This window comes from Megalops cyprinoides, chromosome 10 (assembly GCF_013368585.1).
Source record: "Megalops cyprinoides isolate fMegCyp1 chromosome 10, fMegCyp1.pri, whole genome shotgun sequence".
NCBI lineage: Eukaryota > Metazoa > Chordata > Actinopteri > Elopiformes > Megalopidae > Megalops > Megalops cyprinoides.
In genome coordinates this window covers 16,814,188-17,074,446 of record NC_050592.1, presented here as the reverse complement: position 1 = coordinate 17,074,446, position 260,259 = coordinate 16,814,188, and the positions used below count along the sequence as shown (strand labels likewise).

General features: G+C 41.8%; 10 protein-coding genes across 19 annotated transcripts; 5 read left to right on the top strand and 5 right to left on the bottom strand.

The window, feature by feature from the left end:
- Positions 1–7,612: 7,612 nt before the first annotated feature.
- Positions 7,613–12,386, bottom strand: fkbp14 (FKBP prolyl isomerase 14). Its single transcript, XM_036539741.1, has 4 exons — positions 12,041–12,386; positions 11,113–11,264; positions 9,293–9,420; positions 7,613–8,111 (listed from the first exon to the last, which is right to left on the bottom strand). The coding sequence occupies exons 1-4, from the start codon at positions 12,235–12,237 to the stop codon at positions 7,953–7,955; spliced, it is 636 nt and encodes a 211-aa protein (XP_036395634.1). The 5' UTR covers positions 12,238–12,386; the 3' UTR covers positions 7,613–7,952.
- Positions 12,387–12,652: 266 nt separating this feature from the next.
- On the top strand, positions 12,653–26,094 carry plekha8 (pleckstrin homology domain containing, family A (phosphoinositide binding specific) member 8). The gene is made up of 13 exons (XM_036538734.1): positions 12,653–12,846; positions 13,549–13,665; positions 14,226–14,381; positions 14,905–15,035; positions 15,195–15,353; positions 15,716–15,756; positions 16,746–16,867; positions 17,223–17,523; positions 18,762–18,847; positions 20,485–20,543; positions 22,298–22,499; positions 22,751–22,812; positions 22,908–26,094. Exons 1-13 carry the CDS (start codon positions 12,807–12,809, stop codon positions 23,103–23,105), a joined length of 1,674 nt encoding a protein of 557 aa, XP_036394627.1. The 5' UTR covers positions 12,653–12,806; the 3' UTR covers positions 23,106–26,094.
- A 3,067-nt stretch (positions 26,095–29,161) lies between these two features.
- colq (collagen-like tail subunit (single strand of homotrimer) of asymmetric acetylcholinesterase) lies at positions 29,162–43,429 on the bottom strand. Of its 4 annotated transcripts, none has more exons than XM_036539873.1 (18): positions 43,291–43,429; positions 42,546–42,916; positions 40,356–40,465; positions 39,376–39,486; positions 38,446–38,490; positions 38,232–38,258; positions 37,187–37,258; positions 36,330–36,392; positions 35,297–35,323; positions 35,144–35,188; positions 34,828–34,863; positions 34,641–34,721; positions 33,815–33,911; positions 32,600–32,739; positions 32,234–32,353; positions 31,919–32,060; positions 31,703–31,805; positions 29,162–31,609 (listed from the first exon to the last, which is right to left on the bottom strand). In XM_036539873.1, exons 2-18 carry the CDS (start codon positions 42,640–42,642, stop codon positions 31,540–31,542), a joined length of 1,386 nt encoding a protein of 461 aa, XP_036395766.1. In that variant the 5' UTR covers positions 42,643–42,916; positions 43,291–43,429; the 3' UTR covers positions 29,162–31,539. The 4 variants fall into 4 exon arrangements, with proteins under 4 accessions (XP_036395766.1, XP_036395768.1, XP_036395767.1 ...); XM_036539875.1 differs by having other exon boundaries at positions 31,919–32,045; XM_036539874.1 differs by lacking the exon at positions 43,291–43,429 and adding an exon at positions 43,119–43,193.
- Positions 43,430–45,367: 1,938 nt separating this feature from the next.
- On the bottom strand, positions 45,368–55,055 carry hacl1 (2-hydroxyacyl-CoA lyase 1). Its single transcript, XM_036538917.1, has 17 exons — positions 54,893–55,055; positions 53,766–53,870; positions 53,614–53,654; positions 53,104–53,184; positions 52,942–53,014; positions 52,764–52,841; positions 52,146–52,240; positions 51,495–51,607; positions 51,068–51,203; positions 50,761–50,866; positions 50,522–50,605; positions 50,172–50,273; positions 49,766–49,920; positions 49,205–49,363; positions 49,001–49,108; positions 48,661–48,847; positions 45,368–47,200 (listed from the first exon to the last, which is right to left on the bottom strand). Exons 1-17 carry the CDS (start codon positions 54,941–54,943, stop codon positions 47,168–47,170), a joined length of 1,707 nt encoding a protein of 568 aa, XP_036394810.1. The 5' UTR covers positions 54,944–55,055; the 3' UTR covers positions 45,368–47,167.
- A 3,313-nt stretch (positions 55,056–58,368) lies between these two features.
- On the top strand, positions 58,369–91,880 carry ankrd28b (ankyrin repeat domain 28b). Of its 3 annotated transcripts, none has more exons than XM_036538799.1 (28): positions 58,369–58,567; positions 73,368–73,451; positions 74,191–74,269; positions 75,497–75,567; positions 76,634–76,834; positions 76,955–77,042; positions 77,251–77,393; positions 77,544–77,756; positions 80,035–80,113; positions 80,765–80,879; positions 81,410–81,492; positions 82,405–82,468; positions 83,141–83,209; positions 84,235–84,375; positions 84,517–84,628; positions 84,968–84,994; positions 85,388–85,462; positions 85,659–85,860; positions 86,403–86,490; positions 87,798–87,915; positions 88,031–88,250; positions 88,742–88,829; positions 88,930–89,013; positions 89,266–89,411; positions 89,709–89,791; positions 90,252–90,334; positions 90,871–90,962; positions 91,592–91,880. In XM_036538799.1, the coding sequence occupies exons 1-28, from the start codon at positions 58,541–58,543 to the stop codon at positions 91,873–91,875; spliced, it is 3,159 nt and encodes a 1,052-aa protein (XP_036394692.1). In that variant the 5' UTR covers positions 58,369–58,540; the 3' UTR covers positions 91,876–91,880. The 3 variants fall into 3 exon arrangements, with proteins under 3 accessions (XP_036394692.1, XP_036394691.1, XP_036394693.1); XM_036538798.1 differs by lacking the exon at positions 58,369–58,567 and adding an exon at positions 69,665–70,008; XM_036538800.1 differs by lacking the exons at positions 58,369–58,567; positions 81,410–81,492; positions 82,405–82,468; ... (14 more) ...; positions 90,871–90,962; positions 91,592–91,880 and adding an exon at positions 69,665–70,008 and having other exon boundaries at positions 80,765–80,883.
- Positions 91,881–104,649: 12,769 nt separating this feature from the next.
- creb5b (cAMP responsive element binding protein 5b) lies at positions 104,650–162,815 on the bottom strand. Of its 2 annotated transcripts, none has more exons than XM_036538968.1 (11): positions 162,748–162,815; positions 156,553–156,614; positions 155,149–155,242; positions 152,566–152,687; positions 150,589–150,743; positions 132,500–132,626; positions 130,255–130,365; positions 111,328–111,660; positions 109,907–110,134; positions 107,464–107,572; positions 104,650–105,389 (listed from the first exon to the last, which is right to left on the bottom strand). In XM_036538968.1, exons 2-11 carry the CDS (start codon positions 156,604–156,606, stop codon positions 105,235–105,237), a joined length of 1,488 nt encoding a protein of 495 aa, XP_036394861.1. In that variant the 5' UTR covers positions 156,607–156,614; positions 162,748–162,815; the 3' UTR covers positions 104,650–105,234. The 2 variants fall into 2 exon arrangements, with proteins under 2 accessions (XP_036394861.1, XP_036394862.1); XM_036538969.1 differs by having other exon boundaries at positions 156,553–156,618; positions 162,748–162,787.
- A 9,631-nt stretch (positions 162,816–172,446) lies between these two features.
- Positions 172,447–193,834, top strand: jazf1b (JAZF zinc finger 1b). Its single transcript, XM_036537855.1, has 5 exons — positions 172,447–172,683; positions 186,159–186,231; positions 189,774–189,970; positions 192,390–192,559; positions 193,587–193,834. The coding sequence occupies exons 1-5, from the start codon at positions 172,569–172,571 to the stop codon at positions 193,761–193,763; spliced, it is 732 nt and encodes a 243-aa protein (XP_036393748.1). The 5' UTR covers positions 172,447–172,568; the 3' UTR covers positions 193,764–193,834.
- Positions 193,835–196,097: 2,263 nt separating this feature from the next.
- tax1bp1b (Tax1 (human T-cell leukemia virus type I) binding protein 1b) lies at positions 196,098–219,468 on the bottom strand. 4 transcript variants are annotated; one of them, XM_036538779.1, is made up of 18 exons: positions 219,372–219,468; positions 214,699–214,897; positions 209,494–209,596; positions 208,990–209,177; positions 207,683–207,841; positions 205,588–205,736; positions 205,360–205,450; positions 204,309–204,494; positions 203,634–203,885; positions 203,318–203,479; positions 202,828–202,918; positions 202,606–202,721; positions 202,178–202,303; positions 200,759–200,845; positions 198,967–199,153; positions 198,613–198,761; positions 198,001–198,095; positions 196,098–197,147 (listed from the first exon to the last, which is right to left on the bottom strand). In XM_036538779.1, exons 2-18 carry the CDS (start codon positions 214,873–214,875, stop codon positions 196,946–196,948), a joined length of 2,520 nt encoding a protein of 839 aa, XP_036394672.1. In that variant the 5' UTR covers positions 214,876–214,897; positions 219,372–219,468; the 3' UTR covers positions 196,098–196,945. The 4 variants fall into 4 exon arrangements, with proteins under 4 accessions (XP_036394672.1, XP_036394673.1, XP_036394674.1 ...); XM_036538780.1 differs by having other exon boundaries at positions 198,001–198,092; XM_036538781.1 differs by having other exon boundaries at positions 203,318–203,476.
- Positions 219,469–221,113: 1,645 nt separating this feature from the next.
- On the top strand, positions 221,114–243,973 carry hibadhb (3-hydroxyisobutyrate dehydrogenase b). The gene is made up of 8 exons (XM_036539053.1): positions 221,114–221,201; positions 226,582–226,742; positions 227,232–227,341; positions 227,424–227,545; positions 238,571–238,704; positions 238,878–238,954; positions 241,467–241,623; positions 242,603–243,973. The coding sequence occupies exons 1-8, from the start codon at positions 221,132–221,134 to the stop codon at positions 242,759–242,761; spliced, it is 990 nt and encodes a 329-aa protein (XP_036394946.1). The 5' UTR covers positions 221,114–221,131; the 3' UTR covers positions 242,762–243,973.
- Positions 243,974–258,556: 14,583 nt separating this feature from the next.
- hoxa13b (homeobox A13b) lies at positions 258,557–259,836 on the top strand. Its single transcript, XM_036539496.1, has 2 exons — positions 258,557–259,199; positions 259,592–259,836. The coding sequence occupies exons 1-2, from the start codon at positions 258,557–258,559 to the stop codon at positions 259,834–259,836; spliced, it is 888 nt and encodes a 295-aa protein (XP_036395389.1).
- Positions 259,837–260,259: the final 423 nt, after the last annotated feature.

The following is a 260,259-nucleotide window of genomic DNA, read 5'->3' as shown; positions in this document are numbered from 1 at the left end:
GTTGCTCATGTGGAAAGGAAAATAACAAAAAAGGAATTATTTAACTGATGTTGTGGTTACTAGTAATGTAATGTAGCAAGAGAGAATACATTCTTCGAGGTTAGAAGAACTCTATTTGATCACATAAAATGTGATTACTTGAAATATACAAGCTATCTGTAAAGTGAAATTAGGAACCGTTTTCAATCAAATTTCATACATTTCTGTGTTAATCATAGAGAGCAGCTGCATGTGGGTGCCTTTTCCATCAGTTGTGCTCTGAAACAGAAATATTGCGCGCACGCACACAAACACACACACACACACACATACACACACACACACACAATAGAAAGTACCATTCATTTCAAGGCTTGTCTTTCCTCAATGTTTTCAAATGTTTGTTATACTAATGCAATTCCTTTCTACAAAAATCAATGTATGAAAAGTATTTTTTGTGAAGAATGCAAATTGGATTGTGGTTTATCAAATGTTGACTGAATTTATTAAAGGTGAAAAAGTTATAATTTGTAAAGTGTCTGTGTGTTCAAATGAAAATAATCTGAATCCAGACTTTGCAAAAAATGTCTGTCTTCAATAAGGAACACTGTAATTTATCTTTTTTGTTTTCTGGCTCTGGGGAGAGGTTTGAGGCTAGAGTACTGGATGCAAATAGTAACTCAAATCAGTTGTTGCTGGGCAAAACTAAAAGCTGTATCTCTACTCTATAGTAAAGCCAGAGGTTGTTGGTAGTAAAAAAAAAAAAAAAAAGACTGAAAGTCTGTTTCAAGGTAATGCTGTAATTCTGTAATTAATGATAGAGTATTATATACTGTGGGAAATGTCAAAGTAGAGATGAAGAAACTAAATCTAATTTTGATGATGTGGAAATAGTATCTGTGAAAAATAACCGAAGTGTTACAAATCAGCGTGTTTTGTGATGGTCTGATGTGATTAATAATACTTGTACAGTTCTGGTAACCTTTGAGCAGAGCACGAAGCTTTTTTTATAGGGACTTCGTCCGTCACTATTTCCTCCTTCATGAGCGTCAGCTGCATAAAATAGGCATAACATTTTGACGTGACGGGTGCTATTTAAGTAAACGTAATTGCAATATAAGCATGAACATTCTGTACGGTGGCGTACGCCTGAATCCTATTTTAAGTGTTAAGGTGTGCGCCCTCTCAATACATTGTTTCAATGTCGCAAGAGCCTTGTAGCACGTTTCCAGGTAACCGCCCGCCCTCTCCCACAGCAGTCTTACCTGACTGCAGCTCACCTGAATGACCTGTGCAAGCGCTGAGTGTGAACCAATAAGAAAACGAACAGGTGCGCGATCTGCCAATTGGAGTGTAGAGTCAAGAATGCTGCCGGTCGACTAAATAGGATCCACTCCTTTCATCGGGAGTACTTCTCACCGAGAATTATGCGCTCCGGGGAATAACACGTTTGAGCCGAACGGAGCATACAAGCAGCTCCTCACCTTTAAGGCCAGGTTGGCTTTGGATTTAGAAACAAGTGCTTATTTCATCTCCCTCTCTACGGCTCCACGAGGAAGAACTGTTGGCAGTTTCAGGTGAAGGGATCATTGAGGAGGACTTCGCAAAACATGGCTTAACAAATTATACACTAAAAGTGGACTTGTTTTTAAGAAGTTGCATGATCTGGAGAACGAGTGACATAAGACCTAAGTCATACCAGGTGAGTGTCTCCTGACAGATGCCGGGCGCATTCCTGAAGCTTGAATCAAAATTCACGGGTTGTATTCCTCGCGCTTTTGTTGCACGTTGAAGATAAATACTTCACTGATTTCATTTGATTGAATGATAGTGATTATTATAGAGCACCTTAAGTAAAACGGCTTTATATTCAGGAGAGTTTTCAGTTGTCCTCAGAACATTAAGTACTTGAATTTGAAGTGTAAGCGTTATTATTATTATTATTATTATTATTATTATTATTATTATTATTATTATTATTACTTACTTACTTACTTACTTACATAGCCTACTTACTTACGTACTTGTTTTTGTTGTTGTTGGTGGTGATTTGTATTTATTGTTTTGTATCTTTGTTAAAGGGAGGAATCGTCTACCCTAGAGCTTCAGCGAAATGGCAGAGAGAAGCCCTTGGTGGAGAGCCTTTACAACTCGAAAGAAAGGCAGTTCAAGTTCCAGAGATCCGGCAACGGTCCAGCTAGAGTCTGGTCCGGAGACTCAACCTTCTGCAAACAATACCACGTCTACTGTCACTAAACCCCCCACAGACTCGCAGGACAACTCCCGTCTAATCAGTGATGAAACCTATGACGACTCACAGCTTGAACCGATGTTTAATGAGAAAACTTGTCGACGGAACCTGAGAATATCGCGTTCTGGCCGTTTTAAGGAAAAACGCAAAATCCGGGCGACACTTCCCGAGAATAACAACTTTTATGGAGGAAACGATTCGACTACGGGACAAGAGAGCTTCCGCTGACCAGTCAAACCCCTCCGACCACTTTTCGGGTGGAATGCGAACTGAGAAGAAGATATTGTATACAAGACAGTAAAGAATGAAAACCTGAAATCTGATAGCGTCCTGTCGGTTGTGCTTTACATGGATCATTATTTGGAGCTGGAACAATTTTGACACAGATTGTTCTACAGCTAGTCTCGCATGAGAATCGAAGGAAAACAATCGGATCTTGGACACTATGCTACCGTGAGATTTTAAATGGTTCACATGGAAGTAATATTTTGTCTATTAATTTATTTAATATTAAACTGAATGTATTCAGTATACATATGAGGTTTTTAGCAATATAGATGCTGATACGTGGTCTATGAAGACATATATGAAAATGGTGTTTGGTAGAATTTCTGTTTTACATGGAGACATTAAAAAATAACTCCTCCATTAGATGGGTAACTGTGTGACAATTGTAGGAGGCGGGTGGTGGTGATACTCCATTTGAAGGAGCTGGTTTGCAAAACCAGGGAAAGATGTACTGGTGGGCTGACCTGTACTGAAGTACGATAACACCATCAGAAAATAAACTCCTCCAGATTATCAACATGTCAGCACTACTGTTACAGACAGGACTGAAGTCTTTAACTACAACCATGGGGGCTTTTGTATATTGGCAGGGGATAACTTGGAAACTCTGTATTGTGCTTTATAGGAAGGAAGATAGACAAAGGGAACAGCAACGCGCACAGAATGGAGGTGTGTGAGAAGTGAATATTATACCACTTGTGCTTTGCATATGTAAAAGAGAATTGGTACAACATTGACTAGTTTATGTGTTCAAATGATGCACAGAAAGCAACACTGTTTCCTATCATATTACCAATAACCTGAATAACCAGCAACCGTGCATCTTAAACCATTCCATTTCAGAAAAGGAGACTACATCCATTCAGTGCTGAATGGCAGTCCCACAGTGCTTTACGTAATGTACTATATTTGCTTAGCAGACCCCTTCATCCATGATACTTTACATTTTTAAATCAATTTAAACAGGTTGACACTAACTTTAGCATTTCTTGCTGAAGGGCACCACAACAGTGGCTCACCTGGAATTAAAAACTTCAACCTTCCAGTTGCATGTTCAGTTCCTAGCCACTGATTTGCACTCCCTAAACACAATGTTTCTGTTTCTGGAAATAGAACAAATGGAGTGTGTATGCAATGGGCAGCTGTCGTTGTATACACACACATACACACACATACACAGAGACAAAAGAATGCATCCCACATAACCCTGAGCAATTAAAGCCTCTTACAAATACATTTTTCAGAATGAGTAATCAGTTCTGGGGGATAAACCCTGTAGGGCCTCTGTGTAGTGTTGTTTCGCTCTGCCCTGGTCAGAATCACCTTAGTTCTCCTGTAAGTGTCATCTATACTGTGGAGGATACATACATATTTATGGGGAAATATTTTTACAACCCACTAGATGTCCTTTCCATTGAATATATAACTATTCTGTTAAAAGCAGGTCATTTTCAACATGTTTTCTCGTTGGTGTTTTTTTTTCAAACCTTGTTTTCACTTGTATATTGTATAGATATTTTGTCATCATAGCATAATGAGAAATGTTGAATCATTAGCTAATTATAGGCACTGTGTGGAAACCACATGTTTGAAGAATAAACCAAGGGCATTTTAGCTCTGCAGTGAACATGTGCAAACATCAGTCCTTCAGTCATCGTCCTCATGCCCACCCAGCCTTGCACAGCACACCCTTTCCATCACAGAAATGCTAAGGACTCATATTTATGGATTTCTGTATCTATAGCACAATCATTCATTCATTCATTCATTCATTCACTATTTATAATTTTTGCAATCTTGAAATAACGAAAAACAAGAAAGAAAGAAAATACACTTGTAATCCTCATCAGTGGTCTGTAGAATTTTCTTTCCTGGTTGTGGTCTCACAGGGAGAATGCCCATTCTGGCTTTGTGGACGCTTAGGAAGGCCCAAATGCCACTTGTGGTGACACCCCGCTTTGTGTAGACTAGCAGACATGTGTCTAGCAACCTGTTTTTCAGCTTTATACAATAAATAGATTCATGTACAAAAGTTATGTTGTTCAACATATGTGTGCATCTAAGAGCAATGGCCAGCGTTTATAACATCTTTTAATGAACGTTGAACACAAGGCACACAACTTTTGGAAAAGGTTCTGTAAAAGTGAACATCTGGACTCTAAACTCTTTATGTGATACCTTCGTGCATGTGAATGTTGCAAATTTATGACCGGTCAGATAAAAGAAGATCTTCAAAGATAACTTTGTAAAGATACACTCCGCTCACAATGCAAATCATAACTTCCTTGTCATGTTGCCATGGGTGTGGTGAAGGCAAGTAATACATACGGCAGAGCAGTCAGTCTGAATGGAGAATCACTTTAATTTCCCATTTTTTCTGAAAGTATTTTCAGGGAAAGATCCATCATAAGATCAATTTTTTAAGTCTCAAAATTGTTATCTCTCCGTGTGTGACATCCTTCTCACATTATCTCAGGTATTTCTCAAATATGCTCATTTCTCAGCCCTGCCATGATTTAGGCCAATCAAAGGTCAAGGTGTGAGGTGCAATTAAAATCATGATTAGATATTGTACTGTTGGCTGTAAAGAAGAGTCAAACAACATCTGCTCAGGTGGTTTTATTATCGCGTGCTATTATAAAAGGTCATGCCTGCCACTTCCTGTACCAGAATCTGAATCAGATATTTAATATAATTGGGCACACAAACTGCCAACCTTGTTTAGCAGTGAAATGAAAGGGAGCCATAGCCCATTTCAAACATTAAAGACAGCCCATATCAAGCTAGACGATTTTCCAGTTGCATTAGTTGTATTTGCTAAACAGACATTCTTATCGAGGGCAACATACACAGCTTATTTTTACGTAATGCTCATTTTTACAACAGGTTGCTTCCATTACCTAAGGATAGAGAAGCAGTGTCTCACCCAGGATTTGACCCTGCAATTCTCTGCTTGTAAGTGTAGCTCCACGACTATGCCACATAGTCCCATCACCCCCATCAGTTCTCCCTGTGACACTCCAGAGCCCTGAAGCAGCCAGGTGTGGCAACACCATGCAGCAAAACCACACAGCTATGACTAGAGTATGCCCGACACTGTGTACCTCTGACTGAAATAAGATTAACGGCAATGTCAGCCTGTAAAAGCCCGTGATGAGGGGGTTGCTTGACAATACCTCAGACAACTCTGGAATGTTGAAATGCTGTCCAGCAGCCTTTGCAATAATTTCCAGCTTCTCAGTTTTACTAGCTATCGGCGGCATAGAATTCACAACATAAGCGAATGAGTCATTGCCATGAATTTATTCACCGAGAGGGTGGATTATGTATTATGGACTAAATCCTTGTGATAGAACTTCAAAGGAGACCCAGAAATGGCAACCATTATCCACCACTCAGTGTTGGAAACAACACGCTTTGCTGAAAAACTTTCCCAGGGGTGCTGCACTGCACAACTTATTTTGCCGTTCATGAAAGACATACATGGACATTTGCACATACACACACACACACACACACACATTCAAGGGACAATCAGATTTAATTACCCCAAATCCAATGTTCAGTGCCAAATTCAGCACTGAGGTTAAGAGAGGAACTCCACAATCACCATAAACCTTCCTGCTTGTTAACACCACCATCCTCCACCCGTTGTCATTACTGACGTTCTTGCTAGCACAAATGAGCTCATGGTGAAAACACTGGAGGTTTGAATCCCAGGTGGTTCACTGAAATTGTAACTTTGGGCAAAGTCCTGAGAAGCTACAGCAAATAGCCAGTTGCATAAATGTATTATATGTAGAAATGCATGTACTATGTAAGTCATCTTGGACAAAGGTTTCTGCTAAGGAAATAAAACATTCCTTGTCACAGCAGAGCCAGTACTGCTTTGAACACCATGCTCAATCAGCAATAAGATACACATTGTCATGTCACATTGTACTGTACATCATCCACATTCAAAGGCAAAACAGTGCTGTCGGTACAATTTAGACTAATGATGTGAATTTGACATTCTGCATCATGTCAGTTTATCTTGATGTTTGATCTTACATACTACAACATGTCTTCCAAGAGTCAGTGCAGCAGAGTGCAGTAGATTTTTACTGCACACACTTTTTTACAGCATTAAATTTCTGCAGTGTGCTTTGATGTGTATGATATTGCCTACAGACAGAGGTTGCTCAAATTCTTTACACTGAGCAGGCGAAAAAGTAAGACAGAATGACAGTGTACAACCAATCCACAGCAACTAAATTTGTCCCTCAGCCACTCAGACACTTAACGACTTCATAAGTCCAAAACAAGATTTTCTTCATATGAAAAAGACCGTTTTAAATTATAGCAAAGTCAAATGTGTGTACCACCTTGTACCTACTCTTCATGCAAGTCACTGATGTGACTTTTAAGTATCTGCAAAGCATGTATTACCAAAAATGAACATTGTCAATCTGTTCCTTTCAGATCCAGGTGGGAATGATGAATCTCAAAGTATCTGGACCACTTGGAGGGAAGGTCTCAACTGAAATGGACCTTTGGCTACTCAGATTGTAGGGATAAGAGTGATTTGTAAAGGTCTGATTCCTAAGAGGCTTTCCTGTCTCTGTCAAGCAGTCATTTCTGAACAGACACATGCACGGTTTTCACCATCTTACCATTTTAGAGCCAGATGAACCACTTTAAGAAGCTGTTCTAACTATGTGTGTTTAAATCACTCTTTGGATAGTTTGGCTGGACAGGTGATTAATCAGAACAAATATTAAACATAGGTACTGATAAGTATTGATAAAATACTGGCAATACTCTTCTCTTGGTGGCAGTTCAACTTCACTCAACTATATGAGCTTTGAGGTTTTTTAACATTAGACTTCATCAAACATTTTTAGCAAGACTTCAGTGCCACCTCTTGGCTGAAGAATGGACTACACATCAACCACAGAAAAAAAATCAAATGAATAACCACATTGCAAACATTCATAATAAGAACACTATCAAATGTAAGTAGAATAGCCATAGTTTATTCATTCTGCCATTTGATTAACCAACTCTGGAGATATTAAAAATGTACAAAAAGTATGTTCCACGATCCCCATTCAGACAAAAATATACCAAAACATTACAAACAAAATAGATACAGAAATGGAACAGTTCTTAACCCGTTTTAATTTTCCATTCACAAAATGTGTGTTTAAATGAAAACCAACTAACCTTTGCCAGAGCTTGTCTGAACCAGTTTCTTTGTCAATTTGCAAAGGCAGTTTAAACATGTGACCAGTTCAATTACTAAATTGCAGAACAAAAAAACTGTACTAAAAACCAAAAAAGAGGATTAGAAATACTGTGCTATTTGTTATAAGAGTATTAGATTTAAACTGATGATCCACTTCTCTAATTCAACACATTGCAGACTGAGGTAGTGAAAATCCTGTGGTTTCTACAGTTCATCATGTTCGTAAGTAAATTCTCTGGCAGATATAAATCCGTCTTCATCTTCATCCTCTTTCTTGAAAATGTCTTCCACCATGACTTCGTGGTGCGTGTCATTGGCAGAATAACCATGTTTCTGAAACTCTTTCTTCAGATACTCTTTCACCTGTCACAAGAGAGATAGCACAGACACACTGAACAACAGGTAAAGGACTCTTTCAATGATATCTGTATCATCATGCCTTAAGCACTGTTTCAGCTCTCTAAGGCCTCTAGGAAATCCCTGGTGGCTATCATGCATATCCATTTTAAAATCCATTTGGATTCTGTGATCTAGTGACTGATGTATGTTAGTATACTTGGCTTCCCTTGTCTAGTCAGATTGCATAAATTACCCTGTGGTGGGGCTTGAACAGTGTTATGGGAGTGTTGTTAGCCTGGTCTGACACTGTTGCTCATTTAACATGAATGAATACTGTTCTGTTCTTTTGTGCTGGAAGTCGCTCTGGACAGGAGCGTCTGCCAGATGAATGTAATGTAATGCAGTGAGTGTACCCTCTCCTCCTGGGGCAGCGTGTGTCCTGTCCATGAAAGGCAGGAGAGGACTGGAACAATGCTACTGTCCCAGGTTCCACTCTGACTGCCCACTGTTCCACATCATTTTGAGGTCTTATGCAGCATCCTAACCAAAGTTTGTCCAGTTATCTTATTCTTGTCCACCAAAATGTTGTAGCTCAAGCCACTCGATAGCAAGTCTGTCGAACGCTCATTCTAGAAAATGCAGCGAAGGTAAAAATAAAAGGGTTCTCTGTCAGGGTTTAGATCTCAATCACCACTGTGAACAACATTACTTTCTATAATGGGTGAGTCGGGCCAGCGGATCCTTTTTGCACAACATCCAGAGGATCCGTCCCTACCTCACTACATTTTCAACACAGCTCCTAGTTGAGGCCCTGGTCCTTTCATGCCTGGTCTACTGTAACTCCCTCTTTGCTTGCCTTTCTGTCTGTGCAATCAAACCTCTACAACTACTCCAGAATGTAGACATTTTCATGCAGCTGCAATCTCCCTAAACGTAGTCAAGTCACTCCCCTCCTCACCTCACTTTATTGGCTTCCTATTATCGCTCACATCAAGTTCAAAACCTTGATGCTGGCATACAGGACAGTGAACGGGACAGCCCCCTCATTTCTATGGTCAGTCTTCAAACCCTATGCTCCGTCAAGATCGCTGCGCTCTGCATCTACGGGGCAACTGACTGTCCCGTCCCAACAGAGTCACTTCTCCTAGATATGGTCCCTGTCTGTACTGGTCCCTCATTAGTGGAATGAACTCGTTACTACACACCTCTAGCTTGGAGAGCTTCCAGTCATCGTTCAGATCCATTTCCTTAAAGGACTCATGAGACCTGGGGCCGTTTCGGATGTCCATGATCTCTATGTTGAAGATCAGAGTGCTTTCAGGGGGAATTTTTCCTAAATAAGCAGAGGGAGAATTCAAGGAGAACCATTTTTCATACTTTACCAGAAACATTTTATATGACAGCATGCCTCATGGGTAGGGCTACTACCAATACAGGAGTCAGTGGTTCATCTCCTGGGAAGGACATATGCAATTTGCAGCTGAAATATGGATTTCATGAATATGCAGTCACTGGAGGCAGGATTGTAAGAGGATATGCAAGCTTCTGTGTACAATCTAATACAGTCTGCAGTGCACTTTCTGTTCAGGTTATACAAATGAAGCATACTATACCTGTTTACTTTTCCTGCTCACCCAATATGCTTGCATTTTGAATTCTCATGATAAATAAGGCACTTCTTATTTCACTGGATCAGAGACCTCTACGACAAAATTGTAGCCTTAAATATGAGCAAATATACTGCACAACTGCACTTGTTGAAACATGTATGGCACTACATATTAAGGATGGTGCTAGTAATTACAACTTTGCATGATGGACGCACATGTTGAGATCGTCTGTCTGTCATTTTTAGGTATGTACCACTTATTTTGTAGCTTTGCTTTAGCAGTCATTCTGGATGAGAACATCTGCCAAGTGACAGCATGTAACATCAAAAGACCTAGATGGATGGCTCCTCGGGCACACTCTCCTTGAGTATTTTCTCAAGAGAATCATAATTGCTGCATAGTGGTAAGGAGCAGGACTCATAGCTGTAAAGTTGCCGGTTCGATTGCCCATTGGGGTCGCTGCTGTTGTACCTTTGGGCAAGGTACTTAACCCAGAATTGCCATAGTAAATATCCAGCTGTATAAATGGGTAACATGTAAAAAACTGTAATCTATGTAAGATGCTCTGGACAAGAGAATCTGCTAAGTGCAATATGTAATAATGCATTTCTGGTGATTAATCTCATCACACAAACATCTCATTCAAACCAGATGTGACTGTCAAGATCCTTTTGATCTTTACACAGACAGTCATAAATGTGTGTGATATCTTGATAAATGTTTTAGTCAATTAAGAAATCCTGGGAACATTCAAGATCCCACTCAACTCAATAAAGTGTTCACTCTAAATCAGTGCTCTCAAACCCTGGTCCTAGGGGTCTGTTATTCAGTTTGTTTTTCTATATCACCCTATATCACCCTTAATGGGGTCACATGTTATTCACAACATGATCAAATGTGTTTGGGGATCACTTTTCTTCTACGTTACATGCAAATGACCAGCTAGATAGTCTGAAAGACATGTTCTTGTTATTACAAAGTTATTAATTAAACATTCATAAGGAAATTGCAAATAGCTCTATTTTACTCTTAGCTAACTTAATGCTGAAATGCACAAATAATTTATATGCTGTTAATTTAATTAGGCTTCATGTAGAGTAATATAAACATCCAAACAATGAGTATATAAATACTATGCTACTCTAGGATAAACAAATCCCTCATATATAGGATATACACTGTATACATGTAATCAACCACTCTGCCACAAAAGAATGATTTATTCAGGGCTATAAATATTTCTTAAAGTCAACTGCATATCAGCTGTAAGTGGTGCGTTTCAAGATGCACAGAGAGAAAGTAGAATCCAAGCTTTAAAAGCACACAGAGCACTGAAACAGGCTGTATGCCATTTACAATCAGAGAAGACTATAAACCACTGATGCATATGTGTGTCTGATCCTCTGATACTCTACCTTTTCCCTCCTTCCCGTAAGCTAGCGCAGGTGGAACAGTCAGCTTCCTCTTCTCCCCCGTGCACATGTTCTGCAGGCCCTTGTCCCAGCCTTTGATCACCTCACGGATCCCCAGGGTGAACCACACCGGGTTCCTATCGCCATGTGTACGGCTGCCAAGAGATCCACAGGCACACAGATTCCATCACAATGAAGAGAGCCTTTTCGGCATCTTCCACTCAGAAGAGCGGAATCCTGTTATGTCTTTGTATTCAAACATACGTGTATATATCCTGCAGAAACTCTTAACGTTATCAAGACTAAACAATGCTAATCAAATGTCCTTTCCAAGTAATTCAACCAGTAATGCACTAGGGTGTGTGTAGTGTCCATGGTTAATCTACTGTTATATTCAAACGTAAAAGTCTAGAAAAGACATGTAAAGGCAACGTACCACAGGAACACAACAAGCTTCAATACAGTTAATAACATACTCTCTGGGTCATATTTTATCATAAGCATGCATAGCTGTTCATGTGGATGGCACTGCTTCTTAATGAGCCGTTCAGGAAAAAAAATAGTGCTTTTTACAACCTGACATATGCATGAAGTGCGACTTCTCATCTTAAACTAAACACGTACAAAACCCTATGCAAGCAGTCGAAGTTCTGTAATAATTGTTGCAGTAGTGAGGGTGTGTTTAGAACATGGGGCTTTAGGGCAGTTACCACATGTAATGGTTGAGCCATGTGTTCTGTTCCAAGTTCGGCCATTGCGATCTTCCAAGTCTGGGTCAAACCGCAGAAGTGGATTTTTTTTCCATTTGCTAGGATGATTTTGTACTTAAATAACAAGCAAACTCGCGGACTGAAGAAAGCATCTCATCTGGCTGCCTTAGGAACAAAACAAACCCACTAGTATTATACACCAATCTGCATCGACAGGTCACCTGGAATGAAACAGTGTGCCATTGCTCTCCAGATATCCCTCGTAGTGCACCAGAAGCATATCCCCATATTTGGACTTGCGGTGACAAAGAAAAGGTTTGTGCAAAACTTCGATTTTCACCTCCGGCTCTGGCAGTTTAGCTCCCCTCACATACAAGAAGAGTGATGCCCAGAACCAGCACAAAAACCCGAGTAACATTTCAGTATTAAAACAACTATATTAACATAAACTAACAATCGACTAAGTGTGTCAGTATAAAAAAAATAAAAGACTCCGTTATCCGACAACATACAACGGCAAGAATTGCTACGTGGCAGACACGAAGTAACTTTTTTGCTCGCTCTGATGGCAACAAATGTTCCCTTGTTTCTCTTACGGGACCCCCTCCCTTTCAATGATTGGCTAGGTTTTGTCCAAGATACGCCTCACAAATTGTTTCTCTCAATTTATTGGCCCTGATGAATGCCCCTTTTCTCGATCACGCCCACACAGGGGCGATAACCGAATCGGCTAAAGCGGCTCAGAAGATTTCGCATTCCAGAGATCCACGTGATGTCACACAGCTAGGGTTGGTCTTCCGGTCCGGTGATCATATGGATTGCGATTCATGAAGGGTCTGCGTCTGTAAACAACGTAAAGTCAAGCAAATAGACAGCGGTGGCTCTCAGAGTTACGATAATGGCTTTGGCGAATTAAATGGAGGCCGTGGGATGAGTGGATGTTCACATCTTATAATGATGCACTGCAACGTACAGCGAAAATAAGTCATGGAAGGAATACTCTATAAGTGGACTAATTATATAAGCGGTATGTATTAGCTGAGTAGGTAATTACCTATATACGATTTACCAGCTACTTAATGTCATGATCGGTGTTGAACGGCTCTATCCTTACCGGAATATACTTTTCCGTTTGTGTGCTGTGCTGTCACTTGTAGCTAGCTACACTGCAGAACAAGAGTCGATTCAAATGGACCCAAGGCCTTGGTGTCTGGCTACTCTATTGTTTTGGTTGAGGATGGTGTTTGAAAGGTGGCTAGCTAACGCTAACCATCGACAAGTCATGCTGTGTTAAAGAATCCTTGCCAAAACGGTTATGGCTTAAGTACTGATACGAAGCGGAGTGCCGTTTTGGCAGCCACCTTCTCCAGGTTTAGCTCGACTAGAGACAACAGTGATCCGATCCCTGCAAAAGCTTCGAATAATCCTGAGCTGGAAAGTTCTGCCGCTCTTAAACCTTGCGCGACCGGTTTAAAACAAGCTACTGGTATTCATGAAATTATGTTTGAGTCCTTGTCTGTTAGGGAAGGTGTAACCATACTTGCTGTCGTGTTCAGATAAATTTCTTGAAACTATGTCAAGTGAGTTAAAAGAAACCGGCCTAACCGTAGAGTAGGCTATGCCAACCGTCCGGAAAATATTTTAATTTCTTGCTAGCATGTTGTGCTGTATACTCTGCACTGTAACATCCATCACATTAATTCATTTTCTTTGTTCATTCTTTGTACAGGCTGGCAGCCTCGCTGGTTTGTACTGGACGGAGGAACTCTGTCATATTACGATTCGCAAGAAGATGCGTGGAAGGGATGCAAGGGCAGCATCAAAATTTCAGTCTGTGAAATTCAAGGTTGGGTGCCGCAATGTCTCAGTAACTTTACTTGGTTGTAAAAATCTTCAGTTTCTTGTATCGTTGTTAGTATGATAAATAAGAAAAGAGAATTTCTGTAGTGCAGTTTGATTCGATTTCACTGTACTATTGGTACAGGGCTGACGAAAAACCGTCTTTTCTTTAGAAAATATCACCATACTGGCTTCATTGCACATATGACGTTATGACAAGTCTTACTGCCAATAGTTCCGTGAATTAGTGTTAATAAGATAGGTACTTATTATAATCAGATGTGATTTAAAAATGCTGTAGATTAAAGGGTGTGAAGAGGTGGTCTGAAAAAGAATACTCAGCAGTTCAAGTCATGTTGCACCTTTCCAACTACAAAGTTGTCCAAGTATAAATGAGCTGTAGGAGAAATTACCATGTTTCTATACCAAGCACTTCCCAAGTAAATGGCTGTTACAGGAGTCATTTCTAAATGTTGTACATGTGGATTCAAACACTTTTCCAGAGGTTTCTTTTTTGCGTAGAAACATGGCTGCATTCCCTTTATAAACTTTCATCTGTGTCCACAGTGCACCCCTCTGACTTCACACGAATGGACCTGACCATTCCAGGGGAACAGTATTTCTACCTCAGAGCCATCAATGCAGCAGAGAGGCAGAAATGGCTGGTTGCATTGGGAACCGCAAAGGCCTGCCTGACAGATAATAGGACTAAGAGAGAGAAAGGCAAGTGTCATCCTTCCCAGTGTCGTTACCATTGTCATTCCCAGTGTCGTCCCTGTCCATCTTGCCACGCTGACTCAGTATACAGTTTCCTCTGACTGTTACTCCTTTGCCTTCCACAGCCTCCAAGTACATGTCATGGTCCCTCACCACGCTTCTCCCAAGGGCTCTAGATTACAAATGTTCTGTGACTTTTGCCATTCTGACAAATCTCTGAGTATGCAACTTGTATGAAACTTGACACTCATTCACTGTTAATTGAGCTGTACTGTGGAAGTGTCACAGGTGGATCATGGTGATTTGATGTCTTTTCCCCAGTATCATATGAAAGGACATATGATTTTTTTTAACATTAGTCAGAGGTCTCGTAAAAGGAGGAAAGAGGTAGAAATGCAGGGTTTTTTGAGTAATCAGGACACTCACACTCTCTTTCTCCTACAATTCCCCTCCCTTCCATCTCCCTCTCTCTATTTCTCCCTTTTTCTCTTTCCTTGTCTCCATCTCTTTTACCTTCTCACCCCCTCAGAACTCCAGGAGAGCACAGAGGCCCTGAAAACTAAGATGTCAGAGTTGAGACTGTATTGTGATCTCCTCTTGCAACAAGTGAACAAGATCAAGGAGAGTTCCCAGAGCGAGGAGCCAGAGGCGGTCTTGGAGGTGAGCATCCAACGGAGATCACAAAGGGGTGTGAAAAAGCTCAAGCATCCCGTTGGTCATACTGCATCTGGCGAAGATCCTTGCCAATGTTCCTGGAAACTGAAAAATGACTGGATCTCTGACTGACTCCCACAATGCTTCTGTGTTTGTGTGTAACAGGGTGGTGAGGGCATGGGACCCTTGGTGAAGTCCACCTGCACCACCTTTCTGAAGACCCTGGAGGAGTGCATGCAGATTGCTACCAGGGCCTTCAACCCTGACCTCCTGACCCACAGCCCGCCTGGGTCACCCCCTGTCGCCGCCATCAAGCCTCATAAGGTGGGTACATCACCTGACTCGGAGCATGTACACATGGCAAATCTGCCTTCTGCTTCAGAGCACCATGTAGTTCAAACATACGCTTGTATCATGACTTCAGCTAGAATGTTAAAATTTCCAGAAAAACCTATTTGCTTGTGTCATTGCTACCTTTATTAACACATTTAATGACAAAACCTTTTTACCTTTTTGAACCTTTTGGTATTACTGATGGTTTATCACACAGAGGTTGAACATGTCACTCAATACCCAAGTGGAAAAATCTGTCTGGCTGAAAATCTGTCCATAGATATTGTGCAGTGTAAGTTGGGGGCGAATAGATGCCCCATACTAAGCATCTTTAACACCCTTTATCCCCATAGGTCAAACCTGTCTACCAATCAAGTCAAAGCCTGGTGGAAAAGTAGGTTGTTCCCACTTGTCTTGGTATAGAATGCGCTTGTGCTGTGCCTTAAGTACCTGTTTCTGTGTGATTTACATACCTTACACTTCCTAGATCTTTCATGTGGTTTCTGTAGAAGTGCTCCCATTTTTGTGCCTTGATCATGAACAACAGCTGAACCATGTAATTAACACAAGCATTTCTCTCATCAGGAGTCCAGCTCCCTTTCCAGTATGCCATACTCCTATGTCTTTGGTTTCTGAAACTTGAAATAATGACCTGGGGCAATGTGCTGTGCACTGTGGAGTGTAGAACATAGAACACATTACAGGCCTTTAGCAATGCTCTTATTCAGAGAAAATTTCATTAACATTAGAGCATAAGTGTGTCCATTCAAGTTCAATGAACAACAGTGTCAGTCTAGGCTAACAACACTCCCAGACCAGTGAGTGTGAGCAGACAGAATGGACCATAGCACTTCAAGTGGTCAGTCTCAGGTTGAAAAGGCACTCTCTTTTAATCCAGCCTTGTGTTTTTTGACTAAGAGTGGAGGAAGCAGCTCTAGAAACTCTAGCATCTATCACTTACTGACTGTGTATCTGACAGACTGAATGACTCAGCAGCTCCCCAACATGACAATAGTGGTGAAATCTTTATGAGTAGAGGGCAAAAGGGTCAGCATTGTTGTCACAGCCATCAAACAGTATCTGTTTAGTTCATATTGAATCATATTAACCCTTTAAAACAAAAGGGGAAAGTACTGACTATATCTTGATGAGAAATAACTACAGCCTCACTAACATGCATTGTTGTTAATGATGATAAAGGTCCAATATTCAGCTTCCCACCAAGGGCTGTATTTGACATCCTTGCTGCCTTGAAAAAAACTGATGTTACCCTGTCTTTACCTGATTTTAACTGAAGTGTGTTAAAACTTGCATGACCTAAGAAATCCTTGCCTTCCTTTTTCCAAGAAGGAGCCATTCTTATCTCCACCCTGTGTTCTTTAGGAGGAAAGAGTCAAGCAGCTCAGGAAGTGTCACCGATGTGGCACACGAGAGACCAGACCCTCGACCTGTGACACTAGACCACTCCGGGCCACCTCCACTGGAAACACTGAAGCAGCCCGAGGGTATGTCCAGCCACTGTGCCGAGGCTGGGAGAGAGGAGGAAGCTGAACTGTGTCACACCTGCAGTGGAGCACAGGCAGTTCTGTGAGCTTTGGGCAGAGTCTTCTTAAAGGCTGGGGTGTAGCAGAGAATAGCTGCGGAATGTACTGGTATTTCTCGTTAATATTTTCAGATTTGTAATTTATTCAGTGAAGTGGTTTGAACGTATTACTAGCCTGAGCTCACAACATTTGACACTGAGGACACGTACACGTCGGCCAGGCTGGAAGTGTCATGAGCTGACACGGTGGTCTGTGTGTCTGGTGAGGAAGGCCTTATACCTGTTTCCTTCCATGTAATCCTTGGTGTGGTCTGTAGGGGGAAGCCCAGCTGGGGAGGGGCACAGTCACTCTGAGGAGGCTGTGGACACACATTCCCAAGATGGCCAGGACACGTCTGGCACGGAGCAGGCTGAAGGAGGGGTGGAGCAGGGTGAGAGGGCAGACCTTTCCCAGCAAATCCAAGACCAGCAGGAGGACAGCCCCACCCAGCCCCAGGACCAACAGGAAGTCACCCCTGATCAGAGTGAGGGTGGGCAAGAAGTTAGCCCAGCCCAGCCAGAGGAAAAACAGGAAAAACAGGAGGAAGTGGACACCTTTTTCAGCACTATGAGTCACAGGTACGAAGATCCGCCTCCATGAAGGCTTCGTCAGTGTAATATCAGGGAATAATGTGGAAAAATCATTTCGCTGCAGTATAAAAAAAAAATACAACACAGCTTTTTTACGAAAAGGAAAAACTGGTACAGATATTGCTCAATTCAGTGAATGTGTGTTGTATGTGCACCTCATATGCATAGTTATGCAGCATCGCTGTATGACCCATGCAATGTAGACTACAGCATCGTATAACATACTGTTTAGGTAGTATATTTGTGTGAAACACATTAATGCAGTGGCAGAGGCTGCTGCGGGTTGTACATGTGACCCCTAAATGCCCAGCACATCAGTGAAAGTTAAGTAATGCTGTTTTCTTCAATGGATGCAATGTCCTCTCAAAAGAGGTGAAGCTGAATGAAATAGGGTCTGAACATCCTTCCCCCTTTCACATGCTTCTGATTTGTATTTTGCATCAGCCTTGCTCTCTCGCGGCCACATGACCCCATACACTACCTGCTTTGTTTTAACAATTCTCTTAGTGATCGATAATGTCATTCTGTTTTGCCCATTCCATTTTAGGTTTTAACATATTTTTACTCTCAAGATCTTTATGAGGGTGTTACCTTCAGTGCTATTATTAACTAAAGCACAGAATATGTTTCTTCTGAGCTGGGGATTTCTTTTATACTATATATCATCCACATGATGGTGCTGTGTAAAGCTGTCCAAGAGGGTATAATGAAAAATTATCCTATTTGCAATTTGTACATCAATCTTTACAACCATATTCTGCCAGCCTGTCAGTATCCTACCAGCATCCACAGGAATAATTTGTAAACAGGAAGCTCAACACATCAGGCAGAAATTATGGTGCAGTTGACAGGAATTCCTATGCAAACATTAATAACCATAAGAACACTGGGGAATACAGATTAGAGGATGAGATCTAAGAATTGTAAATTATGTATTTTTTAATCATACAGTGTTTCACGTACACTAACCAGAACAGTCCAGATGGACAAAAGACCACATTATTAATGCTTGTAGGTTCACTTTACATGTTAAAGTATGCCATTTTCTAGTTGATAAAATGAACAGTGAAGAATGAAACATGTGGTTTTGAAATGTGTGCTGTTCTTGCTTTGGGTTGTTTTGTATCTGTTTTGTTTTGGGATGTGCTGTCATCAAATAAAAAGTTGAATAATGACTTGAGCTTTCACTAATGCTCTCTCCTTGTTTGAATGTTTTTGACTTTTAGATTTAGTGATATAAGACTGGAGGACGACAGTGGTATCCCCACACAGCCCTTTTTGGACTCTTGCTATGCTTTAGTGCCAGTATTAGGTAGGATGACTATATTCCCTCTCTCATCAGATTCCTTCTCCTTCTGTCTTCTCTCTGCTGGGGTCTTTCGGTGTGCATGTCGTATAACACTTTTGCCAAAGCAGGTGGCAGTAGTACCCAGCACACACATTACCGATGGAAATTGGAACAAACCTCAGAAATGGTAATGAGCATGATTCATTTGCCCCTGTAATGTCACACTATAAGTGCTGAAGTTGCAATGATCATACCAATACTGTAACATCAATAGCGACTGCATTGGTAGTCACAGAACCAGTTTAAACAAAACCTGCAACACCAGCTTCCCTCTCTCATGCCTTCCCCTGATACTTCTCCAGTTTGGCGTGCATGCTGTGTTGTGGTGGGGGTGGCTGGCTGTGCTCTGGGTGCGCTTGGCTGATTCTCCTTGCCCTCCTTCTCTGTCCACTCTCCGAATTTGAATGGGTGTGGGTCTCAACGTGGGGCTCAGGGGGTGACCTCGCACAACAGGGAACTGTGGCCATCCAACACATCTTGTGAAAACTGTGCTCTGTGACATGAGTATGTGCAAAGGCGGAGCAGCCAGAAGCAGTGGGTGGCTCTTTCTCTTTGCATCAGAAAGCGGGTAATGAGCAGCAATCCTTCCGGCTTTTAAGGCTGGTTTGTTGAGCCTCTGTCCCTCAAAGGTTCTGTTCTGCTGTGTAAGGAGTCTGCTTAAATGACATTACACTACTTCTTAGCCGACACCTTCCAAAGGTGACCTGCACAGCTGACATTTACGTACTGATGGATGTTTCCCTCTGGCTGCAGCTGCAACCCCCTATAGTCACTGTGCCACGCGGCCACCCCACGTCAGACACAGATCGCAACACACAGCACAAAGCATCTCCCTGCACACAGTATGAGTCACTCTGCTTATGCATTTTCTTCCAACCACAAGGCCTAAAGGTGCTCTAATATCTTTACCCATCAGGACTCATTTGTGTGACACAATGAAGACACCTGCACAAACTCTCCCTGCTGCTGTCTGGGTTGTTTCATTGGAATTTACAAATATGAATGACTGATCTCATCAGTTGATTGTCAGATTCCAAAATGTCTTCTTGTCTCCTTACTCGTACAATTTGCGTGTTCTCTTACTTCATAATAATTTTCACATGCTATTTTGTATTAAGAAAAGATTAGCAAAGAAAAAAAGAAAGCAAAAAACATCCACCCCTCATTTAGAGGGTGGGCGCATGTTCACTTTGGTGTAAGATGATTAAAATGGCTTCATGCTGCACTTAGTGCTCTTAATGCTCTTTGTAATCCAATCTGCAAGGCATTCAGTGCACAAAGATAAACGTATTAGTGAGAATTTCTGCATTCATGTACTGATAGCCAGGGATACTGTAATCATTTTCAAATTCAGTATAGAACTTTATTTTTATTGGGGATGCCAATTGATGAAATGTGATTTTTCTGAATGCAAGACATCCTGTCATATGCTGGCATCCATCATTATAAAAGGTACAATAATTTTTTTTTATGCATTTAATCCTGTAACTGTTAGTCTAGTTTATTACAGGCTTGTGTTCAAAGAAATATGTTTTGATTTAGCTATTGATATATCTAAAGTGTGTTCAGCATTTCGGTGACGTGTGACTCTCTTTCCTCAGACAAACTGGGCCCCACTGTATTTGCTCCTGTTAAAATAGATTTTGTGGGCAATATTAAGGTAAGCACTGCTGAAAAATTGTTGAATGTTATTGCAGCTTCTCCATTCTTGACATCTTAATGAAAGCTTCCATTCAGAGCTTGGCTTGAAAGGCCCAGAATGTTGTGAAGTGTTTCAGAGAAATCTTTTTCACATGATGCTTTGTCAGTCATCCGCTCAGCAGACACCGTCCTCCAGGGCATCTCACAAAGCTCACAGTTTTCACATCCTCCATTTATACATCTGAACATACAATATCAATCTGAAAACTATTTGGTTAGAGATTTAGTTCCTCATTGGCTATCCCATAGCAGCCCACAGGTCTGTTTTACAGAATAAATACTCTATTTGGACATACAAATTCACACGTTAACTCTTTTAAATAGAGACATCTTTCCCACTTAAAATGCCCTGACTCAATAAATTATTTACCAGCTTTCTCTTGCTTTTCACCATCATTCCTAAATAGTTTTTTGTGTAATACAAAAGTCATAACCAGAACTTCAGTGACTCCAACATGATCAGTCATTCACCATAACATGTCTGAGATAAAATGTATACAACTGTAAGTGCAATCATTTTGTATAAAAGTATTTCACACTTTATTAAAATGTTTCTTTAAAATGACAACTTTTTATTTGATTCTCAGATTTCAGGAAAGATAGCTTTTTTTGGAAATGTAGGTAGTGTTCATTCCTGAGAAAGAATATAAGTAATAAAATGTAGGATCACTACATACAAGAGAGAGCAGCAATTTTCCAGACTCACCACAAGGTGGCATGTCTCAGTCCATGATGGTGTAGTTACAACTTGAAAATATGGTATGGAGAATGAAGCCTTGTTCTCTTTATGGCATCGGTTCTCCTGCTGTCACTGTTTTTGTGCAATGTTTAATCCTTCATAAGAGACACATTGTACACAGTAGAGGCCAGCAATTTGCCATTCATGTCTCCTCATGCTAAACATTTTTGTAAATTTCATTTATAACTTCCACCATAATACATTTTTCATAATTTTTTCATGAAAAAATATAAATGGCCATTGACATTTTAGTACAGCTGGAAATTTACTGAGCCCGGTTGAGTATGTTGCCCAAAGGGGAAAGAACATGGGAATTAACCCAGAAACCTTTGGATTACAAGGCTTGCTCCTTAAAATGACGTGCCACTGCTGCCACCATAGCACATTTATCATAATAACATATAATGTTGTTCACTTTGTTCTGTGGAAGCTCCTCTTGCTTGTGCATAATTATGTCTACATATGCTAGCAATTGGTTCTGCTGACGTGAAATTAATTAAGTCTGTGCATCCCAACATTCATTACTTTATTATACAGAGTGACTTACATGGCCTTCAGTTGCACTTTCACATCATAGACCTTATAGTGTGAAGTCAAACCGACAATGGTGTAACTACAGCTCTTTATCTTGAGGATGAAAATATATGCATCCCAACTTTGACCCAGCTGCTCTTTCCCTGAACAAGTTCAGCCCTCACTCTTCCACCCACGCTCTCAGAGCTTGCTACCAGTGGAAATGAAAGATATCAAGAAAGTCTCCTTTTAATGAATTTTTAATCAGATTCTCTCTTGTTTTTGATGTACTATATGCAAACTGTTTTGGCAGTGTTATTATGCCACATAACTGTTTGACTGTTCTCTGGGTGAAAGTATTAATTGTTGGCTCAATTTGATGAAGGTGAATTCTGTTCAACAGTATTTGTTGATGAAAATATTACACAGCTGATGTGGAATGCCATTGTCTCTGCCTATAGAAGATCCATCAGAAGCTGGTGTCAGACCCAGAGTGCTTCCCTACACTGCAGTCCATGGTACTGCATGAGGTGGAGATGGGCGTGGCCCAGATGCGGAACTCCGCCACGGAGGCACTGCTGTGGCTGAAACGAGGCCTGAAGTTCCTCAAGGAGTTCCTGTCCGAAGTGAACGCGGGAGAGCGAGATATTCACGGCGCACTCAGTAAGTATTCCCACAGCGCGCTCGCTAAGTGACCTGAGCAAGTATTCCCATGGCGCACGCTCAGTGAGTCAGTTGATCGGGTCTTCAAATGTAGCACACTCAGTGAGTCAACTAAGTGTTGACATGAAGCGTGTTCAGTGATCGACCTGGAAGACTGTTGGCTTGGAGTGAGCCCAGGGAGTTTGTGTTTTTTTTTTTTTGTTTTTGTTTCTAAAACATATGGAGTTTTCCCAATTTCGCTGTCCTTACAGACAATGCCTATGGAAAAACCCTGCGACAGTACCACGGATGGGTGGTGCGAGGTGTCTTTGCTGTAAGTGGAATATGTTTTCCCTGTCTTCCCTCTGAATTTTGTCTGTCTCTTTATTGACATTCCCTCAATGCCCTAATTCCTGCCTCTGTCCCCAGCTGGCCCTAAGGGCTGCCCCGTCTTATGGAGGCTTCATGGCAGCGCTCGTGACCAAGGAGGGGGATGAGCTGAAGGAAGGCTTTGACTCGGGCATGCACAGGGACCTGGGGGTCTACCTGCCCGCGATGGAGAAGCAACTGGCCATCCTGGACGCTCTGTATGAAGAGTACGGTCTGGAGTCTGACGAGGTGGTGTGAGCAGGAGCCCGCCCGGTGACGCCACGAGGAGGGCGCTGCAGGAGAATGCTCAAAAGGGGTTTGAGACTGAATATCCGTAGCGTGAGGACTGAGCATGCTCAGTGAAGTGCCATGTAGATGGAGCAAACCCAGCGAAGGTATTGGAGTGTTGGAGCATGCCGAGTGAAGAGGTGCTGGTGTGAAGCGTGCCAAGTGTGATATGTGAGGACAGAGCATGCCCAGTGAAGTGGTGTTTTGATAGAGTGTGCCCAGCTAGGATCAGGCACACTCGCAAGGACAAGACACTGTGGGCTTGCCCTCTAGGAGACTCGCACACACATGAATGCCAGACACCATTATCGTCCACCTTTAATGATCATGTTCCGCAGAACCTAAGCTGTTCCACTCTTTGCTGAATCTTGGAGGTACTATGAATGAATTTTACTCCAGTTTAAAAGTTTCTTCAGTTACTTTCAGAGGTAAGGGCTGCAGTTTCATTGCTAAGACTAAAGTACTATGTACTGCTATAGCAACTTTTTTGGCATTTTATTTATTCACTTCCTTTTTTTCCCCAAGAGGTCTAACAGAAACAATGTCCTGTAATGCAAAGAGTTGGGGAAAAAATAATTAAGTCTAAAGGGGTTCTCCAACAGGCATATGAGATGGTTACATATGTGCATTGTTACACACTTGTTGCAGAAAAGACTTCTTGAGTCTTCTTGAGTATTCAAACCATCGAGTACAAATCTCTGCAATAGCCATGATCAAAGATATGCAATATCCAATGTTGGATATGCAAAATTTTCAAGAACAAAAGCATTGTATCTTTAGGGTCAGGAAGACTAAAGAGGTTATCATCAGGTAGCAGAAAGCTCATCTCAAGTAGTGCGACCTTTACCTCCCTGTTGAGGGTGATCACTACAGCATACTTGTATCAGTGAAAGTTATTAACATTGGAGACTGTAGAAACTCCTTGCAGTGGGTGGCATCCACAAGTGTAAAGAATCCCCTTTGCACAGTGGCTGGGGAAGTGAGTGGGGCCTGGTTGCATAACTGTGAGTTCAGGCTTGGACTCCTCACTGCAGCCTCAGCCTTGCAACCCCACATTGCATTGTAGCCAAACATGCCATCTGCAGCACAGTGGCTCCATTAAATCCAGCTGTTCCTCAGAGCCCCACAGGTACGGTGCTACATGTGTGCACACCTTTTGTGTGCTGCCATACAGAATGTAACAGTATTATGAAATATGAACATTTTTTTTTCTTATTCCAGTAGTTTTTTCCAGTAGTGCATATCTGCAGTGCCAGGATTCACAGGGTTAATGGGACAGACTGTCGGGCGAAGAGGTTGCTGCTGCCTCAGTCAGGACAGCTTTCTGTGTGGATGTTGGTGTGAGCTGGTCGTTGCCAAACATACTGTAGCAGTCCAGTACAGTCATCAACAGGCCACCTCAAACCTTCTGGGCAGCCACATGCACAAATGACAAAGATTTTATGTAGAAATGTGTAATATTTAATAAGGATACTTTATTTATTGATAGTTTTACATTGTAGGTAAAATAATATAAATTTTATCTTAAATGCAGCAGCAGGAGTTTCCTGGAGTATTTGGTCTGTGTGCTGATTTTTGCTCTGGTGCACATAATTTCGGAATTATTTCAGCCATTTACTCAATGTGGCATTTGTAAAATATATTTCAGTTAAAGACTGCACACATGTCCTCTGATGTTTTACTGCAATATGGGAAATGCCACAATGAATATGTATATGGTAAATGAACTAACTGGACCAGTTAAGCCAGGGTCATTGTTTGGAACAAGAACCAGTATACACACTGGCCCACCAGGAATGGTTTAACACCCCTGTGCTAAGACACTTCAATTAATTGAATAGTGCATAGTATTGTGAATGTTTTAATTTTTTATTTTATTTTGAAGGAAGCTGAGTGTGCCTGTTTAGTTATTTATTTATACCCAGCGTGCATTAAATAAAGCATTTTTCTAGAATATATATTGCAATCATGGATTGAAGATGATTTTATTATCTCAAGGGAAATGATTGTCTTTGCTTTGCTTGTTAGCCACCATGTACTTCCTGCATAGTAGTTGTTTTTATATTTAGAACTGCATGTTCAGTTTTTATTTAGGGCACAACAGCATTGCTAAATTTAAGTGGGACCCAGCTTGACTTTCAGGTGCCATTCCTCAGAATCTTCAGAATGTTGGACTTCTCACAAAAGTGTGTCTAAAGCTTACCTTGGAGTCCCTCACACCAGTGTGCCATCCAAGTTGCCAAGACCTGTGTCAGTGAGCTGGGTGGGTGTTACAGTGGGTGATGGTTTTTACAGCGTTGGGGAGACTGAGGGGGGCATTCTGTCTACCCTGTGGGGCACCTGTCCTTTAAATTTACCTTCTACCTTCGTTCATTTTTTTTTCCCAATTCCAAACACTTCATCACCATTTTGGCCATCACTAATTGAACTTCAAAATTAAGTTTCGGGAGGAGAATTTTCAGACAGTCCCCATGCGGTTAACCAAACTTAGACAAACCAGTCCCATCCTTGACTATAAAGATCCCACTGACCACTTCCTTTATGCATCAACTACTCAAAGCATTCCCCATCCTCTCCATCTCCCTGTTTCTTTCCCCTGTTTATGTTGTCCAAGTGGGTGGTCAGTATCCTCAGCCTATGTGCAATCCCTTTGTTGGACTTAGCTTTGTTGGCATAGTAAAAGTACGGAAATTTATATCTACTGAACATCAATTCATGAAAAATCTTGTTGAGGCATAGAATAAATGTAATCCCTGATTAAATGTGAAGGACAAAGGTCTACCATGGTTAGGTCGAATACCCCCCTGAGTCTGACCAGAGAAGGAAAAAGGAATGCAACCAAAATAAGATCACATTTTGAATGTCATAATGGTCATCAAGCACTTCCTTCAGATTAAGATGTTGCTTGCGGTCTTGCTGCAACTTGCTGTGGTGACTAAAAAGTATTGCCTGTAGCTCTCCCAACTGTGTACAGTCTCAGCAGAATGAATATCCTTGTATATTATTAGTTTTTTTCCAAATGTATTAAACCTAATGAACATACATGTGTGCCTATTTGTGGACATTACTCTCCAGTAAAATATTCTGAAAATAAACCTTAGTCAAGTATCCATTGAGCTAGCCAGTTAAACCATTTTTGCTACTGTACTGTATGTAGCTAGCACCCTCCCTAATGCAGAACATTACACAGCTGGGTAAGATAAAATGGATTATTTAGATCATTCATGTTAAGGGACTTATAATAGGCATATATACGTGCACAATCCAGTAGTAACTTTACATGCCTTATTCTGAGCACTTCACAGAATCAACTGTGATCTACTTGATGTAGCCTATGTATGCAAGTACATTGTATGGTCAAAGTTCAAGAATGTAGTTCACGCCAGGGTGGTGATCCACAGGGCCCTCATTGTGAGTGGCTGGCCTTCATTTATGCAATTTTTTCTTCAAAAGTCCTATACAGCTGGCTTTCAGGAGGCTAATTGTATCCCTGTGGATCAATAGAAATGTTATTGAATATTCAGTAAATTGCAAATGGGAAAGTTGCTGCAAGTTCATAGCTTTGCTGATGTCTTGTTTGTGTGAGCTGGACTTGGTAGTCCATCAGCAGAGGAGGTCCTGTGGTCCATTTTCCTCATGTATGGTATGAACAGCATATATTGAAAAGATATCAAATGCAGGAAAACACATACAGTGATGTGTAGTCGCTCAGGCAGTTCCCTGACCAGGTTAGTACAGAGAACCATTGGGCGATTCTAATATTCACACAACAGCCAATCGCTTTACCCAGTTCACAAGCTTTACGACATCACACTATCTACGTGTCAACACGCTCTTCATCATCCAGTCCGTCTGTTCACACACCCTATATCAGCCAGTACACGTATCACCGACACACACGTAAACCCTGCATTATTCTTTCCACACATTCATACACCTTAGGTCATTCAGTCCATATATTAACAAACCCCATAGTAACTCCTGCTTTATGCAAGTAATGTGTGTTGCATCGTCTGCAGTGTTGCATTTAGACTACTGGCCTTAGGTTTAGTATGGGACGTTTGTGGATGGGCCTGTGTTTGTATGTGTCCCCTGTCGGGTTGGTGCGCCCTACATGCCTGGCATTCCTTCCTATAGGTCAGGGATTTTCACCAGGCCTCATCTGACAGCTGGTCCCCTGCCCGCTTCCTGTCCAATCCACCCCTTCGCCGTTAGCCCCGTCTCTGTAATATGACACCCCCAAATCTGCACTAAAATAATCCCTGTTTCACAGGAAAAGCGGGCAGATGGTTTTTATTTCATGACACCTCGCTTAGGTCATAGGCACTTCAGTAGATGACAGTTCAAAGCCAATACTGCACATCTAGCTTTACTGTGGGTATAGCAGGACTACTCAAATTTCCAATATTAATGTGGAAAAGCAACAGCACCCAAAGCTCCATAACTTTCTGTCCTGTTCTTATTTACTATTGTAACAGAATGGACATCTCAGACCATACTAATAGGGCTTCATATGCCTGCTTTGGCAGCCATTTTGGCTCCTCATGGATCCTGAATGAAGTTTGACTCCATATGTTTGACTTCAGAGTGTTACAGCAGACTTGTGAGAGTGTGAAACCATTTTGATGTCATAACATTGACAATATATTGCATCTTGTATATTTTGTTACACTATGTCGCTGAGGCGGAAATGTTGCACCTCATAGAGCCCTGTGGCTGTCTTTCTATGACAGATCACCTGACACACACCCGGTCATTAGCTGCCCGGCCCATTTTTCCACGATGGCCTGTGATTTATGGCGGACAGGTGGAGCTTGCTTCTACAAACCTCTCATTTACTCAATGGATGGAACATATAGTAACATATATAGTAACAATACAATTACCATGCCTGCCCCTGTGAGGTAAATGTTGGTTAAAATGAATTTTTTTGTCACATTTGGCACTTCATATACAATTTATGTAACACAGGCTAAAGCAAGCTAATGATCAATATCTCCTCTTAGGAAGGGTGACAGATTATTAGAGAATACAATGGTGAAGCAAATCAGAGGCATTAAATTACTTCAGTTAAAAAAGAAAAGAGTGGGGAGTATTTTTAAGAGGTGTGTGAGACGAAAGATGACACTGCACAGTTCGAATGTTGGCAGGTAGTTAGTTTACCCCACCTCTGGGGAGCTGGAGAGGAGAAAGAAGGAGATTCATGAGATTCTTATGGCAGAATTTATAAATCAAATCTGCCCTGGTAAGGGAAATGAGTGTGGATGGAATAAAAAGGACATGTAGGCTTTTTACTTGGACATCTCTGCTGGCAAATTCACTTAATGCAATTTGGGAGAGAAGTGCGGCAGACTAATGCAGTTAGCAGCGGCCACCCAGCTTTAAACCTATCTTCATCTGTTTCCCTGGCCGCATGCCACGTGCAGCACTCCTACCTCAGCTCGAACCATCAGCCAAATGGAGCTGCTTCAGCACACAGCAGGCTAGAAAATCCATGACACAGGACTTGTGTTCCCAGAAGGAGATGGCGGCGGGGGGTGGAAGGGGGGATGGGGTGTGTGCACTTACGAATGCCCAGAGTCAGACCGAGGCCTTCTGTGCTGTTCGCTACCATGTCTCTGCGCAGCACTTCTCGCTAACCTGCTGACAGTGTTTTCTGGAGCATTCAGCTAAATCACTCATTCGCTGCCAGCACTGAGAGAACGTCAATAGCAGCTCCATCACTGTCAGTGTCTGTAAAGATGCAGGCCACAGAGTCGAGCGGGGTTACAGCTGCTTGCTTTAAGAAAGGCGACTACGATGAACCTCTCTCTCTGTGTTGCATATCAGACCTGCCCTCCTCTGAAACAAAATCAAAATGGGACTCGTTGCCAACATCCATAGAAGTGGTTGTAAAATAATAAAATAATAAATAAATAATGAATAATAAAATGCCAGGTTGTCAAAGGCACTGAAGGAATAAATAGGAAACCAAACACGTTAACGATGACAGAATACAAACCCTTTCCACAAATTAACTTTGTGTGTATTTTTATTTGTCCATAATATAAGTCTGTATAAATCATATTGGGATTACAATAAAGGCTCAGCTACAGCTTTATAGGCTTTCCATCTCACAAGATCACAAGCATTTTGGAACAATTATTCTTAACATGCTAACAGCATTTACATACTAGAGTAGGCTTAAATTCATTTCCAGAGAGCAAATTTTAATTTATTTTGGAACAGTCTGACATATATATTAGAGGACATCATATGGACTGTGTTAATATTTACTGTATATAGTTATAAATTCACAGCGACTCCTTGGCCATTTGTTTGTTTTTTAAACAATTGTGCACCATGGACATGCAACTGTATCACATCACAATAATGAAAAAAAAAATCTAAAAAAAGAATATGTACATCCTATTTTACAGAAACCTTTTCCCCTAATCAGGTAAGGTGGAGTCTAAGGAAACAGACAAAACATCTCACTTCAGCCAGGTGTGAGAAGAGTCTTACCTGGGGCTTACCCACACTCCCACCTGTAGCTTATGGAAATATCACATTACATCCTAACACATCCACTTGTAAGCATATATGAAATCAGTAAAGCAGACTATGTAGGTACATAACCAGACAAATTTTCTCTCTGCTAAAATGTCTGTGTACTTGAATCTGACATAAGAGACAAAAAGAAATGAGGAGCACGTCAGAGTTCTAAGATCTGTGATTTCACATTTTTGCAAAATGCCTTTTACAGTGACGGGAGAGTGAGGCTTCATGAACCCTTAATGGGGGAAGCCACCATGTGCTGGAAATAACTGGTTTGCATGAACTGATCAAAAAGACCCTCCCTCTCCACAACAAAACACCATGACCGGTTCAAGTCAACAATTCATTCATAGCTCTAGCCATTGTCGGGTTCATCAAGCCCCACATCATAAGCTTTTCATGCAGCTTAATGTTGATGAGAGGGGCAGCAGCTAAAGAAGGCAGGCATTGTGATGAGGTATGTCAAGGACGAGCTCCAAAAGCAAAGAGGGGAGCTGAGCGACGGAGGCAGGCTGTGCAGTAACTCAGCAGTCACCGTGGAGCCATTAAGATGAGGAAACTGCAAGCCCCTGCTGAAAGTAGTCAGCATTTTACAAGCAGCGCCTAGAGACTTGTTCTGTCCACTTAACTAATGAAAATATGAATTAAGTACATTAAGAACATAATGCCAGAGTTCAGCTTCCCTCCCTCGCTGGATGAGGGCCAAGCAGAAAGACTCTCTCGTAGTACAGTATTTCAATATATGACACCAAAGCGCATCCACTGAAGAAATACTGCCAGATTGTACCTCTGACAGACATTCTACCTGCCCCTATTATTTTGTAGATCATATTCTATCATATTATCATATTATGAATGTATTATACATTATGGTGTGGTGATAACAGCCTTCGTGTTTGGTTTCCTGAGATTCTGTAGACAATGTCACACAATCCTTAATCCTGATCAATGCAGCACCTCTGCAGCTGACCCGTGAATGCCCGAAAGAAGAGGTATCACAAACCCATACCACATTTCCTTTTACTCTTGATGGAGATGGGGCTGGATGGGCCATTTTGCTTTACTTACGTTTTCGCAGCCCATCTCCTTGTTTATCTGCTTTGTTGTCCCATTTAAAAATGCCAGTATAACTTCATGAATAATGCCATCCTATCCAAATTCATTAAGAGGGTTGCAATACCTAAATCCTGGTTCAAAGAATTATTGTACATATGACCCTGAACACAAATGTGGAAAAAGTCTACTTAATCTATATGACTATACATAGCTTATGGTAACAGGCCTATTGTCGTGGTTACATGCCTTGGTGGTAACTTCTGTTGCCTTGGATACATGATGCTCAGTCTCATGCAAATGCTATATTAATTCATTCACATTGTATTTAAATACACAGCACCCTTGATGACGGACGATCTGAAATCCCCCAAAGACCTGAATATTCTCTTTAACAGTCCTAAGTCGAGGTAATGTTACTCTGCCTCCACCAGTCTCCTGTCGTGGTTGGCTCTCTCGTGTCCTGGGACACGCCCCCTCCCACAGGGACTTGTCCTCGGCCCAGCGGCCAAGCTCCAGAGAGTGAGCGGGTGGAGCGAGCAGAGCTGGTGAAGCCCTAGCTGAGTTATTATTAAGACAGAAGTACCGTGGTCCTGTGCGTTTTTTCCTGTGATTGGGTGAAAAAGTTCTGCCGTCAGCTACATGCCCTCCCAGCAGCAATCATACAGAGGAGATTATGCTCATGGTTTATACATTGATGAATCGGTTGTCCTTTCTTATCCTGTTTCATTCGCAGTGTTCTTGTATTGCCTCAGTCCCGTTAAGTACCAGGCAAATGAGACTGTAGGATCCAGTAGATTCTGCTGTCTTTCCCTCATGTGAAGTACTTGCAGTTTGTGGAGTCTATGAAACAGTGCGACGTGCACTTGAGCTGGCCATAGGACCTGTGACGGGCATTCAGGGAAAAGAAAAATAATTAGGTTCATACCAGTTACCAAATTAGAAGCTAAGAAACTTGACTGATAAAAAGCACCCACCCTGGGAGATATGACTTGCATGTCTGATAGCCAAAATCCTTTCCGTCACACTCCTCCACTCCTTCATGGCGGTAGCCGTCCCCGCAATACGCATCTTTACACTCTGAGGGTAGGAAGGGAGAGGAGCACCCGTGCTTACCTGTGCATTCTTTTCATTCTATTCTAATTACGGACACGTGCCTGTGCTGTGACGTCGTGCGGGGTCGCGGGACTTACTGACGCAGCTGTCGGTCACCACCTTGTTTCCATCGTCACACTCCTCTCCGTTGTGGGCCTGAACAATGCCGTCGCCACAGAAGCCCTCCAGGTCCGGCGCGTTCTCCATGGACTGGAAGGGCGTCAGCTGGAACGAGAGAGCCTTTTGCAGGGTTTTAATTTTTAAAAATGACAATCAGAATGTGTAATTTAAAAAAAAGATGCCTTCCAGATGTGACAAGCCAGATAGTATATCTCTCACAATGTTAACAAGTACACGTACGCAAAACCAGAAGAATATGATACACGTCTGGCTCCAGATGTGGTGAGACATACCTGGATGGGCAGCCATCCTGCATTGTCCTTGAAATAAAGTGACCTCTGATCTTTTCGGAAAGCCAGAGCATTGTCAGTGTGAAGACGATCCAGTTCCTCTTCACTGTTTACAACAAATATCTAGACAAGAGCCAGGAATTAAAAGTCTCAGTAAAATCTTCCTATAATTAATGGCCATTTCAGCTGAGCATAATAATGAAGCTCTGCAGTACATTGGCTTGCTTCTTCAAGCCACAGATCCCTCCCAATGTTACCTTTCAGGTCCAAGAAACAGGGCCATGAATTAGATAACTTTGCAAACAACAAGGGTGACAAATGAAAAGGACTTCAAAAGGGAGAGAATCTGTGTGAGAGTCAGTTTCTTACCACGGGCACCTTGGCATAATTGCTCCTTGATGAGTGTTCATCATAAGGAGGGCTGTTGACACTCATGGGGGAGTTGCAGTTGCATCGACCAGGGGTTCCAGGAAGCCCCCTCTCCCCCTTCTGTCCAACCATAAACAGTCCTTTACGAGTGAAAAGCCCAAACAAATATCAAGGTCAGAGCAGAAAAACACCTTCCAAAGTTAAGGACAAAAGCACAGATATGGTAATGATGGCTGAAAAAACAGCAAACTCTGCAGCAATGAAACTTTCAGCAAATAGGTAGTTAAACTAGTCTGCCTATATGTCAGGCCAAAGAACTGCAATAAACATGCAAGAACATGTTTTGGGAAATCTGTTGCATGTTTCTGTGTTTTTATCATCAGGATCACATTACAATATATCATATATATTTTCACATTTTAAGTTGATATATCTTAATATGATGGTAAGAATTTTAATAAGATGCATTCTTTCAAGAAGAACATTCTTACAAGACACAGCACAGGATGTCTGAATATTCTCTTAAGAATGAATTCCTCTGTGAGTAACAAGGTAAAGACACTTTCTTCTGCCAGGGCTGCAACAGTTAAGATGCATGGAAATCTGACTGATTTCCTTAGAGGCCTTACACAATTTGAATATGCTGAATACATATAGTCTACATGCATACAATGGTATCGTATAATTATGCTGAAACACACCATACAGTTCAGAGCACACTCTTGCAGAGAGTTACTAGTGCTGTGATCTCACGTGCTTGTGTGTCTCATTCAGGCATTCTTGCTTTCACTTGTCAATCATGATAGGGCAGCAATCAACTTAATTTGCTAAGAAATGTGAACAAGACACCAGCGGTTATTTTAATTATGTGGTGACATAATGTTTGTATGTCTGTGAGCAGCTTGCTCTCACACCCCTCACCCCATCAATCAGATTAAGGGAGTGATGTCATGGCTTCAGCATCTTCTTCTATATCTGTTTCACCTTGGGGTGTATCATGTTCTCCAGCAGCTAAATACACAGGCTGGTGTTATTTCCTGCTGGGGCAGTTCTAACATGCCAATGCCCTAATGCCTGCTCCAACCCAATTACACTAACTCTCTAGCTCTTTACACTACCCTTCTGGCTCCATATAGTAGTCCTAAAGCTCCATACCCTGATGCTAAAGCTCCCCTACAGTTCCTGCATTCAGTGAGATTTTATAGTTAGCCATACCTGAGGCTGGCATGCCTGGTGGACCCGGGTGGCCAGTGGGACCTGGAGGGCCTGCAGGACCCATAGCACCAGGGATCCCAGGATCGCCTTTCATTCCCTGAGTGAGAAACACAGTTACTGTCACTCACTACACACCAGGATGTGTCTCTTCAACCCACAGAATAACACCACTCCATGCTTGCCATGGAAGAGACCCTCATCCTTCCCACAGTCCTCTGCTGCCCTGTGAGACACTGGAGCTGCTTCTGGGAGAGCCCTTTTCTCATTTTACACAGAGCTTGCTACTAACTTTGTAAAAGTGACATTTTAGATGCCACGATGTCAACACACATACATCATATTACACAGCTGAAAACACCTCAATCTGCCTATTTCCAGAGCTGCCTGGCAGACTGAGAGAGACCTGCCATGATGATGGGAAGGCTTAAATCAAAGCTCCAGAAGGAGGAAAGAGGGAAGACAGAGAGACTTGGTCTTAAAATGGAGGGTAAACTTCCTGACTTAATTTGTCCAGGGAGTCATGCATTCCATGATGTTGGGCAGTGAGAGTTATACTGGGATTGTGTGTTTGGTGGTGGGGGTGATGGGTAAACAGATGTAGGACAGGAAACGCTAAGGTGTGAAGAGAGTAAGGACTCTCAGTGACTCCTTCACACATAAGACTGCCATTGACCCCTCAGATTAGGATGCTCTCTTATGACACAGATAACACAGATAACTTCACCAGTATGTGGATCCAAAGTTCCAGAAAAAGTCCAGTACTAAGCGTGGTCAAAATAAAATAAAACGGTCTCCCTCATAAAACCAATTTCTCTCCTTATCTCACCTGTTTACCCCTCTTTCCAGGTCGGCCGGTAGGTCCCCTGTTTCCTGGGACGCCGGGCTCACCCTTTGGACCCATTTCACCCTGATTGAAAGAGTTATGAGTTACTGTACAATTACAGAAATGGGAGATGCATGTACGCTCACGCTAATCCTCATAATAAATCACAGTGATCTCGCAATGTACTCACCTTTTGTCCCAACATTCCAGGGAGTCCCATTGAACCCTGAAATACAGAGCGACAATAAGGTTCCTCCATTTGCTTTACCTATAGACACGACCATAGTGTCTGAACATAGATCAACACCTGTCCTTGTGTTACTCTGAATTCAGAGGAAATGCATTGCATTCGACAATGGTACTACACATCAGTTTCCTGAATTACAAAGAAAGATATTTGTGCATTATGGAAAAAAAAATAATTCATTTAGCTGACAGGTGGAAGAGCTGTAATTTTCAGGCTAAAAACTGACTGCAACACCCAGGACTTGAGGGCTATACCCCACCTTTTCACCCTTGAGCCCAATCTCCCCCCGGTCACCTCGAGACCCCTGACAGGACAAAACAGAGAGATGGAAATAAAACAATATTTAGACTTAAGTAAACAACAATGTTTTTTTTTTAATTGTGTAATGATGTGAAAAAAGAGAAGAGTGCACCTTTTCTCCTTTGTATCCAGGCAAACCCTGTAGAAGAACAACCATATTCAGCATTGGTCACCCATGCATACATTCCTGTCTACTTTCAAAGACCACGTCTACACAAGAGGGAATGAACATATTCTATCTGACTATTTGACATTTGAAAGCTGCATCACAATAAATAGAGACTTCATTTGCTATCTGCATATTGTCAAAATATGATTTCTTTTGACCATACTGTTTTTTTCAGCATGGTCATATGGCTTACATGGAAAGTTCTGATGAAACACGTATTCATTTTTAAATTTACAGATGACCTGAGTATAAAGGCAAACTTCTAAGCCTTTTAAATATTATAAGGGTTCATTTAAAATATTTTGCTATATCTTTCCAAAATCCCAACATTTCGTAGATGGTCAGATTCATATTATTTACATTTACATTTACATTTATTCATTTGGCAGACGCTTTTATCCAAAGCGACTTACATAGGTTATTTCTACTTGGGTGCAGTTTATCCCACTGAAGATTAATGTTAGAAGTTAATACCACACACTAATGGCTAATGACTCGTAGTGAGTGTGAAAAAAGATTCCATTGTTCTTTTCAAAAGCAGATAAATTATTACTGTAAAAGAGTGACAGAGCCCAAAATCTCTAAACGTAAGGCTGCATTTCTCTATTTACTTGGCAAATGTTTGTCTGTCTGTTTTAAAAAAATCCATTATCTACTTTTGTATTAGTAGCTATCCAATTTGAATTGACAAATCAATATAGAACATTGGATTATTTCATTTTTTACGTGAAAATGTTAAAATGTTAAATGTTAAAACTGAAAAATGGAAAAAGGATTGTTTTTGGCATTTTACTGTCTGTGACAAAAATCCAAAACAGCAAAACAGAAATACCAGAGATCCAGCTACTCTTGATTCCCATTACTTGAGCTTTCAGTCAGCTATTTCTAAAATGGATGTATTCTGTAAGTGTAGAGGCATACAGCACAGTTGTATGCTTTATTGTTTAGAATTCTACTGTACTGTAGGATTACAGACCTTTGGCCCCATTGGTCCTCTTGCTCCAGGTAGACCCATGAGTCCTGGGTCTCCCTTCTCTCCCTGTGAGGAAACCAGCGAGAAAGAGTTAAAATGGTCACAGGAGTCAATCACAGTGAAGATGTCAGAATGACTGTGTACTGAACTCATCCATTCCCTCTGCTCTCTGCATTATAGAATACGTAAGGCTGATTCTTGTGGGCTAGTATCAAAAGCAGAGGTAGAATGGGTTAAACTGGCCTACAATCAATGACTTGGCCTACAAGTCATTGATTTGGAGTCACAAGGGCAATTTTCTGAATTGAATTAATGGTGGATTTAACTAAAAGTTACTTAAGATCATAAATTTGCTGAAGGTTGTCATTTAGCTCACTCTCCGTGAAATGTAAAGATTGAGGGCTTCATCTTCTCAACAAAAGCAATTTCACTGTTAGAATATTAGGCAAAGGCATGTGTCTGTAATTGAAATGTCTAGTCCAGGCTGCAAAAGGAATGTGTTTTGGATTGTTTTTTTCTGGATTGTTTTAAAGGTATTATCAACTAACTTGTAAGAAGCATACTAACAAAGGTATGGTACTGTATATTCTTCATATACAAAGAGTTACTTTAATTATGTGGTTGGATGCTGTCAGATGCTGTGAGTTAACATGGAAGAAAAGCAGAAAAAAAGAAAAACAGGAACAGGAACAAAAATAGACTCCATGAACTTCCACTTTTAGAACCTAAATACAAGATATGAATCTATGGAAGGTGCCCTGGTTATGTGTGTCTTCTAGGTAAATAACTAAAGGAACGTAATACAATAGTGTAATGTAACAATATAGCAGCATCTGTACCAAAAAGAAGAACTTACTTACTTTGGGTCCACTTGGTCCTGGCCAGCCAGCTGGTCCCTGTCGTCCAGGGAGACCTGGTGGCCCAGTACGACCCTAGAAGAACAGGATGATGAATTTCGTGACCCCTCACCAATCTGACAAGATTTCCACCCATCGAATTATTCTCAACCATCCCTCGCGACCGTATGTGTAATATATATGCGCAATTCTGCAGCATGTTTAGGTGAACATACTGTATGTGATTATGTATGTAACCATGAGTCCATATGGATGTTTAACAGCAGTGTGTACATTTAGGAGATGAAAAGGTCAAATGTTAAGGTTAAAAAAAACAATATGAACAAGAGAAAACAATCTGCCTGCAACATATCTATCTGGGCCCAGAGCACCTCACAGAGAAGGAAATTGACTGTAACAAGCTCTGTCATTTTGTTCCCTTTAATTAAATGATAGACTGTATAAAGAGCAGGAGTCCTTGCCTGTGGAAATAAAATGATTTATGGGCCCACACTGTGCACTAAGCTAAATTACACTGCAATGCCGTAGGGCGCATTTAGTCTTTGAGTCCCAGAGACAGCACCTGATGGTGTGCAGCTTGTATAATTTTCTCTCTCACCGCTCTGAACACGCTGTGTCCCCATGTCCCTCAGCCACAAGCCCCCCCCCCCCAGCCCAGTGCCCCTCTATGCCTACACACCCAACCAAACAGAACATTATATGAGGTCCATGTGATGTAAGGAATGAGCTAAATGTCCTTTCAGGTAAGATTCAATTGTAGCCAAGAGAAAAAACAGAAGTCACTCAGATGCTGGCAGGGTGTCCAAAAAGTGAACCCCTCTCCTTTGGAGAATTCAGACAAATGGCTTGCCTCCCCACACACACTACTTCTCAGAAACACAGTGTCCTGTACTCGGTGTCAAGGTTGTACTGGCTCAGAATTTCATAATGAGCATAATGTACAGCTGCAATATCAATTATTGCCGCACAGGAGTAAGAGGTGCTGTAGCTCTTTCCTTGAGCAAATCCACTTACGGAGGAAAATTGAAAGAGTAATGGAGTCCCTCACCTTTGCTCCAGGTCTTCCAATTTCACCCTGACAACAAAGGAGATAAAGAAAGAGGCTGATTCATTATTGCTGTACCCTTAAACCAAGGGGATTCCCATGAATGTCATTTTAAAATGTCTTATTAGAAAAAAAAAATGATAACCATTTGACTCAGAACAGATGTTGCTTCAACTGAAAAAGCACCAAATGTAAGGACAAGAAAATCAGGTTATACCTTTTCTCCCTTTGGTCCCTGCAGTCCTGGGATTCCAGGTGGACCCTGAAAAGCAAAGAAACAATGAAATTGTTCTCTTAATTCAAATCAAATAATATAGGAACATCACGCATAAGGTATTCTGAAAGTAGAAGCCTTCTTTTGGAGTCCAGAATTCTGGCCTCTTGTAAATTCCCCCTGGTTTACTCCAGTCATAATCTTAAACAATATTCATTTACTGTGGTCATTTCAAATGCCACTTTCTCACACTATGATTCATACCAGGACCAAATGGTCAATAATGACTGACCAACAAAGTTGGGTATGTCTTCAGAACATATACAACAATAATAATCTCAAAAATGAAGATCTGTATTGTTAATAGCAGCATCTAATATATACGAGGACAATAAATGATGTTTGCAGACTTTCATATAGATTTTGGCTAATTTGACACTCAAGTGACATGCATACCTACAAACAAACACACATACAGACAAACTAGTGAGCACATTTTCAAATAGGTTGTCAGCGGAATGTCACAACCCAAACAAGCATTAGTGGGCAGAAGGGCTGTTGAGATGTTTCTGGATGGTGAGTGTGGATCGGAGGCAGGAAGTGGAAAAAGGCTATTTCTGTCCCTGCTAAATGTAGAGTGTTAATGAGCTGCTAGGTTGCAGGGTCTGAGGAATACCCATCTCCCTCAAAACAGGAGAAAACAGGACCTCAAACGGCTCCTACAACGTTCTCTATACCTCACACTGTCTCCTTACACTCTGGAAAGTCCTCTATACCCAACACTTTCACCCTACAGACCTCACTGTGCACGCAGGTTTCCTGACTATGTCTCACTGTACAAAGAAGCATTCCATTTTCACTTTGCCACTCCTTATAAACCTGGGGCGACACAGAGCTGTCCCCCTAAACCTCCCAAAATTGTATCATCCTTACCTGAGGGCCAGGGGGTCCAGAGGGGCCACGGGGACCCGGGACACAAGAGGGAAGCTTAGGTTTTTCTGGTTGCACCATCGTGTCTCCTTCATTTTCCCTGGTGTCCTCATTCTAAACCAAACAAGTATGTTCTAAGTATGCACAGAAATGTTCATAAAAGACTCGGTGTCATTAAACATAAGGAGTGACCCATGTGTTATCCATTGATTTATACTTAATAATAGCTTGCCCATATTATATACCCTTGATTTTTTTGAATGAGCAACCAGAATTCATTAATATCAGGTTGTATAAAGGTTCTTGCTGACTGCATTGAATCCAACAGAGACTTGTTCAGCAGCTTCTGCATGCAAATGCACACTACTGAAAAAGACATTATTATATGGAAAAAAATATAAAGCCATCAGAATTGAAAATGTTGTGGACAGAACAAGACTTCCTGTCAATTATTTTACCAAGATTACAATATGTACAGTAGATACTTACCTTTGTCAGAGCAGACCAATTTCTGAAAACCTCAGTGAATATCAGCTTTGAGCTAAGAATCTAATAAGTACAGTACATTTCTTCATTTAGGAAAGAGTACCCATGTTAGAAGTACACTAACAGCAATAGTCAGTGCACCTGGTGTCACTTACTGAATATAAGTTGAATATAAAATGTCCAAGCTCTTGTGATGATGCATCCAGTGAGAGACACAACTTACAGTCCCATTCCTGAAATCACATGCGGTCTGCATTCTGAACTACACCATATTCTTATCACTAACAATGATCTCTGGTCAGTACTCAGCAAGAGAGATGCTTGCAGATCCCACTCCCTCCAGACTTCGTACCTGATCGGAGATCAGTGGTGGCCGAGGAGAGGGGTCGCATGGGAGCAGTTTGGAATGTACCCAAGGAAAAACCACATGATCACAGGAGAGTTTTCAGGAGCAAGTAATGTGACCGTTATTCACATGTCATGTGACAGGTACTTACATGACTGTGTCTCTTCCAGAGCGCAGGGGGAGGCGGGAACAGTGGAGGAGGAGGCGGAGTCAGCAGACAGCATGGGTTGAATTTCTTATTCTGATCCAGGGATTTCACAGCTGGGTAAAATGTGTACAGACAGCGTACACAGAAAAAGACAGCTCCAATGTAATTTCCATTGTGTTTTAGTTTTTTTAAAAGAAGTGAATTCTCTAATGACTCTAAAGCAAGTAGTCAGAATTTGGTCAGACTGATTTCTGATTGCTGTTTGGTCTGTCCTTGGAAAGTCTCTACCCGTCACCACACAGACAAATTTCTTAGGGATCTTTTTTAGGTATTTTACATAGCTCTACTCTTAAATTCTATGTAAATACACAGGGAACAACATTGGACACAAATATTGTTCTTAAGCATAGTGTCATTTTCTCTACTTTTAATGTTTTAGAGGATATTGTTGTCCATTTCAAACCTGCTTCACAAAAGGAAAGAGTAACCCTCTCTAAATTCTCACATTCACCAGATTCCAGAAGAACAACTTCAGTCTTTTTTTTTAAAAAAAGGAAGGGTTAGCTGCTGGAGTTATAGCAGGAGAGAAAAGCGTCTATCACTGAGGGGATCTAAGCCACTCCAACCAGCCTTTGGCAAAAGTCCCCCATGACCCCAGGCCCAAGAAACAGTGTGCCCTGATTTCTGTGATTCACTGTACATAGATTATCTGCAGAACATAATTGCATTTAAAGAACAATTAGGCCTTTCCACTTTTGCGCAGCTTTCTTTCTCCTGAGTATACAGCATGTAGATGCAATTAGAGCCTGGCATCAATTTTGGAGTCATGTAGGATTTGAGAGTAGTTAAGCATTTGAAAATTCGCCGTCAGGTAAAGTTGGGAGCACCAAGCAAGTACCAAGTCACTTCGCCTCGCAAGACTGATTCATAATATTTGGTATGCCAACAAAACACTTCTCTGGGGTTTACATTATGAAAGAATGACCTCAAGTGCCCTTTAAGTCAAAGAAATTACCAGCTCCTTCACATTTTCTGGAAAAAAAAAACAAAACATTTCTCAATCAAACTCTTCTCAAAACAAACAAACTTAAGCGTTCTGGTTCCAGAGCGCAGCAAAAACAACTTTGGCTTGGCAGAGTCAGAAAAAATGTGATAATCCTGTCAATACCCTTATTTCTGTTAAAAACATTTATGAAAAATAACTATTGCAGTGATTGTCATGAAGCTGAAATTGGTTATCTATAATCTAATTTAAAAAGAGCAGTTGTTTTTAATTGCTTGAGCAGAAGTTTCACACAGCAGTAAGAATTTGCCTGGAAACCCTGCCTTTCTTTCTTACACATCTCCTCATTCCCATCTAAACAGATCCTTGCCAGACATAAACCATTGACTGTAATATGAACCTATTGAGAAATCAAAAGCGGGAAACCTATTAATAACATTCACTTCTTCAACGTGTATTAAACTGTTTTCCGGGAATGAGAGATGACCCATGATGCTCCACTGCGGCTTTAAAAATCCTTTTCCTAAATAAACCTCTGATGCCAATTCTGTACATATGATAAAACGTGAAAAAACTGGAAAGATACAAAACGAGCCGGCGACATAACAACCTAGTAGGCTGCCTGAGATAATTAAGTAATGCAAGTAACATAACTGTAACATTTCAGGAGTGGATATTACTTTTACAGAGGAAAGTTGTTCTGGTTAAGCCTCAGCCTGCAGATATGCAGTAAAGCATGCCCGTGTGTGGAACAGTATAGGGGGTAGGTTATTTATAGGAACAGATTTACATTGGGACAGGAGCTCCCTCGGTCCAATCATATGTCACAATGGAAAGAGCGCAGAACAGTTACCATTACACGTACTGAACGATTCCGTAAAACCACAACGACAGCATCCCTGAGTCTGAGATACCCGGTGTGGTCAATACATTACCATGTCCACCACCATATGCACGCAGACAAACAAGCACAGTCACACGCAAATAGACACGTTTACGCACACGCGCATGCACATGCAAACATACATAGGCGCATATGCACCCCCACACACAAATGTCCTCTCACCTACACACTCGAATATATGCACCTGTACACACGCGCGCACACATACACACATACACATTTGTATGTGTACAGACACATAAACGCATTCACAGTGTGCAGGTGCACCAAAATGACGCAGCCTTACCTGTTTGGAAGGAAAGAATGTTGTCCATGGGAGAAGACAGGGACAACACACAGCAGAAAAGAAGCTGAAGGTGGAATCCGAGCATGAACCGGAACATGATGTGATGTTATCTACACTTCTACCTCGTGTATCTGCTGCTAACATATGGATCTCTCTCTCTCTCTCCCTCTCTTGCGCTTTTCTCCCTCGCTCCCTCTCCCTCGCAGCGTCCCTGCGTCTTTTGGAAAGCGGAATGCCAACCAATGCCCGTGAAATATTTGCCCTGCACCAGACAGTGCTATAATTACAGAAGTCAGCCTGTCAGCTGCCCTGTGTGCCAATATTAGACTCTCTTACTACTGCAAATGGTGCTTTGTTTCTCCTCAGTCCCCCTGTGAAAACAGAAAACAAAATAGTTACAAATCGCAAAGACAGCGTGTGACCATTTTCTCTGTATCTGTGTCCTTTGATACAGCACTTACTATTTACAGCCATAACTATTTAACATCCTGTTTTTCCTGATTTCCATTATACCAAAACCAAATTCTACCATGCGCACAAAACACGCAAAATTGGCAGTCAACAGGTACATACAATTGTGCTTATCTTCCGACTAGAAATCTTGCAATCGAGGTACATCCAATTCAGAATTTTAAATTGTGCCAAAATACGTCCTTCTGTAACGGACAAGGCATGCACACCTCTACACGGCAAAATATTAACGATGGCTATTTTATACTTCTAAATTAACCAGCAATTCCCTTACCTCCTCCTCTGCGGATAACAATAAAGATAATGCTGGCGGTAAATACTAGATCTGACTAAATCAACACGTTGAAACAAAGCAATCGGAAAGGTAAAGCACGGTTTCTCCAGTCAAGATTCCGGCGCCGCCAGGAGTTATTGACCCGTGCACCGTTTAAACTGAATTTATTAGCCTCTCTGCCTTAGCTACCTTGGAATTAATGACAGCGCAATTAAACAGAGGACCACTTCAGTTTTCCTGCGCGTGGCATTTTCTACATTAGAACAAAATGAAGACGCCAGCAATTCAGTCTTGGAATTAATATAAAAATTCGCAGGAGCCTTTTGAGTTAAATGCCTAATAAAACCATAACGTTGCCAACGAGAATAGCATTTACTAAATAAATTTATTTGGATTATAATGGCTATATTGCAGATATATTAATGTGAAATGCTTTGTGGTATAATTGATAAATTCAAGATATTGTTATGAACGTATGAATGTGGATACATCTGTGTGTTAATTTACTGAATACAAGTTGATTCAATCATTTGAACACATTTTTGTTGTCACTTAGTCCCATAGTTGCTGTCCGATACGATCCCCTTTTAAAACGCGGGATATAAACTGATCACCTTGACGTCTGTACAAAAAGACATTTTTGATAATTTACAAACAATGGTTTTAATAAACTATGTACTGGTTGGGTATTTATAATTATCAATAATGGAAAAATTACTGTGGCATGAGAAACAAGTGTGCTTCGATTCACCTTCTGAACACATTCACTTAGACTAAACTGTCAATAAGGAGTCATAAATACCTCCATTGCTGCAATAAAGCAGATTTTGCACGGTGCTTAATACAAGACAGATGTCACATTTTGGAAGTAGGGTTAAACTGATTCAGACAACTTGGAGAGCTTCACCCAGATATTTGGTCACCCCTGGTTAGAAGTTGTCAACAATGTGCCTCACATCCTTCAGATGGAGATAAAAACAGGTAAAAACAGTGACTTCCAAGTTTCAGCCGGAACAGCCTTACTAGGGGATTAAACCTGAGTTTGGAATATTACACCACTGACCTGTATTAAACTGGACCAACTGTGCCTACTGTGTGAGATTAGGAATTCTAAATGGTTTCTTTTCTTACACCTGAGGTGTAGGTCTACACCTCACTGAAGTCATTGTGCTTGGCCCAATATGCCCTACTTCTGTACTGCTTAAAATGGATAATATGTTACTCTGCATGATGGTGTTTACTAAGTAAATATATGATATGAACAGCAGAGAGTTCTCAACAATGACTCCATTAGGCAGTAACACATTTAAAAATATATAATTCAGCACATTGTACTACATTATAACAGTGCAGTACTGAACACCATGTGATGTTGGTCTATGTGCCAACTGCTTCGAATTAGTAATATTTCACTGATCTGTCCATTGAATACTGATCTGGATTTTACTTCAAAGGCCTTAAAACAGTAAATCGTTAGGCCTTAAAACATTAGATCAAAAACTGTTTTTTCTTAATCAATTAAGATGAATACAAATTGGTATTAATTTATTTAAAAGGCAAAACCACCAGAAATAAATGATTTGTACAAACACACAACCCATTTATTTTACAAAAGACCAACACCACATACCTATCAAGTAATGTCCAACCCACATCAATATTCAATTAACTGCACACTCAAACCAAAGTAATTATGAGCTCAGCTGGAAGGGAAACCTGCACATGTAGTGAACCTCCCTGACAAGGGCTGGGAGACACTGCCCTAAGGTATAATTACTCTGCCTGCCTGAGGTTAAAGTGCTGATTTCACTTCTGGGACAAACACTGAAACAAAGAATAGCTTGCCTTGTTGGCTTGATGTGCTTGAATCCAGATGGTAGGGATTTGTTTTACATTTCAGCTGAAATGAAGCACTACCCCTACAGCCTGAACCTTTTCACCAACACTTTACATGTACTCCCAAACATCAGCTGATGTAGGCTTGATGAAATCTGAGGATGTCTCTGGAGGTCACAGATCATCTTAAAAATGAGGTATCATACAATGGAATCTGTGCATTGGTTACAATGGCGGAGGTTAATGCCAATCTTCCTTTTTATATAAAGGCGCTTTACAAGTGAAAGCCTGGTAACGTAAGCAAATATAAGCACTTAATGGAACCCTGGAAAAGGGTTGGCATTAAGCAGCAGATCAAAGTGATCAATACCACTTTTTGCTCTTGCAGACATATTCTAGGTATCTTACTCTTTACTCATTTTTTCCTCTCAGATTTCCTCTTATATAAAAAAAGTTTAGACTCTTTGGAGTTGGTCTGCAATGCCCAATTTCTGTCATTTTTAGAGAATGTGATGTGGATTCCTTCTATAAAGACAGGGAGAAACAACATGCGTTTGAAAAATTGCTTTTTGTATTATACTTTCAAAGAACCATTCTTTTTTCATTAACCAATAAAATGGGTTCATATGACATTATTTTGTGCCTTTATGATATTACAAATCCCGGGATGTCATATATGAATAAAGAGAACAAGTTCAAACTCTCTGGCCATGACTTATGGGACTGGAGGGATCACTATTCTTTTCAAGTGAAACCTTAACAAGAACTTCTCCATAAAACTCTAAATTGATTCATTGGTCCAAGAGAGTCACACAAACAGGCTCTGAATGCCCATAACAACATTGTAAAAATGGCTACCTTGTTGAAAGGAGTGAGAACTTGAGTATTTTGATCTAAGGATTGTCTTACAACATGAGACAAAGCATACCTTCCACTTTATACATCAGGGATATGTCAATTTTCTATCTTTTTATGGTGTGCATCTAAGTAAATTATTACATATGAGGGCAGACAGAAGGTCTTGACAGCCAGCTGTATCATTTATTGTGTAGTAAATCAATTAGCATTTCTTGAAAATTAATAAAATAAGTTATCTTTACTATTTATAAGGCCCACAATGAAGGACAAAGTGTATGCCTGATCACAGTCCAAGTGTTATTTTTCACTTCAAATAAGTGATAAACTTCTAAATTCTCAGAAAATGAGAGAAACCTGATGTACGGTGTCCCGAAGATTGCGGGAGGGTTCTGGTCATCCAATCGAGAGCACACATTTGCATTTCTATATCAAATGCCATCTTGTCAAGTACTTGCTGCATTAAGTGATCGATGGTTCCCCCTGCAGGAAAGCAAACAAACTCCAATTTCTAAGAAACAGACCTGATTTGCTCTTGGATTCCACACTCTACACAGCTTTCTTACACAGCATTTCTATTATCCTGCACACTTCTCAATACTCCCCCTCCATCACAAAAGCTATTTTAAAAAGCAAATATAAAAACTGATTATTTCAATTCAACAGTTCGTGGCAAACCACAAGTCAGCCATTTGAGTGTTTTAACAATTTCTGTACAGCATAGTTAACATGGTTAGGTACAAATGTATTTCACAGAAACATAACTGAGTCACAGTGTATTTTCAAAATATCAAAATACATTGGTTGCAATGTTCTGCAAAGAGAGTGTTGAATGCAATGCACGACAGTGTTTCTAAACACTGGTCCTTGAGGCATAATGTTTATTAGGTTTGACTGGTCTGTGAATTAAACGTGGGTCTGTAGTTAATATCTCTTGACCGTTATTCTACTTTAAGAGTGTGTGCAAGTCCTGAGGGTGCGTTTGTGCTGAAGAAGCTAAAAGAAAAAAGGTACAAGGGGTAAAATCTATCTATTTTTGGCAATACTGCCCTTTTAACAAACCCAGATAATTGCCCCCAGGACGAATGTTGAGAAATACTGATGCAGAGCACTGCAGCCTTGCATTGGTGCTCGTCTTCCTGCTTTTCCTATCCTGGTTCCTCCAGGGGAAGGACTCTGTTTGGCACTACAGGTTAGAACGAGTCAGCCACGGAAACTCCTGAAACACATACCAAGACAGGTCACTGAAAAAAAAAATCAAAACAGGCACAGTTCAGAGGCTGTAGCTAGCTTGCCTAGCCTCTTCACCATCTAGTGGTAAAGTGAGGTACTGTCATTACTTTGAGAGGGTTAGTGAGCGAGTGAGTGAGTGAGTGAGTGAGTGAATGAACAAAACAATAAAAACACAAAAAAACAATCTATATCCCATTCCTGCCACAATGCCACAAAAACCCACAATGAAATGAATATATGTATTTACAAAGTTTTGAAGCTTAGCATCTTAATCAGAACATAGCCTCTTTTCACAGAGGTAAAATATACTTCTCATTGTTATGGAACACAATCAAAGACCGGGGCAATGTCCTAGGAAATTTCTTCTCAAAAAGTTACATTAAACCAGAAGTAAAGAATTTAAATATCAAGCATCCCTCTGAAACCTCTGAAATAAGTTCGATTTCTTATTATAAAAACTCAACAAGATAAAAAAAAAAATAAACCTCAAATGACCCCATGACATAAGTGGGGAGAGAACATTAAGAGTAGGCCAAATGAGAAACAGCTCTTCAATAAGCAGTTTGAGTGACAGGGAGAACCCAGGCTTTTTTTTGCCAGGGCACAGGGTTCAGTCCAAGTGTTCCACCATTACTGTGACACCCGATCCTGCAGCATGTCTGCTCAGGGTTGCTGGGATACCATCCAACATAAACAAATGGGGTAACCGTCTCCATGACGCAGGACTGAAATAGCAAGGTCAGGTGGGAGCGAGGTGGAAAATGGCGGGCCTCTGCGGTGCACCTGGAGCCCAGGATTACCGCCGTGCTGCCTGTCAGTCACAGGGGCCCGATTGGACGCAAGCTGACGTGAGCACTTCCTCGTAACAAGTGGACAACGTCTGAACACCGCTCAGCACTGCTCTGGACCAATCAGACTGAGGGAGTTATAGCGACCACTTAATTAGTGGTCTGGGGATGCCTTCATGTAAATGGGATGTTAGAACATATTAAACTAAAAGGGCAAGACAGTGTGGGAGTAAAGTAAAAGTATGAGACAAAGATGAAGGTCTGGCTGCGACAGCCTAAGGATAAACCTGTGATTTACTGTCTCAACCTGTGATTTCCAGTCTGAGAGAGGGCGATCCGTAAACCTGAAAAGTAGCCAGTGTGACATGTGACACCTTGTTTCACTTGATCCAGTCAGTGATTCCTTTGGAAATGCTTCATGAACCACATGCAGTGTGGCTGTCTGTAATGCTGACACAGCAGACAATGATGGAAGTGAAGCGCTCATGGTCACAAGCACCTGATCTCACACAACCATCCATTCAGAAAAAGTATTCTAGAACCCATTCCACAATTCCTCAAGAGTGGACGTGCATCCTTTCCTTTTATAACATTTACTTTTATAACATTTACGGTATAGAGATTAATTTTGTGCAGTAAGCATGGCCCAGGATGTTACCTGCTGTTTCCTGTCTGAGGCAGGGTCGATGAGGACATTAAGGAGGCTGGGCTTCTCCCAGTCTTCCAGGCTGAGCTGCAGCGCTCTTCGTAACTCCTCTGGCGTCCGCACCAGGAAACCCCGTCCCCCAAAGGCTGCCATCACCTCATCATAGCGGGCATCAGGGAGCAGGGTAACAGGGGGGGCTCTGAGGTACAAGACAAAGCTTGAGTGCAGCACTACAGAGCAAAACACCACGTATTGCACAGAGGATAGGGCTCGGTGTGTTTACCATTTACCAAGTGTACTAATGAGAATGCATATGCGAAAGCCAATGCAAGTGTGACTTTCCTGTACTCACACAGTGGTCATGTCCCCCATCTTCTCCATTTCTCTCCATGTATCTGTATCCACACCACTGTATATCCCATTGTTGTTGACAACAATGATAATCACGGGCAGCTTGTACCTGTTAAACACGCAATGTATCAGCCAGTCAGTCAGTCAGTCAGGGCTTTTGGGGGTGGGCTGAGGGAGGGGAGAGAGGGCAGCGGTGTGAGGTCACCTGCACATCGTCTCCACCTCCATGCCGGAGAATCCGAAGGCACTGTCCCCCTCCACGCAGACCACGCGCTGGCCGCTGCTCCGGTACCTCTCCAGCACTGCAGCCGCGATGGCAAAGCCCAGACCCACACCCATGGTCCCGAATGTGCCAGCGTCCAGTCTGCAGAACATCACATCTGAGCACTGCAATGCTGACCACTGTCACAACATATTCTCCTCTGCCTATTGTCTTTTAAGCACAAAACTTATGTTTATGATCAGCCATGCAGCTGAGTTCTGCACAGCATTGATAGAAAACCCACAGATTCTAATGGCATTGTTGTGGCTATAGTTAACTAAACAGTAAATCAATAACAACATGGCCCTAAAATTTACCTACAGAACACCCTCTTAGGTAGTACCAGTAAATCAGATTTACAGTTCAAGAGGAGAAGATTTTTGAAAATTATTTTCTAACATTTAAAATGGCCCCTTCGTGAATGCTAATGACACATCAGAATAATAATATAAATGTTTTTAGTAGTTTGCACCCTACAGATAATCTTTGATGTGCTGGTCTTGCCTGTGCCGTGGGAGATAGTTATGGAGCAGAGTCCGCCCAATGTCCATGGTGTTGGCCCCTTCGCTGACGATGACGCAGTTTCGGGGCAGGAGCTGGGCGATGTGGTGGAACACAGTATAGTAATTCATGGGGAGGGTTTCCTGGACAGCCAGACTCTGTGACCAGAAACATGACCTGGTAAATTCCCGGCTTTGTGATACTGTGTACCAGCTGAACACAACATTCTGCAAATTTTAGCCTGATCTTAAAAAAACATCAGTGCCAGGCTGTGACACGACCTGGTTATTTCAGGGACTCTTTAGAATGAAAATGAACAAACACAGGCGATTATAGGATAAATGCATACTCAGGGTTAATACACGCTCCTGACATGATAAGAGCAGGTTTATGTTTTTTTTACACACACCTTGGATATTTTTGCATTGGCAGCCATTTTCTCCTTCAGCATCTTCCACCATTCCGTATCAGAAGGATACCGCCACGCGTCTTTACGAAAACATCCCAACAGCTGAAAACAACCATATCTTACCACAGGCAATGGATCCATCAAGCATGAGAAATACAAATGATCTTACTACTTACATAGTGTTTACAAAATAAACACTATGCAGACTGTGAATACAGGTTAGCAAGTAATAATTATAAGTCTTTATGAAGTAAGAGAGAAGTACATGGAGACGGAATCAAGGGAGAAGAAAGAGGGACTATGGTGGAAGAAAGGGGAGACAAATGACAATAAGGATGGCTTTACTCTACCTGACTGACGACAGCACGGACATCACCCAGGAGTGCAACAACAGGTCTGACGTTGTTCCCCATCTCTTCAGCACAAAGGTCAACCTGAAGGCACCACACATCACTACAACCTGTGGTGTCACCCCACACGCCTGTCCCTATCACATTACTAACAGCCCACAACTCCACCACTCACCTGTATTATCACTAAGGAAGTCAATTCATAAGGTAACCTCCCCCTAGTGTGACCTTTAACCTACCTGTATGATCTTCACCTGGGGGTGAAATCGTGGAGGAAGGCCAAAGTGCAGCATCCAATTCAGCCTTGCACCGAGAAGCACAATGACATCCGCCTGAAGAAGGGCCCTAAACACAGCAGCAAGTGGAGGGAGGGAGGGAGGGAGGGAGAGAGAGAATTAGAGAGGTGAGTGAGAAGAGATACAGACAGAAGAAGAAAGGTCAGCGAAGAGAAGCAATGAGAGACAAGAATGACACTCAGAAATGCCGACTGGAGACATAGAGTAGATGAGTGTAAGGGGTTACTGAGTGGATCAGCCAGGCACTGACCTAGATCGAGCAGCAGCCACACAGTTAGGGTGATCATCAGGTAGCAGCCCTTTGCCCATGGGAGTGGGCAGGAAGGGGAGCCCGCATAACTCGACCAGCTCCCGAACCTCATTTTCGGCCTTCCCATAGGCTGCACCTACAGGGGTTAAGAGAGAGAGAGCACTTCAGACCTGGAACCTTTCTCTCACTTTCCCTGCCCTCAAAATCTCTTTCCCTTCTCCACCCCTTCCCTCAGCATGCATCACTGACCTTCAGCCAGGTCACATCACTCCCTTCCTCGCTATTTGTCCCTGACTATCTCTCGCTCATTTAGCAACATGGGAAATGTCCCCTTCATATAATAAATGCATGTTTAAAATAAAGTCTCTTTTTGTTCAAATTCTGCCCATTGTGAAAGGACTCTTACGCACTTGGTATTAGGGCTTACCTTTGCCGACGATGAGAAGTGGACGTTTTGATTCCCCCAGCACAGAGACTGCTTTTGCAATAGCTGTGGGCTCAGCCAAACTCATAGGAGGAGGCGGGCAGCAGGACACAGCTCTGCCAAACAGAGATCGGCAGGAATAACACTGGCCAAATAAACAATGGGAAGCCAGTAACTGAGTGCAAAACAAGCAGAAGCAAGCAGGCACACGGACATGGGCCTTCAGTGATCTGTAGCACTCCCTAAAATCCACTCTACATTCCCTCTCCCCTTCTAAATATACACACTTCACAATTAAACAACAAGCTGACAGGCAGTACCAGTCTAGAATCCCCCCTTACAAACAAATATTTTCTGTACGTAAATTTCTGTCTCCAACATAAATCAGTCAGTGTTTCACTGTATTAAATTATACTGTATTTACTGTCATACATTAATGAAAGACTATGTGAGTCTGACAAGGACAATTTGACTTTTTTTGTACCTATCTCTGAAAAATACATAAGAGCTAACTCCATACACTCTATACTAACTCTATACATTCTACACTAACTGTATCAGATCCACAGCAGCCTCACTTCAGAGGCAGTGACTCTAAGTCAATTTCCCATCTGTGAGAACTCATTTCAGAGGTAATGGCTGTGTGAGACTGACCTCACTCTGTCTCTGCCCACTCTTGCATTTACCATGTCCCCCGGTATGTCGATGTAGCAGGCACCAGGACGCCCATATATACTGCTTCGCAAAGCCTAAAAAGATGATTCAACCTTAAACATCTTCATTTACAGGTGAAGAGCACAGGCTATATGGAGGCACACCTTATCTCATCTGCTACTGTATAATACTACACCTGTGTATTATTTAGGCTCTTAATGCAAGAGACTGCATACTACAATGGGCAAGTACAGAATGTATAGGATGGGCAACGGTTAAGTAGTCTTTTGACTCAAAGATAACACTAATGGTGATCAACTTCACTGATTCATGAAATTAATCTCTCAAAGGATTTCTTACATTGAACTAATTTGGTGATGGGAAAATCAAGCTCAAACATAAATTCTCTAAAACTGGTCAAGAGAAAATTAGAGGGCTATATCTTACTGCTATATACTTGTACATAAAAATGTAAACAGAGAGCATAGTACCACCTATGGCATGGAACAGTGTCGACGACACAAGAGGGTACAGGGCAAAAGTACGTGGCTATCACAGAGGGTGAGGTGTAGTGCTGAGCGGCACCACAGCAGGACTGTGTCACTGCTGACTGCGCACCTTTTCAATCACAGAGGGTATGGCTTCCAGACTGCTGGGTCTGGCGGAAAACTTGCTGTACAGACGACAGGCTTCCACCTGTAAAAATGAATGAAAATGAGGAAACATCTGTAACATTTTCCCTGCAACGTGATAGTACTGCAATAGTTCACATGCAATTACTGGCGGTGTGGTGTACCTGAGGAAACTCCTGAAAGGCCCCCATGGTTTCTTGGTTTTGATCAGAGGAGCCCCCAATAACAAGCACAGGCCTGCAAAGAGAAACCAACAACTGACACCTGAAGTGGACCAAGGTGAGGTCCTGGGAAAAGAAGCAGAATACAAAGAGAGCAGACAGTACCAGCAGTTCGTGTTGGCATTGGCCATCCCCCCAAGTGCATGGATGAGTCCCGGCCCTGACACCACCAGACACACCGCCGGGCTGTAGGAAGACAGCAGACACTGTTGGAGGCTTCACAGAACAGTTTGTATATCTGACATATAAAGATTAATACAAACCACTGAAGGATGAGCAGGCCTCTCACAGAGACACGTGACAGTGGACACTCACAGTGAGACAATGACAATTAGTCACAGTTGAGCTTAAGAGAGTAGTATGTCTGACAAGCCCTCTTATGAAGGACGCACACCTTGGTGCTCCATCAATTGACCTCTGCTGGACACTGTCCATTCATGACACCATGTCATCCATCTTTTTCCATCATGGGTTTAATGGCCCATTCAAAAACACATACATAAAGAGTGAGAGTGGCACCTGGTCATTCTCTACACTCACTACAACTTGCCCCTGGTGAGGGCACTGTCGTACCCAGATGTTCAAAAAACCTCAACAAAAAGAGCGCTCTCTTACCGTCCTGTTAGGTATCCGACAGCTGATGCAGCATAGCAAGCCTAAAGAAGGGCAAATCACATGAATAAGTTAGCACTGCTTTAACGCTGAAAATCCATCATCATCAGAAGATAGTAAATACTGAAACGTGCTGGGCAGAAATGCTGCCTTACCGCCTGCTCATTCCGCATGCCCACATACTTGATGCCTGCAGCCTGGGCAGCCATGGCAACTTCTATAACCGGAACACCAACGATTCCAAACATGTACTCCACATTCTAAAGAATAATCAACATAAAGAGGACAGTTACACGACAACCAGTGTTAGCATACTGTATGTGTTTACAATAAATGGGTAGTTGTTGGAAATTTTCAGGTGTGCAGTCATTTTGCAGAAAAACATCAGGACATGAGTTTTGAGTATATCGTTCTCACATGCAGCTGCTGTTGTCGTAATGTGCAGCAACTGGATATCAATGTAGCCAGAAATGTTGAGCAGAATGCAGTAGCCCGGTCACCATTTCAAACAACCCAAATAATATAATTAAAGCAAACAACATGCATTTTTAAATCCCACACAACCTCACACATTTCACTATGTTCCGTTGTTTGGTGTATTTTCGTGCAATATCAGTCATATCAGTAACATTAACAGTGTCTGTGCGAGAAAATTATCAATGTCAACTACAATGATTTGTTTCCCATCAATGCAAAACCTATATATATCTATTCTGGGCATCATTTTAACAAAAATAAACACTGGTTGAGTATTGCAAGACCATACATGATTTACTGCAATTAATATCTTTTTACCACTGTCTTTCTGTCTCGCTTCACTACATGCGCGACCTTTAGCATACATAACCCAAGGGCTGCTTGCCATTATGCCATTTAAGAAAGTGCTCGCTTGCTTTACAGTTACGTTGCATTTCGCAAGACGACATGTTTAAAAACTAACATTTCCAAATAGCCTTCGCAGAACTTTAAATTCACAATCATTTTCCAGCGCCGGTAACGAAACAGCAAATCTTCCCGTAAAGTAACAGTGAGTTACTGTGCTGCCTAGCAAGTTAGCTAAACCCAGTTTCATGTCATTCAGGAGACAAATAGGCCTATTGTCAGATTATCAGATCGTGGATTGCTAGTAGCACAGGGAATCAGTGAGTTATCAATTGGTACTGTATGACTAGCAGCAAAATCCCAAATAGCAACTAAAACATTACAGCTAGCTAATAAAGGCAAAGCAGACTCTCATTGAACTGTATACAGTAGGGCTGTTGTTAAGGATCGTTGCTCTTACTTGAACTCTAAGAGCTTCGGCGATTATTTGTGCGCCTGTTACTTCTTCCATTTCGCCTCTGTTTGACTATCTACTCCTGACTATCTTCCCGAATTCCACTCCAAGTTCGAAGTACAATATTGAACTACAAACCGGACGCAGCGAAGAGTAGACAACCAATCGATTTGTCGACATCCTTTGACGTTGCGAATTCGAACCAATCAGCAGCGGAATAAAGGACCCCAGTCGTATTCCGGTTGTCATAATTCTGCGCAGATTCAAAGATGTGTCTTCGCATTAGTGCGTGGTGGGACTTTGAAACGCAGGAGGCGTATTTGACGATAATGCGCAGATTTGCTGTTGGCAATTAACCTGGATTTCTTAGCCTGTTCAATGAACGCCTAAACTGCTGTAGCTCACAGATGAGTAAATCTGTGCAGCACAGATAAAAAAATATGACAATAACTAAAGTGAATAATGGAGCCGCACTGTAACCTATTAGTTGTTTTTAAGTCACTATAAACCGTGCGCATTGTACGTAGTAGCTAATTATTTAATCTACCCTTGTAATCACCAGAAGAATACGTAACTTTGCATGTGCAATATATAAGAACTGTACTATGTGGAGTTGAATCTGAGGAAAATAGGATGTAGGCTAAATTAAACTCAATCACACTTAATAAAAAATAAATTGACAACGACTCAGGTTGTAAACATGCAAAAGAAAAAAATATATTATTCTAATTACTGCTGTACAATAATATATTGTTGTACTATTTTTGAGCCAAAAGCATGAATGATTCAAATTTACGATGTCTAATATCTTACCGTGGTTTTTACCAGCGGGGGGCAGACGACTCCTATATGATGCACAATGACGGTGGCGCATTTATTTAAAGGCTGCCTTAGTCGATGACTATATGTTCCTGTATAAATTCAGTTGTTCCTCTTAGAAGCTAATTTGGGACTCTGAACACAACTCAACAATATAGTTTCTCTGACCGGGCAGCTCAGCAGAACTGTAATGATTAGTTATTGCTATGAATGGAGATGCAGGTTTGAAGTCAGTCTGGAAATGGTCACAGGCTGCATTTAACAGCCCATGGAGATCATGCAACAGGTTTTTTTAACACTATAAAATCAAATGAATCAAATTCAGGAGCTGTCAATGTTACCAGTACAGACACTTGGAAAGATATAAATTTCCTCATGATTCCTGTGGTCAAATTCAGGTTTTGAGCAGCCAGAGCGCAGGCAAGTGTAGACATTAATTAAAGCACTACTACAAACTTATGTTCCCTCCCCACCACTACACTCTGCTATCACACGGCGTCTGGTGGTCCCGTCACATTGTGGCACAAAATCACTATCCAGAACTTCCTCTGCCATGGTCCCCCGTTGGTGGAATGAACTTCCACATTTTATCCATTCTGCTGAGTCCCTCACTATCTTCAAGAAACATCTGAAGACACAGCTCTTCCACACTCACCTGACTACCAGAAACACTACCACCTAAAGCAATTGCTTATGTCTTAAATTTCTTCCTCAAAAAAATTAAATCTATGGTTTCATGCACTTGTATCTCTACCAGCTAGCTTGCACCTTGTCTGGCCAACTATTGAAAGTTGGTCATGCAGAGCTCCTAATATTGTTTGATTTCTTATATGGCATTTTGCTTTTGTTGTACTCTGCCTCACTTGTGACTCTCTTTGGATAAACACATCTGCCAAATGAATAAATGTAAATGTAAATGCAATGATAGTGAGAGCAAAGTAAAATAAAATGAGCTTGTTTTATTTGATTATGGTGAAACTCACTGATTCAATGCAGTGACTGTGAACAGTGATTTAACTCATAATAACTTCCTGTTCCATGAGTGACACACACAGGTTCTCATCTCTCAGGCACAGCTCAGAGTGTAACACTTTAAGGAACATGTGGTGCCTCTGTCCCCCAGACAGGTGATTTCTGAGTAATGCTGGTCCTTGGTTATCTTCAGAATGCAATTGCCATCCTTATCAGAGCCTGGGGGTCTGCCGCTTGTCTTTGTAGATATGTGATCTCTGTTGCAGTGGTCATTGTACTGGGGTGATTCCATATCCCTCCACCAGGGAGGGCTGCAACCCACACCCCAGCCTGTTTCCCTGCCCCTGTTAATCCCTGAGATAACTGTAATAGGCATTAGGTCCTGCACTAGAGGGGCTTACGCTGTGAGGGAGATCTTAACTGCAAACCATGTTCTCCAACAGTATACTATACCCAGAGTGGTCTGGTGAGTGGTCTCAGAGTGGTATAATATCCTACTATGGTGCTTGACAATAGTAACTGCTGCTTGAGTTCTTCACATCAACTCTTTTATTTCCATACTATTTTGCCTCTTTTTCCCCGCTTGTCTCTTTGTCAGCTGTTGATGAGGGACCCTCCTGACGATGCACCTTCTTTGGTGGATGGATGTCGCCGGCAGAATCTTGTAACGTACCGGGCTGCGGCTGTCTTTTACTGACGATGCCATCTTCTCTTTGCTCCTGTCTTTCTTGACCTCTCCAGCCTGCTTTGGGCTTACTGCTTTAGTGACCCCTGCAGCCGAAGAGAGGCTCGTGGCATAGGGTGACAGTGGGAGCAATGGTGCTGGCTGATCCTTTTTCTGGGGAGTCAAAGACTGCTCAGTCATCAGCTCTTTTTCAGGGAGAGAGTCAAAAGCAAAAGTGACACATTTCCTCTCAGCTGCAACCTCCTGCTCCACAGGCGGCCCGCCATTCACCTTCTGCCGGTTCCTGCCACAGCTGCCGTCACAGGGCGAGGACAGGAGGTCCACTTTATTCTCAGTGTCCTTATTTTTGGCGCTGGTTTTCTTTTTTGTGTGTGAAGTGTACCACCACCAGCCCATCACCCCCAGAATGGACACTACCGGTGCTGCATATGGGAGAAAATCGCGTATTTTCAGCAGCATCTCCCTGGCGCCCTATCTGCTACACCTGGGGAATGCAAACCACTTAGTTAAGCGGCACATCTCTGAAAATATAATTCCAAAATGCTAACAAGTAAATAAACACAATAAAATTCAACTCACTGGGACTTAGGTTTTTATGAAGGAGGAATACATTTTACAACAATATCGACTGAGAAAAAACTACCTGACAAAAAAGTTACCTTCTGCAGTAAAATGCGTTCCGCCTAAAAACAGCATCAGTTGGATATGTGTCTGAACATAAACATTGAAGAAGGCTTAAGTAACAGAACTTTCAGACCTTCCCAACTCCAAGCATTTCCTTTGAGATTTGCACACTATTTATTCTAAGGACATGCAATATCCATGAAACGACACACTGGGCACACCGTTGCCAAGACAATGCACCGTTGCGTCACAAAGCAAACCAGGGGCGTCTGTCAGCAACACTGAACCAATACCGTTTTTTCTTACTGCAGTTTCATCTCCTGATACAGCCAATCAGCGGTCTTCTAACTGCTGCGTGACGATGGCGGTAATGTTATGGAGTTAGTGCCTCCTGTGTTTGTCTATTTCAGGAAGGAAAGAGGAAGCTCAGGCCGAGTGCAAACTGAAATAAGAGGGGAAATTAACCCGCGGGTGTCCGGGGTCCTAAAATATCCCGACCAAAATAAAGGTTGAGTTAGCCCTTTCTGCATGAGAGCCAGCGAAACCGTAGAAACATGGTGGTTCTCAAAATTCGAGACCAGGTAAGTGATGACGACTCCAGCCAGCTAGCTAGGTATTGTAATTCGCTCTGACTGTGAACCACAATAAGCAGTCAAGAAAAGAGCGATTACTGTTAGCCAACTAGCTAGATAGCTATCAAACTTGCTAGGTAGTGGTAGTGAAGGGTTCTTTGGCTCATGCGTTCTAGATTCACTTTGCCACTGTGGTGAAGAAATCTGACAAGTCTGTCCGAATGTGCATCGAGCTAGCTAGGTACTTAGCTAGATTAGCAAATAGGTCCGGGCCTCGTTGTTTTAGCTAGCTAGCTGTACAGCTATCTAACCATGCGAGCTGTGCCAGCGTGAAAGGCCGAACCAAGTTTAAACGAGCTAGAGCTGGCCAGCTAACTCACGCATCTGCCTAGAATGTTTCCTTAGCTAACGAGCTGGTTAGCGCATACCTTAAGATAGCAGACTAATCTAGCTAGATAGGTAACTCGATGCGTGTTTTCCGAGCAAATCAAGAACTGAGCTGCTAGCCAGCTAGCTGCCGTCAGTCGTTTCCTCGTTGACTAGCGATATATCCTCCAGAAACTAGCGAGCTAGTCTCACTGAATCGATCGCATTTTAAGCGAACTAGCGACGACCGCAGTGTCATTGATTTGTGTTAGTTAGCCAGCGGAAGCCAGCATCGTCTTACCATAACTTGTTTGCATTTAACGTCAGCTACTCACTGCCACCGAGGGACACGACCTCATGTCTCGCTACACGCAGCAACCGACAACTGCTGCTAGCGAAAACATCCATGTCACAGTTAAGCAGATCCCGTCTGTCTTCTGCTAATGTCAAAATACAGCGAGCAAACGGAGTTTTTGATTACATTTTTATTGTCAATTGTGGGGAAACCTGCCCTGTAGCAGAGCAACAGGTGACAGTTATAGGTCTTGGCCTGCATTCTAGCCACAGAAATAGTAAGCTAACTAGCTATTAGCTTTTGGGCCTGTGTCTGAGAAGTAGCTAGCTACCTATACATTTGCAGGAGAGCATTTTTAATTTTATGCCATTTACGCGAACCACCCTTAGAGTACATAATTATTAAAAGAGTAGTGTCGTTTTCGGGTTTTCTGTGACATGGTAGAGAGTTTAATTTTTACCAGGTAATGGTATATTGTCACCTGCTGAATCACTTGATGTCAAGAAACTCCCATATGTCTTTCAGACGTTTTACCCTCTAAACCCCACTTGTCAATGTCCCAGTGGTTTTGGGTTTGCTACAAAGGGAAATCCATAAATTATGTTTGCCAAGTGCCATTTTTATGATATGAGCGAACGCTGTACTGCACAGCTGTAGCGTAATGCTCGTCTTATTTTGTGTCGACGACCCGTGTTTAACGGTAATCGCTTGCATTAATACAGTTTCAGTGCTTCCACGTCACATGATTGTCAGTGCGTTCTCAGTTTTGCAGGAGCTTGCAGGTATGCACATCAAGAGTTATCTGTTCAAATGTTCAAATAAAATTTCACTTTTACCCGTTGCTATTTGCATCCTGTTTCCAGTACTGCTATTGTCACAATCTTACCATTGCAAGCTTACCTTTACCATCGCTTAGTGCAATGTTTTCCATAGTCTGTTTTAATGATTGTATTTCTGTTCCTATTTCTTATAATAGATTTAGTGCCATCTCTTTTGTTTTACGTATGCTGTATTAGGGTACTGCTGTGATTCATGAGAAGTGTACTTTGGTGTTAGAAATATTCTACACATATAAAGTATAATGTTATTACTAAAATTGACATGGATTTATAGGGAAATCATACATATACAAAGAAATTTATGCCCATCCAAAACAAGCTCTGCTGCTGAGAGCCTAGTTTAATGTAAATTACTTGATGGGCAATACAGTCACTCTGGAGATTGAAGAATTTGCAGCTCTGCTGATGTGCCAGCATATCTGTTAGTGAGGAGGTAAATTCATTTGTGGTATTTAACAGGTTCTGTTGTTTTAGTTTATAGTTTTTGTTTTGGTATGCCAGCATGATAAAATGTACAGTGTTATTATTGCAACGAGGAAGTACATGGTTCAAATATCCAACCATGTCATTTGCTGTGCCCTTGCATGGTTTTCATTTAGAACGTCTACCATTTTATTTTTACAAGCTGTATCCTATGACCATTTACAGCACAGGTTTGACAGTTGATAGTTTTTTAGCGTAGTACTTGAAAGTGTGGTTTTTACATACACCCACAGCAACCAAATGCACGCTCCTTTGCACTCAGAATGTGGCCACTGTGAAACCTAAGCAGATCCGAGGCACTTGGCTGTTCTTTTTGCTTTAAACGATAATTTTTCACTGAAGAGGAATAATAATTCAGCTGAATCAAAGACTCAAAGAATCAAAGACTCAAAGACACAAGAATCAAAGACATTCAAGAAGATGAGACCACTTATTTCATGGTTGACAGCTAGGCTAGTTGTAGAGGGCAAACATTTGCATATGAATCTGCTCTGAACCAACCAATTGACAATATATATTGATAATTATTAATGTTACACAATGTAAAGGTAGTTAACCCTGTGTATATTATATTAGAAGTCATTACTACTTGGCAAGAGCTAAATAGTTTACTGGGGCTGTAAATATTTGTACTTGATTGTTAAAGCTGTGCTCTCAATATGGGGGGAAAAAGGGCTGACAAGGTACAGGAAATGGGAAGTGGCTTATTGTAATTTGGGTTTTTTGCAAGATTTAGACTTATTTAATTACTATATTTTATATGCATTGTTACTTCAGCAGAAGCTGCACAAATTGGTTGGGAAGCTGCTACTGTCCAGTGTAGATGTAAATGATTTAGTTAGTAAACTTTCTTCTGTTAGCTCATCTTCCTTGTGCTAGCCTACTTGTTGAATGCACACAAAATCAGTGGTAGGATGGAAGTAGAAATTATTTTAATTGACTTTTGTTGGTTCACATTTATTTGGGGGTAAGCTGTCAGTGGGTTTAGTTTGGAGAAACATGGGCACCATATTTAGTAAGAGTTAACAATGCCTATTTTGTTCAAACAAAACTTAGGCCTTTTTGTTTTAAATTCAAAGACCTTCTTGTTTTTAAAAGTCAGCAAAACCACAATGGCAGTCATACAGATATTTTGCCTCCAGAATTTTCATTGATTGCCTGGTTTGGAAATTTGAATCGGGGGAAAAAATACAATTAAATTTAACAGGACAGTGAAATCCAAAGCAAGAAAGTGGGAGGAGGCTAAAGAAATGCTTAACTGCATCTAAGGCAAGTGGTATGTAAAGCTGCTTGTATTCTTAGCCACATTCACCACCCTTTCAATCAAGAGTCTGAAATCTTGCCTTTTTGGTTGCTGGTCTGTGGCTAAACATTAATTTGTACTGAAAGCAGTTTGACAACTGAACAATGCTGAAGGTTAGCCGTGGGTGTTGATTACCCTGGCAAGAGCCAAGATTTGGGTATGCAGTGTGTTCTTGATGTGTCTGGATCCTATGAATGGAGAGCATTAGAGTTCAATGTGAGAAGTTGTGTGTGTGTGTGTGTGTGTTGTAGGGATAACATTTTTTGGTATTTTAGAAAGTTGATAGTGGGTCATTTTACTCCATCTCATCTGTTCAATTTTGTCTGCAAATTCCTAGCTCTCACTTGAATTATCAGCCATGCTCAGATATTGAGGGAAAAGAGATCTTTTCACAGTTTGTTTCATAACACAGTATTAATGTTGTGTACAGCTTCAGTTGTGTATAAGTGTTCCCTCTCAAAGCTCTTTGGTTAATGAGACTGAATATATTTAGCCTGCATTTTCTGCATGTGTGAAGATTATCAGACGCGGAGGATTTTTTTTTACTTAATTATAAGCATGTGGTCAGAAACTGAGAAGCTCACAAATTGTGATTATGAGATTATTGAGAAAGTAAACCGTTTTGTGGGTGTGGACAGGCTTGAATTTATCGGTCCTGCATGGCGTGTGGAGGGAGATTTTGTGGCAGGCGTTTTTCCCCTGTGACTGGAGGTGTCTCTCATCTGCTTGCCCTTTCCCTCTCCGAGCAGCTGCTTTGCATTGTGGGAGCAGCATGTTTGCCACACAGCATCTGCAGAGGAGCACTTGCAGCACTACACTGGATTTGAATTAGAAGCCAATAAATTTGAATGAGACAGCACTCACTGGCTTAGCAGTACTTCAGCTCAGGAGGACCAGAGTGTATTTTTTTCCCCCTCAGTATTCAACATCTTATTCAGGCTGCCACAAAAGCAATGTGGTGAACAATAGCAAAATACTGAGTGACCAGTATCCTTTGTTAATGTTACAGTTCTTTACATGTGAGGAAGAAAGCGTTTAATGGTGCCAAGCTGTTGTTTTTACCTGAGCCTCAGGGTATTTTCTGTGCGGGAGTTTACCTTTGTTGTCCTCTTATTTGTTTGGCATGAAAGGACATACAAGATTGAATTAAATTAGCCATTTTGTTCATCATAGGTAATGTTGAACTTGAAAGTTGTTTGTGAATAGTGATATAGCTGAAATGCATGATACATAGATAAAAGTACATTTAAGTGACATTAAATTCATCTCCACCGTCAAAACATATTGTTCATACTCAAGGACGTCCTTCTAGTAATCTGAATGTTAAATATGCATTATTGAATGCTTTAGAAGCCTTTAAGGGTTAACCCAGAGAAGTACCTTCTTGCTCAGCCTCTAGAGGGCGCACCATGACTGAGAACCTGAGGTGTGCTCAGAAAGTAGCCTAAATGTGTCTGTGCATGTGTATGTATGAGGTAATTGGGCAGGCAACAGGACATTTGTACCTTATATTTTGCACAATTTCAGGTTATTTGAGTAATAAGGAGCACATGTCATGTCTGAAACCAAGTACACCTATCACCCTCCATGGGTTCAGTTTGACAGGCATATAGTAGTCTGCTCTGTTTTCTGACAATGGGTCTTCCTGTTTACTCTCGCCCAGTGAGTCAACACTCAGGCATACATTTTAATGGGAAATGTGTTACCAGCTGATTCTGTGTTGCGGTCAGCCCTTTTGCTTGTTACAATAGATGAATAAAGGCGTAATCTTTTGTTTTTTTTTTACGGGAATATTCTGAAAATTTCCTGTCATCAGAGAATGAAAAAAAATTATTGTTCTTGTCAATTGTAATATTGTTCCCATCATCAGTGTTTGAGAATTCAGAAAAGTGAACAGTCATGGTAATGTATTTAAGGGAAACATTGAGCAAGTTTAATAGCTTTTTCCCAAAACTACCTCAGGGATACTAAAATCCCAATGTGTTGCTTGCTTTCTCTCATAATGAACTGTAGATAAGTATACAGACTTGTCTGCATATTTGGTTTTATGCCTGAGTCTTTGACTAGGTTTTAGGTCTTCACACATTGTTTCTCTTCACCGTAAGTTCACAGATATTAGCCCGCATGTCTCAGTAGAGCTATAGGAGTCAAGTGGTGAAATTTCATCTCTTGCTCCCAACTTACAGATACACTAGTCTGGTTTTTAAACAGTAACAAATTCCTCTTTTCTCAGAAAGTATTTGGGATGTGTATGGGTGGAACATCGTAAAACATGATATTCATTCTCCATAACCTTGCCAGAATTCACTTAGTTGTAATTCCTGATATTGTCATGAAAAAAACCCAAGCCTCTGAATGTCACAAAGTTATTCATTCATGTTTCAAATATGCTGTACCAGTTTAGATGGTACATTTTTGAAGAACTTTGGAGAAGCTACAGGTGTGTCTTGCTTGTTGTTGGTTGGTAGCATTAGTGCTTCACAGATTCAGGGTATGGGGTTTAAGCCAGGCTGTGTCAGACTTTGTTTCCTTCCACAGTCCAAAGGCATGCTGAGGTAAATTTGCACTTCTGAATTGATCTGTGTGTGTGTGTGTGTGTGTGTGTGTGTGTGTGTGTGTGTGAGTGTGTGAGTGTGTGAGACCCTGCCTTGCACCCTTTGGTTGCTGATGCTGAATGGACAGACTTGTCCAAAAAGTGCACACACTGTAAATATTACATGTTGTAGTGTCTAAGCAGTTTGAGTTTTAAATATATCTAAAACATGTTTAAAAACATAATATGGTTAAAGCTACTCTTCTTTATGGGCTGTACCTCCATTCTTAGCCATATGTGCATGTGATTGTATGGTATAGTGTCTTGGTTTAAACTACACAGAGCTTACATGTCAAGTGCAAAGCTGCAGTTTTTTGTACTGCAACAGTCAGCCTAATGTGTAATGTGAACACAGACACTGTTTGACATCAGATTACTATCTACAGTGTTGTACTCTGTGAACACTATGCAGAGCAGTGATGTTGTCAAATTCTTATCTTATTTCTCCCGTTTTTACTTCCTATTTAGTATATGAGGTGCTCTTGTTTGACCAGTAAACACTCTATGAAATCCTTGCTTGGGAAATGGATTGGTTAATGTGCCACCATATTTCATGCAAAACTTAAAAAAAGAACTCAAATCGTGTGTACTGGCTTGATTTGTTTATTACTGACTATTGACTAATGCTGATTGAAAAACCTTCCAAATGTTCAATAAATCAAACATTCACATCAGTATTTATGCACATAGAAATGAAATTTATCATCCCCTACAGTATAATTTGCTGCGGACTAATGTTAAATTCCCCTTTATTGGGAGCATACCTTCAGTATTTAATAAGACCTCAATATTGGTGGTTTTTTAAAATGAGATAAAAATGATATGTATTTGTGATTGCTTTGCTACTCTTGCCTTTGGGAGCCCAGGAATGCTCAGTAGTTTCATTCTGCTGGAAGTTTGAGGGAGGACGGGCCTTGCTGTGGCAGGAAGCTGACTCACGCTGTGGTGAGTGGCTGAGAGCTGGAACGGGGTCTTACTCAGTTTCTCCAGCGTGCTGCTGTTTGTTATGCCTCCACTTAGGATGTGTGGGATTCTGTCCCGCTCCGGGGTTAGGATAAGCTTGTTTTTTTTTTAAGGGTACGTTCGGGTCGTGGATAGTGATTTGAGCTTGTAACAGCAAGGCTGTACATTTAAGTCCCAGGTTGGATGTTGCTCTAGTACCCTTGTGTACACTGGCTAAGATGAATTTCCTTCAGTATAATTGCCTGCTGGTATTTTGGGTTTTGTGTAAATTCCCTCCTAGTACATAAATTTCCATGTGTTGTCCATATAGGCAGTTTATCCGAATCCAGTATTTGGCAAGGTTATGATGTGCACTATAACAGGTAAACCAGAACAGAAAAGGTAAAATAAATCTAGAATAAATCTTAAGAGGTCAGTGGGCCCTCCATAAATATACATCATATTGTTGCACCTGAATAGCTACATATTAGATAACATTTACTCACTGGTAGCCCATGGCAACAGACACATTAGACATGGCCTAGGAATGTTGTAGCTAGTAACATCAGATTGTTGTGCAGTTAAAAAGACAGCCAATAAAGAATTAACAAAGGCTATTTGTTATAAGTCACATGTCACTTTTTTTTTGCTTTGAGCAAAGGAGTTACTGTACAGCTAAATTATAGAGACCCTCAGTGTAGAGTTGACATGACAACTCAGAGTGCTAGAGCAGCCAGTGTAGTGGGAGGAGGATAAAGATAACTTTATAGCTGGACTCCAGTTCTGAATTGGACTGCAGATATTAAACAAGATGTTTTGTCATTTTCAGCTAGTATTATAGATACAGTGTTCCTATTTGCAAAACTAGCTAATATATTGTCTTATAGCTAAATGATTCAATAACTGCTAAGTAGGTGAGTAACTAGTTTGCAAATGGTAATGATATACTGTTTGGGAAACTAAATATGTGCCTTGCTGCAAAGGAAGAATTAGTTAGGTAGCAAACCTTATCAGGAGCAAGGAATACTGTGCATTACAGTTTAAAGTGTCATTATGGAGTGGGGAAGCCTGAGTTTCCTAGAGAGACACAAGGAGCCACTGAGGCTTAATATGACTTGGCTTCTAGATTTAGCATTAAAATTGTGTAATCCAGTTTTTTCCTCTAGCAGGATGTTACTAGTGCTTCCAAAGATTCTTTCCTCCTCCTTTTTTAAATGGCACATTAACTGCTGCCACCCAGTGTAAGGCATGGTACTACCTCCCATTTGCTTTCACTTAAAAAATCAGTAACTTTACAGCGCACCCTTGATGTAGTTGTTGCATACTCAACCCAAACCTCTCTTTTCAGCTGTGAATTGTGTGTGTGTATATCCAGTGGGTTGTTTCTGTCTGTAGAGATCATTTGGCCTGAAGTCCAGATGCTCGCTTGTTGTGAAACAAGCGAGCATCAATCCAGAAGACCATGTTCCCTTAAGAAGACATGATGGTTTTGATTGATACCAGGGGCCTCTTTTCAGAAGAGGAATGGCTCTGCAATGTATTAACTGACTGAAACCATAATTCTCTTGCGACACACTGCCCTGCTATTACTTTCAAAACAAAGTAGAAAACATTCATATTGCAGTATACTGCTTTTATATGACGCTGTTGTGTCCCGCAGAAATCAAAGTTCAGTTTGAGAGAACTGCACTTGGATATCTGAGCAAATAAAAATAAACTAACCTACAGCTGTTTAATCTGTTAATGTGTGTTACAAGATTTACGGTAGCCACTGGTTTTCATTTGTGAAAATGCATTTTTTTTGATGCTTTGCCTTTATTCAGCCCATCAGTAGTGATGAAGACTCATTCAGTGAGTAAGTGTGCTAACAGGTTCCCTTTTCCCCCTGTTTTATTAGTTCAAATCAAATCATTAGGAGGGTTAAGCATATGTAGTTATTCTTCACCTTTTTTTAAAATGAGACGTAGGGTTATAATCTTCACATAGCTGGCAAGGCATACAGTTTTACAGATATTATAGGTGCTGTGAGTCTGGAATTCTGTATTTACTGTTTTTATTTAAATTTGGTGATTATCCCTAATGGATTAATCCCTTAAGATTAACAAGTACACTTGAGTTTTTTACTCGTTGACAGATAATCGTAGCGAGTGATGCTAATTTGGTACATACATTGTGCAATAACTTTTAATAAATCCTAAACATCCATTTTTATAAATACGGAATAAAATTGACACTAATTACCCAAGAGTAATTACCTAAACTTGTATTTGCCTTGAGACAGAGTAGTGTTCTTTAGTCTTAATAACAAGCTCACTTTGGGTTGATGACGCCTACACCTGTCACTTGTAGAAATGTAACATAGGGATACTGACCTGATACAGTGGTTTATAATAAATAAAGTATAAAATGTAATATAAAAACGTTCCTTGTCAACTGTGTGAAGCTAAAGTTTCGCAGTTGCCCTTCTATGCTGTAGCTCATAAGGGGCTTGGGAGCTGTCAGCTAAGAGTTAACAGTTTTGTGGCAAGGCAGGAATGCCTGGGTCTGCCTGGGTCTTTCATATGCAAGTAGTTAGAGTTCGTATAAATGCCAGCTTCTCCCCAGTTTGCATGGAAAAAGGGCTTGAAGCCATTATTCACTCACAGATTATTACTGGTGAGGCTGAGCTGGGCAACTCTGGCAGACCGTGAGTCTGGGAATCTGCCTCGGAGGATGATGGGATATTATCAGGGGCGCACTTACTGTAAAAATCTGTGCTTAGGTGAACAGCGTGTTCCATACATTGCCCTGTTTAATGGCTTCCCCTGATGAGGCACTGGACTGTTGCAGCTGCCACCTGACACGCTGTGAAAGAGTAGCAAAGTGCTTGATCTCAGTATCTTAATGCTGCGTTACTGGAATGTGTGCACTTTCCCGTATAATTACTAAATATTGCATGAACAGTTCGGTAGCCTGCTCTGACCTGCCTTTCCACTCCTGCCTTGAATGAGGTGTTTGGAATGCACAATGGAAGATCAGAGTGTCCCATCACGTGCTGGGCTTTTTATACCCTTGTGACACTATATAGCTGTGCCAATGGATTGTTTTTAGATCAAGCGACAGTACTGTTCCATAGGCGTGTGTGTGTGTGTGTGTGTACGCGTGCACGCATGTATGCCTCTGTGTGTGTCTTACAGCACTGCAGTGCAGTGTGCCTGGAAGCACAGTTGATCTGTGCTCTGTTGGATGTAAATCCCAGTGGCAGGGAAATTTGTGTCTGCTTGTGTGCATGTGCGCACGCATGTGTGAGCGTGCCCTTTCTCGGATCAGGGCGAGACAGAGGCGTAATGTTTTGTGTAAGCCTGTCCTCCATCCCTCGTTCTCTGCAGCGCATGGGAGGAGGTGCCTTTTGAGAATCTGTGCCGGAGATGCTGCGTAGCATTCAGAAGCTCTTTCAGCAGGCCAAGTGGAGCGTACCAAATGCATACCTCCCCCCTGCAGTGCCCCAGCCGCAGTGTAGTAATGGGACGTTCCGCTCGTGAAGGAGGCTGTGTGAATATCCCGGGATCTGTGTGACATTCTGCTGTGCAGCTGCCTGCTACCTCAGATATGGGTTAGCTCTGCAGTGGAGTATCTGCTGGGCCCGGGCATCTGTGAGATCCACACTGGAGTCTGGCTTTCTGTGAGACAGGGGTCCATGCTGGATTGTGGCTTTCTGTGAATGAGAGATCCACACTGGATTGTGGCTTCCTGTGAGCAAGGGATTCAGACTGGATTGTGGCTTTCTGTGAGCAAGAGATCCACACTGTAGCCTGGGTGTCCCTGGGGATGGACACTTCAAGGTGTTCTTCTCTCACAGTCCTTCAGCTGGGCACAGCGTGACCCATGAGGGTCGTTCAGCGGCGCCAGTGAAGACTGACCTTTTGTGGAATCCCGAATATCTGACCCTGACATATATGATGTGCATCTGTCTGTGACTGCTGCATCGCCTTCTCTCTCTCTCTGCGCGGTGTCGCGTTACCCTGCTGCGTAAGGGATGTCCTGATACTTGCCGTGGTGACTCCTGTGTTTGCGTGTCACGTCGCCGGTCTCTAAAGGCTTTTTTTTTGTGCTGTGGGAGGGTGCATTGTCTCTCTGTGCCGGGCTCATTGGTAAACAGGGAACACAGGAAGGGGATTGTTGGTGTCAGCTCGTTTACTGGCTGCAGATAATTCCGACTCAAAGTGCTTGTTTCAGCAGCTCCGGGGAATGAATGGGGGGAGGGGGGCGTGTGGGGGGGTGGGTCCAGGGCTCTGAATACCGTCTTCACTGATCAAAGGCCTGTGTGAGCCGAGGCCCTTGCGTGCAGCATTTTCGGCACCCGTTAGGCACCGCACGGTTTTTTTCCCCCTCCCGCCAGCCCGACGGGCCCCGCGGCTCGGATCATGCCGTTGCCATTGTGATTCTCTCGCCCCCCTGGGGAAACTCCCGGAAGGATCGCGTGGGGAAATTCGGGGACTCTGCGGGCGAGAGCGCATGAGAGCGGAGCGGATGAGCCGTGTGTGCATCGTGGTCCTAGAGGAGGTGGAAGATGAGCCCTCCTTTCCTTCCAGAGTTTCTCAGGATCGCTTTTCCCAGCATTCTTCGGACGCAGACACTCAGAGTGTGAAGGTGAAGCCTGAAATTTTCATTTTGTAATTGTTTTGCTGTACCCTAAGATCAACACTAGTGAGCACTGAAATAGTGAGGCGTTAACGGGATACCGTAAACAAAGTTTACTCTGAGCTTTGGAGACTGGGAAATTATGATTTTACTGAGAAAGGCAGGCTTGCTGGGAAATGCTTAGGCAATCCATTCTGTGGGGTCAGTCATGCAGTCATGTTGTCATGACTCTGATGTTATGGTTCCTCGAAGGGTACACAGCTCCCAAAGGTGACAGTATTATTTTGTTCAGCAGAAAATATTTATTATAATGAAGTCGTTATTGACAGGGAGAGACCTATTTGGTGCTTGGCAAATACAAGGCCATTGCATTATCCTCCATTTTCTAGAGTTATTTGGTGAAATAATAAATTTAAGTAAACTTTTGCGGTTAATTTGACAGAAAATGTGTACACTACATAAAATTGAAATATTCATATTAAAAAACGATATTTAAAAAGTACATACAAAAATACATGTTTAATAATTTTAGAAATATTTTTTCTTATTTCCGTCACTGATTGGCCAGGGTATTAAATGCGTATGACATTAAATTGTTTTTAAAGTGTTCAGCATTTCATTTGTCATATTCTTCAGGGTTCAGATAAGACAAAAATGCGTTCTTTTTTTGATTTCTTGATTTTATTTGCCAGCTTTTTCAACCTCAAAGCCATGTTGTACATCACATGTTCCAGAGCAAAAAGCTTTCAATTTTTGCCACTTATTTCACACTACATTTTTGCCATCTGCTGTTTCACAGTGGTAGATGTTAAGCAAAGGCTTTGATTGTGAGCTGTTATTTCTCCTTGTGTCATATTGAATGACAGATTGTATGTTCATGCAGATATTTCTTCCAGTAAACAGAATATGGAATATCAATATAATCTGTACTGACAGTTTGGCAGGGCTACATTGACAGATTGTAACCCAACTTTGGCGGCTCTTCTTCGTAAAATATTTCTGAAAGCATGTGGACTTAAACACACAGACCAGAGTGCTGCAGATCGCTTAACTACTGAACTGTGTGATGTGGACAGAGACTGCTTTGATGGATTCCTTCTCATCACATGAAGGAACTTAAAGGTTTTAAAGTCCAGTGTGGCTAATTTTTCTCAGATTTTATGCAATAAATTGGAGGCTAGTTTTGAGGCAAGTTCATTCCATAGACAGAAAATGCAGAAACTGAACTAAAACTAACAGGTCAAATTCCGCTAGCCGCAGTAGTTCATAGTCTTGCTACTAAAGACTACTAAAATCATTGCAGTGTCAAGTTCCGATTGATTTAAGGGCAGCATTGCATTTAGGGAATGGGGCTTACAGATAGAATGTTGCAGGTTTCATTCCTAGTTGGGGTACTACTGGCAAAGTATTTGTGAACTACTTCAGTGATTATCCAGCTTCATAAATAGTTAATATGTGAAAATATAAGATGTGAGTTTCACAGGCTCAGTGATTTTCAAGACAAAATTAATTGTAAGTTTAATGCAGGAAATATCCTACATGTGATCAGCTAGATCGCATAGAAATTTGTTAAAATACATAGAGACAGTAGCTCAGTAAAACTGAGGCTTGTCACATTTTCAATTGTTGTCACAGTATAGCATTATGACAAGAGTTGACGCGTAGCTGTAGTGTTTTACACTAGCTATAGACCAAAGGTTTTGAATGTTAAACATTCACCTCAGTTTAAGTAATCGATTTTTACTGTTTGTAAAGAACTTGAAAGCATTTTATGGTAACCTGTCATGTTGTGATCGCATTTTCGGTCATAAGAAAATGACTCCGTTTCTTCCCTGGAGCATGTTTTTGAAATTATGTATTGCTTCGCCTTACTTAACTATTGTAGTGTTGGTGAATTGAATTTAAGGATTGAAATGCTTACTGACTCTTATCTAAAGGTCAGCTCAGGCTGCCACGCCATGCCCACTCTCACTATACACAAAACCCTTTATTCATATCCAAAGGCTTTTTAGTTCAGACGCCACCCAGTGGTTGATATATGAACTGCCTCAGTGTCACTTGGCAAATTGGCCTTCCAAGTATTTTGAAAGATTTCATTTGTATCTGTTCTCGGGAAGAAGGAACCTACTTGGATTCTAACACGTAGCCTACATGGGAGTCAAAAAATGCTATGTGTGTGAATGTTTAAAGTAATGGCACTTGATGCAATATAGTGCGTGCGTGCGTGCATGTGTGTGTGTGTGTTTGGATAAATCAATATTGGCCTCGTAAATGTAATATGTTCTAAATGGACACTGTAGCAGTGAGAATATTTGCATTGTTATGCCAATATGTGAGCATAGAATTGGCAGATTATAATTGTATTGCACAAAAAGACCTTGACATGATGGGTTTAGTTCCTACTTTTGTAATACTCACTTTCATCTCTACAGTACATACAGGGGGAAAAATGATACTTTTGGTCATCATTTAAGTAGAAATTCATAAGAAATAGGTAACAGATGTTTGAAATAATGTGTATATTATTTGAACTTTCAGTAACATGAGTGCTGTTACATAGAAGTTGCCAAAATGGTCTTAATTACATAATGATCTTTATCAGATACTGTCAGCAACCTCCCTATTGCTAATGATCACAAGTGCAAATTTATTGTGAAGTACCTTTTATTTTGATAAATTGAAAATATTGTCATATTCTTTCATGTTGTTCTAATAACTCCCTTGCAGTGAGGTTTTAGTTGCGTCAATTGGGTCAGTTGATCTGAGTCTGATTATTGTGACATTTTCCATTCCACCCCTGTTTGTAGCACCTAGCTCTCACATCCTCTTTCCTTTCTGTTCGTGATGAAATTCGTCTCATCGTAGGCCAGAATCTTAGTGTCTGGATCACAGGTGTGCTTCTCTGCCTCAGGAGCGGCCCCTGAAGTTGACATTAAAGTGAAAGGAACATATCTGTTATGAGACAGATTAATGCTTTGATTCATGTGTTATGGTTGGGTCGTGTAAATGTGTGATGCTGTTACACTGTAAATAAGCACAAGGGATCTCTCGAGCAAGGATTGTTGAGGTCGTCCCTGTCATAAAACCAACAGAGCCAGCCAAGTCGCCATTTCATCCTCTCACACTCATGTCAAGTGCCAAAATAAAACTTTTCACATGATAATGAATATATAGATGTAAGTATCTGACAACTGTCGGTGTGGTGAATAAGTTGGATATCCATTTTTTTATGGCAGCCCTTTCACAATGACCTTGGTCGCATTTGTCCTCCTTGTCGATGTACACGCTGATCATCTTAAATTCCTGAGCTCAGCTTAAACAGTGAGCAAAGCTCAACAGTAACACGAGCTTTTCTCTCTCTCTTCCAGCCGGCACTACTGAAAGCGATATTTAATGTGGACCCAGACGAAGTCCGCTCTCTCATATTCAAGAAAGAGGATGTAAATGTACAGGTAACGTTTCCTTTGTTCTTATGTAATAAACTGCAAGCCTTGGTGCTCCGGGAGATATATTTTAATATTGAGGATTGCCTAGAAATGAGCTTAGCAGTGCAGAAAATGTTAAATGGGGGAAACATGCAGTATTGTAGTTTATTTATAAATGTTAAATTGACATTTAACATTTAACATTAAATGTTAAATGTTAGTTTGCACACATCAGAAAAGTTTTTGTCACATTCCATTTCAATATCAAGATAAATGTCTTCAGTTGCTAGATTGGGTATTGGAGCCTGCCACATGTCACCATGGCTGGAGAAGGGTACTGACATAACTGTCATCAGAGATGGTGTGGTGGCTAACACTTCAGCATGTTACACAGCCAGTACAGTACCTGCTGCGACCACACAGCACTTCTGTGTGAGCTAATTGGATTCTGATCCAGAAACCTGTAACGTGCGACTATATTTGAATTGATAGTGAATGAAATGTTCCAGATTTTGAAAAGTATCTGATCAGAGTCTCAAGGAGTAAGCATGTGAAACGTTCCTATGGGGACATAGAAAGCCACCATCACAATCTGTTGTCTGTGTGCACTGGTATTATCAGACTGGGTGCAGTCCCACAGCACAGGGAGATATGGCTCTGACTGCGCTGGTCCTGAGAGCAGGGAGGAAGCTCAGGCCATGCCCATGCTTAGAGCATATTGACAGGGGATTCTAACAGCCTCTGGGTTTACTCTGTATCCCTGCAGGATAATGAGAAGAGGACGCCGCTACATGCTGCTGCCTATCTTGGCGATGCAGAGATTATAGAGCTGCTGATTTTGTCAGGTGAGAGTTCAGCTTTATGTTCTTTACAGGGGTGAGATCACAGTGCAAGATCAGGGAAGATTTTTGTGGAATTTAAGCAACCTGTCTGTGTGGTTTCTGAATTTGGATGTTTGAAGAAAGAGTGATATGCGAATATGCGATTTGCATAAGCAAAGGGATCAAACTGGCAATTGTCAAGTGGCAGGTCTGCTCACACAAGGAGCTTAAGATGAACTGCTTCTGTATCAATGGATATATGAAAAGTAAGCTATGGAAGATGCCAGGATAAGAGCACCTCCTAAGCTCACTAGTAATGTAATTGCTCTGTCTCCTACAGTCCTTTGACTTTGGAGTGGCAGGGATTTCACTAGCTTGCTTTGCTGACATCTTGCATTAAGAGTGTTTCATATGGAAAGGGTCATGCTGTTAACACTTGGACCTCTATACACTGCTTATATTTAAAGTCATTGCATTGTTCCGATTGGCTATTGTCCTGTCCATTGTTCATGCATCAAGAGAGGGACAAAGAAAGGCTGAAAAAGTTCAAATTTAGGCACTAAGATTGTGCCTTGTCTCAGAAAGGTGGCCCTATCACAGCAAAGCAACACACCATGGCTGAATGTCTAATTCAGGACTGAAATAAGGTGTCCCTTTCTAGACTGAGGAGGTAGTATTTAGTTAGACTACATATTTGTGTGCTGGGTAGGCTATGGGTTCCACTGCATATCACAGGAAGCCTGGAAAGCTCTTCTTGTGAGTGATCGTTTGTCTCGGTGCCAGGCGCTGGCCTGTTTTCCTCTCAGTATGCCCCTTGTGTCAGACTGTCACCAGCCCAGTGTTCCACCCCCTGCTCCCCTCTGTTCAGAAGTCTGTTACTGGGGCAGCAGTCATGCATCCATTCCTAACTACAGTGACCTTTTTTTGAATGAAAAATACTGAAGATGGTGTTCTGTAAGCTCTTAAATACTCGTCATTCATTACTTGAACATGTATCCAGTTGTCCATACGAAAAGCCATGATGCCCAGCTCCTTTCAGATTTTCACACAATTTTTTTTTCGATACACCCTCATACAGCAACTCCTAGAGTTTGTTTTTCTAAATGGGTATTAATTAATAAACAGTTTAATACTTTGCCAAGGGTATAAAAAAAGGTCCCACCTGGGAATAGAACATGCAAGCACAGCTCTTTAATACTGCAGCACACAGCTGTCCCTGTGAAGTTTTTAACGCTGACCTCTGTCACCCAGGAGCGAGAGTAAATGCCAAAGATAACAAGTGGCTCACCCCTCTACACCGAGCAGTGGCCTCCTGCAGTGAGGTATGTGGAGATCTTTCCTAACACGCGCGCACGTACACATACACACACACATACACACACACACACACACACACACACACACACACATACACACACACACACACACACACCATGCACACAGCTCACATAAGAGGAAGGATGCCTGCATTCGCACCATACACATTTCACTGTCACACATGCAGAAAGAAGTATGGACGGAATCTGAAATGACATCTTGTGACACTTGAACTCTAGGTGATAATGCCGACTGCATGAAAATGCCACACTTCAGGGGCCAGCTGGACCCAGCTGTTGTGGCAAAGCAGCGTTTGGGACCTCACACATCAGAGCTTCGCTCATTCCATAGTTTTGCACAGCAAAGGCTTGCAAATACAGCATGTCGTGATTTCGGGAGACATCGTTTCTAATGGCCGTGCCACATTATCCTTGGCTTTGAATAATGAATGGAGGCTACTGTTGCATTATTTCCAGCATTACACAACTATCTGTCATTAACTGCAGTGACCGCAGAACTCGTGATGATGTGTAAGACTAAAATGCAGTTACAAATTTGATTCTCCAAGCTAAGGACAAGGCACTGCAGCGGAGTTAGGTCATGGTCTGTAAATCATTTGGAGGTTGTGATGGTGATGGTAACGCTTGCTGAAGTAGTACCAGTCAAAAGTTTTGACACAGCTGATTAAGATAATGGGAAACATGCATTCAAAAACATTTTTGATCCAAAGGCTTATGCTTCAATGCTGTTTCTCAGGCAGCAGCTTCACAATTTATGTAAAAAATATATAATATATATAATAAATGTATATAATGAATAAAAATACAAAACATTTTTGGCTACTTTTTTGGCTACTTTGAAGAATCTAAAATCTAGAGTTTTGTTGTTTAACACTTTCTTGGTTACTGCATAATTCCATTTGTGTTGTTTAATTGTTTTGCTGTCTTATTCTAAATTGTGGAAAATGGTAAAAGTAAAAAACCCTTCTATGAGTAGTTGTCCACACTTTTGAGTGGCACTGTACATGCTGTTGGTGGTGCACCAGTGCAGTAACGCCCCCTGTGGCTGCAGGATGCAGTGCAGGTGCTGTTGAAGCACTCCGCCGATGTCAACGCCCGCGACAAGAACTGGCAGACGCCGCTGCACATCGCCGCCGCCAACAAGGCGGTCCGCTGCGCCGAGGCCCTGGTGCCGCTCCTCAGCAATGTCAATGTGTCGGACCGGGCCGGCCGGACCGCCCTGCACCACGCCGCCTTCAGCGGCCACCTGGAGGTCAGTCGCCGTGGGGAAACCGGTCCCGTTTCACCTTTTGTACGAGCTAATGGGTGATGCTGGTCTCTGGGAAGATCAGCCCAGGCTTTACCGCTCCTTTATCCTCTCCTCTGTCACTAGATGGTGAAGCTGCTACTCTCTAGGGGTGCCAACATTAATGCCTTCGATAAGAAGGACCGGCGGGCGATCCACTGGGCTGCATACATGGGTAAAGAGCACATGTTCTTTTCGGTCTTTTCATAATATTTTATTTGCGATAAAACTGCCATTAGCGTTGATATCAATGTTTTGAATGCTGAGTTCTCACTTTACAGAGGATTATGACTTTTTTCCCTCCAGACTCCAGGAAACAAGCCCCGGCCAGGTTTCCCATGTGTTTCTGAAAGGTAGATTGAAATGATGACTCTGTGTTTCAGGACACATCGAAGTGGTGAAGTTGCTGATTTCTCACGGCGCAGAGGCAACCTGTAAAGACAAGAAGGCCTACACCCCCCTGCACGCCGCAGCCTCCAGTGGCATGATCAGCGTCGTCAAGTGCCTTCTGGACCTGGGAGTGGATGTGAGTTTGACCACCATCTCTTCTACCCTACTGCCTCAACCAGCACTCTACCTCACTGCCTTCTCTCACGCACCCACCGCTGTACCCCACTCTACCCCACTCCTCCTCTCCCAACGTGTGCGGTAACCCCTATCCTTTCCATCTCTGCAGATAAATGAGCCCAACGCCTACGGCAACACCCCCCTACACGTGGCCTGCTACAACGGGCAGGACGTGGTTGTGAATGAGCTCATCGAGTGCGGCGCCAACGTCAACCAAGTGAACGACAAAGGCTTCGCCCCTCTCCACTTCACCGCTGCGTCCCGGCACGGCGCTCTTTGCCTGGAGCTGCTGGTCGGCAACGGAGCAGATGTCAACATAAAGGTGAGGCTCGCCTAGGCAGTCCTGAGTCCAGCGCACTCCAGTCCACGGCTAGCATTACGCCGTTAACACTGCAGAAATGGCCACCTTTACTTGAGCGTGAGCGCTCCACTGCGACCTAACCATCTCCTAGCGCTGAAGTGGTTTACTGCCAGCTCCGATGCAGCTGTTCTGCAGTGTGAACGGAGTTTCAAGCGATGTACAAGCATATAAAAGCAGCATAAGTACTGGTCAGCTTTGCCATCAGAGTTCTACATTTACCTTCCAGTTCATATAATTAAAACGACACTCAACAATCACAGATCCATTCAGCCTCATACTCTTCGTTAGCTCTCTGGGTAGCACACCAGATAATTCGCCACTTCATGTATTATCATTTCAAGGAAATATGTACTAATTTAACCAATTCTTGGTCAAAACTATGTCCTAAATTCAATTTTACCATGTGTACGTATGTGAGCTGGTTAGTTTGTTGCATTAATTTTATTTAAACTGCCACTGAAAATTCTTGTGTTAGCAAAAATCAGGAGAGCTGAACGATACTCTCACAATTAACCATCATATAACACAAGAGGCAGTAGTATAGCATAGTGGTAAGGAGCTTGTAACCAAAAGGTTGCCAGTTTGATTCCCTGCTGGGGCACTGTTGCTGTACCCGTAAGCAGAGTACTTAACACCAGATTGCTTTAGTAAATATTCATATGTAAAAAATGTAACCTACGTAATTTGCTCTGGATATGAGAGTCCACTAAATGACAGTAATGTAATGTTTCCCAGAAAGAAAGCAAAGATAGGAAGAAAACTTCAAAGGTTTTAAGATTTTGAAAAACATGTATATGTATACCAGGCTTGAGAGGGTGGTGGGAATCGTGTAAGACCAGCAGTTTGCAATACAAATACAGCTCTATACCAGTACATGCCTCAGGGAAGCAATTATGCGATCTACCAACAAGGTCAAGCAAAATGAAATGGCTAAGTACTCCTCTGGAATGTGTATGTTTTTAGCATTTAGTTGCTTTATTATTTATGGCTTTGCTTGAATGTTCCGTATTACCATGAAGCTAATTCAGCTTGGTTTATGCCACGGGTTTAGGGCAGGTATACAACATTGCTCAATAATGAGGTTTTAAGTTTTACATTTAACCCCTGCTACACTGAAGTGTGTTAAGGGGGTGCAGTAATCACCCATTCTTAGGTCTTCAAAAGTCCACGCAATTAGGTGCTACTTTCATCGTGGACTGTGACAGCCTACTAGCAAGTCTCACATGGTGACAGACTCTTCAGGACCTGCCCTGTTTAAAGGCCACCAGAATGTGGTGTCCCATGTCCAAGCCAATCTGTTTGACAGGCATTATATTGTGACAGGGGGCGGGGGTGGTAAAAGGCATTCTCACCCCAAAACCAGCACATTCTGTTCTTGCACTCAGGCTCTGCGCCAAGTCTCTTTCAGACAGCCTGTAACTCCCTATTCCAGGATCTGGTGGTGTTTACTGAGGAAACATGAGAACTGGAAATGAGTGTACCCCATAGAAAAGGATGTGCTCAGCAAGCTGTTAATCATTATGCTCTACAGGGTGGTTGTAAAGTCTCAATCTGTTTGGTGAACATCCATTTCAGTGCAAAAATGTGTCCAAGAACGAACTGTTTTTGCTTTTCTTCATAATGTTTCACATGGGCACCTCTGTATCTAAACACAAATTCCATTGGTGTCATTTCCTTGAAAACGTACAGAAAATCAAGGTTGATGTTGTGGCATAGATACGATCTCACATGGCTGTAATCTTAGGGACTCTTTGTTCCATAGATTTGTGACTTAATGTTCTCCCATGTTTCATGAATTTTGCCATCAGACTGCAGACGGAGGGTTACCACCTCAGTTCTCTGCTGGATAGTGAGCATCTTGGGTTATGTCTGAAATGAAATTAGATTATTAAAACTTGGAAGTAATTTTCAGTACTTTGGGACTTTAAGGTTGTCCAGTGTAGCTTAAGCTGTTGAAGTAAGATCTCTAGCCTGGTAACAACGATGGAGTATTACTAGAAGCTAGTCAGCTTTTGAACTAGCTTGTGAACTTCTCCACCTAACATTAAGCTTGCCATTAACTGTAAGTAACAGTGCAAATAAACCAGTAATTTGTCATTTTATTTGCTGTTATCAGAGATAGAATTAAACCAGTATCATATCAGCTGACATAGACTTGGAAAAATTATCATATAGATCATTAGAACAAATCAGGTTCAGTGACCACTCTTCTTGGTTGTAACCCCTCCCCTCTTTGCAGAGTAAAGATGGGAAAACCCCCCTCCACATGACCGCCATCCACGGGAGGTTCTCCAGATCTCAAGCTGTCATTCAGAGCGGTGAGTCTCTGTCCAATGTTCTTCTCTAATGGAGCCAAGCACAAATGGTGACTGATCATACGTTGGACCATTCAGTATTGTTCATATCTATTTTCTCATTCTTGAAGTCTTGGCTCATAGGGTAAAATGTTATCTAGACTAAACAAGTTGTTATCCAGGCACAAAGCAGGTTGTCAGTACAGCTGTAACCTCACAGGACGCTGTTTCATTCAGGGCCATAAACACACCTTCAGGGGCAGCACAGAGACCGAGGGGCCATGGGAGGATTTTTTGATGAGCTAGTATGAGATTGAAAGCAGAACTGTGAACCCGTTACAGACTCTGAACACACAGCTTTTCTGCTATTCCTCAGTTCGTGCTACTGTTCAAGTACATGCTGGCCAGGGGCTACTCTCAGTCAGTGTTATAGATTCTGGTCATATTTTCTGTTCTGTTCTCATATGTTGAGGATTGTATTACAGGAATATTGGCATTGATTTTTATTCAATGATTCGACGTTGCTACCAAAGTAGAAAGGTTTGAGTCAGCAAAGGTCCTGTGCTGGATGAAACCCCAGTGCTTAGCTCAGAGGGCATTTGTTCTAGACGGAGGGATTCATATTTCTGACCTGTAAGCACCTTGATAGCTTGATGGCGGCTTGTGCGTTTGCAGGTGCTGAGATTGACTGTGAAGACAGAAATGGGAACACCCCTCTGCACATAGCGGCCCGATACGGTCACGAGCTCCTCATCAACACACTGGTCACCAACGGAGCTGACACCGCCCGGTGAGTGGCCTGTTCCGCAGGGTCCTGAGTCACACCCGGAAATACAGCTATGTAAAGTAAACCGCTGCTCTTCGGGAGCCGAGCATGAAACCAGAAGATTTTCCTTTTCAAACCTTGAGTGGGGCACTGCTGGTAACCTTGTGCAAGGTACTGGGACAGCAGTGTGGGGCAAAAATAAAGAGCAGGAAACCAGCAAACCTTTAAACAAAGGTTGCCAGTTCAAATCCCAGATGGGCCATTGCTGTAGTGCTCCTGGGCAAGCATTGCTTCAATAAACATTCAGCTGTCTAAGTGAATTACATGCAAAGTTTGCATAACATGTCAAAATTGTCATCTGTGGAAGTTGCTCTGGTGCTTGCTGAGCTAATGAAACAGGCCCTCAACCTGGGTTTCTTCAGTTAACAGTCAGCTATGAATGGGTAATCTGTCAGACGTAAGCTTTGTAAGTTGCTGTGGATAAGCTTCTCTGTGGGAAGGGTTGTGGCCATGTGGAAAACAAACCCTGACCGGTGGTTTTGACTCTGCTACAGGCGGGGCATTCACGGGATGTTCCCTCTCCATTTGGCCGCTCTCAGTGGGTTCTCTGACTGCTGCCGAAAGCTCCTGTCCTCTGGTGAGTGATTTTTGCCCTCTAACTAGGTGCTCAGCAACACCCCCAGCAAGGGTGTGTCCCGGTACCTAGTCCACTGAAAGCTCTGAGACCTTTGTGGCCAAATCAACCACATTGCATTGAAATTATTACCTGTTACCAGCTCTGAAAAGGTGAAACATTGTAAATACAGCTTTTAAATGTGCCTACTTTCCTCACTGAGGAAAAACACAAAAACATACATGAATACATAATCTTTTACTACAGATTATATGGCTGTCTGCTAGAGCCTAGCTCTCAATCAGCATCATGACCCTTGCAGGAAGAGCACTCCAAGAAAGCAGCAGCTGGAGTTTGTAGATAGAAACCCAGATACTGTAATACATAGCTGCTGTCAGCTTTTAAAGAGCAGTTGAATTATGCTTGATGGTCCATTGCTATTGAGGCCAGCAGTAATGAGAGGTTGCAGGGATATAAGGGCTCCTACAGACAGGAGGAGGCTACATTTGCGTTGTGGCTGCTAATTCATCCTTGATTTAGAGGTTAGAGGTGACAGTCCCAAGTAGTTCCAGGCAATCGGTGGTTCTTTATTTCCGCTCTGTTTTCAAAATGCATTTGGCTCTTTTAAACAAACTGACAGTATGACTCTACTGATGCGCTGGCAGTGTACAGTTGTACTGCACACTGGTCCAAGCCTAAGAAACAATTTAAAGTATACCAGTTATAGAGTAATGATGCTGTGGCAGCAGAAAGGAAATAATCACTTATAGGGAAAGCTGGATAAGCAATGTGATGCTATTCGGCTATGCTTTATCTAAGGCAGAGAGAGATCAGTGTCCCTGTGGTGTAACGCAGCTCCCCCAGACTGTCTGCACAATGGTGTTAAGCTCCAGGCCGGTGTGTGTGACATAATCCTGCCGTCCTCTCCTGTCCCAGGCTTTGACATTGATACCCCTGATGACTTTGGGAGGACGTGTTTACACGCAGCGGCGGCGGGAGGGTGAGTATAACATTTAAAATCATTACGTAAGTGACATTGTGGTTAAGGATTTACTGCGTGTGTATGCGCACGCGTGTGTGTGGTCCTGAATATTTGTATTGGTACACCAAAATATTCTTTTGTCATACGTTAACAGTTCCCTGGGTACTATATATAGCATGTATGTATAATTGAAACTATGACTTGAATGTTTCCAGTTTTTCGTATTTTGTCGATTGTTTGTCCCGATACAGTATGGAGAATAAATGGCCCTCATTACTTTTCATTAAATGCAATGTCCTCATGTTGTGGCACTGTATGCTTATGTTTATAGTACTTAATAAACATAAGCATACTATAATATGCAGACATATTAGCAATTTTAGAATGTCATAAAAGCATGGGAAATGGGTTGCATTTTGCCTGAAATGTTACTAATGAAAATTCTGTTGGGAAAATAGTGGTGAATGACTTTCAGTTTGTTTGTCAAATGAGACACTACAATCACACATGTCCTGATTTACTTAAAAAAATATTCAGCTGTGTTAACACATGATATGTAAAAATGTAAGCCATACAAGTTGCCCTGGGTAAATATGTCTCACAAGCAAATAAGTACGGCGTAAACAGTGTAGCATTATGAATTACAGATTTCTTTTTTCTTTTTTTTTTTCTTTTTTTTTCCATTCTCAGTAACCTGGAGTGCTTAAATCTCTTGCTCAACACTGGGGCGGATTTCAACAGAAAGGATAAATTTGGAAGGTGAGTTTGTGTATGCGTTCGTATCTGTTGTGGCTGTCTTTAGAAGTTCTCCCTCCAAAGAGATCTGTTCTGAGTGTTGCTCTTGCTCCCCGTGAGGTGCGTTGCACAAGGGCCAAACAGTGCTGTTGATCCGATCTGCAGCGTGCAGGTAAAAACTGAGTCCTAACTTCAGAGGCTCGTAGTAGTACACAACCTTTAAATCACCCGTATTCCTGTAGTAAATGGAGTGTACTGTGGTAGTTTTACAGTGATTAATTATCTTAGCTTTCTGTGTCCCCCTGTGAAACGTATATCTCTTATGCAGTATTTTTTCACCCAACTTTCCATCCTTGCGCAAGTTAAATGTTTTCGGTCTCACACACTACAGTATCAGGTCATTCCTAGTCTGAGCTCACACTGGTGTTTTGCACACATAGACCGTGTTAGAAATGAAGTGAATCCAGCTCATTCAGAACTGCCAAGCCATAGTTTTTGGTGTACAAACCCCATTAATCTTTTTATCTCTTTAAGCTCCGATTAACCTGTTGTCACACTCAGTGAAAAACTAAACTGGTGCAATCAAAATGTTGATTGGATGAGCCTCGTAATCATGTGCAGGGATGGAAGAAAAAAGAATACAGACACTGGGCCTATAGGACTAGAGCTTAGTGTGAAGGATGTAGTGTATTTGCTCCAGTGCAGCTTCTGTAATGATTTCTATGCAATAAGGGGTTTTAGGTTTGCACTTTGAGAAAATAATTTCAGGGAGAGCATTTGGTTGGAAGCACTGTATTGTATTCTTTAGTGTCACATTGGCAAGTCCAGTTTAATACTTACTCTGGGGTCAGTTTTCAGACACATGACATTTTTCTGAAAACTCCAGATGAACTTCAGGGTCCAACTGGACATTCTTGTTAGATGATGGTTGTAATTTCCTATTCGCAGAACTGCCCAGGTGCATTTTAAGGCTTTTAAAGAGCAGTAAAGGCTGCTTTGTGTTCAGTGCAGGTCCATGCTGAATGTCACTGCTGCTGCTCCTCCTGCAGGACACCTCTGCATTATGCTGCTGCCAACTGCAACTACCAGTGCCTGTTCGCCCTGGTGGGGTCTGGTGCCAGCGTCAACGACCTGGACGAGAGGGGATGCACCCCGCTACACTACGCCGCCGCCTCTGACACGGACGGGAAGTGAGTCAGACCCCAAGTGGATTGTGTTTGTGTGTGTTTGCGTGTGTGTGTGTGTGTGTGTGTGTGTGTGTGTGTGTGTGTGTGTGTGTGTGTGTTCTGTAGCAGGCATGCTGACCTCCCTGGCTGCGGGTGTCTCCTCAGGTGCCTGGAGTATTTACTGCGGAACGATGCGAACCCAGGGATCCGAGACAAGCAGGGCTACAATGCCGTGCACTACGCTTCAGCGTACGGCCACCGCCTCTGTCTGGAGCTGGTGAGTCTGAGCACAGCGCAACTAGTTACGCTAATCGGCCTTTGCCACAGTGTTGCAGGTTTGATTACAAGGTGATACTTCTACGTTTGTAAATGGGTAATGTGTAAACTAATTACTTAAGTGTGTCTGGCAAGATTTCTGTCAAAAAAAAAGTTTCTGCCAAACAAAGGTTGTTCTGACAAATGACAGTTGGTTGTTCATTAAGATACATAACAAATGCAAATATTGTTCAGTTTTAAAACATCATAAGTGATAATTGATGTGTATATATGGATATGGATTAGTATAGTGTACACATGAATGAATCATCACTGTTGTATAAAACCTCTTCTCTTTCAGATTGCAAGTGAAACACCACTTGATGTGGTAAGTTTTATTGGTTGTTTGTGTTGCCAGTTAAAATCTGTACATTAATATTACACTAGAGGGCGGTATGTATGCTTTCAGTCTATCCATTTTTCTGTTGTTCAGTCAAGTAGGAAAAGGAGAGAGCTGCTCTTTTTTCCATTTTGGATTTTTGTCACAGACAATAAAATGCAAAAACCGCATTTTCCTCATTTTCATTTTTATATTGCATAAAAATGTCTTTCTATATATTGGGTTTGAAGAGAGAGTCACTTACAAAAGTAATATTTTTGTAAAAACGAGGCCCTGTAAGTTTCTTTGTATGTCTGCTAATGATATTGTAAACAGTATCAGCCACATGGTGTGGAACTGGTCCCTGTATGCATGCCTGTCTTACTGTCCCTGTTCCCCCAGCTTATGGAGACGTCTGGGACAGACATCCTGAATGACTCTGATGTTCGCGCCCCCGTCAGCCCCCTCCACTTAGCCGTGAGTAGAAGCTTCCATTACACAAACAAAATTCTGCAGGCTAAGATGCATCACTGCTCTGAGAATCACCAAAGTCCCAACCCTAAAGTTATGGTGAACTGTGTTAGAGGCAGCACCCCTAACCTGGAAGTGGAGTAATCAGAGCTTTTGCTGTACTGTAGTGTGGGAACCAAGTTTACCAGATATCTGTTCCCAGGCATACCATGGGCACCACCAAGCCATGGAGGTGCTGGTTCAGTCCCTGCTGGACCTGGACGTGAGGAACAGCCAGGGCCGCACACCCCTGGACCTCGCTGCCTTCAAGGGGCACGTGGAGTGTGTGGATGTCCTGATCAACCAGGGCGCCTCCATCTTGGTCAAGGACTATACCCAGAAGAGGACCCCCATTCATGCTGCAGGTACCAACTTCCACCATATCTAAGGAACTATTTACATGCCTATTTCTTGGACAGTTTGTATGGTACTTGGTAAAGGTTTTTGAGATCGCAATTTAGATTCCTTTCTTTGCGGTCTTCAGAGGCTGAATCTAAATCTATACAAAAATTGTCTCCTACACCACAAAAGATTGGCACCCGTGTGAAGACGTGTCTCGCACAACGGTTTTCACAACTTCTGCAAGCCACGACTACCCGCCAGTTCATGGGTTCTGCATTTGCATGCTGCTAGCCACTTGTTGAACACATGCAAATACTGACAGAATTGATTGTACTTGGCCTCAAAGAACTGTAAGTGGTACACTACGGAGATCATTTTCTACCAGCCCTATAAGGCCCAACCCCCAAATCATTTCCCTGACTACTGCATCCGATCTGTTTCCCATTTTTCTGAATCTCAATACTCTGACTTCATTTGTATGTAAGTGTGTGTTATAGAGCAGGTACTTGCTCGCTGGTCACAAGGCCCCATTGTGAGGCCTGTGTCTGTGTGTGGTCTCTTGCAGCCACAAACGGCCATTCCGAGTGTCTGCGCTTGTTGATCGGGAATGCAGATCTTCAGACTGCTGTGGACATTCAGGATGGAAATGGACAGTGAGTACTTCTGTTCCTAGGAGGCTCTGCTTTGTTAGATGAGGTTCTGCTGCCCATGCCGGTTCTGTCTTTGGCCATGCACCTTCTCAGACATTCAGACGGCAAATCAGACTATTGCAGATAAAGAGTTTTCAGCGTTAAGCACCACATTTTGCTCATCTGAGCATGCGTAAATGCAAAATTATGAAGGTATGTTATTACCAAAGACATTTTATTATACTATAATGCATTAGCTGTCATTACATGTAATTGGCCTTTGGCCAGTGGAGATTTAAATGTAAAATATATTGGTTCCAAGTCCTGTTCCTCAACTACGATTCCTGTATTAACTGCTACTTAACAATGCTGACCTTGTTCCTTGTAATTATGCCATTCTTAAAGAATCCATTTCGAAATAGCTTCCTTGCCCAAGGAAGATTGCATAGAAGAATCCGGTCCAGTGTTTCATAGTTCTGGTACAAGAGGACCGCTGTGCATGCTGGTTATCATCAAGTGATCTTGGTGAATTAGGTTTGACTGAGCATTTCATTATTCATCTGGATTTTATGCCAAAAAGCTCTTGGCTCTTGGCATTTGAAATATGTTAGACGTTTGTATTTATTAAAAAAACTTCTTCAATATACTTTATTATTTGCCCCTCAAATAAAAATCTAAGAAGAAGAGTGAAAGTAAATTGGATGCTAGTTTGTCATCAAAGAGCAGAGGAAATGTTTGGTACTTTAAGCCGTTATTAAGCCATTATAAAGCCAACCAAATCTATTCGGGTTCAGATGGAGTACAAAGCAGGAACAGCCAGCTTAGGCTGGCTGCCTGTTAGCAGGAAATGCAAACATACCCTAGTTAAGAAGATGGTTAAACCCAGACAGTGTTAAACCACATTTTAGATGTGTGACAGATAATACAAACTCTTCCTGGAGTGTGATCAGGAGATTCTCGATATGTCCATGGTACGAATGCCCTGATGACAGGATGCAAATTTATATTTAGCCAGCTAGCTAATTATTTGTTTATTTTTGAAGCACTTGCCTAAACTAGGCGCTGTAGGATTTAACCAAACAACAAATTAATCTTCGTCCCCTTGAAAATAATGTACCAACAAAGGTACAAAGGACAAAATCTGTGAAAGACCTTTGCTCATAACTTACCTACAAGATCATGGTAAAGTGATGTCAGATTCCGATAAATTGCACTGTGCGTAGCTGCAGTGAATAACGTTGTAGCACACACAGGGATCCCCGGGACCGGGCCTGAGGAACACTCACCCCAGTCCTCCCTTTTCCTAACCCTGTCTGCCTGGCTCCTCTCAGGACCCCCCTGATGCTGTCTGTGCTGAGCGGACACACCGACTGCGTTTACTCCCTGCTCAACAAGGGAGCCAACGTGGACGCCAAAGACAAATGGGGAAGGACGGCTCTCCACAGAGGGGTGAGCGGCCCGGCCGTCCCGCCGGCCTGTGCTGTCAGCTCTCCTTAGCCTTCTCCTTCAGGGCCCCTTCCAGGATGACCTGGATACTGATCCGAAATGTGTGTCCTGTGTGCAGGCCGTGACAGGTCACGAGGAGTGCATGGAGGCCCTGCTGCAGCACAGCGCCAACTTCCTGGTCCGGGACTGTAGGGGGCGCACTCCCGTGCACCTGGCAGCTGCGTGCGGACACATCGGGGTGCTGGGGGGGCTGCTTCAGGCAGCGCAGTCCCTAGAGGCTCTCCCCGTCATCACGGACAACCGCGGTTACACCCCCCTGCACTGGGCCTGCTACAACGGTACTGCTTAACCCACATGTGGCTCAAGAAGGAGCATGACACTCTAACACCTGCAGTCCTCTGCTACTATAGTGTTCATGTGTAAATGATAGAAGTCTGTCAAAGTTTTCTCGTTATTGCCGTCTTACTATGCTGTCAACTAAAAGCCATTATAGTTTTGGGCTTTTGTCAGTAGAGAATCTTTGAGCCTGCCACTAAGCCCTCTAAGTTTGAGGCGTGTGAGCGGTTTGCCACATGTAGGTTGCGCATTGGGAATCCTAGGCTGTTCTGTTGTACACTGTCATATCATGAAGTAAGGGAGTTAACCTCAATTGCTATACTAAATATCTGGCTGTGTAAATGGAGTCTATAGCTCTGTGGTTTTCCCAGGATAAGACTATCTGCTGACCAGCTATGTAACTGAATGGAGCTGTGTGTTGACTCTGGCAGTGAGAGGGTTACTGTGGTAGGCATGGCGAGAGCTGTGGGCTGAAGGTTCTCTCCTCCCTCAGGCCATGACACGTGTGTGGAAGTGCTGCTGGAGCAGGAGCTTTTCCGCAAGGTCGAGGGCAACTCCTTCAGTCCCCTGCACTGCGCTGTGTAAGACTGCCGCCGCTGTGTGTGTGTGGTGTGTGTGCGTGTGTGTCTCTGTCTTTGTCTCTGTTCCAGCAGAGCACTTACTGGTTGCCTACTCTTTCAGAATAAATGATAACGAAGGGGCAGCTGAGATGCTGATTGACACTCTGGGTCCCGGTATTGTGAACTCTACGGATTCCAAAAACAGGTAAATGCCTCTGAATGGGGTAAACGCACAGATTCCACAGGCGAATGCCTCTGAGAGTGGGGTAAACACACAGATTCCACAGGCGAATGCCTCTGAGAGTGGGGTAAACACACAGATTCCACAGGCGAATGCCTCTGAGAATGGGGTAGACACACAGATTCCACAGGCGAATGCCTCTGAGAGTGGGGTAAGGGCACAGACCGAGTTGCAGTGGGTATGGGTTGCTCACCTGCAGGCTGTCTCCCTCCACAGGACCCCGCTGCATGCGGCAGCCTTCACAGACCACGTGGAGTGTCTGCAGCTGCTGCTCGGGCAGAATGCCCAGGTGAACTGTGTCGACGCCTCCGGGAAGACGCCCCTCATGATGGCTGCCGAGAATGGCCAGACCAACGCTGTCGGTACGCTCACCGCTCACGTACACACACAGAGGATTTCATTACATTCCCAGTTGATACCTTATAAATCAACTATACTGTTATTTGCCTACCAGAGTTTTCATTTCTACTCAATGCTTAGGATATATATATTTGTTTGTTCTTTACACTGTACCCCTGGATATATCCAAAGCACTGTTTTTGCTGTATATACTGTATAAGCATTAGGTGAACCGTTCTAATGCATTTTTCCTCACCGTTATGCTGTTACCTTGGTATGCCTAGCAGCCATAGAGTGAAAGTGTGGGCCGTGTGTTTCAGAGGTGCTGGTGAGCAGCGCTAAGGCAGACCTCACGATGCAGGACTCCAACAAGAACACCGCGCTGCATCTGGCCTGCAACAAGGTGCGTCTCTCTCACTGCTGCTCATAGTGAACAGTCCTCTTTCCCACACACAGTGAACCACGTGCATACACGTGCACACACATTACATTACATGCATTTAGCAGATGCTTGTATCCAGAGCGACTCCCAGCACAGTAGAACATAAGTGTATCGAATGAGTTAAATGAGCAACAATGTCAATGTAACAACAGTCCCAGACCAGTTAATGTAGGCATAACACCATTCAAGCCCTAGCCCAAGTTAACTTGTGCAATCTGCAAACTAGGCAACGGAAGCCAAACAATCTGTGCCTGCCACACACGTACATGCGTGTACACACCACAGTTACTGACATGCAGTACATGCACTTGAATGCATGAGACATACACACACAGACAGCTTTGCAGCTGGAAATGATGTGTTGTAAACTGCATTGTTGTTGTAAACATACATCCATTATGTTTCTCATTCTTTACCAAAGGGACATGAAACGAGTGCCTTGTTAATACTGGAGAAGATAACCGACCGGAACCTCATCAACTCCACAAATGCAGCTTTACAGACGTGTGTACCTTGGGATGAATCCCATCCTTTTTCATTCTTATTTATCACCTTGCTTGTTTTTCATTCAGTGTTAAGTAGTCTGTGTTTTCACCAGACTTTAGCATGCATGAATTTCTCATGTGCTGAATAGCGCCCTCTAGTGACACATTTATGCCACGGATGAACAATACCTCCCCATTGAATTTAGTTTGAAGTACTCGCTTACTAAACAAGAAACCAAATGTTTTCATGTATTTAAGCCTATTGCATTGGCAGTACAGTGTTTGGAAACCTACCAGCTGATGAAAAGTGGGGAAAATACATTTAAGCAGGACTGACAATTGTCATTCAGGTTTATTCAAATTCATTTTTCGAAACTTACTGTGGCTCTTTGCCTCAGTGGGCTTTGTCAGCTCAGGAAAACATTTGTGGAACACTGCATGTGCACTCAGTGGGTGTGTGGGGTCGTGGATGGTGCTCTGAGTGGGGGTGTGGGGTCACGGCGTGGGGGTGGAGGGTGTTTGGGGGTCACTCAGGCTGTGCCTCTCTCCTCTCAGCCCGCTACATGTGGCGGCCCGGAATGGTCTGACGGTGGTGGTGCAAGAGCTACTGGGGAAGGGCGCCAGTGTGCTCGCGGTGGACGAGAACGGTAAGGGGAGAGTCCTGTGTACGGGGTGCAGTGAGGGAGTGAAGGTGTGCTGCCGCTTAAAGATCTGGACTTGCGGGTTTGATTCCTAGGCAAGGCCTTTCCATGTTAAACTTGGGAAAGGCACCCGACTTACCTCAACATCCAGCTGCATAATGCACGGTGGTAACAAATGTAAACTCTGCAAGCCAGGGTGTGTGCTACACAAATAATGGCAAATAATGTTTCATTTGAATGAATGTATCAAGCTCCTGTTTACATTAAATTATATCATTGTCATGTAGCAGACGCTCTTATCCAGAGCAACTCAAGTAGGTTACAGTTTCACATATTATCCATTTATACAGCTGGATATTTACTGAGGTAATTGTGGGCTAAGCACCTTGCCCAAGGGTACAGCAGCAGTGCCCCCTGCCGGGAATCGAACCAGCAAACTATAGGTCCTAACTACTATAGGTCCAGTCCTGCTTCTTTACCACTGTGCTACGGTGCTGCCCCGTGTACAGTGATGCACAGTGCTTATTTGTACATGCTGTGCATTCTGTTACCTGCTTTTCAACTGAATGTAATAAGATAAAGCACGCTGATGCACATACCCATGACCCTCCTGTAACTCTGTATGTTCTCCACAGGCTACACCCCTGCCTTGGCGTGCGCCCCGAACAAAGACGTGGCTGACTGCCTCGCTCTCATCCTGGCCACCATGATGCCTACGTCTCCCAGCTCCAGCATTCCCAGCCTCAGCTTCAGTGCCATTAACCACTACTCCAACCCTTCCAAGACGGTCACCTTCGACACCCTGCCCATTCTGCGCAGCGAGCACAGCTCCTACTGCAGCTTCAACAACATCGGCCGCGGGGACGGCTTCTACACCCCGGACGACGAGCTCAACGACTCCGACTCGGAGACGTACTGAGGGGAGCGGCGGAGGACGGGGAGGAGGGGGGGGAGGGGGAGGGAGGAAGGGGAGCGGGGGAGGGGAGGGTGGAGCGGAGAGACACCGCTGTCTTAATCACCAGAGCCCACCTGGCTGAGAAGCCCCTCGGCTGGGCGTGCCTACGACTCAGGAGTCCCACACAGAGAGACACACGGGAGGCCAGCTCACACCACTGCTTTCTCTTCTTCATGCTCATCCAGCAACCGTGGGTCAGCTCATTTCAGCAGTTTCTCCAGCCCAGCTACACACATCCTCAGTGACGGTCTTTAAGCGAAACGGAGACCGACCATCTCACCCATAAGGCACTTCTCTGCGGCAATAATGTAAGGTGAAATGAGAGCACTTTTTGTGGGGGATAAATATAATGGCCAAAGGGACCAAAAAGTTGTCCAAAATGTTTTTAACTGGTCGTGACCACAAATGGGGTTCGGTTTTTGGCTGGCATAAAATGGTGATGGTCGCCAGGATGGTTTTATTGCAATGGAGAATGAGAAAGTGCTGATTATTGTCCTGTTGCTGCACTCTCAGAGTCAAGACGCACATACCTGCATCATCTTCGATTAATGCGGGGGGCAGGGGGGGAATAAATATTTTTGAGAAAAAAAAATTTCCTAAAACAGTCAAGCTTTTTTTTAGTATAATTTTGAGACCAGCCTGCGTGGTGCTGTCAGGGTTTTTACACTTAACTCCAGAAACTCTGGAAAAACACAGCATTTATTCATTGTATTCATTATTAAAAAAAAAAATGAAATTTGGAAAATATTTCAGCAAACAGTTGTGACTTTTAGGCTTACAACAATGACAAATTGAAACTGGCTTTCCCAGTCTGTTATTTTAGAAATAAAAGATTGATCTTTTCCATTAGCGATATCTGTAGGTTATTTTCATTTTGTGCCTTCATGAGTTTCGAAGCGGAAAGGAGATGTTCCAGGAGCTATCAGAGGGACACTACGTTGATGGACAATGAGTAACACTACGTTTGTGAAAAGCACTGATACTGTAAGCCAGGCGAATTGCTGCAAGCATGGTTTGCTCTGGGGTGAAGAACACTGTTTATACGATAACACAACACCATTGAATTCCTCTTATATACGAAATATTTGTTTATTTTTTTTCCTCTTCTCGATGTCATTTTGACAGGTTTTGCTTGCGTTAATTTGATGAAACCATCCAGTCCTGTATGTTATTGTTAGAAAAATAAAAGCATTATTTTTGTTTTGTTTTTTTCTTTCCTTCTGTGATTTTTAAAAATATTTTAAACTGGAAATCTGTACACTATCAGCTGGCTTTATGAAAGTGAATCCGGAAGATTTTTTTTTTTTTTTTTTGAAGGGATGAAACTAGCATGTACATAGGAAATAGTGACTGCTTGGATACTATACCTTCATGCACTCTTTCAGTACATCTGAGATTCCTGTATATTTTATGGGTAATAAAATGCAGAAGTGGGTTGTGTAATTTAATAATTTACTGGTTTTGTGATGTTTACTGTTAAATCCCTCGGTGTTGAGATGTGACTTGCTAGGGAAAGCCAGATGTGGCTGGCAGTAACTGGCACTCATTCACAGGACATGCATAGGTCTGGTCCTACCTGTCACTCAGTGATTGGAGCATTTTATTTTAAGGAGTTTTAAGGAAATTCAGCAGTACATGTATGAGAAAGGCCTGTTTCTCCTTTTACTGAAAAGGTGTTAGCAGCTCGCAAGCACTTGCACACTGACTAAGGTATCACACTCTACACGTTCATTGATGACGTTTTTCTTGTCCAGTCGCCAGAAATAGCCATATTAATGAGAATGTGCTCCTCTTCTCCTCTTGTTTAAAGGACATTGCCATCATACTTTCCTGGTCTCCTGGCAAGCATTTGGAGCTAATGAGGGTTCTACATTTGACCTGAAATGAGCATTCTTTTGTCTAAAATCCCAGACATCTCTGCACCTCGTCATGATTTCATTGTTTTCAGTGGGTTTTTTTTTTTTTACCTAAGTAGTTAAAACTATTAATTATTACAAATGCCACAAATTGGAATTACACCGTGCTTCTTAATTATGAGACCTTTGAGCAGTTGATCACTTTCCGGAAATAACTATATGTACTTTGCAGAGAAAGACATGTATGTCCAATTAATTCTTCTTAATTAGATGTAAGCCTTTCATAAGAAATGCAGACATTATAATCAGCTGCATGTAGCAGGTAATAAAACTGAGGTCATCATACCTACACCAATACTGACTAGATGCCCTACTACTGGTGCTCTCGAGTGGCTCTGTGCAGTGCACTCATCTTGAATGCAGGCTAAGCCCTGCAATCTGGGTTTGATCCCAGCAGTGTCATCAGCTGACTGACCAATAGCTCAGTCGTGGCAGAACAAAATACATTCATTCCACTGGAGATAGGAAATGGGTAGGTCAGCCTGGGTTTCCTTGTCTCACCTCTCTCAGCCCAAAATGATCCTTTGACAACACTTTGCATACTGGAAAAGTTGACTAAACCATGACTACAGCTTTGTAGGCTGCATGGTGCCAAATATCAGATATGCTCAGTAACAAACACAAGTTAAACTATTTTATGCTGCCCAGAATTTAAATTTTATCGAACATCAACTTTGCTATGACACTATAACCTGCAAAATTCTAGCAATTTGCATGTGGCGTTCCAAAATGATTGACATGCATCGTATGAAAACATACATAAAACACTTCTAGTTGGTACTCTGCATCAGATCCACCTGGTTGCCTGCTCCATGTGTGTATAGTTCTGTTGCCTATAAACCGGTGCACCCAGCGCATTAGTTTAGGAACAGACATACTGATACATTTTTTTCTAGGTCCAGGGTTTTTGGTGGCTGATAAATGTGCAGTCAAGTGATTTGATATAACTGCAGCTGCATCACTTGCTTTGCTGATTTGTCTGGATGTTTGTCACTTATTGTCACATATTGTCACTTTCACTGACAGAGTGATAAGGAAGAACATGCTGGGTTGAATCTAGGAAAGATCAGTGAACTCATGCAGACAGTTTTATGTTGCATGATATTAGTATGCACTTTGGCAGATGCCCTTATGTATTACAACTTGAAGGGCCATCAAAGCAAGCCACCTTAAAATATCATACAAGTAGCAAGAACTAAGGTCCAGAAGAACCAGTAGCATTATATTGATATCAGACTGAAAGACATGAATATGTTCATTTATAATGGATTAAGGCGTGATGGAGTGCTAACATCAGGTTCTTTGATGTGAGCTGTGATCAGAAGCCAGTGAATGGAAGTGAGAAACGGGCCATTTCCCTCTGGTTTTTAGAAAATCTCCCTCCCGGTCTGAGATTTGATCTCTTCCTCTCCGCCCCGCATTCTGACGAGGAACACTGGATCTCCAGGACACAGCAGTCAGGTCTGGCCTAACAACCTCCAGAACACAATAGACTCTGCTGTAGTTTAATCTCTTCTCTTCCCAAAAGACACCCTGGCAAAGATTTAAAGCCTTTCACTCGTAATATGCAATACTCCTCGCTGATCTGTTCCTTTGTAATAATGTTATTTCATGTTAAGTTAACATTCAGACCTCTACAATATTACTTAGCTTTTGCACAACACACCTTCCTGCTGGCTATATATATGAGGTGTGTCACACCAGTACAATACACATATGTGTGAAGTTGTCATTTGCAACAACAGCTTGTGAGCAGTAAGTTTCAGGGTCCTCATTAAGAAATTAAGTCTTGAAAAATAAATATGTCATACTGGAAATGGATGTCTGCCAAACATGTAATTCATGTACAATACACTGTGCAGACCCTCTGTCCTTTCCAGTAAAACTTAAGGCACTGAAACCTTAGCACCCTGTAAGTCAAGTCACAATGCATCTGTCTGACGCCCACCCAGCTGACGATGTGAGTAATTTAATGATTTAAAGAGCGAACTTAAATTGTTTGCTCTGAGATGTGTAATAGGTCAGATGGCAGCAGGACCAAGCAAGCTAGGTCTGCATAAAATTCCACATTTCCAATGCTAGGGAGCACAACATGAAGGAACACAGTTCTTAGAGGACCCCATTTGACAAGCATCTCATTCTGAATGGAAACGGGTCTTTCCTGGAAGTGGTAGCTGGTTCTTCTAATCTGGGCTCGTGGCTGCGGCTCCATCAGGTGGTTGCCATGAATGTGGCATGGAGGTGTTCTCATTAGCCCCTAATGAATCAGGGTGAGTGGGAGGGGTGCTGGAATTTAGAGTATATAAGGACTGGCAGCGTTGTAGGGAAGGTAGAGAAAGCGCCACACGCTGACGTATAACCAGGTTCAACTGCAGCCACAAAAACAATGTGAGTGAGCAATGCATAATGTCAGTCTCGGTTATTTAGCACTGTTTCACTTTCCTATGTACAATGTTGCTCTGAAGATGTTTACACATGGCTTTGGTTAGTTTTGTACTAGAGTGAGGATTACTCAGCTCATCATGTGTGTGTGTTTGTGTCCACCCCAGGTTAAAACCATCTCTGTGGGCGACAGCCGCTGTGATGACGCTGTTCATCACCTTTGTCACATCGAATCCTGCCCGCTCTGAGGAAGAGTGGAAATCCCTCAGCAATCCACAGAGCAGGATGCTGGTGAGACCGTCTTCCGCACTCCTTTCACTCACTCCTCTGCCTCAGTTCTCTCTCATCCTTCTTTGTTCCTCTCTGGAGTTGGTTTTGTGATTTGATGGATGGCTAACGACTGGTTTACTGGTGATGCTTTTGACAGTGATTAGTAATCAGAGATGGTTAGTAACTTGGGGGGAGGAAGGTCCAAGAGTACACTGCTTTTGGAGAATAAAATTGCATTTGGTTGACATTTGCACAGGCATATTTTGTACACACACACACACACACACACACCACCACTTTTTGGGGATAATATAGATCCAAAAAACAGGTAGACTAATGATCCATTTAGTAGAAAATATTACACTGATAAAATTCTGCCATATCTCTCTTGTACTAGTTGGTTTTTGCTTTTCAGTCATTGCTGAGAACTGAAATACAGCATCATACAGGAATAGTAGGTTATTAACTCACATACTGTACAGACATATGTACACTCATATGTCCACTTTAAGAAAAACAGTTTTTATTAGAATTAATCTTTTTCTGATGCCACTTTTATGTCATTTTGGCATATGGTGTACAGCACTTCGGGCTGATGAGGAACTGATAATGAATGATCACCATAACTAAACAGCCTCCAAAAGCAACCGCTAACTTTGCCAAGTCCCTTTCGTATAACGTCCCCATGATGTCGTTGCGCTTTCTCAACTCAGCTCAACCTCAACAAATATATTTGCCTGGCTTATACAGCGGGTGTCAACTAAGTTCAACTGCCGCCTCCTAAAGAACAGACACAAATGGAGAAGTTGACTTCTCCATGTTACCAAAACAAAAATGGTCCATTAATAGGTAGTTTGTGGCAGAATTATTTCCACATGGATAGGCTACCTTTATTAACGGCTTGATTAGCTTTGCTTTTTTAGGTTTGCTACCCAGCTAGTAAAAAATGACTGAAACCAGTTCGTTGCTCAAGTCCAATGCGCAGTTAACTGGCTCGGTTAAACAAAGTGAAAGCTACCTCCGTTGTATAGCAAATAATATTATGCACAGTCCTTAATCATACCCGTTATGCAGCCAATTACACCAAGCATCTCACCTTTTACTTAACTGAAGTAACTGCTATATTAGCTTGATAATTGCTTGTAAACACTGCGGCAATTTAAAGGTAGTTAAAGGTTCCCTTACCTTTTCTGAATTCTTCAACAGCCTTCCACGTATTCCATAATTCAGACTCTTCTGTTAGGCTACTTAATCACCAGACCGATATAATTGCTTAAGATTAACCATTATTCCCGGAGAAGGAGTGTATGTTGGCGCAAAAGAAGCATCTGCATCTGTTGCTGAAAGCAGTTAGGCTAACGTTATGCATGCGTAATGTCTATCATATAGGCTGATGTTTGATGCAATCTGTCGATATCTCACTTTATTCGTTTAATCTGGTAAAAGCAATGCTGTGACTTAATGGTAAATGCAATATTCTATCTGTGTATAATTAAATTTATGATAACGCCAGCATGGTCTAACTACAATCTCTGAAATGTATTTCAGTTTTTCCGAATCCTTCAGTCCTACTTCGACGGTCGGGGTTTGAACCTCATGAGCCCGGGCAAGGAAAATCAAGTGCCCGAGGGTTTGGACAGCAGATTCTTGGACTCTTACCTCGACGAGCACAGACACCAGCTGCAGAGCAATAGCATTTATGATGTTTAGTAAAAACCTTTGCTTTATGTCGCTGGTCTTGCACTTTCACTGTGCACAAGATGTGTAGACTGAATGTTATTAAAATATTTTGTGCTCCTTTTCTGGCTCAGTTTTTAAAATTATTATGTATTCAATACGTTAGTTCCATCAACCAGCCATCAAACCACAAGGCAGGCACAATGTACATGCACAATTTTACTGTCTACAAAAGTTCAAGGTGAGGATTCTTTTAAACATTCTTGCTTGAGTTTTGCCATTTTATTTCCGTGCAGATTTAGTGTTCGTTTGGTTACATGTATTAGCTGCGGAGTGTACAAATTTGAAATGATTTGCAATATATTTATCTGTGCATAGCCTCCCCTGGCATTTCTTATAAGACGAATCAAAAGTTTATAAGTATGACCTTTTCACAATGCCATTCATGTATAGGACTTTTCTTGCGTTTGTGTAATTAAAAACTTTTTTATTTGTATTGCAGCTATATTTAACTGTAGTACACGACCTGTGATGTGCCTCCAACGTTCATGCCACGGGCACCATCTTTTAAAGCTCAAAGGAAAGTTTAACTACTTAGAACAATGCCTTGATTTCACTGGACGTTTATATAACAGTCAGCTGTTAAAACATTATCGTTGCTGTGTCACCCTTTTTCGTAGTGACTCCAACAGTACAATAAAGCTAAAATTAAGAAATGCTGAAACACTAAAGCACCGTTGTTGCAATATTCTGCCATGGTGTGTCGCTGTTGACATTAGGGGAATTTAATCGGTGAACTAAGTCTAACAATATGCCCATTTCCAACAAAACACAGCGCAGTGATTACGTAGAGGCATCGGTGCAAGCGCCCTTGAGAATAATACATAGGCCTACTTCACCGTAGTTCCGTTTTGCGTTGTTTTGTATCCTATTTCGTAGCTGCAGTTGGAGTTCCATATGAGCACACTCAAGCTTGCTACTGTCGTTACTGGAAAGGAAAACTATTTTTTATGCTGCACATCTTTGTTTTTCACAATTATAAACACATTGTTAATCTATTTTAAACGTTTATTGAGCACAAATTGATCACATATCCCATTGTTCAATTTTAAATTAATGTCTAGGAATCCTATATACATACCTCTACAAGTAAACCAGTTTGCAGTTTCTTTCTAATTCATGCCTGAGATAACCTAGATTTATTATATTTCACCTCTTCCAAGTGGCCAGATTTGTTATTCTTTATGTTGCTACTAAAGCATTCAGTGCCAGTAAATCATGAATAGTTTTATATAATATTGATGTGTAGGGCCAATTGATTCTCCTGAGTTTTTGCAAAATATTTCCTCATCCAGTTTTAATGATATGGTTTCGAAGTGAAAAGACAGAAAAGAGTTATTTTCTGTGAATAAAGGGCATTCAACCTTCTCCAAATGATACATTTATCTGTCAAAATGGCAGATTTGGATTCTTTTACAGAAGCTAAAACTCAATACCTGATGTTTTTAACACATGAACATTTTCCTTGATAGTGTACTCCATGTGAAATTATTTTCAAGCATTCCCTCTTAGGAGAGTGGCAGATTTATGATGTATTTCTCACCAAAGGCAAATCTGATAAAACACAGGACTGCCACCCTGTTTGCTTGTTCATATGAAGCTAACCTAATTTGAACTGCCTGCGGCTTACACCACAGCCAAATCAACAAACAAAGCTTCCCTGTACCTGAGGTAAAAAAAATCATTTCACAGTGTCTAGACAGTCTCTGAAGTTCGCTGATTTTTGGTCACATGCTCTTTGGAGTTTGTTCTGTAAGTAATAGTCAGCATTGTAAGGTTGTGAACCCGAGATAGATAAGCTGAACGAGTGGCATATTATCTGGGCTAGGATACAGGAGCAACACATGCACACCCAAACCATCTGCTTTGGCATGATGAGCTTACCAGCTCAGGGGCTGGACACGGGGGTGGATGATGAGGAGAAAAATAAAACAGTCACATTTCACTTTATAGCTCTGGTATCACTTTCGTGTGTTACTTTGCACTTCCAGATTGCATAGAAAGTCTGGGTAATTGCAGTTTACCATTGCAAAGTTAGATCATTTTTATTATAGTTTTTCCCATTATCCTGAGCTCCAAAGTAAAGAGCACCATGCTTGGTCATCTGGTGAACACTGTGGATAATAGGATATCCTATCAGTGGCTGACCTGCGAGAACAGACCTTCATGCATAAACCCGTCACAGGAGAGGCCTACAAGTCCAAACTCCAATAGATAGCACTCCTCTAAAAAAGAAAAAACTACTCCCAACCACTGTTCCATGTTATAGAACAAGTGCTTTATTTTCATACTGTACTGTAGCTTCAGTGGCATTTTACATCTGTACAAATGCAAAAAAACACAAACCAACAGAAACAGTTCAAGGCATTAAACATTAAAAAATGTACAAGGTTACGCAGACATGGATGAATTCATTAATTCATTATGCATATTTAACAATAAACATGCCCTATTATCAGAAATGGATCTTGACGTAACATACATTTGAAAGTAACAAGTGCTATGCAAACATTATTTACAAACATGTACCAAACATTGACTCCTTCCAGAAAGAAAGGTGGTTACGTTACATGTACAAGATTACAAAATTATGAGATTCTATACAGTATTTATAGGTTTATATTTAAAATGATAGTTATACTTTTATTTATGTATATGCATTGTCCCCCACCTCATATATGCACACACACACACACACACACACACACACTCACACAAACACACCTCCTGCTTCCCTGCTGAAACAACAGATACAGGACACAGCCAACTTGCCCATCTTACACACAATCCATCTCTGACTTGAAAAATAAAAAGTATAGATAAACACATGATACGTCTAAAATCTACTTTAAAACACCACTTTCCAGTTGAGGTGGATGAGAAATGTCAGGTTATGTTTATGCCAGTTTGATAATATTGGAACACGTAACTGTCGAGCAGACACTGAAGAAAAACTCCAAGATATGATCATCAGATTAGGTACTGTATGCATTTTTCTTGCTCTGAAACCAGGCTGACCTAGGAAGGCTTTGTTGTTACTGGTTTCTGCAGCCCTTCTAGTCAGCACAATCCTAGTGTGACCCATACGCTCCTCATGCAGAGAAGTGAAATGCCCACTGCATGTCAACTGGGGACAGAAACCAGCTGGGACATTTTGGTGACCTTAGAAGTGGGCAGTTTCCACATCAACCTCCTGTCCTCTGCTTCAGGAACCATTGCACTGCATATCACACTCAGGGAAAAATGAGACGGGTACACATTTCCAGTTCATGATTAACATACAGTAAGTTTTTTTTTTTATTTTTCACAAAATGTGCAAAACTAGTTATCCATGGATTTATTTAGAAAAAAAGCCCACTCACTTCTAAATCATACAAGGACACCTAACAGTAAATTTGAGGGAAAATATTAAAGCTTAATTAAAAAGCACCTTGGTCAGTCCACCCAACCTTGGAAGTAAGGCTACAATGTGTGATCTGATCTGGCCTTTCTGCTCCTCTCCAAAGACACACACACACACTTACATGCACACATATCCAGAACCTATCACTTTTGACACATGTTACACACACATGAGCTCCATTGCCAAGTCTGTATAGAATGACCATGTCTCTCGCTGGTGCAGGGATAGAGGGATGCATTCAACATAACCACTATGGCACATTGTCTTTAACTTATAGTAACTCATTTACGCAAGTATTACATTGTTTTGAATCTACTTGATAATCGTAATTTCAGCAGTTAATATAAAATGCTGTACTTTAATCAACAAAAATGTAATTGATTAAATTCACAACTTGTAATTAAGGACAAAGTACCATTGTAATTAGGTTGACTGCCCCTCTGAGTATCACTGAGACTTCAATATGGCTCTTCTACCCTCTGATGTCCCTACGGACAAAGTGCATAGAGATCTACTGTACATAAAGTCTCCACATCTTTAGATTATTGCCATCCAGATCCAAGCACAAGATCAGACAGGTCTTTTAAATGTACGGGTCAATGCTGCAGCAATGTGGGAGGTTGCCAATACAAGTAAGCTGGTTTTGAGGAGGTGACAAAATGCTTAGAGATGTCCTGCTCTGACACAAGATAGATATGATTTTTTGTCTGAGCTCTCATTCAGAAAGTATGAGTTCTTGTTGAAGTGAAAAAAGAAAGTCTGCGTCTGAAGGGTCTCCACCGGATCATCTCAACACTGCTTCTCCCTTATGCAAGGCTACACTACTGTAGCAACTGGCTTGAGAAAATGGTTCAATGAAGACAGTAATTACTTGAATAAGGTTGTTAAGTGCATGGTGGGAATGAAAAACCTCCAGCCACTGCAGCCCCCCAGGACTAGGGCTGATTATGCCTTCAGCATGCTTCTCCTGAACCTCACCACCCCCCAAGACCACGTCTGTGGAACCTTTAAGTGAAATATAGTTCAGGGTTTCGTTAGAGTTTGTCACCTGAAAATAAGTGGGGGGTGAGAGAGGAGCATTATTTTTTTTCTCAGAGTGAATCAAAAACATGATCCGCTCTAACACAGCCCACTAATTTATTATTCAAAGTATGAAATCAGCTCTGTGAAATCAGGAACAGCGTGAATCTACCACGGTGAGATGCTTTCTCTGGAATCAGCTAGTGGTCCAACTTTACTCTTCAAACAGTGAGAAAACACTGTGCATTAATATGCTGGTAAATTCATAGTTAAACAGTTATCAGTCAATTGGAACTATGAATTTTGTTAAAAAGATATAGGTATTGATCCATTGGATAGAGATAACCAATTAAATCAATACTAGCATCTTGGCTGAAAGCAAACAAATACTGAGAAAAATTCAGGCACATTGTGATGTTCTGAGAGCTGGATCTGTAACCGTACATTATTAAGAATGGAGATAGGAGATTGCAGATATGAAATAAAGAGGATTAAAATTTTTTTTTTAGGAAATCCTGACCACCAAACACTCTTCCATTGCCAACACTTTATTTTAAATACTGTCAGATTGACTGACACACAGAGTTTGCTGAGAAGAAACTTTTTCTTCTTGCTGTTCATCCAGCATAGAACTCATCTGGCTCAGTGCATGATTCCACCTGCCTGAAGCAGGGAATTATGGAGTTCTCTGGTACTCTACACAAATAGTATATTATCATGAAATACTGAAGGCATTACTGGGTGATACTTTGGAATGTTACATTCATTTGGTGTTGACTGTATTGTCTGCCTCAAAGAACTGGGCTTGGAACCAGAAGATGGCGTGTTTTATTCCCAGATGGGGCACTGACATTGTACCTTTACATAAGGTACTTGAACCTGAACTGCTTCAGTTATTTTCCAGGTGTATAAAGGCATAATACAATGACCATCAAAAAAAATATTCCACTCTCTCTATTCACATATGTCTTCAGAAAAGTATGCATCTTGGGAATGGATTCAATGTTTTTGGCATCAATAATTAAATACTCATTCATGACTGTCTGTGACACACTCATCAATAAGAGTTGTGACACAGGTGACGAGGCCAATATCAATATATGTGAATATCATGCCTCATGAAAGTAACCAATGCACCTCACTTATTAACATGTTGGAGGATGGACTATGTGTGTGCACTGTTATCTGTCATACAAGGTGATCTTTTCTAAGATGGCAAGATGGACACAATCCTTCAATGTTAAGCCACAGTCTGGTAGACCACAAAACACAATAACATTACACTGTGCTCCAGCATTGACTTGAATTCCCCTGAGTGCATCAAACTGACACCAAAAACATTCAGCGGCCATTCAAAATATGTATACTTTATTTTTCTGAAAACATAAGAGTGTGAATAAGAGAAAAAGAGTGATAACTTTCTTTTGATGTGCAGTATATATTAAAAGCTATGCAAGTCGCCCTGGATAAAGAGTAAAAAAATAATATCATTAATTCATTGGATCCACATTAAGCACCGCATGCAGAGAAACCTCTTTAAGGTTTATATTGGTCCTTATTGAATGCGAAATTAGATATCGTGCTGGTTGCTCGACACAGAGATTGCACCCCCGAGCTGAGAGAAAGTGGAACATTCCAGCTGTGGTGATGTCACATTATGTTGAGTGGATATGCTACTGTACATGCTTACAATTTTGAGGACATTACCAGTGCTGTGCCGCATGCGATATTATGACATATGACTTCAGGATCTGTTATACAGTTTTTATAGTATCTAAGTTTGGTGTCATAAAAAGAGATTTAACTGTTAAGTCCTTATAAAAATAATTTCAATTTTAATCTGAGACAGGACACCCTTTGACCTCACGAGCTGTTTACAGTTGCTCATCAATCACTCAACATATGTGCCTCTGCTTGGCCCAGATATTATCCAGTGTGAATGCTTGGGTTTAATTGAAAAAATAACATTACCATTACATTGCCACTTCAGTCTTCATTCATAATGTCTGATTCCTCTCACTGTAAATAGGAAGTTCTATTTGGCAGTTTTCTCATTTACAAAGCTATTACATTCCATGGCTGCAATGTGGGGAATACTGCATATCTATACAGTACAACAGAGAGTTAGGCGCTTTCAGGTATATAGGAGTGCGATAGTACTGAAGGGCACAGTAGTGCGTAGCGCTGGATGTTACAGGAAATAAAGACGGCAATGCACAAGTAACAGAAGTGTGGCTTGAGGCTGAGTGCTGCCTCAAGGGTCAGATGGGTTTTCCTTTCTTTTTTTTGGGGGCGGGGCGGGGCATCTGTGACCACAGTGGTCCCTTGGGTTTATGCCAAAAGTAGGAAGCATAAAAGATCTCAATTAAATGCTGCAAGAATTGCAAATCTCCCTTTTTTTGCTACATAAGAAACAAGACAACAATCAACAGACGGACAAACCGAACACGGATTAATTAAATGAGTCTATAAAAATACATACTGTAGAAAGAGTTGCATTCCAGGCATCAGAGGTTTCTCTGTACAGGATCTTGAACGAGGCGACAGCGGGGGCACTGTTGGGCAACGCCCTGCCGGGGGCGGCAGGAGCAGTCTCTAGTGGATGGGGTTGATGTCCGTGCGGTGGTTCAGCTGGCCGAGCACAGCGTTGCCACCTACTGCCGTGGTGGAGGTGGTGATGGTGTTATGCTGGATGACCTGCTGCTGGGAGCACGCTGGCGTGGGGCTTCCTGCTGGACTGCTCTCTGGACCTGGAGAAGGAGGGGGGTGGGGGGGGGGGGTCAGGGGGTAGGAGGTGTAGAGAATACATGTTTCCACACTGTCTTCCTTTAAATTACTTGCAACATACATTTCAGAGAATCTCCCATACTCCCCAAAAAACACACTCCATAATTTTCATTTAAGTAAAACTGCTCTTTATTGTATTGAGTGATTGGATATGCCTTTGTAACATAAACATATAGCCAAACAAATATAATGGTTACACTTGGAATACATACATACATTGAATGAGGCAAAAGGGACACATATCAGTTTACACAGATACCTTTACCCTGCAGCTATGCTGTTCCAGGGGAATAGATCCAGAAGGGTCTCCTCCTTACCTGAGCTTTTACACATTTTTTTTGCTCAGATTCAATGCATACTTTCTAACTCAAAACATAAATCAATGAAAGTCAATGACTCTTTGGAGTCATATTTTATTAATAAGCAAGGCAAATGCACAACATTTGTTATTGAATCATTCCAAATTGTGGGGCAACAAGCCATATTCACAGGTACAAATTAAACCGTGGTTCAGTGTGCTGTATTCTGAATGCTGAGGGACAAATTTAAACAAGTGTTACCTTTTTGTTACTTCCACAATGTTTTTTTTCATAAATATTAATGGACTATGAATTTCTTAGCACATTTTAAGTGACAGAAAAGCATCATTATACAAAACAAACAACAAAACCTATTGTGGTTATGTGAATCTGGGCTACATCTTGTTTTTCCCAGAAGATTTACTGTAGTATTTATTTATATTCTAGCTTTTTATACACAGCTACAGAATTCTGCAGAATTGCATACAGCAGTGCAAGAGAAGCATTTAAGCTCAGCAAACATTTACAAAATATATGCTTCAGAGGGTATAAAAATATATACACATAAAAATATATACTCTATCCTCAAAAACGTTTGACTTACTTTGCTATATATTAAAAGTTACATGACAACATGTAACAGGGGTGAGTTTGACATTCAGCATTTCATAATGGGAGGAAAGTGAGACGACAGAAGCAATGGAATGCGATTATGCTGAGAAATGTCTGATTTGGACACCATTTCCCATCAGCACTTTGGTGAAAATACTGTGCATCAGTTCTCCAACTGAAATCACTCTAGAGTCACTGTCTTTCCTACAGCCCATGTGTTATTGACGCAAGAGGGCAGGGTGTGCTAAGACATCCAGCAACCATTTTCCCTCTTGTGAATGAGAACCGGAAAATTTCTTTCCATAAAAGTCAGACATACAGTATCCATATCAGAGGGTGTGTCCATGATGTTATGACATTTAAAGAATGGTGAGGCAATGCTGTTGGGATGCCGTTCCAAGAACAGTTCTGCAGCTTAGAGACAGGGTGGAGGCCCTGCTCAATGACTGGGAGAACTGACCATTGATCAGGGCAGAGGGAGTCCTGTCTGTTGGGGAAAGCCTGGGGTCCATCACATCAGTCATGGGGACCGCAGGGTCTGGCTTCTGTGACTCGGAGAACCCCCTGAAACACCACTCTGTACAGGAAACCTGTCTGAGTGGGTTCCACTAAGCTGCTCCCTATTTCTTGCGGTCTGGTCCGTGTCCATAGCACAGAGAGAGTCACACCCGTGCACACTTCTTGTCTGTCCAGTGAACACATCATTGCACAAACAGAGAACACGCTTGTGACGAGTCGCAAGTCTGAGCAGCTGGGATTTTGAGTTGGAAGATGACGGGTGGGTGAGTGTGACCCACATTGAACAGCTAGCCTTAACCCAAAAACCACAAACACATCCCACCCCTACCAAGTGACAAATGTCACCTTTGCCCACAGCAGAAGCCCCACCTTGACAGACAACAGCTGCAGTCACAAAAGAGGCTGTATTTGTGATCCTGTCTGCTTATCTGTCTGTCACACAGAGACAGGCGCTAGAAGAACTGTACGGAAGCTATTCACTGAAGCACCCCTGGGAGCCTTACTGCATGGCTGGCTGTGTGTCTTTGTGTGTCTATGTGCCTCTGTCAGACTGCCTGTCTGTCACACACACACAGAAGCTTTGAGGTATGGGGTAGGAGCTACTCACTGAGGTACCCCTGGGACTCTTTCTGCATGGCTGTAATGGGACAGTCCTTGTGTGTCAGCAGGAGCTGTTTGAGCTGTGTCACCTCGTTCTTCAGCATGGTCACCTCATTCTGGAAAGAGAAAGAAATGTGTCATTCATCTCCATTTTTCCATCTGCATTATCATAGTCTACACAGGTTGTTTTGAGACTCTTTAGCATGATTCATATGATTTCACTATGCTTAATGAAAATAATAAGATGATGCAATCACCATTAACAATTGGGTATAACTAAACTTCCAATTTTATGTACATCTTTAGTAACTAGTAGCCATCTATTGGTTAGCACTGGTATTACACTTTTACAACATTATGCAAAACACACCTCATATTAGCTAAGTAGGTGCATTTATTCACGTTTTCATAAATGATTTCAGATGGGCTATATTAATACCTGAACTGCTTTCAGACTAGCTCACCGGCCAGATGTTCCTGACTTCTGGCCCAGAAGTAGAGGACAAAGTTACTGTGAGAGTGAGCTTATGGGACAATCTGGGGAATGCTTTGCTACATGTCTCAGACTAAAGAAGAAAACATGAATTGATTTTATACCATAAAGCAATGATCAATCAATGTGACCCCAAATGAAACACTATAATAAAAAACAGAATTTTCAAATACTTAGAGATAACTTACTTTTTACCTACTACTTACTTACAACACCAATTACATACATTCAATTAAATTCATTTAAAAATGAAGCCTTGTTTATATATTTACAGCCAGCAGTCATGTTGGGAAAAATAATACCAATATTTTGCTCTTGACTAAGTTCTTTGTGGTGCTGAGCCAGCAGCTTGATTAGGTGGCTGTCTCAAAAAGGCAGACAGATTCACACAAGCCACAGCTCAGGCAATGCCAGTCCATCCAAACTCATTTTGTTACACTCCTGTCTGAAGTAGCCATAACAGAAGAAACAACATGAAGATGGAAAGCAGGAATGAGGTGGGGGTGGGAGTGACAGGCATTTGTCTTTGAAAAATAGATCATTTAAATTAAAGAATAAAAATTAAGATATTTGAATATACATCCAAATGTATATATTGCACATACAGTACAGGATGTAATGTGTACATCGTGAATATAAGTGTATGAATATACATCTACATCATATCTTTGTATATATAGAATGTGTTTTAATGTTAATGCTGTTCATGCTAGTTAAAATATACTGCAATATATATGCAGTATGTTTAAACATGGGGTTTAAATATACTGCATATACATTACAACTTTTATGTACCTGCAGTATATATTTAAACATACAGTCTTTGCATTCTGGGTTTCATATTTTACCATTTAAGGAAATATGGGTACACTCAGGGATACACTCATGCCCTGTCGTGCTAGATGTCACTCTGGATAAGAGTGTCTGCTAAATGAATGTAATGTAATGCAATGCATATGCAAAACCTAATTGAAAGTGGAAAGAAACACACATTTTTGCAATATAGAGCATGCACCTAGATATATATTTAAACATACAGTCTTTGTACTCTGGGTTTCATATTTTACCATGTAGGGGCATATTTTCTGTTTTCATAAGGGTGCTGTGACTGGGGGCTGATATCTAGCTGCAGGTCTGCTCCAGGCTTGTTCTACTCCTTCACAGTTGCTCTTTAACTTTCTACCATGCCTGAGAATTCCCCTGAACTTGGTGTTTGTTAATGTACGTAAAGCTGATCTATGTTTAACTGCAGGAAGTACTTCACAGTCTTGTAGTTATGTGATGTCTTGTTTTTGAAACCCCAACTCCCTGGTGGTTTTTTGGGGTGTTAGGGTCATTATTTTGTCCCATGCAGATCCATAAGAGAACTGGTGGAGTGGCTGGTGCTGTAAGTTTGTGGTGTTCCCTAAGTTCTGCACCTGTCTGGCGATCTGGGTAACATACTGTGTGCAAGAACCATACAATTTGTGTATACCTGCTGGTGTGGGAGCTATCCACCATTGGGTGCATTTTAAATTGAAATGAACATAATAACATTAATGTGAGGCATAAGACTGCACCTGTATGGATAATGACATCTAAAATTATGTTTTATCTGCAGGCGCATGTCAGCCTAGGTAAAAAAAAAAACAACAGCACTGTTTTGGATATGATTAAAGACATGATTACAGACATAGGTGTGTATGTATATTCATAGAACATAAAACTGAACCTTTATGTACCTGTATATATACTGATAAAGTATTAATCTTAAGCTGTATGTATACAGGTGCAGTATCAGGATGTGTCTGTACATATGCAGATGTAGTTTTAGTCTGTATGTGAATGTATACAGGCTCAATGTTAGTCTGAATGTGTATGTATATAGACACAATATTAATGTACACCTGTATGCATATTGATGGAGTATTTGTCTGTACCTGTATGTATATTGACTAATATGTATATCAGACTGTACCTGCAGCTGCATGTTGGTCTGGGTGAGCTCTTCAGCTTTTTTCTCAAGTGACATCACCCACACTTTCCTCTTCTGTCTGCACCGTGTGGCGGCCGCCCGGTTCCTCTCCAGAAACTTCCGCCGCCGCTCGTCGGGGTCCTCGTCCACCACCCTCCTGCGACGGCCTCCGCTGGGCTGCGGAGGCTGCAGGGTTTGCGTCGGCTGCATCTGCTGCGCAGCTGGAGACAACTGGGAGACATGGAGGGGGACGGGTCACGCAAAAGCGGGTCACGTGGAAAGGTCAGGTGACACCACTAAAGCTACTTCCGCTGTTTGTGCCACCCCCCACCCACACATACCCTGGCACCCTGATGGTCCTGGTGACCAGCCAATTAACTTTCTGAAGCCTTCCCTGTACCCGCTCCCTAAAGTGTGAAACCCTCCCCCCACCCAGTAACTGACCCCCACCCACCCTCTGCACCACTTTCCTGTCTGGACCTTCCCTTAAAAAAAACATACCCATGTAATAATGTGCCCTGCACTCATGGGCTACGAGGGCAGCAGGAGAGTGTCAGTCGACTGATTTACCGACTGCTCTACCTTGTTAAAGAGGTGTCAAGACACAGTTTTCCACTGCCTACTTCCACTTATAGACCTACAGTGAAACCATATGTTACTAAAACTGTAAGAACTCCAAACACAAAAACCTGACATACACTTGGCAAAAACATATTTGCTTAGTGGGTGAGCAGATTAAGCAAACTTGAGTTAACATGTCAGCAACTGAGTCTCCAGATCGTGGCTTGGTCTTGGTTTTGAGGCCACCTATTGGTAATGCTGCTCTTAGTTTTGAAAAAATTTGTTTGGTACATGTTGCTGTATCTCGATTTATTTATTTGGTCCTGGTCTTAGTCTCATTGACATGCAGTCTTGAAAACACACGATGTAAGGGTGTGTGTCTCAAAATAGGTCTTTATAGCAGTGAATTATATAGGTCTGATTACAGGAATCAATTATTCAAGAAAAAACCTGAAGAAACGGCTCTTCCGCACTCACCTGAACACCTAAAACACTACCACCTAAGGCAATTTCTTATATCACAAACTCTGTTTTCCAAAAAAAATTACTCTATGGTTTCATGCATTTTTATCTCTACCAGCTAGCTTGTACCTTATCTGGCCAACTATTGAAACTTGGTCATGCTGCACTTCTAATTTTGTTGACTCCTTATGTGGCTTTTTGCTTGTGATATACCCTGCCTCACTTGTAAGTCTCTTTGGATAAAAGTGTCTGCCAAATAAATAAATGTAAATGTAAATGAAAATGCTCTGGAATCAGCATTTTGGTCCAGTTTGCACTCAGGTAAACGGATCTATTCACATGTCCATTTGCATCACAGAGTGCGGAAGCGTGATAGTGTTGTGAGAAGAATTGGTGGGTACCTGTGAGGGGGCTCCCGCGTGAAGCGGTGGGTGCGGTGAGGTCTGGTGGGCGTGGCCGGGGTGCAGGTGGGGCGGGTGCGAGTGGTGGTGGGCGTGTCCCTGTGGATGGTGGTGCCCGCCCTGTGCGTGGGCCTGGGCGTGGCTGTGGTGGTGGTGGGCGTGGTGCTGGTAGCCGTGGGGCGGGCCCTGAAGGTGCTGGTGCGGGTGCGAGTGCAGGTGGTGGTGCCCTGCCTGCTCCTGCCGCGACGACATCATCTCCATCATGTGTCCCATGGTATTCATGTTGCCGTTGGCGATGGCTCCTGGGTGGTGCGTGAGAGCGGCCTTTAGCCTCTGGGGAGAGAAAATTACCATCAATGGCTGGACTGCATTTTACAGACACACAATTCTCATCTTTCTCTCTCTCTCTCTCTCCCTCTCTCACTGTTGGAATCAGTGGGCCTCATGGCCACAGGTGCAACTGTCATAAAAGTGAGAGAACATTAGTACTTTTTTCAGACTCCCTTTTGCATTCACTGAAACAATCACACTATAATGTAGAGAACATATAGGGTCCAGTGAGTTATCCACACTTCAAACTCACACACACAGACACACACACACACACACACACACACACACACATACACACATATATACTCCCACACACTCTTTCCCTCCACAATCATATGCCTCACTGTAAACCTTTCGACTGCCAACCCCTTCTACAGGTCTGCCTGGATCCGTTCCCAGGCGGAGAGCCCCTGTTCACGGCTGTGACACCCTCTGCGCCTGGCCGCCCCAGTCTGGGATGGATCTGTGTTTGCTCTGCAGCGGGGCCTGTTTGTTTAACTGTGTGGTCTACTTAGAGCTGGTGAGTGAGTGTTTCTGGATGGCTGGGATGTGCAAGATGAGAGGAGCTGACACAAGGTGAGCCTGTTTCCCTCCTCTTCAACAACCCCACCCCCAAGACTACCCTACTCCTGGATCTCCCTCTCTGGGCATCTTCAAGGGATTGGGGGGGGGGGGCAAAGAAAAACACAAACTCACAAGAGCCAAAACTTTGGCCGCAGTTTTGATCTGTGGAAAACTGCCCTAAGTACTGCTTCGATCTTAGACTAAATAAAAACCGACGTCTGCCCCAGCTTAATAACTTTGTTTGCTTTTTAATGCAGCAAAAATAACACTGGGGAAGAAGACGTTTCAGATGTGAAATGTGGTTGCTGGACACTGTCAGAGCGCTGCCAGTGTGGCACTGAGGACACTCTAATTAAGAAGGATGCCTCTCCCTTACCAGCCAAGAAAAATCTGAACTGGCATTTCTTTTCTCTTTTTTTGCTCAGATTGTCACACTTACATGAAAAGATGAATGTGGTGTCTAGGGGGAAACCTTGCTTTCTTAAAATTAAAAAAATAAAGTAGTAGTATAGTACAATATTGTTTTTATAGTATAATAGTGTTTTTCTACAGTCCTACATATAGATGTAAGTTTTCTTCAAGGAGTACATGAATAGTGAAAAAACAACATTAATAAATTGTTGAAAGTCTCAAACCATTAAGCAACATGAAAAAACAAATGGAGTCTACAGAGAACATGGTGTCATGGTCTGGTAAAATGGCATCCTATCAGACAAAACTAATTATAATTGTGCCCAGACTCAACAACATATCTGGACATACTGTGGTAATTATTAAACACTCTGAGCACTTTTAGCAACCAGTTGAAAGTGATAATGATAGTACAAGTACCCATCTGAGTGTGGGTTACTGTGATGACAATCATTAATGAATTACACTAATTGAATCAAGAATGTGTAGAATTGTTTCCCACAGAGTAACTTGATACAAGGGATCAGACACAAGGTAGTTTATCCAATGCCAGTAATTCTGTTAGAATGCTACAAAAAACATTTTCGGCAAACACACCTGACTGAGAGGCAACAGTGTTTCACCACGTTGTGCTCCATTTAGACATGTGTCTGAGTGAAGTACATCATTGCAAGGCCTGAAGCCTAACCCCAGATCTACCCCCACCATCACCAGCCCCCACCTTACCACAAACCAAACCCTACTCTGTTATGGAAAAGGTTTGAAACAATGTTCACTTACATAGCCATTACACAGTACTTCAAAAGAGCACAAAAAGACCAAGTCTGCAAGTATCATATTGCTTGGTTCATCTTTTACATGAGCAGTGCCCTGTCTCCCCTCACAGTGCAATGAGTGCCTGAGGGTGGCGTTGTGGGCGCTGCTTCAGATAGAGAGAGAGACACAGAGAGAGAGACAGAGAGAGAGAGAGAGCTAGGAGCCTGTCTCTCCCCTAATCAGTTCAGGGTTTGGTCGTGAGAGTATGACAGTTTAACGCTGTGTACCCTCACCCGGAGCCGAGGTCGGCCGCAGCTCTCAGCTGCGCAGGCCCTTCGCCCGGGCCGACACTGAGCCCAACGCGTAGGCTGTGAACAAAGCCTGGCTGGCATAGTGAACAGAGTCCTATTCCTGGCCCGTGGGCAACTCTCCCAGCCGCGCCCCGGAGAGCCCGTTCAGGATGGAAAATGAGGTACAGCCTGTCTGGAACAGTCTCTACATACAAGTGCCTATATAACCCCTCCCCCCCTTTTTAAATAAAACCCTAGCGATCCACAGTGGGTTCTGGAGGGTTTGTCATACAACTGCGAAGGAAAGTGCTCCCGAACAGACCATACGCTCAATGACAAAGCTGCAAGTTCAAGGTTTAATAATTTTGGCACACCCGAATCTTGAATTTTACACTTACATTTGAAAAGTGCTATTCAGGTAACATACATAGTTTTATAGCAATACGTAGAGTTGACACTAGGTGAAGATACAGATTACCATTAATTTATGATCATTTTAGTATGGCTACCATGATCAATACATTGGTTCAATAAGTGTATTATTTAAAGGTTTTGAAAGTGATTTATCTCGATAAACAAAGAATTTCTTAAAGACCACTGATGTGTCTTTATTAGTCATATATACTAATGCTATATAGGGTATTCCTATAACGCAACATAATTTTTTACTATAATTATTTTTGTCTCAATAAAGGCTAATATGCAATGGTTTATGGTGTATTTTCACCTAAAATACTTGTTATGGTCTCATCATTTCATCAATGTTGTTTCAGCTTGAAGCCTTTGATAATACTGTGCAATGAAATAATACATCAAATCTCCTGTGCAAAACCATAATCTCACTTATGAAAGTGAACCAGATAATTATTAGGGCAATATATTGATGGCATGAAGTCATGTAAAAGAATGAGATTTAATTATTGTCCTGCATGGAGTGGTGTTAGACTTGCTATTGACAGTAGTTTAAAGTTAGCTTTTGAAGAGTATGCAGTGAAAACCATGAGCAAAACACATGGTGACTTGGCATGGGTCAGAGTAGCTTCCACTGGAAAACATGAAGATGGGAATCAAAACCTAAAAAATACCGTAAATAAGGCTCAATACAGAAAAATAATATAGTGTTTCTGCAGCTGCTCATGCAAAAGAAGTAAGATTTTTTTAAAAATTCTGACAAGAAAGAAATGTGACAATTATGAATCTATTTCAATGATTTCTTTGTCTCCCTCTCTCTCCCTCTCACTCCCCCTCTCTGCTCTCTTTCCTTGCTCTCTCCCACCCCCTTCCTCCCCTCCCCCCCTGCTCCAGATGCTGTCAGTCAGTCTAGCCCGTGTCCAGGGCTCCATATCTTTAACAAGCTGCACATTCATGATTCCCAGTGGGAGAGACAGCCAGCTGGCTGGGATACGAGTCCTGGGTCCAGACCAGTGAAAGACATCATCCCCCCCTCCCCGCCCCTCTCCCCTCTCCCTCTATCCAGAGAAACCACCCTCCCTATACACACACAAAACTACAGTGTACTGCCTGAGCATCACCCACCTTGCCATACCACAGCTTCAGCATGCTATAGCACTGTAGCTCTGACCACAGCTAAGAACTACAAAGACCATGACACCCAGCATTCACAGGTGATCTGGCCCTTGGTGTATCATAACATGTGCCCTGGTCCTGTACAAAGCCAGGAACAGAACTGCTATGTGACAGACAATTGAAAGACTTAACACTAATTAACATTTAAACTAGAACCTTGGTGAAAGTCATAAAGGAGATGGGTGGCATGTCTGTCCACAAATATTAAGACTTTAATATATAGTCAGCACAAGGCTTTATATCCTACAAACATAGAGGCAGGCGGGACTACACTGTGAGACTGGTGGCCCTCTTAACATGAAAGTGCAAGTTTTGTCTAGTAAAATTACAGCAATGTCAATCAGTACAATAATCCAAGAGTACATTGGCCAAATCATACAGAATAGTACAGTACAACCATGTATAGTATGGTATGGTAAAGGATCAAGTTGTGTGGTGTTGTGTAGCAATAATGAAGGGATGCATAGAAATATCTAAAGCAGTGGAAGATGTGATCCGAAGATCAAAATCATGTTGACGATTAATGCAACAGTTCTTGTCACACCTGTGCTTTGTTGCAATGCCCTTCTCCATGTTCATTTTCTATTCCAGGCTACCACTTGGCTTTATGTTTAGAATGTTCAGATGCCTAAACCCATTCAGACCTCTGTTTGTGTAGAGGAGAGATGTTTGAGGAACAAAATGATCTTATCAATCCTTACTCTACAGTGTAGCCTGAGGAACTCCCATCACTGTTTGGTAACATTATCCCCTTCATGTGTTTGGAAAGCCCACCTTCCCAAAGGTAACCCTGTCACAGATATGAGGTTTAACAGGGCAGAAAAAGAGCAGTACAGCATTACTAGCAGGAGACACAATAACACAGCTAAACTGTGGACAACTCAAGCATGCAGTATGAAATAATAATGTTAGTGGTGTTTCAAGGTTTTGGTTTGTAATCTGAAGGTTGCGGGTTCAGTTCAGCTGGAGCAATGCCCCTTGTATGTCTAAGCAAGGTGCTTAACCGAAATTGCTTCAGTAAATGCCCAGCTGTATAGATGGATAAAAAGATCACAAATATGTTAAGCATGTACAGTATGTCACTCTGGATAATGATGTCTAATAAGCCAATAAACAGTGTAATATCACCACAGTAGTGAAATCACAAGATAGATGGATTGAGAACTGACTCAATGGACAGAACACATTTGAAATAGTGAATTGTATTAAGCAATGGCATTGGTATGCATTCATATTCATGTGAATGAAGTAATCCATCCAGTTCACTTTAATCAAATGAAAAATAATTAATTGCATTTAGCTCAGTGGGATCTTAAGACAACTCTTTCCTATGAAAATGTTATTTTAATAGTCAAATGCCAATTTAAATTCATTTCTATTTTTAAAATTCCCTCTCGGCAAGCCCAAAACCATTTCTAAACGCAGCCGCTTCCAGCTGCAGGCAGTAATCATCCTCACTTGCTGAACTTAGCTTTCTTTTAAGCGTACATCCGAGGATTAGACAATGTAGGCTGCAGTGGCACCTTCTTCCGAGCTGTCAACTTGTCAATCAGCACATCGATGTGAGGTCCACCCCTGAGAAAGGGCCAATCACTTGCTGCAGCAGCAGCAGCAAACCTCCCCCTCCCCCCCCCCCCCCGTTGTCTGGGAAGCTAAATAACGTGTTCCAAGTGTGGGTGAGCAGGGTGTCTGGAGCTGGGTCTGCTTGGAGTGCTGCCAGACAGTGGGTGGGGCACGGGGAGGGGAGTGGGGGGGAGGAAATCGCACCAAGTCCCTCCCCTTTACAAAGTCAGCCCAGAGGGTATTCATTTATCACACATTTTGATAGTCTTCCAGCTGGCAGAGACAGTGCTATCTGTTTATTAATTCAATTACTCCGGCTTATTTATCAGCAGAGGCCCCAGTGAGTCACAGCAGGTCAGAATGCCAGAGGTTACACAGCTACACAACCCAAGAGACTATAGTCACACAATGTACTATTACTTGAGAGCAAAGTCACACAACACACAGGGAGAGAGTGAAGTCAAACACGATGCCAAGACAGGACCGACATGGTAAAGTTAGACAACTGCTCGATGAAAAGGCCAAGTTGCACAACTTACATCTACAGAACCAACAGATTAATGTAACACACCATGCAGCTAAACAACCATGGAAAAAATTACACAACATGTGCCTAAACAACACACACTTTAAGGTTATATGCCCTTCAGCTACATATCCAGACAGTGAAGTTACACATTCAACTACACCACCGGACATAGCAGCTACGCAACATCTAGGAGGCTTTCAGAGAAATATGCCTGCAGTGTTTCTTCCACACAGTCAAAGTCCAGGTGATCCCAGGCAGTGGCTCACATACTCAGGTCCATAACCTAACACTTACCCCAAAGCAAACTGGATAACACCATACAGAAAAGAACCCAGCATAATAACAGCAACCAAGTATCACAGACGTGAACAAGAGACATTCACTCCAGTGTCAACGAGTGGACATTTTTTTGTTGAGTTACATTGTCAAATATCAATAGATAAATATATAAATACATTCTGTATATTGGGCAGCACAATAATAAAGATGATGGCACTTCCCCCTTGAAACTTCAGACACATGGGTTTGAATCTGCCATTCATTCATGGGCACTAAATATCCACGCCAACATCGACCCATTGACTTTGGGACAAATTTCTGCTATGACATCAAACTGGCCACTGCACATTGGAGATTAGAAAGGATAAGTGTACAAACAGTAACAAAGTGCTGTAACTAAAATCATCTTTCCATGCCAAAACCACAAAGGCAGCTCCCTCTCTGAGTTATACTGAAGAGTAAATTCATATCTTATTCGCAATTATGATAAGCACGATACGCTGTCTCATACATTTTATTACAATACATCGGATTGCTTTTTAGCTCTTTAAACTGTAGCAGGTCTTGACGTGCATGTTGTTAAAACAGGCAATTACAGTTGTGACCATTTCAAAATAAATATACAGCTACTTTCTCTTAAACAGTGTTTTGACTTTTAAAATACAATATATTATCCTTGGATGAAAAACACAACTTTTCGTCAAAGTTAAACTAGTCATCAAAGCTGAAAACCAAAGTGCGATATCTAAAACCTCAGATGAAAGAGAAAGAGAGAGAGAGATGGAGAAGCAGCCTCACCTTCACAAGGCTTCAGGTGTCAGGCCTGAAGGGAAAATTTGCAGGAGGAGCACTCCTCACCACCCTGAAAGGTGCCATCCGACACAGACCAACCCCTCATTCCAGCTCTGCACCAACCCATCTTATTTGCTCCAGGCTGGAACCACAGTGACGTAAAGCGCTTTTCGGACTGACGACCAGATTCTCCGAGACTCGCTCCGCTGTATTTACACAACACCTCCAGCCCCCCGACAATGACAGGTTTCCAGACAGACGTGTGCGTTCACGGGACCGCGCTCATCATGGGGTCTGAGCCCCCACCTGCTCTAACCTCTAATAACACACACCTTTCTCTAATTGCACTGCCAATGGTATGGAAAACAATCATTAGGCCGGTGCAGGTGTTAGCCAGTGACGTCAGCACTCTGCATGCAGACCGCAGCACCTTGGTCAGGAAAGTCTGCCTCCTGACAATGTCTGTGCGACCTGCTCTCCCCGACACATATGGTCTCCTCAGAAGGAGTCGCACTCATTAAACATGAGTCCACGATGTAACCAGAGTTCTGCCAGACACCAACGCAGGATCGAAACGTTTAAGGCCAGTGTCAATGTAAGTTAAATGTACTATGTGCATCTGTAAGAGACTACACATAGATAATGATCAGCTTAGAGCCCCACAAGTCTAGCAATGAGTACTGACCCAACGTCCTAAGCCACGTTATTACTGACCTTTAATAACCACTCATTTTCAGGCACTGCCAAGCCTTTCCTCCCAGCTCACCGTTTGATTCTGAATGATTGTGTTATATGAGATTACAGCATTTCCTAGTGATTGTAAATGGTGGTGTAGCCACATTTCTTTCTTTTTCAGTGATATAATGTTGTTGTATTATGTTAGTAGTTCTGTATGTGAGGACAGAATCATTCCCGATCAAAGGAGTATGTTAAAAGTGATTTAAACAAGCTGTTGTCACAAAGATTTTCTTTGTTGAAATGCATTAGAGAATATATTTACTTTTGCATCCCCCCTCTCACACACACACACCCACACACACACACACACACATAAAGACACTCCCCTGAGATGCTGATCCCATTAACTCCAACACCAGCCGAACAGCGGTCTCCTATCATAGACTAGATTGTACTGTACAGCAGGTCATTACTTACATTTACCTTTCTGTCCTCAAATTCGTATTTCCACAATTTTTTGGAGAAACTAAAAGAATAAGGAACAGAGAGGCTGGTGCCTGGTCTCATGCTGGTGACAGAACGCTCCCCTAGGAATCAAGTGGAATTAAAACTCAGCTCTGTTCCTGTGGAATTATTTAGTGCTGGGAACTTTGTGAGTCCCTGACTGACACTGCAGCCTCTGTGGCATGTTTTGCATGTGTGCGCGTGCGTGATCGTGCCTACATGGAGTTTGTAATTGCCAAATAAATTGAGGCAGTAAACTTTCCTGGCAGTGCTGCTTGTGGGCCCCCGTCCCCTCAGAGTGGGATACTATCTGCTGCGGAGGGTGGAGTGGGGGTGGGGTGGGGGGTCCTCATTAGCCCCCCTGCCACACTCTGAGAGGGTCTCACTTGCCCTCCTCCCTTCCCATCACAGCGGTGCCTACTCCACACGCCCCGAAACTCCACATCCACCATTAGCTCACTTTATTAGATCTCCCCGTCGCCCTGAGAGGCAGTAAGCCCTGCCAGCCAGCCCAACCCCCCTTTCCCCTGCACACACCCCCCCCCCCTTCCTCCCAGGGCGGACGGCTGTAAAATTGATTTCTTATGGGAGAGTTCTGTACATGTTCTATAGCTGCACTGTTTCTCCATAGGAACGACGGTTCTGGGATTTGACCTGCCCGATTCTGCCGGACTGGGCTCTATGGTTCTGATCAGCAGAGCCACACCAGCATTCGCACGCAAAGACGTCCTGGGAGTACTCCACCTCTTTTGCTGCAGCACTTGGCAGGCCTAACTCATCCCTGTTACACTCATGGATTACAGGGTTCATGAGGCCTCGCTATCCCATGATTACACTTTACCTGAGGCTGTTTAACTTGTGTGTCTTTCACTTGGTAAGCTAAGTTTGTAAAGAAAGGAAATCAAAAGAGTTAGTCCATCAAATCTGTTGATGCCACTGAACTATTTTCTCTCCTGGCCCAACACTGGGACAGGAGATGCAAGTGTATTGCTTATGCTGATTTTAAAGTTGATCTACAGATGACCTTATAGGCTGCTAACATTGGGTTTGAAAAACCCTCTGATCCACCAAAATACACAGAGTTGGATTATTCTGTGTTCCCTGTACTTGCAACAGCCTCCAGGTTTGTGAGATTTAGTTTCAGGTGTTCCTTGAATAATACAACACTTTCACAGACTGTCTGGCAGTTACAGTATCTGAAGGTTTAAGAGGGGGTGGGGCTGTATTTCTTTTGCCACCAAATTCTGGCTTCATTCAGGGCAGACTTCATTTTGTTGGTGATCATTACCCTCTGTATTGAATTACATTACAGCTTTGTCCTCCATACATCCATATTACCAAGTATTACATTGTATAATAATTGTAAACTTAATGTACTCAGAATGTGATTTTCATTGATACTAAAATTACAGTAAAATGAACAGGGCTAAGAATGACAATGTAGGATGACATGAATGAATTTACAGGATGAGATACTGTTGAAATGTCAAGAGGACACACTGTCTACATCTTGTTACAGCATTGCAATGTTAAGATGTTAGCGTGCTGTTTACAATAAATTGAAAAGCCTTAACACGAGAACCAGGGAAGTGATACAGATACTGCTACAATATCTAAGAACATTTGTTGAGATGTGAGGTTGTCAATGCATTACTTACAGCTATAGAAATTGAGTCAGAATTAACCTGTTGCTGAGATGTAATTAACATAGAGGTAAGAAGCTAAAATGCTGCTACGATGTTGTTAAGAAGTTGAGCTTCCACGCACACTAAGCTGGTGAGCCCAAGGGTCAGGACCTCTTTGCTGAGGTGGTCTCAGTACAAGAGGTTTCAGACCGTAGTTGTACTAAAGTCCATGTTCTGAGTTAACGACCCATGTGGATGTCTACTGATCCATCAAGGGTGAAGTTCCGGGGCAAGCTGTGGTTGGACAGACTGTGTCATCTGATAATCCCCACCGGTTTACCCAAGTCTGGACTTCCAGAGACCCTATCCTTTGTCAGTCCGTGAACCATAACCAAATAGCATCAATGCACACGCCTTCATCACTACAGCTACAAAAACAGGGTCTAATCCAAAGACAAACACATGCTCCACGAGCTCTGGAGTCTTTCCACTCTGCTACAGAGTATAGACAGAGCCAGCCCTCCACACGAAAAGCAAACCCAACCTTCCTAATTCAGCCATGTGAACCACTGACATAAATGTCTATCTCCTCTACATTGTCCTTTTCAGCAAGAATTATGACAGATCCATTTTAAAACAAATTCAGATGTCTACCTTGATGTATGCCAGTCTCAATCACAGTGGAATGTGTTTAAAACTTGAAACAAGAAAGCTTCCTAATAGCTACACTATACATGTATGCAATAAAGCTCTGTGCAATATTCTTGACAAAGTCATTATTTTCCATCACTTTAAAAACAAGCTACCCATTAAGATTTTTCATCATTTTAGCATGGATAGAAGTGAGAATGGTATCATGGAAACAAAAGAATCTCACAGTTTAATTCAATGGTACTGAGCAAGTAAATGACAAAGCTTACTCTAAATCATGCCACACCAGTAATAATGACGATCTTACAATAAAGGAGTACCACAGGGCACTGTGATGCAATTGCTTTTTGTGCTCCTTTACACTGGCAATGCTAGCCATTCACTTGAGAGTGGACATCAACAAGACCCTTTTTAAAATTCATTTATGTATAATTGTTTCATGTAATGTTACTTCAAATGCTCACCTAACTTGAAAATGTACTATCAAAGCCATAGAAATCATAGTTAGTTACACTAGGCAATCAAATGCTGTTCACTTTCCATCTGCTTAAGGCTAGACATACCCAGGAGTAACATTTAAATGGCAGTACCATGGTAATGGGCTTTTAAGCTTAACTGGCACAAATACAGAAATAGGGCTATTTTGGTCAGTGTTGCTACCTTTGGCAGCAAATTCCAAAGTGGCTGGAAGACCTGATATATGGTTTTATGTATAACTATGCAACACAATCTGTGTTTCGTTTAGATTTAGAGTCACAATAAATGTTTCTGCCGGCATTACAGTATGTCTGCATGAGACAAAGGGGAGCATACTGAGGTCAATCACACCTCTCATAAAAGACAGTCAGATTCACTTTATTGGAGTGAATCTCACTGCAGTGGAAAATCTGAACATGGGTATAATTGACCTGAAATTGAAAAAAAAAGCAAAGAAAAAAGTCAGTCCAGTACCTTATGTTGATCTCTCAGATCTGTGACTCCTCCTTGTTGGGGCTGTTCAGGAGGAAAGGTCATATGTCCCCAGTACCCCAGAGGTGCAAAGCATACTAATGTCTCCGTAACCTCTAAGAAATCGAAATTGTCTGTTTTATACCCTGCTGTGTAAGTCTTGTACTACCATGTTAACTCCCTTTTAACCTTCTATTATGTGAAAGAGTGACTGACTCTTTAACTCTGATGCACCGGAGGACTCTGTGCCCTTAACCCTCTCTGGAGTTTTAAGGCAACATCTCGACGGCTGGTGGAATCTTGCACTGCAGCCTTCAGATTCAGCTGCGCTCTGAGCTCACCGTCCTTCTCCAATGACATCACCCGCCGACAATGCCACCATTCATACACATGTTGTGGAAACTTGCTTACAAAAGCTGCATTTAGAGCCCATTAATAAGAGCTGCTCCTCCACATTTAATCTGAGTCACTCCTATGTAAGTATGCAGGTGGGAAATAAAGGGAACCTAACCACAAGAATTTACACCTTCAACAACAGTAAAAACAGTACCACTTCCTACACAAGTGCAGATTTCATTCATGCCAGGATGATTACTTCTTCAAATATCTACACTGCACCATTGGTTACATTTACCCAGGGACAAACAAATGAATGCAGAATGCTGAATCTTCAAATTTTGATAAACATCTCATCAATTTTTCAAAGATGGTTCAAATAATTACTACAGTAAAATGTATTAATCCACTTTAGGGACTAAGGTGTACTTTCTAAGAGTTATGCTTCAAGTAGGTTCAATTATTCAAACTACTCTAAATCGCAAAAGCTTTATTTTTATTTTATTCTATTTATTTTTCTTGAACATAGAGGCACATGTAGGTGTTCAAAAGCCAGTTATTATTTTCTAAAATTCAGTATTTATTCAGAAAAAAGTGCAGAGGCGTGAAGATGTGCTCTTCTTCTTTTCATAGGTTCACTTTATCTTACTTTATCTTGCTTTGATGGTGAGTAACACTGTCAAATGTTGCTTTCAGAATTGTTTCTTTTTTCATCCTCAAGTAAAAAGGAGTACATTTACAGCGTGCCAAGAATTATGTCATTCAGTCGAACTGTGCCAGCGCAAGAGCCAGTGGAGCGGCAGTGTAGGAACATATACTATTGTTTACCTCATAAAAAACTCAGCACCTACTCTGACGCTTAGCGACACGTTCATTGTCCCTAGTAACAATGTAAACAATAGATAATTACCCAGATAACAAATAACACATTCTCATACATACAGGTTCACACGAGCGTCGATACAGGCTCATTTAAACCTCATTTGGAGTAATGACCAAACCACCAAACGCCAAACAAAAACACTGATAACGCTCTCTCCTAAAACATATCACAAGCAGCCAGACACTTTGAAGATGGAAAGCCTTTGAAATTCTACCTGCTCAGATTTCCATCCTTAAGTTGGCCCATGAGGTGGTATCTTCTTGGATTTGATAGGAAAGAGAGATTGGGGTTCCCTCACTTCAGAATCAAAGTGAAAGTCTTTCATCGTGCAAAAGAAAGGAATGGAATCAAACGGTGGAAAAAAATAGCTGTTATCTGAAACTTTCCAGGACTACAAATGCTCAGTGATGGGCCAGCAGAGACTCAGGTATACTCTGTGTAACACACACACACACACACACACACACATACACACACACACAGAGGCTTGTTTGGATTGTCACGGGCTCACTGCGTGTGTACGCCACATGTTTGTGCTGTGAGGTACGGGTGAGAGAGTGACGCACTCATAGGACTGGGCTCTGAATATGAGCGCCCAGAGAGAGCTGGGGAGAGCACGGCTTCCTTTGTGATGTAATGCTCAGAGCTGTGTGGAACTTGGCACACGCGCTACACCATTGCCCTCGCCCTGGGAGAGAAAGCCTACTCCCTCACCCCAGCATACAACAACACGACGATACACACAACTCCCTCACCCCAGCACAAAACAACACAATAATGCACACAACTCCCTCACCCCAGCACAAAACGACACAATAATGCACACAACTCCTTCACCCCAGCACAAAACAACACAATGATACACACACTCTCATCCCAACACAAAAACAGCACTCAACTTCATCACCCCAACAAAACACCCAATAATACACTCCACAACCTAAAAACACACTCCTTTTGTCCTTATCCCCCATACAACAAAACACACATCAAACAATGCTCACTCCCTAACACTCAACACTCTCACAAAACATACAACACTCTCTTTCCAACACATAACACCACAAAATATCCTCTATCATGTATGCAATGGCTCCAAACACACTCCTCCACACCATGACACAAAACTCCCTAACCCCAGGAGAAACCAACACACAGTATTCAATCTATCACATGCAACAACATATGACACACACAGCTCCTAGCTCCAAAACAAAACAACAAACAACACTCTATCCCCACGTATAAAAATAAAAAACACACAGCCTTCCACCTCTGACTCTCAATAACACACATCCTATAAGTACAACAGTAAACACAACCGAGTTGTCCTTACATAATGACATACTACACCCTATACCAGCATAAACACTACAATCGAACTATACGCTATCACCCGCATGTAACAGCACACCACTCCCTACATCCCACACACAACTCCATGACAACGCACCCTCCCATCAACTCACATGCAATTCTGAGTCCTGCACGAGGGCCACAAGGAGTAGAGAGCCAGTCAGCTAGGACCACAGTAATGGTTTGGGTTGCAAAGCATCCTCTGATGACAAATGTTCTTGAGAGATACTTTGATAGCAGCTGCCACAGGGGACAAGGCAACTGCGCTGCTCATTAACTATTTACATCAGATACAGCACTTATAGCAGGACCATCTCCACAAAATCAATCACTGTTCATTAGTGCGCTGTATACATATGCTCCCCAACAGGCTCCCGGCTGGAGTGAAAGGGTTAACTTCAGTGGCGACCTGTCCTGACTCCGACTGTACAGCACGACCGGCACAGGAAGCCGGGCTGAGGAAAAACACAACCCGTCTTTTCATGTTTCGCTTCTCCAAGGAAACTCAGGGGCGGTGAGTGGGGGGAGAACGTGAAAAATGGAAAATGAAAAGTCCCGTCCATGTCACCCGGTGCAGGCCAGAGCCCGGCGGGGTATGGGGTTACGTCCGGAGATTTCCCATTTGCAGAAAGTCAACATCTTGGAGTAATGCGATTAGGGCCAGAGCTGAGCCACGCTGCCGTGCACACATGGGGCTGATCAGCGCGTGGTTATATGATAGCGTCCCGCTATTTATCCACCTCGGATGGGCGCGGATATTACAGGGCTGCTTGACATTTGTGAAACTGGGCCTGAGATTGTCATGGATAAGACAATTAAGGCCTTTATTTTTTTCCTGTAATCTTTGGATTCCATTAGTATACAGTACATAAAAAATGATCAGTACATTGATATAAAATAAAATATGTGTGTAGATTCTGTTGTGACTATATATGTATATACATGTACAGCCACAACAGAAACTACACAAACATTTTATTGTACATTTTCTAATACAATCCCAATGTAGTGCAGAAATTTAGCAGTGGCGATCATTACAATAGGCTGATGAAAAGCTTTCAAAATGCTGGATATTCAGGCTGTGGCAGAGGCCAGGCTCATAGTCCAGCTGCCCAGGTGTTGCACTGACAGTTTAACTTTTCGGGCTTTCATTTCTCCACCGACGATGGACAAGGCAGTGGCTGTAGCTACATAAACATGTGCCATTTCACTCTCATCCCAACCAAAACCCTGGCCACTGACACTGGAAAATCTGGGCAATACTGTGGGTACCCAAAAAAAAACACCTCAAATAAACTGAAAACATCAGAAATGGGAGTTTTTTTGGACTAAATGCTCATCTTGTTATACATCTACATATAAGTTCACAAGGCTACAAAAAAGGAGAAAGAAATGTTCGGACGGGAGCCAAGGGATGGGTACTGAACATTAAACTAATAATGTGTCCTCCCCACCCGTGCACGTTACCATGGAAACCGGCAGAGGGACGAGAAGGACGACAAAGACTATCAATCTTGAGAGGGAGAGAGACAAGGGAGAGTTAAGTGCCCCGAGAATGCAGTCATCTCCCTCTGTCAGAGTCTGCCCTTCACCACAGCAATCGTTCACACAATGACCCCTGTCACCCGCCTCCCTGTCTCTCTGCCTCTCTCACCTGCTACTCAAGAGTAAAATTAGCAGTTTGTTTTATCATTTGTGCTGCTGGCCACAATACAAAACAGCCTAAGAATGCCAGTTTTATGCAGTGTGATTTTTCCATTTGGAAATGTGTATATGTCATACATGTTTTTTTTTTTATTTCCTCAACTTGCATCTGAAATACAAAACAATTAGATAGTACCAGGTTTAGCTGACTGAGTTCTGGTTAATGAGCAATTTAAATGCATCCCAATTTCTCCTCTGTACAACTGTGAAGGATCTGATATATTCACATTAAACAAAAAAGCAATTCCTTGAAATGCTACAGAAAATATGGGAATGGGATGAATGCCACCATTAAAAATTAAAAACTGATGCCAGTCAGGAAAGAAGCCACTTATGGAATCTTAAAATCAGTCCAGAGACAGAGAACTACAAAACAAAACTTGCATGTGTAGACATATTCTGAAATATTGAGACAGCCATTTTATCATTGTAGACAAGGTAAGCACCACATGTTATCAATTGTTTTCAGGCCAAATTTCAGGGCTAAAAAAACATCAGCAGGGAAACCTCCTGTGGTTTAGTGATTAGAGTATTGGACTCTGGGTTGGAGAATTGTGGGTTTGAATCCTTATGTGGCTCATCTGCTGTAGCCCATAAATTACATAATGACTAATATGTGATATGAACTACACATTGTTCTATCAAACTTAATGGAGAAAACTGATATCTTCATAATGAGCATCCAGGGTACAGTCACCACTACCTCCAGCAGAACTTGTCTCACTCGCTGTTGATGAACATGCCCAGGATGGATGACAGTGGCCATCGCAGAAATTGCAAAGGGGTATGTAAGGCAGCAAGAAAGCTGTCATCTGCATACTGATGGCAATTACCAGTCAGGAAGACCTTGTCACTGCAGTGCTTTCAAGCAGAATGATAACTAAAATAACCAAAAGGCTATAAGTTAAATTCAGAAACTGAGGGAAGATCTGTCCTGTCCTGTGCAGCTGAATGACAATGTAGTCTGAAGACAGAAAGAGGGAGCAAGGTTATCTGTCTGAAATTTAGACCATGTGAACTAAATACAAGGTGTTTAATCTCTCTAGTATCGTACTGTAACAATCACAGCTGGTGCTACATACCAACAGGTGACATCACTAAGATAGAACCTTGGCAGAGTTGGGAAGTCTGAACCTGTCGCTGCCTGTGGCTGGTCTGTGGAGACCAGCATCCAAATACAAAAAGGTCTGCCCTGATTCCCCCACCCACTTGTTTGCTACAATGCCCTCATACAAATGACATGCTGAATCATTCTGTGTGGAACATATTCTTTTGTATCTTAACTGGCTGTGGTAAATACAGCAAGATTGCCAGAAAGGATGGAAGATAAGGAGCAGACTGTGCGCTGAGCGCGACAGGGGGAACGTGGTGAAGCGCAGACCCCACACTTCTGTGAAATAAAACTCTGAGTTGAAACACTCTGGATGTCACTCGGCAGCTGTGCAGGAAGAGCCCCATCACACTGGGATCACATGTAATTGCTCTCTTTGACCTCTCAATAGGACAGCCTGTCTCAGGATGGCTGCGCCTGATTGACTGTGATGTCTGAGTGTGTGTGTGTGTGTGTGTGTGTGTGTGTGTGTGTGTGTGTGTGTGTGTGTGTGTGTGTGTGGGTGGGTTTGTGTGTGTGTGTGTGCGTGTGTGTGGGGGTGCGCACATATGTGAGCACGCAGAACTGGTGTGTATTTGTGTGCATGCATATGTACAAGTGCGTACATGTCTCTGTGTGTCTGTCAGTAGGGAGTAAGGTGTGAATATGTGACTGTGCCCTACATTAAATCTTCCCGCTTGCTCATTCATGTGAGAGACATCTGAGCACCGATGCTGGAGACTTTGCTGCTCGCTAGTGGTTTAGTGGTTCTGTGTCCATCATGCTGCTTATGTTGTTTTCTTTAGCTAAAGAGTGACTCAATGACATGTATGCCCACATCAAAAAGTCCCTTAGAGCTTTGCGTCAAGTTTGCTTTTCTATAAAGGAAAAAGAGCAGATGGCATGAAGACCAGATCCTGGTCTCCACACATGCCCATTTCTGTTTGTATAAAGGGTAACGTGGCACACTATTGACCAAAAGTTACAGACTAAAATCACAATGAAGAGAAAAGTAATTCTCTTAAAACACATGGTTCTGCCCGGGGGCTCATATACTATCTAGGAATTAGAACTGGAGGAAACACATGATTATATCAGAAATATTGCTAATACTTAGCACAGCAGGACTTTGCATTTTCTTAGAAATTCTGGAATAAGGTTTGGTCCCAGCATGGTCTGATACTCTATACACCCAACGATCATGAGTCATAACTAATCTAATCTGTGGCAGTCTAGTTGAACAGCTGTATAATCTAAATCGAACAATCATACAGTGGCATAATCTGCATTTGTACACTTGTACAGTAGTATAATCTAGAGCCATCAATGTGCAGCAGTCCAATTTTACAGTGCAATAATCTAAAAATGCCAATCGTACAGTGGTTTAATCCGCAGCCGTCCAGTTGTACAGTGCTATAATCTGAAATAGTAGTACTAGCAGCACGGACTCTCCGCTCTCTTTCCTGTCTCTGTGCTCTAACTGCCTGCTTTGTTCGGGATGAGGTCATCAGGAGTTTTTTCCCCTCGTGTTATACAAGTACTAACAAGTTGCAGGAACCACATTACATGTTCTATGCATTAAGATATACATCAGGCTCTCCATAGGCTTCCTTACCCAGACACATAAAGGACCCTTTATTCAAGCCAGAGTCTCCAGTGCTGCTCTGGCAGCTTGAGACTCAGCTTCCATTCAGGACTCAATGATGAAATGCCCACAGCTACTTCACTTCAGAGCACTGAGGCTTTTGGCTCTGCCCAGTGGAAAAGAGTGCTGTAACAAACCGAACAAGTGCATGTGTATGTACGTGTGTGTGTGTGTGTGTGTGTGTGTGTGTGTGTGTGTGTGTGTGTGTGTGTGTGCGCGTGCATATTTGCATAATGTGTGTGCACATACATATGTGTATCTTTGTGTACACATAAGTGTGAGCGTAATGCTTGCATTAATGTGTGCATGCATGGGTATATTAGCATGTGTACATGTGCATGTATGTGCATATGTTTTTTATATGTGCACAAGCGTGAGTATGTGTATATCTTGTGAAACTCACCATCTTAGCCTCTGAGTGCATGGAGGGAACGTGAGGGGAGGAGCAAGAGCTGCTGTGGGCGGGGCCTTGCATGCCCATCATACTGGAGCCCATGGACATCTGCCTCTCCATCTGAAGAAAGCAGCATGATCTTTTTTACACATGCTTCACTGGCAACAGACAAGGCACAATACTTTAGGCACATCATTTAATACATTATCAGTGGCTCAATAAAAATATTAGCATCCTTATCAATATGAAAAAAGGTAATTACATTTTTTATGAATCACAATAACATTTTTTACATTCTCATGTTCAGCAAGTGAAATGATCTGTGAGAAGCAATTGGTGGCCACTGGCCTGTATGGAATGAGGCAGGCCAGGCCCCTACTGAAACTAACAGGAAACCAGAGGGCTGGTGTGACATGTCTTTATATCCTGTTATTATCTAGCCATGCCTGAGATCTGCGGTATTAACTGCAATATAGATATCTTCTGCAAGCCATCTGACCAGAATGGTATCTGCAGGCGGGCAGGCTCCTGATCTTGAAATAGCAGAAGATAAAAATGACCTTTTAACTGCCTGTGTCCTGACCCCGTTTTTGACTGAATGTGGTTAACAGGTTTATATAAGGATCACCCTTTTTATTTGCTTATATTACCGCAGCATACCTCTCATAAAATAATTATAATAAAACAAGACTTTACATGACATTACATTATATTAAATCATTTATAATCATTAAAACATAGGAGAGATACTGGAGACTGGTCATAATTATCCTCTGCCATTCATATTTGGAATAAAATTTTAATGAGAAGTATGCAACTATCATAGAGGTGATGTGCACAAGATGCAGTGAAAAGTGAAAAGGAAGCACCTCCTGGTTGGTGTACATGCTATGCATAACTGCAAGGTGTTTAAGACCATCTTCAGGTCACAGTGAGAAACCTGAGTGTCACCTGTGACACATATATGTGTGTCCTCTAAGCGATCTATGAAAATATGACCTGATGTCCCCTGCAGATTCAGTGTGATAGACCTGAATATCAATACCAGGTCACTGTGAAAGACCTGAGAGTCACCTGCAAATCACCTGCTGCTAACACAATCTGTCTTTTCATATTTCTCAGAATCAGAGGTTGCCTGTGTGTAGTGACTAATACAGGGTGACTTGCACATGGCTAAGTGACCAATGAGAGAGGTCCTCAGTGTTCCAGGGGCCTGAGACCCATCGACCCTGTCAACTGGGACAGCTGAAACATGTTACTGTAGTCCCACGTCCATAGAGACCAGAGGGGAAAACACTGCACAGACCCTTAATTGCGCTAAGTGTATTTTGTATGAAAATATGGTCGGAACCTGCACCCCTTTCCTGGACTGTCAGTCTTCTGCAAAATACTGTCAGCGCTTAACTTAATAAACACTGAACATGTTCCCAATAAACACAGGCTGGCTTGTGTTACAGAGAGAACATGTGGCTTCATTAGGGACCTGGTGTGTGGAGCTTTTTTAGTGCTGCTATCACCCTCTCTTACACAATGCATTGCAATCCACCAGCTTAAAAGGCACCTAGGGCTGTTCTATGAAAAATAAAACTGTGGGAAAGTATTGGGACATACCAATCTTTCATAAATTAGACTTATAGGGGCTATTGACTTGATGTGTGCTTGGAATGACCAGCTGAACACTACCCCTGGGGTTCATAACATGAGTGGACTCATTCCCAAAAAATCTGAAGACAGTTTCAGGCTCTAGTGAAAAACTTGAGTGCTTCCTTTTCACTTTTCAATATATATAATAAATAATGGTAAATAACTGTCAAACTCAGTTCCTGGAGGTCCTTTTAAATCCAGTCTCTGCTCCAAATTTTTCAATTAGTCCAATCCTTTCTTAAATGTGGCTTTTTTGTTGAAATAATACAGCTTACATTTGTACGCATTTTCCATTTAACTAACTGGACCAATTAATCTTGGTTAATTGGTTACAGCAAAAACCAGCACAAACACCAGCCCTCCTGGAACTAAGATTCAGACCCATACTTTACATACAGTAACACTTACAAACTTAACTGCAGAAACCTTACAGTATTAGCAACATACAGAACTTCTTGAAGTGATTGTTTACTGTTCATTTCAGTAGTTCACTGTTTCAGTAAATGATAAAGAACCGTAAGAGTGAAAATACACAGGAAAGGTGACTGAGGGATTATGACAGATAGGTAGGTTGCTGCAAGTGCAAAAAGGGTAGCATCAGGGTACTCACGGGCATGAGAACAGCAGAGGACCCTGGCATTGTGGGGTCGGGCAGTGTGCCTGGCATGGAGGCGGGCAGCGGCTGTCTCTGTCTGTTCCGTAGGTGTAGTAACGAAGACAGCGATCCCGGTACAGGTCTGCAGGCACAGAGAGGGAGAGAAAGCGAAAGAGAGCAAGAGAGAGAGAGAGAGAGAGACAGAAAGTGAGCAATAACTCTGTTACTGACGCTCGGCACTGACCTTGTCTTCAGTGGCTTTAGAAAACTGAAGGCATTTTTTTTTATCACATTCACTGACCTCAGTTCCTTTCTGCCTCCATCACTTTTATTTGGCATCTTATATATTTTCACAAGACAAAGCTAAATGCTCCTGTCATGTTGAACAAGCACATATTTGTGTACGTAGAGCAGCACTTGCACTTCTTACTTTAGAATCATAAAGATTTGTTCCCTAAATGTTGGTAATAGCGGCAAGCTGGAGAGTTAGCCGGAATCAAACCTGCAGCCATAGGCTTGCAATCCCAGGTACTTAACAACTACAGCATACTACTGCTCCTGTTCTTTAATCAAATACAGTTTGTTTATGGTTAAAACACATTTGAGAAGGAGCTGAGGTTGAGCATTTGGTTCAGACTTGCTTACACACCAGGTTGGGATGCGATTGATATAATCTCTACATTGTGCAGTCCTGCTCCAGGCTTTTGTGCTCACCACACCACTCGCAGTTTGAGTAACTGCTCATGGGAGTCAGGTCCCAGTGGGAAAACACCCAGACCCAGGGAGTTCATGTAGCATCTCCTCTGGGTTTTAAACGCATAGTTTCATCTCTCTCAGGATAAGCCCTAATACCACAACACTGGCATTAGCAAAGGGTTGTGAGACAAGTTAACTCTCTTTCAGGAGCTTTTCCATCTCACACAGCGCTAAGAAAATAGTACATACTTCATACACCAATGATATCTCTTAATAAATATTACAAAAGAGTGTGTGTTCTGTATATTTATAGACATAATACATTTCAACATGATGTATGAACACAATTTTGCATGGCACATTGATCAATGTCAATCTCAAAGTGTAAGTAAAATATTGCCATTCATTTAGTCTTGATACTTCCAATTCCATTTGGAGAACTGAGCTAGAAATATCTTCATCCCAAAAACAAGTCGCGATTTGAATAAAAACTCAAACAAAACTGACAAGAGTTAATAAGTCAAAATAATTATGTTCATTCAACCTTCCTACCATATCGGGGTTTTGAGTAGAACCGTGAGAACACAGGACAGGAGGGGGTCTAGCACAGCTGGCTCCCTGCACCTGAACAAATACCTGTATTATTTTAGCCTGAATTTCTTAATTTACCCTGTGGACTGCAGATCACTGGCCACACTAGTCATTACAGACACAAACAGAGTCATGACAGACAAACACGAGGAGTCATTACAGCTCTGACATATTTTAATTTGGGTACCATTTCTGTTCAATGTGCTAGTTTATCACAATCAGGGTAATTCAACACCACACATGACACCGGCTGTTCAAATGAGCAGCATTCAGACAGCAAACGCACATCAACAAGGAGCGGACCGCACATGTGAATCTGACAGAAGAGGAACAAACTGCACAGCCAATAAAAACACGCATTACAAGAAACACGCAATGTGTTTGTCATGGAATAGTCCTTCCTTTTTCCTTTTTCCTTTTTGTGTCATTTTGAGAAACAATTTTGTCTGACTCCCCTACATGGGATAAATACAGAACATTTTTAATTGTATTGTATGTGTGTGTGTGTGTGAGTGTGTGTGTGTGCCTATGCGTATGTATGTCACTCTCTTTTTGCATTTACTATTACATTGTGTATTCATTGTGCATTTTCATATCATTTGCTTTTATTTTAATTTTATACAGTAGTGTCACTTCAGGAAATCTCTTTGTTTACACAACAGGGTAGCCCACGTACAGTACTTGTGCTGTTTTGATATTATTACCCTGTGTAATTTGACCCCTTGATTCTGTTTGTATCATTGCTCCTTCTCCATTTCACTTCATGCTTCATATGTTACAATTTTGAGGTACTTTTTTGTAATGAGCTCTGTGACAATTCCTCTAAAATAAAATGCTGTTCCTATATGAAGTGAAGCTCGTTTGATGGACTGAGGTAGCGATGTGCTGCTAATGATAACACACTATCACTCTACACGCTACCCACAACAGCTGAGCTCCACTGAGGCTTCCCTCAGTGTCAACCATACAGATGACTCCACACCCTGCTTTCATCCCGTTACATCGACCAGGCAGAGTAACACACCCCATAGCGCCGGTCCTCCAGCCACGAGAGGCTGGAAAAACACACTACAGCCTAATCACCTCTCAGGGCACATGGCCAGTGTAGTGCACACACTGTCGGCGATATAAAGGGATTTCTTGTCACTCATCCAGCAGAACAGCATATTAATGCACCCGGGACAGGAAAGGGAGTTAATGGCGGGCTAGCCCTGGCTGGGGGAGAAGAAAGAGGCCTTTGAAGCTGAGCAGGTTCCCTGTCCCCTCTGTCTGTCAACACACCTCACCTGCACTGCCAGCGGAAAAATCAACAACTGGAGCTGGCCAAAGGCGGCGGGTTCGGGGAGAAACTTTCCTCTTTCTCTCTTCCCCGTTCCCCCACAAAAATCGAGTCAAAATCCAGCTTGGAATTTCTGCTCTTTAAATATGACTTTTAACAAATGAATTCCGTAATCATGTGGCCTGTACGTTCTCTGACACAAGGTTTTGAGTGTGTGTATGTGTGTGTGTGCATGCCTGTGTGTGTGTGTGTGTGCACATGTGTCTCGGTATGTGTGTGTGTGTGTGTGTGTGTGTGTGTGTGTGTGTGTGGGTGTGTGCATGTGTGTGTGTGTGTGTGTGTGTGTGTGTGTGTGTGTGTGTGTGTGTGTGTGTGTGGGTGTGTGCATGTGTGTGTGTGTGTGTGTGTGTGTGTGTGTGTGTGTGTGTGTGTGTGTGTGGGTGTGTGCATGTGTGTGTGTGTGTGTGTGTGTGTGTGTGTGTGTGTGTGCACGTGTGTGTGTGCGCGCGCACACACACTCATGGACAGTGCTCAGTCTGGGAATAATTACGAGCTGTAAGTCCAGTGACTGGGTTGATAATAACCACTCCTCAGGTCCCAGGGGAGTGGGTAGACGCGCTGCAGCCCTGACCCTGCACTCTCACATTACTGAGCGCCTTGCAGCTCCAGCATGACATCACCGCTTCAACATCGGTCTCCGCCCCTCTCTCTCTCTCTCGCTCTCGCTCTCTCTCTTTCATTCCCTCCCCCCTTCTGATCTAACTGACACCCAGAACTGTGAAGTAAAAAAACACTTCCCACTCCTCCAGTCCTCCAACTGGCCCGTCTGGGAATAAGCACTGCACCCTGTTCCTAAACTCCGCCCAGCCCCTGCACTGGACCCCCGGCACAAGTTCCCCAGCAGCCATGTCTGCACCCACACCCCCGGTCCTGCGTCCCACGTCCCGAACGATGGGTCCCACAATCCTGTGCTGTGGCTCGAACACAAACGGCCTGGCAATGGCCCAAGGGGAGGGAGGAGAGAGAGCCAGGCGCAGTCAGCCCACTGACTCATATCCTTCCCCTCTGACTGCCATCCAGAGATGATGTAATGCTCTTGGCTTCTCTCCCTCCCTCTCCTCTCCCCACATCCCCCCCCCCCAACTCCCCCCTCGTCCAACAACGCAAGCTTCGCTCCAGGCTGGTGAAGTCACCGCTAACTCTGGTAGACACAGCAGCTAAAAACTTTCAAATGTAACCAAAACAGCCCGGGGCCAAGTTCCAGACACTGCGAGACGCGGTGGTGCAGTCGCCATGGGAACGGAGGTAAACAGAGAGAGAAACAGCAGGCTCAAACAGCTTGCAGCTGCCTGCCGCTCTGAGTAAACACTGCGCAGGACCTGCCAGTGATTTACTGTCTTTAATCACCAGCAGGGAGGAGAGGGCCACAGGGTTTGGACGAAGGAAATAATAAGAATCTGATCAAATAAATCAGCTCTAATGGCTCATGACAGAACCTGACTTTTATTGGCGAATGAAGGCCCTGAAATGGGGCATTGGGAATTCTGGGGATGTTACAGGTATCTGTGGCCCGTGGAGCATCTTTGGAGGTGGAGGAATTCTTTGGATTTGGGGGAGTCTGGGTGTATTGCGGTATCTTTCGATGTTGGTTTATTTGAAACTAGGGCTATCTGGTTTCTTTGTGACATCTAGGCATCTAAGGATACGTGTGGACATTGAGGTTTCTCAGGATGTTGCAGTATTTGATACAGGGTGTAGATGGGTTGGAATACATAGGGGGTGGTGGGGTGTTCATTCACAGTTGACTTTTCTCTCTAGTACACACATCAAGTTCACGTTTACAGTAAGCCTTAAAAATATAGATAAAAATTGTCAGGAATAGCTTAATAAACTGACACTACTCTGCTCTTATGACCAGATGCTCATCTGTCCATGTGAGCAGGTTGGCCTTCGAATCCAGAGTGTCTGCAAATCAAAATTACAGTTCACTGCTCTATTATTCCAATGGATCCAGCCATCCACGTGAGGCACAATCTGGATGGCCATGAGTCCAGAACCTGGGATTGATTTAATCTGAAAGGATCTCATTCTCCTTTCAAACACCCCGAGCGCATTTCATATCAGTAAAAATGTCTGTGCCTCAGCCAATCAGCAGGGAAAGGATGGTGTCGTCAACAGCCAATCGGCTGCAATGTACAGGAAAAGCCCTCCCCCCCCTTCCTTAAATTTCTTGATCAGTCTCAGGTGGGTGACAGGCTGAGATAAGAAATCTGTACTTGCTCTGTAGAGCAGGTCCGTGTGAAATAACAGGACTGTCAGAAGGAGTCCCTTTTCTTTGAACGTCTCTTGGCAGCAGAAGTCTTTCCTTGCGTTTGACACTGCTCCAGTGCCTCTGAGGCAGGGTGTGACAGCTCTCTTAATGCAGCATTACCAAGGCTTCATTGTACTTTGAGCTATTAGATCCCTTTCTTCCTTTTTCTGATTCCTCACATCCACATCCTCCTTCCCACCTCTCCTCCCTTCTATTATTTTACAGGTTGGTAACAACCTCCTCTTCTTCTCCTCCAGTCCACTCACTTCCCCCTCCTTCTGTCCTCAGCTCTCCTTGGATCCCATCCCCTCTCTCTGCCTTAAGTGCAGATCTCTCTCTACCTGCTCCGAAGGTAGATCCTTCTTTCTTTCTCTCTCACTCCCTTGTCATCCCCTCCTCTCTCGCAACCTTTTATTCCTGCCCGACTTTCCGTCGATGCTCCGCTCTCTCTCTCTGCTCCGCTCAGAGGGCAGGTCCCCATCTCAAGATTTCAAGTGGTGACATATTCTCTCTCTCTCTCCTCCTCTCTCTCCCTCTCTCTCTCTGCTCTGTGGGGGCCTGCGTGTGTGGTGGCCCCAGGCAGGGATGACACAGCGGCGCTGGAATGAGAGGGAACAGAGCATGGGCGTTCCTCTCCAAACGCACTATTAAACCCTCTGCAGTACACAATGAGCTCATCTTAATTCAGGTCAGATGTACGTCCTGCATTCGCTCTCTGCACAGATAGGGGCCAAGCAGGCAGGGTCAACGCGTTCCTTCTCCAAACAGGTCCCGGCGTTCACGATTTCATGCACAAACACGGGAGCAGACCTGGCAGGTGCTATTGAACAGGAGACCCCACCGCGCTATTCCTAGGTGCCCTTTACACTAGGTATTCGATTTCCAGCCAAAGAAACCTTTTGAGGTATCACTTAAGCATGAAACTAAGTGTGTGAAATGCGTCTGATTTCCCAGTGGTGTAAAGCTACACATTTGCTTGCCTAGAGATACTGAATGTAGCTGTTTTTATTGAACTACATTTCCCAACATGCAAATTCAACACTCAGAATCACCCAATTACAAAGTAATAAAACTGCACTTTCAGATTAAAACAATAATCATACTGAGGGTAGATTGATTATTTTGTTGAAAATGGGTATACCAAAATTCAAATAAAATGAGAAAACTTGGACAAACTACCGATAGACAAACACACCTTTGGTAAGACACAATATAACTACCATTGTTCAAAATGACTAAGTATAACTATAAGTGCAAATCAACAGTCACAAATATAACTGTCCAATGACCGTGCAGAGTCTGGAAACTCCCCAGCTACAGTAAAGAGTATTGACTATGTCCCATATAGATGCTCTTGCTACAGAACTGGTTTGCAAATTATAGTCCACTCATACGACTGGGGGAGGGCCGTTCAGTCAAAAATAAAGGAAGAAACTGACCTTTGATTCCAGCAAGGGCTCTTGTTCCTATCCATCAGGAGACATACTGTCAGCAGTTATTAGTGGGCAGGCTATTTACTCTGAATTTAAAACAAACTTTTCTAGCTTGCTTGAAAATCATTAAACTGTTTGCCCTGAAAGTAGGGTTTTGTTTAATCAAGTATGAAAAACTAATATTATAAAACAATGACAGCCATCAGGTTCACTCAGCAATAAATGAATGGTGCAGTAGGGGACTCAACCCGCTTCATCCAGCGTGTAGCAGCTGATGAAAAAAGCATGCACTAGCAATTTCTGAACTGGCAGCATTTACGCACATGAGCATTGCTTCATGCTTACAGAACTAGTGACTGAGCAGTCCAATTCAAAACATATTTCAAACGAGTAATAAAACATTTTGTTGCATGTTTACAATAAACAAGTTATAAGGTCTGATTTAATGTTGCCGTATGCTTAGATCAATGACAAATAAGTTTTTTTCTGACCTGTCAAATCATATTACTTCTATAAGCAAGAAAAATGATTTCATCATTGTCATTAAACATTCATTGATGGACTTTATTAAATGAGCACAGAGCATAGTGGATCTACTCTTACTCATGAAACACCCCCACACATACATGCACGCATGCACACACACACACGCACACACATGCAAATTCACACTCACACACACACACACACACCCTGAGCTGTCAGTGCAGAAACCATGCAGTTCTATTTTAGGGATGAACTTCCTGTCTGACCATAGAGGTACTTCAGGATCTTGTTGTTCTTCAGAGGTGTGAAAACTGTATATTTGAAACTGCATGTGAAATGGAAAATAGAGTATTTTTACTTCCTTTGTACACCACATACAAGCAAACATCCTTGCATACCCCAGCCACAATGCTTCAGCTTCAGCCACAATGCAATCTGATCAGAACTAAGACTCACCCCACTCCACCTGCTCCTACATAGTCTGTGGGCCCATCTCTTTTAGACCGACTGAGGCTACAAACACCTCTGACCCCTCCATCCTGTCCAGTAGGGCCTTTAACTTCTCTGCATATTTTGCTGTAGTACCCTAAAACTCCTTTTTAAATGTTTGGTTGATGGCCTGTGTACACCACATGTGATAGTGTTAAAGTGTTAAGGCAGCACAACACATAAGTCATCATGGATCTGAGCTGGGAAGTATTTTTAAAACATGTAACTAAAATGGAGATTTCAATTAGTATGTGAACTCTGCCATTTGTATTTCAGTTAATTGAATGAAGGTCATTTGTATTTGGTTTTTCAAAATTGCACCAGCTAATTCATATAGCACTAGCCTGCCTCAGTTTCTGTGATTGTCTGACCTTGCTTTCCATTGCTGGTCCTTTGCTTGTTTAGCTTTATAGCTTTTGTGTGTGTGTGTGTGTGTGTGTGTGTGTGTGTGTGTGTGTGTGTGTGTGCGCGTGTGTGTGTGTGTGTGTGCGTGCGTGTGTGTGTGTGTGTGTGTGTGTGGGTGTGGGTGTGCGTGCGTGCATGTGTGTGTGTGCGTGCATGCATGCATGTGTATGCACACGTGTCTGCGTGTTTTTCTGATGAAGACCAACCTTTAATTGATCAGTGGATCAGTGTAATCATTTTATTTACATGTTCAGCATGAAATGTTACACACTGTAAATCTGAGGATTAAATGCCTGCACTACATCACTCCATGTTTGGTTTCATATGCTCACTGGGGACCAAAAACATATGGTTCTAGCTTTTTAAACACACACTTTTAATAATAATTCTATTTTACTTTTATTTCAGTTAGGTTACAAAATGGACCTATAACTGGGCCTACAGTTTTTGATGATTCTTACTTTGTGTGATGCTTAATGTTTACAGTATATCACCCTTTTGTGCAGAAAAGCATTAGTTCTTATTTTTTGATATTCACCTAATTGCTTATTTCTGTACAAATTGTCTATTATGTACTTTCACACAGTATTTTGAAAATACAAGATGTAATTTGTATTTAATACACATTCACAACAGTGATTTGTATTTGTATTTAAATTCTCTTTTTTTATGACTATTTTGTATTTTGTGACAAATTGCATTCACTGTGTATTTTACAAACCTCTAACCTGTCAAGGGTCATGTGGATATTGGCATGTGTCTTTTTCCTCATTTTTGCTTAATACACAGAATATCATTTAAAGTTGTAGTTGCATAAAAGTAAAGATGTATGAATGACATATCTGTATTAATCTTCTTTTCAAAGTCTTTCTCATTTTGTTTTTGAATCTCTACTTTCTCTGTAGTTGCACATACCATCACACTTAGTTTCTTCCTGACTATTGGGAATGAACTTAAAAAACCACAACAACATAGAAAACAGAATGACAAAATGCTTTTACATGCTGTTTTATATGGTTATATATGTAATGAAGATGTAATTGATCTGTGTGTTGCATGTCACCCTGCTCACACCCTGAAATATGTATGATATGATAGATTCAGTCCTACACCAGGCTGTCAGCCATGACATTCAGCTACTTGTTCACATGGTTATTTGGGAGAAAGCACATTGCATTTCAAAAAGATTATTCTATATTTAAGATGGACACAGGGCAGATACTAAAAACACATGTTCTCAGTGTTGACTGGCCTCTTTTTCACACCTCCTCTGTGGGTTTTTTCCCCTCAAGCTATGAGACCCACATAAATAATTACAATCTGCTCAAAATATCAGTCATAGCAATGCACACAGACACACACACACACACACACACACACAAAACCACTTTATCACAACAAACAAGATGCTTTCTGCCCTCTGCCGTACAGTGTTGTGTGCTCTAACTGACAGAATTGTCAGTTCAAATTGCTTCACCTTTAATTTACACTGTCTTCTTAAGGAAGTTATAATTGAGTAACTGACTAGTAACAATTTGTCACATACTACTTCCTCATTCACAACAATTCCTTTCACATCCCCTTTACAAAAATTGCTATCAATCAAAATAGCATAAAACCTGGTGAATAACCCACTGATACACTCGGAGCAATGTTTACACGAAACACAAACATTTATTAAAAGGCAGGTCAGAGTCACCAGGAAGAACAGTACTTATAATGTAATGTCATCAACATTACTACTTGTGCTATGCATTATTTTCTCCATTACTAATGACTAGCCAATGAGGAATAAATGGGCAATTATGGCATTATACAAAAAGTCAAACAGGTTCCAGCTCCTTTTACCTACTGTAACTGTGTTTGTTTGAAACACCTCTAAGCTAGGCATTGTAGAATGTGTGTAATTAGTTAGAATGAAGCTGGAAATCAAAAGCTGTTTTCACAGAACTTCTCCCACGCATTTAACTAGTGATGAACATTAATACAAATGAGAATCAAATCAACTCAATCAAATATGGTAGCAAAACCTCCTGATCATGCAGGAAATAAAGCATCTTTGCATTAGAAAATAAAAATGTGAAGATGCCAAAAGTATCAGATTAAAAATGTATTTAGCTGTATAAGTGGTGCAGGTAAAAAATACAGACAAAGGTCCACATTGAGTAGTCTAACTGGTGCATACAAAACGAGAAGGTGGGTACTATATACTTTCAACATTGTGTACCGAGCATTATTGGACTTGGTGCTCAGTTAATGCAACCTCAGGTGGTGCTCAATTGGTGCAGAACACCAGCTCAAACACATGCTTTTCAAACTAGGTCAAATCTCCATGTAAATATTTCTATGCAAATAACAGCTTTAATGGCTTTTGACTGACTACTTAGCAAAATACCCTCTCTCAGTTATACATATGCTTGTTATGAATTGCATGGCCTTTGCACTAAGGGCAAATGTATACAGAGCTGCTGTCCCTGTAAAAAAGGTTTAAAACCGCAGTCAACCACATAAAATACATTACCAGATCTGCTAAGTCTCTCTTCATAACTTATACTGTAGGTTTTTGTTCTAGGAATTAGTCCTGTAGCTCTTTGCTGTGGTCTGATGAATGGCGTTATATGATGTTAATTTAGCCTCCTTTGATTTATACTATACTATGGACCTGAGAATCATATTTGCCTTTTTCCTGGTTTCTGCATTGTCTAGATCCAGATAGACTTGGTTCAGCTATTACATATTTATTGTTGCTTACATTCTAGTGCCTAATGCTTCTCAAAATGTAGCATAAAATAATCCTATCTTAAATAATAATTACTGTCCACAAGTAAAATTTTACAATGGCCAATGTTCAAATTTATCTATAAGGTCTTTAACCAATTCTGAAATGTTTAGAATTTTAGTAACTTGCAAACCGTTAGCTACACCTGCAAGTCTTGTGTCATCTGCAAATGTAACTATTTCATCCCTAATGTCCTTATCAAGGTCATCGATGTAAACAACAAAGGCCCCAACACCACCCCCTGGGGGACTCCTCCTCCCAAAAAACCTTGCTTAAATGTGATTTTGTATTACACACAAACACCAATTTTGAACCTATTTTGAGATAATTCCTTTGATTGCTGTAATTTGAAACCAAGTTTCTCCTGGTTCCTCAATGAAGTCCATCACAAAGATTGGTAAAAATACATCATGATGTAAAATACCCCTACAGTAAAATAAACTACAAAATAATGGTATGAAAAATGTAGAGAGAGGTAGACCAGGAAGTAATTTGAGTATTTTGATAATACAAAAAATACCTCTCTCTGAAGAATCACGATACAAATTACATCAAGATTTTTCTAAGCCCAACAAATACAAATTACAAAATATATTACAATTCAAATACACTATAACTAAAATATGTATTTCAAATACCTGTAATAGAAATACTGTCCATCCCTCATCCAGCAGAATTGTCAACCACAAATTTTTGTGCAAAAACTATGCAGACTGCTCCCTACCCCTAAATAACATCCATTGCACACCATGATTCTAATTGCACTAAGTCAGTGGCTTCAAAAGATGTTTCTCAGGTATTTTTAGTGTGTTTCTCTTGTCAACTAGTGATGGAAGCGTGAGGCTCCATGTACTTCATAAAAGGCTGCACTATCAACGTTGGTAGTCACTGATTCATATGAACCAACACTTATCTCTTTACAGCAAAATGCTATGACTGGTTCAGATCAATTAATCAATCATAGTTATTGACAGTTCTTCACATTTTGGGGTTCACTAAGTGCCATTGTCCCATCATTGGTCTCAAGCTTGCACCAAGACTGAAACATATTCATTTTCATCATGTTATGTGAAAAGGTTATTCCCCTTTGTGTCATGTGCTTCACAACTGAGGCAGGATGTTGGACATGGCTGTGTGTAATCAAGCTTTTTCTACCTCCTCCTTTTCAGAGTCAAAAGGTTGAGGTCTTCCCCTCCATGCTGTATCTCAGTTGGTTGACTAGCTGTGTCTAACACGTTTAGCTCTGACATAACTCAGGAACAGATGTTTAGAATTCAAAGGGAGAAAGCATTCTAATCACTTGGACACAGCTTTACTTTGTATGATAATGATAGCCATGGCATTCAGATGTCCAAAGAGCTTTTTTTCCTTCCCTTTCTTAAATACATGTTCCTAACACTGGTTTCTGTCAGCGAACCTCCCCGGGGGATTCGGTCAGGGACTCTGTCAGGGAACAAGAGCCGTGGTCCTCAGATTTCACAGCTACAGGCCTCTGCTCAACCCTTTAACAAATGGACTTAAGGAAAGCCAATCTTAATTGATTCCAAGCCTCTAAGCTCTTTAGTAAACATCATGGAGCAATGAAAATGACTTGTTAGCCTGATTCATTGGACCTTCTGCGCCTCCATTTCTGGAGAGCATAAACTGACCATAAAACAGATGGGGGTTTCATTAAAGGGAATCAGTGGAGGTGTGTGTTTCCCACTGATTTTCTGTAGGGCCGGATCAGTGTTCTTGGAGTGAAACATTCATATGGCAACTCTTGTGTGACCTACAGCTGAATAATTACACTCACCTATAAGTCACATGATGAGGCCAGCAAAGTCAACTCACTGACTGAAACAATGATCATCTTAAATCCGCACCAACACCCCAGTGTATAATGTAGCCAGTAGACGTAGTCAAAAGCAAGTGCAAGAGAAGTCCGTCTTGTGTTCACTCTGCCCCCCCAACTCTCTCTGTTCCTTTCACTCCCTTCCTCTTTCTGTCTTTCTGTATTAACCACGATGAAGCACATCATAATTTCCTGCTGATTTTGATGAAATTGACAGATTTGGTAATCCCTAGACAATCTAACGGATAATTTTCTCCTTGTGATTGAATCCACATTTACATCTATTTCACATGAAAAGCATCAAAAATACAATAGAAACACTGTCAGATTTCATTTTCACTGCTAAAATAAAGTCACAGTAAATCATAGAGAGGAGATAGAGATGAGATCACTATGAATTAGTATTCAGTACAGCACCACACACCTTTGTTTGTAGAAAAATAGTTTGTGCTTTTTTTTTGCTAGGCAGACACAATCCAGGGCTTGCAGTTTCACATGTTTTCCATGTGTACAGCTGGATTTTTACAAAAAAAAAAAACTATTCAGGTTAAGTACCTCACTCAAAGGTACAGTGGGTGTCAGACTCTCATCTTGGAACCAAACCCCCAGTATTCAGGTAACAGTCACAGCTATTTACCAGGCATAGTATTCAGGTAACAGTCACAGCTATTTACCAGGCATACACACTGCCAGGTTGCTGGAAAAATAACACTGCAACTGACCCCTGTAGCAAACACATTGGTTTGTCTAGACCTCACATTACAGCAGACAGCTGGAGTGAAAAGTGGGGCAGGGAAGAGACAGAGGGAGAAACAGGGAGATAGACATACAGAAGAAAGAGAGATGAGGAAGAGAAACAGATTTCCCTGTCTGCCTGTGCTGTTGACATGTACCCTTTGTGATAGGTTTATCAGCATAACTTTACACCCCTGTTAGACTATGAAAAGTCTTTTAAATGTGGAGAAATGTCTAAATGAGCAGCTCTCCAACATAATGGTAAAATTATAAAATAGCTCCAGCATAACTTACACAGCTACTATAATACACAGAAATGTTAATATAATTAGACAGGTAATTCATAACATTCACTACCATCACAAAAAAACTTCACATATATATTGTGACACACAGTCACATTCACTGTTACTGGCATGACACACTTCTCTCAGCAGTAACTTAACTTATTGATTACTATGTGAGACACCTGATATTTCAAAAGTACCAGCCAATGAGGCTCACTACACTGCTGGGGGTCTGGAATGGGAAAGGTGCATGCTGGGACACTAGATGCCCCTCTTAGGAAGTAAGTAAATGCCATCTTGAGGCCTGTTATAACCCAGGGAGGGTATGAAATGTGCACTTCCCAGAGTAATACTTTATACAGGGCTTCACCACTGCACTACACAGCTAACATTGCGTTAGCCAACAAACAGCAATAAAGAGGGCAACTATAGCTACAGATATAGCAAAGTGTGCAGATATTTTACATATTTAGATAGGATTCAGTTAGTATTAGGTAATTTATATATCAGTGCACTTCTGTTATAAAAATGTCTAAGGTGACTTGGTGCAAATGTGTAACATTGTATGATATTTTACGTATAATATTTTCAAAATGGTCATTATAGAAATTTTGCTCTTCTATTCATAATCCTTAATAATAGGGCTCCCTCTTATTCAATTATTGATATTAGGCACAATAGTATAAAATGTTTTCTAAGCATAGTGAACTAATGCACTGGTGTTTTGGGGTTAGTTAAGTAGTTAATAAGACCAAGAACAGTTTTGTTAGTGGATTTAGTACAGCAATAAGTTAGCGCATAGCATTCAAATCAAACTATATGAATAAGGAACAGCGAACTGGATTGGTTAGTTAAATATTTTTAAACACACTGCAATTTATCTAGTTATATGTTTTGGGGATTAGTATTTAACTATTGCCAAATTATTTATCACATTGATTTTAAATGTGAACATAAAACATTATACAATGAATTAAAATCTCGTTTGAATCTGTATGACTTGGACTGGTAATGCTGTACTCCATTCCTAATAAGAGAATATGCTCACAATGACTAAGGAAGCATCAGCTTGATGTAAACTGGTTTTAACAACCATTTTAAAACACAGCCTCTATCACAGCAGTGCATGCTGGGGTGTATCTGCGGGGGAGGATACGGACGCTGTGGCCATGGCCTGGTGGAAGGAAGTTCCTGTGAAGAGCGCGATGCGCGACGCTGTAATCGGCCCCCGATGGCTTCCTGTGGAAGTTGTGTTTCTGTACGGGGGATTTTCCTCCCTCTTCCATTTTTCCTGCTGAGGTGAACGTTTCCATCGCGCTTGCTCATGTGACTTTCACTCATCCTGCACTCATCTGTTCTCAAGTATGAACTCTGCCCACTCTGACTCTGTAAACACCCCCCCACCACCCCCGCGCCACATCCCCCAAAGGTGACAAACCCATAGCTGCTTGTTCCCCCCCACCCCCCAGGCCCTTCACACATTTTCACCACGGCCTGTTAGACTACCCTCATCTAAATCTCGCGCTTCTACCCACAGGTCGCCACCTGCCCCTTAGTTTACTTCAAGTTCATCATCCTCTACCTAACCTCTCCCTCCAAAGAGTTCACTTCAATGAGTTCCCTCTCGGCCACCCTAAAATCAACCTCCAGCAGTCCAAAAAAGAGTACTGGACTGTTCAGGCATCGTTATAAAAATGGCATTATCGTTATAGCTTAATTTAACCTAAGTGATAGCCAAAGCACACAAACACACCTCAAGTAATAAAAGTCAGGCTATTGGCAATGGTGGTGTGAGCGACCTTGATCTGCCCTCATCCTGCATATTCCTGTGGGATTTAAGCTCCGTGTTGTTCAGGAAACATCTTCCTGAAATGACTGGAGAAAATGTGGTCACCAACATGCTGAGGGGGAAACATTAACAGTGTTGGGTACAGTACAAGAGCCCAACACAGTGACCGTGCTCTCTGCTTCCAGCAACATCCCCAGCCCCCCTGTTTTGGCCTTGTTTCACTAAGCAGAGGAGTTCTGTGGAATACTCAACACTTCACAGCCAAGCAACAAGTTATGTTACTGAGAGTATTACTGCACAATCACTCTTATAGTGTTATACAGATAAAGAAACAGAGAAAAAATCGACAGAAGGACCGGTAAAGAGAGAGGGAGAGGAAGAGAGGCAGACTATGTCACCACCGGAAGTATTTAACAGAAATGGCAGGCATATGTACGTCCCCCACCTCCAGACTGATGTGAGTTACTAATTTATTACATCTGCCAGCTCAATAGACAGCGTGTATAGAGACAGAAGAGACTCCGTAGGCTGTCAGTTACCAGGACAGGTATGGCAACTGTGACACAGAAAAACTGACACATCACACAATCACAAGCGGAGTGACGTTAACTGAACGCAGAGTCTGACACAGTGAGGTGCTGGATGTACAACAGTGAGGTATACAGCATATGACTCAGTGAGGTGAGCAGTGTACTCTATGACAGAGCGAGGTACAGACTCAGATGGAACAGGCGTGGTGAACTCACAGTCGCACTGATTGCCATTCCTCTGAGGAGTGAAATTCCATCCCTGTCCAGGACAAAGAGGCTGCCAAAGTGTCAGTCAGATCGTCAGTCAGGCTTTCCGATGGGCCCCTCATCCAATATTCACAAGGGCTCCATTCTGTGCATCTACATAGCCCTGTCTACAGGACACACGCTGCGCTGTCTACAGGACACACATATCTACAGGACAAACACTACAATGTGTCTACAGAACAAACTGTGCAATGCTGTGTCTATACAGCAAATGCTACCGCACTGTGTCTACAAGACACACGCTACAACACTGTGTCTACAGCACACAGGCCACAACACCTTATCTACAGCGCACACACTACTACCACTGTGTCTACAGGACAAACACCACAACATTCTGTCTGCAGAACACATGCTATAGTACTGTATCTACAGGACACGTGCTACAATACTGTGTTTAGAGGACACATGATACAATGCTGTGCATAAAGGACACACACCACAGCATTATGCCTAAAGGACACACACTACAGCATGGTTTAAACAGGAAAAATGCTACAACACTCTCTACAGCAAACACACAGTAATAATACAGTATCTCCCTGTGGGAAACACATTGCACTGCTGTTTACAGGAAACACAAAAACACGTTCTCACTACGTGACACACACACACAAAAGCTGTCTCTCTACAGGAGACAAACCACAACACAGTCTCAAAAACATACAAACTTACACACAGATTCATCAAAGACAGAACTGCAGCTCCAGTGAAACAAACCTAAATCAACAAGAACTGGCTATACAGGAAACGTACTGCCTTTCTGCATTAAGGATGGTAATCACAGTTTATCTTTTGTTGCTACTTTCGATAATGAATGGGATTAGCGCGGCCCTCACGGAAAGGACCATGGAGGGCGCTGACACAGATTAAGTAGGGTAAAATGTTGCAAGCACACCCCACCAAGCCTATTCACCGCCCTACCCAAGCCCAAAGCTCATAAGTCTCCATCGTACCCTTGATTGCAAATGGTATGTTTCTTTCTCTGGTGCATGTTGTGTGTGTTCAGGGGGTGATTATACTGCAGACAGGGTGTTTTCTGATGCAGAGAGAGTGTTAAAATCAATTAGAGCAGCAGACAGAAAGCACTAGCCTAATGTAGATGTTTCTAGAAAAAGATGACATTCCTACCAGAGTCCAAATGAGTAATGGCATCATTGCTGGACACACCCACATGACTCTGTCAACACACAGCTTTACTGAGATAGACACAACTATAAAATGTCTATGGAGATTTACAAACAAGCTCTTCTAACTTCACACACAGACCGTTAAGCACATAATGAATCATGACTGAACAACAAGTCCTTTCCAAATACAGAAAAGGTTTCTAATGAGCACGAAGAAATCATTGAGACCACTTAAAAATTAAAAGAAAGACTTTAAACTTATTCTTCTCAAATGCTGGGTCGGGGTAAATACAAAAAAAAGACTGAACTTCTTGAGTCTTCCTCCCAAACTCATGTTGAAGGATGTATCTTAAATAACATCAGTGATTCAAATTACAGCACGGGAAACAAGTAGAATTCCGAGGCAGCAATCGGACAGTAAATGGGAGTTTTCTGGAGGTGAAATAGTAAACCAGAGTAAAAGTAGTAACTCAGAGGTACATCCTTAGTGAACTGATCTCGTCACTTCATCCCCAGGGACCCTCTGACACGCCGGCCTGTGTGACAATACTGACAGAACACAGAATACAAACCGAAGATCACACAAAAACACTAATGTTCCAAGTGTAAGGTGACACCGCCATTACCTCACAGCCTAAAGTAAGAGGCACAGTTGCCCAGAGAACAATAGAACATATAGTTGCCATACCTTCCTTTGCTCCACCTTTCCATTGGAACAGGCAAACTGAGATAGCACAACTCAACTAGCACAGAGAGGGGAAACTCAGAGGGAGGGTGACTCAGACAACAGAGAGAGGGAGGGCATTTCCATTGACATAGAGAGAGGGCAACTCAGCCTACAGAGAGGGGCAATTCAGCCATGCAGACAGATTGTTGTACTCTAGCAGCACCCAGGTAGGGTGATTCAACTTCCCCCGATAGAGAGAGAGGTCTATTCTCCCAGACAAGTGCAATGACAACTCAACCAGCACGCGAAGGCAAGGTGATAAAATTGACGGATGGTGGAAGTGAGTTGTTGGTAGCTGTGTGGGTATGTGGTCTTTAAAAATACAGGAGGACTCACCCTATCTGCCGATTGGTAGATGGAGCCTGTGTGATGACGGAGCTGGACTGGGGTGACGGCAGCGCCTGCTGGATCACGATGCTGCTGTCGTGGTTTGTCATGCGGGAGTGGGGCTGGTGCTGATTCTGGCCAGCTGACCCGTGCAGAGAAATGTTCTGGAGAGAGGTGGAAAGAGGAAGAGAGGCACGAGGGAGCTGTTAATATACCAACAAGGTCGAATGCCAACAACAGCACAAGACCAAGCACAACAGAGTTAATTAAACTATCTCTGCTTCATGTAAATTCACTAGCGGTTTGAACTGAACATATTTACTATGCTGTTCGTTTAATAGAGAGGTTGTTGTGGTGACACGGGCCTGATGTACAATTGCTGATTCCAGACAGGGTTACATAAAGGGGAACAAACATAACAAAGCTACACTGATACTCTTTCAGGTATCCCTCTATACATTTGGGGTTATGACCAACAATCTGAATACGGAATAGGGAGTTATTCAAAGTAGCAAATGGGTTCTCATGGAGATTCTTAGGGGCTGGGCAGCATAGGGCGGATTGCCACGCCAGGAAGTATCCTCTGAATGAGATCACTTGACCATTGACCACTTGATCATTTCTGCAGTAGTGATACAGACTTCAGTTACTGGAGGATGAGTGCGTGCTGGCCTTTGTTTCATTAATTACCCTGACCTAATTACAATTAGTTAACACACTGTATACAATTACATTGAGGCATTTCCCCAAATTCTATGGATTTCAGTGTTGAATGATATAAATGCAACATGTGATATCACACAGTCTTGCCCTAACAAATATCTGCTGAATGAAACACTTCCTACTGTGACAGTATGAAGATTGCATGCATTGAAGATTGGATGTTGTGAATGGGATTTCCTTTCTGATTTGATAGTATTTAACAATGAATAAAATGCTACACTTCCCATGGATTAACTTGCAAATTTACCACAATAGCAGAACTTTTTTTCTTCCCAGTTTTGCATGAGAAATATCTCATCATAGAACAATAATCAGTGGTACTGCACCAGTATAACAGGGAACAAGTAATATGGTACAGCTTCATGCCAACAGTCAGTGGAGCTCTATTGAAAGCCATGTTCAGTACTCCATCAGACAAATACTGATATGTTTTTTCCTCCATTATCGTTAATCTGAACAAATGCCGATTTTCCCCACCATCACCAATACTCAGAGAGTCACCGCTTGCCGCTTTTCCTGCCCCAGCCTGACCATGGACTAAGTGAAGGCTCCTCACCTCAGCCCGTCAGCTCCTCTCTTTCCTGGTTTGCCCTAAACCCAGCAATCAGTCCTGCCTCGACTCGCCTCCTGCTGACTGAGCACTCCTCCCCCACCCTAAACTACCCAGACAGGTGAGCTAAACACAGGTGAACCCAGCCCAGATGACCCTAATGCTGAGGTACCCAGACAGGTGGGTTAAACCAGGCAAACTAAACACCCCCCCCCCCCCCCCACAGACATGATGTAAGCTATCTTCAGGTGAGATGTCCACAGGGGTTAACCGCACAGGTGGGCAGGCCACAGGTCAGCAGTTCACAGATTGACACCTCACAGCCATGCTGCCTTTAGCCTGACTGCTCTCAGATGTCCTACACCTTCTCTTGTAGTGATTACCCAGGTCCAGAGAGAATATACAGATCTAATCCAGAGTGACACACAGTGCCCTGTAGAGAAGCTAACTATGGGCAGATATGTGTTTTGGAGATGCAGAGGGCATGGCCACCTTCTACCTGGTTAAGGAACAGATGCCAAATCTGTCACCAGGCTATTTCTTACCTGCTACAGAAGAAGCATGTTCACTTGCATACCATGTACCTGTCTTCTGCTAGACGAAGGACAGCCTACCACCCACACAGTATGGGGGGATATTGAGAATATCACTATGTTTCTGTGATGTGAGGTGAATGAAGGGTGACAGGGCACACACAGGGGACTGTCCCTCACCTGTTTGCTGTCCTCCTCTTCCTGGGCCTTGCGGAACTCCTGCTCAATGGAGCAGTCTAAATCACTGAAGAGCCCCACCTCCTCACAGTTCTTCAAGAAACGTGTGGGCGTCGGCGTCTGGTCTGAAACGCAAGAGAGATACGAGTTAAATGGAGCCTCTGCTCCTCCCCGCCCAGCGACACTGTGTCCATCTAATGCGTCAAAAGGTTTACTTTTTTAAGAAACATTCCTGGAGTCAACGCAAGGGGCCAGAGGGCATTGCGTTTCAGACGGTCCGAAGCATGGCACATGGCACGGAGATCAAGTTCACTTCGGAGGTTAAAAACAAACTTCATATCACATGTTTACAGTGTGACCAGTTTGGGGATTCAATATGAGGTAAGCCTACAAAAGTCCATAATGGTCCCAGTTAAGAGGTCTGTTGGTAGTGACACTTTACAGAGTGAGTTTTCCGAGTCCTGCATGCAAACACTTTCTACAGTCAGCATTCTCTCGACAACACCATTCTTCAGGTACAGTACGTCTGTTACCAGGGAAAGGTATGGCAACATATTCATTCTCTCAGTCTAAAACTGAGACAAAATATTGAACTGCTCAGTAGAAACAGTATAATAGATTTACTCAATCTTTGAGAGAGGGTACAATATTAATTCTTTCCATGATGCGTTAGGATATGGAGTTAACTCACATTGAGTAGGTAGGGTGTGATTATTAAAAAATCTATCATCATTTAAATAGCGTGCCACTTTAACTTTCTCAGCAAACAGAGGTAAAGACATAGTTTGAAATATTAACATTAACACAGTAGAGATAGGACACAATAAATCACCCCATGACATACAGTACAATGTTAATTCTGTCAGTCAAATGAGGTGGTGATACACTACCAACTCAGAGAGGAGAATGGGTATAAGGTTTACTCTGCAGAGCTAGGGTGCACAGCTCTCTCTGTGGAAATGTAGGGCACAATGCCGATTCTGGCTGCAGAAGTCTGAGGCACATTAACTCTTAATTGAAGTTTAGTTCTTAACTGTGGATAATATAAAGTAAAGGATGAATTTTCAACAGTGCAGATGCAAGTTATGCACAATGTTAACGGTATAATGCAGTGTTTACTCAGTCCAGAGGTAGAGCACACTGTGACTCAGAAACCCAAGAACAAGGACGCTCATGCCGGGAATCTGATCCTCCACTCCAAGGAGTATAAATAATGAAGAGGATGGAATCACAGCATCCAAACACATCACTGCCTGTCGATACAGCGTCCAGCTCAGGCCTTACAGGGGCATACCATGGCTTGCTCTCAATGCTGCCTGAAGAAGACTAATGTCGAAACGGGTTATGCTCACCTGAGTGCAGGTCGAAGCAATTTAGTTTTACTTGTGCTTCTACTGGGAGTACCTTTATAAGTCTGCAAAGCTCTGTGTCTGTGTTCTCCTTAATAAAATTTCACCTCTGCATAATCAAGATTGCCCTTTTCTATTAGCCACTGTCCTTACAATGACCACAGCCTAACCATGCAACCTCAGTCAATAGCACTACAGTCTGCATTGTCCAGTCCTATTCATTCATACAATGAATGAACCCATACTCCGAGTCTGGCTCTTATAATAACACCATCCCAAGGGTCACGACTCACATTATAGGATAAGATCAGAAGTCTGTTGAGTCTAAACTCTGCCATCTAAATCACTCTTTGACAGTGAGTGCAGATATCCAGCCACCTTTTATTATGGTTAAAATTACCTTAAACACATTCTTATTGACAACAAACTCCAGTGGGATCCTGGCATAAATGCTAAGAGGTCAAGATTATGTTTACACATGTTAGTCGTCTGTTTCTAGGGGAACAGACATGTCTGCTGGTTTTTGAGCCTGTGTCTGGGAGAAAAGAAATTGTGGACACAGTATCCCACAAATCCTTGCGGTCAGACCATGTATAATCACCTTCCTCAAGCCCCAGCACAAGCAGAGGGCAAGGTAAAGAGACATTCTCACCCATTAAAAAATAATGGAATACACCAACATAATTATTTTAAAATGATCATATTTTCTATGGTTCTGCCCTTGCAGAGGAAACGTTTGTGGACCCCCACCCCCTGTCATGGTGAGGCTTTGTACCCATCCACGCCCCCTACTGCCCCCCCTCCCAGCCATAGCTCTGATTGAGAGACAGGGGAATGCGGCGATAAGAGATATCTGGTTGCATGCTGCAGTGGGGGAAGAGAAATATTATTGTAGGCACAAAATTCTCCATTCAATACTACAAACCTTACCCTAAGAAAACTCCTTTGCCCTCAAGCATTAATTAAAAACAAATAAAGGGGGAAACCATTATTAATTTCAGCCCTATTTCCGTGTCTCGCTGTTCCCCAAAACTTTACACAAAGCAGAGACTGGGGTTCTGAGCATGGATGCACATACAGAACCAAGATAGAGAAAGGGGACTGAAAGTAAGACAGCGATGCAAAACCTACCAGAGTAGTGCAAACGCTGGATGAAACACTAAATACAGACCCTCGTGAGCTGAAGTACTCTTGGATAGAAAATGGTAGCGTTTTCGTCCAGGTGGGACTCTCTTACCTGAGAGCATGTTGTCATTCTTTATAGAAGGGAATTTGAGGGTCATCTCATGCTTGTGCCGGTGAATCATCAGGTGATCCTCTGTCGGGAATCGCTGTTGGACATGGAGATGGACAGCATTAATGTTCCAGTTACATTCGGGGCTTTAGCAAGCTGAGCAATGCCTGCTGGGACTGCTTTGCTTGTCCCTCAGTCCCTCTGAGTCGGCCCTAAAGGGAACTCATCACCCCGATCACAGCGCCATAAAGGGGACCTACATCCTGGCAACAGCAGCTTTACACAATTATTACAACTTTGCCAATGCATTAATGCCAGGGCTCTGTGGTTAGTAGCTTGCAGAAACTTTTATTTTTAAACTAGTAGGTGCATTTGCAGATAGAAATAAATTATACTACTAATATTGCTACTACTACAACAACTACTGCTACTACTGATAATAATAATAATCTTTAGTATATATTGTAACATGTACATATAAAATAATAGTAAATGTATATCTTTATGTATAACGTGAAATAATATTTTAAAAATATGCTTTCATCAATCGACTTTCAGTTTATGAAAACAAATGTGAAATTGGTATTTCTGAAAATCATCCTCCTGTACATGTATTTTTTATTTACTCCAGAGGAGCCTTCCAGAATGAATTTTCATGAATTGTCAAACATTCATTTTAATGGGGTGAGGTATTGAGAGCTATAGAAATATAAATATCAATTTCTACATATTTTTTAAAAAAATATGTTTGTATACAACATCTTATGACTGACATTGCAAGCCTACACAAATTAAAATGCCTATCTGCAAACCCCTTTTCTTAAAAAAGGCTCTTTCAATCTGCTGCTGAATCCCAAGTGCTACTGTATATATCAAAGCAAGCAGATAACAGATCTCAAACATTCAGCATTCATCCTGTGCTGGAAAGAATTAACTGTAATGAACTTGTGGTGGTGTAATTAATGTCAATTTAAATGTCTTTAATGTCTAATGTAATTTATTTGATCAAAGATATATTGAAGCAATAGATGACACCAATATCCAATGCTATTGTTCCAAAATGAGTTTTTTTCCACTTTGGCAACAAGAGTTAAAAATATTCAATGTAAAATTACTTGTTAAATTGAAAAAAGATGAATTTCAGAAAACCTTCAATATTCATTGTAAGTGTTGTTTTTTTGTTTTTGATTTTCCATTGCCAGTAAAAGACAGACAGACTTGACATCAACATAGCGACTTCATTAAGTATGTCTTCTGCACATAGAACAAATGTAAAACACCAGGAATGGCCTTTGCCTGCGGCTTGTGGCTCGCGGCTCACGGTGCTCTGTGCAATCCTGTTTTGTCCCTGGTGTGTGTGCCGGCCTCCTTTTGATCAGGTTACTGACACGCTTTCCTGGCACTCACCTGAGAACAGTCAGGGGCACTGCACACGAACGGTCTCTCCTGCTCCGAGTTCATCACTGCCACTGTCTCCAAACAAAGAGGGGTGGAAAAAGTACGACTCATAAGTGCCTTTCAGGAAAAGGGCATTTTTCACACCGTTTCCCTGCAGAGCATGTACAGTGTTGATGCTGTGCACCGTTATCCTTTTCCTTTCTCCCTCCCTTTAAAATGGGTGAAACTGGGCCTGATCTAATGCTCAGAGGGCATTAGCAATCACTGATTTGAATGACCTGATCACTGTGGCTTTGTTATGTTTCCACTAAACCAGAATGGCTGCCTGAAAACGTCTGCTCATCATAAGGTGTAGATGCAATTTCACAAAAAGCAAGAGATGAGTGAAACTACAGTATTTAAACTCAGAGGAAAAATCCTGCTAACGCCCACGCTCCCAGGCAATGCTAGGATCAGCCACAGGTCTCTTGAGGTTAGTGCAAAAGAGAGTTCTATTAACAGTGATGACAATACTGGCAAGAGTTCAGCTGCCCCATGCTAGCCCAGGACAGGTATTCCATGGATCCCACACCCTGAAATTACTCCCATTCCCCTCCTTCCAAAAGCAGCCCACCCAATCATCTTTGAAAGGGCATGTGCAATCTTCCTTAGAATGAGGGTTTGTGAGCTTCTATAAAAAAGAAAGTGTATGTATTGAGAATTACAGTTTAAAAAATGTCATCACATTCACCAAACCACCAATGGAATGGGAGGAGTCAATTGGTAAATAATATCATAGGGAATGATAATTAGAAATTTAGAAAAAAAAAAACTTTAAAAGATAAATATCAGATAAATCAAACAATGTACTATTTAAATTGTTCTATATGTGCTTATTAAAAAATGTAAACAAACACACAAACACGTACAAAGAAACAAGACTGTTAAGAATAAGCTGAATTCCATGTTTACCAGAATGTGCAAATATACTATTTGCATGTTATAAACCTTATTGACTGTTACACAATATTTCCTCTACTGCATTCAAATGTGGTTTTGTGTTAACCAAAACACCTTTTTACGGGCTGTGACAGGTAGCATCATGAGCACACCCTGCAGCCTCATGAATGCAAACCCTTCTGGGAAGGGTCAGGGCAGGGCTCTAACAGGCAGCTAAGCATGGATTCTGTCATCTGTCTCTCCTCTGTCACCTGGACTTTCACAGTCCATCCTATCAACCCCTGAAGATGGTCACTCAGAGCACTTTAAGGCACTCCATCAGTATATGCTCTGACAGCTGATGGCTGTGTAGAGCTGTCTTTCAAGACTAACCTTTTTCAACTGGCAACCTGCAGACCCATTGAGCTTAATTTTACAGACTTTTCGATTCAAGTGATCAGACAAATGTCAAGGCTGAAAGGAGAGCAATCATTATCTCTTAACAGAGAGGTGGGGTGCTTTACTTTACACACGAGCGTGCGCACACACACACACGCACGCGCACACACACATACGCACGCACACACGCACACACACACACACACACACACACACACACACACACACACACACACACACAGCCATACCAGGCCACAACAGGAACATGTCAGACTATGACACTATCTTGAGTCTGTCTCAGCGCAAGACCATATGCAGTTTCACTAAGAGGAGATATGGAGATCTCACTAAATTCACATTAGGCCTCAGGATAGCGCACAGCAGATATCACTTCACTTGGCACATACTGACACATACTCGATCAAAGACCTTCTGTAGCACACTACCAGCATTTCATCCTGACCCAAACACTATGCCACCTCCACCCTCTCTACCCTAAAACTATGTCCATAATTCAAACCAAAAATAAAAACAAACCAATTAGTACAGAAGAAATAAGATATATGCAAAAAAGAAAAAAGAGATTAATTGGTTTCAAGATTAACATTATCATTATTATAACGAGGATATCATTGTAACCGGTAACAGCAGTAGCTGGAGTAACTGTTTGTTTGATCCATCGTACGTTCTACAGGTAGCGCATGTCTATCAGTGTAGTAATGGCTTCCATGTTATTGCTTGCTATGAAGGTAAAAATGGCCTCTTTGTTTCTCTCTGGATGTTAAAGTGGTTTCAGTGCATATTTACGAATGTAGGCATGGCTTCTGTGTCACACTGCATGTAAAAATTGTTATAGAAATGAGTGGTTCAGGAGCAGCTGTAGGACCTTTGCTGTAGCTCTGTCCCGCACTGTAGGACAAACAGTATGCAATTCAAATGTTTTATTTTTAGTTAAATCAAGACTATAAACTCAAACCCTATTCTTCCTTTCTCTGCTATACAAGACTTTGTGAAAAAAAAATGGGTGATTACCCTCATTATCTAATATAGGATAAATTAGGTGGTGATAATTATTCATTTTAAGTGTTTAATTTTCTGAATATCACATTACCCTATGCAATCTATAATTTCCAAATTTCTTAAAGAAATGTCATAACAGGCGTCACACAAAGCTTTATCACTCATAACCTCCGCAGAGCCTCAAATGCTGTGCAGCCCCAGGGTTGCCTGAAACAGGTCACTTGGCTTTTATTTAACGCCGATGTTTTGGTTAAGCAGAGGAAATTTGGTTACATTACTCGTTAAATGACTCCTCGTGTGAGAGGGGTCCAGGATTATGGACTGGGGTACAATTTCAGGAGGGACCAGAGAGGAATTCTCCAGGTTCGCATTAGAATTCAAACAGTATGGCGAGGAGCCGAAGACAAGCGCAAACTTGCGCCGCAACCCAAATCTCTCGCTCCCCAGGCCGCTCACAGCACAAGTTCAAGGTGCGATCACGCCGAGCCTGGAGGCTAGGAGTTGGACTCTGTGTGTGTGTGTGCGCGTGTGTGTGTATGTGTGTGAAGGACTCTAAATGACATCGAAGAAAGACCCCCTTTAAAATGTACATTAACTGATTTATCACTCAATCAGCGTTAATACACACACCCCACAAATATGTGGGATGAACTCAACAGAACAACACTAGCACCTCTTTCATGTTCCCCACTGAAATCAAACGCCATTCACATCAGTGCTGTAATTGCACGTTAAGTCATACTGTGCAGTTTACACTGTTCCTAACGTTTTAGTGACAGATGTGTACAGATGCACTGCACTGCAAGGGAGAACTGTGCTTTGTGTGACAAAGCAGGACTGTCACTCCTTAGTGTGCGGCCCAGGTGAAAAAGAAGAAATGGGCACGTTGAAAACTTGCACACATAAACAAAACATTCCTCTAAAACTCAGTACTAAATATGACATTTGAAATATCTGCAATTCTCTGAATGGCTTGTCTTTTTCATATTCTCAAAAATTAAGAAGAGTACCTGAACAGAAGAACCAGACGTTTTGAACAGTAATAGAATATTTTTTGAGAATCCTGTAAACCCCTGGCCAAGATTTAAAGTCTGAGGGCTGCTTGAATACATAATAATATTCATTTCACTTCTTTAAAAGGGCTGAAAGTAGCTATTCTTAATCTGTGCCTCTCCTTAAAAAACTATAGCTTTACATCAGCTAGTTTGGAGTAAACACTCTACTGGAAAATAACACAAAGATCTCACCAAGTAAAGAAACAAGACGAGAGCATTTACTGTTTTTTAAAAAGTACTGAATAAGTTGGCTTTAAAGTTTTTCACTAGACCACACATTGTTATTGTATGCTTTAGTATATCATACAAACATGATCCAGCTTGTGGGTGAATCGAGAGTATAACGAAATGGAATGTGCATAGAGATACGACAATATGCATCGATATTTTCTGTGCAGAATGCACAGTGAGGCTTTATTCCTCAACGTTTTAGGAGAAAACACATTTTGTTATTTGCATAATTTAGACAGTTTGTTTGTTCAGTGTTATTACTATGACCAGTAAGTTAAACAAACAAATAAAACCGTAAGTAGTTGAATCGGTAAATTGTTTGGACTTTGCGAGGGATCTCTTCGCAGCGTGTTGTCAATGGAGTTTTGCGGTCCTGCGCCAAATTATTTTGCGAATCGGTTTGAATCTGTGAACGGCAAGAAGGAACTTGTTTGAGAAAGCATTTGTGTACAACACCAAACAATGTGCTGTTTCTCAGCTGGGGTACAGCATCGCATTGTCGGCGCCACCTGACGTGATGCACTCACAGAAGAAGGCTGTTTGCTAAGGATCAGGATATAATATTGGAACTTTTTGAAAAAATAAATGTCACCCTAATGCGGGCTGTAGGCTACTAAATGATAAGGTCGAGAGGAATGTAATAGGGCCAATGCTTTTTAACTATTTACTACATTTATTGATGGAGCGTTTCATTAAGTATAGAGGTAGTAGTCGTATAAACTTTGTAGTTGTAGAGTTTACATTAAAAATGTTATTTATAGTTCCATTAAATATACACGAGGACTGTTTTTCGCATGCTCCCCGGGTGTCCCTACACATCACCGTCAACAAATTTTAAAGTTTTAAATGCTGACAGACATGCAGCCTCCAGTGATACACTGTTCCAAAACTGCCCTCATAATAATCGTGCTCAAACGCATAGACTGTACTGTATGCCCTACACTGACCGCGAGAGGAGCGATTTACCTAAACAAACCAATTACGCACAAAACAAGACAAAAAGAAAACTGCATGGTTCCGGTTTTCTGTGAATTAATTGCGTTTTATCCTGAATCCTAAGTCAAATGAACAAGTTTCAACGTGTTGTCTCCTCATCGTGAACTTTTTCTAGAGTACTCTGGCGCTTGCTGTCTGACTACACCAGAATATCATTATTATTATTATTATTATTATTATTATTATGATTATTGTTGTTGTTGTTGTTGTTGTTACTTTTCCATGCAACAATTGGGTTGCCATCTATGTGCAAAAATGACCATTTCAACTGATTTAACGTTCCACTTAGAAAGTAGCAGGCTACTTACAAAAATGAACAGTATGGAAATTTGAATAATACGCACAGCTTTTTCTTTGCAATGGTGGTGTTGTCACAAACAACAGTCAATGTATATGGCTATAATTTAAAAATAAACGCTACAAAAAACATTGCAAGTGACAAATCTGGCCGGACACGCGATCATTCAAACTTTGAGACTCCAGATTAAAACACCGTTTTCAGCCCTTGGGCTTTTAAGCGCGCGAGTGCTTCGTCAGCACATCCCCTGAACCCTTCAATATCTCCGGTGGTTAATCAAATACTCCGACTGGCCTGCAGCATGACGTAATGCTTAGATATATCACTCTTATTTACAGTAAAACATACACAACGTTTTCAGCACCATCTATGTAGCCTGCAGCGATGCAATGCTGCATGTAACTAGAAAGATCTCAATTTTAGCGACAGTATTTCGAAATGTCAGTTTTCAGGGCATGGACGTGAGAGAGACAGTGGACAGCGAGAAGCCCCGGGGATGGCAAGGTCTGCACTTGGCTGGTCTGACGATACCAGGATTGAAATGACTACCTCCGCTGATCAAGTTTAACATGAAACTATGCAGACAGTCCTACCTATGAATGAGCCAAGTCGTGCACGAGATCGCCGAGGTGCCAGAACTTCACGATTTGTACAGGGACTGATTCCAGTACGACTCAATTACTTCGGCTCACAGAACCCCAATACACGCAATCCACTGCACCTAATTTTACCGAAGACTGTAGTGTTCTGTTGGCAGTGCACTCGCTCGGAGTGAGAACTTCGCGGGGTTAGTAGATGACAGTACCTGACAGCCCGTCACTGGAGAGAAGCACTGCCTCCCTGCATACAACTTCAGCAGCATTTAACGGTAACACTGTACCTACGCCAAACCACGCTCTATTTTACCAATCCACTTTTAAAGTAAAAGAAGCACGCCCCTCTCCCACCAAAAAACTCAAAACAAAACAAAACAATTCAGAAGTCCTTTTACCGAGGTTGCTAGCTAAAAGACGCGTGTGTGGAAATGGTGCAGCCTGTTAACTTCACAGCAAACATCACGATACGAGGTCGAAGGTCTTAGTTAAACTCCCCAAACATACATCTGCTGTGCATAGCAAACTGTTTATGAACAATTACAAGAATAACTGAGTCAGCTGACATTATTTTCACTATGGCAAACAAAAATCGCTATGTAACGAAACAAACTTCGTTAACAGCCAGCGACGCTACGTTTGTTTTCAACTATAAAACAGTTTTGCGCTGTGGCGGACAGTTTAAATAACTTACCAAACAAGTGTAGAGAAGAAGCGGCACACTTAGAGAAGGAACCACGTTGGACTGAGAAAAGATTACAATACGTTCTATTTAGAGAAGCATTACATCACCCTGTGGTGACGTCACGTGGGATTCCTGAACTTCTAAATCATTGCGGTCCGCTCGGAGGCGGGGCGAGCGAGGCGGGGTTAGCGAACCGCCAGCCGGTGGGGCGTGAGGTGGATGTGCCGCCCGGTGGACTGCGCTAACAGCTGTCTGACCGGCCATCACGGCAACGGACGGGACAGGGCAGAGTTGCTTTCAGTCTGTCATTGATCTTGATGCGAGCCCAAGTAGTTTCATTATGTATACTGTATTACGTTTTGTGTTTCAGAGGCCGGGTTACATTATTTAGTTGTTTTGTTTGTCTGAGAAATTAAAATTATTTTTGAAAAACACGCGAACGGTCAGGTTTTTTTTTTCTTTTTTTTTTTTTTACAAAGAAAGCTGATGGTGGACGTTTGTGAAGGGAGCACGGTTTTTGCCAGCTCAGACCCTTGCCCAAAATATAATAAACACGTCAGAGCCCGAGAAGGCTCCCTGCCCTTTAAATTACCACCGTGACTTGCAGGAGTCTCCGAGAATAATGAATAATGGAGCTGCCTTGAGTAAATAAATAATTGGCAGGATTATGTCGACTTCTAGGCCTACTTGTTGGATTTAAGAGATGCTATTACAGAGACAAAGAGCTGAGTTATTTGTCCAGAGGTAATTGCTAGACAGACGTAATGTGATGCAGGCAAAAATCAAAGGGCAGACTGGATAGTACTCCATCATTCTTATTACTTTCTATAAACATAACCAGTCATACGCCTCGTGTTGAGATTAACTGGCAAATCTGTGAGATCAGTCTATTGCTATATTTTAGAAAGCTAAGTAAATGATACATCAAAACAAGAATTTTTAGGGACCAAAAAGAGCAGAAGGAAATCAAAACATGAGACTTGGTTCAGAAATAAAGATTTCTGGTTTTTCATCAGCTGATTGCATCTCACTGATACATTTATTCTGCTTCTTATAGTCAAAAAGGCGGTGTTTGAGGAGTTAGTTTTATGTTTTGTCCTCATCATATGACCTTATTAAATCTACTAGTGTAATCTCAGACAGTACAGGCCTTCAGTATGGGGCAGAGGACCAGAACTTGGGGTAACTGGGAAAACTGTGAGCATTTTGGTTATTTACCAGTGAGGACCCTAATGCTAACTCATAACCTAATTCAGGTCATAACATGGACACAGCGAAGATGTAGTGGTCACTACTAGGATAAAACATGTTCAGTTACATTTCTTACCACGGTGCATTGTTATGATCTGTAACCAAAGATGAGATCTATGCTAAATTGGTCAGCATAGCTGGCTCAGTCATTTTGAAGTGGGTGTGTATCATCTTTGAAATTTGTTCCCAATGAACAACAAACCTTTTGAGAGCAAATGTTTCAAATTACCAATAGAACAAGGGATCGTGTCTGAGGAATTGCAGGGAAACCGTGGAGCAGGCAAGGGATGTTAAACAGATATCACAGAGACAGAAACATATAATGTGGCTGTATAGGAAAACACATTCAGACTTTGAGGAAGAATCAGATTATTGACAGTGAAAGGGCCCCTCTTCAACAAGTAAGTAAATATTTATTATTGTAACAGCTAAATTAGGGCTCAGAGGATTAGTCAAAGCCAAATATGATGTCTCCAGTGCAAAGAAGTTGTGTTTTCTAAATATTTCTGGAAGGGAGTGAAGCTTGATACAATGCCAATACATTCTTAAGTCCATAACAGGACTAGGCAGCAAACTTGACTTACTTCGTGTTTGTGTGTCTGTGTGTTAGCTTGAATCTGTGTCTGCTTTGACCACAGTTTTGTATGCATGTAACTGTTAAACACATTGTAAAATGTGTTTTAATGCTTGTTGAGGACATACAGTCTGTTTCTTGTCACACTGTCTGTTGTACCAGACATGGAATAAGAAAGTTGATTATGAATGTAAAGTGCATTATAAGTTCTGTGCCTCAGAGGCATGCATTTTTACTGCCTCTGATCTGTCAGTGAGCAGGAGCATGCAGGAACAGATGGTGTTTACTCCTGAGACTCTGCCCACCCCTCGGCCTATGGTTACTCAATTCAGCAGGTCTTCCAGCTCTCTGGAAATCACCGGCACGCTCCGAACTGGAAGGAAGTTGTTCAATTGGCCTGTGATTGTGATTCCTTAATAACGTTAGCCTGGTGGTTAGATGCTTGAGTGAGATGAAAAGCAGCAGACGCTGCAACCATACAGAAGCAGCGTCTGGGCAGTTACGCCTCCACTCATCAGACTCTGTCTCAGGTTATATTGAATTTGGGTTTCCCTATCCCACAACTAAATTTGTCCTCATAGTCTAGCCCACACAAATACAACTTCTCCACAGCCTGTCAAATACAAGTTATGAGCAAGGTCATCTGCTAATTTTTTTCTTGTTTGTATTTTTTTTTATTTTTTTTATGGAAGACATTGTTATAAAGGGTGTCTCACAGTGGTTGTAGAGTATTGTATCGTTATCAATAAGTGGCGTTAGATGTCAATGCTTTAGTGGCCTAAGAGAGCTCACTACTGTAGTAATGTTTTGATGACCTCATAACACAGTGCAGACACCAGATGAAAGGCTCGTGTGACTCACTGTTGCTCCAGTTGTGTACACTGATGCTGGTTACCATGGTAAACCTCATCCAAACAGGAAGTTGTAACCATACGTCACCCGATGCCCGTCTCAATCGGTTCTCACGAGGCTGATTCACTCAGGCAGTCCCAAAGCAAACATTGATCACTTTGGTTTGCTATCTTCCAGGATACCCCGATTTATCCCGATGACTCACGGAGATTCACAGCTGGCTTTTAATATCATTTCAAGACGGCAATTTATATTGTTTTGTTATTGAGAATTTTGAGATTAGTCTTTTGTTATTACTGTGGTGATAAGCACACAGATGTTTTTGTTTCTGTCTTCAGTACTGCTAACCATGTCTTTGTTTTGGTCTGAAGCAGACATCCTACAGCAAGGGACAAGTAGAGTTGTATCTGTAATATAAAATGCCATTTTAGATGTTTTGATGGCACATTAGATTTTATGAAGATGAAGATGTTACATTATTTCTTTTTTCAGATATTGATATGATAGTGCTTTTTATGTTGCTGTCTGTTCTGGACAAAATACATTGAGAAGAAAGTGTAATTTAAGAAATTAAAATCTCACTAAGTTGTGAATGACTAAAGTGGGTTTGTCTGATCAGAATACACCAACAAGTTTGCTTTTAATAAAACAGACCCACCCTGGAAAGGGCAAGGCAGTTCCGCATTGCCAAGAAAATTAATGCAGCTCAGCTGTGTTAAAGACAGCACTGCATTAAAGACAAGAACAAATTGTGAATTTGAATCACGATGCTTTCTCACACATCCTGCTGAATGAGATTTGGATTTGTAATACAGAAATTTGCAAAATGGAAAGAAGTACAAAAGAAATATGATAAAACACTCTCGCCCAAAATGGCCTCTTTCATCCTTCAATTGCCTTTGAATGAAACAAAATGCAATTTAAAAAAAAAAAACTAAATACCTCTTAATGTTACATTTTAATAACATTTTTTCCTGAGGACTGTGATTTTGTCAGTGCATTGCTGCTGATCTCTTTCAGCACATACACAGCAGCAAGCTGCCTGTCCATCTTTACTGCACTGATTGTGAGAAGATGAATGTCCATACAGCAGGTAAGGGCACGTACATAAAGCTTACAGACAGCCATCAGATCTCTTTAACTGATACTCTTAATAGTTACTCATAAAAAATATGAACAAACTAGATGACTGCATAGTAAGAAATCAGGCGAGTTGATGTGCAGTTTGAGTGGATGGTGGCAGGTGTGTGTGATTTCTGAGCCCCAGAGCTCCAGACGGATGCTCTGAGAGGAGTCTGCTGCAGTCCCAGGGATTAATGACCGTCTACTCATATTGTTAGAAATGCCCAGATCACAAAAAAGTGCAGCCACCCACACTAAGAGCACCGGCCTGAGACAATAACCTGCCTTTATAAACCCACCATAATTCAGCAAATCGTTGCCATTCTCTCTTAACCTGAGCTTTAATCAACATTTACGACATCCTTTTCGCCATTTATTGCCCATATATTTCCCTATTAATCCAAACATCATGTCCCCGGAGGACTGAACTATGGATGACAAAAGAATGGATATGGGATCACTGACCCTCACTCAAGAATATCCAGTCCACATCATATTAAAAGGAAACCTCTAACACTGTGACATTGTTTTCGACAATGCGAGCCAAATTGTTGTTCAAGAGGAAATATTGTATAAGCCCAGCAAACACAGAACATACAGATGAATGTCATTGCTGTGGAATAGGTTCTGTGTTTGATCTTGTTGGTGGAATGTTCCGGTCTCCCAGTCATTAGCTCTTGTAATGTTACACTCAGACACAGAAACCATGCAGCCATGCCCACGGGGCTGGAAATATTGAGGAATTATTAATTATGTAATATCTCCTATTCATTCTCCTTGCAGTGTGTGCTGGTAAATTTCTGCTGATATCCACTGGGACAGGAGAAAGGGAAGCTGGACTTCTCAGGCTGGTGTGATGGCAAGGTGAGTGCATATTTGGGGGGGGGGGGGGTGCGGCTCAGTGCAGGGACAAGAATCAGGAGAGAATGTTGAGAGAGGGGTGTAGGGTATGGGGAATATACATCTTATTTTAACACAGGCCACCTTTCAGTTCAGCAATTCCATCCTCTGTGAGGATGGTTTCTGGGACAGGTGACAGACAGGAGTAGTCCACATGGCAGTGGCGGCAGTGCACCATAGTGGTAGAACAGGACTCATAACCGAAAGGTTGCTGGTTTGATTCCCTGCTGAGGCACCACTGTTGTACTCTTGGGCAAGGTACTTACCCCAAAATTGCCCAAACTATGCAGCTGTATAAATAGGTAAAGGTAAAAAATTGTTGCATATGTAAGTCAATCTGGATAAGAGTGTCTGCTAAATACCAATACTGTAATGTCACACGCCTCTCCACCTGCATCAATGTCTGTTCACAGTTTCCCTTTACACACCTTTACCAGCAGTGATTTCAATTAATTCAGTATTTGTTTTGACATCTGTTTTGCTCATGAGCAGTTTGTTCAAAATTGTTGCCCACATCTTTTGGACGTAGTTTTCTGTGGTTCACAGGCATGTCAGATTGGCAGAGATGTTTGGCCTGGTGCGTTAGACATTCTGTTTGGGGCGGCTTCAGACAGGAAGCTAATTAAGCACTAATTAATTTAATGCAGCTCCATTAGTCAGTGACCACGTGTCCTCTCTCTTGCCTCTGCCCAAATAATACCTTCTCCACAGCGCAATGTGGGTAGTACACTGACTGGCACTGTGGGCGTATAGAGGTCACACAGATTCTTGTATAATCATCTGTCTTTAAACCATGAATGGAATGTCCATGTGGAGAGGCACAATAGCTGAGCTCTGTTGTTCAGAATCAATTACACATAAGTTGTTGTATATCCAGACATTTCAACATCACCTCAACCATCTTGTCTGCTTAATGCTTACAAACAAACTATCCTCCCATCAACGTCATGACCTGTAGTGAGACCAAAAAAAACGTCTTTCTGGGAGATATGTATCACAGGTCCATGTGTGTTTCCGTAGAGGGATCCTAGAGGGAAACTAAACTTCTTCATGGTTTATTTTAAGTTCCAATATTGCTAGTCACTGTTATTCAGTTCAGTGACTAGTAATAGCCAGAATATGCTTCATTGTTCAAAAAATTAGAAATCAGGAGCGTAGGAGTTAAGATAAAAATCCTGTGGCCAGAGCTGAAAGCTGATAAGACTGTGTTTATGGCTATTTTTCATCATGAGTCCAGTGTATTGAGCTGCATGATGTGTCCCGTGTGCAGCGAGGAACCTCCACCTACCCCACACACCCTATTGCGCAATCAGGAACTCTAACATCCCCACCCAAAGGTTGGAGGAGCGGTCAACTACACGGTCAGCTGGCCTCACTACAGAACTGGAACCACGAAGCCACAGTCGGTTAAAATCAGGGGTAGACAGGCTATGGATTTGTTATATACAATAGCAATTATTGAATTTGTTCATTCATTATGCTTACATTTATTTAGTATTACTTCTGTTTGGTTGTTAGAAGATTAATACCTTGTAAAAAAAAAAAAAACCCGCAGAGGCAAAGCACAGTCTGTAATGTAAACTCTGGACTGTCAGATGGGAGTGAGTGATGTAATGTTTTCACGGTAATATCCCACGCTGCTCTTGTCCAGCAACTCTGGAAAAACGGATTCATGGACAGCCCGCTGCCTGGTCTCATGCGCACATGGACTCCAGGCAGGGCCCAGTGAGGACCCATTACAAGGCACCCAGGCACAGTACCAGCACCACTCTGATCGCCAGTAAGCGTGAGCAAAAGCATGGAAAGATAGAGTGAACATGGGAGAAACAGACAGTGGGTGGACAAGAGAGATGGAAGAGGCACAGAAGATTCCTTTGATGAGCACTAGAAACCGCAAATACAACATCCAAAAATGGATTCTTCTCTATAAAATATCAGGATGTTCAAACAATATTTGAAATATTTTAATTCCCCCGCTTTCACACGAAAAACCTGAAGAGGCTTTTTAAGGTGTGGGCAATTTATACTGTGCTGACCTTTATTGACAAAAGCTCCCTTTTAGAGGTGTTTGACACCAGGTCTATCATCTGATTAAGAGGAGGTTTAATGCTTGGTGTAATCCTCAGTGATTTAAGTGGCATTTTAGTCTTGGGGTGAACTGCAAGGGACATAAAATTACAGCAGATAATGGTGTCTGGATTTGTTATCTCTTGCTGATCATAGATTCCTAATTGATGATCTTTACCGAGGAACTACAAATGATATTTAAATCAAAGTGAATTTTTTTTTAATAGTACAGGTACTTTTACATGTTCAAGAAGTGTTATACAGCTTTTCTCAGATGATTTTCCCTGTTGTTATTATGACTGTTCCATACAGTAGTTCATTAGCACCATCACTGAATGTGGTTTATGCTAGTCTGCCTGTGGGATGGTGAATACCTACATATGTCTCTCTAACTGTGGAATCAGAGGCACATGTCTCTGTTTTACACCATGTTACAGACAGGCACTGGCATAATCCTCATCAGACCCATCCCATTTCCACGTGCATTAATTCACCCCTCCAAGTTACTAATTCAAAGCACAGTTTGAGTCTGCCTAAGGAGAGTATCAAGATGAGAAAAGCTCTTATCCTGATATGGTCAATAAACTTAGAAACACATACACTGCAAAGAGGGGCCCACTTTCACACCCATGACATGAAAATCTGAATCTACTGCAAATCTCTGATAACACACAGGTGAAGTTAGTAACACCTGCGTGTGTTGGAATCTTTCTTTGCTGTATGATTTGATCCTGCCTCCCATGCTCCTCTGTAGCTCATAGAAACACACACATGCACACACACATACAGAATATCCCTCAGTAACTCACATAAATTATGGTGTCAGTGTGGTACAGTGGTTAATAATATGGTCGCTAAGGAGTTGAGTTTGTAACCAAAAGGTTGCACTTTCAGTTCCCAAGTGGGGCAATACTGTTGTATGCTAGAGTAAGGTCCTTAACCCGAATTGCTTCAGTTAATATCTAGCTACACAAATCAATAACGTGAAAATGTAAGATACCGTATGTAAACTACAGAAGCCGCTCTGGATAAGGACATCTGCTTAAGAAAATATGTAATGTATGGCACCTGTTTTACCCTATTATTATTGTTGTCATCATAAGCAGCAACATCTTTACCATTATAATTATTGTCCAGGTTGAGTTGCAGAGAACTACAAAGAAGCACATAAAATTGGAATACAACTTACTTATCACAAAGTGCAGCAGATGTCATGGTGATTCACAGTTACTAAAACACCAACTCCTGCCTGTAACACACCAGAGCAAATGGCTGGTCAGTTTTCAGCTGTTTACAGCTGTTTTCAGCTAGGTCTTTTCTGAGTGTCTCTGACCAAATGTACAGTATGGAAACAAACAGCACTTTAGCGAATCCACATGCATCTTAATCTGTTGAGTGACTGCTAGATGGACGAACTATATTCAAAGGCCAGAGGTGCAAATGAGCTGGCCCTTGCCACTGGGCCCCATAAGGGAGAGACAGAGACAGACAGCAGTAGTCACCCAAACACATGATGAAGGCTGACGTGTTTGGGTAAAGTGAGAGTGTCAAGGGTTGTGTTCATGGTGTGAATAATTGAGTCAATAAACTTGTGAGCAGTAGCTAGTGGGGTCGGGTGAGGCAAGGGGTGGCTCTGGAGTTGATGTCAGATAGAAAAAGTTATTTCAATTTAGATAATTGTTGAACATTCATTCTCAGTTGCTGCTCAACTCCAGACAAAATAGGATGGGCAGGACCCCACGCGTAATTGTGCACAGCCTGCGCATGAGACTGCTACAGACAAGTACAGCTATAGCCTGGGGTCAAGACTGCAGCAGGTACCCAGACCTTGGTCAAGAGTTTGGTAGTAATGAACTTTGTATCTGTGGCTGACAGATGCGCAGTGCCATTGTGAAACCTGCTGGTATGATCTGTACTGGTACCATAACTTTGATAATTGATGTCTAATGTATGTTACCTCAGGTTGTTATGTGTGGTTAGAGGAGTAGAGTGTGGCAAAGCAACAGAGTATGCAGCAGTGTGAGTGCGAATTTATTAAAGATGATGTCACCCTCAAGAGCTCATCCAAGCGAGCTGGGTCTTTGAACAGTGAGATAATCACGTTTCATGCGCTGGCGAAAGTTGTGGAGTTTAATCTATACAGAACCACCTTATAACACCGAATTTCAGATCAGAGCAAGGGAGTTGCGTAACATTGTGTCATCTTTTTGGGTTACATGTAGGCCTATACATGCCTAGGTTCCCTTGGTCCAGCGATTGTTTTTGAACAAACAGTGCCACATAGTGGACAAGAGTAGTCTGTGCAGCTTTTACTTTATTCTGCATTAGACTAAACTCTCAGTACAGTATATGATATGCCTACGTATTATTTTAAACAGAGTTAGCATATTACATATTCGTGCAGCTGGTTTTCCAATGGAGATGCATGTATTCTCTTCTCTTGACCGGCTAACTAAACAACACTACAAATGTGGGACCGGAGGCTGTTTGCCATATGATATAAGGGCTTTACTAAGTTGAGTGGAAGATCAAAGTGGTGTGTCCATGCAGAGTGTACAAATTGTCGCAAGTATATATCATGGGAATTCATAACTTCTGACTCAAAGTACTACAACAGCAATACAACATCAAATGTGGAATACAAATGCATTGCAGCCTGTAGTCTTTTGTCGATAAATCTGTCCTTTTGTATTGAATTTTAAGGACTTTTTGTGTATTTAAATCTTTAAGCTGCTGCTGAGCAAGTTCAGTTTCAGGTTATAGTTTTGTAGGTGTAGACACTACCTTCCGTGCGCTACCGAAATTTTAAATGACACCGAATTGCTGCTATCTGGATGACAATTCGGCTCATTGTTCAAACGAGCGATAGAGATCAGTTGTTCATGGGCTCCGCAACAGGTAAGCATGACGTCAGTCCTGCTCATGTGGTGGTCCCTCCCCCGTCTGCAGATGCCCTGGTTCCCCTCGAGCCGCTGCTCCAGCTGCTGCCGCCGCTGCCAGGCCGCCGGTGTCTGCGTCTGATCTTTCCTGCCTGCAGTCTACCATATTCAATGTAGCTAGGACCATGACAGGCATCGCCGCTGCCTCCTTCTTCTCCAACACATGCAGGTTCGGGGGCTGCGGACTTCACTTCGAATCTTTGTCCGAACTCATTGTGCACATCGAGGATAATCACATCGGTAAGCCCGGCTACTCGGAAATGCATTTTTGTGCTGCCTCAGTTTGCAGCTCGTCTCGTCGCAATGGCCGGCTCAGTGCTCGCAAGCAAGCTGCGGTAGCCATTCGCTTCCTGCGTTCTGACAGCGCTGTTGCTAGGTGTGGTATTGATGAGATATTGAGCCAAGTCCGCAGTGTATTAGCCTATGTGGCAAAGTATAACATTATGGACGCAATCTAAATTATTCTATGTAACAAAGGCACAGGGTGGGTTTGGAAGCACCATCGGCTCAACGCATACCTACGTTTGAGCTGAGGAGTACGTCGAGGTGTTATGTTGCTGGCCCGACCGATAGTCATTTGCAGCATTTGCTAGCTAGCAAGCTAGGCCCGATTTGCAGGGCTAGGCAGGGGACTGACACACAACTCACAAGCCTAATAAACCTGAACGTCGTGGTACTTTTAGTCGGGGATTGGTTGCCTTTGATACTTTGTAACAAAATCATTGCATGCATTAATTGTTTGTTAGATATTTTGCGTTTCGACAGTATGCACAGAAAGTTGGAACTAACAACTGCTAGGGAGTTGCAACAACATTAATGTAGCTAGCTGGTCTAGCTAATGTGTAAACTAGCTAGTTTGTTAACTTTGCAAGGTGACGGATCAGTATGGTCAAGCACAGTTTGCATGTATTTACTACATCGATGCAGTGTTAGTGACACAACAAATAAATGGTGTTATTTCCTATTACACGCGCAGCTGCTGGGCTATCGGGAATTGATAAGTACAGTTGTGCGTTCTTCCGGAAACTAACGGCGTTCACACCTCAACTATTGAGCTAACGTTATTCTTTGTGTTGTTTTGATGCCGTTCGTTTTCGCCGCTGAACTATAACAGCATCAACGGTCTGTCTATAATATTATGTCTATTTCAGAGACAGAAACGTTCCGTTAATGCTTTGAGTGCTACACGTTAATGGCATTTCTCTCACTGGGTTAAATTGGTTTAATACAACTACAGTTCAGTATTTCGTATCATAATAACATTAGCTACAACTGTTCCTTGTGTTTTGTGTGCTCAACTCTGCAATACACTGAAATAGTTCTGGATGATTGTTACTTCTCTGTCAATAATATTTTATGTAGTATTAGAACATATGCAAAGGTGCATGTTAGACATAGCGAACTTATATATTTATATAGCGAACTATCGCTATATAAATACTCGGACAGTGAATTTTTCAGTGTTTTTAAGAGTTAAGCAATATGCAAGGATTGTGTATTGTGTGAATACGTAGAAATGTAATCTTTTCGTTTGTTTTCAAAGTTTAAGTATTGGATCTACTGTTATATTTGGGTGTTTGGGAAATTGGGTCTTTCCTGGTGTGGCCATGTAGGCTATAGATACTCTGATAATTTGTTTATTGAAATTTGATATAATCTATTGTTAAGGTGACTAAGGTGGCACCATTTCACATTTGTTTCTTACATAATTCTTGCCAAAGGAATTACTTGACTATTTGGTTAGATTCTGTTTGAACTATGCAACAGTCTTTGTGTCAAATGAAAGCTGATTGCATTCTATGCACATAGCCCATTATAAACATCTGCGGTTTTTCTTCATGAACGTACAATGATTTGTGAGTTTTATTTATATTTATATTTTTAAAAATACCTATTTGAATGTAGCCTGTCTTTTCCTTAAATGCAGACCTGATGTAGCAATATGTTGATTTTGTATACATAAATGTGTGCAGGAGCTAAGACTCTTTTTTATGCATGGTTTGTGTTTCCTTATGCATTGTTGGCTGTCTGAACTTGGATTTGAGGAAATCTGTGGAGTTTTTATGGTGTGTGTGTTGCTGTGTGTCAGACTGTACTTTATTGTGGCATGTTTTGCCATACTGTGTTATGTTGTTTTTAGTTCTTTTCTGTTTTATTGTGTTGTGGGTCAATGGGACAGTGTTGGGCTGAGAAGAGGGACCATTTTGTAAGTGACCTACAGAGGTGTTAAATATTCATGAGCAGGAAAATGGGTCAGTTGCAGGCCGTCCCTGAAGGCCAGCAGGGTCTTAGTTAGACTGTCATCCAAGGGGGTGAAGAATGGGTTGCCGTCTGTACCTTCCCCCACAATCACTGCCCTTCTCACCTCAGGAGAAACAACCTGAATTTTCACCCATTGACATTTAGTGTGGGGCTTACTACGCCACTGTGGTGATATGCAGGTGGTCTAATCACAAATGACTGTCAATAGGACCATACTTCAGGGATCCAATCAGAGGTCTGCTAGCATGACCAAAACTGTAAAACACCACGGGTTGTGTTGACTTCATAGGGCTAAAACTAGGCGTTAGATCATTGGTCTGTCATCAGTCACTGTGAGTATGTGAGTAGCCACTGATTAGGAGTTTGTGAGGCTAGAGAATGGTGACAAGAGTTCTTAGTGTCCACAGGTCACATTAATGCAGAATACTAAAAATATACAGACCGTTTTCTTGTCATTTAGACTACAACAGTCAGATGCAAAATAATTACTATAAAATCTACAAATGTCACAAAATATAATCATTTTAGGCCATAACTGGGTACCTATCTTTACAAACTGGCTACACAAACTAATAATGTGACTTGCAGTACATCCTTTGAATTTACATGAATTGCCTGATGCATGTTTAGCTGATCTGTGCTTGCTAGATGTTTCTTTGCTAGTAAGTAATTGATAACGGCAGAACCACAATTTAAAAAAAAAAAAAAAAAAAACAGCTGTTTGACCATTTAAATCATTTTAATTTCTCAGTGTAAGGGCTGTTTGATGAAGTATACAGGGGATAAGCAGGGACCCATTTTGTTTTGGTGATTTTATGAAGGACTTTATTTCGTATTCCATGGTGCGGTCCAGCTTGCTACAGTTCCTCCGCCCTTTGATCTAGTGTCACGTTGCATTTTTGTACATGACAGGATAGCTCAAAATGTGTGACATAGTGCTAGGTTTACTTATGATTAAAACACGGGGTAATTGTGTGTCAGTGGCCACTCCAGGCGAGGGGAGAAGAGTGAGATAGAGTTCCACTAATTCACCGTTCATGTATTCATTCAAGTAGGGTTAGGGTTAGGTAGGTATCTGAATTTTATCTGCGCCAATCTATTTTAAAGTTCCTGTTGTCATTCTTACCTTCACTGGTATTAGTTTGTGATCTATTAGAATCAGGGAATAATTTGAATTTGTCGTTCTCCCAGACATTGCCAGTTTGAGTCTGTGGCATCATTCACTGATAACAACTGAGAGTCCACAGTGACAGGACACTGTTGGCTCTGTCTGGTTGGGAAAGGGTGGGCTTAGGCCAGGGGTGACCAAGGTTCCTTGGGTCACCACTCTATCAGCACCTTCTAGCAGCTCCCCAGGTGTCTGTAGTTTAATAATGATGTGTCACTCCTCTGATCAGCAGTCACTCTCCTGTGGCATGCTGTAGTGTGGAAAAAAGCCCTTGGTGTCACAGGTGAGTGCATCTGTCAGCGCTCCTTATGTGGATATGGGAGGCATTAAGGATTCTTGAATGTGGCAATGCCAAATGCAAGTGGGGGGAAAAAAAGACATTTGTCATCAGAAACTATGAAATATAAGAGTAGCATGTCTTAAGAAGGCAAGAGAAGATTAAGTGGAGTGGGAGGGGTGCCTGTCACAGTGGACAACGTGCAGCTATGGTAACAGCTGGCTGTTGTTAAGTGAACTGGAGACTTTTTGCTTGCTGTTGACAATGTAGAGGTGTAGAGAGGAGTGTTATGAGGTAGTCCTTGCCTTTTGAGACTAGCCAATGACAATGAAGCAGCCATCTTACCTAGGCTATCTGAAGTAGCTATCGAGTTACGTGTGTATCTTAATGATCCCCTTTCTTGGTCAGACACACTGACTGACCAGAGTGAATCCAATGCATTCACATGAAATGGAGCACAGGAGGAATGAGCCAAGATGGCTAACTTGGCCTCTCTGTATGACAAGTGATAGGAGGCAGTTTAGCAGGGAGTGGGCCACCAAAAAGATTTCAGTGGGACAAGTGTCGATAGAATATGGGCAGCTAATCCATTTAATTAGCTGCCCATTTTTATATTTGTGGTAATTTGTGGTCTTTTGCCATCTGTATCACTGAACAATCTTTGACCCATAAATACAAGAGATGCCATTAGCTAAGAAGGCATCAGTAATCTAGTAATACACTGTGTTTTCAAATGGTGAGGGATATAGCTAATTCATGCAAGCTGAAGGTCTGGAAGGTTAGCTGGATTATTTTGATTATATGTCAAACTTAAATGTTAAACATTAGGATTCTGCATAAAACTGCATTTTGGCTTCCCCCATCTTTCCCTTACTCTTGTAAATTTTGTGTTACTTGTATGTTGTACTCCTGCAGTGCACTAATGTAGTGCTCATATGAATTTATTGTTGCATGTAACCTGTGTTACAGTAGCACTTGTTATGCGTATACTTGTTGTTACAGTATACTTATTATTATATGAGTGTCTGCTTACTGACAGAATGTAAATAAGAGGAGTAGGGTATAGACAGGGGATTTCAATGTCAAAAGTCAACCACTGCTGCTGGGTAATTGCCTTCCTGTCCATTATTTCCCATCCCTCTTCTGACTGCTGCTCTGTACCGTTTCCCTGACCTCTGTTCTACACTACTTCTCTCACCACTGTTGCTCTGATCACCACCCCCTGGGATAACCTAGCAATTACTTCTCACTGCTGCCCCGACTGCTAGTCCACACTGTTGTGCTGACCACTTCTCCACACTGCTGCCCGCACCTCTCATTTGCACTGCTGCCCTGACCACTACTCCACACTGTTCCCCAGACCAATGCTGTGCACAGCTGACCTCAGTCACACATTTATGCGTGGCCATGTAATTTCAGCTATGGGAAGGAGAGCAGTGGTTCTTCACTTATAGTTGTACTTTTGTGCTGTTATGTAAGTGTTTTCCAAGTGGAATGTTGAGGCATGAGGTAGTCTCTTTGTCTCTGCTGCTGTGTTCTGATTTCATGTTGTTACATGTCCTGACCTTCCTGTCTGTGAGCTCCTCCCTGGCTATGTGGTAGCACATTACCCAGGTTCTGTGCTTGGGTAATACTTGCCTAGAAATACTTTTATGTTGTGATACTCTACATTGATTTTTTTTTGTGTAAAGATATAGTGTATTCAAAAATCAGATATACAGAGTGGTGAATTGTTAGGAGATCAACACAGCAACCCGGTACACATACTTTAATGCTTACTTCTGTTTGTATCCCTGCCTATACACCTACAGTATAAATGAATTGCATGGCTGTCACTCAGACTGTTTAGATTTTAAGGTAATTTCAAAACTTAAGATTTTATTTGGCTCATGGCAAACATATTGTTTAATATGGGAAATTTTAATGAAATATTTTTGACTTGTGTGAACAATAACAACAGGTGCTTGGCCCCCTACCTAAGCAGTCTGTATCACAATATATTTGAGATCTCTGAAGATACCACAATGAGGCTGACTGAGAAGAACGTGATGTATTCTTCTTGGATTTAAGACTATCAGCCCACCAAAAAACCTTGAAACTATTCCCCTTTGGCCTCTGTGAGTCTGGAGATGTAATCTGCTGCTATGACATATTGTTACCAGCAGAGGGCAGGTCTGCTCTACTGAAGGTATCTGTAACTACTTGCCTCTTGTTTGAAGTGGTATGACACCTTTAGTGAGATTTGAAACTGATGCCCTGTCCCCCTGTAAGTGATCACTTATTTCTGCATTGTCATGCTGTGACTCTGCAGTAAAACCGCTCAGTCTCATTATTTTAAAACAAGTTCAAATTAAACCCTCATCATAGACATATACACAGTGCAAATGTAGTGTACACACTGAATAAGATATGTAATGCAATATCAATGTTAAAGCATTTTCTGTAACACATGGTTAGCTGTGCGTTGTGGCGCTTTGGGAACTAGGCTTGTAAGTACTGTTACACCAGTAAGTAATCAGCTGTTTAAATGCTGGATGGTTTAAGATCAAGGCTGTAAAGTATTAGTTTAAGACTGTACACCCCCCCCCCTTTTAGCTTGAATGCTTGTTAACTGTAATTTTGTTTGTTCTGTACCTACAGCCTGTTTCAGTAGTAGTCACTACAGTAATGGCTAGAATAGCCAGTATTTCTATGATTTGATATTTATGTTATGTTATGTTATTGGTGTCCAGATTATCTGGATGTGTTGTGCCAATTGAGACTGTAAATGTGTTTACATGCCACACTAAAATAAGCTGAAATGAACATTCAAATTTCCTCACTTTGTTTTAACAGTCCATAACAGTACTTAAGTCAAAAGCAAGGTTGCTGAAGCCCTACACACTGACTGTAACGGGAGAGTGAATGTTGGGCAAGCTTATTTTTTAACACCTACGTGAGAGGCATTGCCCACTGCCAACAATGCAAGGGTGCAAAAAGCACCAATGAAAGATCAGCAAAACTACTCAAGTGTGCTGGACAAACTCAATCATATTTCATTGACATAGAAAAATCTCTCATACATTTTCATGTAAAAGGCCATATCTGGTCAAAACCACTCGCTCCATGAGTCAGAACAAAAATGTTGATATTCTTTTGGTCACTTTTGGTTCATATTCTTGATACATTGTAATATTTGTTACTCAATGTGAAAGTGTTGTGTAACATTTATGTACAAACCAAATTTCTATTTTTTGAAGAACATTTATAGTGAGTGTCTTTAAGTTGAAATATTTTTGCACAAATTTGGAAGCATTTTTCTCTTTACTCTGTGTCTGGAGTGGATGTCCGTGCTGATGCCCTGTCACTCTGGTGAGCTCTCTGGCTTTTTGGTCATTTAGTTGGTCAAGTTTTTTTTTTTTCTTTTTGCCCCCCTGATTTCTTTGCTTGCATGTTTCCAAGGTGTGAGCTGAAGTAGAAATGGTCTAAATGACTTATTGGGGAATAACGAGGCAATTAGTGTGCCCAGAGTGGAAAAATCCCCAGCCCCCCTCCTGCACCCGCAGCCCTGTTTCCGCCTGCAGAAGTGCGAAACTTGGCGCGCCTTGCCAAGCGCTCTGAACCCTAATTACAGAGAGGGGTGCTTGATTTGGCTTTTCTTCCCCTCATCTGGTGGCCTGCTGCTTAAATGCATTCTCCTTTTTTTAATTAAAGGCCTGGAAAACAAGCTAGGCATTCTGGGCGCTCTCTAATCTGCTGTTCATGCCAGCTGACAACAGGGGTCACTGCTGCACTGCACGAGAAGCCTCAGCGGTGGAACTCTCTGTAGGCCCATGAGATGCAGTGAGACACCACCAGTAGTTGGTTTAATGATACATTTGCTAATTTGAAACATATTTCTGGAAACGGAACTCCTTCATCTAATACCTCATTGTTATATAAAACATTGCACTTAGACCTTGTAAAAACAGATAGTATTAATATTGTTAGCAAGGAATTTGGAATTGTTTATGTAATGTGTAATTGTAGTGACTTGGCCTTATGTATTTTGGACAGAACTGTTAACATACAATTGGCCCTCATGGTGAATAAAATATTGTCCCCACAGATTGTAAGCCGTTAAGTAAAATATCCCAGTTATTACAGTACATTATTAAGGCCCTGTTTCCCTCATCTAGAGAGACATGTAGTTTTATATTTAACACATATCGTAACCCATTTATACAGCTGGATTTTATCCTGAAGCCATTCAGGTAAAGTATCTCAGCTGCGTCTGCTTGTCTTGAGGCGGATTAGAATGAAATGGGCTGATGCTGATGTGAGCTGTAGGAAGTGTAAGTGTATGATCTCCTCACTGTGCCCTTGGTCTGTTTTGTTGATAGCTTTCGGAGTATGGCTATCAACAAAACAATTCCCGCTGATTGCCTTTGGGCGTTGGTAATGCTCTTTCCTAACAATGATTTCTAATGCCATTTCTGTTCTAGACCTGGTACTGGTCTTTTCGAGTTCTTACTCGAAAAGGAGCTCTAACATCTGTTCTGACAATGGCCGTGTCCTAACGATGGTTGTGTTCTGTTCTGGGGGTGGACATGTCCAGACGATGGTCCTAATGATGTCTCTGTGCCAATGATGCTCTCGCTCTAACGATGGCCTCCTCCTAGCAATTGCCCCCGCTCTGCCTGCAGCAGCTGTACTCAGGAGACTCATTTGGGAGGCCTGGAATGCACCCCCAAATCAAAGCGGAAATAATAAAATTGGGAAGCAGTTACTTGCGCCCCAATCCCTGCACCTGGTGGACCTAATTACAGCCCCACCCCAAGCCCCCAACCCCCAGCCATCATTCAAACACTCCTGTCGCAAACACTCTTGCTCACCAAGAATAGGAATGGATTCATAATCCCTGTTGTATGGAGAGGTAAAGTGGCAGGCGTTTATATATACATGGTTATTTACAGACTGTAAACTCGGTGTGTTTGTGCATACTTGTGTGTGTGTCTTGTTTTATACATGCAAAAGATAGTATCACTGAGTGATTATTGTTTGAAATGCCTCACCACAGACTATGGTACATTGGGTTTTCTCACGGTAGAGTTGATAAAGACATACTATTTAATCCATTTTAAAGTCTTATATTTGCAATGTTTGCTCATGCTAGTCTCTTATAATGACAAATTTCTCATAGAAAACCACATGTTACCCCAAAACTGGCATATGTAATACAAAGGAAACACGCAATATTTGTGCATGAACAATTTTTTAGTAACATTGTCCCATCATTTTTTGTTACTCTTCTGTCAGGAGGAGTCATTGGCTTTAATAAATACGAACCACAGTTTGCCGCCCTCCCTGCCACACACATAACCCAGATACATGTCCTGCTGTTTGGCTGCTTCATAAACATGTCACCAGGGTGCTGGCCATTGCAGGGTGCTTGTATGTCAGGGGGGGTGACTGTGCCTGGGAGCTGTGTGGTAATTGGGGAAGTGGGGGGTGTGGGCTGATTAGACGACGGAAGCTGTCAGCTCCCAGCTGGCCCCAGAAATGCAATTAGAGCAGTTTCAGCATCAGCACTGTCCCCACCCCGGGACCCTGCACTTTCCTGTCCCGGGCTCAGACCACGGGACGAGGCCTTCGGTCTAACCGCCAAGGTGCTTTATCGTTCAATCTGATAAATTCTTCAACTGTGCCGTAAATTTGGTTAGTTTCAGTGACTGCCAGGCTAACTCCTAATGATGTGTAAGTGTTCACAAGTGTGGAGGAAAAATTCCCTTTGCTTAACTTGGTGTAAAACCCATCATGAAACTGCTGGTGGACCCGCCATGGCTGCTGTCTCATGTAAGTTTATTCCTCCATGCAGTGAGACACCTGCAGATCTTGAGCTGCCATTTTGAGTTGTTTTCAGACAGCAGATTGTGGCTCTGAGTGGGGAGATGGAAGGGAACAGGACGACTGAGATTAGCACAGCAAGAAGCCTCTTGCCTCTTAATCACCTTCCCAGTCTGGTTATGGAGTTCTGGTTGCTATTTAAATTGCTGAGCTACAGAGTACAGTGATGGCACTGTAATTTCAGAAATGGCACAGACAGAACCTTCATTGTGAAGTGCAAGTCTGATATCTTGTTATTACTGATGAAGAATCTTATGAGTTGACTTCACTAAGAGCATTAGCATGAGTGCTCAGCTTGCAGTGACCCATCTGATGTGCCTACACTGAGGAGAGCCGCACGCACACACAATTTGGCTGTTTCTGTGGAACCCCGAACAGTGTTTGCACTGACCTGCTGCTAAAACAAACAAAAGTTGTTTCTACAGTAAAGGGAGAGTAAATCAATCCAGAGCATGTTAGCTATTCAAAGACGATGTGCTCGACCATTAACTTGTAATAATTACTATGGCATTGATGCTGTAAAGTCTCTGTATTAATAAAAAAAAAAAAACATTGTTCAGTTTGTTATAAATATTTTAACCCAAATACTAGCTCTGACTAGTTTTATTGTGAAGCTAGATCATAATTTCATTTTTCTGGTTTTGTTGTTAGCAGTTTATAACCTATAGATTCATTTAAGGTAACGGAGCCTGTGCTCTGATGGGTCTCTCTCTCTCCCTCTCCCTCTCTGCGAGTCAGTCTCTGACTCTAATAGATGAAGGGTCTGGATCTCAGCATCGGACCATTTAAGGAATAAAGTGCAATAAGTAAGATGAAGGACCACCTCAGTGGACCACCTGTATGAGTGAGAGGCCACTCCTGTCCTGGTTGCAGACAAGCAGTCATTAATCTGAGCCTTGCACCCTATCCCACCCCACCAACCCCCCTCCCCATCCTGACCCCCGAAGGTCTCCGCCGGTGGCCCCTGAGTAAACGGGTATGGCTCAGAGGCTGCACCCCCCCACCCCATTACCGCCCATCCAGCTCAGGTCGCTGATTTATTAAGTGTGGGAGGAGATTGATCAATAGCTCATTTAGTATGCAGTGAGTAGCCCTGAACAGCCCTGCTCTGGCTCTACTCTCATTGCCTTGTTAAGGCTCTGTGAAGCAGAGACTTCCTCTACCGTTTCCTCCTGGCTGGGGTCACCCACCCTCACACAACATGGCTGTTTTTACCTCAAACCTTTGACAGTCTTAACAATGCAGTATTGTACATTCACTCGCTGTACATGTTATGAGTGAGTGAGTGTGTGCATGTGCGTGTGTGTGTGTGTGTGTGTATGTCTGTGTGTGCGTATGTTTGTTTATTTTGGGGGGTGGTCTTTTTCCAAGAACTTAAACAGATCCTAATGAAACACTTGCGTAACAGTGGGGACTGCCCCATGTGTTCTGGTATCATAATTAATACGGTAAATTTAACTCCCTTTTAACATGTATTTAGTGAAACTTCACAATACATGCAATAAAGGAGGTGCTAGGGTAGCTGCCTGTGATTTGTTTTGACAATATTCTATATTTTGGTGTTTGTGTGTGTGTGTGTGTGTGTGTGTGTGTGTGTGTGTGTGTGTGTGTGTGTGTGTGTGTGTGTGGAGGTCCATGTTTTTCGCTTGTCTCCCTGGTGTTGTAAAGACCCAGAGGCAAGAGTCTGCATTCTTTCCTAAATATAAGGTGTTAAAGTCTTAATTTACAGCGCCCAGTCAGCCAGGGAGAAATTGCGAATCCACGCATTTAGCGAGGTGTGGTTTTAATCTAAGCTAATATGGTTCAAGTTAAACTGCGCAGAAAAATTTGTTTACTCACAGAATACACATAAAACCGAGCGCCCAAACCTGCCACAGTGCGGACTCATTAAGAGCGCGATGGCAGCGCAGAGGTCTCCTTTGTGCCCAGTTTAATTATTTCAGCTGTATCGTCAGAGCGGTGCATCTGCGAGCCATTACGCACGCAGACTTTTCTTTATGCCCAAAGAGCAAACCGCAGAGGACGCTAGGAGCCGCGCCTCGTGATGCTGGCCGTCCCCCGCCCCCCCACGACACCCCACCCGGCCCTTTGCCTCGAACAACCCATGCTGACACCCAGCGTTCCTGCTACATGGAGGGACTTGGACTCGTGGCCTGTGAACAATATCGGGCCCACCCAGCTCGCGGTCTCAGTTTGCAACACTGTGATTTTTTTTTTTTTTAAATGAGTTTACCTGGCCTTGTGTAATGTAACTTGGGGCTAAAGACACACAGAGCCCTGTAAATGTATAAATGTAGCTCAGATTACAGTGTTATGAATTTTCTACATTAAACAACTCTTTGACCCTCACTCTTGAATGGAAAAGAAAGACAATTTCACTGAACTTGTAGGCCTTTATTTATTGAATTGAGTTCCTGTTGCTATTTCATTTATCTTAATTCATTACATCGTATTGTAACCTATACTCAGGGTATAGGTTACAATACGATGTGATGAATTTGAATTACTTGATATCAAAAGTTAAAAAGAGACATTTGTTACAAGGGCTGATTTTCAGTTAGATTTATTGAATGATTTGATCCTGTGATTATTTAAAAACCCAGTAACAAATTCCACTTTCCACATTCCAGTCAAAAGATTGAAACCGTAAGATTGAGTAGGAGTCTCAGTTTGGGCAGTTTTAACCACCTCTACTCTCTGAACTGATGGTGAGTCAGGCCCATACTATTAAACTATTTCTCCATGCTGGAAATACCTGAGGTCAATTGCCAATTTCTCTCATTCAGAACGACCCTCAGACAGAATCCTGAGCAATACACTGTGCGTCTTTGTCCCTCTGTCATTGGCCATTTCATATATATTCCATGCTTTCAAAACCAACTGGCTCTAATATGTTTGTCTGTGTCACAGTGTTATGTTTGCAGATTTGGCCACATGGGGTCAGTATTTCCACACTGCTCTGTGCATGGATAGCCTGCAAGTTACTGCCATACTAAGTTACCATACTGCCATACTTTCACAGGGAGTTGCTCTGCTCATGCGTGCTGTGGGCATGTCCTTTGAAGTTTGGGCTGGTTCAGGTCAGGGGCGGAATCTGCCTGTTGTAGCATTACGAGGGAAGCAGTGTGTTGGGAAAGCCTCAGGTAATAATGTTGTGTCAAACACAGTCGCATACAGGTATGAGAACCGACATACCCAAAAACGGGTTCGAAGAATCTCAAGTATCCCAAGACCAGTTCAGCCTTCACTTTAACACAGTTTCAGCTGGATTCCACTTTAGCATGTTTTTCTAATTGGCTAAGTGAGTGAGATGGATTTATGTGTGAGGGGTATTGTGAGTTGGGCATGGTTAAGGCATTTCCTTCAGTGCTGTGATCAAGGAGCTCTGTGGTCCAGACAGTGATGTGTGAGTCTGCTGTGTGAGTAATATCCTGTCCCAGGAGTGACACACACTCTCCTAAAACACTCCTTCTACTAGTGGCCCCCAATTATTGTTATTAGTACTGTTGTTGTTGTTATTACTGTATACTTCCTTAGAGAGTATTGGGCCAGGTTGTTTCACTCAGATGGGTGGACATCCTGGGAGATATGATGTAATGATGGTGGGGTTGCTGGACCGCTCCATCTGGGAAATGTAGTGTCTCTCTCAGGACACTGATTGTTGTCTCTACCCTGAGTTACCATGCTCCTGTAAACAGTGTTCCACTCAGTACATTACTCATTGCAGACCAAAGAAGCTTCTCGGTAATACAGCACACTAACCAGAATAATGGGGTATGTAAACAGGATACTGAAAAATGTGTGCATGGCCACATTAATGTATATTTTGCAGAAAAATAAGCGTTTTTTTGTTGTGAGAAAATGTCTTCTATGTTGCCCATTTGTTTTGAGTGTATCTGCAGGGCTTGAACAGTGTTCTGCCCACACTCACTGGTCTGAGTGTTGTTAGCCTGGTCTGCCAATGTTGGCCATTCAGCTTGAATGGACACGCTTCTGTTCTGTTATGCTGGACGTCGGACTGGATTAGCGCCTGCTAAATGAATGTAATGTAATGTAAAGTAATGTAACGTGTCTGCTCTAGTATGTTGACTGTGCACTGGAAAAAAGCGTTTCTTGTAATAAGTGTCTTCTCTCCCTTTTTAGACACGGACCCTCGGGTGCTAGAAAAACAGGAGCTGCAGCAGCCCACCTATGTGGCCCTCAGCTACATCAACAGGTGAGCAGGATCTCCAGTCAATAGATTTCAAGTTCAATAAATCAGAGCAGAGACAACCTTTAATCTTTGCCTCACTGAGTAAGAGTGATAATCACAGGAGTTGGTAAATGAGTGAATAATCCGTTGGAGGATTGCCTAAGGATCGCCGAGAAGGATTTGTCATCCCCATTGGTTCAAATTCAGTAAGCACACACTTATGACTTACGGGCTTTCGCTCTTTGCGATTGAGTTTATTCCAGTAATGTGGAGTAAACGACCATCCCTTTCCTTGTTCTTTTATTATGGCTCCTGCATTTTCTGAACTGTATGCATCTAATATAAAAGTATGGGGAGTTTACAGTAACAGAAGCCACTTCTGAGGTCAACGCATTTATGAATCACAAGGGGCCTAGCTCACATGTTCATTATAATCACAATAATAGTAGTTCTTACGGTGTAATAATTACTATTACCGTAAAAACACTAGTCATATATTATACTGCTGTAATAATAATGATAGCTTGCTGGCACAGTAGATATACTGTATTTTGAGTTTGTAAGGGACAGAAGTATTTCTACCTGTGAACTGGATACTGAAAATAGACAGTTGTTGATAAAAATTATAGTATTTGGAGAAGGATTTAGATAGGGTGCTGTTAAGTAAATTTTGATGATTTAGTTATCTATGCACATTTTTGAAAATATAAAATCTAGCAGGGTACTGGTAGTTTGGTTCATGCTTTTTTTTTAACCGAGTACAAACGAGTTGCAGGGTATTTTAACTTTTTCGTGGCAACTGCTGTTTTAGGAGAAGGGAAGGCAATTACAACCACAGCAGCTAAATCCTGCCCAAACTATGTGCCCATGGGTTGCGTTCTAGTGTAGCGTTTTAGGTAAATGATATGGAACACACACGAACACACACACACACACACACACACACACACACACACACACACACACACACACACACACACACACACACACACACACACACACACACACAGAGGCACACAAAGCCTTAAGCACCATCTGGAGTGAAACTTTCCAGTGGTTAGCTTTCCAGTGGTTGGCAGTCTGTGGTGTGTGTTTGCATATGGCTCTCAGAATGTTGTTTCCATCCTCTCCCCTCCCTGCATCAGCTCTTGTATTTAGATTTGGGGCGGTGTGAAGAAAGCCGCTGGGAGGGAAAAGCTTGGCTTAAGTGTGAAAAAAAAAAACTGTTGTGGCAATTTTGCCCTAAGAGTAAGAGTAATAATAAAAGCTAGTCATAAAACCTCATCAGCCTCCTGCTGTAACCTGGACTCCCACCCCTGGATATTTAGTGGTCCTCATGAGCTCTCCTCACATGTAAAGGGTAGCCAGCATATGTCTGTGGTAGCGAGGCGGAAGCAGCGGGCCTACACCTTTTTAACGATACGTCATCACTGTTCTTAATTTGCAGCACTTTCATAAAGAGTTACTTAAAGACCTACTCATATATATATATATATATATATAGGAGCCATGTGTAGAATATTACACACTTGTTACTAATGTAAATTTGATAAGGTTGTATTATACAGAACATTAATGTTATTAGTATGTACATAGTTATATTCTGATACATGGTTGAGCATGCGTGCGGCTTTTACTTGCTTTCATGTGACCTATATTGGGGGAAGGGAGATGGAGTTCCTGGTGCATGGAGCAGTATAATTTTGCACTGAAGGGTATATCATACTTGATTTACACATTTTCAGTAAAGGACTATTAGTCATTTGCATTGCTTTCCCTGATTGTTTTTGTTCACATCAACTTGTTGAAAAAGGACTGTGAGCTAAAATGGCCGCATTTTTAAAGTGTTAGAGCATTACTTACTTCTTCTTCACAGGATTATGTTAGCACCTTTTTAGGGATATCATTTCTGACAGTTCTTAGAGGAGAATGTTTTTGTCCTCATAAGCTGGGGTTTGACACACATTTTTATGCATGATTGCCCCTGTTCTTCAGATCAGCTTTTGCAGATTGTAGAGCGTGTGAGCGAAGGGACTTCTGCAGCTGTTTATTAGCTCAGTCTGTCTGTTACCATGGATGTGGGCTGTGTCCATTAGTGATGCCTGCTGTGCTGATGTGGAGATGGTGCTGTGTCCATCGGCGATGTCTGCGATGTTGCTATGGAGGTGATGATGTCCTCGTGTGGCAGTTTCCTTTGTTCACATAGAGACCTGTAGCTGTTTAGTTAAATGTGCCATGCCATGCAGGGACTAACCTCTGATCCCCTTTCCTTTTCTGTGCCATAATGCTCTTACAGCTGTGGTACACCCAGCTACACTGACACTGTGTGATGAATTTGTTTTGTGTGTACACATATGCATGTTCATGTGCAAAGATGTACATTATTGTCCAAGGGTGGGTGTGTGTATGTGCTGGTTTGCTTTGGGTTTGGTGACTGTTTAGTTTGGTTTAGAGTTTGAAACTGGCAGCCAGATTCTCGTACGGGACAGGAATTAAATTAATTAATCCAGCATTTGGTAACTGGACTACACACACTACATTGTGTTGAATCCTAATTTAAGGCATCGTAATTAAGTTTCAGTTTAGACCCACCAGAAATGAGCTGTGCTTTAGTATAGTGTCTGAATGAAGACTTTAAAAGGATGTTGGCGTCTGGGTGATTTTATACGCATATCTTGATGTGGTTTGAGTTTAATCTGTTGATTCCACTTTTTTATTAACAATGTCTGCGTTAACATCTCATTTTTTATGAGGTACATTTACAAAGAGGGTTTTACAACATAACTTAAAGTTTAATCTAAATAATGCTTTTAAAGTTTTAAAGAGTCTTAGTTATTACTTATTTAAAACATATATTATTACACTGATGTGGAGATTTTTAATAATGTAAAATTTCTGCAGGGGCTGAAGATATGCCTTTTTTTCGAGGATCCTTAAGTAGACCACCAATTCCCAGCATTCACTATGCTATTTTATGCTACATTTGACTGTGGAGAGGACAACATTAGCATAAAAGTATCATTTTAAGTATCAGATGTGATACATTATACAAGGTCTGTGTTCTTGATAGGAAGTGGACAGCACCACAAGTAAGAACTGCTGCCCACACACTACTCTGTCCTTCCACCAGTCCCTGACACAGGGGCTTGGAGGCTATGATTCATATTAATATTTCTAGTCAAATTCTGCAGCAGCGTAAAATATGAGAGGCAGATTCAGATGTTTAAAAGGTTGAACTTTTAAGTTTAAATGTCAATGTGTAATCCTGTGTGAATGCGAATGTGTGCCTGTGTGTATATGTATGTGCCCACCTGTGTGCATATGTGTGGCGTGGTAGCGTATAGTTGTAAGGAGCGGGACTCATAACTGAAAGGTTGCTGGTTCGACTCCCTGCTGGAGCATTGCTGCTGTACCCCTGGGCAAGGTACTTAACCCACAATTGCCTCAGTAAATATCCAGCTGTATAAACGGATAACGTGTGAAAATTGTTACTGATGTAAGTCGCTCTGGATAAAAGCGTCTGCTAAATGTAATATAATGTGCGTTTGTGTGTGTTTCTTATCCAGGTTCATGACGGATGCTGCTCGCCGGGAGCAGGAGACGCTGAAGAAGAAGATCCAGCCGAAGCTGTCCCTGTCCCTGACGGGCAGCGTGTCCCGGAACAGCGTGTCCACGCCCCCCCGGCACAGCAGCGGCAGCCTGACCCCGCCCGTCACCCCTCCGATCACTCCTTCCTCCTCCTTCCGTAGCAGTACTCCTACAGGTAAGCCTGGCCTGTGTTTGTGAGCGTGCACAGGTGCCTGTGTGCCTTTTCTAGTGTGTGTGTGTGCCTGTGTCTGTCAGTGTTTGTAAATGTCTGTGTGTGTTACTGCTGAACACTTGGCCACACATTATATCGTCTTGAACTCTACATTGATCCTACTGAAATTTTACTTGTGCCTGTTTCATTGCCCTGCTTTTGTTTGGTGTCCGAGTGATGGCTGAAAAGATTGTTTGCTTCTGGTGGGATTTACACTAGATTTTGATGTGGGTTTTAATCTTAATCCGTTAATTACTCTTTATTAACAATCTCTCTGTGAAGATTTTATAGCAAATTCTATACAGTGTTTTCAATCTAAGTTGTTTTTGAAAATGGAAAAGTCAATGGATGACCAATTAGCGCATTACTCAGATATTAAATTTAATAAGGTGGGCAGCTGTGAAATGTGAAAACTAGTCAGAGGGTCAGGTTCTTGTAGGCATCACAGACATGTCTTGCAATGAACAAATGGTGCAAGAAGTAGTCTGCGCTACTTGTTGAAGACAGACCTCCTGTTCACAGCAACCATTCTGGATGTGGCGATTTAGTGAAAAATAAATAAATAAATGAAAAAAAATAAAAAAAAAAACATGATCTTTATAAATAAAACATTACATTACATTCCAACAACTTGTATAAGATCTGCACGTAAAGGTGAACTGACCTGAAAAACCACGTTCTGCTCTAAGACAATGATACAAGAATTCTTTACTTGCAAGAAATTGCAAGTATTTTAATGATGACATCAGTTGGTGTGGTTTGTACAAGGCAAACAGGGAAGAGGAAGTGTGTGTGTGTGTGTGTGTATGTGTATGTGTATGTGTATGTGTGTGTGTGTGTGTGTGTGTGTGTGTGTGTGTGTGTGTGTGTGTGTGTGTGTTAGAGAGAGAGTCTGAAAGAAAGCTCTGCAGGGGAGACAGTGAGTGTAGGAGGCAGGATTCTGGGAGGGAAGCATTAAAAAGGATCCCATGTAGAGATGGATCATTCCAGAGGCAAGAGCTCAATTCTCTCACACATGCCTGAGAGAGAGACCTCAAGAGGGGGTTCCTGTTCTCACACTCATTCTCGGTGCTCTGCGGATGCCAAAAGACTCAGGAAAGCTATTTGTTAAATCCAGTAAATAATGTAGAAAACTCCATGCTGACTTCTCCTCAGCGCCTCCTACCCCTCGCCCCGCAATGCTGGCTTGCGCCAATGTCTGACTAAAACATTCCCATGTTTTTCCTTTCAGAGAAATGTTTTTCGCTGTCTCGCCTAATTGGTATACTCATTGTTTTTGTGGTTTAAATCTTGGTCAGTTTAAAATTGTATCCTTACAAATTGTTGGAATTACTTTATAACAATATATTAACCTTAAGGCCTTTTAAGTGAACCAGATTCTTTCCCACACTATCTGATTCCTTCTTGTCATCCAGTACCGAGGGCTGAGTTGCCATAGAAACAAGACAGCCTCAGAATGTGGGGGCAGACACTCAATGTTCGGTCCTCAGAACATTGCCTCTCTGTCTGTTTGCCTGTGTCTGTATTCCTAACCCAGAGCAGAGCCATCTATGCTCTCACTAAGGGCCATTACAGAAGAATCCATACACTGTAGGTGTTTTAAGTACAAAGCAGATGTCGAAATTTTTAGGCCCAAATGTTTTCTGTCTCAGTGTGACTGCTGTTCAAACGCTGTGGAAAAGGACTTTGAACATGCGCCAGGGCACAATTAGCCCCCTGCCATCCACAATGGAAAATTCCCTGTGTTAGGAAGGGGGTGGGGGAAGCAGGGGAGGGAAAGTGAGGGCGACAGCGCCCAAGGACTGAAGCTTTTCGGTAATGAGGGCATTTCAAGTCTTTTCAGTGTCTCACTTATTGACTTATTGCCATTGGTCATCTTTGCCATTGGAACTTTGTCATATTGTAATCCATCTGTTTATCCCTCACCAAAGTATATCTCCGCCACCCCCCTCCCCCCCAAATCATACTTCAGCTTCTCACCTCATGGCATGCTCAAATATTTATAGTCTTGCTAGGGTAGCTTTATGGATCTCCCTTCAAATCTAAACATTTACCGGCAAGTGAAGAATGACAACCCTCAAACTGGATGTGCATCGCAGTAAACTCCCGACAGCTGAAGTACTGTTTCTGCCATGAGGAGAGAAAGTGATTCATTTTCTCTGAGAGCTGAGTTCCCAGCGACCTGTGCTTTTATGCCTGTCACATGTCGTGTTACTGCTACTGGCACATTTCTGTCTCATGATCTGTTGTCTGTCTCATCCCTCAGTGAGGCGCTGGTCTTCTCCCACAGCTGAATCCGCCACAGTGTCTGTGTCTCTTTGTCCGGTGTGACATTGCTTTACCACTGTTTCCATTGTAACGTGTCCTCGCTGGGGCCCCTCAGGTAGTGAGTATGACGAAGAGGAGGTGGACTACGAGGAGTCGGACAGCGATGAATCCTGGACCACTGAAAGTGCGATTAGCTCCGAGGCCATCCTCAGTTCCATGTGCATGAACGGGGGTGACGAGAAGCCCTTTGCCTGTCCCGTCCCGGGCTGCAAAAAGAGATACAAGGTGATCCTGGCTTCTGCCACCTGCTCTCTCACACGCACACCACATTATTACATAATACTTATTTGCTTACCAACCTTTCTTATCCAGAACAACCTACAAAGCCTACGTACATGTTAGATACCCTCCATTTGTATAGGCAGGTATATACTGATGCTTACATTAAGTACTTTGCTCAAGGATACAACAGTAGTCTACCAAGTGGAATTCTTATTTGCATCTGCTTGCTGACAAGTCTATTTCTGTAACAACTTCTCCTGTCTACTACCATTCATGGGGAGCAGTTGCATGTACACATAACATATGTAATATTTCCAACTATTAAAATTTGCTTCCAATAAAGTTGCACATTAATGACAGAATTACAAACGAAAAGTAATTAGAATTAATAATTTCATAAGGTCCCATCCCTGTAAAGCTCAGAAGTGGTGGAGCTACCACAGAGGAACAGAGCATAGACAGCCACGAATTGCCACCACGACAGATTTACAGCCTCCCTCATGTTGAAAATGGGATCTAGCAAGTCGGTTGCAGATTGGGTCGACATTGTAAATGCGTGTATCCAATCCACTTCAAAACGACCCGCAGGTTTTTCTTTATAGGATTTTCCACTCACATCTGGCACGAATGGTAAAGATGAATTACATACAGTCTTGACAAAGTTAAATTAGCAGCGTGAGGAGGATGACACGCTCATCTGAAAGGGAAATGAATGTCGGAATAAGTGACGTGTGAGGACGGGGCCACATGTCACATGTGGAGGGGGTCTGAATCCTATGTTGAGCCAGGGCTAAACTGGGATCTGAAACCAAGCGCCATCGCCTGGTCGGTAAAGAGCTGGACTTGCGCCCACCTGCAGTTTCATAGTCACAGCTCCTGTAAATATCAGCTTCAGCTTTATTAATGATTATGTGAACATGTAAGCTATTTAGGCGGCTCTACGTCTTGATTATGATTTACACAACCAAATCTAGAGACATGTGGCCAAAGCCAGTACGCGCTAACACACTTATTCTCTCATCCTCCACAGAATGTGAATGGTATTAAGTACCATGCCAAGAACGGCCACCGGACCCAGATTCGAGTACGCAAGCCCTTCAAGTGCCGCTGTGGCAAGAGTTACAAGACCTCTCAGGGCCTTCGCCACCATACCATCAACTTCCACCCCCCGGTGTCTGCTGACATTATCCGCAAGATGCAGCAGTAATTCCGGTCACAGTGCCAACTGACCCTCCCTCTCTTCCTCTTGAGGAAGACCCCCCCCCCCTTCATGCTACACTACACTACACAATACTTTGATTGCATGCTTTAATTACTTTATTTTTTTCTCTCCTGTATTTTGGAATGATGTATCTTTGTAGAGTTCACAGTTTTTGTACGTTTGCACATTCATACCTATCGTACTTATTTTTCGTTACTTTTGATATATGGTGCTAATTGTGACAAACAAAAACAGAAAAAGAAAGGAAGAGGTTTTAAAAAAAAAAAAATTAAGAACTGACCTTGGACTGTTCAGGCAGCAGCTAGTGACCACGCCCCCTTCCCTGTATATTGTTATAGTGTGTATACATGGAGGGGGGCTTGGGGAAGGAAAGAATCAGAGTCTGATGGGTGGGGATTGAAGGAAAACTGTGACTGTAGTGATGGGAGAGTGAGGCTACATGTGCTTTCAAGCGCTGATAAATATGAACCAATCATATTTTGCTCCCAACTACAGAACACTTTCATCGGTTCAGATCAGTGAGACACTGATACTGCGAAGTAGCCCCAGACATTTGAAGCTTCATGCTCCCATCACTCTACAAGATCTTTCAGTAGTGGAGAAAAAAAAAAATCCTTCTTTGCCAAGACTCCACTATTCCAATGTAGTGTACTGGCAGTGCTGAGCTGAATTCTTCAAGTCTAACATAAAAGGAAAAAACTGAATGTTTGTAATATAATACGGAATATTACCTTATATATAAGACACTTAGATAGATATATATGTATATATATAAACTTTCATAATCAAACAAAAAGTTATGCTTTATTTCTAAGTTTTATTTTATACTGTACTTCACTTGTATAACTTTAAGTTAGAGAGAGTTGAGGTTGTAAGGCCACTTTGATATTACTGAGTTCTGTTTTCTTCTGCAGACCCAGAGGACGACTTAGTTATTTGTGTTAACGCCAAACAACAAACTCAGGTCAAGATTTGCCAGCGTTTCAGAACCATAATCCTGTCCAAGTATTCCCACAGTATTTAGCCTGAGCTGTTCCACTGTTTCCTTTGGGCTTCGATGCTGGGGTTGCAGTTTCCCATCTCTATCTTGAGACCCCATCCTGAGGCAATGGAATGGCTTCCTTCATCACCTGGGTGAAGTATTTAAGCACTTTTTAGTAACCAGTTGCCAACAGAGTTTTGGATGTTCCTGATCGCCAACATCTCCTGACCACTGCATGTTTTCGCGTGTCTGCGGTCACCGAGAAGAGTCAAATGAAACCGTTATTGTAGAGGTACTAGTTATCAAGGGAATTCTTTTCACCAAGCCTTGTGTTTTCTTATTCATTGTGAGCGTGTATGATCTCCGATTGCCTTGTATTGTAGATCACAGCATTCCAATATATATTATGCTTGTGTAGCTTCATGGTGACGCGTCTGAAATATCTAGTATATTATGAATAGTATTGTACACTTTCCTTGCAGTGCTGGTGTGCATTTCAGACAGCCCCACCCAGACTTTCGAACTGAGCGCCCCATTTGTTTGACCCCTGCTGTTGTCACGATGATCCCGTACATTGAGGTGGGTGTGGATTTCCTGACTTCAGCCACATCCACACAAGTGGGACAGATCTTGTTGTCCATAGATCAGTGGACATTGATTGTGAATGGTAAAATTGCCCACAGTACAAAGGATTGTTCAGGCATTCCAGAGAAACTTCCAATCCTTGTCTGGGAGCAGAGAGCTAGGGCTGTCTGGAGCGCTCAAACGTGTCATCACTGCATGGAATTTAATATTGTAATGGAGTTACAATTTATATTTAGCTCAATATTATGACAGTATTATACAGCAGGTTTGGAGGGGACTATTTTGATATATTGTGTATAGTGAATGTATCGTCATGTGTCTGTGTAAGTGCTTTAAATTATATTTTCGTATGTCTGTGGACAACAACGTTCCTAATGTGTATGAAGGCAACAGAGGTTATGTTTTGGAACTGAAGGTGATTTACTATGTCAAACTTTCTTTAAAAAAGCTGCTTCATATAAATGTAAATTGGATTACATTTTAAATATTAAAAAAGTGCTTCTGCTATGTGTGTTTGAGCTTTTACTGAGGATTTCTTGTTACCAGCAACAAATTCTATGCACAATGGTCCTTACAAAAAGCACCTCCAATGCACTTGTGTAACTTTTAAGGTGTGGATGAAAGGGGATTTCTTTGCTCACAGATAAACTTGAGTATTTTATTACTGTATTTTACTATTTTATTACTTATTATCTTAGATCAGTTTCCCCCTGCCCCATGAGTGTATGGACATCAATGACTCTGACACATGATTCCAAACAAAGACTTTATAAGTAAAGATTAGTTTACACATGACACAGGAAAAATTAGGTCTCCATAAAATAACTAAATAAATCAAACATGAAGAAGAAAACTAAGGCTAAAATAGAATCCTTGACAACAACAAAAAAACATTAAGATCTAACAAGCCCTGCATGCAGGTAAAATCAGGTGAATCCATGGGGGTGAAAGAAAGCAAGGAGGAAATGTGGGGTCACATTGATAAAATAAACACAAACTCTAGAGTAGATACTCAGGTGACTCGTTTCATTTTTAACCATGAACAGAGTAATGGTTTAGTGCTAGGTTTAAAAGATTATTTTAAAATGGATTATCATATGATATATAACAGATGTTTTTCAACTACAGCACATAAGCAGTAATTTCCCCCTAACTCCAGAGCAGGGACCAAGATCATATAAATTAGCTTGGAGAAATCCTGACCCTTCTCATTGCCGAGCAGAACATGTGACTGTGAGCTCAGCATTTATGTGCCAAAACAGAAGGCAGAGTCTAACCTGCAAACCTTAGGGTGACAGCCCAGGTGACCCCATATTTATGAAATCATCACCTGTTCATGTTAACCATCCAGCTAACCTGAGGCAAAGCTGTGCAGATCACTGAAGATCACCTCCACCTACACACATCTTACAGTGAGAAAGGAGACTAATTATAATTTCAGGTTCCTAAATGAGAATTTAATCTTCAAACCACTGCATGCGAATATAGTTATAATCTTGGAATGGCAACACAAACTAGATAGAATAAGTAAACCCATCCCCACGTCTAACTGCATTGTGATGACACAGGTGAACTTCACAACTCTGGTGTTGGGGAGCGCCTAGTCAAAGTTGAGCACATTGCCATCGAAGTGCGTCAGCACGTGCTTCTCAAAGAGCCGTTGGTCACAGTCCAGGGGGAACTGCTCGCTGCACATAGGACACACCTTCCAGTGGCTCTCAACATGCTCTTCAAATTTACTCTGGTCATAGTTGGGGGGGAAGATGACCTCACACAGGGGACAGCGCTTCTGAATGTCCAAGCTGTGAAGGAGAAGAGACAGAGTGAGAGAACAGTCCATTCCACTACATAGAGATGCATATTTTACGTACTCTTTGTAAAAGGTTTGTGCTTTATTTCAGTGCTGTGCCAGGCAAAAGTGCTTTCATAACTGCCTAGTTACGTGGGTAGCAACCAGCCATTTAGTTCTACGCACTGAAACTGAAAGACGCTGGCTCCTGTTAATTTAACATGAATTTTAATACCCAAGGTCATTTAAATAAATGGACATTTCGCTTGAAATAGTATTGATATATTTAGATGTTACGGCATATATTATATATATATACTATATACTTATATACTCTGGAGTGCATGTAAAGTTGTGGTTTGCATAACAAGATACATGTGGCTAGTGGACAGCTAACTATTGGCACAGACCACGAAGAAGCCATTCACTGACAAACGTCAAAACAAATAACCCTTCCAAACTAAACAAACAACTCAGCTAACAAGATAGCACCAAAAACAGCCCATAAATGAGATAGCTAGCAAAGCATGTCTCTTATATCCTGTAACTAATGCTTTGCTAGCCAGTTAAAAACAAAATTCCAACCTTCCTATTTACACCAAATTCAGCTTAAGTTACAATGACTATATGAGTGACACTGATAATACGAATGCTATTTCTACAGAATTCACAACTGACTTTGAGATACCAAAATTCCCATGCAATGGACATTCCCCATGAGAAGGTTTTAACTCAGTGGCTCTGCTGAGGCCTAATAATGTTCCTCATCCAATGAGTTCTTTGGTCTCTGCTTCATGGTGCTCTAAGGTCGATACAGGCGTGTGAGCAGAGGACTGTGTGTGTTCATAAACGTTAGTGTGCATTACCTGGAGTCAAAGCAAAAGCCACCACGGCCGTCATTAAGGAGGGGACTCCGGGGGTCACCTGCTGCTGCTGCTGGCTGCTCAGCATCATTGCCCTGCTGGAGAGAGGAAAGCCTGATGAGACACAGCGGCCATGTCCAGCCTCTGCCACCATCCTGCAGCCTCATGATGGATCAGGGTGTGTATATCTCGCCTGCAATCTGATACCCCACAACAAACCTCTGCTGTGTGGACACACTGATCCAAGGACTCCCATTCACACCAAGCCCTCCTGGACCGTTCCCACCAACCCACAACTCTGTCTCAACAGGAGACCTTTTGCACTTTGATATCACCTGTTTTATCAGCACTGTGCTGGTCTCTCCCTGCACTATCAGATGCTTTCCTAATAACCTCTCCTTACACAGCCCTCTCAATTTCCCAATTGCCTCTTTTTTCGCTCCGTCTAAGGAGTGGTGATGGAAGTTTTAAATTCCTGCTCTGGCAATTCACCTTGAGCCCAACAGCATTACGAGAGACAGAGAGAGCTGACGGGGGAGGGGGATGAGGGAAAAGAGGCAAGCACCTCTTGGTGTTTTTGAACATCTGGGGGTGATAGAAGGTCGAGGGACTCACATTACTGTGCTCCTCCGGGTCCTCCAGTCCATCAGGTCGGCTCAGGTTTCGGGAGGGCTGGATGCAGACAACATTACTGTCCCAAGACGGGGGTCCTGCAGGGGGGAGTCTGGGCATCTGGTCTGAGGAGAACTCCCCGTCCGCTCCATCTGGGAACAGATCAACATACGTTACCGTGGAAACACCCAGCAGCATTAGCACCTTATCTCGATGGGCAAACTAGCTGCTTCCCAGAAACGCCTTATCCCTATGTCATCCACAAGTAGAGCATCTATGATAATCATTTAAAGAGATCTGATAAAATGAAGAAGTGTGTGGGTGTGCGTGTGGTGTCTGAGGGAAGAGGGCATGAACCTCGTGAGTGTGGGGCAGTGTAAGGGTTCCCAAACTGCAGGTCAGTGGACTGCTGAGCCACCAGGGGGGCCGGGGGCTCATCCTGGGTATATGGGAGGGGGTACTGCAGGAGCAGGGGCTGGGCACTCTCCAAACTCAAATCTGCAGCCCCCTGCTCCACCTGGCCTTCTGCACCCTTCCGCAGCTCCTGCAAGAGACATTTACAAGAAGTACAGTGTTGCTGAAATAAAAACCAAACTTGAGATTGTAAGCGACCGTAAGACTGTACTTCTGTTCACCATTCAGCTGGTCAGCCAAGACATTTGTGGACAATTATTTCTGCTTTCTGTCTTTACAGGCATTCTAGCATTACTTTTTACCAACACCAATTATGATATATTTCCGTGCAAAACATATGCCCTCTTCAATGTAGTATACACACAATACAGCAACCACTGTGCAGTAATGTAGAAGCAGACCACATGTTCTCATGTTAGGTGGTACAGGGCATCAGTTGTCTTGCAGAAGCACACCCATTTTTCCAACCACCTTCCAGCAAAGATGCATTACTCAGTGGCAGAACCAGCTGTCAACAGACTGTGTTAAACTTTGCAATTACATTCATGGAAGAAATGTTTAGTTCCTTCCTATTCACAGACTTTACAGCAACTAGCCAAGTTAGCCCTGTCTGAGACTTTATTGTTCATTCTTTCATTTTTAATTTGAGTGTGTTAAGTGTTATGTAATATTAAGTGCATATGTTGAGATTTCCAGTTAGCATACAGAAAATGCAAATGTGCATTTTCTTGAATGTTCAGCAAGCAGATGATTACCACTAACTAGGTAACTGTAATAGGTAATAATCTTGGACCCTGTGGCCTCCCACTTCAATCTGTGCATTAAATCAGAAATTGGAACTTAAGCTCAGTGATCTAGCCTTTACTCCTTTTAGTATCAGTTTATGAGTAAGCAAGAACAAAATATCAAAATTTAGAATTTTGAAGTATAGCACTTACAAGTATACCACAGAATACTTGTGGTATGGTACGCCACAAAACAAATTAAATTTTCAAACTAAACATCATCTGATGACAATTCTGTTTTTTCATGCACATTCCTAGTAGACACTGACAGTACCTGTACAATGCAAAGGTTTGCACCAAAGCCAATTATGTGCACACAAAAAGGGCTAAACATTTTTTCTTTCAGCTAAGTAAAGAAACTATACAACAGACTTTAAGGAAGCCAGCCAGACCAAAACACTGCATGCAAGGCTTAGAGTCCTTATTGCATTTTAAGAGAGCACACCAAATACATTCTGTGTGCGTGTATGTGTGTATATACACACACATGTCCTTTTGAAAGCTGTAATCACACACAAATTTTGCATTAGTTCTCGCCCTCTCTCAGCCAGACTACGTCACACATACTGAAACCCAGCACAGTGGACTCACACAAAAACAGTTTAATTAGCTCCCTTCATTAAAAAAAAAAAAAAAAAAAAAAACTCATTTTCAAAGGAATTTTAAGTCCACTTTTTATTGATGTTTTTTAGCAGGCGCCAATTTCATTTATAGAGTCAACCTCAAATTGGGTCATTTTGCCCTTCCAAGCTGCGACTATGTTACCTTTCAGCTGTTTCAATGTCAGTGCGGATCCCGCTGCGGTCCGCAGTAATTGAATGGAAAATAAGAAGTCACTCGTTTTGCCATTCCAATTAGAGAGTCATGATAAACCCACACATGAAACGGGGCCAAAACAGCGTTCTCCGCTTTAAAGAGCTGTCTTTAAATGTCACAATGAGAGCACTTACCTCCTCGAGTTTCTCCTTCTCTTTCATAAGCAGTGCAAGGTTCTCCTTCAGTTCTTTCACCTCCCGTCCTTTCTCCGCCACCTGGCTCTATGGCAGAGAAACATACAAGAAGCAATGTAAATACAGCCAAGCATCTTATTCATCTATAACAATCATTTAAAGTGAAATTAAAATTTGAATTTTCGATCACATTGAGGGAAGCACTGTATAAACTCTTCTGTATGCAGTAGGGATTAGAAATACAGATTCTGACCCCTATGGGGCAGGACACATGACTGAAGGCTTCCTATCACACCAACTTGTAAAAGTAATCCTTCACTAGACACTTACAGTCCCAGGTTTCAGATGAAACAGCAAGAGCCAACAAATGCATTAGGGAGGCACAGGAGAAGGAATCCTTCAGTATCCATGTCTCACTGTCTCCAGTCTTCATGTAAACAACCATAAAACCTGTCTCTGAAAGGACTGGTTCATAAACCATGCTGTCCATGTATTTATGTTGATCCACAGATAATATCAAAAGACGGGATCTTTGTTTAAAGGAATGATAAACAGATGCTCTTTCTTAGATGGAAAAATGCAGCTCGGAGTCTTGAAGTGTAAGACGATACTGTGCAACTGCACAGACCTTAAGGTCCCGGCAGACCTTACTGACCTTGTAGTGACATTCCTGCTCTTAAGTGATGCTATGGCAATTTCCCTCATCATGCTCTTTGTTACTGACCTTGTGCAAGGCACACAGACCAGTATGTGGTATATCACTCAGCTTATATACACAACAGCTAGAGTGGTCTACGAGAGTAACCTTACATAAAGTCGCAGTGTGTCTCAGTGGTCAAAGGAGAGGTGTGGTGACACATTTGCAGAAAAATTAAGGAAATTAAGCCACTTCCACTCCCCACTGCATTTCTTATAATACTGTTTGAGAGCTGTGTAAACAGCAAACAAATCACACAAGAAGCTGAACTTGCCATAAACAATTAGCTGTAGTTGAAGTCAGAATATAAGACTGGATGTTTTAGTACAATTTCTCAGTGAGCAAAGTAGGCACATTTAATGGCTACACTGTACGTGTTGGCACTTCAAAACTAATGAAGTTACTGAAAACTTCTGCATGATCCAGGCCATTCAGTTCAGCTGTAAAAGTATCAGTGTAGTAATAAAAGTATGCGGTCACTCTATACACTGAGAACCAAGACATGACCATATATATATGCCACCGAGAGCAAATATCACTTACTGTACCCCATGTATCCAAAGCTGCAAAAATCATTGACCTAGCTTGGTGATGGATGGTGGTATGTTACTGACCTTGCATAAGGGATGGAAGAGCAGTTCAAATCACTCATCTTGTATAGATGATAGGGTGGTATACATCACTCACTTTGTATAGCTCACAGGGTGGTATATGTCTCTCACCTTGTATCGATCTTCCTCTGCTGCCAGCTGCAGCTTCAGGCTGTCATTCATCTTTAACTGCTCCTTCCACTTCACCTCCATCTTCGCCAGTTCATCTGCAAACATGCAGCTCCGCTCCTTCTCCTCCTACCCGTCAACGACAGACAACTGTCACTTCCTTCTCCGAAACACTCACAACACTGCCACCTCTTCTTCCTCCTTCTTCCCACCTATTCTTCCTCCTTCAACAAGAAACACATCAACCCCTCTTTCTCCTTATATACATAATACACAGCAATGTCCCCGACATACAACACTGTCACCATCAGTACCTTCCTCCAATACACATGCAACAGAGCCAGCCTCGTCAGATACAGCAGTGCGGTAGGCTTTTCTATCGCCTGCACACTGTAGCCAATGCCCTGTACACACATACCCAATGTACTTACACTCAGCATCTGTTTGCACTTCTTATACTTGTCACTCTTTTCTGTCACTTTATTCATGCCTTTGAGCTTCTCCTGGATAAGCGCCTCAAGTGCAACACTGGAAGATGTCGGGCTTCCTGAAACGATGAGAGTTCCACATGTTTCCGTTATTTATGCCCCCCGGTTCACCTCTTTCAAACCTGCGAAGAGACGTGTTCCAAAGAGACGAGAGGGCGTGTGTACCTTGTGCAGGGAGCTCTGGGCTGGTTGACAAAGGGCTCACTGTCCCATCCGCTGCTGAAGCACCTGCCGCAACCGCGTTTTTCTTAGCCTCCTTCAGAAACAAAACAGAGATGTCAATCAACCTCTCTGCTGCTCAAGCACTCAGTGGCACAGCGGTGCACATGCAAAGGCTACCTTCTGCTTTCACACAGGCAAATCTACCTGACTTAATATCATAAGATTCACCACATAAATGGCCACAGGCAGCAAGATGAGAACCCAGGGCTTGATGCAGTGCTCTCTGGTTGTGTGCATTATCAGCCTGGTGGGTTTCATCGTTGTCATTCCAAGCATGGATGGTAATGGCATTGCGGCCATGAAGGAATATTCAACTGAGCACGTATATACTGACCCGCTGGGCATGGTGGAGCTCACATGAGGGATGCGTGATACTGACTCTGCGGGTGTGATTCAGGTCATCCACACTGCGAGATACTGACTCTGCACTCACCCCTTGCTGCTCGGACAGCTTGGCCACCTGTTTCTGCAGTCTCTGGCACTCCTTGTACTTGTCCTTGTAGTGTTCTGCAGCCATCTGTAACCTCAGCTTCAAGTCCTCCACCTCCCTCTGTAGCTCCGCCTCCGTTCCTGCCCCTCCTTCTGCCCCACCCTGCTGAGAGAGAGGCTTCAGGGGTCAGGGTTCATTCAGGGTTACCACAAGGGCAACACAATGTCGTGAATACAGCTGTCCATTGACACGTCACATGAGTACAGCAATGGGATTGAGGTTACTACCAAAAATTAGGCAACTAGAAATAACTCTGTACCGTTTCCTGTTGGGCAGTGGCCTTCATCTTGTCTAGCTGCTCCTCCATGCGGGCGCACTGGGCCTGGGCATCGGCCTGACTTTTGCGCAGCGCCTCCATCTCCACGCGCAGGCGGTGCAGCTCGGACATGCTGCGGTCGCGCGCGCTCGACGCGTCCCTCAGCTCCGACGCCAACATGGCCGCCTGCTGACGGGTCGCCTGCAGCTGTTCCTCTGTCTGCCGCAGCTTCTCTTTCAGTGCGTTCATCTCTCCCTAAGAGACAGACACACACACATCCCATCACACAACCCATCTCCCACCGCAAGAAACACACCTACGTCACTCAGAAACATTGGCCGTCTCCCCTTTCTTGATATGTGTGCATGTGGTTATTTCTAGTAATAATCTGTGATAGTTTGCACCCCCCTATGCCACACAACAGGCTGACCTGACTGGGTGATATCAAAATCACTCCAGGCTCAAACAAAGTCTAGTGTTTATACATGCTTTGGTATGGAGTTCCCATCCCTGCTAACAGCATGCAAGCAGGGCCACTGTTTCTTTTATGGATATTATACAGCAGCATGTGGAGCTGAATTTTCTTTTGGTGGAGTGCCCTTTAACTGCTCTCCTTGTAAAAGGATCCCAGCAGGGTTTGTGAGCAGCAGCAGCGCTCCCCGAAAACTGCAGCCGTACCAAGGGCGAGGCGTTGGAGAGGAGCTCCTTCTGCAGCTTCTCCTTCTCGGCGACGCAGGTCCTCAGCCGTCCCACCTCCTCCTTAAACTGAGTGATCATGTTCTCCTTGTTCACATCCACTGACTTCTGCATCTGCAGCTCCGCCATCAGCTTTGTGTTTTCCAGCTCTCGGTTCTTCAGATGAACCTATGGCAAGGCGCGCGCATGTGCGCACACACACACACACACACACACACACACACACACACACACACACACGCAGGTGTGTACACACACGCACAAAAACACAGACACACGGACAATCGCATTAGAACACCAGGAAGATCAGAAACTTCACCTTTAAAATCCACCTAGTCTCTACAGGGCAACCTCATTTATAGCAGGCATACAACAGCTGCCAGCGTTCATCAAAGTGTGCTTGACAGTATTTGTGACTCATGAAAAACACACATGAAAACTGTATTTATAACAAGGGTACTGTATAGCGGCAGTGAAGCTGTGCTGTGTGAAAGCCATGTTAAATTAGATACAGATTCCACTGCACTTCCATGGCCACTGTGTGTTCCACTCCCTGTTTGTGAGCAGTACCCACCACAGGAAAGAGACACACACCAGCACACAGACTCATACCTACACATACACACACACACAGATGGAAAACATCAACAGCCTAGAAAAAGGCAGACAGTTTAAAAACAGGACATAAAGCGCTCGCTGCCTAATCACTGTAGAAGCAGGAATGACTGAAAAGAGAATAATGTGAATGAAATGCAGGTGGAGAAGTGTGTCTGAGTGGTGGGAGGAGGGGTACACAGCTCTACAGAACAGAGACAGACATCTCTACAGCACTCTGCAGAACACTACGGGTCTAAACTGCCCCTGTACAGAGCAGCAATGGCCTCTGTGCCTGTCCTCCCTGTGTGGACCTCTAAACAGCTTTGTATGGGAATCTGTTCATGACAGAACAATGACAGCAAAGTGCGAGAGGCCCCAGCTATACATTATATATTAGGCTTCACGTGAGGTCATGACGTCAGGTGCTGGACGCTACCTTGTAGAGCTCTTTCTCGTCCCGCTCATTCTTTAGCTGTGACTCAAGGGTGTCCTTCTCCAGGGTCAGCTTCTTTACTCTGTCCCTAAGGCTGTAAGGCAAAGGAATCAATCTGTCAATCAACAAACCAGCCAGTCTAAATCAAAGCAACACTGATTATTCTCACTCTGCTCTGCCTATCGAAAAAAACAACCCAAATGCTCTTTGTGGATGTGACCCTATACCCACCAGTCCAGCTCGGTCTCTTTCTGGATGCCTTTCTGCGTGACTCCGATGAGATCCTCCTCCAGCTGGTGGACTCTGGCGGCCACCTCCTGGTGCCTCTTCTTCACCTCCTCCCTCTCCTCCTGCAGGGTGCGCGAGGAGCTCTGTAGCTCCTGAAAAGAGGAGCCAGAGTGGACAGGCCTCAGAGAGGGAAGGCCACGCACTGAATCCACGTGAGCATCTCCTGCATTTCTCAAGGGGGTACTCTAGCATGCAGGATTACCTCTGACTGAATTTATAATGCCACACGAAGTGGCTCTTCAAAGAAGTCATAATAAAATTAAACTCTAAACAACTCAGCATAAATCACTACACTGCATCTTACAACACCACCTCCTTAAATGTCTTATTCAAAACCAAGGCCAAAGTGCTTCGTGAGTAAAGGAAATACAGTGGTTACAGTGGTTCAAACAAACAGGATATTGATGCATAATATGATGACCAGATCCTAAGCTGTTCCCACGGTTGTTGATCATAACCACCCAGATATTACGACTAGTTATCAGATTTACTTCACACCTTCTAAAAAACTCAGTCATACAGGGTTCCTTACTAATGCTCAAACTACAGGCTACTCACTGCACCAGATCTGCTTTGTTAGAACTTGCTCAGCAACAGAATAAATCAAAAATGTCTGAAGCGTTGCCAAAGGCATATGTCCCAGACATGTATCTGGCAAGACACTCTAAACACACACAGACACACAAAGGCTAACATAGGTGGAAATAGCATTATTCACAGTACAGACGTTACCCTGTGACACAGCCTCTGGAGAATGATCAATGCCACATTTAAAGCCTGACACTACAGAGCTCTGCAAAGTATGGTGGCACATTTCCCTCCCGTAACTAGAGAATTATAGTTTATTCCCATCTCCAGGTGTCACACACTCCAGAGAAAAAAAGACCTGTGTCAAAACTGCCTCTCTGTCTCCTTCAGGGCAAAACGATCTGAATTACTCTATGAATTTTATTGCCAAAGTTTTGGAACTATTTAAGCAGCACATAAAAACCTTATAAAAGTGTCATAAAATTAACAGCCACAAAATATGTACTTATGTTTTCATCTTAAAGCCATTTCTGAGCAGATTTACTGCACAGGATATACCCAAAAACTATTACTCTTTACATTACACACTCAATTTGAGTAGTTAATATCATGTTTAAAAAAAAAAAAAAAAACTCTTCATTTCTGTATAGTTCTGACATCTTTTTAACCTTTTTGAGAGGGCACTCAGTGTCATACAAGCGTCCTGCAGGGAGCCCACGCCTGTCCAATGCAGGACCTTAACAATATAAAGACTCACACTAGGGGGCGCTAAGAGACTAGCTGCAATTCCAACTCCCCTTCCTGCAGCAATTCATTTCAGTTTTTCCACTTTTGTGTATTGACTAGCCTTGCTTCACTAAAACTTGTATTTTTATATTAATTTTGATTTGAATAAGAACCATAAACATGGTGAAAACCTTTTATTATTCAAACATACACATAACCTCCTTGCAGGAAAAAAGAAAAACTCATGAGTTAGCAACTGTCACTGGACCATGAAATGCCACTGGTTGGAACATCATGCCTGTCAGCCCTGACAGATTCCGCACGTGTTTGTGTGTGGCTGTCATGTCAAGTTTGGGAGTTTCATCCATGAGAGCAAACACCCATAACTACTGCACATGTCCTCTTAGAACTTCTAAATGAAATCTCTGAAGACCCACATCAAAGCACTGAGAAGTCGAGAGAGTAGAATATGAATGTTCCACTCTGTCTGTAGCTGCTAATCACCCCAGGTGACAGGAGGAAGCTCCTTGTACACTCAGAGGAACATCTTCAGGTGTGAGAGCAGTATTTTACAGCCTGCTGGGTACGCGTCTCGCCGGTGATCGCTGGTGGGAATCCAGCTCCTCAAACACACCAGCAGCGGAGCAAAGGCACTCACGCGATCACACAGTCAGATCAAAGAGGGGAGAGGGGCAGATCTTAGACAGCGAGACTGCGTGGACCTCCCCCAGCCGGGGGTGGGGGGGAAGGGTTCCCTCCCCCTCCTCCTCACTCCAACTCTCACCTGGTTCTCTTTCCTCAGCTGGGAGCAGAGCTCTCTCTCCTGCTCCAACTCTCCCTGCAGCTTCTCCTTCTCCTCCTGCAGCTCATCCTTTTCTTTCTGCAGGAGGCTCATTGCCTTCATCAGCTCCTCTTTCTCCTTCTGGGCCACCTCGACCTTTTGCTGTAGCGGGGGAATGAGTTAGGCACAAACTATACCAGCACAGTGCACAATGCTTCTGGTATCATTAGAAATACAGCATGTTTTTACATATGGCATTACAAAGCAATGTGTCTCCGCACAGATACTGGGAATACTGGGTCTGGTATGAACCCCAAGGGAATCGGAAGGAATGTGAACGGTACTCCTCTGCCAGATTCTGCAATTAATCAATTAAAAAGTCATAGCTGTGGAACTCCCATAGCTCCATTTTCCCAGATTCCAATGAGTAGCTTACAATACCATCGGTTTCCCTGCCTATCTAAACCTCAGGCAGTCTGCCTAGACATTTTTATAGTCAAACTTGCCACCTAGATCCTGTAATTTTGTAATTATTTTAAAATGACTTAATACATTGCTGCTGCCCAAGATTTGTTTTACTGTTATGCATGCGTCACTGTGTAAATGAGACAGAAAGCCCATGCACTGGACTAGGATCAGAATTTACTCTGAAATCTTAACCTTAGACCAATTCCAGTGAAACATCAGATATTTTGATCAGATACACTATGTGGGTAGCTTTATATAAACATATGAACTCATCGATTTCTCATTTCAGTTGAAATGAGACTTCCAAGACATAATGTCAAAGTATTGGTGGGCCCTGATGTTCTTCTGAAGGTGAAAGCTGTACTACCTCTATTTCAGCTGCACAAAAATAAAGCAACATGACAGCAGTTCTCATGCTTTTGCATTGGGGCTCAAAGCTCGCCATGAATAAGATAAAATTCATCTGCAGGCCTCGCTCTGATTTCCCCTAGCATCCATACCTATCGCATCCGACATCTTTATCTTACTTTATTCAGTGTGTTGATTCAAAGATTTAGTGCAGCTCAGTGTAGACTAGTGTGGGCTACTGCAAATAATCATAAATGTTCAAAGCCAGTCGCAGTGAATATCAAGAGCTACAAGCAGATTTTAATTTTTACAGATATCCCAGCTGAATTTACTGACACCATTCCCTCTCTAAAGTATTGTCTGTGTCAAACAGGAAGATACAAAATGTTCAGAATAAGACTTATTACAGTCTGTGTGTTCTGCTGAGGAGTGAAAAGGCTGGAAACCAGAAAGTAAATCGCTTATGTGTGTGTAGGGGTGTGTTAGCTACACACCTCTAAGAGACCGGCCTTTGTGGTGACCACCAGAATGTCCGAGTTGTTCTCATCCTCTACAGTCAGCAGATCATCTGTGGGGTTGCTGGCACGGAACTGGAAGGGCGTGCTGGCTCCTCGGATCTCGCCTTTATGCGTGACGTAGCAGAACTGATAAAACTCCCCATCGTCATTCGGAACGTAGTAGCCTGGGAAGGCAGGCGATGCACGGAGCAAATTAGAGGTATCAGCTCCCTGCCCCATGCCTCCCTAAGGATTCCCCACTCTGCTGATCCCCGGACACATGGCGTGAGAAACTCTGCCCGTCCCGCATCCTGTCGCAAAGCAGACAGCACAGGGCTCCCTCCCCCATTCCCAGCTACATGAGAATAAAACATTCTGCACAAAATGCATTCAGAAAGACCAGCTCAACACGGGAGCGGATCTTGATGGGGAGGTCACATATTTAGCAGCTTATTACTTCCACCGCAAGGATGTAGAAGGTTGTATAAACAGCAACTTTACCTTGAAATACCACTGCCCTGTTTACTGTGGTTCCCTCAGCATAGTTTTCAGGAAACGGCGACCACAGGAACGTGTAGTAATCTCGCGCGGTGCTCCAGCCAACCTGTGGTAGGAAAAGTCATTATAGCCCAATACACCCAGGAACAGACCTGGTATCTTGCTGCCATGCATGTACCCTACCAGGTTACACTCACTCACTCACTCACACACACACTGCATATACCCAATCCTACATATTACAAGCATTTACAAACATTTTTTATAGTAATTACACTTACTTCCTCATTACCCTACATATATTCTACCATATTACACTCATTCACTGAACTGCATGTACCCTGCCTTATTACACTCACTTCCTCACTGGCCTACACACACCCTACCATATTTCACTCGCTCACTGCACCCTATAACACTCATTCACTCCAAGAACACTATCCCATAACACTCACTTCCTTACCACACTGCACTCCACCCTTCCTTTGGTGCACCCCACAAAAAAAACATCCTTTAGGACCTCCATCACCAAAGAATATCAACCTGTCTAACCCCACCCGCACCAGTGAAAGTCCCAAAGAACACCTTATTATTGAACTGTATAAATGAATACAAAGGGAAACTTAGAGTACACAAAAGCAACAGACAGCACAGTCTACAATAATTTTTTAGTGAAAATACTATATATGTTAAAGTCATCTATTTTATCACTATTTGTATATAGTTACCACACAAAAAGAGCTTTGTAACAAACATAACAAAACTAATAATCTTAAGGCTCTGGGGGTTTTACGGAGATCCTTAAAACATTCATTTCCCGGCCCCCTGTATACGTGGCCAATGCCCTGGAGCACACTCTGTTGAAAGGGAAGCATGGGTTTGGTTAGCTGCAGCCCAGTTCAAACAGGAAGAGGAAAATAGGTGAAAATTTTATACATACTTCAAAATGGAAACCAAGATGTAATTATATGAATTTTATGTGTTGTTAACTGATGGCTGATGAGGGGAGTACAGAAAATACATCCATAATTTTAGCCCTCCACCATAAAACTGTCAGCCAGAATCAGACTCACACAGGCAAGCGGAGGTTACACACACACATACACACACACACATGCACGCACACACACACGCACGCACGCATGCACGCACCCAGACATGCGCACATACCTGCCATACCTGCACACATGCACCCTGACACACATGTATTCCAGGGAGTTTGCACACACAAACACACACATACATAAAGTGGCATTCCCTAAATAAACAAACACACACACACAGACATCAGATAAAGCAAAGAGAAAACTCCTTCACATACAGTTAAGAGCATGCAAATTTTATCTCCATATCCAATCTCTCTCACACACGCACACGCACGCACGCACACGCAAGCACGCACACGCACGCACGTCCAGGGCTGTCTTTGAAACTCAGTTTTGCTGATACAGCTCAGAGTATATGGATAACTGTTCTTTTCTCCAACAATATCGCATGTCCCACACTGCCCCTCACAGTGACGTCACTGTTACAGAGGTACCCAGGAGCACCTGGGAGTAGCCTGGAGTGTCATGGCAGTAAAGAACAGGAAGCAGTTAAGACATGAACATAGTTAAGCGTTACTGCAAGGCGGTAGCCCTTGTTACCGAACTTCATTACGAGTGTACAGGTAAGAGAGGGCAAGCCACTTTTATGAATTTTTTTTTGTGTTGGTCCCGATGGAAAATATGTGTGTGAATAACGTCTATAAGGGTAACAGCATACTTTGGTCATTCAGGAATGTGAGGAAAAAGGTGAACAACCAAATCTAGATTCACCTCGGGCTGAAGTAGTTTGCACTGAGATGGAACTTAAATGAAGTTCAAGCCTCATTGTCTGAAAAAAAAAAAAAAAGGATATCGGAAAAACCCAAGATCCATTTTATAATCTTTAGACATCACTCGCTTCCCATTCCTCCTGTTACACCTCAAAAGGTTACATGTTTAGGTGTTATTGTTTACATTCCCGCAGAGATGGGACAGACATAAATTATGTGGTAATTGCATAGCAGCAAATTGCAGGTGCTCATGGCGTGCTGCAGGTCGTCAGCTGCATGTATGTACAGGACTGATTAAGTAAAATAAAAAGAGGGAGCAAGAAACACATCGCCATGAATCACAGAGCTGAGCCAAGCTCAGCTGTGTACTGACAGAATAATTATAAACTCCCTGCCTGCTTTCTCCAAGGCAGCTAACCAACTTGTCCCAGCGGTGCTATTTCTACACGCTAAGCTTTTAAAGTTACATCTCCGGCTAAGTAGTAAAGCATCAAAGACCAGACATTTGTGCATGTTCAGGCAAAAGACAGCATCCCCATCAACTACATAAAACAAAAGGAACCATGTCAACGGTAAAGCAAACATATTTTGCTTAACAAGTATACATTTACAGATATGACACTAATTACATCTAACACCTCGTTAACGTTTTTTAATGCCACCGCACTTTTAATACTCTCTTCATACAACAGCCACTTGAAACAGGTTCACTGATTTCCGACAAACCCTCTGAAACAGATCGTAAAAAAACTATTCTTTACCCATTTCCAGCTGCTTCTACAGCACAAGGAGAAGGTGAACTACAGAGACATGCACTTAATCCACATGGAGACACTGAATCCTGAGCAGAATATGTGCACATTACTACCAAACTCCAAACCTACCAAATTAAAAAAAGAAGAAAAGAATTTAAGCAAAGAGAGAAATCCCTTTCACAAGTTACCAGTGGTGGCAACTCCTATGAAATCACCTTCAGATGCAAGTTAGTTCAGGCTTCCTATTGAAGACGAGATCTGTAAATTCATAAGTTGGTACTGGAATGGTGTAATAGTTACATGTTGTCCACATGCTTGCAGTGGGGGACACACTACAATTTTAAATTCCACTGATCTACACTACAGTTTATCATTCGCACATAAGGAATATGTTTAGTCCAGCTTTAGTCTATCAGGTAGTGTATCAGTTTTTTGACAGCAAAGTGAAAAACTCCCTGTAAAAACAATCATTCAAACACCAACAGCTTAAAGCAGAGGGGCTACATTGTAGTCATTCACTTTAAAACTTCTAAATTTGATCAAGTTTGGTCTGAATTTGATATCATATCTGTTGTCTGGCACGTATCATCCTCACAATTTCAATGTGTTGTATCCACACATTGTCAGCTGTATTGAATAAACATCTGAAATTATGTGACCGTGTTTTAACTTTAAAATTAAGAACGTAAGACTGCATCTATAAATTCCATTTTTTTCCTTGAAAGCAACAAAAGAACACAACATATCAATATTACAATATTTCAGTGAAAAGACAGTAATCTCTATCATTCTGTGCAGAGCTGAATTGCATTAATGCCACCCATTAAAACACTATTTAAAGACCTAATTAAAGAAGACCTCTCACAACACTGTCACATAGAGAGCTGCAAGAAGAAAATTCACGCACAACTACAAAGCCGCTTGGTGACCGAGATCATTGAGGCTCCACGTCACTAGGGGGCGATAACTCCTCACATGCTGTGGCAAAGCACTGCATGTCTACAACATAACCTGCCTACAGGCCAATGACTCATTGCCGAGATATCCCCCTCTGTGTTCCGGCTTGGCACAGCCAGCGGGTCGTCTGTCAGCACAGACAGGGACGTTTAAAGGATTTATAGGCCTGGGTTCAGCGTTTGCAGTAAGGTTCCTGAGTTTGAGTATTTTCAAGAACAGCAGTGCATTGCCCTTCCCTCACCCAGGAGGAAGGACCAAATGTGCATGCACACTGCCACGGACCCTGCCGTTCACGCAGCCTCTGACCGTAAATTTCACTGAGCAGAAACCAGACTTTCCCTAGATACATTCTCTTACACATTCTGCAACCTTCCAAGAACAGTTGGGCGGTATACAATCAGGGTAGGGGAGCAGATTTAAGATGACAGCAGATTTCAATATTGCACAAATTGGTGACCTTAAGCTACTTTAATTCTAGTGTACGTAATTACTTTAAACAAGCGGTATTAGTTTTGTTTCCAATTAAGTTCCTTTAGAAAGTCGCCTTGCTTCACATTTCCAACAACCAAATTCAGTTCCAACTTATAAAGATGCAGAGACAGCAGACCCAAGGGCCTCTAGTGAATACACTTAATACCCTCAGCACAGACAGAAGCAGACAAGCAAGCTCCTACTACCTTTTCCAGGTCATTCCAGAACCCAAAGCACATCGCCTCTGCCCCCATTGCGTAGATCTCACCATGGACTTTCTGCTTACTAAAGAGACCCTTACGCTATATTTGTCTAAAACTGAGTACTTTATCCCTGCCATTGTTGGAAGCTAAAAGCGTTGTGACTTGCAGTACCCATATGAATAAACATGAAAGGGTGTGGTCACTGGCATACCATCCATAGCTAGCATAGTAATGCAGCTCTAGAAAGTTCTTTTACAAACCCAAGCTTCCAAGACACAAAGGCATAAAGGTCTGAAGGAATGCAGACTAGATACAGATCTGCACAGTAAACAGAAGAGCTCACCTGTTGGTCTACAGCAGGCTGAACCCCACACACAGCTAATGATTATTTCTGCACCACTCTCTCTGACAACTTTCATATTTCATACCACCACTCCAACAAATGCTGCTGCTGCAAACTTAACAATACTTAATCTCCCTCTTACCACTGCTTTGCTAATACCAATGGTCCAGTGATTCTATAATATTTTTGAGCACTAAAAAGACATCCAACAAGAGTTTTTTTCCCATTCTTAGAATATAGTTGGTCCCCAGTCTCCTTAATTCATGAGCCAATTTATGACAGTCCATCATAGTTCTTTAAATTTCACATAAAACACAAATTTACATTTGTGTTACTTAATGAATATAACCCATGGTGCAAATTGCATTACTGAAACCTGTACAGTTTGAGAGTAGTAATGACGAATTCATTCGGATGACAGACATGGACAAGCTGAATGAGCCCCTCCACCTGCTGAAAGTTATGCTTTAATGTGGCCACATTTGGCCATTGCTGTGATGCTGTGATATTATCTACCCACATCCCCACTCCTCTGTATCAAGAAGTCAGTGGAGAGGGAGGTGGCAAAAGAGAACAGGAAACTGAAAAATTAGAGGAATAGGAGAAAAGAGAAATGAGAGAAAAATGAGTACAAAAAGAGAGAAATGGAAAACCATAAGTCACCTTGAAGATGCCAACCCAGTCCTTCTGGTGTGGTTTGATAAACTGGGTGAGTGTGTAGTGACACTCCAGTGCAGCGTGGGGGAGGTAGCTCTTCCCCACGTTCTGGAAGATCACATGAGCAAAGTTTGATGTTTCCATGGCGCTGCTGGTTGAGGTACCTTCTTGGAATAACGCCATCTTCCTCAATCAGCAGGTACCCCTGCGAGACGAGATACCAGGAAGGGGTCATGAGCTAGCAAAGTCACATGTTAAATGGCCTGTGTAGAACTACAGCAACAAATAAACAGCAGTTAAGCACTAATGGACAGCTACACGTTGCTCACGGGTTATTTCCCTCAGAACATGAACATTAATTCAAAATCAATTCTGAAGCAATCTGTTATTCACTTATTTAGCCTATTAGTTCTGCTTTATAGTTATTGCAGGAGCAGGACTCTTCTACTAATCTTGATCTAGAGTGCGTTTTTCTTTTCAGAATGCAAATAACATGTTTAAATGTTGTAAATCCGCCTTATTCCTTTGTCTTGAATGGAGCTAAGTCTATTATGCAAGCCGTTTCCTAAAAAGTGAACACTGTGAAGTACCATACCTAATATTATAAATACATATAATATTTTCCTTCGATAAATGCAAGCATGGGCACAGATGGCATTGCATTTTAAGTGTCAAGTCAAATCCTGGCTCAGGTGATGCCACTGAAAATTTTCTTCAGTATAACTGCAACAGGGCGCTTCTGTTTCACACATTTCCACAAACTAATCTAGATAACAGAAACAACTCTAAACCGAAGGCATGCTCTTGCTTCTGGCTCCGGCATCCACTCAGCCTACACTGCGCTCTGTGCATCAGAGGGATGGTTTGGTGGTTTCCTTGAAGCGCTGGAAATATCATAACAATGCATAAATATCATACTCAAACAGACTGAGAACTGGTTGAGGTTAATTTTAGACACCTCATCAAACGCTTAAACAACCTGTACTGTTACAATGTGTATGGAAAGTAAATTGCTAGAAATGTTGCATGGCCATCCGTGGTTCACTTCTCCCCAGCCTACTGCTAGCTAGCTTGATAAGAACAGCCATGACTCAGTTTGACTAGATAACTAGCTAATTTTGTAACTCATTTAGTTTTTCACTTTGTGTGTCTAAAAATAGCACTCTTGTAAAAAATATAAACCCCCCTCTTCCTACAGTAGAATACTGGATAAAATAATGCAAATGGTAAATGGTAAATACAAGGATGAACCATGCCTAAACCAAGTGTACACGCATTTTGATATGCCTTGAAGAATTGGTAAGTTCTTTTATGCAATTATTAAACAAACAGGAGCACCTGAAGATCATTCAAAATTAGTTATTGTTAGAGACATTTCAAGTAGTCTGCAAACTAAGTGCATTTTGAAAATTGCTGCATGTTAAAAAAAAAGCTATTCAACTCATTTGTTTCACAAAGTTGCTAAACAAACCAAAAGTGATATCCACCCAAGTTTTTTTGCACTTTAATAGAAGTTTGCACATGCAACTTGTACATGTGCTCCAGTTTTTTAATAAGCCAGTTTGAGAATCTGACAATGACTCCAGACTTCCAGGAGGAAGAAACCATTTGTCCATGAAACAACATTCTGTATGACCTTTCCATGCTGCAACGAAGCTGGCAATGTGACAGTCACTTGGCTATTAATAAAGCATTTCTCTCTTTGAATAGCCCTTGGGACACATCTAGCATTTAAAATTTGGTATTTAGGAGTCATTTATTGTTTATTTACTTAGGATGTCAGAAAAATAAAACTCATTCTCAGGCTCTCTCAAATACGTATTGTTATTCTGCAGTGTTAATTTCAACCTCCAATTAGATACAGATGGTAAATGACAATGTAAGTCAAACTACGGACTATTCCTCCAAATTATATACACATACATAAAATGCACCGATTTCATTTGTAATTGCTGTACGGTGCATAGAAGGAACAGCTGAAAAAACATGACAAAAATACAATAAGTTATGCTGTTCCCTCTCACATCTACAGTATTATGTAAAGCAAAACATCTTTCGAAAATTATATACAAATAGGCCATATTTGTAGCCTTTGTCCTGAACACTTAAGAATGAACGAAGTCTGTCTACATTATCAGAGTTGCTTTAGAGCCGACATCACTCTCTGCTCAATTTAAAGAAACTGCAATACCAGTTCAAGAGATCTAATAACACTGAGTGACTATGTATTAATGCTCCATTTGTGCAGTACAGTCAGCATTACATAGATTGACTTAAGCGAAATGATAAAGATGATCACAAGAAAGACAGAATATTTCATAAATGATAATTATACAATTCATCCTCCCAAAGGGTTGCCTGTTGATGACCTTCATATTCAAAACACTAACTGCTTCCAAAGTGTCTTTCTTTGGGGCGGAATCATTCATTTGACATGTGACCAGTACAGTCAGCACATTAAGTTTTATCGATCTTTGGAAAAGGACGAGTGCTCACATCCCTCAAGAGATGACATGCAACATTATGTACACAAATAAATTAAACAAGTAGTTCAGGATGGTGGTGGTGATGTTTACAAATTATACACTGTATATGTACCCATATAACCAGGGCAACATACTCATCTCACATTTTATAAATGATCTATTACTATACAGCTAAATACCATCCATTCTGGTTATGTACACCACGTAAGGGTACTGCAGCAGTGATCAGCAGGGGACTCAAACCTGCAGACTCAGTACCTTCAGTAACCCCACTACTGCATCACACCGCTACCCCCCTGACAGACTTGCCAGAGCTGAGTGACACAAAGGGTTGAGGAGAGCCCTTATTCCTCAGATACAGAGACACTGGTATGAACTGGCAAACAAAAACACTGCAGTCCCATCATAATCCCATAGAACTTTCTATAACATCCTCTGATACTTTACTCGTATACAATTAAAGCAATGTCAGCATCACTGCTGAGATCAGAATGTGCAAGATATGGGTTGCTGTATGTGATATTAAACATTTCCTATTTGCATCTTAAATTCCTTCAAAACACGGTTGGTGAAAGACGCCACCTTCTTCCATTTTCATTCCAATCTACATAAGTAGTCTTGCTTCAAGACTACTTATTACTTAATTTTGACCTAAACAGCACACGATCCTGTCCTTTGGATTTATATGATCATTATCAATATTCAAAATTGCTATTTTTGTTTTGCTAATCGTTTGTAATCACGTTCCGCAAACGACTTAAGACTGTCATTCAAGGGTCGTCATTCAAGGTGATGCACAATCAATACCGTCACTTTATTATATATTGATGCAGTCTACACGTAGTTACATTCATCTGTGATGCCTGTCTTCAAATGTATTTAACTGTTGACATGTAAGCGTTTCGCAGTTCTTATAAATACTATATTGATGCATTATTACAGCTTCACCGTGTGACACGTGATTTCTTTTTAATGACGGATAAAACTAGATCGAAATTTCCCAGTCACGCATAATCATATGTCACATTACGTCAGACATTGTTTAGCCGTGAGAAGGCTATGCTCGACCTACTTACTCGTCACGTCTGGCACGTCTGTGCGCTACCAAAAACACTGCCATAAGTTATCATTTTAGGAATTATGTTACCATTACGACTTTATAAAATACAGTTACATTTCTTGCCCTCCAATGAAAGATTTGTCAATCCGCTATAACAAATAAAAACGCTTTGTTGTCGTTCAGTAGACATTATGTAAGTCAGCTAACGTTAGCCAGCTAATGTTACACGCAGTATCGTCCAATTCCATGTGAAGGTAGTTTCTGTAAGTTATTCAATGGTCTGACAACGGCACTGGCAAGATTATCTGACAAGTGAACTTTTGAAACAAACGTAGTCGATCCTAGCTGGGTAAGTGTGATAAGGCCATGAAGGCCGGGCGTGAGCTGGCTAATGTGAGCCACTTATTAAGCTGGCTAGATAGCTAACAACAACTGCTAGTCTTGGATAAACATTAGGTCCAAAACCAAAAAAATCACGTTCGTTTATACTACCCCAATCAATAAAATTATCAAATGAAATGGACCACAACGCGTTCAGGTGACATTATGTAAGTCAGCTAACGTTGGCTAGCTAATGTTATACACACTATCATCCAATTCCGTGTTATGGTAGTTTTGTAAGTTATTCAATGTTCTGACAACGGCACTGGCAAGATTATCTGACAAGTGAACTTTTGAAACAACCGTAGTCGATCCTAGCTGGGTAAGCGTGATAAGGCCGTGAAGGCCGGGCGTGAGCTGGCTAACGTGAGCCACTTATTAAGCTGGCTAGATAGTTAGCTAACAACAACTGCTAGACTTGGATAAACATTAGGTACAAAAACAAAAATAATCACGTTCGTTTATGCTACCCCAATCAATAAAATTCCCAAATGAAATGGACCACAACGGGTAGCTATAGTAAGAGGCTGTTATAGAATCGTTTTTTTTATACTCAACGACTTTTAGTTACCCAGATACCAAGCTTGAAGCACTTGGTTTAGCACGAATGACAGCCATAGCTCGCTTACAAACGTCAGCTAAGTTTGGACCGACAGCTTAGTGCCAGCCAGCTAGCTAGCTAACTAGCAAGCCTGTGCCTTAAAAATTACGGATACCATACATGAACACAGAAAGAATCTTCAATACAATACCCTTTTCCCATCTGAAATCGCAGTAAAAGCAGAGTTATCCTCCAAAACAGTTGCTGACGCAGTTTTCCCTGTCAAGGCATCCCCCCGTCTTTCTTCCTGAAATAGAAAAACATCGTGACATCATTTCCGGATTAGAAGTGTGGCAGTTTGACCGTTTAAGAACCGCAGTGGACAGGCAAACTTGACCGCAACGTCAAAACCGGATTTTGTACGACCCTTAAACGCTGCCAGTTTTTTTATGTTAATCATTCATGTAATTAAATATTTTATTTAAATGTTAATACGACGTCTCACAGAATACTCCGGTATAAGATGCACTCTTTGCAGTCCCCTTTGAAGTTCTTGCAAATACTTAAGGTTGTAGTTCCACCCGAGCCCTTAAATTACGTATCAGGTCCTTTTATTCAGAAACATTAATGCAGGGGATCACATACAGTAAGGCACTGCACAGCTAGACCTCTTTAAAAAGTAGACTTTACTTTTTAAAGTGGTCCAATAAATCTGCAGAATTGCAATACCCTGTATGATCACATGTTTCTGACTTAAAGATGGTAGAGAACTTTTTAGGATGCCCATAGCAGGTTCACACATAACTCATTCAGTCCTTTGTCCATCCAGTTCAAGTGGTGAAACCAATGGGGATTGCAAGTGTGCCATACACCAAGTTATGGTTTTGCTGGGCATACCATGTACCTATGTGGCACAAAGAGTTAGACCTTTTTGGGTATCTCTTAAAATTACCCACAATGACCACTGCCTGGATAGCTAATTTCATCATATTCAGTCTATAGCTACAACTGTTGATTTTAGCGAAGCATTGTGGGTAATATCAATCACAGAAGAAGCCACATTCTACACATGACAGTAAGGCCACAATCTCACTACAGAGGGTTTTATATTCTCTGCATTAAAAACAGTTCACTTCAACAGAATATTTTGAGACAAAAGGAAACAGATGATGAATTATAACTTGTCCTGACTGAAAGCTGATTTTAATTAATTGAAGTTGAATACTTAGAAATGTAATGATGTGAAAGTGTAGGCCATACCCTGATCTGCAAGCGTGCCACATTCTAATTGCTAGGGGGAGTGGGGGCTGATGAGTACTGCACAATGGCATTATTGTGTGCTCCATTCTACATTCTATTCTTCTCCTTTTTTCAATTCTACTTATGCATCATTCGCTTTGTTAAGCATAAAATACCAACAGTCAACTAACAGATTTGCCCACATTACATTTTACATACTGAAATGGCACCATTTCAAATAAATTTCACCTCATGTTTCCTTTGTTTATTGAAGTAACTTTCTCTGATTTCCAAAGAAACATTCCTTGTTCATGGTTGCAATTTATTTCGTTCCAGCTGCAATTGCATCTTTGATACCAGCAAGTCTAATTGTGAAATAGTGGCCATTCTTTTTGTGATCTGAACAATTTCATTTTAACACGGCTTCGCTCAATAATCATTTTACCGCTGATGTTTTGCAAGGCCCTTTAAACGTTCACTATGAATACATTGAAGTGATTTTGATGAAGGACTACCACCAGTACAGTATGCCCTTCACAGCACCCAGCTTCAGAGAACGAGTTCCAGAGGGTCCTCCGCACCATATTACGACAAAACGGGTAGGATATCCCGCCTTCTCCATGATTTTCATTGGATGAGGGGGCGAGCTGCCGTTCCTGAGTGGAGGGAAAATGCATCATTAAAACCCACTCTGTACTGTCAATGTAACGCTGAGGTCAAGAGAAAAGAAGCATGGCCGCCTTATTTAGAGGGTCTCGAAACTTATTGAAAAGGTGGAACAAGCATGTCGACTTTGCACTGGGTAACGTATTCTCCTTTTTCCACAAATTCCGCCCTGATCGGAGAAGTGGTACTATAAGTTACGTCGTAATGCTGCATTCCTAATGCAAGATAATAAGGACAACTAACAAGTTAGCTAGCTAGTCTGTTAGCATGAAGCTAAATATTGGCTTGGTAACTAGCTAGCTAGTGAAGTTGGAGGTAGCTAGCTGAGTAGCCAAGAAGGTATGCTGTCTTTGCAGGGAACTAACGTTCACATATAATCAGCTGCCTGTGCAGTGTCGTTCAAGACTGTACTGCCTGTACTTGTGGGTCATTTGGCGATCAACTTTAGCAAGTTTTAGGTATTCATTATATTTAGCTAAATGACAGGCTTATTCAGAGATACTCAATGAAAATGGCTATCTAGCTAACAAATATTTCTTCAACAGATAGGTTTACAACAGGTTAGTTATGTTAGCTAGTTAGCAGGCTTTCTTGACAACATGACGTGTTTGAAAGGGGTAACATTAGCCTTAACGTTATAGCTAATTGGCTTGTTATCTAAATGTTTTAATTGGTTACGTTTTGTCTAAATACAGTAACGTATAGTACGTTTATTAGTTAGTTTGCTAACGGGTTAGGTAGCCAGCTAGCTTGCTAATGATATAGACACTTGCGAGGACCCTAGCTGGCTAACTTAGCTAGCTACTTACCTAAATGCTGCTCTGCAAGGAAGGATTACAGTCTGTTCTTTTAATATGCAAATGTGTTGACAGTGTATATTTAATTTTGAGTGTTATAGCTGAGGAGATTCAATTTTTCTCTTTAGCTACATAGCCAAATTGAAGCATAAGCTTAGCTGTAAGAGCAAAACTGTGCCTACACCATGAGGCTGGGTGCAGCTCTTATACATGCATTTGAAACAGTTCTTCTCTTTTATCAATGTCCTTGATCATGTGCTGGGTCCTCTGGGATAAGGAGAACAGTTAAATGAATCATGCTGACAAGTTCTGTACATAAGTTTAGTGGCCAAGGAATCTCCATTAGTACAGGTAGTGAGATAAGATTTTTTTCTGTCACACATGAGAACTGCATTTCCATTTTTGAAGCAGTATAACTAAAAGTGTGTGTGTGTGTCTTGTGGAGGGGGATGCCACAGCAAGGGTGGTAATGTTGTGTAGTGGCTGGAGAAGACAGTCTACCACCAAGGGCCTTGTAACCACAAGCCTGCTTGTTCAAGGAAATAAATACATTTCTTCCTTTGTAATTGTATGAGATGATTTCTGGTCCATTTCTGTGTGATATGTTGAAGACTGTTGAAGTAACGTTCCTAAGTTCCAAAAGCATTTGAATATTGCCAGTTTTGCCCTTACATGACCTCCATCCTTACCTTCAGTACTGCTTTGCAATCTCTGCTCTATCCTCTCTTTTGCCCACGTTATGACCAGTTGCTCCTCCTGCTACTCAGCTGTGGTTTCACCATAGTGTGTGGTGAAAAGCATCACACTTATCAACCCTGTCAGGTGCTTAAATGTGCCAACCTCTTTTCCTTGTGTGATTTCGAATGCAAAAAATGTAGACTTATGGTCCACACTTCTGCCCTGAACCACTATACAACCTGTCAGCCCTCAGCATCACTCCACACTGCTGTCATGATTTCCTTGCATAACTACTACCCAGAATAGAGATATAACAATCACAGGATTGTATTACATTACATGCATTTAGCAGACACTCTTCTCCAGAGTGAGTTCCAGCACAATAGAACATAAGTGTATACAGTCAATTTATATTATATTAACATATTTATATTTATATGAGCAACAGTGACAGACTAGGCTAACAACATAACAATGCTGAGCATAACACCATTCAGGCCCTACCACAAATTAACTTGTGCGATCTGACAGAAGCCAAGTATACTATGATACAATAGTCCCGCGAACACAGACTCCAAAATGCATCACAACACTACGTGTGAAATAAATATCAAATGCCAGAGGTAGCAGGTGTTAGGGGGCAGGGAGTGAGGTGGAACCGAGGTGCAGTCTGAAGAGGTGGGTCTTCAGTCAGCGATGGAAGATGCACAGTGATTCTGCTGTCCTAACCCCCGTGGGGAGTTCATTAAACCACTGAGCGACCAGTACAGACGGGGATTGTGTCTGAGAGGGCTGACTTCGTCGGGACGGGACAGTCATTTGCCCCATAGATGCAGGGCGCAGTTATCTTGACGCAACATAGGGTTTGAAGACCGAGGTATGACGGGGCTGTCCCATTTGCGGTCCTGTATGCCAGCACCAGGGTTTTGAACTTGATGCGAGCAATAACAGGAAGCCAGTGACGTGAGGAGGGGAGTAACTTGACTACATGCATGGAGATTGTAGACAAGACATGCAGCTGCACTCTGGATTAGTTGTAGGGGTTTAATTGCACAGGCAGGAAGGCAAGCAAAGACGGAATTACAGTAGTCAAGGCATGAGAGGCCCAGGGCCTGAACTAGTAGTTGCACTGAATACATAGTTAGGTTGGGGCAGGGAGTAAGGTTGTTATACAGAAAAAATATGCACACCCAACTCACCGCTGCAATCTGAGAAGAGAAGGACAGTTTGCTATCAAGTGTTACATCGAGTTTTGACAGTGGCATTTGTGGAAAAGGCTTGTAGAGTCCAGGATTTGGTCCATTCCATAACACTGGGGCCTTGAAAAGATCTTTATCGCATTACAGTGATGAAAAGTTTCACTTGGCACTTCACAGGCATGAAATATTTATCACTAGAAATATTTAAAGTCGACACTGCAAATCCGATGCATGCAGCCACACAGCCTTGACCATCCCATTTTAATTGAGTTTCAATACATGCATTAAAAGTGTGGTTTGAGGAAAAACTTTTTTTTATCTTACAAATAGTACTCTGTGCACATTTTAGTGAGTTGCACATCAATATTAAATTTTCATCAGTTGTTTGTCAAAATAAATCCCATCCGCATAATATGGAATATCACAACTGTTAATGGATTGCCTCATCCCTAACCCTGCAGTTCCCCGAGCTCAGCTGTCCTGACTCTGAAGTCACACCATTGACGTAACGGTTCCATGAGCAGCAGCTCTGTGGGACATGAGGCACTCTGGTCAGTGTGTTTAGTGTTGTCAGTGCTGCGGATGACAAACTGCTGCCTGTGGTGGGCAGGTATTTGTTGGGCGTGACCCGGCAGCCACAGTGAGGAAGAGGAGGGTGAGGGAGGAGCATGTGTGGGCCCTGTCCCCACGCCCACCGCCCCACCCAGTGTATTTATACTGTGACCTTTGGCAAATGCGTCTCTGCTTTCATTGAGTTACAGTTTGGCTCCGTCCCCAGGGTTTCATACATTTATAGTGCTACTACAGGATGTTAGCCATTTTGTCCTCTCCCACATTAATGCAGCTACTGTGCATTATGTGTTTGACTTGAGGTTTTCATCTATCTGCTGCTGTTCCTGTTTCTGTGTGGTGTTATATATATAGTGTTGTAGGCTGATTGTACCTGTATTGTGTGCAGTGTTGTCTGGTCATTGTCATTGTGATAAGTGTGTATAGAAAGCAGTAATAGTCTACAGCTTATTGGTTTAGGATTCATGTCTGGTTTGTTTGGCAGAATCAACTGGATGCTTGCAGGTATATTTGTTTAGTTAACCATGAAACATGTTTGATACCATTTATTTTGGGGTATCATGTCACTTGAGAAGTGATCAATTTTTTTTTTCTGAATATTAGCCATATACAGTAAAGTGCAGCTGTGATCTATCTAGCCATAGTAGACTAAACTGAAGAAACCCATCAAAGTTTTTGTATTTCATGAAATATATCATTGTTAGATTATTTCATTTTAATACAGTACACAGATTCTCCTGATTGGATGCAGTCAGATCTTAAAGCAAAATATCATGGAAGAGCATTTAAATTTGGTAACAGCAGAGTTGTATGTTGTCAGAGCCTATTTTCTTTTGTCCTTTCAAAAAAAAAAAAAAAAAAAAAATGTGACAATGTTTTGTAAGTTTTGTAAGTGTTAAAATAATACCTATTGATTAATGTAGTGTTTATTAATGATGTGTGAAATATGCTCTCATGTCTTCATATGCTATATTAAATATACCTTTCATATTTTCATGTAGCAGCAGTTAAATCTGAGAGGCTTATATCAAATGGTATATCAACTGTGTTTGTTTTCCTCTTTGGAGTTGTATACTTGGGCAGTCCTCAAAGAATTAGGACCTTAGCGAGCTGGTCCCGGAAATGAATAAAGTTGAGAAACACTGGTATAGCCCACATTGCATGCGAAAAGCAGCTCCACAGCCACTGCCAGTATTTCACGTGGGGAAACGGTGGTGGCAGTGGCTTTGAGAGAGAAGCGGCTGTCTGCTCACAGGAGTACACAGCGTTCCTCTGATACTGAACACATTTTAACTTCTGGAGTTTTCTGGTCCATTCGCTGGTATGCGATTATTTTCCGGACAGGCCGGTGTGACCAGCCGCGTTGTGCGCGCAGGCATGATGACAGCACACAGATGGTAGCCATTACTTTTTATATAGTTGTTTAATTTTTTTGAGGTTTAACCTTTTTTTATGTAACATTGAGTTGTGTAGGTGTAATAAACAGGTTCATATTTTGCGTTTGATGCCAGTTTTTTTTCCCCATCCAGTATAGTAGAGGTTTCAGATTGCTAGGTGGGCCAGCTAGAGTCAAAAATCTGTAGACATGTGTAGACACAGAGATCTGATTTAAGGCCAAACAGACAGTTATTTTCATTTCCTATTCACCTAAGAGAGTTTTCAGTGGTGTCTGTTTCCAGCTGGTGGTTATTATCAGAGTGTTTATCAAAGTGTTTCTGTTTGTCTGTGTTATTGTGGGAGGGCCTCAGGTAAGTTTACACCTCATGCATGTAGAAATGTTCCCTTGCATTGCTGGAAACATTACACGCATGTTACATTACATGCAAAATTGCACCACTTCCAGTTTAATAGTAATATGAGCAGTTTGTTTCTTTGATTTGAGATGTTGCTTAACTGTGTTAGTCTAATTTGTGTAAATGATGTGCACATGTATACTTTAGCTGTATTAGTACATAATATGATTTCAGTTGTCTACGTAATTGCTATTGGTGTGTATTGAGAATTTATAAATATTACCTATGTATTAGTGGGTATGTATGGTAAGGTTTGTTTCAGTAATGTACCGTAGTGTTTTTCTGTATGTGGGTGTGTAAGAATGCATTTCTCAGTTGTGAACAGTTTTGTAAAGGTGTGCCTCTGCATTCTCTGTGTGTGACACTTTTTATTATTTATAAGTGTGTCTGTGTTTTAGGTGTTTACATGTTTCTCTGTTGTGTAAAGGATTTTTTTTCTGTTTGTTATAAATTGAAAGGTGTGTTTCCTTCTGTCCCAGTCTCCTCCAGGTCCATGGCCTCCAAGACACAGGTGGGCTTCGTCGGATTGGGAAACATGGGGAACCCCATGGCCAAGAACCTGCTGAAGCACGGATACCCCATCATTGCCACAGATGTATTCCCCGAGTCCTGCAAGGAGCTTCAGGAGTTGGGCGCCCAGGTGAGGCATGCAGATAGCGTGCACACAGCTTTAACCAAAAGACACCGCCGCATCTCCTCCATCTGAATACAACTGGATGTAATTCAGTAGCTTGGTGGTGTAGTTCTTCTGCAGGTGCTATGTGTTAACCTCGATTTGACTAAAGAACAGGTGTATGGTGGTTTGGAGAGAGATGAGGGTTGTGGATATCATGTGTTGGGACAGCTATCCAGGGCTAGTAATGTTGGAGATATGTATGGTCAGTAGGGATGCACAGTATGTATCTAGCAGTGGTATGGTTGTAGGTATGTAGGGCCAGTATGTGGTTATCACTATACAGGGGCAGTGGTCCCTTTTTACTTGTACCAGAGTACTGATATAAGTGCAGACTGTGACCTTTAGTTTGTAGAAGGAGATGAAAGGGAAGAAGTCATAGCTGGTAATGAGGCAGAGGCCTGTACAGAAAAGGGGGTCCTGTATAAACCTAACCTGGGTTTGCTCTGTTCTCAGATTCTGGACTCGCCAGCAGAGGTAGCAGACAAAGCTGACCGCATCATCACCATGTTGCCCTCTAGTCCCAATGTCATCGATGTGTACACAGGGCCCAACGGGATTCTGAAGTAAGCATCATTCCCTTTTCAGCCGGTCAGAACTGATGAGTGTACCCATATACAGTTTGTCAGCATCTCTCCTACCCAACAGGAAGGTGAAGAAGGGTTCTCTGCTCATCGACTCCAGCACCATCGATCCGTCTGTGTCAAAGGAGATGGCAGCTGCTGCCGAGAAAATGGGAGCCGTGTTCATGGACGCACCTGTGTCAGGGGGTAAGAGTTACAATCGCTAGTGCAGCACTCTGATAGACAAATTCTCAGCAAGCACGGTGCTTTCTCCCTGTGGCATGCTAATCCCTCCTTTCCGCAGTGTGAATGTTCACTGGCTAACTGAGGAAGATGGGGAGGGTACCATCTCATTCTGATGTGTGTTTTACCCACACATTGATGTGAAGGTGTGGAACTCCTAAGTTAGCAAAACTGGCAGTTGAGTTGCTAGCAGCTCTGTTGGTAATTACCATTGGTCCTGGGATGTCATAGTTCTAGCTGGAGGTACTGCTTCAAAAAGCAAAGCATAAATAGGTGACATTCTGACAGTCAGTCAAAATGGATAGGGAAACTGGACAATAAAGTTGATTTGAGGGCCTGTTCACAGAGCATTTTGTGGGCAGTTGCAGGCTAGCAAATACAATGTGTTTTTCATAATGTGGGTGAAAATCTGATGAAAATATCAATTGTGTATTCTCTCTCTCTCTCCTTCAATGGTACTTTATTGGCTGGACAGACAAGTGCTGTATTTCCAAAGCAATAACATGATTAACAGAGAAAATGAATGCAACCATACAAATTAAAAGAAAATGCATATATGTACAAGCTAAATTGATAAGCAGTAAACGATAATCAACTGTACGTATTACAACCAACATTAAATTATAAAGTAAAATTATATCCCTTAGGTGGTATTTGGTCAGGGTTGGTCTGCCTGCTGTTTTTATTTGACTATGGTCAGACATTCTGCCAGGGTGTAATCTCTTTCTGGGTCAGGTATTATTCCATTTTGTTTTGGGTTTTAGTGTGTGTTTCCCACCATTCCATATAAGCATGTTTGAGGCATTTTATAATTTGGTTTACTGGAATTGCAGTTGTTATTGCTGACTAATGGTGGTGTTGGTCTGCTCAGTGAGGTTTAGGACCAGCTAGCTGAGGGGACTCTTTTCTGGGTTCAGCTCTCATTACTTCAGGGCATTGTAGTTTGATTTAGAGTTTGGATCACTGTGTTTTAGATCCAGAATTTTAGTGCTTTTTGTGTATTGATAACCATTGGGGACATACCTAATTTGGCCCTGAATGTATTGATTGGGGTCTTTCAGAATGTTTTTGCAGAATTCTACAAGCAGGGTTTCAGTAGGGTGTTTATCCCAATTTATTTGTTTTGCAAATGGGACCCCACACCTCACTGTCATAAAGAGCAATTGACTGAATGACACAGTGGTATTTTTTTGCCAAATTTTAATTGCTGTGTTTAAGTGGTAGAGCCTCCTCTTCATTGCATAAAATGCTCTGCATGCTTTCTCCTTTAATACATACATTGCCAGGTCAGACTTCCCTGAGGCATTGGTAGTCACTACCAGGTATGTGTAGCAGGAGGTGTGCTCCAGATTACTGTTGCTCAGAGTAAAAATGTAATTTATATACCTGAGATCTGGCTTTTTTCTGAAATCTCATAGCTCTTGTCTATGTCTATGTTTACTGTCAGGGCCCAGGTCTGGCAGTATTCCTCCAACACAGCCAGGTTCTGCTGAAGCCCCTTCTCTCTCTCTCACTCTCTCTCATATTTCATTTGCTGTTAGCAATGAGCATTGTTCATAATTCTGCAGGCTACTGTGTATGTTTTAGTAAGTGCTGCATCATTACTTTACTATATTTGCTTGACAGACATAACTCTGGGAAACTCTTAATGGTGGCAGCTTTACAGCTTTAACATTTTGTAAGCTGGTTATGCGGCTGCATTTTTACTTGCAGCGTATAATTAAAAAAAAAAAACAGGAAAGATGCAGCACAATTTGAACCCATTGGACCTTGAGGTCTTTAATGCAGTCCACGAGCAACAGCTCCATTTTTATGCCCAAAATGTCTGTCCATCATTGTCCCACTGCCTTCCCTTTCCTGAATTCTGAAAGAATGTGTTGTTCTGTAGCACTGTTGTGTGAAAAATAAATTGAGTCCAAAGTTTGCACGTAGCTGCTAGTACCCTGCTTTGAGGTTACTACAGCAACACACTACTTGTACTATTGTAGTTCACTTTCAGACTGGGTTGTCCTCATTTAAACCATAGAACTTGGTGGGGAAAGGGAGGTGGGGGAGCAGTATTTCAGATGTTGCCGTTTAATAGTTTTCCATTTTGTCAAAGCACTGGTAGAACCAGTTGATCTGGTGCACTTGTCGGTCTCTATCAAGCCCACCGCCAGGTGTGTCGATGTCTGTGATTGGTGTAGAGCGAAGAGTGTGAGGTGAAAGCTTTGTCTTGTGCGGTCCGCCATCTCCTTGACATCTCTGTGATGGTCCACAGGCCAGTGGACTCTGATGTCAGTCAGTAATGGCCTCAAGCTGAAATGGCATATCGCATGTCGCTGCCTTTCATGTGCACAGAGAGACTTAATGGCACATCCTGTCTCACTGCCTTTACTGGAGATAAAGGGTCATAAAGAGAAGGAGAACCTCCGTGACTTTACGACGCTGAAGTTGACATTGCGTGCAGGGTAGATGTAAGATAACTGTGTTTGCCTTGAGAGACAGACACTCAGCAGTTTAACAATCTCTCACCCAACCCCAGCTATTACATACAAGTCTGTGGGCCTGTTGAAACAGACATTAACTGCGCAATACGGACCAGTACGTGCACACATACGCATACACATACACATACAGTCCGTTAGCGCAGAGCCTAGGGGTTACATGTGCACACAGAGTCTGCTAGAGTGAAGTCTTGGTGGTCCAAATACATGCACATACACACACGGACACACATACACACGCAGGCTGTTAGAGCCAAGTCCTGGGGGTCCAAACACACACACAGCCGCACACACGCACACAGTGCTGCACAGAGTTTACTGACCGACGTCTGATCTGCAGCCAGTAGGGCCTGATGTCTGTCTGATTCAGTCTTTCAGCCTTCAGAGACCCGCTCTTATTGAGCTGAAGTAAAGCCCTGTTTTACGACCCAGTCCTGAAGATTGATAATGATGTACTCATTTCCTTCCCATTCCAGAGCAGGAGCCCCTCTCAGATGAGGTGCTGAGCTGCGTCTGCAGCAGGATTAAAGCGGCCTGCCGGCCCACATTGAACTTGGCTGGGAGGGGGGTCAATGGGTGTGCGGGGAGGGGGGAGTTACAGCATCTTGAGCAGGCCTACCTCATACCCCCACCCAATTCACCATGGGCAGAGTTAGCGTTCAAGGGATTTTTCTAGGGTGGGGTCCCTGTGTATGCTTGTGTGTGTGTGTGTGTGTGTGTGTGTGTGTGTGTTTGGGGCGGGGCTGTCTCCATGTCCCTGGCCAGTGGAGATGGCATGGTCAAGACTCTCCTAAATCTTTAAATCCTCTTAACTCCACTCTTGTGGGGAGCCTGTTAATTGACTCCGTATGTCCCAGTTTGAAGCTGCAGAGGTTGGACACAGTGAAACGTGTAACCAGACGTCTACACAGTTGTTATTCTTAGCACTAGTGCCACACAGAGCAGTGTTTCTCAGCTGGGGTGGCTTGATCTGTTCAGGCGTGCTGAAAATTGAAAAACAACCCAAAAACTCACATTTAAATTAGATTTAATTCAGATCCTACAAATGAGCAAATAGAATCTTTTAGTTTTCCAAGTGGACAAGCAGAAAGCCTCTGCTCTTCTTTTTTGGTTGGCTTTAGTTCTGTTTTGGAACTGCAATAATTGTACACACTACATTGAGCTTGGGGGGTTCTAGGTATGACTGGGTGGGCTTCCTGTAGATTGCATCTATAATGTGATATGTAATACAAGGTGGTTACTTTACAGGTCTTAGTGTAACCTGGTGTGCCATATATTTGTAATTGGTGTGTTCTAATCTTGAGCTGTAAATGTGTGTACATGGTTCAGGATTTCAACATCAATGGAAGGCTAAGAAGGGAGATCAGCTTGCTTTGATGTATTAACATGTATTTTTATGAACCAGAAGGTGGCGCTGTAATCAAATCTGGTGAGGAAGAATTGAGAGTTGTTCAACACAGGAGGCCACACACACACTGAAATGGGTCTAATGGTGTGGCTGTAGGCTTTATTCTTTGGGGGTGCCCCAAAAAATTTGATTACTCCACCTTAACAGACAGGGCTAATAACAATTAACTCATTAACCGTTAAAGGTTTATAAACCAGTTTTGCTCAACAGTTTTAGGACTAGTAGTTGAAATGTTGATTATTGTTTAAAACACATCTTTTTTCAGAACACAGAAACATGACATAACTAGCAGTGAGCAGAAGAGTGTGCACCATGTAAGAATATGGAGTGGTAAACTGTTTCTGACCTATAGACTTACATGAGCTAAGAATACTTGTTGCTGATTAAAGATGAAACACACAAAACACAGTACATCATGGAATTATTTCACAAAAACGAATTGTCAGGCCTTAAAATGTAACCTGATACAATACTATGTCTGCCAGACATGATTAGTGCAGGTCAACATGGACAGTCCATTTACCAGTCACACCTAATACACACTGATTGCAACAGTAATGTGAATACATTCTTATCCATGTTTCAAAACAAAACCTAATGCGTTATTGATAAAGATATTTTTTTATTTAATAGCATGTGAATGGCATCTTTTGCAGCCTTAAAATAGGCAAATTAGATATCTTTTGCTGTCTAAAGTTTAGTTGGGAATGTCTAGGCCTATTAAGACAATAATATTGCAGCTATTGCAGCTAGTCCTAAGATCTAAGACTCCACATCTGAAAGGCTGCAAAGTGCACCAATGTCTTGGCAGAGTTGAAAGCTTTGAAGTCTTTTGAGCAGCTCGCGATTCTCATCAACCACTTAATGTTACCCTCCTGGAGGCAGCTTCTCATTGGCTAATTCATGCTGCTTTGAAGAATGGGCCACCTTTCAGTGGCTACATTTGAGTGGACGTGCTGGCGGTCTTTTCCAAGTTTTGCCCAGTCAGGGAAAATTTGAATTCCCTGATGAGAATCTTGCACACAGTGTTTCTGACATCGCCTGCCTCTGTTAAATATGGTAATGTGAGAAATCTGCAATAATTGTTTAAAATAAAATATGAGTTGTTATATTTATACTTAAGGAATCAGTGCCCTCCCCCATAACAAGCCAGAGCACTATTTTAGGCTTCTTTAAAACAAGTAATTGTTTTATAACCAGTTAGTCTAAAATTTTAACAAAATTAACGAGTGTTTAAAGCTGTTCTGTGTTACAAGCCGCATCGTCACAAATCATCACCAGCATTCCCTGGGGAAAAATCACCACTTTCTTCTTCACCGTAGACGATGTCAAAGTTTTGAACATTATCGTTGTGGTAATTCGCATCCCCATCTGTTTCATACCCTGACAGAGGGAAACCTATTGCATTCTGCAGCTGTGGGCAGCCACTCATTTTCAGCAGGTGATGCAGCTGGGCTCAAACTTGGGCCATAGGAACAAGCACCAGAAATGGCGCAGCCACTAGGTAGCCCTGATACCATACTTTTAGCATCATAGGAGTAGTGTGGTGCTTCCCCTTTATTATCTGCTGTAACCTTAAAATTGCCATCGTAACTCCACCTTGGTCCCTTGGACATTTGCCTAAATTGATACATGTTTTGACATGGTCACTGCAGGTAGTCTTATCCATTTTCCTACCACTGTACCTATACAGCCCAGCTGTGGAATGCACACTCTTTCCACTGGTGTTGCTTTAATCAGTTGAGGCCACCTGTCATCTTGTAGCATTCAAGTTAGCAGTTTTGACTTGCATCCAAATATGTAGCATGTTGAATATTTAAAGCATATGTTTTGAGGGAAAAAGCACTGCCTGATGCTTTGGGGAAAGCAATGTAATATTTGATCCAAGAATTAAACAGTCACATTGTTCAGACGTGTTGTGTCAAAATTTAAACCTCAATTCCTGTGATTTGCTGTTCATCCAGGTGCGTGCCTGCCCACGCAATCGGCGTTACCTCGAAAAATTTCATACTGTTCAAGTGTCGTGATTGACGTTTCAACTGGCTTGTTTTCTTTTTTAGTTTAGATTTTCTTCTTAATTAGTATGTTATCTGCTAGTTTCCTGTAGTGTAAACAACAGTGTTTAACTTTTTTTTTTTTTTTTAACCAAGCAGCTAATTTCATCGTAGCTCTCTCCTCGAATGCGTCACCGAGGTTTGGCAGACGCGCAGACAAAGCTTCTCAGCTCTGATCTCAGTTGCTGCAGCAGTAATAGTAAAAATGTGAGGCCACTCTCTCGCTGACCGGCTGTCTAGCCCAGCCGTTCTATTATGCATTATTCATAAAATCCCGTGTCTGTCCCATTAAACGTGTCCGCATGCAATGGGACCCACAACAAACCCAGTCTGACGTCACAGCAGGGTGGTGGCGCGTCTGGGTAAAAATAGAGAGAAGCTAACGAGCCCCAGGGCCATTAGCTAACAGTAATTATACCACATTCCTCCATCTCTACAATTACTAACTGTTGTGCTTTAAATGTGCTGTGGCATTTTTTCAGTGTGCCCTTGTTTTTTGGGTATATGTGGATTCTATAGTGCCAACCAGTATGCTTTTTTTTTTTTTTTTTTTTTAAACTACAGATAGAATTGGCTGCTGCGTTCATGTCACCATGATCTAGTGAGATTGAGTGAGAGTGAGATATTTAAAAGTTGCCTTTCATGGTTCATGAAAAAATAAGAGCCAGGGATAATGGTTGCTTGGACGCACATTCGTAAATCGATCATGTAAGGTGCAATTACTAGATGTGTGCTTGGTGTATACACCCAAACACTTTCCCTGGGATTAGTTTTCAAATTCTTGGCCTTTTCTTAAGCATGTGAAGTTTCCATCTCCAATCTGTTACACCTCTCAATTGCCAACAGTAAGGTAAAGTAATGGCTTTGGCTTCTCATGGTGTGATTTAAGTTCACTTGAGTAGTCAAATCATTTGACCTTTACAGATCTCACATATTTGATTTCCGCAAAAGGTTTTTTTTATTGAAGAGAAAATTCATAGAGATGTAGCTCAGATTACTCGCATAAATGTGTTTATAGTAGAAGTCATTTTGTTTATCTTGTTGCATCTTATCAGTTCATATAATTACCAGTTTGCAATAATTTATGATAGGAATTTTACATAAAGACACCTAGGGCAGAATTATTGACATCATGCCAACTGGGTGGAATGATAAAAATTGCCTAGTGCTTTAAAAGGCGGGGAAAACCCTGGCACTGATTGTGAGGAGCAGGGGGTTTCCCAGTGTCCTGGCCGTGTTCCAGATCTGGCTCTCTCAGCGTGTCCATTTAATCATCCCTCAGTATAAATGGCGAAATAAACTCCTCCACCTTATACGGATGTTTGGCAAGTGTTCTGACACAAAATGGCCGCCGTGCGTCACCCAGGTGGGTCCTACATGTTAGTGCTGGTCGAGGTTAGTTACCCTCCTTCACTACAGAGTGCTTTGAGATCCAAGAAAGGTGCTGTATCAGTACAGTTCATTATTATTGTTCTTTGTGGTGGTGTTTACTATAACGGTAATGTAATATAATGATTTTTGATAGTTATTGCTGTGGAAGTTTCTCTAAATAGAACATTTGCATATTAGACTTCTGTATTTGGAAAAAAGCCTTTGTCATTTTATGTATTCACACAATTTCATGTACTTTCTGTACATACCTCAGTGTACTTCATTGTGCAGGTGTTCTGACTTGCCTGAAATTGCAGTCACAGGATCGATGAGATGAGCCTGGTCAAACCTTGCAGCTGGGGGAGGAGTTGGGAATGGAGCTTCCAGTTTTGAGGTTGTGGGTTGTGGGCTGGTGACCGTGTCAACGTGGCGATGGGTTGCAGCACTTGTCAGCTGAAATGTGAGGCATAGTTTACCAGTGGTGACAAGCGCATTTGAGTGAGTTCATTTGCATGAGAAGGCCCATGCTGAGGGAGGTGCTGTCAGTGTGTGGCTCCAGCAGCTGTTGGGTCAGGCTGTGGTAATCTTGTCCTTCACATCAGCTGGCGTGTGGGGTCAGCCCCCCTCTGGCCCACACTTTGTTAGTGTCTCAGGCACTGCCTGATTATTTGATCTTATTTTCCTTGCTTGGACCCCTTTTACACTGGCTTGGGAACACAAGGTCTTTCTGGGGATTGCCAGTTTTTTTTGGTATAAAGGGTAATTTCCATGTTATCGTACCTGGGAACGCTGCCTGGCTTCGCATCTGGGCCTGAACTAGTAAATTCCCAGGTTTGCTACAGTGTAAAAGGGGATTCCGGGATTCAGTACTTGTAGATGGCACACCCCTATTGTTGGTTGCACCTACCCTCACTATTCATGCCATGAAGGATATCAGAGAAGCTCTGCTCTTGTGCAGATATTGTTGCTGACTTCAAGTTCAGATTTGTCTGTCTGAATCTCTCATAATTCATTCGAGTAAACCAGTGCGTCATAAATGGGAGTCACAAGATTGCATGGAATTGCATTCATAGTGGCATCTTATATTTACTGTCAAAGAGTAGACTGAAAGTATAAAATCTTAGAAACGTGTCCGAACAGTGTCAGTTGAAATAACTTTAGGCTGCCACTTTTTTCCTCTGTCATACAGCTGAACGAAGTAGAATTATACAGCAAATATATTTAAGTAATTGTCTGCATTTCAGAGTCCTGTGTGTCACTGTAGCACTGTAAGCTATAATAACTCAATATTCCATAAGAACACAAAAAGTGAATCTATCAAGCTAGCTAGCTGTCAGTCTCAAAAAACAAGCTAGCAGGTTTGTGAATATCTTACTGAAATGGTCAGGACTCCACAAGGAAAGAAAAAGCTTAATGCGGAAAAGGGAGCAAGATGGGTTGCAGTTAGGATCCTTGACTGTGAGTGATTTGAGAAAAGGAAAAAAATCACATATATCTTAATGTGTTAACCCTAAAATTACTTATCTGAACTCTGTGGGTACCATTATCTCGTATGTATTCAGCCATTTTGTTTGTGCACCAGAAAACTAATTTAAGAGATGTACTGAACTCAGATTAGCAGCGTTGTCTTTTCTGATCATTTTGTGCATTTTTAACTTGCAAACCTGGTATTGCGGTAGTCTGGTGTAAACTGGGGCGATGCAGGAAATTCCAAAGGGCCATAGTGGGGAAAAATTAGATTCAAATCCTGGGTTGGAGTTGGATCTCTGTGTGAAAGTGGCATTATTAGTTGAGCTGTTTGTTGCTGTGTGGAAGGTGTGAGAAAGTCTAGTTACGCCTTTTTCTTTTCTCAGTCTTAAATAAGTCTCTGTCATGAAGTCTTAAACACAGGTCATTGGGTTGAGTCCAGTTGACAACAAGGTATGAGTAAGCAGTAAGCAGTGCATGCCTGTGTGCATGTCTACCTGTTTACTTATGTCTTTTTCTCTGTTCTCATTTGTAAACTTTCAGTGAGTGTCATAATGTCTCTGTGCGCCTCTGTTTTGGCATTTGAGGGGGGAGGGGTGGAATCACTCAGAACACACGTGAACATGGCCTGATATTTGAAAAGCCTGTTTTGTAAAATGAGACCCATTTGCTTTAGGTCAGCGGGCGCAATATTGAAAAGGCTGCTTTTCATGTGTGATTTTGTTAACTTATTATTCTATCAATTTAAGCTTGGTTTGTGTTTTTGTTTGAGAAAGTTTTTGCCTTTAAATGTACTTGTGGCTCAACCACATTTGAGGCTGCATAGGGCGATTATAAACTTTTCTGTGTGTGTGTGTGTGTGTGCTGCTGGAGCTGACTTCACTGGTTACGTCATTGTTCCAGTGTTTCTTTGAGAGCAGTTTCCCACAATTCCCACAAAACAGTGTTCCACGCAGTGTCACAGATATTGTTTTTATTTTGGCCATATATTTAAATGATTGCCTGACTCAGCATCTAGTTGCATTGATTTTAGTTCACTTTGCATTCTGTCTGTGAGAAATAATTGTTCATTTTTACACAGTGAATCTCAGTTGGCCTTGTTTTTTTTAATAAATATTGTAGCACAAAGGTGATATGTCTACCGTTATGAAGGTGTACATAGCTGTGGAAGGGATAGTTTGGGTCTGAGTCTTGGGTGGGAGATGCTGAGGTCAGTCTAGCAGGCGTGGTTACTCCAAACGGCAGCGTGGGAAAAGTCTCAGCACCTTATTATATTTACAAATGTACATTTAAATTTAATCCGCTGCTAGTAAAAAAAATCCACATGCTTAAATGTCGCTCATAACGTTGCAGGAGGCACTGCCGTATGAGCTGAACCAAAACTCTGAAACGCAGCCAAACTGGAGCCCCTATTTCTCATGGGTGCTTACACACACGTGTTTATCCTTCAAAGTACTGTAATAAAAGCTCTAAATGTTGTTCTCCGTCACTTATTTCACTGTAAAAGGAAAGAGAAAGATCCAGTCAGTTTCTCAGGTTTGCGAAACCAAGAAGTGAGTGTTGAAGGCCTGAGCTGGCACTTTTGTGGGATTGTTAAGAGACTTGGGTTTCCTCTGGGTTGTGAAATTAGAGTGAGACTATAATTGATATGCTTGCCAGTTAACGATGGTTTAGCTGTAGGCCTTTATTGTATTAACTAGAACTGCACAGGATGGTATTTCTGCTCTGCTGGTGCTTGGCAGAGCAGTATCAGTGGAGGTCTGGGGTGGTGGTGGCAGTGAATCTTGTGCACATTGTACAGATTGTATGTAGTGTACAAATTTTTCGTCTGGGATTATCACCATTTTCATTTGTGAAGCTCTGTTCAGTGACTGTGATATGCTATAGGGAGGTGTACACGTGGCATTATGGGTAAATTATCAAACTTGTAGCAGCCTATGGATTTCCCTCTCCCTTCACAGAAGATCACTGGAGTTTGACTCAATACAATCAGTTTAGACCTTTGTCAGGGTTGTTTTACCTTCAGTAGTTGTAAATTCACAAATGTACATATCCAAACATTGGTGACATTCACAGAAAGAGTTAGCCGGGGGGTTTAAATTGTAATATATTCACATGCTGTGTAGAAGATGTGACACCAATTACTGAGTGATGTGTAAGCACCTCATTTTCCCGTGTAGTCAAAAGAGTGTGATGTTGCTAGGTGTGGGAGCGGCAAGCTCAGGGAAGCTCACTTTCATGGTGGGTGGGGCAGAAGAGGAGTTCACTGCAGCCAAGGAGCTTCTGAGCTGCATGGGGGCCAATGTGGTGTACTGCGGTCAGGTCGGCACCGGACAGGTAAACACACTCTGCTTCACGAACGAACACACAGCTGGCTATCAAGTAGCATGTTATATTGCATGCTCATTAGTGACAATAAAGGGAAAAGATGCTGGGAATCTGTGTGTGGATTTATCTTGAATTTGTAGAGTCCTGTTTGATTTGTGTTTTTGTATGTGCATTTTGTCTAGTCTGCTAAGATCTGCAACAATATGCTGCTGGCAATCGGAATGATCGGGACTGCTGAGACCATGAACCTCGGCATCAGGTAGAGTACACTTTTGCTTAAGTAGAGTACTCTCGGAATTCATGAGCAGTACACCTGGGGTCAAGTATAACACATCTGTACACAGGTACCACAAATTAAAGCAAAGTGTGTTAGGAGACATCAGATGTACATAGGTATGAAATCATAAGTAATATGGCTCTTTCAGGCCTCTAGCTCCTGTCAAGACAGTATCTTGCAGTTGCTACTGGCAGCTGAGGAAGTAGGATGGGACTTGAGTAGTTCCTTTACTAGAGGCGTCAGCATTTATTTTCTTATCACAGAGCCATTTGCTAACTAACAGCCATTTGCTGTATTGAGGCACCATTAATGCATGTTACCATTAATCCTGACTGAGCTATGGTTTTTATGTGTACGTTTTTATTAATTAAAAAATCTGCCATGTCAGAGCGAATTAACAGTTGTGTAATTGGGGAGTTTGAAGATCATTGTTTAGCTTGCATACTTTGCATATTTTTTTTTCTATTCAGAGGACCTTTAGGAGTGTTCTTGATACTTGATTCTTGATCCAATGACCATAGCTTGCTAGATGCATGCTGTATAATTCTGTAGCTAGTTAGCTCTTTCTGGTTTTTCTTGGTTTGTTCAACTTCCAGGTTTAATCCTTCAAATAGTAGCGACCTAGTTTGCCAGTTAACTAATAAGCTTTTACTTTTTACATCTGTGTCATGTGCCTTGATTTTGTCTTCAGTACAAAAAACCAACGGATGTTTGATAAAGTTTGTACAAATTTAGAAAGGCTAAATAAATCAACAAATGCCCCTGTCTACTAGATAGTTTTAGAAGATGCCTTATGGGTGTTTCAGTGCCAGCTGGAGATTGACAGGCTGTCAAGGCTCTGGTGCCAAGAGCAGTGCATCATTCTCCCTATTGCATGGCTCATATGCAAAAAGAGGTGAATGTTCCCAGTCAGTTTTGTAACTGTAGTAACATTTATCATTCTCAAGAACCTAGTATCAGCCTCTGCAGTAATTCTACCCATTCAAATGTCTGTCCATACAAATTAATTTGTTGATTTGAACCTTAATCTTTGGGAGCAGAGAATGACATCCCTGAACAACAGACTCTGAAGGACAATTCATTTCTTTTCCCTCCAGGTTAACTTTAGCAAAACTGAATGCCATTACTTAATACCATGGCTGATATCACCTGTCATCTCGTGATAGCATGGGACTACTGTTCTGTAAGATAAAAAGTAAGGGCTCTTGGAAATCTCTTGGAAGCACAAATTAGATCAAGGCTGTTGGAGCTGATGCAAGTGCAGTAAAAGGTGTAGGGTGTTTTAGTCATTCCAGCATGACTCAGACTGGTCTGTCTCTTCATTTCTCCGCTGACAGCCTGCTACAGCAGATCAACAGCAGAAGAATATGTGATGAAGACTGCCTTAATGAATAGTAGTGTTTTAATAGTCTTGTGGAGAACAAAATGTACTTGAAAGCTTCCCAGCAGGAGCCAGTTTCTGTTGAATGGCACTTGATGTGGTTCATTCCACACTGTCATTAAAACATGAGAGACCATAGCGGACTGGCAGACCAGCGCTAAGCTCTCATCAAGGGGCGGAGTGGAGGACGCTATGCAATACTTCGTTCTTTTATTGTTGAGTATTTTCAGTGATATACTCCAGTTCTCTCAGGGTGTAGTATTCTCTGCTATACTCTGGTCCTCTGAAGGTATAGTGTTCACATTGCTATACCTTGCTTTACTCATTGCAGACTGCTATACTCCAGTAATTTGTAGTGCTCAGGTTGTTCTGTGTGTGTTTTTCTGTCACACTTTACTCTGGGCATCTCAGTGTGTAGCAATAACAGTATTATACTGCCATACTTGGCTCAGTCCATGTTATTCTCAGGCCTGCAGACTGATTGTCTAAGAGCTCCACTGAGAATTCTGGTTCTCTCGGAATGTCTCTCAGAAATGTCCCTCTGCCAAGCCAGACATTCTTCTCTTCTTTCTGATAAAAAAGTATAAAGAAGCAGTATGTATATGTGTATAAAAACATACAATTTTAAAATACGCATAGGTATTATCACATTCAGAAAACCACATCATTACTTCATGTTTATTTTGTGATCAGTTTAGAAGGTATGTTTTGTTAAACAGATACAAAAATACATTTTAGGTCCATAGTCACAATTAGGAACAATTGGTCCATATTAACAAGAGAAAAAGAGGTTAATAGCCAGTTCTACTATATACACACTCACAGTGCCAGTGTCCTTTATATAGAATACCATTGTGCTGAAGGTCCAGGTGGTTGTAGTTCTTGATGTATGCAATATATTTTTTGTCATCATTTGTTTGTTCTTCAGTGATCAAAGGGCCAACAGCACATCCATGGCTGGCCACATTTGGCCCTGGAACTGTAGTAGAACTTAAAAACTTAAAAAACAAATCCACTGTTTTGTGGGTTGCCAGGAGCAATGTATCTAAAATTGATGAGCCTCCTTGATGTATAGGGGGGACATTGACTCTCTTCTCTGTCTGGCTGCAACAGGCTAGGACTTGACCCCAAGCTGCTGGCCAAGATCCTGAATATGAGCTCAGGACGCTGCTGGTCCAGTGACACGTACAACCCTGTCCCAGGCGTGATGGAGGGTGTGCCGTCTGGGAACAACTACCAAGGTGGCTTCGGCACGACGCTAATGGCCAAGGTGGGTGGTCCTATCTGTCTCCTTGTGTTCTTGTCTAACCCATGTTCACACCAGACCCAGTTCCTCTAAAATGCCTGTATTTTTCCACTAAGCGGTTTGGTGTAAATGGGGTGCACGGCGTGAATATTGCGATTTTACCCACAGCAATTTTCCATGTTTCGGACCTAGTAATGAATTCCAAGTGTGAATGGAGCAGGGAAAATGTTCAGGCACAGAACCCAGTTGCATGATGACCACATTTATAAAAATAAATGTGTACCATTGCTTTCACCTTCTTTTTTGATTGAAAAGAATGATTTACAATTAGCCTAAATGCTGTACGAAAAGTTGGCTGTGCGGCTAAGCGGTATCAAACATCAGTGAATTCTTGGTAGATACTGTCATGAATGGGCCAGTTTAGCTAGAGTCATTGTTGAACATAAATGTTCAACAACGGAATAGTGAACTCGAACACATGACTGGGGTGAACCTAGTGATAGTACTTAGATAAAAATCATTTAGCCAAAACCCAGTGGTAGGCAGTGATACAACTGAATTAAAATGGAACTGTCTCAATGATTAAAGAAATATAACAACACCTACGTGTCAGTGGGCTTTGTCTATTTGCGTATGAGATTCAGTCAAATAAATTAACAATAGTTATTCATTGCACATCTAACACAGACAGATTTATGAAAGATTGATTTTGTCTCATTCAGCTCATTCAAACAATTGTTACATTCAAGCAATGAACAGAAAGCAAACGGAAGCAAAAAGGGAGCCATGACTACTGTGGTACACTGACAACTTCGGTCAGCGTGATTCATCCGGTGGTTTGTGTCCATTTCCTGAATCCCCGCCTTTCATTTTAGACCAGTTATTTGAGTGATGTGTTGTACAACGCTAAGTGCTATTTGCGAGCTGAGTTGTGTTTAAGCTATGGCATGCACACACATGTGCGCGCACTAACGTACAATCGGTAACCAGCGTATCTCCTCAGGATCTGGGACTGGCACAGAACACAGCGACGAACACCAAGACCCCGATCCCCCTGGGCGCGCTGGCGCATCAGATCTACCGCATGATGTGCGCGCGTGGATATGCCAGCAAGGACTTCTCCTCTGTATTCCAATTCTTACGTGAGGAGGAGGGCCAGTAAGGGGGACTCAACACCCTCCTCACCTGACCCTGACTGTGCGCACACACACACACAAACACACGCCCACACACACATGCATATACACACAGGACTGAGTTACGTGCAGTTAGGGTGTGTGTGTGCGCGGGAGGACTCGTCGTACGTGTGATTGATGCGAAATGTAGAATGAGTAGGTGTTTGACAAGATTACATGAGTTCTGTCTTTCCTTTTTTGGAATCTTCTGTTACCTGTTTGATCCTGCCTTGAAAAAGCAGCAGTCTGTTTTTTTGCCCTATATTCAGTGAATGTCAGCAAATCTGAGAGTCATGAATTCTGTTGTCGTGTAATAACGATTTAAAAATAATGATGATGATAGTGATGATGTCACAATTTGAAATATAGGAGTGGCATATTTTGCAAGTGACTACTCAATGTGTAGTCGCTTTAACTACACTTACCAGCTCCATATGTTTAGATTATGCCACACATCAGTTTAATGGCTGTATATCACTCAAAAATATTTGTATTCACATTTTTTGTTTGTTGTTTTTTTTTTTGGTTATGTTTTTTTTTTTGCTTTGGGGTGGTAATAGTTACGGTGAAAAGTTACAGTGATAAACTTTGGGACATCCTTCATATGTCGTTTTCATGTGCTTTTAAGAAGTTCCAAATTAAACCTGTCTGTTGTGGCCATCACACATCGATGTTCATTCTCAATAATGTGATACTCATGAACTCAGAAGCTGTGTGGAGGCTGAGTCTTGCCTTTTGCTTCACTGCCCAGTCACACAGGATTAGCGTGTGAGATGTGTCTGGCTGTCCCTTGGTACCTCAAGAATAGATATTGCATTTGTAGTTGAAGGGGGATTTTTAAAATGATCTACCCTCTTCCTTCCGTTGCTCCCTTCTCTGTCTCCTGTCTTAGTCTGCATAGTAAATATCTCCCTCTCCTTCGGTCTCACTCTACCCCCCTCTTGCTCACCTCCTCATTTCTCCTGGCCCCTCTCTGTACTTTTGTCATTCCTTGCGTTAAAGGATTTAGCCTGACACGTTACCATGGAACCTGTTACATGGATGGGGTTACTGGAGGAGGCTTCATGTGGGCTGCGGGGGGTACGAGTTTGAGCAATGCTCACATCAGGCCCGGATCACGGCGAACACCACAAGGGATGGATCGGCAGTTTCAAGGAATCCCCATCCTCCTGATGACCAGAGACGTGTCACTGCAGTATCACCACTTCTGAAGTTTTTTTTTTTATTCATCAGAAACCTTATGGTCCTAGTCTCTGTGGTAATCAAGGGTTGGGGTGTGGGGAGGGGGGGGAACCAGATTATAATGCGTGTACATATGTAGATTACTTTGTGTTGTGTAAATAAAGTGAATTAAAACTCTGGAGCGCATACTGTACATCTGCTGCAACTAACTGACAAAGCCTTCCTCAGTACTGCTAGTACTGTCTCCCTTATTGCTGTACTGAGTCTTGCTTTTTGTGTAAAAAAAAAAACAGATCACACTGCTGTGTCCAATAAACACAGGCCTGGGGCTCCACTCCAGTGCACATGCTTCTGCTCCTTTCTTCTCATTCATTTTTTTTTTTTACCTTTCTTCATAGGTCTGATACTTTTCTCTTAAACCTTTGGATTTTTTGGTGTGAGCTGTGACTCTTTATTGGTATTTAGCAGATGCTCTTATCCAGAGCAACTTACATTTTTTTTACATTATCTATTTCTACTGCTGGATATTTACTGAGGCAATTCTGGGTTAAGTATGTTGCCCAAGGGTACAATATCAGTGCCCCTGTGGGGAATTGAACCAGCAACCTTTTGGTTATTAGTCCTGCTCCTTACCACTATGCTACATTGCTGCCCACTGCCAGCTCAGAATTATTGACCCTTAATATCATCATGTATGTCTTGTCCATTCACTCTGCCTCCTATATCAGCCCTACAGCACACCATAAAGGCCAGGGAGTCTGCTCTGCCTGATGTATGAAAACAGGACCCCAGACAATGGAAAAGCTGGCAAAATAATCAGTGCTTACAGTGTCTGTAAGGAAATGACTATCTCTTATTGTATTAAAGCTGTTTTCATTTCGGTTTTGGTATTGCGTACATTGTGAGACTTGTCAGAGTATCCATGGTGTGGAAAGCCTGCCTTGATCCCAGCTTAGCTTGCTTGCACATTTCAAGCCAACATATGTCACGGTACATCTTGCATTTTTCCTTTCCCATGTCTCCTGTATGTTTGCAGGTAAGCATACCTGTTGAGAGATAGTGGAAAACAATGATCTTTCACATATTTTGAGATGATATCAGTTATCTGAAAAAGCTTGTCTCTGTTCTGTTCTTGGTAAAGGAATGTTCCTGATTGAATGCACATTCTGTCAAAGCTCCCCTCACTGTGTTTGGCCCCATCACAAATTATTGCACATTTTTTAGAAGGAAAAGTAAAACATTAAGGTTCTGAACACCGGTGGAGGTGGCATTAGAGATGAATAGCCAAATTGCACTAGAGAAAGGGAAACCACTGAGGTTTTCTTTTCATCTCACCTTCATGAATACGTCCAATACAGGTATTCACCAAAGTTGCAGAATGCTAAGGCTCTAGTTGACAGACATGTCTTAAAGGGGCAAACGGACCAAAACCTTTCTCGGAGACTTTTGCCATGTTCTAAATGGTAATGTTGCACATTCTGAAGGCACCTTGAAAGGACAGACATGTTAGGTAACCACCTTAAAGAGTGTTCCTTTCTGAAACTTGCTGAATTATGTTTTCAAAGGCAACTCTAAAGACTTTGGAAGACCTTGGAAGTCACCTACACTGGGATTATTTAAATATGTGAGTGAAGGTTAACTTCAGGAACCTGTACTTACAAACTACATACAGCCATTGATGTGGATATATTTTCAGACTAAAGTCTATTAGCTAGGTATTTCTCCAGCTGCTGATAAGTAATGTTTTTTTTTCCCTGAATTTGAGGAGTGTAACAACTGATAATGTAATAACTCCAGAAAATGTAATACAATTTGTATTTATAATGTCATAAAACTGGAAAATGTAATAACTTCTGGATAATGTAATGAAGGTGTTGAACAGATAAGGCGATACTGGTTGTTATCATGTGAGGAAAGCTTGAATAATGTAATAACTTCAATGACTAATCTAGCGACGTGCAAAGACGCACACAAGTGCATATAACCTCAAGCAGTGTACGTATGGTATGTGTATGGTATACAGCACAGGTCATATAGCTGGTTATATTCATATGTAGGTCTAATAAGATGTGTGGGAAGAGTAGTGTTAAAAATTTCACAGAAATTTCACATTTCACAGAACTGAAGCGTCACAATTCAGTAGTGCAATAAAGAGGCAGTACATGTGTGATCAACTACATATACATCATTTACTAATAAATACATTAATAGCCAGCTGGGAGTGTAATTACTATGTCTGTTATTATTCTTAATACTAGTGTTCTTCAATACCATACTCAACAACAGTAAAAGTGACGCTTCATGTTTTAATACCCTATTACAACATATTTATCTCTATGAAATATTTTTAAATTTACTGCTGTGTCCCTACAAGGATGGGGTGCAATTCAGCAAAATGTCACCGTGCTTTGGGAAAAAAAAAATTAATTTAAGATTGAATTAGCAAAGATGAATGTAAGTTCTTTAAACTTGAATTTCAGGTGGTAAAATACAATGTCAAATACAAAAATTACATTCAGTAATACAAGCTGAGAAATATAAATTGTGAAGTATAAATTCATTTCTTTTCAGCACTGATACCACTTCATCGACAGGCTTTGATTTCAGCCAGTTGTGTGTTATGCGCATGCTTGTGCAAAACTTGAACATTTGGCTATACGCTTTCAATTTGGTCTGAACTTTGTATTATTTGAGCTGTAGTTTTTTCTATTTGACCGTGTCAATACAAACAGGAAAATCTAATTTGAAGCAGTTATACCTGAGTGTGTTTGTGGACAGAGCTACATAATGTGGAGGCTGCAGAAGCATTATAAATTTGACACTGACCTGAAAAGAGGCCCCTCAATGCTCAATGCCCCTCTCACCCACAGTACACAGAAGCCTTTTAGTGAGTGTGTGAGAGCGAGATGGAGGAAAAGGCGGCATGCTTCTGATCTTGCCTGTAATGAGTTGCAGAAGGAGTGAGAGTGCAAGGGTCACATGATTTTAGGACAAACCAATAAAGTTTCCATTAACTTCTTAAGACTTAAGTGCTGCATTGTTATCTGCTAGGCAGAAGTTGCAAACAGACCGCCATCATAAACCCACACCCCTAAAGCTTATCCCGGAAGTCTCCACACTGGCTCTCTGACCGAAGCAACAGATTCTCATATGATTCAACCCCCCGACTTCTATCCCAGCTTCCTGTTCTGCAGCAAAGTCTGCCCTGCCACTGGTGATGCCCTTCATCAAATTTGAGCATATGAATAATGCACCACAGCCAACAATGGAAGTAAAAATAATATAGCTGCAAGCAGTGGTTATGGAGGTTGAGCACAAGCAAAATATATTTCTAGTTGTATTAAGCTATTAAGACATAGTTACTTGTAAAGTGAGAAACATTCAAAGCACTTCTTTTTAACTAACAAAATACGGACCTAGTAAGGTAGACAGATAGCTAGCTATTAAGGGCATAACATCAATTTTGGGAAATAGTACTAGGAGTGGAGAAATGTAATATTAGTGCCTATGTAGCTAATAGTTATGCATAAAAGGGTTTAATAAGTGAATAGTGTGATTGTGTTACAGCTGTTGATACTGTGAAACAGCATTAACCAGCTGACAGAATTGTGTTGAGATGAATGTGTTAAATGAGTCTGAAAGCATAATCAGGGGTACTAAAACTGGGATTTCAATAGGGCAGGCTAGCCTGTCAAGTGGTCTGTAATATGCAGCTCTGTTTATGAGCTTGTATGATTCTGAACAGGCTGGTGTCAATAAAAGAATGTATTGGATATATTGCCTTTGAACTCAATGCAACAGTATTTTATCAAGTGGGTTAGCGTGCTATGGCGAATCACTTTTAATGTATTAATATTAGACGCAGCTGTGAACGCAGCTTGCAACTAGCTACATGTAGGTGGCTGACAAGCTCACGCTCATTTTAAGGGACTGAATGCTAGTTCTGCCAGACTGCATCTGGCCCCCATATTGCTAATTAATGGACACTGGGAGTCATGTGACCTACACTGTCATTTTGCAAGATGCAGTTTGCGAATGTACCACATGACGTAATTCTTACACTGAAAATGAGAAATGCAATTCTAAGTTGTTTTTTGTTTTGTTTGTTTTTTTTTTTTTCTGACGTTACATGGCTAAAATAGTAAAATGATTTAGTTACCAGGTTTATCAGGTAGTTTTGATGAATAGGAAAGATGGCATCTATTTTTTTTTTAAAGCCTTCTGAAATGGAATCGTGTTTGCATCCTTAGTAGATGTACCTTTAGAACTGTAGGGAATCCCAACTCTCAATAACAAAGACACTTCCTGGCCTTCACAAATGATCGTGAATCAGAAAAAGATACGTTTGGATTTTGGGTGGGAAACGTGATCTTCATTCTTTTGTCAAACTAACCAAAGCACTGTTATGCCTTCTTTACCTTGTAATTGGCTGCAATGAACCAATGTGGCTCTAGACTGAATGTGGTGAAACTACTGGTAAGCACAATCCGAGATACCAGACAATCAGCAATGATGTCAAACAGTAAGAAAATTAAGATGGCAAATCAGAAAAATATCAAAAGGAGAAAAGTCCAACTGTCCACATCCGGGCATTCATGGGCTGTATGGGATTCTTTCCACAATGTGAGTGTTTAAATGAAGTTAGATGCTTGTAATAAGTCAGACCTCAGGGTCGTTGGTGTAGGAGACCCTGAAATGGCTTAACTGTTGGTGCTGTATAGGTATGGGGTATGCTCTGCCAACCCATAATTTATCATATGATACACCTGTCTGTATGCGCTATGCCCTCCACAGTTTAGCAGATGGCATACCTGGCATCACAATTAAACTCATGTGACTTTCGATATATGTGTTTCCATAGGCTTAATTGCTTTTGGCTTTATTGTAATGATAGTATTCCATATGAATTGCATTGAGCATAACATCTAATAGCAAGTTAACTTACCTGCTATGATCAAGAAAATAAAAATCAGTATATAATTCTGTGGGAATTAGGATCTGGAAGAACTAGAACACTAGAAATTAACATTGTTTACGAACTTCCATGGAACATTCTAGGAAGCAAAAGTTGTGAGCTGGGGGTGCATTTATTTCAGTTGATAGAATGCAGACATCGCATTATTTTAGGTCGTGAGACTCCATTTTCTCTTAATTAGAGACAAGACGACTTGACTTGCTGTATGAACAACAAAAAACCCTCAAAACATTGCTACGGGTTAGATACAATCTAAAGATAGCGGAACCAGAATAAGAATCAATTCAAATTCCAAAACACATTTCGTCATCGATTCCAGGCAATTTTCCTATCTTTTGAAAATGTCGGGGACAGCATCTAGCACGATTGAATAATACGAATTGCAAAAGTACTCATCATATTTAGATGAGAGAAACCAGTAAGAAAAACATATTTGGGAAAAAATTGGGGAAAATTAACATAGGCTATGTTGCTGTAATAAAGGCGTTCCTATAAAAGTGTTACCTGATACAGAACATCGCTATTTCATAATAATAATAACAATAATAATAATAATAATAATAACATAGGAAGAAAAAGAATAATAATAATAAGAAGAAGGAATGCCTATGGTAACACTGCATCATTAAGTTGCCTTTTAGGAAAATTTAGGAATATCGAAATCAGCAACGTTAACAGATCGCACCATTATCTTATGTAAAAACAATGTTGCACACTGCGTTCATGACAAAATATTAACTACATTGAATGTTATTCATTGACTTTTTAAGCCCGGGATGCCTTACATTATTCCTTAATCTATCCGCAATAAAGTCAGGTGTGTAACACTGAAAGTGGAGAAGACTCTAAAACAAGTCAGCTGGTGCTTCAGACGGAGGCTCACAATTCAGCGCTGTCGTCAAATCTCTGACGATTTACTTAAGACATGAAAACATTACAAGACTGTCAAAACCCCATGTGAAACTACTCACGAACCAGCGAAACAATGACAATTACTTTCTGCCACAACAGCCTTTTACCTGCGTAAAAGTGATATTACAGCGCACATTCTTGCCCGATTTCCATAAGGGGAAAAGGAAAATAACGCTCTAAAAAGCTGTGTAGCATATGCAAGGTGTGGATTTTTTTTTTTTTTTTGTAAAAGCCGTGTTTACATTGGAAGTTCCTAGACCATTGATTCATTAATTCGGTCGCATAATATAATAGGCCTACCAATATTCGAGCCCTTCCTCTTGTAACATGTTTGCGTTGTAATTAAACTAATGGTCTTTTCTGTGCAGTACAATGGTTTTCTTCTTTTTGATACGTGCTGGGGTTGTGTGTGTACATGTATATATACACACAATAGAAGTGCTACTGTCGTGTATTAAAAACAGTGCTGTTATTACAACCAACAATGAGGGTAGTAAACGAACATGAAAAGTAATGTGTTAGGATAATTGTGCTCCCATACTTCGGCCGGAGAAAATTTATTTTTTCTTCATTTTCTCGCCATAGTTGAGACTCTCTACATGTGCTGCCTCGGGTTTCGCTCTTTGAATGGCGTTTCAATAGTGGAATGTTACTAATAGGCTTGTTAAGAAACCTATTAATCAATTGTCCTTTCAATTAAATCAATAGTTCGCAGGTGGTGCACCCGGAATTGCGCGCAGCGTACACAAACCTGATTCTTTTGATAATCGTGATTTGTATTTGGGATAAAAGTATTTGTAGTCAAAACACAGTGCGACCACTGTTTTGTCCGTTTTGTTAGCCCTTTGCAAACCAGCAGTATTATGCTGAGAAGTCTGTCCTCTTGCGCCCCCGCCTGTTCCGCCAGATGCAGTAATGGTTGTCAGGCGACAGCATCTCCCACTGATGTCTTTCAAATGGGATACGCCAGATCGCTTTTGATTAACAGTAAAACCTTTTACCTCTGCTACTTCAATTTTTTCACTGTCTGTGAACAATATTAAAGGTAATGGAGTATATGGATTCAGTAGGAACCAAGTGAAACACCTAAAATAAATTTAGGCTGCCAACTACAAGATTATCTTGAGTGACTCCGCTTACTCGCTGAGGGTTGTGTCTAGGTGTGTGTGTGTGTGTGTGTGTGTGTGTGTGTGTGTGTGTGTGAGAGAGAGAGAGACAGAGACAGAGAGAGAGACTGAGAGAGAGAGAGAGTGAGAGAGAAAGAGAGAGAGAGAGAAAGAAAGAAAGAAAAAGAAAGAGACTGAATCCATTTTTTGGCAAAATTTTGCGGTCTGCATTGGCGGGAACTAAACAAAAAGTTATGTGTCTGTTTACAAAATTACGACGTTTGCACAATTTATTGCTGTTGCTCCTGGATTCCACTCTTTGAATTGTACATAAACTCTGTCTGGGTTCAGTTCGTTGTGATATTGATTTAAATTCCAACAGACACGATGATAGTCCTGTTCTGAGTCTGGAAAAGTCTTAAATGTGAATTAAAATTAACTTGTCACTATTTCAGGTCCAACACCGAGATAAATGTAAATTAGTCAAGGGAACCTGAGCATAAACGAAAAATTATGTTTCCATGACGACAATCTTTACCAGTTTCTAATTTCATTGACCAGTGCAGACAAAATAGGTTAGCTAAAAAGAAAATTAAAATGGTATGACAGATAAGATCAACGCGCTTTGGGTTGACTTAATCGCCCCTTAGTTTATACAGCAGTGTGCTTCACTTTTACTTGGGTAAACACTTTCAATCCTTCCCAAACGCTGATATTTTCGAAGCTGTTATGTTGCTCCATAGAGGGCAGATGACTGTATCTAAATTCTTGGCAATTTGGGCCTAACATAAAATTGTGCACTAAATTAAACAAACACAATCTGTACAATTCTTGACACAATGACCTGTTTGACTTGTTGCTGTTTCACAATAACCATTTAACTATTTTACTCCAACAGAAACATAAGCAATATTAAGTTTTTCTTCAAAAGTCAAAGATACCCAGGAGAAGTGAATGTCATATAACTAATGTCATTTGCGCTGTGCCCATAGCATTGTCCTTCATGCCAGCACAGTATTGCCTTGCATGTATCATATTGTATGTTTTCCTTTTTCGTAAGAGCTAGTTTCCATGCTGCTATTTCGTATTTAATCTTTTTTTATTTTTTTTTACCTTGAAACATAGTCCTCATGTGTTTTGCACAGCTTGTTTGTGCTGTATATAATTATGCATGTATTATTAAAACTGAGTAAATGAAAGAACAATGCAGTTAAACAAATTACATTAAATGTGTTTTTGAGGTCAATACAAAAATACATTATGGTTGAATCGAAACAAGTTTAAAGTTAGTTTTCAACGTGCGTGAAGAACAGTTAGCAAGAATGCTATATTGCATACATATTTTCTTCTCGGACTAATAAGCTGATTCAAAGTAACCACATAGCCACACGGTTCCTGAACCTTGAATAATGGTTGTAGGCAATTGTTTCTTTTCACTTATGCAATATTGTATATTTGGCAGTGTAAAATGAATGAAAAATGATGTTCAAGTACATAAAATAACTCCCTTAAACATGAAGGACGACCCGCCTTAGGATAACCTTGATTAGGTTAACAGTTCTGAAAGGAAGACAATTAAATAACGAATAAAAAACATTGCGTACCTTACCCTTTTTATTGTAAGTGACAAAAACATTTTAAATATTGTAATATCAAACTGCAGTTCTCTTTAAATGAATTGATCCAGAATTTTGGTGTTTTAGTCATAAATACAAACGTTTGTGTAGTTTTTGCAGAAATACGCCGCGACTGTGAGTGTACAAGAAATTGAAAAAAATATTTAAAAGAGAAATAAAAAAATTAAACACTATAAAACAGCTTCTCAGCAAACTGAAAAAAACGGAAATTACAGGATTATATTGTCCTCGTTTTGAGGTAGCCTAATGAAGTAAAATATAGACGGATAGATAGATAGATAGATAGATAGATAGATAGATAGATAGATAGGTAGATAGATAGATACATACATACATACATACATACATATACATATACATATACGTACATACATGCATACCTACATAGCCTACCTCAGTCACAGAGTAGCGTGAGTGTTTCTAGTATCGTTAAAATATGGCGTGACCAGAACCTTTTGTCGATGTTATATGAAAGACAATGTTATATTGCATGAGTCGAGCTGTTAAATCATCAGTTACAGGTGGCTAGAATTTGTGCCATGGCAATACCTGAACGGTGGGAGCTGTTGAGGTTAGCGATTTGTGAACTGAGGGACACTTTTGTGTCACATTTTATGTCAGCACTAACACGTGATGTTCAAACTGGAAGATGCTGTGCTATGTAGCTATGCTATTCATCATTATTTAAAATAAAATTGCTTACTATTTCACATTTTATACGTTCAATGACCGAATTCTACAAAAGAGTTTACTACATCTAAAACTGAACAATATCCAGAATCAATCAATCTATTCAACCCATTCTATTGATTGGGTCCATCATATTTAATCTCATATGCGATTATTTTAATTGTGACGACAACGATAACACAAAGTGAACGGTTCTGAGGTCACCAAAGGTATAGCGATTCATGTCAAAATTACATTCTCATTGGTTGTGTTACATGGTTATAAATCTGTAATAAAAATAGATGCTGTCCATATAATTCCATGGTGTGCTGTTCTCAACGAAACATATTACCTCTCAACTCCTATGGTGGTGAGAAATCTAACGCCATACACAGTGCATAAAACGGTTCATATTATTACATTTATACCGTCTTTGGTAGTGTTTTAAACTAAGTGTGGTCATTAGACGGGTTGAGTGTAGATTCCTCTTATCATGCAACCCGAAGACAGGGACACGTGCAGAAATTAGGTAACTAACTTAGCATAGACTGGAAACGGATCCTCGGTATTTTAGAGATAATAGTTCATGTTAATAATTATGTTAGCCTTTCATTAGTTTACGTGATGTCAGTGCTTTATTATGACGCGCCATACTTACAGTTAATACATGTTCATTTCAATCTTATAATGCATTTCATTAATCTTGAGCATACGTTGATAATTGTACGTCATCTGATTAGAAATGAGCGATGAGCCACTTTGAAGTATGATCTGAGGTCAAGTCAAATTGTGCCATCGCCTCCATCCAAATTAATTCTGTTGACTGTTAAAATGACATTTGTTTGGCAACAATTTACATCGTTCGTTAACGAATAATTTCTGTGAACATAAAACATAAATTGGAATTTAATTTGATGAAATTATAACCCTAATAAACATGCTACTGCAGCCATTTCTATGTGAGCTGTGATGCTGTTCACTTGAATTTGGCCAGCTTCGCAGCAATGCAGCGGTAGTCTGTGACCGCAATGAAAGGGTCGATCAAGGAAAGACCAGTTTTGACAGTCAACAGGCCCGTTAATGCGTGAAGTAAGTACATTAATATGCGAATAGACAAAGATTAGATGCAGATTTTCGTCTGAAGTACGACAACGTTGCATTTCATATGATCACATACTGTATTCATCATGTTTCAAATACACTAAAATATCTATTTGAAACCATTTACAAGATAGAATATTATATTTTAGACAAAAGGATTCATCTAGCCTACCTAACTGTTCAATCATGTTACACCTATACACAGAGGCCAGGACAATTTTAAAGCACTACTTATAGCGACATATTTTGTTCATCTTTCCTTTTGAAATTAAACGAAAAACTAAATGCGGCATTGATTCTGTTACCTAATCCACGTGTATGTAAAGCTTTAGTGACAGCCCGTTGAATCGACCTCATACAAGTCATTATTCAACACAACATTCATAACTCATCATGTAAGTCATCACAGAAGTACCACTGCCTCAGTTTCGTTATTGAAAGTCCATATCCCTTGGATATTATCGCCCCCTGTATAGTCATTAAATAATTGTAATATTTCGAGCCAATTTCTCTTATTTTCGCTGATATTATGCCATGGATCAGGAAATATATTTAATTTTATTATTGTCCCACCAAATGTTGATACAAACATTAGCTATGGCAAAAGTTCCATCTTAAGTGTATAACACTAATCAAAATAAAATGCATTCTATTATGATTCTGATGGGTTACACAAGTCTCGGTATAACCTATACTTAGTGATTTGAATTTTGCTATCCGCTTAAAGAAATAATAATAATAATAAAAAGATTTGAAAAATCAAAGTAAATCTAAGTAACCAGTATTTATTGAATATTTCCTGGATTTACAGCAATAGGAAGCGCGTACGGTTGATAAGAAATTTTCTTTTCATTTAATTTGGAGTTTTACAGGCCATTGTGGGGATGTGTAACGCGGAACACCTTCATCTACAGCTACTTGATTATTTTAGACCTTGGCCCAATGCGAACCATTGGGGCAACCGCTGACACCAGATAGGCCTCGCCTGCTTGTGTCAATGGCGATAGTTCTACTTTGCACTCATTTACGCCCACACTAAAGGGTTGAGTAAGTCGGGCATCAATATTTTTTGTTTGTTGATATCTTGTTAGCTTTAATTTCGATCTCTTCCCTTTATATTTTTGTCCAAGAACGGACGTTACGTAATCATTATTTACGATGAATAGATAATATATTGCCAATGTTATGTTAGGTGACTGTTAAGGGTGGCTCATGTATTTTAAACAGCTGACTTTTCTTCTTGGAAAGAACTTATAATTAATGGCCATTCTGCTGAAATACTTTTGCGAGCACTTTTAATACATCTATATCTATATCTAAATTTAGATCTTATCTATATTTAGATAAGTTTAGAATCCTGAAGCTGCGTGTTCCTGAACGGCGGGCAACGAGTGAACTCCATTTATATCTGACGTCCTCTGCACGCGCTCACTTGTTTTGTATTCACCAAACGCATATCTTTACTTAAGATGGAATTTGAAAGTATTGTTTTTCAATATATTCCTAATCCTGTGCTGAACTGCTTAAATGGTAGCTTTAAAGGAAGTATCATAAATCTCATTTTCAATATTTAGACATAATCAAATACAGTACACAGATTCACATTTTAAACAAGCTATATCTTTCTATGTACACATATATGTATGTAAGTAAAAAAGACGCTTGGCAAAACAAAAAACAAAAACAACAACCATACTGGCACACCGGTAGTCTACTGCTGTTACAGTTATATCAGTATCTTGGAGTAGATTTAATACTCAATATTACACTGTGACATTAGGGTCTACGTCAAAACGGTAACTCACCGGTACTGGAACAAAATTAATTTCGACTTCAATGAAGTTTTATTTTTGTCGCTTTTTTGATTCCTTTCGTTCTGAAGAAGAAAAAGCATAAAATGTACATAGTGACAGGGTTCTGTTACCTTCGTTATTGTGTATGCTACATGCTGAGAGGTGTGCATCATCTCTCAATGTATTTTAAGCCTGTAGTAAGTGAAAGTGACATTTATCTCTACAGATGAAATTAATTAAAATGGCAAATACCTGAAATACAAGAAAAAGAAAATAAAACCGTTTTGAAACCGTTGCCTGAGTTGATGAGGACCCCACTATCTTTGTGAAATTCAGTGAACTGAGGCCTATGAGACTACTATCAAAATGCATACAAACTGAATGCCATATATTTGCTAAATACGAAGAAGGGAAATGAACAGAACGATCAGAAAGGACAAATTCAATTACGAAAAGACGTTGCTCCTTGTTGTCTAAAATTACAGCATTGCAAGGGATAGCATTGTTTATATTCTGTTGCCTCGGGAAATTCTTTCTATCAGAAAAACTGATCGTTGTTGTCGAATGCTTTATTTTCTGTTTGTTTTTTCCTCTCCCTTGAGTCTAAAGTAAGTCTATGTACAGGCCAGCATTTTATTTGCCCACATATTACCTTTGGAAAGGAGCCACGTCGGTAAACACAAGCATGCAGACCGGATGCCCCCAACGCTTTTATCTGCAAGGCGTCTTTCAGCGATTACATCATTTTCACACCTCTGCGATAGAACTTGCACACACTCCGTAACGGCAAATACACGAAAGTATTCCTCGCAAATCTGAAAAACAGAAGAAAAACGAGATATAAACAGATGACAAAGATACGGTAAAACGACATTAAAATTCACCAAAGACGCCAAGAGGGCAGTGAAAATGTTTTTTTCCCCTCACCATCCCGCAGAGGAATTCAGACCAGACCGTCAAAGTTTGAATGACAACAACCTCTTTGGCTAGACTGCAACTTTCAACTTGACCTTGGCCTCGAGCCCTGTCTAACCCGTATGTAAAACAGCCCTTGCCAAATTGTGGGCTGCTTTCGGTCTTTACATATTGCAAATACCGGATTCTACAAGGACTGAGAAATGTTACTTTGTCCAATTACCACAAAATGCTGATTTGTGGGAATGCGTTTACCGTTTTGCATCCAGCCTTTTAAAGCATTCTGCTTTCGGCGTGTTGAAGGTTTAGCGCGCTCTGAAACCAATTGTTCAAATAACAGTGACTAGCATTTCCTATTACAGGATACAAACCAATAAAAGCTGAATGCTGTGTGAATCATGCACTGTGGAAGACATCCCAGTCCATATCTTTGTCATAATACGCCCCTAAATCACAAGCCCAATTATGAATTATATGTTAAAAGTCATTCAAGACAAATAACTTTTAACTAGTGGACCCATTCAAGACACTACAAGTGGCAATTAAGTGTAAAACTCGTTTAAGCCGGTATTATTACTTTTGCCACATATACATTTGTTGTTATTGTTGTATATTTAACCAATACATTGTCTTAGCTGAATATTCGAGTACGTTGTTATTTGTATGCATTGTCTAGGCTAAGAAACGTAGAAATTTTGATTATTGTTATCATCAGTGATCAGTGATCCGCTATATTTCGGGGTTGGTTGGTGCATAATGTATGCTATTAATATCTCAATACGTTGCGGTCAAATAGGCATTTCATTCTTGTTGCAGAAATTGTAATAATACTCAATTTGTATTATGTCTTCTCCGTGCAAGGAAAAGCATATAAAATCATGGGGCGATTTTAAAAATCCTTTCACACACCAAACCTCTTCCATAAGAACGATTTTGTCTATTTTGGAAATTACATTACATTACATTACAGTCATTGATACTTGGATTTTATCTGAATGTACGTCTTCCGTAGGAATTATTTTTTGTTTGTTAAAAATGCTTTAGTTCTACATACTTATACTTTTCAATACAAATCCGCCTATGTAATAAATGAGGATATCCTTGAGATGCGGAAAAGATTTACATAACAAAATTTCGGCCTTATAGAGTTAAACAGGAATTATGATTACTTAAGTCTCATGATTACATCAAAGAATAGATAGTTGCAATCTTCTGACATTACATTAAATGCAAGCACATTTTAGCACTATTGCACAAGCCAGACCCTTAGATAGGCACGGTCATCTTACGACACCGCATTTTGTACATTTGATTGTCTGAGTTTGAGACGTTTATCGTCTTCTTTGCATATCACGTGCCTCCCACCAGCCAATAATCACACGGCTGTGGTGCGCACGGTAGCGTCAGTGTCGGTTACTCTCAGATTCAGTATCTCTTTTTTCAGTCTTGGGGCTTTTTAAAAAGAGCTAGTAGTCTCAATGTCGGACGTGCTATGACAGCGTCATTGCTTCTCCATTCCCGCTGGATTGACCCGGTGATGTTTCTTTACGACAACGGTTTAGATGAAGTGAACAAAAATATGGAAGGATTTGCGGGAGGCAATTTTGCTGCAAACCAGTGCAGGAATCTGATGGCGCATCCGGCATCCCTGGCTCCGAGCGCTACTTACACGTCGAGTGAGGTGCCAGCGGCTGGCATGGGCGAACCTGTCAAACAGTGCAGCCCCTGTTCGGCCGCGCAGAGTTCTACCAGCGCCTCTCTACCCTATGGCTATTTTGGCAGCAGCTACTATCCGTGTAGGATGTCACACCACAGCAACATTAAGTCGTGCGCGCAGCCTTCTTCATATGCAGAGAAGTACATGGACACATCCGTCTCTGGGGAGGAATTCACCTCCAGAGCCAAGGAATTCGCCTTCTATCAAGGCTACGCCACCGGCCCTTACCAACCTGTACCCAGCTATTTGGACATGCCTGTTGTGCCCACCATGAGTGGTCCCGCAGAGCCCAGACACGAGTCTCTCTTGCCCATGGAAAGTTACCAACCGTGGGCAATCACCAACGGGTGGAACAGTCAAGTTTACTGCGCTAAGGACCAGGCGCAGCCCAACCATATGTGGAAGTCGTCAATCCAAGGTACAATGGGATGTGGCCTCGAATTTATGCGCGAATGATATAGCATTAACCGTATATGGATTCGAGCTTGAGAATAATGTGTACTATGCTCAGAACTAAGCTAGCCGCGAAAGTTTCATTTTAAATTTTAATGGGAAGCAGAGCACATCAGTTATATAAAGGCTTATACCGCGATACCACGCTTACTTGGCTTTACCGCAGTTACGTTTTGCACTACAGTACATCCTATTCAATGTTACGCAAACGATCAAAATATCAACAGAATATTGAAGTGGGTAATATTTAACTGGAAGCCGCATGTCTAAGAATAGAAATTCGTTAGAATGTATTCACATCTAGACAGTTTTAAGACGCGTAGGGATAAACAATGTTTTTTCTCCTTTCTTGTTCAGAGGCAGTGTCTCACGCTGGAGAAGGCAGCTCTATTCGACGTGGAAGAAAGAAACGCGTGCCATACACGAAGGTACAGCTGAAGGAACTGGAGCGGGAGTACGCCACTAATAAATTCATTACAAAGGACAAGCGAAGGCGGATATCCTCACAGACAAACTTGACCGAGCGACAAGTCACAATATGGTTTCAGAACAGGCGAGTAAAAGAGAAGAAAGTTGTCAACAAATTCAAGAACACCAGTTAGCTTTGACGAGAACAAAATAAAAACAATCAAATATAAAGCTGACGTGAAAAAAACACGAACATCAAACTTCTTATGACTTATCATAGACTTGTCTTAATCCACCACTCATCTTGAGTGGATTGTAAAATTGGAGTTGTACTCGTTATGATATGTTGGTGAATCCACACGTTCTCTCGGGTCTGAAACGAAAATGGGACACGTTAGACCACCATCTTGTTAAACATTACTACACAGAAGCATCGTTGGTCCGATTGGCATCTGTGTGATCCACAGAGCACCCAGTAAGAGATTTTCAGTAAAATGCGAATATGTAAGGTATGCTTAGAATGCTCAGGAAACGAAGATGTATCAAATGTGTATTTAAACATTTTATCATTGTCATTATTATTTAAAAAGGCACTACATAGTAAAGAAGAAATTGCA

Coding starts and splice junctions, on each gene's coding strand:
- fkbp14 (XM_036539741.1), bottom strand. CDS start 12,237: ATGTTACTCGGGTTTTTGTGCTGGTTCTGGGCATCACTCTTCTTGTAT. Junction 11,265..12,040: donor GGCACACTGTTTCATTCCAG/GTGACCTGTCGA, acceptor ATCTCTTGGCAG/CCGTACACATGGCGATAGGA. Junction 9,421..11,112: donor TTACGGGAAGGAGGGAAAAG/GTAGAGTATCAG, acceptor CTGCTTATTTAG/GAAAAATTCCCCCTGAAAGC.
- plekha8 (XM_036538734.1), top strand. CDS start 12,807: ATGGAAGGAATACTCTATAAGTGGACTAATTATATAAGCG. Junction 12,847..13,548: donor GTGGACTAATTATATAAGCG/GTATGTATTAGC, acceptor TTCTTTGTACAG/GCTGGCAGCCTCGCTGGTTT. Junction 13,666..14,225: donor TTCAGTCTGTGAAATTCAAG/GTTGGGTGCCGC, acceptor CTGTGTCCACAG/TGCACCCCTCTGACTTCACA.
- colq (XM_036539873.1), bottom strand. CDS start 42,642: ATGTTCCGGTTCATGCTCGGATTCCACCTTCAGCTTCTTTTCTGCTGT. Junction 36,393..37,186: donor CAGGACCAAGTGGACCCAAA/GTAAGTAAGTTC, acceptor GTTTCCTCACAG/GGAGAGAAGGGAGACCCAGG. Junction 34,722..34,827: donor CTGGAATGTTGGGACAAAAG/GTGAGTACATTG, acceptor TCTTTCAATCAG/GGTGAAATGGGTCCAAAGGG.
- hacl1 (XM_036538917.1), bottom strand. CDS start 54,943: ATGGAAGAAGTAACAGGCGCACAAATAATCGCCGAAGCTCTTAGAGTT. Junction 53,655..53,765: donor GCATGCGGAATGAGCAGGCG/GTAAGGCAGCAT, acceptor GCCCTTCTTTAG/GCTTGCTATGCTGCATCAGC. Junction 50,867..51,067: donor GTGGCTGCTGCTCGATCTAG/GTCAGTGCCTGG, acceptor TGCTGTGTTTAG/GGCCCTTCTTCAGGCGGATG.
- ankrd28b (XM_036538798.1), top strand. CDS start 69,874: ATGAGAGCGGAGCGGATGAGCCGTGTGTGCATCGTGGTCCTAGAGGAG. Junction 89,014..89,265: donor TCTACGGATTCCAAAAACAG/GTAAATGCCTCT, acceptor CTCCCTCCACAG/GACCCCGCTGCATGCGGCAG. Junction 89,412..89,708: donor TGGCCAGACCAACGCTGTCG/GTACGCTCACCG, acceptor CGTGTGTTTCAG/AGGTGCTGGTGAGCAGCGCT.
- creb5b (XM_036538968.1), bottom strand. CDS start 156,606: ATGAACTCGGAGCAGGAGAGACCGTTCGTGTGCAGTGCCCCTGACTGT. Junction 152,688..155,148: donor GAATGACAACATGCTCTCAG/GTAAGAGAGTCC, acceptor CTTGCGTTTCAG/ACCAGACGCCGACGCCCACA. Junction 130,366..132,499: donor CCTCTGCTGTTCTCATGCCC/GTGAGTACCCTG, acceptor TGCTTTCTTCAG/ATGGAGAGGCAGATGTCCAT.
- jazf1b (XM_036537855.1), top strand. CDS start 172,569: ATGACAGGCATCGCCGCTGCCTCCTTCTTCTCCAACACATGCAGGTTC. Junction 189,971..192,389: donor CCGTAGCAGTACTCCTACAG/GTAAGCCTGGCC, acceptor GGGGCCCCTCAG/GTAGTGAGTATGACGAAGAG. Junction 192,560..193,586: donor GCTGCAAAAAGAGATACAAG/GTGATCCTGGCT, acceptor CATCCTCCACAG/AATGTGAATGGTATTAAGTA.
- tax1bp1b (XM_036538779.1), bottom strand. CDS start 214,875: ATGGCGTTATTCCAAGAAGGTACCTCAACCAGCAGCGCCATGGAAACA. Junction 203,480..203,633: donor CCACTGCCCAACAGGAAACG/GTACAGAGTTAT, acceptor CCTCTCTCTCAG/CAGGGTGGGGCAGAAGGAGG. Junction 198,762..198,966: donor CACTGCCCCACACTCACGAG/GTTCATGCCCTC, acceptor ATCTGTTCCCAG/ATGGAGCGGACGGGGAGTTC.
- hibadhb (XM_036539053.1), top strand. CDS start 221,132: ATGGCCGCCTTATTTAGAGGGTCTCGAAACTTATTGAAAAGGTGGAAC. Junction 227,546..238,570: donor GGACGCACCTGTGTCAGGGG/GTAAGAGTTACA, acceptor TGATGTTGCTAG/GTGTGGGAGCGGCAAGCTCA. Junction 238,705..238,877: donor GTCAGGTCGGCACCGGACAG/GTAAACACACTC, acceptor CATTTTGTCTAG/TCTGCTAAGATCTGCAACAA.
- hoxa13b (XM_036539496.1), top strand. CDS start 258,557: ATGACAGCGTCATTGCTTCTCCATTCCCGCTGGATTGACCCGGTGATG. Junction 259,200..259,591: donor GTGGAAGTCGTCAATCCAAG/GTACAATGGGAT, acceptor TTTCTTGTTCAG/AGGCAGTGTCTCACGCTGGA.